Source organism: Canis lupus, chromosome 13 (genome assembly GCF_048164855.1).
Source record: "Canis lupus baileyi chromosome 13, mCanLup2.hap1, whole genome shotgun sequence".
Lineage (NCBI taxonomy): Eukaryota > Metazoa > Chordata > Mammalia > Carnivora > Canidae > Canis > Canis lupus.
The window spans coordinates 55,695,813-55,984,170 of record NC_132850.1 but is presented as its reverse complement, the minus strand read 5'-3'; the positions used below and the strand labels follow the sequence as shown (position 1 = coordinate 55,984,170).

Below are 288,358 nucleotides of genomic sequence, written 5' to 3'. Positions count from 1 at the left end.
GAAAGAAGGCAAGTATGGAAGCAGGGAAATCAGTTTAGGAGACAATTGCAATAATCCTGGCAGAGAGACGATGGTGGTTGGATTTAGGGTGGTAGCAGGAGACAGGGAAGCAGTACAGCAGAGCTGACAGGATTTCCTGACGGACTGGCTGTGGGCTCTGGGGAAAAGGAGGAGTCAAAGCCATTTAGAAGTGTTTGGTCAAAGTAACACCTGATAACATGGAGTTGGCATCAACTGAGGTAGAAAGACCTTTGAAGGCGTAGTTTACAGGGGCTAAAGAAGGAAGAGAGGGGGGAAATCAGAAGTTTAGTTTAGAATACATCAATTCTAAGATGTCAATAAGACAATTTTCATCCTTGCTACAAGGCGATTGCTGGTTTCTAGTCTGAAGACTTATAAATTCCCTGAAGACTAGACCTTTGTCATTTCTCTGACACCTAGAACAGCGCCAGCATGCAGAGTAAAAACTTGATGAATATGTACTGAATGGACAAATGGATTGAAAAATAAATGAATGAATGATCGAACCTTGCCTGAAATTAGCAATCTGTGAGTCAGATTTAAAATCTCAGTACCGGGATGCCTGGGTGACTTGGCAGTTGAGCACCTGCCTTGGGCCCAGGGCGTGATCCTGGAGACCTGGGATCGAGTCCCACATCGGGCTCCCTGCGTGGAGCCTGCTTCTCTCTCTGCCTGTGTCTCTGCTTCTCTCTTTGTGTCTCTCATAAATAAATAAATAAATAAATAAATAAATAAATAAATAAATAAATAAGTAAATAAATAATCTTAAAAAAAAAATCTCCGTACCATGACTATAGAGTTATTTTTTTGTAGAGTACAAGAATGAAAAAAAAAATAACATCAGCAATTTATATTTTGTGGTTTTTAAAAGGTGAAATATTGAAACATTTATCTTTCACTTGTAATTATTGAATAAGAATGATTTTTATTAAGAAACTATGGAAGCTTCATTAACTTTTGGAGACTGAAACTTTAAATCATTCATTTATTTAGTACTTCCACAATTTGAAATAATTTATTTTTTTTAAAGGTTTTTTTTATTTTTATTTTTTTATGACTGTCACACAGAGAGAGAGGCAGAGACACAGGCAGAGGGAGAAGCAGGCTCCATGCACCAGGAGCCCGACGTGGGATTTGATCCCGGGTCTCCAGGATCGCGCCCTGGGCCAAAGGCAGGCGCCAAACCGCTGCGCCACCCAGGGATCCCCTGAAATAATTTATATTATATCCAAAGCCGAACCATGGAGAGAGTTTTATGAATTTCATTTTTACAGGTTTTTATGCCTATAATGTAAGTTTTTATTGTGGTGATTTTAATAAAGTGTGATTTAAATTACCAGGCAATGTACCAGGTACAGTCAATGACCCAAAGACAACATAGAAAGAAATCTCATTAGGAAATATTCTTGCTTTCCTTCCTTAAACGATCATATATATATAAAAAAAAATATGCTACTTGTTTATATCAGAAAATACTATATTGTCCCTCAAGTAATTTTTCTTTCTTTCTTCTGCCTACGGATGCAGAAAAAAACATGAAAGCCCTGTCCTGTAATTCTTATCTTTTACATCTGTTGACAGTTGAAGACCCTTATCTTGGCAACTCCCACAAAATGTCCATCTCCCCCCCCAATCCATATATTTTAAATTTTACAGCGGAAACAAAACAAATGAAACAAAACAAAAAACAAAAAAACAAAAAACAAAACAAAAAAAAAAAAGAAGAAAAAGTAGTTTCCTGACTCTGTCATGCCCTTGTATCACTTTGAGTCTGTGTACAGGCTCTTTTCCCAGCACCCTCCCCATATTTCTCCCTGCTGAACCATGTGCAAAGCCCTAGTAAGACCCCCCCCCCCCCCGCTTCCAAAATGCCCTCCTTAACATCCCTTCCTCCATACCATCCTAACCATTTGCAGGGAGTGGCATGTTTTATGTGCATCATTCTCTGTTATATTTGCTAACTGACATGTGAATCTCCTCCATTTGACTGGAGATTATCACAGATGAGAGTCTTTTCTTTTCTTTCCTTTTCTTTTCTTTCCTTTTCTTTTCTTTTCTTTTCTTTTCTTTTCTTTTCTTTTCTTTTCTCTTTTCTTTTTCTTTTTTTCTTTTTAATTAAGTTCCTGGTCCTCCAGTAACTGAGCAATACCTCTGTGTTGAGATAAACTCCTACGCAAAGCCTTTTTCTCCACCCAGATTCAATTTTTATCAAGAGTCAAAGGCCATATAAAATATGTCTCCTATTGATGCCTGTGTTTCCAAAGCTGTGCTGTCTTTGTAAATTTGTTTAATCTCTAACTAGGGTCAAACACTGAATCAGAGCCTACATTTTTTTTTTTAACTTATCACCCTATATGCTCTTTGCAGCACCTTGCACCAAAGGGCCATCACGAGCTCTCTGAAACTTGGCAGAAGTAGAGGAAAGAAAAACACTATGGAGGGAAATGCTACTGCAGGAAGGGAGCAAGCTCTCAGCTCGAAATCTGGAGCTAGGTTTTGATGAAAATGTTAACAGAATGCATTGCTAAAGATCTCTCACACCCCAAATCTGTCTTGCATTTAGATATACGACCCATGCACTTCAATAATGAGATGACTTCCCGGAGAAAACAGTCATCTCATTTTGCGCTCATCCTTCTCACAGCAGACAGCAGTGGTAGGAACATGATGACTAACAGAGTATTCAAAAGGAGCAAGTCGGTTCTATTTGGGGATGAATGCCATATGCAATCTTCATCAGAGAGCTTAGAAGGCGCCGTGTTGGAATGGATAGAAGCCCGCAGTTCCACAGAAGGAGAGCACAGGTGGAGACAACCTGACACCAATGAAAGGACTAGGTGTCCATTTGTTTTCTCATGAGCCTTGCTACGTCAATGTATTTCCAAGTCCCACAGGACCGCTATAAACTGTGTACAGATTGACTATCAGTCAAGATCACCAAACAAGAAGTCACCTAGTATTGAGGAAAAAATGAACTCTGGGTTATTCTTTCACATTCTATGAGATGCTTTCTGAATTTAACTTCAAATTAACAGAATCCATTCGTATTCAATGCTTTTAATCCTACAGATTTAAAGCCAAAAATCTGTATATATTTTTTTCTCCATTAGGTGCAGAAAACAACAAGGACAAAACCTTTCCCTAATGTAAAAAGAGTAGAGCAACTGAAATAACACTGTCCCTGACTGATTCATACACGATCTGCTTAATAATACACATATAAACAAACAAAATCACTATGCATTTGAAATGCCTTGCAACTCTTGCTCTTATTTTTCATAAATGTGGTTTCATAAGAATGTGATCATTTCATTCCACTCACTCTTTGATCTACTCTTATCTCTGTTCTCAATGGGGTGACCAACAAATGGGGGAAAAATCTTCCTATCAACAGCAGAAACATTTAATATTTGAGGTAAATATATGTATGTAGGTAAATACATAATAAAATGTGCTGAATAAACAAGACAAGTCCAAACCCACGGGAGAACAAAAGATGCATTTGGGCATTGCACATATCAGAACAGTGCACTGCACTCAATAGTCAAAGATTCCTTGTTTGATTGCATGAAGCATTTTTTTTTTTTGCATGAAGCATTTAATTTTTTTAGTCACTAAAACAAATTAAGATTTTTATCTTCTTCCTAGACTGTTCCAGAGAACGTGTTGGCTACTTGACAGCAGTTAGCTATAGATAGATACAGATATAGACACAGGCACAGATGTAGATGCACATATTGGTAGATAGATATATACCTTAATTGTAGTCGTGTGTGCTCCCGGGTATTCTTTTTCTTCCAGTGTTGACCATCTTTCTATAAATTTGGATACCAGGGAATCATCATAGTCCACTATCTGAAATCCAGAGACGTTTGCACCTCCAAACTGAATTTTTAATAGGTCTCCATCAGTAAATCCCTAGACATAGGATACGTGTGTCAGGCTTTCTATTAGGAATAAAAGAACTTGACACTCACAAATAACTCTAGACATTGTGGTTTTACAAATATCAAAGACTACATGGGAGATAAAAAAGCCTAGAGTAAATGTTTCATGTATTTATCAGCCAATACTCTGTACCCAGTTCATACTCTCATTTTGGCACCACAGCGTATACTTCATTAATGATTGTTTATTGGTTGTACTCACATAAAAGTGCTCTATTTTATTGAGAAATCTTCCATGGAAAAGTATTGGTTTTATTTATTGAATCGACAATAGAGCATTACTACATAGTTATATATATTTAATAACATGAAGCTAGTTCCCCAAGAGCTACATTTTAAGCAAGTTATTCCCGTTTAAATTGTTCATTCTCTCAGGGGATAAAACAACTTTAAAATGAGAATGGAAGGTACTAAATGCCTAGTCATTATTTGAAAACAATCAAAGAATTTCATATTAAGTATTGAGCTTAATATTGAACTTAATTTTTATAAAATATATTAAATTTTTAAATCAATCTTTTGTATTATTAGAATGAATTCAGTCATTAGTAAAACCATGATGTGGTGTTTCCATTGATTTCAAATATTGTGCTGTCATGAATTCTATGTCATTTTGAGAGTACATTCTCTCAAAGATGAAATCACAATTTTAATAAATCACAAGTATAAATATTTTCACCTTATAGATTTACTCCTTGCTATTCTGCATAAGGGTTGAAAATCTCTGAATCCAAGATACAGGAAAATCTTTTCTTTGTTATTGATATTAAAAAAAACATATTTTAATACTATTTGTGTAAAGAAGGATACTTTGTTATTGGCTCATAATTTTGGTTTTTCTTTTTATTAAAATAGTACAAATAGTGCAAGAATATATGGAACAAAAGTCACAGATTTTCTGCTCTGGCCCACCCATGCTCCAGTTAAGCTGCTTGAAAACAATTGACTGCAGTAATTTTCTTTTCTCATATTTATCTCCATATTTCTGCATGACACATTTTTGCTACTGTTTCTTTTTATTCATTTTTGATAATTTTTATTGAGTTTTTGCTTATGTCAGATGAGTATGTAATTCATTCACATTTACCTGCTCACCCATTTTCATGACCACAGTTTTCATGTTTATAATTCTGTCATTCAGAGCAAAGCCAAATAATGTGCTGGGGCTGCATTTTCTTTCTTTCTTTTTTTTTTTTTTTTTTTTTTTTTTTGAGAGAGAGAGCAAGAGAATGAGCACAAGTAGGTGGGAGGAAAGGCAGGGAGAAAGGAAGAGAGAGTCTCTTAAACAGGCTCCACACTTCATGTTCAGCACAAAGGCAGGGCTAGATCTCACAACCCTGAGATTATGACCTGAGTGGAAATCAAGATTTGGAAGCTTAACAGACTGAGCCACCCAGCAGCCCATATTTTCCTTCTTGAATAGTTATTTCAATCTTTACATTAATAATTGCTTCATTTCTTTCATTACTATCATTTTGTATATACCTATCTTATTTTCCTCTAGTTGCTCCATGAGAACTTTTCATGTTTATATGAGTAAATATATTTTTAATAACATCAAGCATATCAAGTAATCTGTTTCTCTTTTTTTCTGAATATTTAACTTACAGAAGACTTTCTGAATGCTGAGATCTGAATTGGAGGCTCCTTCTATATCCTCTGCAACTGTTACTCTGGATTGTCCCTTCAGCATGTTTCTAAACATGCTTCCCCTGCTTTCTGGACCACTATTCTCTCATGTTTTATTCCCTTCTTCTTCTAGAGCCCTCAACATTTTCCTAAGACACATCAGAGGTAAATTTTTTGAGACATTAAATGTTTCAAGATAGGTTTATTTTGCTCTGACATTTGATTTTTATTTTGGCTGGGTACATAATTTTAAGTTGAGACTCTCATTGTTCCACTGACATTTGTTCTTATTGAAAACTACAATGTCATTATTTCTAATCATTTTTTGAATTATTATTATTATTTTTAAAATTTTTATTTATTTATGATAGTCACAGAGAGAGAGAGAGAGAGAGAGGCAGAGACACAGGCAGAGGGAGAAGCAGGCTCCATGCACCGGGAGCCCGACGTGGGATTCGATCCAGGGTCTCCAGGATCACGCCCTGGGCCAAAGGCAGGCTTCAAACTGCTGCGCCACCCAGGGATCCCTCTAATCATTTTTTGTATATGACCTGCTTCATACTCCTCTCTGCCTCTACTTCTCACCTGTCTGAAACCTTTAAGATCTTTTATTGATCTCTGAAATTTCATGGTGACATTTTCTTTGAACTATGAAAGAAGCCTCTTTTCTTTCATTGTTTTATGTACTCAATGGACATATTTGTGTCATCAAGTACTGAGAATTTTTCTGAATGCTTTTTGATGATTTCCTTCCTCTGCCTTCACTATTCCATCTTTCTAGAATGCTTATTAAGAGACCGTAACTCTTAGATTAAAAATCAAGTCCCTTGCAATTTCCCCTGTACAGACCACTTCATATTGTATTGTCATTATGTTACATAATCCGGAAATTTTTTCTTAACCTTATCATCAGTCTTACAATTTTACATTTTATTATTAAAAAAAAAAACAAATAACTTCCCATAGTTCTTTCTTATTCTCTGAGTTTTTTTTTCCTTTTCATAACATAACTTTTTCTTTTCTTTATGGATAATTAACTTTCTCTTATTTCTCTGTGGATACTCATTACAATTTTAAGTATTTTTCTTGTATTTTCTGACAGTCCTATTTCTTTTTATTTTATTTTCTGTTTGTTTATATGTTTGTTTTATATTATATCTTAATGGCCCACACTTTTCTCAAATGTCTGATTCTGCTTCACTATTTAACAGTAAGCCACTAAAAAATTTCTTGGAATTTGCATGTGCATGGAGGAGGCTCCTTGACAAATGTGCTTCATTGTAAGGTAGATAGTCAGGTGGGGTGGACTGCAGTACTTTTTGTCCATATTTATGGGCTGAAGAAATGAGAACTGGATCACTTTATGACCATTTCTTCATCATTTTATGTACAAATTCTCCTTTTAAATGCTGTATCAAGAACTTAATCACAATATGTGTTTTGGGAGCCTAGTCAAGCATTACCATCATGAGGAAATTAATCAATAATGATATCTGAGGACTTTTTTATCTTTTATAGCCACCTCCTTCAATACTCATTAGACACTAGACAGAAAAAAGGGGACATTTCCAACCAAGAATTTGGAAGATGAAAGCTCATCAACTCTGAATGACATTCTTCAATTTTAAATGTCAGTGAAATTTCAAGTGCCCTTAAATTCTCAGAAACTGTAGCACTCCTCAGAATCTTTGAACCTACTGATTCACAAGAAGTTCCATATGGTGAAGATATCAAGTATTCAGAGATGGAAAATCAAATTTGAATTCAGATAAAATACTAGGTATTTTTCTCTCTAGAAGCATGACAACAGCATGCACTTGTTTTCTGTTTTTTTAATCTTTTTTACTTGGGTCATTCGTATATTTCTTTCCTTTTCAAAGCATCAGATATCAACTCTCAAATTGATGAGCCACCTTCTGTCATTATTTCTCAATGTTCCAATACAATCTTCTCCATCTGGACGTTTTTAAAGATCACGGCTTTCAATGTGGCTCTGTGTTGTTCATCAAATGGCACAATTCACACAGGGGACTGACTGTCCAGGCTGTTCCCTGCACAGAATGTGGTTCTGAAGTGAGTGAATACAGAGCTTCATCTATTTTAACCCTTGCTTCTCTGCTAGGGAGTCATTTAGGATCTATAATATCATATTAATGGATAAATTCTAATTAATTTTATACTATTTAGCCATTTCATTGGTAAACTGAAGTTTTATCTGAACAACCAACTTCTACTAATAACATGCAGGTTTGAGATTTAATATTCTAAATCACTGGTGCCACCTTCTAGTGAAAACAGTATCAGTTGTAAAGTTTTTTTTTTCATCATTACTAGAAATAATGTCTTCTGATATAATAATCTGACATTCTACAAACCACCTATGGAAACAAATCTACAGGGGTGCCTGGGTGGCTCAGTCGGTTAAGTACCTGACAGTTCAGGCCATGATCTCAGGATCATGAGATCAAGTCCTGAGTAGGGCTCTATGCTGCTGAGCATAGAATCTGCCTGAGATTTTCTCTCTCCCTGTCCCAGTACCATCCCTCTCTCTAATATATATAATATATATATATATATATTATATATTTGGACAAATATGAAACCTTTTCAGAGTCCTATTATGCTATTTAGAATAAGCTCTCATTTTTTTTTCTGCCTTTTCTCACTATCTTCTTGAGGTTAGGGACAGCAATGTTCTCAATCAAGTAAGATCAGACTTCTTCAAAGAACATTAACCTCTTCAATGATAGAGGCTTAGGGTCATTTACTGCTGATCTAAAAACTATTTTGAAAAAATGTCTAATGATAATTCTAAACTGGCTCCGATTATGCTTAAGAGAGATACAGTTAACCACTTGATTGCTCAGTATAATTGCAATTTGACAGAAATCTCAATGAAAAAGTGATCAGCTACAGGAATTTAATTTCATTGTGTTGCTTACATGATAAATAGAAAATCAGAAGTAAATAAAAATAACAAATTAATATTCTTAACATCTCCAGCTGTAATTTTTCACTATAATGTAGTCTCATGAATGTGCACTTATTTCAAATATTATATCTACTAAAAACTTTAAAGGAATGCATAAAGGGAAAAATTTATAAAACACTGTGACAGTGAGTAACAAGAGGAAATTTGAACAATTAAACTTTATATATTTTCGAAAACCTTTCCATAATTAAATATGCCTAAGACAATCTATAAAGTTTGTCAAATATTTCTTACATCATTTATAATAGAAATTGATTAGAAAATGTAAAGTAAGTCTAAAATATAACAAACTCAGAAAAATATGGTTACTTCTAATTGATCAATATACTCCAGATGTGGTTTTAAAAATACCACTGATAAATGTTGGTCATTCAAAACTATTTTATAATTAATAAGCATCTCTACTAAAATTATAAATATCAATTAATTCACCTACCAGATTTGCAATGATATAATGGTAACCTTTAACATGTTTTCCAATGGTAATAACCTAACAAAGATAAAGAAACAATTATTTAATACATGCAAATAATATAAATTAAAAAATTATTGATGTTATGAACCAATTGTGGAAAAAAGTGGAATTTTATCTACTATGTTTTCTGATATTCTGTGATGACTTGTATTTGACAAATATAATTATCAAATCCAGAGAATATTTATCTCAGAAAAGAGTAATAATATATTTTAGCATTTTATAAGTGCTATCTTTCAAGAAGTCAATAACTAAACAAATAATTACTTCAGTTTTGTCAATAGTGAAAATAAGGTCACAAGATTTTAAGAATTGTAAAACGAAAAGAATCTTGAATCCATACTAAGTCATAATTTTATTCCTACAAAAGCTATTTTTCCAAAACATTAGACAGCTGAAACCATCATCTGAGATCTTATATTCAGACATCTACACTCAAATTTATAGTAGTACATAAATTTTAAAGATACTAATAAGTACATAAAAGATTCTTATATGAATCTATAAAATAATATTCCCATCTTAAGAATCTTGAAGTGCTTGCAATCTGGTTCAAACGAACATTATTATTTCCAGCTTGAGGCAGCAAAATATCAGAGAAACTAATCCTTCTCCACAAATCTAAGTCAAAAATCAATGGCGAGATAAACACATCACGGAGCAAGTGGTCATTTTGGTAATGCTCACGACAGTTTGGGGCATTACTGAATCAATGGGACTTTTCACTGATCTATTTCAATTAAAGAGAGTAGAAATTGGTGAAATGGCCAAGCTGTAGTCCTAGTACTTAGATACTCAAATGTAATTTTTATTTTTAAGAAAATTGTCACACCAATGGAAAGCATGAAATGCCAGGGCTATAGACAAACATTCAAACCAATAGTTCATTTCTCTGATGAAACGGTTTTGGTGGCTTCCAATTGCTTCTAGCATAATAAGCAAAATCCTTAATTTATGCTACAAAGTCCGATGATCTTGCCAAGTTTCTCCAGGCCCTCTTTCTCCACTCTCTGTACTGGACCCTCATCGGCCCTCTTTTTAAGTATTTTTGTCCATAAAAAGGCTTCTTTCCATCACCTCAGGACTTCACATACTCAGCTTCCTCTGCTTGGAAAGCTCTCTCCAATACCATATCATTTGTCTTATTAATGCTTCAGGCTCAAGGAATTTCGGACCAATGTTACCTCCTGGGAAAAGACGTTGCTAACCTTCCTTTATCCCAAAGCCAGGTACTCCAAAGCAATGCATTTAGTTAAAGAGCAAGGACAAAATCCTAGGAAAGATTTCACCCAATGGCCTTTTGATGTTAAGTGATAGCTATTTTGAAGGGAGTTAGGGCTTGTATGATTTTCTAACCTGCTTTTTATGTAATACAACTCAATCGCTTTTTCCTTGAAAATGAACCCTCTGTATTGAAAGGAAAATTGTGAAGAAAATATGTCCTTCTGCATGAAAAAATATATTAATTAGCATCTCTTGAATGGAGTTGATTATATCCCTCATATTTCCTACTGACATCTGTTGATTCTGCTTAGTATTGATTCTACTTTCTGAATCATGCAATTCTTCCTTTTGGGAATTAAAAACCAAAACCAAACAAAACCGAAAAAAATGGTGCTACCAGTAGCTGAGTTTAGCATTCACTGAAAGAAAGGGCGGGGGGAGGGGAGAGGAAAATTCACTAGCCCCATATCTACATAGGAATTCCTGTTGACGATACTATCATGTTTTTGCTTTACAGTAACCATTAGCATTACACTAACGATAGCAAATTTATATTGATTTCTAAGTGTTTTTGATGGCAGAGTCCTTTTCCCACCCAATCACAACTAGAAATGAGTAATTTCAAGATTAGATTGAATGATAAAATACCAATAATCAGCAAAGATTGATTCTCTTTCTTTCAGCTATTATGACAATAAAGTTTCATCACCTCTGTTCTCTTGTAAGTATTGATGAGTAAATAAGTCAATAGTATTTACTGTTCCTAAAATAATAGTATTTCCTTTTCTTTTTTTTCTTTTTCTTTTTTTAGTATTTCCTTTCTTGAAATGTACTTCAATTCCACTTTTTGCTTGGTACATTCTATTCCTTGAAGGCCTTCCATTATTTCCCCATCTAAATATTTTCTGTAATTCTTTTCCTATTTATATTCTCTTCATGTATTATATATATATATATATATATATATATATATATATATATATATATACTTACCATCATTGTAATTACATGTTAATTCTTGTAAATATATCATAAACATTCACCTTATGGGGTTTGGCCTGTTTTGCTTAACATTATTTTCTTGGACTCACCACAGTGCCTCTGGCAAACATTAGACACTCAAGGAAATTTACTGAGTAAATGAATGAATCCAAGCAAGATAAATGCTGCCAGTATGTGAACCCTTCGTAGATCCTCCTGCCCCCATAAGATAGGTTCCTCCTCCTCCATTCTCTTTGACCACATTGTTTCCTAACTTGTAGTACTGTAGTGTAATACCTGCAAAATTTGTCTTCCCCTCTTAAACCACGGGTTATGGGGTACAGATACCACTCTTTCTTCCCTATCTTTGCATATTTCATTCTAGGCACAGAGAATGTCTGCAGTAAATGTTTGCTGAATGATGCAACCAACCATCGTACATACTTATTTGGTACATTCAAGAGAGTCTTGTGAAAATACAATATACATGTGCAAAATCTCTGTGCCTTTTGAATGGATGTCCATATAGACATTTAACAATCATATTTGTTTCAAAACATTACATTACTTATATTCCTAATTTCTCCTATACTTTCTATCTTCTAGTTTTGGAAATAATCATTTTCATATAGACTTCCACCAACAGTTATTATGATGAGTCATGAATACATAAATTCTTTAAACAAAAGACTAATGACTATTATTGAAATTCAGTTTCAATGAGACTCTCCTATGAAATTCAAATGAGTTATTGAGGTTCACATTAGAACAAGAGGCCTTCAGGTTAAAAACAACCCTAACTTCATCTCCTGAGCCAGGAATCAAGATTTTTCTACTATAATGTTCACCTCTCTGGCATACAACATTTGGCTCTTTCTTATAACAAGTTAGTTTTATCCAATTATTTAATATTTTATGAGAGATCCATTTTGTATGTCTTAGGGCCTGTATTCTTACATATCAATTAAGGCTGTGTCAACATTTATGTTTGCAAAATGTTTTGTGTTATACAAATTAGTGAATTAATTGTCTCCTCAAAGCATAGAAGGGCCAAGAAATGCATACTTAACTGCATATTTTTCTTCCAATCCTCTATTATCCCAAGGAACTAGTAGCCACTACACACACACACACACACACACACACGTTTATCAGTTGAGAAAAGAAGCAGATACCCAGTGAAGCAGATCTTAACTCACTAAATCATGATATTATTTCACCAACAGCCCTGGTCACTTACCCTATCTATATAACACAGTGGATTTTATTTTTGTCATTAAGATATTACTGAATGGTTGTCCTATCCTAAAAAACCTTAAATGGAACCAAGTTGGTATAGTAAGCACAGATACAACATCCTTATGTCCAGTAAACTTCTCAAATAGCAAAGACAGACTGAATATGTCTCTCCTATATATTTTAATTTCATAGGTTAACAGGTTTTATAGTGACATAAGGCTTCCCTAGCAGGAGGAAACAATTCTTGAAAAAATAAATACAGGCTTTTTCTGAAGACATAGACACATTCAGACAACAATGTTGATGTTGTCTGTTCCATACTGCACTCTAATGTTTGACGTACTCTGTTTTGCCATAGTCTACTCACTTTTCCCTTAGATCCTCAGCCTTATTTTCACTTAATTGGTGGCTATTTCTTTATCTCTCAAAAGCTCAACAAGTTAAATTTTAATTTTCCAGCTAAATATATCAAAGTTTAGGGCAATGCTCATCATATAAAACATAAGAGTCAGTGGTAATGTATTGAATATAGTTAATGATTAGTATGATGTGTCAGCATGATTGAAGACCATCTGCTATTGCTAACCAAAGCCAGAGAAAATTTAATTGATGATCTTTGCAGCATCCTACATAAACCATAAAGGAAAAACTGCTGTTCAAGCACCTCACACAAATACTCATTGCAAATGCTGACACTGCACGCATATTCTATATTTGGTGCCATTAGAAAACAGAGAGTAGCCAACCTGGTCTACGATGTCGTTTACTTTATCCCGTTCACAGTCCAGAATTACACGTCGTTCCTTTTTTAACTCTAGATCTTGAAAAAGTGATCGGTACGTCTCATCTTTCTTGTCATTGTTAATGTTTCCCACATTGATGGCAGTCACTTGCCATTTCTTTTCAGCAGCAGAATCCAGCACAGCTTGCAGTGTTGATAAGCCTAGGAAGGCAAAGAAAAATGATGACTGATAAAGATACTTGAATAACTCAGAATTACGTTGTGAAATTGACAGTGAATATATTTTTAAGGCTGATATTTTCGTGTAACTGAGGGGATGTTGACTCCTCTAAAAAGCTACAGCGATGATCTTTATCGACATCGACTTATTTCCGCTTCACATCAAAAACTCTTGTATCTATTTGCTATTGTTCTGAAGGAAAGAACCATGGTTTGAGAGGAGAATAGTCTCCCCTTCTTTCAGCTGTCTTCTTTTGGATATAGCTAAAGAGTAATATCTGTGATACCTTTGGTTAAAGTAAAATCCAAAGACATTACACACATTTCTTTCTCTTACAGAATGGGAAAGACTGTTCCTTTACATGTGACAGTCTATCTTTTCACATTAACATCCTGAAGAGGTTGCAAACATTTTCAGGGAGACAAATCTGCATGTCTCTGTGCCTTAGAGCCAATAATGTAGATGAGGCTGTTATTTCCTCCTGTTGTTTTCCGGTAGGCCCTGGTTTTTCCTCAGCCTTCTGTCTGTCACACCATGTTTTTGTTATTGGGACTGATCCCATAGAGATTAAAATGTTCACCTATTAACCAGATGGTAGCAGTTAGTTTTCTAGCTCAGATTTATTACATTTACTTAACTTTCCAAATGTAAGACCCTTTTACTATTTATCAGTAACTTTGCTAATAGCATCATAGGACTTAGAAAATTTTCTTTTTATTTTTTAACAAAAATATATTACCTCATATGTAGGACTGAGAGGGAAAACAATCAGGGAAATTATTGCCTGAAGTTAAATCTGCAGTTCAGCTCTTGGAAAAAGCAGCATATAAACTTGTCTTCCACATCACTTCAAATCTTCACAACCAACCTAAATTCATCATTTCTATTAATAATTTAATGAAAAACACAAAATCTGGGTTCAAAAAAGAATCGAGGACTCATCACATCATCTTCCTGATTCCAGAAAGACCTACATCTTTCTGAGAATGCTGATTCCTTTTTTCCCATAAAATGTGGGATTTACTTAATGTGATCACACTGCTCTATAGATTTTATTCTTATGCTAAACTTTATTTCAGTCCATTTACTATGACAAAATACATGCATTAAAAAAAAACGTACTGAACCTGGAAAACATCATAAAATTTTTCATTGATTCAATATTGGCCAAGAGTATATAAGATTAGCCTAGAACACCTTGTGATACAAAACGCAAGGAAGCTCTCCAAAACTGTCAGCCTTGTGTCAAAAGACTCAGAGCCAACATGATGAAGATCACTTTAAGATGAGGCAATTTGGATATCAATAAAACTAATAACTGCAAAAGACTTAATTACAGAACATATTTTTAATCCATGAATTCTTAATAATATCTAACCATAAACACTATCAAAACTGAAACAGCAAAAAATAGAAAATTTGAACAGACTGATAAGCAGGAAAGAAATTGAATCAGTAATATTTAAATATATATAAATACTTGGTTGCCTTTGAAGGATACTAGGAGCTGAGTTATTATTTTGAAATGGGTAAATAAAGGAAAAGAAACAAGCATTTTTGTGCCCTTCCTATATGAACTATACTCAGGATAATAATTAGTTAAGACAGATTTTCTTTTTTGGAAAGACTCCAACTAACAATTAATGAAGGAATGCGGATTTAGAATTGTAACTATCTTGTAATACCTAGTGAATTAATGAATCAAAGTAACAATCATTAACTGCTGCTAAGACCACAAAAAGAGAGATGATCAGAAGTTAAGTGTCTCTAAATAGGAATATTTAACATCACCTATGGAGTATTCCCACCAAAAAAGTGAAGGTGAATCTTACCAAGCTTCTAGTCCTAGCTGCCAATTTATAAGGCATATACAGCAGAGTAATATGCTATAAATATCATAGTGTAGCAATCATCAACTTGAAAATCTACATAAGTTATTAAAGACAAGAGCTATATTAATCATTCGGAGATAGGAACCTCATTTTTATCTTGATTCAAGTAAACTGTGGAAAAAAATAGATGATGATATTAATGAATTACTGTTAATCTACCTGCATATGATAATGATATTGTGGTTATGTTCAAAATAAGAATATTCTTTCAAAATACAAACTGAAATATGTACAGATGAAATGACATGACATCTGGTATTTGTTTCAAAGTAATTGTGAAGATCAAAGGGATATAGATAAAACAGGATTCCTGGGATATTGGTTATTAACAAAGCTGAGTTAAGAGTCCTTGGGGGTCTTCATACTATTCTACTTTTTATTTAAAATATTTCATTATGGAAATTGAAAATTATTTATTTTTATTCAAATTGGGAAGTTGAATCATAAATTGAACTTAAAGTGAATTTTTTATTTATTCATTTATTTATTTATTTATTTTTGCAAAACACAATAATTATTTCCTCTCTCCAGTCTTGTACCAAAAACATAAGATACACAAGAATTCCTCAAGGGATAATTTAAACAAGAGACCACATTCCATTGTAAAAAAAAAAATCTATTAATGATAAAATTTCTTCTAAAAACTTCATGGATCACCTATGATTTCCATTCACTATAAATAAACCTTTCTGATATAATTCAAACCCTTTCCTGTTTTTCATCATCAGTGAAGTTTGAACATACAGCTGGTCATCATGATCAATTCAACAGCTATCAAAGTGCCTGAAAACAGTTATTAAATCTATCCAGTCTTCTTTCCGAGTAGGAAAAAAGCTAATTTCCTAAACCTCTTTCACTATCTAGGTCTTACTTTTCTACATTTTAATCTTTATGCAACTAACTCTTCCTTGTTACTTCCTTAAAAACGTTATGTCCATGAATGATGTCCCATATGCTATCCACATATTGTCATATAGCACTGAGATTCCTTTCTTCTAGGCAACAAATCATTTTTTGTTCTTATTTAATCATGAAGTTTACCATATACTAAAATTTCAAGTGGTGATGTATTTGATATTCTATCCCATCTTTCAACATATATTACAAGAAATTTTCAATATAAATAAGGATTTGTAAGTGGGTTTCATCAAGTGATATTCCTATACCTAATATTTACTGGCAGTTTATCTTGTTAAAGAATATGAAGATGATATTAATAAGAATGCATTTAAATAAACGGTTGAGTTTTCATCTCATTTATTCTCTGTGTCAAAAATAAAGTCACAGTTGGTGTGGATATTCTGTTATTAAAACTCTCAGAATTAATATTTTGTAACCTATGAAGCCTAAAAACATTACATCCATTAAGAAGCTAAGTAGCTCAAGTGGTGCAATATCAAACTTGATTAATTTAGTGCCATCAGAAGACAATGAATAATATTAAATCATCTCCTAGGGACAGCCAGAAGTAACTCACAATCCATAACATGGTCTGACTCATGATTTAAAGAGATTGCTGTCCCATGTTTAGTGATCCATATTTTTAGATGTGTTTTTTCAGTATTAGTAACTGACCTCTTAGTCTCTCAACTTGATTTGTGTCTTCCCCACAACTAAGAGTTTTGTATTGATTCTGATTACTTTACAATTAACAGATGATTTAAAATTTGAAAATTAGTGAAAACACATGTTATGACCTTGGAGGTGAAATTAACCACTTCAAACCTAACACAAATGCATGCTCTTGGTCTCTTGATACCACATTCTAATTAGGGGAAAAGTATTACTTGAGATAATTACTCTTTCTCTTCCACACAAACTGGCGTAAAAGTATCTTCATAAATAACTCCAACCCTAATCAGACTATAAACTTGTATGGACAGTGGGAATTCCATATAAACATTAGTTTACTTAAAGTTATTAGTAACTAGGGATGCCTGCGTGGCTAAGTGGTTGAGCATCTGCCTTAAACTCAGGGCATGATCTCAGGATCCGGGATCGATCCCACATTGGGCTCCTTGCAGGGAGCCTGTTTCTCCCTCTGCCTATGTCTCTGACTCTCTCTCTCTGTGTCTCTCATGAATAAATAAAATCTTAAAAAAATAAAGATATTAGTAACCAATAATTATTCTACTCTAGTATCTATACTATATAAGGTATCTGAATTATAGCAGAGACTGATTTCTTCTTACTGAACTACTCAGAACAAAGAAAACTTGAGATACACAGTCATTCATCTACAAATGGGAAAAAAAATCCAGAAAATTAACAATTCTCCTAATCCACATATTTAAGTTACTTTCTAAAGCACCTCAAGAATATTACAAGAGAAAAAAAGGATATTACAAGAGTCTGCATTTAGTTCTAAACTCTATAAATTCTCAGGCTTTTGACTAAAATGAAGAATAGCTGGACTATGTTTTGTTGGATTACATTACCTCTTCAAGTGCCTGATTGTTGCAAGACTAGTTATAGTTGTATAACCTATTTGTGAGTTGACAATCACCCTAAAACTCTTCCAAAGTATTATGTACTTCACAATTTCATCTTGAGCTAGTTAATAATACTATGAAAGAGTTATAGAAAAGCCATCAGCCTAAAGATAGGCAAAGTCTAAGTGTTTTAGTTTGTGTATTAGTGGGTAGAATTAAAAATGGTTACTGCAAACAGGTATATTTCATTCAAAACATTTCTTTGTTCTTAAAAATATTTTCTTCATTTCATTTAAAATTCACTGCCCTTATTTATCTTTCAGGCACAGAAATTAATATTTATGATCACTAAATCATGGCAGCATGTCTAGGCCAGATTAGATTAACATATATAGTTTCCTCTTTGACTTTCTCAGGAACATCTGAAAAGAAATTTATAATTTGGAAGCATTCTTATTTACACATGAATTATTCTTGGAACTAGAATCAAAGTATCTTCCCTTCAGGGAACAAACAGTATGGTTCAAAACTAAAATCAAGACATAAAGATATTAAGCATTAGTTCTGGTTTAACTTACTGTCTATAGAAATGTGTTGTCTTGTCTTATTAACATTGAACCAATAAATAAGAAACATTTTGATTAAAGTCTTGGCTCAAATTTAATAGATAAAACTATATTTAATGTGTTAACATAGGTAAGCTCTTTACTCTCTATTTCCAAATGTACTACAGATCTAACTACCTACTGTCTATGAAGTAATAATATACACTTTTTAGGAAGAGCACTGGGTCATCGAGGAGTGGCAGGCTGCTGCAACATGGCTTGGATATAGAGAAGACACCAGCAGCCCTAAAACATCAAAGACACCAAATGAACATTTTCAGAACTCCTCTTATGGGTAAACTTGAAATAGGCAAAGATGATCTTTACAAAGACCAAGATGTATCTATGTCCTCCCGTGTTTATAACTGGAATGTGGACTCCTGGACTTGTTGCTCAGCATTTTGATAGGTGGTGGGGAAGCAGGAAAGGTTTAAATGGCAGTCCTACTTAGGAGCAGTGAAATAAAAAAAAAATAAAGCATGTTAATTTTTTTTCATCAAGCTCATATTTGGGGCAGAATGTTAATGAGCCATTTTTAAGCTTTGGACCCATGCTGCTCAAAAGAACATCAATTAATATATTTAGAAATTAAAATTTAACAATACGTTTACTTAATTCTAAAATCTCAGTAAATTTTATTAATTTTTTTAAAAACCCTGTATACCAACAAATTGGACAACCTAGAAGAAATAGATAAATTCCTAGAAACATATAAACTACCAAAACTGAAACAGGAAGAAATCGAAAATTTGAACACACTGATAACCAGCAAAGAAATTGAGTCAGTAATCAAGAAACTCCCAAGAAATGAAAGTCCAGGACCACACGGCTTCAAAGATGAAATCTACCAAAAATTTAAAGAAAAGTTAATAACAGTCTTCTACAGCTATTTCAAAATATAGAAAAGGAAGGAAAGCTTCCAACTTCATTCTACGAGTCCAGAATTACCCTGATACCAAAACCGGATAAAGACACCACTAAAAATAGAGAACTACAGGATGATATTCCTGATAAGCATAGATGCAAAAATTCTCAATAAAATGCTACCAAACTGAATTCAATAATACATTTAAAAAAATGACTCACCACCATCAAGTGGGATTTATTCCTGAGTTGCAAGAGTGGTTCAATATTCACAAATCAATCAATATAATACATCATATCGTTAAGAGAAAGGATAAAAATCATTTGATCATTTCAATATATGCAGAAAAACCTTTTGACAAAGTACAACATCCATTCATGATAAAAACTCTAACAAAGTAGGTTTAGAGGGAACACATCTCAGCATAATAAAGGCCATCTACCAAAAACCCACAGCTAACATTCTCCTTAATGGGGAAAAACTGAGACAAGTATGTCCACTCTCACTTTTATCCAATATTGTACTGGAGTCTTGGGACTATCTCAAAATTAAAAGCTTCTGCAAACAATCAATAAAACTAAAAGGCAACCTACAGAATGAGAGAAGATATTTGCAAATGATATGTCTGATAAAAGATTAGTATCTAAAATATGTAAAAACTCAACATCCAAAAAACAATATGATTAAAAATGGGCAGAAGATATGAATAGGTATTCCTCCAAAGAACACATATAGATGAACAACAGACACATGACAAGATCTTCATCATCACTGATCATCAGGGAAATGCAAATCAAAACTACAATGAGCTATCACCTTATACCTGTCAGAATGGCTAAAATCAACAACACAAGAAACAACAGATGTTGGGAAAGGTGTGGCAAAAAAGGAACCCTTATGAACTGTGGAAATACAGTGGTGTAGCCACTGTGGAAAACTTGATAAAGATTCCTAAAAAAGTTAAAAATAGAGCTACCTATGATCTAGCAATAGCACTGTTGGATATTTACCCAAATAATACAATAACACAAGTTCTTTTTTAAAAATTTCACTTATTTATTTGACAGAGAGAATGAGCACAAGTAATCAGAGCAACAGGCAGAGGGAGAGAGAGAAGCTGACCCACCCCCTCTCGATGCAAAGCTCCATTCCAGAACCCTGGGATCATGACTGAGCCAAAGGCAGATGCTTAAGCCACTGAGCCACTGAGGTGCCCCCAAAGCACTAATTCAAAGAGATACTTGCACCCTTACGTTTATGGCAGTATTATTTACAATAGTCAAGACATGGAAGCAGCCCCAGTGTCCATTGGTAGATGAATGTATAAAGAAGATGTGGTGTATAAATACACAAAGAATGAAATACTGCCATTTGCAACAACATGGATGGAGCTGGAGAATATAATACTAAGCCAAATTAGTCAGTCCGAGAAAGACAAATACCATATGATTTCACTCACATGTGGCACTTATGAAAACAAAACAAAGAAGCAAGGGAAAAATGTAAGAGAGAGAGAGAAAGAATCAGACCTTAACTAGAGTTAACTAGACTCTCAACAGAGAACAAACAGATGGCTACCAGAGGGGAGGTTGGCGGGGCGCAGAATGGGTGAAATAGGTCATGGGGATGAAGACATGCACTTGTCATGATGAGCACAGGGTGATGTATGGGGGTGCTGAATCACTGTATTGTACACCTGAAACTAATATAACTGTATGTCAACTAACTGGAATTAGAATAATTTTTTAAAAGATTGACAAAAAACCCTATTAAATCCAGGAAGGAGAGAGAGTGCCATATCAAGGGCAGGACCAAATTGTTTGAAATCGAAGCATTTGGGATAAACTGAGAGATGAAATCATGGAATCTATTTTTAAAGCATGCACAAAGGGACAAAGCATAGACAAAGGGAACAAAGATGCATGCTCTTCATCACATAACACGAAATAAGGAGGAACTTTCTTGAAATGAACCAGAGATGAGTTAATGACCTAAGGAAAGAAACCCAGTCACACGATGAATACACCAATAAATTTTTTAAATTAAATAAGATGAAAAAGCTATAAAAATTAAGACACTAATAAGAAAAAAAATTGGATAGCAAAAATCCCACTTCCTTGATCCCAAGCAAACACTATATAAGGATCAAGTCCTTTGCTAATATTTTGAGTCTTACATATCTTTGAAAATAGTTTCAGATCCAGTATAACACTGTGCATATTAAAATAGGAGTAGCTATTTAATAATACCTTGAAAATGTATCCGTAAGGCCATTTTTGGCTCTATTATATAATACTGAATATCATAACTCGAATAGCCTTCTCTCAAAAGATGAACTTAAATCAATTTGTACAATTTCACGAGAGGAAATTATCTCATCACTTCAATTTCATTTCATATTTCCAAAGTATAAAATCAATCCAACAAATTACTTCAATCAAATCAAATCAATCGATAAAATGAATCCAATAAAGTCACTTCAAAATATTTCATGTTCTTTTCACAAAGACATACACTCATCCATCTTCACCTGATCATATCTCAGAGCTTTTCTTTCTTCAGTATCTCCCTCAAATACTAGAGTTTCTCTTCTTCTATTTATGGCAGCTGTTGCCTATATGAATTTTCTCAAAAGTTGGTGTTCACCTAGAGGGAGTCACAGTGAGGGTGAAGCATGCCCCTAAGTAAAAATGCCATCTTCAACCTTGTCAAACAGGAAAGAGAATTCATCTTCTGACCCTTTAGTTTAGCCAGCAAGATTCAGGTTCTCATATTATCTCAAACTTAAAATATACAGAGGCTTAACTCATTCACCTAGTAATACAATTTATTGAATATGAGCTCTGTTCCAGCATTACCTTAAGCACTGTGTGTATAGTTAGGAACTGGACACTCAGTGTAAGGGGTACACCGGGACATTCCCTTTTTGGGGCTTACATCCAGAGCACAAATAAAAGACATAATGCTTGGCCTGTGTGACTAAAATAGTCCCTGGAACACAGCAGGAGCTCAATAGCAGTTCTTGAGTAGACGAATGGATACTACTGTTAATTATAAATTGTGATAAGTACTGTAGAGGAAAAGAGAGGACTTATCTAAGAGAGAATATCAGTATGAAAGGCAGCTCTGTGGAAATGCTCTCTGAGCTAAAGCAAGAAGGAAGAGAAAGAACTAGAGACATGTGCAGAGATGTGAGGTGAAAGGGTTTGGTTTGGTGCATCTGGAGACAGTGAAAGAAGATTAGTTAGATGGATTTAGCTTAGTGACTGAGCAAGATTGTAGTATAAATTGGCAGGAACCAGACCTTAGAGCCATGGTAAGAATTCCCAATTTCATCTTCATTTTAATGAGAAGTGTTTTAAGCAAAAGAATGATAAGGTCAGAAAAGCATCGAAGAGCATTTACATATGGCAGCTACTTGGTGGAAAATGGATTAAAAAGAAACACGTGTGGAAATGGAAAGACAAGAGAAGGAAAACGTGGTGGTGGCTGGGCCTAGAGCAACAACAAAGAATGTCAGTGATAAAATACATTCTGATGGCAGAAATCACAGCAGCAGGATGGAGGGGGTAAAAGAGGCGTCAGGAATACTCACAGATTGCAGGCTAGTTTTATTAACGTAACAGAGTGCTAAAAGAGTTGGGAGACAGCAAAGAGGAAAGTCAATGAATAAGCTCCGTTTTGTAAGCCCTTTTATCACATTAGTAAGTGTGCTTTGGAATCATTCAGCACATTGCAATTTCTATTTTCCTGAAATGATAGTTTCTGTTGTAGTTTTTCATTTCTCATAGGTATAGCAATGCTCTCCCTTCTCAAAACAGCCAGGACAAGTTGTTGACATAGCAGCTTTCTTCAGCTTGTAGAGTGCTGACCGGCTTTTCCACAGAGTGTCCTCCTCCCCGGGACTAGGGGGACAGAGCAGAGAATCAGACACCTCGCTTGAGCACTCCAGATGCGACTGCTGCAGCAAATGATTACAAACTAATCAATGAAGAATTGATTGACGGCTCGCTCTCTTCTTGTCTGCCCTTCTGGGTTAACAAGGTGCCCTATCTTGGTCGAAACAGGCTTTGGCTTTCATTTGAACCTTTCAATATTCCAGGAAGTAAGCTGCTGAAGGAAGCCCAGTTTGGCACTTAGGTACCCTTACAATAGTGGTTTTTAACCCTTTCGAGTTTGGTTATGGAGACTGTCTTTAGAAAAATACATGTGCAAATATGTGCACAAAATCTTCGTATAAATTTAGTAAATACACAGACCCCCTGAAGCCAAATCACAGAGCCAGGAATAGTTAAGAACAGCCAAGATTCCAAAGAAAATGAAAACACCAATTTGAAAAGATACATGCACCCCTATGTTTATTGCAGCATTATTTACAATAGCCAAGATATAGAAATAGCCCAAGTCTTGACTAATAGATGAATGGGTAAGTAAGATGTGATATATACACAACGGAATATCACTCACCCATAAAAAAGGATGAGATCCTACCATTTGTTACAGCATGGATGGATCTAGGCAGTATTATGCTAAGTGAGATAGACAGAGAAAGAAAAATACCACATGATTTCACACATATAAGGAATCTAAAAAACAAAACAAATGAATAAACAAAGAAACAGAATCAGAATCTATAAAAAAAAAAAGCAGAACCAGACCTATAAATACAGAGAACAAACTGTAAAATACAGAAAACAGAATATAGAGAATAAAACTGATAGCTGCCAGAGGAAGAGGGGGGTGGAGGTCAGGCAAAATGGGTAAAGGGGAATGGGAGATATGGGATTCCAGGTATGGAATGAAGAAGTCATGGGAATAAAAGGCACAGCATAAAGAATGTAGTCAGTGGTACTGTAATAATGTAAGGTGACAGGTGGAGCTAGAATTGTGGTGAGCAAAGCATAATGTAGAGTTGTTGAAACACTATGTTGTACACCCGGAACAAATGTAACATTGTGTGTCAACTATACATAAATAAATAAATAGATAGATAGATAAATAAATAAATAAATAAATAAATAAATAAATAAACAAAATTAAAAAAGAACAGCTGGGATTCTATGACATACTTCAAGCAGGTTTGTTAACACCAAACTTCGCAAAAGAGATACTGGAAACATGAAGGAAGCAACTCCCCCTGAAAATATAATTTTAGTATAATGAGCCAAGATTTTATCCAATTAGTATGCTAATCAATAACATCTCATCATAAACCTAGAATTACAAAAAAGCGTGAGTCTGGTGTCAGAAGAACTGGGTCGAACTGTACCAGCTGTTCAAGGGGAACATGATCAATCCTTTAACTTCTTTGAGATTCAGGGATGTCATTTTCAAGCAAGGTTAATAATGATCATACTTGCCTTCATAAAATGTTTGCATATGAAAATATTTAATCGCTACACATTTCTCTAGAAGTTCTTATTTGTATATTTATTCACATTTTACTTAAATCAATTTTCAAGGCAGCCACTTCACGGACCTTCAACTGGTAATGTAGTCACCGTAGGGTCTTAGCTGCTGATGTCAGCACATGCTATTTACATTACAACTGAACACTTGGGCACTGGGTTGACAGAGTCTATATCTTTGAACATTCACAACTTAAAAAAAAAAAAAAAACTCTATTTCCTAAGTTTAAAATTGCATTATTCATTTACACAGCAAAAAAAAAAAAAAAAAAGAGAGAGAGAGAAGAAAAAAAAGTCAAGTGACCCTTGGACTTCAACATACTGTGTAACTCCATCACATCACACATAAGTATTAAGTGTAGGCATTGAATTTGAACCGTTACAAAGGCAGAGGGATATTGTCACTTACCTCTGTCACTGTCATAGAGATATGCAAACTTGTCCCATTGATAGTATTCAATCAGGCTAAGAAGTGCTCCTTTGAGGTCAGGTCTCATCTGAATGACGAATGGATGTGTGCCATCTGTTGGGAAGCTGGGAGTGATGAAGGAGACATGGAGCGTTCCACAAAATGATGTTATGGTATTTACAGACTTCTTGTCATAAAATCCAAAAATAGCATAGACTCCTCTTGAAAACTGGGAGCAGACTGAATAGGAAAAATAGAAAGGATAAATCATTGAAATTGACATACAATTACTCAGATTTGCTTAAAACTTAATGCCCTTTTATATGAAATATAAAATAAATTGAAAAAATATAAAGTTCATATCAATGATCCATCCGTTGTACGGGCACTTATTTATGTAGGACTCTCTTTGAGGAATTCAAAGAACTACAAAGCATTAAATAGCAATTTTGACTACAAGAAAACAGATGCATTATTTTTTAACAAACGATGTAAGTGTAAATCTATTTTAGAACAACCATATTGAAAATAAGTGTAGAGGTGCCTGGGTGGCTCAATTTCATTGAGCATTGAGCGTCTGACTCTTGGTTCCGGCTGAGGTCATGAGATGAAGCTCCAATGTGGGCTCCTTGCTCAATGGAGAGTCAGCTTAAAGAGCTGCCCCTCCCCTCTTCCCTCTGCCCCTTCCCCCCACTTGCATGCAAACACTGTTTTCTTTTTCTTTCTCTCTCAAATAATTTATCTTTTTTAAAAAAAGTGTAAGTAACAATCATTAGTTTTAAGAAGAACAAATTGCAGTTACCTGGCATTTACACATATTCATAATATCTCATTCTCTCTAATATATGAGTCTTTAAAAGGATTTATTGTGTCCATGAGGCTTCATACTAGAAGGTCAGAGTGCTTATGAAGAATTCTAATGCTGACCGCAAGTTTTTTAAGAAAAACTTAGATGCAAGACTCACATCATACCCAAAGAGACATAGCACCAGAAAGAGATCCCTAACTTGGGCCTCTCAGTCAAGTAGCAATTAAATGGAGTTCAGAACTCCTAATTTTCATCTTTCTTATGGACTTCCCTTACTCATATGTTCTACCCCATACAAAACAAAGAATATTACCAAAATATTCTGACTTAGGACCATAATTCTTTAAAAAATATAATATTTTATTTAAAAGTCCCCTTCACTCCACATAGTTCTTTTTCAGTAAATGGCCCATGATAATACCTTCTCTTACCCCCTCCTCATAGTCAGACTATCATTAATTATTGTTTATTCTAATACCTAAATATACTCAAATGCGGTCCATTTATTTGTATCTCCATCCCAATTATCCGAGTTCATTAACAGTCCATAGTTATATTGTACTCGCCTTGTGCCTGGCATGATCGATGGTATGTAAACTCATTTATTTCTCATGAAAATTCTGGAGGCAGGAACTCTTATTATTCCCAAATATGAATTTTGATAGGAAAATTGAAACACCAGATTAAGTGATTTGCCCATTTGCACAAGTAAAAGATCCTGTCTTCAAACCTAGGCATCCGGATTTGAAGACCAGGTTTTTTACTAATGGATAATACTCCTATTCTCACTTGGATTATTGTGATACCTGCCCAACTTTCTTCCTTCATCCAATATTCTCTTTCCATTCGATTCTCTACAATATAGCCAAAAATAAATTTTTGAAACACAAATCTGAAAATATCTGAGAAGTAAGGGTTACCTTGTCCAAGACTGATTCTTCTGAAATGTCTGAAACCATGTCTGAAACCACCCATACCACAATGCTGAAGATTACCAATTCAGGTCAACCACATAGCTTTAAATGATTAAATAGCTTATGTTTTTAAATCTCCAGAGTCATTTCAATCCGAGGAAATGAAATGAGCAATCCAGTAACATAATCTAACAACCCAGAGCATAATACCAAGCATCCTTTCAAATTAATTAATCCCATTTAAAGGATAAAACCAATGCAAACTTATTTTATTTTATTTCCTTTACAAAAATAGAATATCTGTAGAAAAATAGATTTCCTTCATGAATATGAGCATTGCTACAATACATACAGATTCTAATAACCAATTCCAGACAATCAATAAATAATAGGCAATAGTTTTCAGCAAGTATTAAATGATATGAAAGGAAAGGAAAGCAAGATGGGCTATTTCTTTGAGTGCCTTCTATTTATCAAATGTTCCCATTTTCCTTTAAATACTTACTAATCTTCAACTCACTTCTGTCTTTCTAACATAAGTTTTCTAGGATCTCTAGGTTTTATCTGTGTAATATATCAATTGGCATCTCCTCTTGTATTACCCATCTTCTGTGGAGTAGTCTCATATATCTCAGGAAACAACTAAATGTATTCCTTTACATTTATTTCAAACTTTAACATAAAATAGAGATGAGATTTCCGCCCTTTATTCATGTTCATATTTTGTCCTTGTCTGAGTACAGAAGTTGAAAATATTAATGTGTTTGACTGGGCTCATTCTTCATAGAAGTAAAAAAAAAATTAAAACACACACACACAAAAACGCTTTCATTGTTAAAACTCTTCTAGGCAAATTCTGGGGTAATTTTTTATTTTATACATGGATATATGTGTACTGACATGTACATCTTAAATCTTAAGTTTGTTCATATTACGATGATTCCATATTACATATGTAAAGGGGAAATTGCTATAGAATTCTCTCCGGGTCTATTTTATTTCATTTCCCATGAAGCGTTGGCATAGCACCTAAACAGTATAGGAATATCAGGTGATATGATTTATTAATGAGATCTGTTCTCCTCATCTTAAGTGAAATGGCTTCTGTGATGGGAACAGCAGCCACAATATCAGCAAAATGCTTAATGAAGGACGGTCCTGTTTGAATGCATAGACAGTCTTAATAAGGAGCCATACCTCTCATTTTCCATTTGTTTTAGACTCTGAAGTGAGTTGTCAAGGGGCCTCCTGGCTATTGTGGCCATCTGGAAACACTTGGCTTCAGCCCAACAACAGGCACAAGCTGCACAAAACTTCACAAGAAATTACAATTCACCTGATTCAAAAGGCACTTTTTTTTCCAGGCAATTCTGCTAATTCTCCAATGGGCATAATTTTGTAACCATGGTCTTTCTTTCCTGACTATCCCTGGTCTTTCCAAACCTTCTACCTTCTTCCTTTTTCCTCTTCATGGCACATATTCAATTGTCTATTTGTCTATATCTCCTTTTTTTCCTAGGCATTTCTCTCTTAATGTCCCTTTCTGCACATACAATTAACAGTCATTTGGTCAACATTTGCTCATCTCCTTCTCTTTATCTTGGGTCAATCACTGTCCCTGTCCCCAAGCACGGTAAGAATATCATTGAGATTTACAACCAGGAATCAGTCAGAATGCTGACCTGAACTGAGGTATTTTGTTTATCCAGTTTGCAGTGAGCATCTCAAGATAAAAAACAAAACAAAAAGCAAAAAAACACAAAAAACAAAAATAAAAAACCTTAGTGCTACACTTCTAACATTCCATCCCCAAAATACACGGGTATTTTTACATGCCAACACTAATGCTTTCCCCAATATTCCATAGATACATGACCCAATTGACACAATACATAAGAATCTTAGATGGATTGTTTCAGAATTACTCCTCACTCCATTAGAAATTAAATTGCTCACTGTGAGCTCAACTTCTTTTCCAGCTATCCCTCCAAACCTTAAAGCCATTTCCCTAACTTATATCATCTTCAAAGAGAAGATTTACTATCACTGAGAATAACCAAATAATGTGTCATGAGGGGTGGAAATAATTCCAATGATAGCTTTCCGAAATTATTTAGGCAATAACACACCCTCTACATATATTCATTCTTTTCCTACGTCATCTCTGGAAGCAAAGGAAGGAAGAAAAAAGATCAAATTTCAATTTTAAGTCTATGGCCCATACAATTGCCTTATGAAACACTATTATAACTTTCTGAATGATGATGCTCATGAATATTAGAATTGCATTCATGTCTTAAGACTCAAAACTGATTGCAAAGGTAAAGATGCTCTTACTGAATCCTATTTTAATAAAATATTTAATATTAACTTCAAGAAACTCAGCAAAGGGAAGTCCTTTTAAAAGACACTTTAGGTCAAACAGCAGAAATGATCATCTCCTGGGTGTAAGTAACTTGCTGATTATTCCACTTTTTATTACAAGCCCAGATGATATAAGCCAATAACAATGCTGATAGTGCATCCGCCTCTCATCTTTTTCTCTGGGGTCATTCTGCTCATTGGTGCTGCTAATGTAGCATACTCGATACAGTCTGGAGAACCTTGCATGGTTATTTAGTAGAAAGGCAAAAAAAAAGAACAGGACATGATTTATTTTTGTTTTACGTTTATTTAATACTAAATTGCCATTCACTTCAACGAAACAGCATAGGCTGCTTCATAAGCAGGAATGGTGAGAGCCCCTTTGCAGCTTGTGCAAAGCCTGATAAAAGCTGCATCACCAAGCAATCCTGACTTCAAAATCTGGAGCCCACTGAAAATATCTCTTCCCTCTTCACTAAACTTCTGACATTAACCCCTTGCAAACTTTGACCCCGGTTTTCTATTGAAATTTCCCTATCATTTGTCAGTGAGATCTCTTCATCACTAAATCCAATCATCCTTTTCTCAGATCAAGCTTTCTTAGCCTCTCTGAATTTATTAATCAAAAGCCTGCTGCTTGATCTCCTCTCTCTCTCTCTCTCTCTCCTGCTATTAGGCTTGTTCTTTTCCAATCCCTTCTCCACAATGCTGCCAATGTAAAATCATACCATCTTGGTACTCTTCCTCTAATTATCTTTCACTCTCATCTTTTTTTTTTTTTTTTAACATCCCAAATTAAAAAGGCATTCTCCAAGGATCTGTCTTCCGATCGTCTTTTCTTCTCTTTTTACATCTTATCTCTTAGTGGTCACATTCCTTTTAACAAGGTCAAATTCAACTTTTTATGCATGCTTCCCAAAACTTCATTAGCATCTCACTTGTCTCCCTTTGTCTATTTACTTACTGAACAAACTCTTGCTGTGAACATTTGATGTGATAAGCATATGTTAGGCTTAGAAACTGCCAAAACAAACAGGAAAGATACTGTCCACGTTAGCTGGAATTGCTACCTTAGCTCCAATTTCTCATCCTCCAATATCACCCACTGGAAAAATGTTTAATTCCCTATCATTCAGCTATATCCATAAAAACAGGAGGAAGAAATCCTGAAAATTTTATCCTACAAAACATGAGTTTGTGTTGATCGTTTTTTCCCTTTCTGCTCATGGCACCATAACTCTTGTAACCGTTGGTCTTCCATATTTCAGAATAATTAATGTATTACTCCTCTTTGTCCTCTTTATAACATTTATAACCGTCTCCGTTTTATTCTACTTCATTCATTCCACATTAACCAAGTATTTTTGAGAACTGATTATGTACTATCCTAGGTGTTAGGGAAACAACATTAAGTATGATAGGCCAGGTCCCTACTTCTGTGAAGCTCATATACTCTACTTCTTATGCGTCTCTTGTATCTGCACCTTCATTTTCATTCTCCTTCGTTTTGCCAACCTGAACTGTCCCAACCTCCTCGCTCCTTCAATTCATACTTTTGTTATATTAGTCATCCTAAAGCATACTACATAAAAGGAATTCTCCAAGGATCTGTCTTCCAATTGTTTGTCTTCTTTCTTTACATATCTTAGTGATCTCATCCCTTTTAATAAGGTCAAATTCAACTCTTGGTACAATGGTTCCCAAACTGAACAACAACCAAAGGAGAGTTGTCTCCTTTTACCTGCTTAATTCCTGAGAAAATATGTACTGTAAGTCCACTGCATTTTATTATGCAGCAAATATACTGAATACATGTATTGCATACGATTAATGCTGAAGACATATTTTAAAGATCATTTCATATTTATTTCCTTGCTGGTATAATTTTCAATTAAAATGTTTAATTCTTTCAAGAAAGACCGCGTGTGAGTTTTCTGAAATTAAGACAAAAAAGAAAAAAAATACATAAAATATTTAACACTGTTTTACACTGTCTAAAAGCCAATAACTTCAATATCAAATATTAAATACCACAGAGAAGTTATTATTCTCTAGTCAAGGACCTTGGAGTTCTGACCTTAGATCTAGCAATTGTACAGGCTAACCCTGAGAACCAGGGATTGAATCCAGGTGTTGCTATTATTTAGTTGGACTTGGATGGGCAAGTTACTTTATTTCACCCTGTTTAAGTTTGGTCATTTGTAACAGAGGATAATAATGTTAATGTTACGTACCCATCCACCTATGAGATGGATTAGTATTAAAGAAAATATGAGGGGTACCTGGGTGGCTCAGTCAGTTGAGCATCTGCCTTTGGCTCTTGTCATGATTTCAGGGTCCTGGGATAGAACCCCATGTTGGGCTCTGCTCAGCGAGGAGTCTGCTTCTCCCTCTCCCTTTGCAACTCTACCCCCACATTTGTGCTCTCTTTCTCTCAAATAAATAAATAAAATCTTATAAAAAAGAAAAGAAAAAATCAGCTGCAACAGTACTGACAACTAGGAAGCTCCATATAAATCTCTTGTGACCTCCCTACATATTGCATGTTCTAATCAATGTTAATATTGACTATTTATTAATCATGCACCAGGATTTTACTTGTCCTTTTTCTTTAGTGTAAAATTCACCAATTCCATAAAGCAAGTGTTCATGTATTAATATAAAACCCATCTTTTCCAAATGTGAGGCTCACTCCGGACTTCTTCCTTTCCTTAATCCCCAGCGTACAAATTGTCATCAATACTGCCCCTTTGACTTCTCAAATCTGCCCTCTCCAGCCCCCCATCTTTGCCTTCATATGTATGGTCCCCAAACACTTATTGATTGGATACCTGCAATAACTACCCAAATAGCCCCCTTTAAAATAAATCTCTTCCTTATCATGGCAGAAAAAAATTCTCTTGCTTAAAATCCATCGATGTCCCCCTATTACTTAGAGAATAACATACATAATAGTAGTCAGATGTTAGCTGCGCTGTGTGGCCTGAGTTACATGCCTCTCTTACATGGGGTTCTAAAGCAATCTGCACTTCTGCATGTTAACCTGAGTTATAATTGTCTGGCTTTGCCCTTGAACTCTGAGCTAACTGAAAGCAGAGAATGAAGTGCTGTTTATCTCACATACTTGGCACACAGCAGGTATTGGTTAAATATCATGTAATAAAACACCAATTCTTCCATGAAGGCTGTCCTGTTTACCATCAACTGAATTATGATTTTCCCGATTATGAGCACCTTCCTCATGGGAGGTACAGTATGAAGTACAATATGTTTGAGTGAGCTTGTTGGGGCGGGGGGTCGGTGGGGAAGGGTGATTTTTATCTCCTTGAGAGCAAGGTTCAGTGTGAAAGCAAAATAAGAATACCTGAACTGGAAGTCCAGTTTCATCCTGGGGTCTTCTGGTAGGAGGAATCATTGAATCTGAGCTTATTTCCTAGTCTACTGAGTGAGGAGAATTAATTCCTCTCTTGCCTAAATTGAAGGAATGGTTTAAAGTTTAAATTAGATAATATAGAGAGAAATGCTGGGGAAAATATAAATCATGAAATAACTGGGTTAATCACAAAAATTCAACCATAGGGATTTTGTAGTCTCTGCAATACACAATTCAGGAATTTTCACAAGTCCACCATTAATACTTGTTGGACAAATACGTGATCTGAACCAATTGGATAACGAAGATATAAAAGAGCTTCCTATGATTTCATTTCCATTGGTACTGGGGTAATCATGTCAGGACAGTATTTTTCATCCTTCTACTATAATATTGCAAAATAACTGGTGTTCATGTAAAATTACCCATGAGACTTCGTCTCTTAATTCTCACAATAGGTAAACAAACAAACAAACAAACACCATGATCATTAGTATAAGAAGATAATTCTTGGAACATCTGTGAAATTTTATTATTTTAAGCGTTCAAAATATATTTGATACTGGAGAATTTGCACAGAGAGGTGAAGTTACTAACCTTAAAAAATAAATGGTGCAGGATGCACTTGGACAGCTAAATGAACGAGGTGAACTTCTTTGTCTTGGACATATGTCCAATAATACATTTTGCACGTGAAAATACCCTCAGGTGTTCTCACAGTCTCAAATGTCTTCTTTATATAATTCGATGGAGTTGTTCATGCTTGGAAACTTATCATAAACAACAAGTATTCCTTCAAAAAAGGTAATTGTAACAGAAGGCACTTGAACATTAGCTTTCCATGCTAAAAAACAAAACTACAGTTTCCTTTCTTCGTGGAAAATCTAAGTAAATACAATAGTCTATTCTCACAATGAGGTGGAGTAAAACTATCTACTTTTCATTAATGAGATTATTTTAAAGTTCACAAATTTATGTGGGCACCTTCTTTTACTGTCAATGGACAGGAAGGATCTCCCACTCTGGTGCTGGCAGTTAGCACCTCTGACAAAACTCTCATCTCTTCAAAAGCCTACCCTTCTGCATTTACTCCTGCTCCTGCTCCTCAGACACCAGCACAATTCCCAGTGAAGACATTCACTATATAGCTATCGAATACAACACTAAATGATTTAAAGAAAATGTGAAGAATAATACACAGACACCACAATGACATTTTCTATAAATTGCCTCACTGATGATTTTTCCTATAGCCCTGCCACAAACCTTTACTATGATAAATTCCTTCTCTTTTGCATATATTTTGATCCCATTTTTCATATAAATATTAAATGTGATGCAGCATCATCACTCAATAGTAGAAGACTATGAAGCTGTAATAATAGATTTTTTTTCTTTCCCTCTAACAAACATTTATCCTTCCTGACCTTCCTGTTATGTTTGCTGAGTGAGGTGAAATGTCATAAGTTTATTGCTGTTGCCCATATTATATGCAGCTTTAGAAAATCAATAACATTTATTCTGGCTTCATTCATCATTGGGGATAGCAAGCAATGGTAGTACTGGCAGTAATAGGCAATAACTCTCATGTGAATTTTAATGATGGGTTTTGGACACATAAACGAAAGAGAATTACCTCTGTTTATAGAAGATGCTATTTCACAAAAGATAGACCCATTCTTCATTCCTTGGACATGTATTTCCTCCTCATAAATTCGCAGAGTTCTACTCTCTGCAAATTCTTGCTCAGCTTATGCTCTATGTAAATTCTGGGCACTGCATGACCTGATGTGATTTGAATGTTGTGGATAAAGAATGCCAGGCTGAATGTCTCGAGGCCTGGCATCTAATCCCACTTGTGACACAGCCAGCTGTATGCTTCTGGCAAATTGCAGCTTCAAATGTCTCAGTGCCCTCAGAGGTCCCATTGAGCTCAAACTTGGGCCTCTATGGCCAAACATCAAAGAGAGAAATTATACAAAATGTCAGGTAGTGCATATTTATTATTCATCGCAAACTTAACTCCTATAAAACTGAATGTGAGATATGATAATTTTTTGCAGATTAAATTCTACTATTCTCTGCAAGTTTTATTAGCTTTCTTTTTATTCTTCCTTCTTTTTATTTTTCTTCTCCTTTCCATTTATCCTGTTTCTTCCTTCAATTTTTTGCTTTTCTATTTCACATCTATCTCTACCTTTTGCCTACCAGAGATACCCGAGGCTCCGTAGCTACTCTTGGTCTTGATGCCACAGAAATGTCACATCTCTTATTTTTTGTAATTATAATGTATAAAATTGAAGGACTATGCTTTTGCCAAATATAGATTTAATGATATTTCAGTACAAAAAAATTTTTTTTCAGCTTTTGTGATGTCTTTTTTTTTAATTTTTAAAAATTTTCAAATAACTAGAAGGCTTTACTACTTAAAAGAATTTTCTTTTAGGTGAGATCCAAAAAAAGGAAAAGATCGAACTTTATTGTTTTCCTTGTCTGTATGCTCTCAAATTAGATCTGATAACTCTCTTTCTTTTGGATGGCTCAAAGTGTTTCTGAAGCTCTCACAGGACTTTCTTGCTCATCCATTTGTTGGCAAGTGAGAGGGTTTCTACTTATATGCCTCAGCATTTATATGTTAACTCATAAAGGTTTATTAAACGAAGAAAAATTTTTTGAATATCATATAGCAAGCAATTATGTAAATGTACTAAGAAATGCTCTGGGCCATTAGCCTACATTCCTAAATTGCTAAGTAACTGGAGGAATTAACTTTAGCACAATAGACTCATTCACACTTGATGCATTGGTTCTGATGCCCTAATGTTTGTTCATGGAACATGGCTCTTTGCTCTAACATTGTCCAGAGGTTTTGCTTCATTGTTATACTCACTTCAGTAAGAGGAGCAAGTACAGAACTAACGGTGTGAAAAGAGTTTCCCCAAGAAAATATCAGTGATTTATTTATGTTTTGGCCCTTAATTTATCTTAATAACATAAATAAAACACTTATAACTCAGAAATAATAGGAATAAACTCTTACACAAATTTAAACAAGTATACTCATTAAAAGGCTGTAATTCCCCTTTACTCCCTACTTTTCCCAGAAGCAACTCCTATTAACAACCATTTGGCATGTATACTTCCACAGCTGCGGTTCTAGTTAGAGTTGATTTTGTTCGTTTGTTTCTGATTGTTATGTTTTTAATTAATGACAGCACAGAATAGTCCCATAACTCACTCTGACATTTAATAAAGAAATTACCATGCTGATACAGACTTAGTTCATTCTTTTAAACTATCCCCTAGTTTTCCCTGGTTTGGGTACATCACAATTTCATCACCCTAACTAGGATATTTAGATTGTCAGGAATTTTTTGCTACCATAAGCAAGGCTGCAGCAACCACGTCTGCATGTTCATCTTTGTGCACCTGTGCTAACATGTTTGCAGGACAGATGATTAAAAATGGCATTGCCTACAGCATTTTTTCAGTGAACTAGAACAAATAATACTAAAATGTGTATTGGCTATTCGACTCTGAATAGCCAAAGTAATCTTGAGAAAGTATAACAAAGCTAAAGGTATCACAATCCCAGATTTCAAGATATACTACAAAGCTGTAATAATCAAAAAGTATGGTACTGGCACAAAATAGACTCATAGATCAATGGAACAGAATAGAGAGCCTGTGAATAAACCAACACTTGCATGGTCAATTAATCTATAACAAAGGATGCAAGAATATACAAAGGAAAAGACAGTCTCTTCAATAATGGTGCTGGGAAAATTGGTCAGCTACATGCAAAAGAATGAAAATGGATCTCTTTCTTACACCATTCACAAAAATCGCTCAAAATGGATTAAAGACCTAAATGTGAGACAAGAAATCATAAATATCCTACAAGAAAACATAGGCATTAATTTCTCTGACATTGGACTTAGCAACATTTTTCTAAATATGCCTCTTCAGGCAAGTAAAACAAAGACAAAAATAAACTATCAGAACCACACCAAAATAAAGAGCTTCTGCACAGCGAAGAAAACAATCAACAAAATGAAATGGCAACCTACTGAGTAGGAGAAGGTATTTGCAAATGATATATCTGATGATATAATACAAAATACAGCATACAAAAAGAACTTATATGGCTCCATACACAAACACACACACACACACACAAAAAAAAAATGAAACAAAACAAAAAACCCAAAAAACAAACCCAATAATCCAATTAAAAATGTGCAGAGGACCTGAGGGGACTTTTCCAAAGAAGACTTACAGATGGCCAGCAGATACATGGAAAGATCCTCAACATCGCTAATCATCTGGGAAATGCAAATCAAAGCCACAATAAGATAACCCTTATACCTGTCAGAATGGCTAGCATCAAAAAGATAAGAAAAATGTGCTATCGAAAATGTGGAAAAAAAAAAAAAAAAAGAAAATGTGGAGAAAAAGGAGCCCTCGTGAGAATGTTAATTGGTGGTGCAGCCACATGGAAAATAGTACAAAGGTTCCTCAAAAAATTAAAAATAGATATACCAAATGATACAGTTATTCTACTACTGGGTATTTACCCCCCAAAATGGAAATACTAATTCAAAAAGATATACACACCCCTATGTTTATTACATTATTTATATCACTTATATACTTTATAACCATTATTTATGGCCAAAATATTAAAATAATCCAAGTGTCTATTAATAGATGAATGGATAAAGATGTGGTGCACAAACACAGCCACTTATACACATACACAATGGAATATTACTCATCATAAAAAATTATGAGATCTTGCTATTTGTGACAACATGCATGGACCTAGAGGGCATTAAACTAACCGAAATAAGTCAGAGAAAGACAAATACCCTATGATTTCACGTATATGTGGAAAGTCAAAAAAGTAAAACATGAATCAATAAACAAAAAGTAGAATCAGCCATATGAATACAGAGAACAAACTGATGGTTGCCAGAGTGAAGGGAGTAAGAGGTGGGCAAAATGGGTAAAGGAGAGAAAGAGACACAGGCTTCCAGCTATGAAAGAAAAAGTCATGTCAATGTAAGGCATATCATAAGGAATATAGCCAAAGGTGTCATATTAGTGTTGCATGGTGACCGATGGTAGCTACGCTGGTGGTAAGCATAGCCTAACACGTAAACTCATCAAGTCACTAAGTTGGACACCTGAAACTAATGGGATACCATGTGTCAACTATTATTCAATAAAAAAAGAATAAGACAATGGAACTGCTTGGTTGAACATTATACTGAATAAAATGTTATCAATGCCATCAAATCATCACCTAAATACAGTGTACCAATTCACATCCCATAAACAAAAAAAAAGAAATTCTTATTTTTTGGTGTTCTTCAACAGCCAATAGTTCTTACCCATTTAATTTTTTCCAATCTACCATGTGACAATAGCAATTATCTGCTGTTTTAAAAATGACAATTTAGGGATGCCTGGGTCGCTCAGTGGTTGAGCATTTGCCTTCGGTTCAGGGAATGATCCCGGAGTCCAGGGATCAAGTCCCACATCGGGCTCCCTGCATGGAGCCTGCTTCTCCCTCTGCCTATGTCTATGCCTCTCTCTCTGTGTGTCTCTCATGAATGAATAAATAAAATCTTATAAAAAAATTAAAATGACAATTTAGGTTTTGTACCCTTGTGATTGTAGAGTTTTTCAAGTATGACTCTTTTAAAACTCATATATACATGGGACCTGATATTATACATTTTACAGATTTAAAAAACTTGAAAAAAAGATGATTTTCTGAGGTAATATCTCTAGAAAATGATATAGTCGGGGTCAAATCCAAGCAGTTGGGACTCCAGATCTTGCCTTTAAACCATTAAAGAAAAAGCTAGACATTGACAGCATTGTAATTGCAAGGTAGCTGTGATGTCATGAGAAAAGCAGTGGAAGGACAGATCTTGAAACGGGTCCCAGTCCAGATTTTGCCACTGACCAGCTAGCTATGTGTGCTTGTATGAATCTCTTCACCACCCCTCTGGTAAACAGAAAAATGTGGATTTCCATCATTAATGAGAAAGTGCACCTATTTTTATATATTTAACTTTTAATGGTCTATTCCTGTATTTTCCATATTTTTTTTACTATCAAGTTACTGCATAAATTTTGATACATTTAATTGCCTTTATATGTAAAGATCGTATTTTTTCTCTTTCACTTTGGTCTTGTATTTTGTTTATAATGATACTTGTTGGGGTGCCTGGGTGGCTCAATCAATTAAGCTGCTGACTCGGTTTCAGCTCAGGTCATGAGATCAGGGTCATGAGATCATGAGACTCCATGCTGAGTGTGGAGTCTGCTTGGGATCATTTCCCTTCCCCTTTGTCACTTTCCCAACTCATGAGTGCACTCTTTCTCTTTCTCTATCAAATAAATAAATAAAATATTTTTAAAATAATGATATTTATAACCAAATATTCAGTCTTTTCCTTGACAATGCCTAGATTTTGTGTCTTGTGTAATAAGGATATCCATCCTAAGTTTTTTTTTTAATTATGTTTGATTTAATGATTATTGTTGTCATAACTAATTCTCTTAATACTAACATTTGGATGTTATGCAAAGTAGACTGACTTTGTTTCTACATGGATATTCAGTATTCCAATTCCTTTAATTTAATTTTATTGATTTCCCCCTCAATTTTATTTTATTTTATTTATTTTTTAATTTTTTAAAATATTTAATTTATTTATTTGTGATACGCAGACAGAGAGGCAGAGACATAGGCAGAGACATAGGCAGAGGGAGAAGCAAGTTCTCTGCAGGAAGTCTGATGCCGGACTCAATCCTAGGACCCTGGGATTACAACCTGAGCCAAAGTCTCAGGCTCAACCACAGAGCCACCCAGATGCCCTGATTTCCTCTCAATTTTAAAATGGTACCTTTATCATATCCAAGTTCTCTTTTGCGCTCAGGTCTATATCTCAAGAAGGAAACAAGTATTTTAATTATTCCTCCTTTTAAAAATAATCATTTCCAATAGCTTTCAGTGTAATTTTGCAAAGCTTTCCTACCTACTGATTTACATTTCTCTCTTCCAGATTTTGGTTAGGGTGGATCGAAACACATTAATTGACAGAGATTAACATTTACAACATCATTAGCTAGATAGCCAATATGTATTGACAGAACTGGTTTATGGTTTATTAATTTTTATCCACACCTTGCATTCTTCTTACTAAGTTTATCCCTAGATACTTTGTAGCTTTATTACCATTGTTGTCAGAAATTTTTTCTTTATATTTCTATATTAGATATTGCCAGTAGGTAAGAAAGCTATCTGCTTTAAAATACTTTTATTTCCCTGATGATGACTGATGTTGAGCATCTTTTCATCTGTACGTCTTCTTTGGAAAAAAATGTTTATTTATTTCTTCTACCCATGGTGAAAGAGGGATAGGTGAAATAGATGATGGGTATTAAGGGGGGCACTTGTGATGAGCACTGAGTATTGTATGTAAGTGAAGAATCACTATACCTGAAACTAATATTATACTGTAGGTTAACTAACTGGAATTTAAATTTCAAAAAAATACAGTTGTATAACTAATGATATTATTGAATTCTTTTATCAGTTCTATGAAATTTGGGGTTGATTCTCTAGGATTTTTCTATGTAGAAAGTCATTATTTTTGTAAGAATATTGGCCAACTCACCTTTGGACCGTTCTACCATGAGATATCATTTCTCCTTATTTTTATATTTCTGTTACATGTCTAAAATTAATAACAAATTGAACAGTATACACCATGCCATGAAAATCGAGTGGCAATTTGAATAATCATCTGATACACTTGATCAATGCATAAAATTCAATTCTTTTATACAATTCATAATTCTTTCTTTCCCGTACTACACTGGCTTTTTAAAAGCCCACATATTGTATGAATAATTCTTCCAACTTTCCACTCAGTTTACTATGCAGTCCACACAGAATGAAAAAATATGGGAGAAAACATAACACAAGTTATATAAATCAATATTTAGTCATTATCAATATGATTCTAAAATTATTCATAGCCTACTCCCAGCATACCATAGGTGCAACAAGGCAAAGGAAAAGTTAACCAAGCAATAATTCCCCATTAGCAAGAGCCAGAAGATAGAGAAAAACCATTCAGAGTGATGAAAGCAAGTGGACAATAAATGAGCAGCTGAAAAAGAGGCATTCAGGAAAGACAGCACAAAAGTTCAGTGTAAATTACTATTGTAATAACTAATTTCTCTGAAAACAAAGCCGGAAAAATAGAAATGGGTAGAAGACAGCTAATTGCAAGGAAATATATAAATATTGTATATATCTTACACTTAACGTGATTTCAGCTGCATATGATTACTGAAAACAGGCACATATGAATTTAGTTAAAGCCATCATTTCAAAGATATCTCAATGAATGGATGCCTTGTTCTAGAGAACACATGTGATTTTGTACATAAATCAGAGTAAATGGGATATTTGACAATTTTAAGGTGGCTAAATGAAATGCAAATGGCAAAACATAAACCAGAAACAAAAATCTATACTGGAGTCCGAACCACTCGGTTTGGTTTGCCTGCCTTTCTCAGAGCCCCTAGATAGTTGCCAGGTCCCTAACAAATTCTGCTGTGAAAACAAACAATGTGGGGAGGACCCTAACTTCTAAAATAATGTTTTAAAGAATCAAAAAGTCTGTTCTGATTTTTTTAAATGTTAAGAATAATGTTCTGGTCATATCCAGCAAGGATAACAATGAATCTTTTATCAATGGGAACAATATAAAGTAAGTCTTAGCATGGAAGTGTGGAAGACTAAGGCATAATTTCTGGATTAATATATGCACTAAATGGCTGGTCTGCTCCTTCCAGGGTAACATAGTAGATAGAGTAGTGTAACCAGCCAAGGATGTACTTTTAGGAACACTAATCTTGCAAAGTGCCCAAAAATATTAATGAGGAAGGGAGAGACCTATATATGTGAGTGGGTGAGTATAACTTTCTTTTCTCTTTTTTTGAGTATAATTTTCTTTTATGCAGCATATTTTATGCTTTCAAAGAATTTTCAGCAACACTAGAACAAATGCAATTTGACAGGACTTTACCAAATTATTTGTGAAGTTATATAGCAGGTTTTTTTATAAGATAAAATTTCCCTTTGAGTAAATTGTTATATTATGTTGTATATTACTGTTGTATCATTGTAGAACCAGAACCCATGCTTTAATGGACTGCAATAAAAAAAAAAAAAGCCTTGGAAATGGGTACAGTGAAACTGATCTCTACATGACCATTATTCTTTGAAGTAATAACCAACACTTAGATAAAATATTATGTGCCAGAAACTCTTCTTAGGCCTTACATATAGCAAGTCATTTAATCCTCCCAACAAATTGGCATACAGAGAGACTGTTTCCCAAGTTCACGCAGTTAGTTATAGTAGAGCTAGAATTTGAACCCAGATAGTCTGGAACTAACTAGAAATGTAGCACAAGAAGAACAGGGAAACATACTACAATAGATGAGAAAATGAATTCCAAAGTAATGATGTGGTGATAGATATCTTAAGTCAAACAGGTATTAAGGAAAAATATCTCTCCAGCCTTTTTTTTTAATAATAAATATATTTTTTTATTGTTGTTCAATTTGCCAATATACAGAATAACACCCAGTGCTCATCCCGTCAAGTGCCCCCCTCAGTGCCCGTCACCCATTCACCCCCACCCCCCGCCCTCCTCCCCATCCACCACCCCTAGTTCGTTTCCCAGAGTTAGGAGTCTTTATGTTCTGTCTCCCTTTCTGATATTTCCTACCCATTTCTTCTCCCTTCCTTTCTATTTCCTTTCACTATTATTTATATTCCCCAAATGAATGAGAACATATAATGTTTGTCCTTCTCCGATTGACTTATTTCACTAATATATATTCTCAATGTATGGACCTCTAGAGTGTGTGTGTACTTGCATGTTACCCTATGAAAGACATCCAAATAGGTTAAATAACGTAGCTAGACATTTAATTATAGATATTTATAATTTGTATATTCTATCTTTACTATAATTTTTCTGCTAACAAGTCACAAGAAAATGACCTTGAGGTAACAAACTAAGTGAAGATAAATATATAGGAACTTAGTCACGTAACCAGGGCTTCTTAAAAATCTTTAATTTCAATAACTGATATATTGTTTTCTTGTCTGTGTATCTACATCCATCACAAAATGAAATGGAGCATGGCAGGAATCTGCCTAATATAATCACTATAACTATATCAATTAATTAAGCAAAGTTTTATGAATTTGATATCTCTAAACAATTGTAACAAGTGGATTAATTTTCATAAATAGAACATAGCACCCTGGGGGCAATGACTTTACTTTCAGCAATGCTCAGGTACTAAAACTTAAGGCATTTTTTTATTATATATGCACTTACTTATGTCCATGTTGTCTGGAAAGGTTTTTTTTTAAATTAATTAATTTTCTTTTTTTACATTTTAAAATTTAAATTCAATCTGCCAACATGTTCTGGAAAGTTTTTAAGGAACATATTTAAATTATATCTTTTAATATGGAAGCAACCCAAGTGTTCATCAATTAATGAATGGATAAAGAAGATGTAGCATACATATATACAATGGAATATTATTCAGCCTTAAAAGAGAATGAAATCTTGCCATTTGCAATAACATGGATGGATCTAGAGTATAGTGCTAAGCGAAATAAGTCAGTCAGAGAAAGACAAATACCATATGATTTCACTCATATGTGGAATTTAAGAAACAAAACAAATGAGGAAAGGAAAAAACAGAGAAAGAGAGAGGTAAATCAAGAAACAGACTCACCTATAAGAACAAACTGATGGGGGCACCTGAGTGGTTCAGTACGTTAAGCCTCTGACTTAGGCTCAGATCATGATCTTACAGTCCTGGGATCCATCCTCGAATCAGGCTTCCCACTCAGAGGGGAGTAAGCTTTTTTCTCTCCCTCTCTCTTTACCCCTCCCCCAGCTCGTGCATGCTCTCTCTCTCTCTCTTTCAAATAAATAAAATCTTTAAAAAGAAAAACCAAAAAGCTAATCATTACCAGAGGGAAAGTGGGCGGAGGCATCAGTTTAACAGGTGATGGGGATTAAGGAGTGCCTTGGATGTTATATGGGAGTGTTGAATCACTATATTGGGCACTTGAAACTAACATTACACTGTATGTTAACTAACTGGAATTAAAATTAAAACTAAAATTAATTAATTAATTATATCTTTAAAAAAAGCCCACATTCAGGGAGACCATTTTTCTTCAAGCAGAAGATTCATGACCAGACTAATATAATTCTAAATCAAATCTTCACTGCCTTCTCAGCTTTGATCAAAGCAGAGTTCCAATTTACTTTTTGCCACTTCACACCTGGGTTAGCAATGAAGCAGTAGAAAAAGGTCAAGGTCAAAAATAAATAAATATTTTATTAGGGGTAGATGACTTTTCATTATTTCACCCTAAAATTTTACTTGTGTTTCTGCTCAACATTCTAGTTGTCATTGTAACATACCCCCCAATATCTAATCAAAATTAAAAGACACGTATTTACTTAAAACATCCCAAAAGTTATATGGGATAAAGAAATGTAAGGCAACATGAAAAAATACTAAATGTAGAGCCTTCTCATTCAACAAAATGTTTCTAATCTCAATACCATTATTGGTATTTGTCTTGTTTTAAAAATAAGATAAATTATCTATTTAATGAGAAAAAAATGAACCCAATTTCCCCAAATTTTTGAAGAGATCTTATAAAATATGTAAGATATAAGCAAGATAATCTTTTTCCATTAAGGAAACATGTATCATAGAAAAAATAGTATTTAACTGGAGCCAGACCACACAATATCCATTACAGCTTTCGATGATTCACTTAACTTTTTTAAGGACTTGGTGGCCATAACTGTAAAATGCTGGGGCACACTGACACAGAGATGTACAGTGGAAGTCAGACAACAACTATAGGGCCACATGTTTATAAATTGAATGTAGGAAAAAAATTTCTTAAGCAAGACACAAGCAAAAATGATAAAGGGAAATACTATAAACTCAACTGTTTTAAAAGTTTTTATAAAAATGTATATGAAAAACACCACAAAGAAAATAAAGGCAGGAGCGCCTGGATAATACAGTTGGTTGAGTGTCCGACTCTTGGTTTAGGTTCAGGTCATGATCTCAGGGTTGTGAGATCAAGCCCCACACTGGGCTCTGCGCTCATAAGGAGTTTGCTTGAGATTCTTTCCCTCTGCCTCTCTCCTCACTACATACACTCTCTCTCTCTTTCTCCAAAATAAATCTTTAAAAAAAGAAAACGAAAAAGAAGAAGGCAAGCCGTAATATTGGCCAAGGTATTCGCCACCAAGAAAAGTGAAAGTGGATAAAAATCCTGGATATGTAACTAAGAAACAAATAACTAAGAAAAAGAAAAGTAACCCAATATAACCCAATATAAAATTAAGAATGACATGAATAAATATTGCATTAAGAAAGGGACACAGGGAATGCCTGGGTGGCTCAGTGGTTGCGCATCTGCCTTTGGCTCAGGCCGTAATCCCGAGTCCTAGGATCCAGTCCTGCATTGGGCTCCCTGCAGGCAGCCTGCTTCTCTCTCCCTCTGCCTATGTCTCTGCCTCTCTCTCTCTGTGTCTCTCATGAATAAATAAAATCTTAAAAAAAAAAAAAGGACACAGGAGACATACACAAAAATTTAAAAATGCTCAACCACACTGAAAATCAAGCAATCTTCACTAAGACAAAGTGAGTTAACTTGATGTATCCATAAATTGGCAAAAGTGACAGTCGCATGACACCAAGAAATGATAAAATATAAAAAACAGAACCGACACAGTAGGCATACATACATGCATTGATATAATAATCACTTTAAACAATAATCGGGCAAGGTTCTGTACATTGAAGAAATACACACCAGCAATAATCTCTTTTTTAGGCATTTGCCCTGGAACATGCACACCAGGGGACATATAAAATATTTGTCTACTTTGTTTGTATCACCAGAACAATGAACACATCCTTCAAAACATGACCACATACTGTGGTGAACCCAACAGATTACCACACAGCAGTGAGAATGAATAGTTTCATTTTTTAATTTCATTATTTCCATCTAGAACTACAAATATAAAAAACCAAGTGTGAGAGAATGAAAAAAATCCAAGTTACAAGGATGGCTCATTTGCTTACATAAAGCTAAAAGAAACTATGCTCTTTTTAAAAAGCAAATGTATGAGTGGTAAAAATATAATGAAATTTATAGAAATGAGAAATATCAAATTTGAGACAGTGACAGTGAGGGCATATAGCAGTGGAGGAGGCTCAAGGATTTCAACCTTATTAGTGATGTTTTATTTCCTTTGTGGGGTGTTGTGTATAGGGATGTCTGCTGTAATAGGCTGTATAATTTTTAATACATCTGATATACTTAGTAACATGACTTAAATGAATAATGATGCTTTGGAGATAGGGACTTATAAAAAACCTGGTTAAGGTCACCAAGTATCAGATGTGAAACAGAAAACACATCTTATCAAATGTAAATCCACCAAGTCGATGCAGAGAGAGCTTAACGTCATTTGCAGTGTCCTAATTAGTGGTGTCTTTTTTTTCTTTTTTTTTTTTCTGTTCTCAATAAAGTAACAACCAAGCTATGTTAAGAAATAAATACTGACTGGTTAATTAAGTGCGCTAGCTGGCCCAGTTCTCCTTCTCACACAATATCAAATTCTCTCAAACCTGAGCTTCAGAAGATTCATAATTATGTCTTGTCAAGTGACTTCTGGGTCACTCCACTTACAAACACTTAAGCTGATAAATGTTGAGGTGTTTTTGTGTTACAGAAATCCGAGACCCACTTTTACGCAGAAATCTCTATGCTTTTCATTAAATATAAATGTGTTATACTGATGCTACAATATTAAAAACTCTCCAGTATCATCCAAGAATGAGTATTTATTATAAATAAACTAGGTTAGGGGCACGTGGGTGGCTCAGTGGTTGAGCATCTGCCTTTGGCTCGGGTTCTGATCCTGGGGTCCTGGGATCGAGTCCCACATCAGGCTCCCCAAAGGGAGCCTGCTTCTCCTTCTGCCTATGTCTCTGCCTCTCTCTCTGTCTCTCATGAATAAATAAGAAACTCTTAAAAAAAAAGAAACTAGGTTATTAATTATTAATTAATGACAACTCTAAACCTTCACCTTTGGAAAGGATTTCATATCTCTTTGATTTCATGTCTCCTTTCAGTATCTCTTTGACCTTACACTATAATCGCCGGGTAATAATATAAATCTAATTATCTCTATTTTACAGGTAAAGATTTGACTGGTTTTCCATAAAAATACTGATGTGAATGTCTTAATTTACTTCAAAAAGCATATTCATTTCTAATAACTTTTAAAATCAAAGGTCAAAGGGACTAATATGAGGATAAATTAGCTAAATGTAAATTAGCAAAATCTGTGAAATGAAAGTCACAAAATAAGGAAATATTAGAAAACAGTAAATAGCATTAAAGACGTAATAGACACACTTCCTGCACATATAATGCCAGTGATTCACATGGAATTTTGCACCAAAGAAATTGCTTTTGCTCATTAAGAATTATTTTAACTTAGCTTAATTGGCATTTATAGTTCCCATATTATAAATAACTTAATACTTAGACAATAGCAGATTCATCATAATTTTCTTTATGGGTATTTTTCATATTCACTCTGAGCCTAACATTTCAGGCCTCAGATTATTTAGGGAGATTTGCCTCTGCTCATAGAAAGAACCATTTTCCCTCAACCATGACTTTACACAGGTCTGCAAAGTCTGACGGGGCCAAACTTAATTTGCTATCATCACTACCTTATGCATAAACAAAATTAAGTCAAAACAGCATTCCATCTGAGTGGCTCCTCACAACAACTTGGAGGCGATTCTGGGATTTTCGGAGAGTTTTTTTTATATGGAAAGTAGGTGGTCTAGATTGTAGATACTTTAATGGCTTAAACTTCTACTCTTCACAATGAAAAATCTAAATATTTTTTAAAACCTTGACTTTTCTTAGGTATTTCCCTGACATATATTTAAAGTTATAAAAGAGAAGATTTATAAATGTATAAAGCAAACTAGAAATGAATAAAGTATTTGACCCAGTTTGTTTCTTGACCTTTTTTGTGAAATTGGTCCATTCTCTTTTCAGTTTCAATTCATATGTATTTTCTGGACCCCAGACCAGGTAGTGCTTAAACCTGAGTGTTGTTCTACACAGGCCTATGAGGGAATGTTAATTGTGATACCTTGTTTGGGATTTTTGTAAAGTTTTAGTAACATATTTTGTGGAAGAAGCACCACCTACTCCAAAAGCAAAAGTAGTGCTAGTAAAATGGTACAGAATAAAGAAAGGCATATCCTCCTCATCCCCACCTCCTGGCCCAAAAGACAAACTCCTGCTACCTAATTTCATATTTTCAATTTGTCTTTTTGTAATTAGCTTGGACTGAAATGTACAGAAGCAGTTCAAAATGAATTTTCTATGAAAATAAGCAGGCTGAGAAGGCTACTCAACCACAAATACGTAGCATGTCTCATCAAAAAGGAAAGACAGACCCAAGTATCCAAAAGGCAGAGCCAATCACAACAGAGAACAATGAATTAAGGAAGCTTCCACGAAGCAGGATGACCCAGGAAAGAACATTCCATACCCCTGGAGCATATGCCAGCTAAATTTCAGCAAATGCTTTGGAACAATTACTTTTTTGTACCTTTTGTTCATCCAATTATTGAGTTATGGAGATTTTCCTGTTCCTCTCAAAATGTATGTAAGGTGTGTATATAGAGGAGGAAAAGGAAGAAAATACAAGTTATCTTTTTAGTTGCCAGTTCCCTGGTTAAAGAAGATCTCCACCCAAAGAGCTTCTCTACATATTAATCTGATGTAGATGATAAGATGATGGCCTTGGAGCTTGATGCCATGATTGGATGAGACTGAGGGTTTTAGAAGGGAGGTGAATGTATTTTGCACACGAAGCACTGGAGCCAGAGGGCAGACTGGAATAGATCGTTATGCCAATGGATCTAAATACATCATGCCTCCTGTTACTTACGCTCATGTGTCACTCGGACATGGCATATGACTTGCTTTGATCAGTAGGCTACGAGCAAAGGTGATGCAAGCACCTGTACACTGAGGTTTGCCCTCTTAGAACACTGGTCCAAGACTGTGTGTGAAGTGTAGCCTCATTGAAATAGGACTTCTACAGAACGTTTACAAAATTACATGTTACTTTTGAAAATAATACTAAAAAAAAAAAAAAAAAAAAAAAACTGTTGTGGGGTCGGTGCAGAAGAGGTAAGGTCAGAAGAGATGGCGCAAACACCGAAGCCCAAGGAATGGCTTCGCTTGTGCACACAGGACCAAGGTGGCCAAGTCCCAAGATGGCCAGGTTCCCAGGTCATCTTGTTGATTTTCAGGGTTGCTGTGGTTGGGTCGGTTTCCCTTTTATAATTACCAGGAAGAAATACCAATGGCCTCAGCCAATTACAGTGGTGCTGGATCTGCTCTGTGGCCTCAACAATGTAGGGGACTCCTCCCACCCCCAGGACCTGGTCTCAGCCCCACCATCTGCTTTCTAAAGCTGATCATATCTCACCTCAAGTAGGGGTGTCCTCAGCAGTGGCAGAGAAGGGGCTGGAGTGGGGGGTACAGAGGCTGTTGGGCCAGAAAACTCTGTCAGTACTCTTGTTTGGTTCATGGCATAAATTCTTGTCCTCTTTTTAAAGAATCTAAGTATTTCAAACACACACACATACATACAGAGAGCAGAGATCCAGTCATCCCAATCATTCCTACTGAGCTCACTAACAGAATGCATACTCCTAGGTGAACCTGGGCAAGATGAGGTGAAGAAACTCCTTGCCCACCTATACAATCGTGAAAACAAAACAGTTGCTGTTTTAAGCCATTGATTTTTTTTTTTAGAGGCATGGTATATGCAGCAATATATAATTGACACAAACATCTCTTCCTTATAACTGCTATTTATTGTTGAATATTGTCCAAGATATACAAAAATTTTCCTGAGGTTTCTTTGGGCACCTTTCTAATTACTTTTTTTTTTTTTCTGTTTTCATTCTAAGGGATTTCAGAAAGCTCTCTTTTTCTTCGATTCCTCAATTCACAAGCTTTATAGTTTTTTGATATCTTAATAATAAGAGCACTTATCTTCCAAATACTTCATTACTTATAAGCACGGCCATATCTTCAGCCAAGCAACAATCCAAATATTCTATTTATTTATGTGCTCAACAGTTTTTAAGAATAAAGGAGATCATTTCAATAACAAACAATGTATAAATGTTATAAGCCACCAGAAGACCTCTCGAGATGTCTAATCTAAATACATTGGTAATTTGATGTAACATAAGAGAACATTTTAGGGTAAAACAAACTTGAATTAAAAAGGATTAAACCTCCGGGTGGCTCAGAGGTTTAGCTCCTGCCTTCAGCTCAGGGCATGATCCTGGGGTCTCGGGATCCAGTCCCACATCGGACTTCCTGTGCGGAGCCTGCTTCTCCCTCTGCCTGTATCTCCGCCTCTCTATCTCTCTATCTCTCAAGAATAAATAAATAAAATATTTTTTGTTTAAAAAAAGGCAAGTTTGAAAAGAAAAAAAAATGGTAACCATGTATGGTAATGGATATTAACTAGACTTATTGTGGCGATCATTTTGCAATGAATACAAATATCTAAATATTATGTAGTACATCTGAAATTAAAATGCTGTTATATGTCAACTATTCCTTAATTTAAAAAAAAGATATTATTAAAAATTTACATACAATAAAACATATGTGCTTTTCTCAAACTGAATATAAGATGTAGAATTTTCAGATGAAAGCTTTGAGTCTCAGAATTTCTAAATAAACTTAAATTTAACTAAGCCAAAAAAAAAAAAAAAAGCCAGCTTTGGCATTTACTAACACAGTAAATTTTAATTATCTCACGTATAAATAGTGAAAACTCTAAGGACTCAATAGCAAGATGTTACTACTATTATTCTCATTATGAGTTCATTTAATTTCTTTAAGTCATCCAATCTTATTTTAGAAATGTAATTGAACAAAAAAAATGTCTTGATAAGCAAAGTAATAAATGGGTTTTCAGCCCCATCTTTCTCCTTGCAACTAAGTTTGTATTTAAACATAAGGATGGCCATGTAAAAGTATAGGTTGAGTTCAAATGTAAAACTCCAATTTGATGAAAGGAGCATCTAATTTGATGCCTAAAAACCTCTAAAAAATGATGTTTAAAAATCTCTATTTTATTCCTGACTTTATTAATTATCACTATTTGATAGTGGTCATTTGCCCTCCCTGTACCTCCCTGATTCTTTATTTGTAAATAACATTAGCTACATTACAGTGTTGTTATGAATCTAAGTACGAAGAGTAATAAAAAGCTTTTAAAATAAAAACGCACTGATTAGCCTATCATGTTTTGAAAATTTTAATTTTCCTTAATCTACATGTGCTTAATTTGCAAATAACAAAATTAAGACCTCCAAAAAGCATTCCTTCTAGTACCAAAAAGCAGTTTTTGAAGTACGAGAACATAGGAACCTACTAGTGTTAACCAGTTATAAAATGCCTATGTTCCTATATTCTAGTATGTTTAGGTCTCATTAAAATTAATCAAATACCTCCTTTTCTGAAGTGATAGAGTTTGTTAGTGCTTGAAAATAAAAATATCACATGGAAACGAATGGCTTGGTTTTAAAGTGTATACTCTAAAAGAAAAAATAAATTGCAATTCCTATGACATACAATGTTCTTTCAACCCACCTAAAGAATTACCAGTCTTTCCATATCCCCATGCATCCAACTCTCTGTCTTCACTACACACTAACTCCTATTCATGATCCAAGATGAACCTTAATAGTTTCACTTCCCATCTGAACTCTCTCCTGACATCTGATCTGAGTCCCAAGGTCCCTGGCACTGCCCCAGCACTTTGTGTTACCCTTGACTGTAAGGGTGTCACAGTCTAATAATCAGTTTACTTGAATGTTTTCCTGGCCAGATTACGAGTTGGAGTCAAGGAGTATATATTTCATTTTTTTCATCTCCAATTCTTAACATAAGAAATAGCCTAGAACAGTGGTCTGAAGAGGTTTAAAAATCTTGAATAGAATAATGAGCAAATAAATGCCACTTAGGTTATCTTAATAACAAGGAAAAATATGACCCAATCTCTGACACATTTTAAATCTTCAAAAAATTTTAACACAAACTGAGCCCCTTGAATTGCATGCCAAAGAGAAACCTGAAAGCATAGCTGTGGAGGCTGCCGGGTGGTGTGTTCTCAGTATGAGCCAGTACCTTGAAGCTAATGGCATATTGCCTTTTGGAGCACCAAAACTTCCAGGTGTCTCTAAGAGACTCATTACATGGAACGCGTGCCAAGTTCCTGAAAATGCACAAGGCAAAAGAAGCATAGAAGCACTTGAAATAGTTTACACCTAAGTAAGTAAAAATATTTCTTTACAGGGGAAAAAAAGAACTTGTGTGAAACCATTATCGTCATTATCATCATCATCATCACCATCATCATCAACAGGAGTTAAATCTAAGTCTGACAGATAATAGGCTCACTTAGTCTCCTGAACCAGATAAAGCTCTGATTCTCATTCAGGAAACCCAATATTATACATTAATTTAAGTTATACATATTAAAGGAGCATTATTTGAACTAATTTGAAAGGCTTTGTACTTATAAGAGGAATTTTATCAAAATCACTTTAAATAAAGCTTCTTCAGAAGCTATCTTTAATGGGAGAAGTCAGATCTTAATATAAAGAAGTTCTGAATTATATAAGATAGAAAAATATGGATTAAATTAAAAAGAATTGGGATGGGCCCAGTTTTCAAGATCTTTTTGTATGAGCGTAAAAAAAAGCTCCAAAGTATATCATGCATTATCCATCTTAATAGAAGAGGTACCTATATTACATAAAAGTTGTAGATGCCAAAAATAAATTTCTACATAACTGAAATTATAAACATTTAAATTTATATTTCAAAATACTTATATCTATAAATATATTTCAGAAAATGGAAGGTGAATTCATGATTTGCTATCTGAAGGATAATATACTTATTAAATACTGAAACACCTGGACTCATATAAATCTGTTAAGAAATTAAAAAATTGAAATTTCATGGCATGCCTCTGAAGATGCTCCAGTAATGATGATAATGAGTAGTTCAGGCTAGACACCAGTCCAGGGTTATATATCACTTCAGCTCTTTCATTGACTATGAGATCTTGGCCAGGTTACTTAAACTTTTAGGTCATAAGTTTTCTAATTTATAAAAAGAGTGGTTGTTACAGATAATTTCTTACTTCCTTCAAATTCTAATAGTCAAATTAAATTACTGTGTTTTAGAACTGTCTTTAGACACTAGCAAAGGTGAAACTTTAATGAACAGTTACTGTAACTTCTGTCTATCTTAGATCATAGTTACAACATACAGATACCTTTGTGCTTCATCTTTTCCTTTCTTCCAAGTGGGGAACCTAATTTAGGGCTGTCTTCCTTGATTCTAACAATGCTTCTATTTACATACTTTTAATTTCATTCACTTTCCCTTGTGGCATCAGATGAGATAAGAGTATTGATTCAATTAGAACTGATGAGAGAATAGAATCACACTAATTGAACATCCATACCCCCCAGTATCATCACTACACCAAAGCCTACATTACATATGTGTATATGTGTGTATATACACATACATACCTGCATAGGTACATATTATGATGGGTAGGGGTTCACATGGAATATTTCTACTCCTCTAATGCTCTCCAACCCGTTTGCATACCTACATACCTACATTTTCTTAATTGAGAAAGAGAAAAGACCTACTTTAAATGGCTATTAACATGGATTGATTGATTGATGATTGATTGATTTTTAAAGATTTTCTTTACTAATTTATTTGAGAGAGAGCAAGTGAGAGAGAGAGAGAGAGAGAGAGAAGAGAGTACACAAGCAGAGGGAGGGGCAGAGGGAAAAGCAAACTCCCTGATCCCAGAACTCTGGAATCATGACCTGAGCTAAAGGTAGACGCTTAACCAACTGAGCCATCCAGGTGCCCCTTTGCCTTGGTTTTAAATTCTTTTCTTCTTTTCTAATTCTTTCACAACTAATTATTAAGAAATGAAAACTATACTCAAGAAAATATCAGACCCTGGATTCAAAACTGAGTAATAATGCAAGTGGAATAAAATTTAATTAACGACTAAATGACTAAATACTAAATATGATCTAGTGGAGTAAAAACTTGATTACTCATAAAACAAATTGTACTTTTTTTTTTTTTAGAAAGAAACTTTCCTGGAGTATTAGCACTGTCCCCTAGTAGTTTAAATAGAAAAATTGTGGGGCACCCAGGTGGCTCAGGGTTGATCCTCAGCTCATGATCCTGGGGTCCTGGGATCAAGTCCCACACTGGGCTCCCCACAGGGAGCCTGCTTCTCCCTCTGCCTATGTCTGCCTCTCTCTCTCTGTCTCTCATGAATAAATAAATAAAATCTTTAAAAAAATAGAAATATTGAGTTCAGTTTAAAATTGCTTTGGGTTCCATTTAAAATTCCATTTCAACAAAACCAGTACTACAGTAACTTGGCATAATAGTAAGACAGACACATCAAGTTCTTTACTTATGTTAATATATCTATTTTAATATTTCATAAAACTACTATGTTAGATCTTTTATTTTCACTATGAAGGAATTAAGACATAGCTAGATGAAGTAATCTGCCCAAAGACACACATCTACTAACCCACAAAACTAAGATTCTACTATAGGCAGTTGGCCTCCTTATTTCAGTAATATTTTATACTATTAACTTCTAAGACATGAAAATATATGAGATTGCAATCCCATACCAGAAAGACCACAGTTCTCCTCAGGCCATATGTAATTTGTTATCTGAGAGTCACATGGAAGAACAATTTTGTGAAATCATGTGAGGCCAAAACGCCAAATAGTCACTGTAACCTTGAACAATTCAAAGACTACAAAAGACCTATCTCTTTCATGAATCCCCTTTAATCTATTTGTATTTTCACATTGTCTCACCTCTTTGGTTAATAGTTCATTAATTTAAAACAGATTGTTTAAAGTGGTATTTCTTTTGATTTTCCCTAAACTCTTTCTTTGTGTTTCAAGGATGTGCTCTAATTGTAATATTATGAAATTTGGTGAAAAAGTTCATGTTTATTCTCTCCCAAGTTTTAGAAACTTTGATCATTTCTCCTTTCAACACTTTGACTTTCCATACAAAGAATTCCTTTAAACGCATTAGATAAAATATTCAAGAGTTGAGACAGTTTCAATTTCAAAGTCCTAAAATTTCAAAGGAATCCAGAAACTTGTTATTCAGCCATGTCAAGAAGAATTTTAAAGAAAGAGTTTCTAAAGTTAAAAAAGTTCTGATTTGGAGATAGTCCTAACTCTCATAAATGCCCCTGGAAAAAAATCCCAAGGACAAATGCACTATGTCCATTTCTTAAAAACTCTAGAAAGAAAAAGCATCCTCACCACTCACATATTGCCCAAGTCAGGGGCATCTTCATATCTTAAAATTGTAGCATACAAGACTTAAAATGTCAGTAATATTAATTAGAATGGTATGAATAACATAGGAAATGATAGGTCTTTGATGACAAAATGCTTGTAATAATCTCTTCCAGGATTAGTGATGCTGTTTTTCCAGAATTCTCACACTTTAAGATTTTAAAAATTAAAAAAATATTTTTAGCACAAACTAGTATCCTCTTTCTCCTAGATTTTTCAAATGTTTCTTTATTTTTTAACAGATTCCTTCTCTTCAAGTCTCTCAATTTAAAAAACAAAACAAAACAAAGCCACAAAGGTAAAAACAAGAACTTTACTCAACATCTCAGACTCCTCCACTCTCACTTCTCTCCTACAATCCAATATCTTCAAACAAGTTCATGGCCCACGTACCACCTCCAGCTGCTCATTTCCAATCCTTCATTAGCATGCCCCAAAGGGTCTATGAAACTTCACCAAACTCATGTCCCCAAGTGTCCTGTTGCTCCTTCCCACAAACCTGCTGACCACCCTTTCCTCCTGATCTCTCAGTATTCCAGAGAGATCCTTATAACCTGTTTGAAACTGCTCTTGACATAAGCATTTTTTCCCACCTCCTTAAATGCTTCTTCTCTAACCTCTGACCTTTCTTCTAACCATTAAATGTTGATATTCCTTAGATTGTGTCCTAAGCATACTTTTCTTTTCAAACCACATTCTCCCTTTAGATACCTGCATTCACAATCATACCTTCAATTATGCCTGTGGAGATAACTGCAAAATTTCTATCTACAATCTAGCTCTTATTCCTATATCCTGACCATATCCCCAATTGCCTTCTAGACAACTTTAATTGGATGTTTCATAGGACTTTAAGTTCAATAAAGGATTCTAAAGCTGAGCTCATCATTCTTCCTTCAGAACCTTTTCTTCCATTGTGAGCTAATTCAAAAAATAACAATCTTAATTTGTTCAAGACAGAAAGCATATCCTTATTTTCTTCTACTTCATTCTCCACATCAAATCTACCTTGGATTGAATCTACCTATTCACAAGATAATAACCATGTCTTGTCAAATAGGCCTTCTAAATATCATCCAGTTCTGACTTTCCTTCATGCCTACCTACCTTCCTAGTCCAACTCGCCATTATTATTATCTTAGAGCTTCACCCCATTCTCCATGTTATAGCCACAGTGATCTTATTCATAATTTAATTATGAATTGTGTATAAATTTCCTTGATTAAAGTAGTTTAAGGTCTTCCTACCACAGGTATTACAGATTCCCAAATCCTTATGAGTCCTTGTGTGATTTAGCCATTGATTTCTACATATCTCTTTCTTATTTTCTATATTCTAGTCTGTGATGGGCCACAGCTGACCACAACATTTTCCTTGGTCACTCTTCTCATAAAAGATTTAAGTATACTCCTCCTCTTGAATATGAACATGCTCTATGGCTGTTTAGCCAAGAATACAGAAGTACTGCTGTACAAGTTCCTGACCTAGTCCTAAAAAAGACTGGCAGCATTTGTTTCCTCCCCCTTGAAATATTCATTCTTGGGACACCCTTTGGAATGCAGTCATTATGCAGTTAGAAGCTGTCACAAGGGGCACCAGTCAACACACAGCATCAATTGCCAGTCATAAAAATAAGCCATCTTAGGTTTTCTAGATGCATGAAGCCCAGCTGAATTTATATGGGGAAGAAGAACTGCCCAGCTGATACCAGTCAACCAACAAAATCATATGAGATAATGAAATAATTGTTTGAAGCCACCACATTTTGGCCTGGTTTGCAAAACAACAGAGAATTATAGGAACAACATCTATATTTTACCTTACCTAGATCCCAATTCACAGAGACAGAACCTATGTTTTGCTTATTTACCACCATATTTCCAATGTCTACCAGAGTTTCTGGTCTGCCAGTGGGTGCCCAATTAACATTCATTGACCGATTTAACTCATAAATAAATGAAAAGATAAAATATCACTATCTTATTCCAATCAGAGCAACATGCCTAATGTTTAAAAATTCTGAGTTAGGTCAGACTTTATGAACGAAAACATACCTCTCCACTTACTGCTGAGTGATCAAGAAAATGTTGCATAAACTCCATGTGCCTCAAGTTTGGTTATCTACACAGGGGGTAGTGTTGTTTTGAGAATTAAATGAGATAATACATACAAGAAAGAATGAGTAGTGTATCAGAGGCTCCCAGAGGACAGTATTTATTATTAAATTACTGAAATGGTAAACTGTGAAACTAAGAAACTGAACAGCTTTTCTGAGTTTCTTTACTAACTAGTTGGCTGTAGAGTGGAGACTAGCAAGCTGCTTTCCTGATCGACTCTCTTTTTTGTTTTTCTTCACATCTTCCTATTTTTTTGTTTTTGTTTTTGTTTTTGTTTTAAATGTCTCCATCACCTGTGGCAGGCCAAATAATGGTCCCTTAAAGATTTCCACTTCCTAATTTCTGGAATTTATGAATATGTTAGGTTACACAGCAGTGAGGAATTAAGATTGCAGATGGATTTATGGTTGCATGCTAATCATCTGATTTTGAGATGGGGAGATTTTCCTGGATTAATCAGGTGTTCAAGTGCAATTACAAGGGCCTTTTGAAGTGGAAGAGGAATGCAGAAGAAGAGCACCAGAGTGATGCAATCTGAAAGATGCAGGAGCCGTACAAGAAAAACTTGACCTGCCATTGTCAGAACTGAGATGGAAGACCACTGGTGGAGGACCACAGGTGGCCTCCACCAGAAGCATTTTCCCACAACAGCTCCAAAAAGGAATGCAACCCTGCTGCTGTTCACCCTTCACTGAGACTAATTTCAGATTCTGACCTCCAGAACTATAGATAATAAATCTAGGATGTCTTAAACCATGAAGTTTGTGGCAATTTGTTACAGCAGCAATAAAAAATGAATATATCCCTCCTTTTTTTTTTTTTTTTTTTTTTTTACTCATAAACTTGCATGCAGTTCTAAAAACCAATACATGATACATTTTCTGAAGTCATCCTTGCACATGTGGTATTGAACTTAGATATTTCCATTTGGGGCCATTAAAATTCTATATTCCTTTGTTAATATATTTCACCACTAAAAGAGATGACAATATTTCTTTACTTTGTGATGAACAGTAAGGTTCAAAATGGGAAAGGTAAAGAGAAGAAAATATTAGGGAAAAAAAAGTTAGACTTAATTATTCCAGGATTTTTGAGTGATAATTCCCACCTGAAAGATCAGCACCTATGACCTTGAGTCTCCTGGAGAAGGTAATATCACCTCCCTAATCTCTAGTGAGATACTAGAGCCATTGAATTTATTGCAATTATAATAAATGCTCATACAATCCAAACTGTGTAGATACATTTTTTTTTAAGAATAGCTAAAGATTTCTGCCAAGGCAGCTAACCCAACACACTGACTATTAAATTGATTTAGGGCAACAAGATACAGAAGCTGCCACACCTGTAAATGAACCTTTAACCATATGTTGTGATGTGTTTATATGCTAATCTCTTCAGAAGTAGCAAAACCCTTGGATGCCACCTGCTTGTCCATATTTTCTGAATTAACTCCGATAAAATGGAATAAAATTATAATACATGAGGTCTGCATTCTTTAAATAGGAACAAGAGTGTGAATGGATTATTTGGTGTATTAAGCTCTTAAACCACTTATAAAATACTTGAACCACTACAGAGACAACACTCCAAATGGAGATATCCAAAAAGTAGAAATTAGTTCATTTGAAAAAGTCTAAATATTTATAATTTCTGTAAAGCAAATATGAAACAGTCATCCTCACATAAAATATTAGTGTCTGCTTATTGTTTTGAGTATTATTCAGGGAATGAAGTATGATATTAGTAGAAAAGAGAATGCCTTGAAAGAATCAGGGAGTAATATCAGCTACTTTGAATTGTGCTTAATGCAGTGCATGTTCCGCTTCTCCATTCAGAGGAAATAACTGTGTAAGATTGTGACCTACTTGTGGGAATCTTGCTATTCTTAGTTCACCTTGACAAATTTAAATGACAACCAGAAAAGTCACATTTTAAATAAATATGTGTTAACTACTGTGGGCTAAATAAATAAGAGTTTACATTGCCTGTCTCATATATAGTAGCATAACTTGACTGCTGTTGGGAATTTAGTTTTGTGTATCTTTTTCTCATCTAACTTAAATATCTTTGATCAGTGATGAATCATTTTGGAAGTATAACATAATTGAAAAATTAAAATGGAAAGATTTTCCTAAGAATATTTGTGGTAGTTTCTGTATCTTTGCACCAGGACTTTTTTGAGAGGTTAAGAGAGGCTCAGAAGCCACATGTGCACTCAGGATTCATTCTTGACCCCGTTGAAGTAACAGAAATGATTAGCAAGATAACTTCGTTGGAAGCCCACTAACCGACATAGCAAAAAGTATTGATCTTCTTGCTGCTAACTCTCTTATTATTGGCCCAGAAACTGGTAAATGCCTGGATTTAAAGTTAAAGCCCACCAAGCAGCAAAAGTTACTGTTATTTGAGAAGGACAGGACACAAAAAGAAATCAAAGGATGAGAAATAATAAGCTTTACTGCTTAAAAGGCAGGACTGCTGTTTTCTCCAAACTGCCATATGAAGATTCAGATAGCATGCTTATGAAGATCACAAATAATCTGTACAATGAAAACTTTTGACTCATAGAAGTTTGATACTTATACTAGTCTCCATTTAGAACCAAAATATTGGCATTATTTTGGGTCACAAAAAATTAACAAGTTATTAAAAGACCATAAGGTAACATGGATAAAGTATACTGTATTTCCTAGCAAGAGATTTCAAATTACTTCAACAAGACTTTTGAGCATATAATCAATGAGGCATCATGGTACAATGGAAAGAAAAAAATATTTTTGGGGGGTCCTATCAAAACTCGGGTCTTCCAGAGATTTATGCAGAAACTGATTCAAAGGCAAAATCAGGAACATGAGTGAGACTGGTATATAAGATAATACACTGCTTTTACAGCAAGGACACATATCTTCAGAAAAATATTAAACACAAGATAAATGTAAATACACAGATTATATTCAATCAATCTGGACTGGAAAATTACAAAGCCAAAGAAATGCCAGGAAGCTCTAGGAAATAAAAACTTTTAAAAAAGAAAAACTTCAATAATTCAACCAATCTAATTTCCACAAATTCTCTTTCAGCAAACTATCTATGGCAAGCTTACCATTAGGTGAGTTAGATATTTCCCTAAAATTTATTAGCTGAATAGTTATAGCCAAGTTACTTAACTTCTCAATCCTGTTGTTTTGTTTTTGTTTTTGTTCTGATTGGTGTATTTGTTGATGGGGTGAAATAAAATAAATAAAGTCATACCTAGAGCATAATAGATGCCGAAATGGTTATGCCTACTTTCGGCTCAGGACATAATCCTGGGGTCCTGGGATGGAGCCCCACATCAGGCGCCTTGCTCAGTGGGGAGCCTGCTTCACCCCTCCCTCTGCCGCTCACTTGGCTTGTGCTCTCTTTCTTTAATAAATAAATAAAATCTTTAAAAATCAAATAATAAAATAAATAAAATAAAATAACAGAATCTTGAACAATATGGTTTTGGCCTGGATTCACACAATGGATAGGAAATTTAGTAAGGGAGGTAGAAGTAAAGGAATGGCCATCTCAACGAAGATGATAGCAAAAGCCATGGAGCTAAGGAGAGAAGGAACAGAAGGGGAGCGAGGAGAAAGAAAAGAGAAGAGGAGAAAGAGAAGGAAGAGCAGAAGACCACCACTAACAGTAGCTTAGGGAGTGTGACAAAAATGCCTGGCTATCTCTTACCTGATTTCTCCATAGTATTAACAATTTTAACTATGCAAATATTGAATTAATATCAAGATCACATTTTCTAGTCTTCTATGCAACAAGTATGGCCCCACTACTAAGTGCTACTAAGTTCTGGCCAATGACATGTAAGAGGAAACGGTGGTGCATGCAAATCTCAGAATATGTTCCAAACGCAGAGGGTGTATTCTTCTTCGACACCTCCTCTTGCATGCTACTAAGAGTGGAGACATGGGACCAAGTAACCAATGATCAAGCTAAAGGACCAAAATGCTTCAGGTGGTAGAGTATCTGGGCTCCTAAATGACCACATAGGCATCTGGGTTATTATGTGACAGAGAGTTAAACTTTTATACCAGTTAAGTCACAATTATATGGGGTCTCTTTTGCACAAAGCCAAATCTGTATTTCAATTAACAGTATGAATTTAAAAATGGTAGGTAGTCTGATACGACTGAACAACAGGATGTCTAGGGGACAGTTGGAATGGAAGGATGAGGCCAAAGAGTGAAGACCTGAAAAGTCTAGACTGAGAAGACTGTATTGTTGTCTAAATAATGAAAAGCCACAGACAGCTTCCAAAAGGAGCGACATGACCAGACGTGTACATCAGGAAAATAAAGTGTACAGAATGGATTACAAGGAAGACCAAACACATAGACAATGAGCTCTGTTGTAACAAAAGTATGACCTAGGTTTGCAGCCACAAGAGTAAGAATAGGAATGAGGAGAAATCTCCGAATTTGGAGACGGAAAGGAAAGAACTGTGCCAGTATTTAAGCTAGCAAGAAAGGAGTGTTTGTGAGCAAGAAAGAGACATAAAAAATTTTAATTATGAACAAAGACAGTCTTAATCAGGTTAAGTGACATGAAGGAAAATACAGGTATAACCCACTGTCTGGCAGTGGGTTAAAAGGAATCTTCCTTAAATGTGTTAAGTTCTAATCAAATTCAAGTGACAACTGGATATACAAGTGTCGGAGTAACACAAGAGTTAGAGCCTGGTATCTGTACTGGGCTCAGATAGAGATAGCAGTGGAAGACTTGATAGGAAACAAAATGGACAAAGAAAATCATGTAGAATTAAAATAAAGAGAACAGAAAACAGAATTATATGATGATATAATTCTCTTAAATCATTTTAAAGCTTTGTTCCTCCTCCAGGACTTAAGATGAACGGAACATAAGGTTCATATCATCTTGAAACAGCAAATGGCCTGGGAAATAATCCATCTACAGAATTACAGAGCCATTGGTCATCAGACCAACCCAACTTGTCATAGTTAAGGAAAGTGACATGTAAAGGGATGAAGTGACTTATCCAGGAAAGCTTCACTAAAATGACAGAGTTCTCCATTCCCAGTGTGCCAGGCTATAATCCGATGCCCAATAATTTTGTAAACCCTAGTGAAAGTAATCTAAAGATGTTTTTCCTCCCCCTTCACTTCTTTATCTTCTAAAATTTCTTTGTTTCTTTCCTCTTCAGAACCTCTGGGAACTTGAGAACTTTTCAAGAATCAGTAATATTGAGATTCCAGTGAGCAAGATGCCGTAGCAATTGGCTTTTCATACTCTTCAACTGTATTGGATAAAACTATTTGTAGTAGAAAATTTAGTTTGTTTCCATAGTTTCTCTCTTAATCAAATACATAATCTTCATAGTTTTTCAGATTAAAAGACCAATGCCAAAAGAAAATTATATTCTGCTCTTGCAAATAAAGCTGAGGCATAGTAACACTTTTGAAATTAATCCTGTAGATTTTTACAAATTCATTGCTTTTCACATTGTTATTCCTTGCATTTCAGTCAAGGAGCCAATTCAAATATCTACTATAAGTAATATTTAGAGAAAGTAGTCAAAGGGCTCATTGATCTTTGTAAGCAGTTAGACCTACATTTCCAAGACACATTCACTCTTTCAGGCTCCAAAGCACTAAAGATAAAATCTTCAATGATGTGAGAGAGCAAAATAAATTCCATGAACAAATAACAACCTCAGAGAGAGATTAAACACTGGAAAGCAGAAAACACAAGATATATTTGAAAACAGTGTGGCACAGTAAAAAGACCATAGGGCCTGGCGTCGGGGAATGATGGATCCAATCTTGGTTTTGCTACAGCATGTGACATTAACCTCTCTGTGCTTGTCTCCTCATTCATAAAACGAAGGGCACTAGATCTATGGCAATGCTTCCATAAGGAAAAGAAGAAGCTAGCAGCTAATAATAGATGCAAAAAAAAAAAATAGCGCACTCATATAAGCTTTTAAAGAAGACCTGCTAATAGTAAAGAATATATATGAAAAAAAAAATGTGTCTTTAAACGCTAATTACCTGTTTGGATAATCCTTTAGCTCTTTTTCAGTCATTTATTCATAAGGCAAAAATGTTTAAAAACTCAGAAGGTAATAAGCATGATCAGGGATGATCAGCAAAGCCTTTTCTTTAATTCATCAAAAATAACGGAAAATGTTTCATAAGTGAATGAGAGAGTTGCTGATAATTTCTCTGTTATTTCTAATATCTATTCCAGGACCTCCAAGATCTGTCTTTGAACTAAATCCTAACTATTGTCCCAGACGCAGTTTAATTTCCTCCTCCTCAATATCCATATTCCAGATTATCCCATTTTTCCTTCTCTGAAGTTACATATAGACATGTATTATATACATACAGCATTTTTATAACAATAATCACAATATTTTATACTGCGAGAGTTAGAGCCAGATATCTGTACCGGGCACTCTCACAGATAGAGATAGCAGGGGAAGACTTGATAGGAAACAAAATGGACAAAGAAAATCATGTAGAATTAAAATAAAGAGAACGGAAAACAATTATAAATATTATAATGTATTTGATGACATTTCTTCTCATTATATATAAAACTATATATATTTCCATGACTGTACAAAAATCTGTCAGACTGACTTTCTATCATTTGTTTAACTAATTCATGCATCTTTGAAGTTGTAGCTCCTGCTGGTTTATAATTATTTGGTAATTCATATACTGCCTTGTACTATGCTTGTACTCTTTTTTCTTTCCTTTTCATTTTTAAAAATTTTACAATGAGAGTGGGTTAGTGGTAAATGTAATTAGATTAAACACATTTCCTGAATATAGTACTCCCATTAAATATTAATTGAATTGAATTTTTCTAGTGAAATTCAAAGAACATAATCAGCTCACAAGATGGATACAACTTAAATAACTGATTTGAGATATAAATTAATTCTTAAATTATGGGCACACCCGGCCTTTTGAGTTTTAGGGAGTAAAGCTTCTATGAACTCCTCCATCCTTTCAGGTAATTAATATCTTATAATTGAGGAGCTGGCCACTGCAATCTAGTTGACACTTCTCCACGCTTCTGTAATACTAAAATGAGTGAATTTATATCTGAAACTCAGGGAAATTACATTATTACATTAACTAAACTATCAATTTAGTTAATATTGACCTTGAAGAGAGAAATCAAACAGTAAAAGAAAGTGAAAATCTCTTAAAACCACATCACTAATATAAAGCAATTTTCAGTAGTTTGTTCATCTTCCAAAAACATCTTATCAATGCATATAGACAAGTATTACATGTACACATACACACATTATTTTATACTTAACATATGATGAAATTTCTTCTCATAAAACTACATATATTTTCATGACTACAACATTTGTCAAATTGACTTGTTACCATTTATTTAACTAATTCATGACTAGTAATCATTTAACTTGCTTCTAAATTTTCACCATTGGACAATGAACATCCTATACATATATCTTTGAGTATGGATGTGAATACCCCAAGAATAAATTACTAGATGCAGACTTTCTAGGTTAGACACACATGGGGCCAAGTTAAAATTCTTCCAAATGGGCATGAGAGTTTTTGAAATACCCTCAACTCTGAATAGCTCCAATCTTTATAATATTGTCATTTTGACAAATTTGATACATATATTGGCTTAATATATATATATCTTATTATTGTATTTCCTGATCTTTAACATTTCTTATATTGCCTTTTCCTTACTGACTTGTAGGAGCTCTTTACAGACTTTATGCACTATGGATATGAGCCATTTGTCAATTGCATGTTTTAGAAATAATGTCCCAATCTGTTTTTTTTTTAAGATTTTTTTAAGGTATTTATTTATTTATTTATGATAGTCACAGAGAGAGAGAGAGGCAGAGACACAGGCAGAGGGAGAAGCAGGCTCCATGCACCGGGAGCCCGACGTGGGATTCGATCCCGGGTCTCCAGAATCGCGCCCTGGGCCAAAGGCAGGCGCCAAACCGCTGCACCATCCAGGGATCCCAAGATTTTTTTATTTATGCATGAGAGACACAAAGAGAGAGAGAGAGAGAGAGGCAGAGACATAGACAGAGGGAGAAGCAGGCTCCGCACAAGGAGCCCCATGTGGTATTCGATCCAGGACCCCAGGATCACGCCCTGAGCCAGGCAGAAGCTCAACAGCTGAGCCACCCAGGCATCCCTTTTTTAATTTTTCAAATGAGTAATACAGATGGGTTTGTTTTAAGTTTTCTGTCATCAAATCTACTAATCTTTCCTTTTATGCCTCATGTTCTTTGTATGTATGTGAAGACCATCTCCATCTCTAGACTCTAAGAAAAACTTCTGTGTTCTTTGACTACATATAAGAAGTGGGGAGCTAATGTGATCTTTGCCAAATAATTGTCTAATTGTCCACAAACACTAATAGACTATTGTAACTTTTCCCTTCAATAACTAAAAAACTTTCTGATCCTTAGAGTATAATCACACTTACCTATTTTTTGTTTGTTTGTTTCTGGACAGAGAAAAAGGTACGTATTTTTCCCTCCCTTTTAATCTAATCCCAAGACTGCTGGAAAAACAAAAGTGTATGTGCACACTTCACCTTAAAATATTTCTGAAAAGACTACCCTTCAGATAAATAGATTTATTTTTACCTGTATTTGACAAATCTTTTACAAAAAGACACAAAAGGAATTTTTCTCTAGTGTTTATTTTGCTTTTTCCATGATTAGCATAAGATAAACTATTCCCTGGTGAAAGCAGCATGATAAGCATCATTGAGCTTGACTCAGCACTGGGCTAAAACTTCGAATGAAATTCTTATTTGGGTCAATTTTGTGGGGTCTGAAAGAGGATCAGCCACAGAGCCTCTCTGAAAGTTCAGATCCTAATATAGTAGCAAATTTTTCTAATATAGTAATTCCCATAACTTTGGTGTAGGAGGTCAAACAAAATTTTCAAGTTCCAAATTTGTAAGTTGTTTTTTTTTTTTTTTTTTTTTATCATGTTGTCAATTCAACTTCTGAAGTCCTATCGGTAGAAAATCTCCACAGACTCAGACAGCAGTTCTCAAATATTTGGGCTCATCATTCTCTCACACTCAAAAATTTACCAAGGATTGTATTGAGCTTTTGTTTATAAGAGTTACACTTATTCCAATTTACATTATTTTAAATTAAAACTGAAAGATTTGTAAAATATTCACTTAATTCATTTACAAACAAGAATATTAAGCCCATCCTAAGATATTATTATGAAAAACCCTATTGTCCAGAAGAATGCTTTCCATTTTTGCAAATATCTGTAATGTTAAAAAAGGAGAGAACTGGATTCTTGTATTTTACTTTAATGGAAATACATTAGGAAAATCTGTCTTTATATACCTATTAGTTTAAAAAGTGGCAAGTGTTTTTTTTTTTTTAATTTTTTTTTTATTTATTTATGATAGTCACAGAGAGAGAGAGAGAGGCAGAGACATAGGCAGAGGGAGAAGCAGGCTCCATGCACCGGGAGCCCGACGTGGGATTCGATCCCGGGTCTCCAGGATCGCGCCCTGGGCCAAAGGCAGGCGCCAAACCGCTGCGCCACCCAGGGATCCCGTGGCAAGTGTTTTGATAGCCTTTTCAGATAATTGTGGATGTTATTCTTTGGAATCGCACTAAAAGTTGGTAACTGGTAGTTTCTTAAAGGTTAGTTATAATGTGGAATCTAAACCCATATAAGTGAAGTTTTTGTACTCCATTTCATTAAAATCCACTGGTCTATTCCATCCTTTGGATCTTTTACCCATGCATAGTTCTGTAATATTATGCATCGGTCATTTGGAAAATACATTAAGCATATCTTCCAAATGTTGATACTTTCATTATATTAATATCAAAATTTTGTATTCCTTCATGTTACCACTAATCTTATCTGAGAAGTCTTTTATTACTGGGAAGGTGACAAACTCACAGTGACAGATATATAAGTTCTCCAAAATTCTATTTTTTACATAAAAGCTTGAATATTGTAATTGGCACCAAAAACTGTGAATTGTTTTCCCTTAAAGTGACACACTTTGCTCTTTTGCAAAAACTGTTGGTGAAATAACCATATCTAAGTAACCAGTTACTCTTTCAACTGAAGAGGTGGTCTATGAAATTGGTAAACAACCAGGTGCTTCACATATAATTTTCATTTTGTTTCACAGAATACAAAAAAGATGTCTACTTATGAATTGAGATTCAGTAGAATCAACAATTTTTACTGCTTTACAATAGACATTCTTGAGCAAACCCTTTATTGTTTTTTGGATGTGTGAGAGTGACAAATATTATGGCTCCTCAGTACAGTCTAGTACCACTGCTTTTAGTTCATGCTAATGGATCACAAAGTATATAAAGTGGAGAGACAATGTCTTGATATTATTATAAAAATAACTTAGAGTTTATGAACCGACCCTCTTATAGAATATCAACAAACCCCAAGATCCTCAGACAACACTGGACTAATGATCTTGACTTCTGGCCTAATGGTATAACTGTGTTAGTCTTGAACGAATGAATAAATAAATATCAATTTTCCAATGAATTTCCATTCTTATAGTTATATCAAACAAAGCATAATCTTAGAAAATGGGAATTTTATTGTAGCAGTCTCTGCTATTAGCAGTATTCTTGGAAGAGCATTCATTTCTACTTGTTCTTCTTTATTAGAAAGATACGCATCTTCATTGGCTTCACAATCCATTCATGAAGTCAACGTTAATAGTGGACAATCAGCAGGTTGTCACTACCAAGACAAATGAAATAAAATTAAAAAGAAAAAAAAAGTGCTACAGAAATAAAATAACTCATAGGGTGGAGTTTTTAAGTGAACAGAATCCAATGAGATAGATGAATGAATGAATGGACAGAAATTTTCTTAAAAAATACTAGCTAGAAATCCATATTGTTTTTGTTCTGCCCCACTAAGAATATGAAAGTGACCTTATATTTCTCTTATAATAAGCCACCCTGTCAGAATTTTTTTAAAAAGCTTTAAATATTTTAAGATAGTTTCCGTGGCATGTCTCTTTTCTTTTTTTTTTTTTTATTTTTTTTTTCTTTTCTACAATTATCCATCTCTCTCAGCGCAAAGACACAAGTTTAATTCTCTCTCCTAGTTGCTACTGCCTTCCTTCATCTGCAATGACATTTCTGAATATAAAACTGGAAGATATATAAGGTGTTTTGATAAGTGCCATAATGCATCAAGTCCAGGAAATTTAGGAAATTAGGTTTCTGTTTCTCTTTCTAAAGCTATACTTCTTCACACTACTCATCCCCTAAGAAAATGAGTTTTTGAAATACCCTCATATATAATTATACCTGATATAATAAATCAATATCCCTGTGTTCTAATTAGATAGGAAGACTAAAGCTTGGCATTCTCTTTCCTAAGAGAATTCTCTTTCCTTAGTATAAGTTACAGTAATTTGCTTTAAATTCAGATGTATATCAACTAACGAAGATTTTTCAGCAAGCTTCTAATGCTACTTTCCATTGGAACAATATTTCCGTATTTGTGAAGCAGTTCAACTTGTGTCTTGGAGTTTTCAATATCTATTAAGAACAAGGGAGCCATGTTCCTTTGATTTGTGGGATGCAATGATTTTTGGCAGTCCATACTTACTAATTCCAATTTGAGGAGCGGCTGTTTAACGGTAGCTTTAAAAATATTTGCGAATCACAACAGTCACTTCTTTGCAATATAAACAATCAATAATCATTTTTACTAGAGCAACAGCCGCAGTACATGTCCATTGCTTAACTGCAAGGCTCGGGAACCCAAATATTCTTTACAATAAAGACACAATGATAATAGATCTTAACATTAACGTGGTGGTTCTTTTTCAGTTTCTACTTCCTCCATATGAAGACCATAGGAAAGAGGTTTGTATTAACAATTAATCAGTAAATATATGCTTAGCGGCTACAACTGGCTCAGTTCTATGCTGGTAATCCAGGATACACAATCCAAGTGTAGAGCACACACAATTCTTTTTTTGTTTGTTTCTTTTGTTTTGTTTTTGTTTTTAATTTGTTTTGTCTTTTTAGTATTGAGTTATAAACATTCTTTATATAATCTGGATACAAGTCCCTTATCAGATTTATGAGTTGCAATTATTATCTCCCATTCTGTACGCTGTTTGTTCACTTTCTTTTTGTTGTTGTTGTTCTTAAATTTATTTTTTTTATTGGAGTTCAGTTTGCCAACATATAGCATAACACCCAGTGCTCATCCCGCCAAAGCACACACAATTCTTAAAGAAACTATACTTTAGTGAGGAACAAGACTGATACCTAGTGAATAACAGCCATCATTCATTGAGTATCTTCAATATCCCAGCACTTTGTCAGACACCTGACTGATTCAAGGATCAGAAGTTTTAGGTACAAATCTTAGCTCTTTCTATAAATAGCTGTGCTAACCTTAACTAAACCATCTTATCTTTTTGGGCTTCATTTCTCAACCTTTTTATTTTCATTTTTTGAAGATTATTTATTCATGAGACATACACAGAGAGAGAGAGAGAGGCAGAGACACAGGCAGAGGGAGAAGCAGGGTCTCTGCAGGAGCCTGATGTGGACTCAATCCCGGATCCCAGGATCACGACCTGGGCTGAAGGCAGCAGCCCAACCGCTGAGCCACCAGGCGTCCCTGTTTCTCAACATTTTAAAATAAATAAATGATTTTAAATCTCTTCCACCTCTATAATTTCTCAAAATAGTTGAAATAGATTGGAAGTTCTGAAGACACTAGGACAGTAAAGATTAAAATGCTCCAGAAAAGCTTCACAGTGTATGAGAATTTCATACACACATATATATATGTGTATATATGTATATATATATATATATATATACAGCTTAGATAAATCCTTTCAACACGAACTTGAAATATATACGTATTTTATATATATATAAAATACGAAATAATATAAACAGTAATAAATAATAAAACTATAATATAACAAATAATATAAAATGTATTATGAATATGTTTATATATAATATAAACATTAATCAAATACAAATAATATAAAAATTAATGAAAACATTAATAAATAATACATTTTTGAGATATGACTGAGAGATAAAAAAATTTTATATCTAGGTTGTTCTAAGCTCTTGAATAGTTGGAGGAAAATCTGAAGGCACTCTATTAGGAAGTGTTCAGGAACTTTAAAACGTCCTTGGAGGTTCATAAAGTGACTCCTTAGGTTATGGACCCCTTGAGGATAGATTCTTTCCCCTGGGCACAGTGTCTGGCACATAGGACATACTAAAAACATCTATGAAAGAAAGGGGATATTGGCTAGGGCAGAGAGTTTATTGTCCAAAGAATACGATGTTAGAGGAGGATTTTACAAACCAGGCAAAGTTTAAACTTGATAAATCAGTGATTTCCCAGTGAGGATGATAAAAGCAAAGATCAGGCTTCTCTGTAGTGGAATCCAGAGTCGAGCCCTTTCAGCTTCCTCCAGATAAGGTATGTGCCATCTGCATGATGACTCCGCTTCTGCCCTGCTGGCTTCGCTAACTCTGCTCTTTGAAATCCACCTCCTGCACATACCTTCCTGTGCTCCTATTCTGGGTCGAAACCTGAAATTCCTTTTTAATCAGAACTGCCCTTGTGTCTCCATTTTGGTTAGATAGCTCTGATCTCAGCTTTCTCCCCAGGACTCTCAAGAACTGCAAATGCCCCACCTCTTTCAAATAATTGCACAGCCAGGTGTCAAGCTTACAACTCTGCTCCAGATGCCCTGCTCTCCTGCCTGGCCCAAGTCCCATTTCTAGACTAATGTGACAAGACCTGCTGTGAGATTATGTATGTGCCTGCACAGTCAAAACCAGCCATTCTTTGGACCTCATGTCACATTCTTCTTTGATTTCTTTCTTTGTTCTAAGTACATTTCTGGGGACCTTACTAATGTAAAGGTCACAGGTTATGCTCATGAACTCTTTCTTTTCTTCTATTTCCACAAAATACAAAAGCATTTCCCAGGTTCATCAATCACAATGATCTCTGCATTTTCTAGATCCACATCCTACATATATTTAGGGACATAAGCATTCCATCTTCAAATCTTTTGTGTTTAACTTTTTTCTTCTAGACTATTTGTAACCTGCTAGGAGAAGATGACTCTGTGTTTGCTTCCTCAAAGGGCCTGGCACAGAGTCCCAGGAAATATATCTAGAAAGTACTTGCTGATTACGGAAGGGCATAATTTTCAGTCATGTAATAAAAACTTGCTGATGAGTCCCAAGTATTACAGACTTTCATCTTTATCTGATTGACACAAAACAAAATAGGCAAGAAACATCTTCCTATCAATTGAAAGGAAATGAATGAAAGCATAGTTAATGTGATTATAAATTACAATTGTAAAACGAAGTAGCTTTCAAATTCTATCACTAGTTGTGATATATAATGTTCTAATATGAATATAGAAATCCAAAGTGAAAATAAACAGAAATGAAAAATTAAAATTTAAACAATATATTTTTATATGAGAGTATGAGAACATATTTCAAAGCACTTAAGTGAAGATTAAAAATAATGATTACTCAATATTTCTGAGAAGAAAAATAAGCTCTAATCCAGCAGTGAAAATCTCTACAAAACTACAAAGAGGTAGCATATCAACTATAGATAACATCATCCTAATTGCAATATTTGATATTACAGAGGACATAATAAGATATGTAGCTCAAAGCCCTTTACAAGAGTAAATCTTGAATAGATTCCAAAGTGAATTTGTAAAAAGCAAACCAAACTCCATAAATCTTATTTCCACTCTATAATTTATGTTTGAATGAAGTAATATCACTACTGAAGTATGAAACTTACATAGAGGGAGCAGGGTCACATCATAAAAAGTGTTTATTAAAAATAAAGTTCATGCTCAGCTGGTTAAGCATCCTACTCCTAATCTCAGCTCAGGCCTTGATCTCAGGATTGTGAGTTCAAACCCACATTCAAACCCAAGCATGAAATCTACTTAAAAAAATAATAATAAAGTTGAACAAACATCCTTTAAAAAAAAAAAAAGGCAGCAAGGGCAGCCGGGGTGGCTCAGCGGTTTAGCGCCACCTTCAGCCCAGGGCGTGGTCCTGGAGACCCGGGATCGAGTCCCACGTCGGGTTCCCTGCATGGAGCCTGCTTTCTCCCTCTGCCTGTGTCTCTGCCTCTCTTTCTCTCTGTGTCTCTCATGAATAAATAAATAAATTTTTTTAAAAAAATTAATTAATTAAAAAAATTAAAAAGGTCAGCAAGATACTGACCTACATATTGGATAAGTATCATCAATATAATGTAGCTATTTCAAAACTAAATGTAATACTGTTGCATATTTAATATTAAATGATATGTTATCTTGAATATATGCTGCAACCAACATCAGAATTAGCTAGAAATTATTACTATTGCACCTAGTAGGTCTCAATTCTTTTTTTAAAATAAAACATAAAATAGGTATTAAGTTCTATATGAATAGAAGAATAAACCAGAGAATGAATCCAGGTGCTTGAAGAAGTCTGAGTTGAATCCCTGTCTTAGAAAATAGATGAGAGGCACCTATTTTCAGGTGGCTGAGCATCTGTCTTTGGCTCAGGGCATGATCCCGGGGTCCCGGGATCGAGTCCCACATCAGGCTCCCTGCATGGAGCCTGCTTCTCCCTCTGCCTGTGTCTCTGTCTCTGTCTCTCTGTGTCTCTTATGAATAAATAAATAAAATCTTAAAAAAAAGAAAGGAAATTGTTTATTTATCATCTTCAAGTATGTGGAATCCTATCATGCTGAGGAAGCAGTGAATTTTTTGCTTCTTTCTCAAGGGTTGAATACAAGAAAGGACACTTAAATTACAGTAAGACAAATTAAGTTAGACATAAGATAGAACTTCTTGACAAGAAGAGTTATTTTGTGATTAAATAGACTATCAGGAGAGGTCTTGAAATCTTTCTCCCTAGAAATCATCCCCCAAAGACTGACAATTTATTGCCTTTACTATTTAGTATGGCATCCATCCCAGGGTCTTGTATTTTATAGTTGGATTTCATTTCACTTATCATGTTTCTAGCAATACAACAAAGACTCTTCATCTTTCAATTTTACCAGGTTATTGAGTTTCAACAGTTTCCCCCCAAGGAAACCTTGTTCTCAAACCATTCAGAAAGCATAAATCCCCTAATGAGGCACATAGGAGAAGATTCAAGGGGACTGTTCTTAGGTTGGATTCTGTTCCTTTGAATGACATGTAACCCCAAGTCTATTATCACCCAGATAAGGAGAAAGGGAAAGCAGTGTTGTTTTGTTTCGTTTTTCACAAGAAAACCAAAGTTCAGGGCAGCCCGGGTGGCTCAGTGGCTTAGCTCCACCTTCAGTCCCAGGTGTGGTCCTGGAGACCCGGGATCGAATCCCATGTGAGGCTCCCTGCATGGAATGGAGCCTGCTTCTCCCTCTGCCTGTGTCTGTGCCTCTCTCTCTCTCTCTCTGTGTGTGTGTGTGTGTCATGAATAAATAAATACAATTTAAAAAAAAAAAAGGAAAACCAGAGTTCATTCCATGGATGTATATTGGACCTGGCAGCATAAACAAACACTAAAGTATATGACACCACCTTAATTACCTGGAAATAAAAACAGTAGTGAACCATGGGGATCACAGGGAGAATCACTGCTTCCACAGAGCGCCTGCTGCACTCAACGTAAGAACTTCGCTCTGTGTGCTACCAGTTTAAAGTGTATGAAAATACATCCTGCGCTACGTAGCTCAATTAGACAAGTGAATTGGGAAAATGTACATTTTTAGAAAATGGCAATACTTCTGGACTTATTGTTGTTCAAGTAGCTCTTTTTTTTCAACCAAAGAAGATCATGGTTTGGCCAAGGCAAAGAGGACAGACCAGCAGATGAGCAAATTAAATTCCACATTTCTCCTCACACTCACTTTCAGAGGGCAGAGTATTCAGGGAGCCGCCAACATGGCTTCAGGGAGGAACTCATTCATCCTCCCAACTAACTCTGTCTCATCTGAGGAAAGAACTGGGGACCCCTCCCTCGGGCCCCCCACCCTCCACCCCCACCCCCCAGACCAGGCCTTCCCTATTCGTGATCACCAATTTCTCACAGGAAAAAGTTTGGAAGTCAAAGATGACACATGTTTTGCTCAGAAAATAGTTGTGACACCAAGTAAGGGACAAGTGTTGAGGATCCTGAATTATAACGGAACTGTAGTTATCAGTAGCCTCGTTTATATAGGGCGCTTCATAGCACAATAGACCAAAGCACAGAAATTCTTTGATGCCTAAGACATTTCTGGGGAGCTTCTCATAATGAACAGATGCTCTTCTCCAAGACAAAGGGAAATCCAAATCCAATCAAAAGAAAATAGCTTTGTCTTTCTACAATGATTTTGTGAGTACAGAAACAGTATTTGCTTCTTCCCATTGACTATTTTTGCTGACATTCACTCGGATAAACCTAAGTCATTAGGGGTAAGATCTTTTTTTACTGTTTACCTTCCAGTCTGAGATATATATGAACCTTGAATGTGCACCAATCAACACGTAGGCTACTTACTATGGCCCAAAAAGAACTGTGTGCTTTGCTTCCCGCACTGATTTTTTGAGCTTCTTTGGCCTACTCTCTGGCTCTTACCATGATGCAACTCCTCTGGGTTTCTTCAGAAGAGTAATCACACCAAGACTTTTCTCTTTCGGGCCCTTTGTACTTGCTGTTCCTCCTACCGAGGATGCTCTTCCCCCTGTCCTTTATCCCTCAGGCTGATTCCAGTCTCTCTGGCTTCTGCTCCCATCTCATTTACCCCCAGAATGAACCTAACACAGTATCTTCATCTAGTTCTTCCATCATGTGTCCCTATTGAGTTCTTTTAAAGTATGTAACCCCACCTACAATTGCCTCTTTTCTGTTTGTTGATCAGTTTATTATCACTCACCCCATTCTAATGTCAGCTCCATGAGGATGTACACCTTTCCAGTCTTCCTCATCACAACCTCCTCAGTGCCTAGAAAAATCCTTCACAAGAGATGGAATGCTGGGGTGTCAGGGTGGCTCAGATAGCCAAGTGTCTGCCCTCATTCAGCTCAGGTCATGATCTTAAGACCCTGGAATGGAGCCTTATGTTGGCTCCCTGCTCAGTGGGGAGTCTGCATCTCCTCTCCCTCTGCCTCCCCTCTCTTGCTCATGTTCTCTCTTTCTTTCTTTCAAATGAATAAATTAAAAAAAATTTACAAGAAGGAATTGTACCTAGATTCTGTTAAACCCCTATGAAGCCTATATCCATCCTAACATACAGCCAAATGGTGTGTACACTATGCACAGATACACACAATGGCCATCTGCACTTCTCATTTCTCTGTCTCCTTTGGCATTTGGACCTTCCCAGTGAGAAGATGGGCAAAACACAAGTGGAAAAAATCTAGAACACAACAAAGAAATCATTGCTTAAACACCCCAAAGGAGTTTAATGCCCTTTGGTGTTTTAGACTTTTCTCATTTAGGGGACAGTCTTTAAAGAAAAAATGAAAGAAAGGGCTTTGTCCTTCATCTGTACCATCATGAACTTGAATCTGTGGAAATAAGCATTTTCTTTTCCCTTCAATTTATTCCACAGAGTTTAAAGTAATGTCCGTTTCTCATCCTTTCAAATTCAAGGTGATTTATCAGCATAGGTAATTATAAACATTTCAAAGCAAGGTGAAATTCAATTTTATCAGACTACTCAAAGAGAGAGAGAGAGAGAGAAAGAGAGATAGAAAGAAAAAAAGAAAAAAGAAAAAGGAAAGCGATTTGAATTGCCAAAACTGACTCAAATCAAACACTCAATTTTTATTGTTAGTGGATTTAGCATGTGCAAATCAACTACTAACTAAAATTTATTTGTAATCCCCAAACCAATACTTGATGCCCTTTTACCATCATTCATTCACGGACAGAGCCGTGGCCCAATACACACAGTAATGACCAGCTGAGGCTGAACAGGGCAACACTCTGCCTTCTTGTTTTAGCTCTCAGACTATAAAATGTCCTTTTTGCAGTTTATTTAGTGCCAAATTTTCTGTGTTTTTATGTGTTTTGTTGGTGATTTTGCTGTTTAATATGTCCAAGCATATGGGCCGCCTGGGTGACTCAGTCGGTGAAAGGTCTGCCTTTGGCTCAGGTCATATCTCAGACTCCAGAGATGGAGCTGCACGTAGGGCTCCCTGCTCAGCCAGGAACCTGCTTCTCCCTATGCCTCTCTCCCTGCTTGCGTGATTTCTCTTTCTGTGTCAAATACATAAATAAATTCATAACATTATAAAAATAAAATAATAAAATAAAATAAAATAAAATAAAATAAAATAAAATAAAATAAAATTCCCAAGCATAATGCTGAACATGGTCCCAAGACCAGTGCCAACTGTCAAGTGTTCCTAAGGGTAAGAAGGTTGATGTACCTTATTGAGAAAATGTATGTGTTAGATAAACTGCTTAGATATGTGTTCAATGTGAATGGATCACTGATACGTATTAAATAAGGTGTCTGAAACAGAAACACATAGAAGAAGTTATGTATCCGGACACCTAGGTGGATCAGTGGTTGAGTGTCTGCCTTCAGGTCAGGGCATGATCCTGGAGACCTGGGATCAAGTCCCACATCGGGCTCCCTGTGTGGAGCCTGCTTCTCCGTCTGCCTGTGTCTCTGCCTCTCTGTGTATGTCTCTCATGAAAAAAAAATATATATATATTTTTAAAAAGAAGTTATGTGTCAATCAGTTGATGGAAACATTGTGACTATAGAATCTAACTCTATTTCCTTAGGAGCAATGGTTCAGTGTTCCCTAATTTGGCATTCACAGGGATTTTATAGAACATAACCAATGTGAATAAGAGAATCAACTATAGGCACAATTTAGGGAAGAAATGTTAAACTCTTCAGAGAGTTATAGAGACTAGCAATCTTCCCAGTACCTCTATCACCAGAAAGCATATAAATCAATCTTCCTGATTTTCATTAAAAAAACAAAAAATTATTTAGTAAACTGCACTTTCTCCCAGCCATTAATGAACCATTTGTGTGGCCCTTTCAGTGTACTTTCATTTTCTGAAGCTAGTGACTATCTCCATTATCAATAAGGAAAAGAGCAAGGAAAGGTTGATAATAAAAAGTAAAATCCCTAAATCTCCAGACTTTTTTTCTTCTACCAAATATATTTAATATTTTTCTACTGAGCAATCATTTTTGAATCATTAGTGATATACCTGTTAAAACATAGGCAAAGTTTTAACCCAATTGATTCTTAGGATCAAGAACCTAGAAATGAAGCTTCTCATGATCATCACATTCAAAATTCAAAGGCCATACACCTAAAACGGAATATCAGAGAAAAAAAAAATGTGATTATGTTGCCAACATAAAGAAGTCTTGCAAAAGAATGAGATGGCAAAGATAAAACCTGTGGATATATAGGTTTTATAGAACTGTTGCAAAGAGGAGAGAAAAACAACTTATAATTAAATACAAGAAAGGGGACAACCAAGATGAAACTAAGAATCAGTAATGTGAAATAGGTTGAACCAATAATCTCTTGTTATTTATGTCATTGCTCACATTTTCCTGCTCATCTGTTTCCCTCATTTTCATGTTTAGTCTTTGCTTTTGGTATTGTTTCAGTCATCACGCACAAATATGTTTCTCTCACCTAGTGATTCTTCAAAGTTTAAAATACCACAAGAACCATATTTTTAAATAACCATGCAATGAGTAGGAAGGGAAAAAGTGAAGATCTGGTTAAGCATAATTTAGGAATAATCATTCAGGACAACCTCAGAACTAGTTAGATGTTCTCTATAGCAAAATGAAGCTATGTGATGTATTTTAATTGCATTATACTAGTGAAAATATTGTTTAAAGATGTAATATAAAGACATCTGATGGGGGATGCCTGGGTGGCTCAGCGGTTGAGCATCTGTCTTTGTCTCAAGGCGTGATCCCAGGATCCAGGATGGAGTCCCACCTCGGGCTCCTTGCAGGGAGCCTGCTTCTCCCTCTGCCTGTGTCTCTGCCTCGCTCTCTCTGTGTGTCTCTCATGAATAAATAAATAAAATATTTTTTTTAAAAAGAGAAAGAAATCTGATGGATATCCTACTTTTAAATGTTTATGATATTCTATATTAAATTCTAAATGAGAAGGAACCAAAATCAACCTAAATAGCTGTCTAGAAAGAAACAATTAAATGGAAGAGGAAAAATACTCTGAGTAATAATAACTAAGAACTTCCCAAATCTTAAGGAAGAATCTGTTTTCAAAGAGTGCTGAGTAGGATGGAAAAAAAAAGTTCCATACAGGTGTAGCACTGTGAATTTTTAGGAGATTAAAGATAAAGAACTTGAAAGCTTCAAGAAAGGAAATAATAAATGCACAAAACTCTAAGAATTAGACTTTTCAACAACATCTGATGATAGAAGTGTGTAATTCTTTCCAAGTTCTAAGGAAATAACAATTTTCATCATAGAAATCAACACCCACCAAACCCATATGTATGATAAAGTTTTATTATTGTATTATCTATTATTATGTTCATAAAATTATCTTAAAAGAAAGTATAAGTGATAAATAAAAATAGATTTAAAGCCTATGAAGGAATAAGCCAAGAAACAGAAAGATACATGATCAACCACAAAAGGACTGTGCTATCTCAGGATGTCCATTGTACAGGAGGATCAGGAGCAACCAACAGAAGGAGGACGGGAAGAAGTCTTTGGAAAGAGTAGATCTATGATCTAAGTATCTGACAGCAAGAGCCTACAAATATATTAAAACCATGTAATGCATAAGAAAATTTGGGAATTTCAAATACTCAGAAAAGAAAAAAAAAAGCCGTAAAAGCGAAAGCACAAACAAGGCATGGTACTTGGCTCTGCAATAAAGAATGGTCACACAGCTACTTATAATTATGAAATAATGCTTATTGATTTTTAGCTTTTAGGATAAACCTACATATAAAGCATATGCATATAGAGCCAACTAATTATAAATACAGAGTAGAGTCTTTATTTTCTGTCTTGAATCAAAAACATTATCAACTCATAAGGTAGACAATGGAAGCATAGCACCTATAACTGTTGAAATAACAACTGTGGATTCAAAGATAATATTATAAATTAGAATAAAAAAATACAAAATTAACAATATAATTATGCTACTAGTAGAGTTAACCACTAGAAGAATGACTAAATGCTGAACGCGCGCATGCCTAGGGAGTGAGATCAGAGATTGGTAAGGAAGGGCACAAGCATTGCTTTCCATTCTGTCCTTTTATGTTTTTATAAGCTTAAAACACATGCAATATACTGGGGTGGGGGGGCGGATTTGAAAACTATCTCTGGAACAATATTTTATAAAAAATTAACTGTGTTTAAAATTGAAAGGGAAGATAATAAACCAGGGCAAATAATTACATAAGTTTCTGTAGTAGACTTTAGTCATATTCACCAATATACAGTTTTCAGATTTTGAGACACAAGGATGATCAGTCTGCACTCCCTTAAGATGTGCATGGCCTTGTGAATAGTTGTGACCTACAACATGGAAGCTGAAGTAACATGGACCTTGTCTGGGCCAAAGTATTTAATTATTGCATTTTCAACTCCCTAGCCCAATCTTCTCCAGCCACTGTTATCTTGTATAAATAATTCATGCAAGTCAAGAAAAAAATACCAAGATGGTGATGAAGACTGAGCAAGAGATCTTAATAAACTATTTGTGAAAAAAGAAACATAAATGTGTAATAAGCATGAAAAACTTTTATTGACAAAGATGATTTTTCTAGCTATCTACTACCTAAGGATTTTTTAAAATGATAAAAATGATATTGAGGGTCTGTGAAATTAGACCTTTCATAGATTGTTGATAGGATTATAAATTGGTATGAACTTCCTTAGAGTATATCAGAAATACTTAATTGAATGCTTCAAGACCTCTGATCCTGTAATTACACCTCAGTCACCAGAAATGAGAAAAAACGCATATGCAGAAGGGTTTTCAGTTGCAGCAATATTTTATAATGGATAAAAGAAGGATTCAAATAAAATCTGTAAAATTAGAAAATGACCTAAATTATGGGTATGAATACTATGAAGCTAAGAAAATTAAGTATACAAACGTCTTTAGTGCCATCCAAGAATGTTTCACGTACAAAAGCACTGGAAAAGAACACACATAACTATTAAGTGATTATTTCTTGGTTAAATTAGTGATGATATTTATTTTCTTTTAGATTTCTTAATATGTAACTTCTATAATTAGGAAAAGTATTCTAATCAAAGCTTCAGAAATCTTTATATTAATTTCAGAGGATTTTTTTTATAAATATAGTTGACATGCAATGTTACATTAGTTTCAAGTGTTCAACATAGTCATTCAACTTCTCTATATATTACGCTATGCTCTCAAGTGTAGCTCCCATCTGTCACCCACCACACAATGCTATTACAATACCACTGACTGCATTCTCTATGCTGTGCTTTTTATTCCTGTGACTTATTGATTCCATTAATGGGAGGCCTTTATCTCCCACTCCCCTTCACCCATTTTGCCCATCCCCTACCCACTTCTCCTCTGGCAACCACCAGTTTGTTTTCTGTACTTACAGGTCCGTCTGATTCTGTTTCTCATTTATTCATTTGTTTACTTTTTTTAATTTAGAGAAATATTTAAGTAAACATGTCCTCAATAATTAGATTCACCTCAGGAAAATTATGACATACAAGAGTCTTGAAAAAATTTAGAACTACATAAAAATGAATAGAAACAGAGACAAATATGATTGAGTGCTTTGAAATATAAGTTTGCAAAAAAAAAAAAAACCTCAGGAAAATTATGACATACAAGAGTCTTGAAAAAATTTAGAACTACATAAAAATGAATAGAAACAGAGACAAATATGATTGAGTGCTTTGAAATATAAGTTTGCAAAAAAAAAAAAAAACCCTAAAAGTAAATGGAAAATAATACAAACTGTGAGGCCTTAAGTCAAAACAGAAAATTACTATGACATATATTAATAGCCATCTGGACACAAGTGAAAGTGTGGCAAAAGAAAAGCAAAAGTAATCCTTTGAAATAGAATAGGAACTGTGTTCCATGGAGTCTTCTTGAAAAATATGCCTCCTTAATCTACCTTCATTCTGCTCCATTATGACATCAGAACTGCAGTATGTATTCCTTTTAGTGGTACATCACCCATTTTCAGTAAAGTGGCATCAAATGGATTTTTCTTCCTCACCTTGCTCTGCCTTTATGAGTAAGGGAAGAAATGAGATTAAGCCAATGTTTACAAAACATTTTAATTTTTAACAAGTGTTACCATAGAGGCGCCCGGGTGGCTCAGTCAGTTAAGTGTCTGCCTTTGGCTCAGGTTGTGATCCTAGGATCCTGGAATTAAGCCCAAATTGGGCTCCCTACTCAGTGGGGAGTCTCCTTCTTCCTCTCTCTTTCCCCTCTCCCTGTTTGTGAGCTCTCTCTCTTACTCTTTCTGTTTCAAATAATTTTTTTAATCCTATAAAAAGGATTGCAATTGCACTACTGGGTATTTACCACAAAGATACAGATGTAGTGAAATGACAGGACACCTGTACCCCAATGTTCATCACAGCAATGTCCACAATAGTCAATTGTGGAAGGAGCCAAGATGTCCTTCGACAGATGAATGGATAAAGAAGATGAGGTCTATATATACAATGGAATATTAGCCATCAGAAAGGATAATTATTTACCATTTAGTTTGACGTGGATGGACCTGGAGGGTATTGTGCTGGGTGAAATTAAGTCAATCAGAGAAAGACAATTATCATATGGTTTCACTCAAATGTGGGATATAAGAAATAGGAAAAGGAACCATAAGGGAAAGGAGGGAAACCAAGTGGGGAAAAATTAGAGAGGAAGACAAACCATGAGAGATTCCTAACTCTGGGAAACAAAGGGTTGTGGAAGGGGAGAAGGGTGGGGGGTAATGTGACTGGGAGACGGGCACTACAGAGGGAAATTGATGGGATGAGCACTGGGTGTTATATGATTTGTTGGCAAATTAAATTTAAATAAAATATTTTTTAAAATATTTTTTGTTTTTTTAAAAGAGTGTTACCGTAAATATTAACACTGCAGTTCTACTGATGTAATTTTTTTTTTATTTTCACCCAGGTAAATTTTTTTCTATTCATCTAAAGATATATTAAAACATAAACAGATGACTAGAGTCTTTCAGAAATTTAAAGAAATATATTTTATAAAATCATTATCTTGAAAGTCAAAATCTTCCCATTTTAGGGATCCCTGGGTGGCGCAGCAGTTCGGCGCCTGCCTTTGACCCAGGGCGCGATCCTGGAGATCCGGGATTGAATCCCACGTCGGGCTCCCGGTGCATGGAGCCTGCTTCTCCCTCTGCCTGTGTCTCTGCCTCTCTCTCTCTCTGTGTGTGTGTGTGACTATCATAAATAAACAAAAATTAAAAAAAAAAATCTTCCCATTTTAATGATCATGGGAAGAACATGTATTAGAAAATGTACGTTAGGCCACATTAAGTTCAAACTTCCACAGAATGCAGTGACTAAAGATTTACAAATTTCCCTGATGTTTGGCCAAAAATACACAATGCGTATCATATACGATAAGACAAACTGAAAGTATTTTTTGATGCAAGTGACAGATTAGTGTTTTATTTAGCATTCCAGCTTAAATAAGATTTATGCCATAAATAGGTTGATATTTGGCTTTAGAGAGACCATATAATAAGCTCTTACAACAAATTGAGGCTGAAGCTATATATTAGTTAATAAAACCATGCATATCTGAGTTCTTTTACCTTTCTTCATTGCATATGGATTGTGGTCTTTAGTTTTAATATTCCATTTGTGAACACATATGGATTGTTACACTGAATTAACTTCAAAGTGATCCTCAAAAGCCAACTCATAGTCATAACCCATTACTTAAACCTTGATATAGGTAGAGACATATGCAAAACTAGCCGTCCATTTAAGTAATATTAGTGTTGTGACACAAGCCAAAAAACATAACAAAATCCTTTATTTATCTCTCTGGGCTCAGTTAATGTTCAAAATCTGACATCCTCTTTTATTGATCTGAGACCCAGTGACACAAAAGCACACTTTACAAGAATAGCACCACTATCTTGCATTACTTTACATTCCTTTGTCTGTAATAGAGTTTCAATCTTGTTTATTTCATTTTCTGGGTAAATTCCCTGTTTACTCAAGAAGAGTATCTGATGGCATTTCAAGTCAATACGGAAAAAATGTATTTTTTAGCATTATATGTAGTGACAGTTGGCTTACCTTATGAAGGAAAAAGTAAAGCTAGATCCTTACTTTAGTATTTATATCAAATAAATCCAGATGAATCAAAGATTTATTCTGAATCATGAAACCAAAATAAGATGGATACTAATTTTAAAAATGAGCAGTTGTTTTTCTTTAAATAACTTTAAGTGGGAAAAGTCTTGCTGAGCAAGGCACAAAAATCCTGAAGCAATAAAATAAACAATTTCTAAATTTGACTAAAATATAAGAATATGTGTATTCTTAAAAATCATTAACTAAAATTTTGACTCTGAAAAATCGTAAACAGGTTAAAAGAAAAAAAATAGTCACATGACACAATAAAGTATGTTACTTTAACACGTATATCCATAAGTAATACAGATCCAGAGCCCAACAGAAAACTGGGTAAAGTTACAAACAAGTGCATGAGTGCACACACACACACACACACAGAAATGCAAATAATAATGTTTAGAAACTTCAAGCATTAGTAAAAGTTATTATAAACTTAAGCAGTTGAATATCAGTGACAAAGCTTTAAAAATTTGATACTGTACACTACTATACTAGTAAGATCAGGAGAAAACAGTCACACTCGTACACTCTAGATAGGATTGTAAATTGATCAATCTTTTTTGGACATTTAGCACAATTCTAAATGCAAACACGTCTTGATTCAGTTATTCCACTCACTGGAATCTATTCTGCAAACTCATTTGCACACGATATTAAAATAGATAGCAAAAGGTAGAAAAAGTCGCCAACAAAAAACAGAGCTAAATAACGAGAGAATGCTATACAAGGACTACAAAAAAAAAAAAAAAAAAAAAAGGAAACCCTACAGATAAAAGCAGTATTCCAATTTTTGCCAAGTCGGAAGCAATCAAAATACAAACAGTATAGTGCATATTTATACTAGAATTTCTAGAAATCTGAAAGAAGAATTGAGGCAGAGAAAAAGATTCAATATTTATTATATTCCCTTTTGTAAAAAATTACCATATGTAAAAGTTACTTTCTTCAGAATTTTTAAACTTTAAAATGTTAGGACCTTGAGAATCTAAATTCTAATTTTTTCCATGTTTTAAGCTTTAAATCATTCAAAACACCAAAATTTTATTATTCACAAATATTTTAATTCTTTTATATTTTTTCTATACATTAAAACTACATCTTTTTTTTCAGATTTATTTATTTGAGAGAGAGGGAGCACAAGCATGGGGAGCAGGGGCAGCAAGGTAGTGGGGGAGAGAGAATCCCAAGCAGACACTCTACTGAGCACAAAGCCTGGCAAAGCTTAACAGCCCTGAGATCGAGACCTGAGCTGAAATCAAGAGTCAGGCACTAAACCAACTAAGCCACCCAGGTGCCCTTACATCAACTTTTTAGATAATTAGAATCTTCTACCTGAAATACTCAAACTGCTATAATAATCAAAGTTTAGATTATACAAAATCTCACAAGAGAACTAGTAGTATGTTAGTTCAAATTATTCAAAGTAACCATACACAGCAACATTTTTAACTATTTCATAAAACTTACTATGTTAAAATTGTAACTTAATTCTTCAATAACAAGTTAAAATAGTATTTATGACAATTATATTATATAACCCTTATCTAATTAATTTATATAAAGACCACCCAGCAATTTCCATAGTGTACACCAGTTCAAAGAACTTAAAACATTTTGGCAGAAAAGGAAAAAAAGAAAATCATGCAAAACAAAATATAAATTATCAAATATGATTCAAAAATTACAATGCTTTTTGACAAATCTTCAATTCATATTATAGTTAGTATCACTACTTCCTCATTTGGCCATCCATTTTTCAACAATATATTCTAAATCAGCATATAAGATCATTATTTGTCAGCTTCCATCAAGACCATTTTATGTTTTTTTTCACGATTTTTGGAATTACCATTTCTACTTTTAAGATACTTTGATTCAAATGTAGTTCCAAGGTACTTACGAATATTTATAAATAATCTAGAAGCCATGACTACACACAAACATAATAATAAGATCACCTAGCCGACCTAGATTAACTACTACCTTTGTTATAAAAAAGATTTTGGACCTATGAATAATTTCCAACACAGAAGCCTTATCTTTCTTTGTCACCTCAGATATCATCAAGGGATTGGCATAAAACAGAAATCTGCTAAAAGTTTGAGAAAAGAGGTAAAGAAGAAAATCCTGTTAAAAGTTTTGATCCATACTAACAAGGTTGACATAAGTATTTTGAAGATAAGAATTTGACTTTTATCTGATGCCTTCTACCTCAGTCCAAATCAAGTCACTAATATAACTTTATCTTGTTAATATATGGATTTGTTTTAAAAGAATACCTTTGACCCAGGTTCTTAATACCCTAGAGATTTCACATGCTGATTACTGCAATAAGAGGCAGCGTCAGATTAATGAAAGTTAACCTAAAATGAGGTAATGAATAGTTTATAAACAAACATTTTAGCTCATTCATGGGCTTTCCTTATTTTTACTTATTGTCAGTGGTTACATGCCCTCGAAAAGGGTCTCTCTATTCTCCAAAAGAAGTGGTTTCTAGACAAATAGTTATTTGAGAGTTTTTCAAAACCTTTGAGACCTTTCCAACACAACAGAGCAGGAAAAGAGAGCCTCCCTTATTCCTGCTGAGGAAGGAACTTGTAGGGAAGCTGACAATGGGCCAACCAACCAGCAGCAAATTGCAGATAATTGATCCACAGGGAAGAAGTCACAAAGAACCTGTCCTGTGTTAAGGTCACTGTATTCATGGGAAACATCTACCATCATTTTTACTTGCTCAAATATATTGATGATAAAAGTAGTAACTGAATAAAATTAGATATTCACAATTAAAGCTAACCAGAATCTACCTTTTTGTTAACTTATTCATGATTTTCAGTTCTATCTGTTGAATTTGGGGGAGAAGGTTTGTGGATCAAGAACACAATAAAATTATTATAAGGTGTGCATATCCTTCAGTTTCCTAACAATGACAATAGAATAAAACCCTAATCTTTAATATTAGTTGGAATGGCCATATTAAAGAAGTTTATTAATTTGAAAATGACATAGAGGGCTAAATTAGATCTCCTTAGCTACTTTCTCTTCCATGCATCCATAAGAATGGAGCCAAGGAGCACGTGGGTGGCTCAGTCAGTTAAGTGTGTGACTCTTGATTTTGGTTCACGCCATGAAATCAGGATTCTGGAATCAGTGGCAAGGCTGTGTCTGATGTGTGCTTAGCGGGGAGTCAGTTTGTCCCTCTTCCTCTGCTCCTCCCATCTCTCTCTCTCTCTGTCTCTCCCTGTCTCTTTCTCTCAAATAAGTAAATAAATCTTTAAAAACAAAAGGATGAAGCCAAGTATATGTAACTAACATACACAAAGGGGGATTGAAACCACTAAAATTAGCAATTAATCGCTGTATTATATTGGACAACTATTGTCATTTAAATTTGACAGTTATATTATGAGGCAGGTATCATAATGACTCTCATTTTACAGAAGAAGAAACATGATTCGAAAGTTTAGCTGATATATATAGAGTCACATAACTGGTAAATGTTGGAGCCATAATTTCAAACCCATATCTGCTCATTTTAAGACACTAGCTTCACTGCCACCTAGAATGGGGAAAGGCTCTGGCCTAGGAAGCAGCGGGCTTGTTTTGCAGGCAGGAGCTCCTCCACAAACCAGCAGTAGCTTGGAACAATTCACTTAATTTGATTTCTTATCTGGAAATCAATATAATAATTCCATTTGTCCTATAAACTTTACATAGCTACTACAGTAGAGACCAAACAGAGCTGCAAGTGTTTTGAAAAGATGAAAGTGAGACATAAATACAAAACAATCAAATACATAAGCTCTCTGAAGGCAAGAATTTTATTCTCCTTCATTGCTGTGAGCCTGCTGTTTGGTTTCCAGTAAAGCATTAGGATACGCAGAGGAAGGGATATTTGGATTATTTACGACAAACTAATTAAGGCCATTCATTTTCTCATTTAAGCCCCCCAATAATATCAGGCGTGAGAAGGAAACAGCTTCATTCTACAAAGAGCAAAACATGCTTCGTATCATAAAGCTATTGATCATATTCAAACCCGTTTGCCTGACTTCAAAGCCTCTGTTCTCTTGACCGCTTTTAATTTAAATAAATATAGTGTAATTAATTAAGTGAAATAAAACATTAGGAATCTATAGTGTGCACAGTTCAAAAAAGATATCAAACAATATCTTAATTACGTGCTAGAAAGATCTACCAGGGACAAAAGAGTGCCAAGTTGCTGATATCCTAAATGTAAGTGAAAAGCTACAAAGGGAAAGATGTAGTACCACCCGGGTTTCAGCACCTCAGTCTTTAAAAATCATTTTCATAATTTAGTGCACGAAGCATAACTTTAAGTGGCTCATGTGGTTTATTTTGCTAGTCTCGTCTTTGCCACCAAACAACATATGCCCTGCCCTGGTATACACACAGTAGGAACAGGTTCCAACAAGAACCCAGAAATGCAATTTTCTTGATCACCCACCTCTTATATCAATACACGTCAAAACTGCCTAAAGATCCTAACACAGAAAGTAACGGTTAAGAGTTGCCTCATTTTCACGCCACCAGATGCGCCAAACACAGTACACAGTGTGTATGCCTACTGTGTACCTTCCACACAACCTTGTATTGCATGATTCCCTTTTACAAAGGTGGAAACTGAGACTCACCTAGATTACATTTGTCTAATGCCACTCGTCGAACAATAGGACTAGAATTTGGTTCCAGGTTCAGACTCCTAGTCAATGCTATTCTATCATCCATGACATCAAGCTGCAAACTGTGTGCGTTAATGATTAAGATGACAATCCTTGACTTGTCTGTGTTCTAAGTATAAAGATGAAGATTTCTAGTTCTTCCCATCAAAGAACTAAAGCTACATAGTGTCTTGACATTTCCTGTGAATTGTTGCCTGGCTTCCTAAAATTTCAGTAATAACACCAAAATTTTGCAGAAACAAAAAAGCTGGTAAAACAAATAAAGCTATAAATTGTGAAAGTGCTTGGGAATTTTAAAGCTCAATATCTCTATTTCAGATGGAAACTAAAAACAAGATTGGACTTTTTCAATTCCTCACAACACATGAATAAAGAAAAAAACCATGACGTGAGCTGAAATGTATCCTTCCAGAAAAACTAGCAAGGCACACGCCTCTCCTATCACCCCTGGAGATCATCATTTCCAGAATTTTCTTTGCCAAAGGCTTGAGATAAAGGCTTTTTTTTTTTTTTTTTTTTTTTTTAAAGGAAGCCCTTCCTCCTGTGGTTGCTCTACAACTCTAGAGTTGTAGGAGCAATTTCTGTGGTAGCTGGATCATGGAAAACAGTCTCTCTAACATGGAAAACAGTCTCTCTAACAGTAATCCACAATAAATAGCTTACATGAAGCCCTTAAGGAATAAGTTAAAAATGTTCCAAATTAGTATCACTAAAATATATATGACAATATTTTCAAATATATTGACCAAACTGATCTTCCTTATAATCCTTATTCTTTGGATTGAAACTACTCATTGTGCTCTGTATTTCAGTGCCAAAATGTCCTTTAAAATTTTTTTAATGATTTACTTTAATGACAAAAATTATACATTGTTTGTGAACTATCATTCATTTTGTTGAATGTTCTTCTAAGATGCTAACATATTTTTAAATATAACTAGGATTGTTAAAATATTATTTAGGTGTTGAAGAAATCCCAGGATAACACACTAAAAGATAAATTTTTCTGTGTTCTACTGATGAGCCCTATTAGCATTTGTCATGCAGTTGCTCAGTTGCTACAAATGTCTCAGGAACCCAAATAGGAGGTAAAGTTTGTTATGATTCAGCGCACGCCCCTCCTAAATTCAAAGTCTAGTAGGATGTTCCACATTACATATTTTTATCTACAATGTTTTCCAAAACTTTTCAGTCAGTATTTTACCTCATAATTACCAAGCACAAATTTTTTTACAAGCTCAGAAGAATACAGTGTCTAAAACTGGTGTTTTGCATAGAAGCATGAAAGATGCCTCTTTTCCTTCTTGTCTTCCTCTGGAAGTAGCTAATAGTTTCTATTTGTCAAAAGTGATATTAATGTTAGACTTCACTGTTTTGTAGTAGTTCAATGCCAGTGTAGATGAAGACTGACCATACACTTGCAAATTGGGGTACTCCAAGTCAAAGAGAACCTTAACGGAAGAACATTCAGTTCTCAATTCCTACTGCCCTAACTAGTACACCACATTACACTGCCTCTTAGAATTTATCTTGCTTTTCCATGGCCCTCTTCCCACACTTTAAGAAATCTGGCAGTTTTGATTTATAATAAAGAAAAGAAATACTTTCCCCCTGGGCCTGAAGATATTTATTTCAAAATATTTATTCCATTCTATCCTTTTAGTCGTGCATAAGAAATAAAAAACATATGATTAAACTGCTGACATCCTTAACTGCAATGAAATGAACACCAGAGCTAGGGGTATTGCAGAATGAAAACTAAATCTGAAAGAGAATAGGACGGGACTGTAATGTAAAGCCTTAATATCAGCTGCAAAGGCTACAATCTGAGAAAATCTTTTCTTACATCAAATTATGTAACTTGAGTTTCAATTAAAATTATGCTGAAGTTAAAAATAACCGACTAAGGCCAAATTCTCTTAAAAGGATGAAAAATCAGGTAAAACACAGGTAAAATCACTGTATTTTAATATAATTTTGTTCAGTTTATATAACCATATTTCTATCATTCCTTTCAGTATAATTGGGTAATTTGTAAAGTTAAGACCAAAAATATTCGCATTGCAGGAGTATCTCATGAGGGTCACTGAAATTCAAGCAGAGTGAAAGTGTGAGGGGACCATAAAACAAGTGAGTATCATGGGTGCCTGGGTGGTTCAGTGGGTGACGCATCTGACTTTGGCTCAGGTCATGATCTCAGGGTCCTGGGATGAAGCCCTTGCATGGTGTTCTCCACTTAGTGGGGATTCTGCTTGTCCCTCAGCCCCTCTTCTTGTTCATGCCCTTTCTTAAATAAATAAGATCTTTTTTAAAAAGTGAATATCATAGTATTTATCAATGAATTGTACACGAAGGGTTAATAAATTCTGCACAAGTATGATGACTTATTCAAAACCTTTTGAACAAACTAAAATTCAGGCACTCAGTTCAAACCAGTTTGTGCTCATATTTTAAATACTGAAATAGTAAGGAAAAAACATAGGTATCAACAAACCCATACATAAACTACATGACACTATGAAGTAAAATTCTTTATAAGAACAATCTAAATAGTAAAACCATGATGGGTGTGTGTGTCATTTATTTGAGAAATGTGAAAAGATATGAACATGAAAGCAATCTAAGAAAATTCTCTCCTTTTAAATTCCCTTCCTACAACGAACCCTGTATTCTCCCAAATTTATTTGTTCTATCCAGTTGAAGACACTTACAAATGTCAAGGCTCTCAGTTTTAAAACTGGCTTTGACCTTAAGCTACAAATCACTAGGAAACATTTTAAATGATTTTTTCAATATGTTAATTAATTTACAAAAACTAAAAGTCTATAACAAGTTGAGGTATTTCTGCTAAAGCAAATTATCAATAGAATGAAAACAGGACAAAGCTAAATTACTGGAAAATAAATCCTAAAGGTAAACTGCTACAGAAAAAAAAAAAAAAAAAAAGCACGCATATAAAAAAATCACACACATTAGTGCAAATGTTAGAGCAACTAGTCCACAACCATAAACTGTCCATAAACTCCTCATTCTGAGATATCCTTTAAAAGAAAGAAAAGAAAAAAAAAAAAAACCCAAACCCTGTATTTTGGTACTTCAAAAAAAATTGCACTGAAAAATTAACACAGAAAATTGTGATATATTATATTGTGGGCGTAGGGGGAAGACTGACAATTTTGAAGCCATTCAAGGAATACGTACAGTCACATTTTCAGGAAAATCTGAAACTAAAATGGAAGCTGAGCACACCCACTCTCAGGGCCCTTATAATGGAGCCTTGCGTTCTAACCACTAGCACCAACCATGGCTTTGGCATCACTGGAACAGCATTTGTAAATCCTCTTTAAAGGGAATATTCTACTTATCTTCAGCAAATCATTTTAACATATATCAATGTACCATAAGGAATAAAGATGATAACTTTGAACATATCCAGCTTGTAGATGAAAATGAAAAATATCTTACACCTCTATCTAAATAGGATATGAGGCAGACGCCAAGTAAGTTGTTTCTTTTGAACCCAAAATGGATTGGAAAAGCAAAATTCTGACTTTAAAAGATATAATTCTATAATAAGAAAATCTGCTATAATATTAAAGGTGTCTAAATAGACAAATAATCACTAAGTCCCTCAGTGCATTAGGAACTAAGCTAGGATTTGTAAAGGATACAAAGACAACAATGGTATGGTCCTGCCTCCTTGAAGAAGGCCACATTTTCATTACCTAGGTTAATTTTTAGATGATTTCATTCTATCAATTAAAATTATTGAAAATGACAAAATAAATTGAATAGTACTGAAAAATAATAGGTGCCAGATTCGTAATCAACTGCACTGTGAGAACCATTCATCTTTCTTTTCCAAATCAGTAAAATCAGCTTTGAAAAACATTGTGATGTTTGAATTTTTTTTAATTGGGAAGATTTTGAGACTTTAACTTTGAATTCGACAACTAATTACCCTATTGTAGGTAAGAGACCTAGTCATATAAGAGGTTTGGCAATTGTTATTCAAATCACTGGAGAAAAATCTCAGAAATTTTAGCTGAAAATTGCCATAATAAAACAGCTAATATTTTAATCATATCTAGGGAAGCTTCAGTAAAATCCATTTGGGGAAAAAAATACAAGAAAAGGAAATATAATTTATCCAGTAGCTACTACCATCCCAATCAAACGTTTAAATCGAATACAAGAGTTTAGCTGTGTAACGTTTGTTCACTTAAAAAAATCCCTATTTAAATTTAAATTTTATTTCCTGTCATAGCATTTGTTCTGCAAATTATTTCCGTTGACTTTTTTTTCAAAGGGGAGGAGAAAGAGAAGGAAGAGAGGAAGAGGAAGGAAGAAACCATACTCTGAAGACTCAATTATACAGCAATGTATGCTGGAATAATTAGGAAAGAATTGCAGCTTTCCTTGCGATTTCGGGGGTGGGGGGGCATCTAGGAGGTTCAAAAGTTTGTAGTGTTATTGGAAGAGATTATGAGAGGATCTGAGGTCTGAGCATGAATCAGCATTCTACTGTCATAATGTCACAGTGCAATGATCTTATCACTTTAAAGGCTTGATGTGAAACGGAACTGTTCCATATCTCTTGAGTCAGAGGGTTAAGCCTGCAAGACCTCAAAAAGGAATAGCACAGAGATAAATTCTCATTAATATTAAGTTTCTATCATTTCATATAGCATTTTTGTATTTAAATACTTAATTTCTCTTATTGTAAAATAGAATGTCTGATGCGATTCCTGATTTCTGTTTAGAATAATGTATCATTTTCTCAAAATTCTCTTGTAATAAGTGAAGTATGAAAGTTTAACTACAAAAAAAACCCTAGTGACAAATTAGTTATCCTTACATATAAAAAGCTATTTCTTTCTTTTTAACCCCAAATTCAATGTAACAATACACCACCAGATTGTAAGGTACTGTGTTCTGGTACACGTGTCCATGGACCACGTTATTTTTATTTTTGCTTAATAGTATCCAAGTTGATCCAGGTTTTGCGAAATTTTTGCATCTGCTGGTAACTCGAGGTTTTAGAAATTGCCTCAGTAAAAATGGCAAGACATGGTAGCCTAGGCCATCTATAACCACTTACAATCTATACACACAAACATATGCATGCTCACACATATACATACAAATTCGCAGTCACATTCATGCAAAATGCAATATAGGTTTAGCAAACATGCAGTAATTCAGTGAACACAGATATACAATTCCAACAATCCTCAACTAAAATTCAATGATAAGAAATACACCTTAAGAATGATATCTGGAGAAGCAAAGTTAAAAAGCCGAAAAAACACAATTTTAAAATTCTCTCATTTCTAAGAGCATTTATAATCAATGTTGTCTCTGGATGCCTTTATTAATTATTTATTATTATTATTATTAATCAATTTTACAAGGATATTCAAGATAATCTATATAAATTCAAAGGCACTCTGTTTAGAAGGCCTTGGAGTTCTTTTTCAAACAGCAGGTTAAGTGAAGTTTTTCAAAGTAAATGCCCTTTATATATTTTTTCAATTTCTCTAAATAAATGTGTTTACAATGTCTCAAAAGGTATTTAGTGTGCGCAACAGTTTTATGAAAGAACAATACTTTCTCCAACATCCCCATCTGCTGGCTTAGAGAAAAAGTAGATTTTTATCTGCTATTTCTTTAAATATTTTTATAGTTTTATAGAATTGAAATATAAAATTATTATTTTAAAATTGACAGCGATTTGTCAAAGTCATTCATAGAAAAATAGACAAGATTCTGAAGAGGAATTTTAATCTTTAAAAGTTTTCATTCTAAAGCCTTATGGGATCCAATACTCATATTTGTAGCTGCTTTAGACAGTTTTATTTTAAAGAAATTTTGGTAATGATCACAGAATCAGTCTATTACATTTTTGGAAAATGTAAAGATGTTTAGTATTTTCCTAAAATTTGCGGGTTTTTCAACTATATATATACAATATGCAGTGCGTACACATATGACAAAATCAAATTTATTATTTTCAAAAAAAATTGAAATACTGTAATACATTGCTTTTGTAGGAGAACTATTAGAATACATTCACATCCTCATACTAAGGTTCTTAGACCTAAGGCCGTTATGGCCAGTGCATACTGGAGGCCTCAAGGTCTATAAGACGTTGAAAGCTACTCAGAAGAGCGCAGAAGGAAAAGGTTAAAAACAAAGTAACTCCTATGAGAAGAGTATTCATTTATTCTCTGACAACCAGAAGGCACTCAATAAATATTGAAAGAAGAAAGGAAGGGAGGAGGCAGACAGGAATGGAAGGAAGGAGGGAGGGGGGAAGGAAGGAAGGAGGGAAGGAGGGAAGGAAGGAAGGAAGGAAGGAAGGAAGGAAGGGAAGAAGGGAGGAGGAGGGAAAGAAGGGAGGGAGGAAGAGGGAAAGAAGGGAAGGAGGAGGGAGAGACGAATGGAAGGAAGGAGGGAGGGGGAGGGAAAGAAGGGAGGAGGAGGAAAGGAAGGGAAGAAGGCGGAGGGAGAGAGGAATGGAAGGAAGGAGGGAGGGGGAAGGAAGGGCGGGCAGGAAAGAAGGAAGGGTGGAGAAGGAAAGGAAGGGAAGAAGGGAGGAGGGAGAGAGGAATGGAAGGAAGGGGGAAAGAAGGGAAGAGGAGGGAAGGAAGGAAGGGAGGAGGAGGGAAGGAAGGGAAGAAGGGAGAAGATAGAGAGGAATGGAAGGAAGGAGGGAGGGGGAAGGAAGGGAGGGAGAAGGGAGGGAAGGAGGAAGGAAGGGAGGAGGGAAGGAAGAGAAGAAGGGAGGGAGAGAGTAATGGAAGGAGGGAGGGGGAAGGAAGGAAGGGAGGAGGAGGGAAGGAAAGGAAGAAGGGAGGAGGGAGAGGAGAAAGAAGGGAGGAGGAGGGAAAGAAGGGAGGGAAGGAAGGGAAGAAGGGAGGAGGGAAAGAAGAATAGAAGGAAGGAGGGAGGGGGAAGGAAGGAAGGGAGGGGAGGAAGAGGAGGAGGAAAGGAAGGGAAGAAGGGGCAGGGAGAGAGGAATGGAAGGAAGGAGGGAGGGGGAAGAAGGAAGGGCGGAGAAGGAAAGGAAGGGAAGAAAGGAGGAGGGAGAGAGGAATGGAAGGAAGGAGGGGGCAAAGAAGGGAAGAGGAGGGAAAGAAGGAAGGGATGGAGGAGGGAAGGAAGGGAAGAATGGAGAAGATAGAGAGGAATGGAAGGAAGGAGGGAGGGGGGAAGGAAGGGATGAGGGAAGGAAGGGAGGAGGGACGGAGAATTTTTTGAAGCCCATCTCTAGTCTGAACTGTTAAATACATCAGATGCTAGTCTTTTTTTTTTTTTTTCTGGTTTTATGGTTTGAATTTTCTCATATTAAAGGCTTATGTTTTAACAGCTTTCAGGGAAAAAAAAATTGTACTACCTCTAGCTAAGAAGAAAGAGGAAAGGAAGGGGGGGGAGGATGGAGGGGAGTGAGAGAGAAAGAAAGAAAGAATTGGAAATTTGTCTTCATTTCCTCAGGTACCCATGGAAACAAATGGGAACAAACAGGTACTTTCCTTATCCCACTGTGACTGTGAAAGGGAAAGACGTGGGAGCTTGGTGCCCTGCACATTTTACCCAGTTAACAATATAATGACTTCATTCCATTTGCATAACCTTAACCATTTGGTGGACAGTGCTGGATCCTTAAATCAGCGTCAACCTAAACATTTCCAAATAAGTTCCTTTATCTCAGGAACAAAATTAAATTAGTGAACTTTTCTATCTTGAAATTGTATTATTAAGTTATAAAACTCCACTTTCTTGATGCACACATTTAACCCTATGGGATTTTTACCGTTTAACTAGGTGAAACAACAAGCTACTTTATGAAAATTGATGGATGATACATACTTTAAGAATGGAGTTAAAGAAAAAAAATACCTTAGATTTCTGGAGGAAATTAGAGAAAGTCATTTTGGTTTTAACTATCAACATATTTGCTGCTGCTGCTTCCACTTCCTATAGTAAAGAATAGTGGACTCTCCTGACGGAAAAGGCAAGCACTGGAGAAAAACCCTGAGCAGGATTAAAATGATCAAGCCTCATCTTGACAAATTTGATTATAGAGGTTTCCATTCATTTCTTGACTACTGACTTCACGATTGTAGCTTACGTGAACATAAAGAGTTAAACTAATTTCACAGTTTTCTCTTGCCCTTGGCAAAACAAAAAGAGATGAAGAAGGATACAACACTCCAATTCATTTTACAAGCTCTAGATTGTGAAATTCCTAAGGGAATGAAGAAACTGAGTCACAAATGTTATTTGTTCAGTCACTGAGTCAACGTCAACTCCAGAAAATTCTATCCTATGTGTCTCTTTTGTATAACAATGTCTCATTAGTTCTCTTTAGCAATCAGTAAGATTACTTATACCATGGCAGTGGCACATGCCAAACTTAAAAAGGCATTCAGTTGCTCACCACAATTTGATTTAGTCTTGGAATAATGACCCATGGAAGAGTAATTTTAGGATCTGGAGACATGCACTCAGCTTCATTTTCTGAGGGGGAAAAAAAAAATCTGTACCAAATCAAGATTTGGCTTTCCCCGTTTCTCAGAAGTGCGATCAAATGAAATTGTGCATTTATGTTTTCGATGAACTTCATGTGCTATGGGTGGAAATTCATGGAATTATATAGTGTCCTAATATATATATATTTTTTTCTGTCCGCAAATCTTATTTCAATAAAATCTATAATAAAAATAAATCTATTCAAAAATATTGACACTGAGGACCTAAGCCAGTCACCTAACCTAAACCAAAAACAATCTTTAATCTTAACAAAGCCCCAACACAGTCCAAACTCTCCTGGAATAAAGAAATATTCATTTCATGCAGTGGACATCGCTGTCATTTTCTCAATCAAGCCCTCCCGTTATTTTCACCAATGACTGAACTTCTCAAACACTGACCATTTTTTCTTTTCTTTTTTTTTTTTTTTTAAACACTGACCATTTTCAAAAGCGTACCCTGTCCATTAACTCTCACACGGTTTTAAAAATCTACATTCTCCGAATAATCACAGTCTGGCCTTGGTCTCAGTACTTTTCAAGCATTTGCACAGTGAACAGACAGTAGATACTTAGCACAGGTGTATGTTAAATTCATAATTCAGGGAAAAAATAGAAATAGGATGTCAAATCAAGTAACATAAATCTGTAGGGTAATGGGTCAAGTAGAAAAACTTGCAATCATTAAACTACCGCGGCTTCTCTATATGTATCCCTGTACTGAAAATTTTCAAGATATTGTTCATGTTCTTCTACGGAGATTTTGGGTTTTTAAAGCTGCAAATCCGCTTTAAGTCTCCCTCCGGGTCTCTCTCTGCCTCTCAATCTCTCCCTGCACCCCCGCCCCTTTCGGCGTCTTTTCTCATTTGATCTCAACATTTGAAGAAAATCCACAGCACTGAAACCTTCCCAAATGGGTTCTTTATAAACAATCGGACGGTAGGCACCTCGCGTGACCCTGATCATGTCCCTGTTCTGTCCGTAAACGGGAATTGCTCCATTTCTTCCTCCGAGCGGTGGTCGTTTCTTTTTCTTTTTCTCTTTTTTTTCTTTTTTAAAGATTTTATTCATTTATTCATGAGAGAAACAGGGAGAGAGAGAGAGAGAGAGCGCGAGGCAGAGACCCAGGCAGAGGAAGAGGCAGGCTCCAGGCAGGGAGCCCGACGCGGGACTCGATCCCGGGACCCCGGGGTCACGCGCTGGGCCGGAGGCAGGCGCTCAACCGCTGAGCCCCCAGGGGTCCCCGGGGTGGCAGTTTCAAAGGGAGCCCCGAAGCTCCCGATACGGTGGCCGAGCTACCCGCACCCGATGTGGGCGAGCAGGCTGCCCGAGGGGAACACCGCCCGAGCTCGGGACAGCGGAGCCCACGTGCTGGGCCGTGTGAGCCCCCACCCCGTGCCCCCCAGCTGTGGACTGAGCACCGGGCACGTCAGGGCAGCGAAGCCTGGCGGGTCCCGGGGTCCCGGGGTCCGGCGGGGCGGGGGGGGGGGCGGCAGGTGCAGGGAAGGGGGCGGGGGCGGGCCCCTCGGTGAACCTTCTAGACCCCGATCGCCCGGATCCCGGGGCCGCGCCTGCAGCCGGGCCCAGCGCCGTCGCGCGCCCCGGGGCCCCGAGCGCAGGAGGCGTCGCCGGCGGGGCCACCGCAGGCACGAAAATGGGAGGTCGGCGACTTGCCGGGTCTCCGGGGGGGCTCCCCGGCGCTCGGGCCTCCCCCGCCCGCCGCCCCGCCGGGAGCCCCGGGCCTGCGTCAGCCCCGCTCCCCGCGCGCGCCCCTCGGTGGGCCTTACGTAACCGCCCGCACCCCGCTCCGCGCCCCCGCGACACCTCGTCCGGTCCAAGCGGGCGACCGGGGCCCGCGGGTTCGAACCCCGGGGCGGGCTGGGGCGCGGGCGCGGGCGCGGGCGGTCCACCGTGGGTCCCTCCGGCAGCCCCGCCGCGCGCCCCGGGGCCCCAACGTGCTCCCTGCGGTCAGGGTGCTGGGGGGGGGGCTTCTCCAGAAGCCTGGAGACGAGCTGGGGGCCCCGCCAGCTCCAGCTCCAGCCCAGCTCCAGCCCCCACCCCACCACCCTAGTGCGCACACTCTTCGACGCCTTTTGCTCCCTCTTCCTTCCCCCCCCCCCGCGCCAGCGGGGGTCCCCGAGATTGCAGCCACTTTCTCCCTGCGCCGTCACACGCACGCGCGTGTGCAGCCGCTCACACCCACACACACGCACCGCCCGGCCCTCGCGGGCGCTCCGCGGGCAGCATCCGAAAGACATGAATATTCATTACTTACAAGCGTTGGTGACTGCGAAGCTGTTGGCCACCTCCAAATTGTCGATGTGGGGAGTCAGCCTGAACTCCGAAGTGGAAAACTGAACCATCCCTACCCGAAATGCACTGTATTCCTGGTCGGCGCCCCTGGGAAACAGCCCCCCTGCGGAGAACAAGCACCAAGCAGAGGGGTGTCAGCGCCGGGAAGGAGCCGGGGAGCCCGGCGGCCCGGAGGCGCTCGCCCCCGCGCACAGGCCGGACGAGCCCATCGACCGACCCGGGCAGCCGCCAGCTCGGCTCCAAACGGTAGCCAAGGGGTCAGGGCAGAGGCGCGAGCCCGGGGCCGGGCAGGGGGCCAGAAACCTCAGCCTCTGCCGGTGACCACCGGCTTGGCGTTCAGACCCCCCACCACCCCCCCAAACCCCGAGGATCCCAACCGACAGGAGCAGGTCAAGGCAAAATTAATAAAATGTGGGGACCCGACACGAGAACACCGTTCCCTCTACCGTATCAAAGCCCCAGCCGGTTCCCCCTTCGCTGCATGCTAAGAAAAACATGTATATTCTAGGCGGTTTAAATCTGGAATGCAGTCAAGGTATGACATAAGTCTACATGACATGAATTAATTTGTCCACCGTGAACAAAGATTACCACCCAATTAGGCACAATTCAAAAAGCAGAGCACAAAAGGGTACCTACCTATCTGTATGCTGTTAGAAGAGACACCAAAAATCAGTCCCCATAAAACAGGAGAAAGGAGGACAGATATATGCATAATCTTTTGCATTTCCAAGAAAAGTAGAGCATCCACAAAATACCCCCTCTTTTTTTCTTTTTCTCTTTCCTTTTCCTTTTCCTTTTCCTCCTCTTCCTTCCTTGGCGGTTTTCCTCGGCAAATTAGATCCTCTGCATTTTGAGACAGCAATTTAGCACCAAGCTGCTAAAAACCTGAAGTGGAGGCAGAAGAATTGCTATTTCCCAGGTCCTGCTGGGGGCTGCTGCTGCCGCCCTGCGCCCCGCGCCTGCTCCCGAAGTCCGGAGGACTGGCTGGATGCAGTTTTCAGCGGAGCTGCCGCTGTGGTCCCGGTGTCTTGGAATATTCAGCAGCCTCCCGTGCGCTCACACACACTCACCCTCTCGCGCGCTCCTCTCCCTCTCCCCTCCGTCTCACACACGCGCGCGCGCGCACACACACATACACACACACACACACACACACACGCACGCACGCAAGTCACAGAGGACCAGGCAGTCCCGGGCGCGCGTGCGCGAGTCGAGGCAGGCCGCCGGCGCGCGCGCCCAACCCCTCCCCTGCCCCCTCCCCTCCCCCTCCCCCTCCCCCTCCCCCTCCCGCACCCCCTCCCGCACCCCGCGCCCCGCGCCCGGCTCGGCCCCGGCGGCCTCGCGTGCGCCTCGCTCCCAGCCGGGCACCCGCCGCCCCCGGGCCGGACCTCGGCTCTCGCGAGCGGGGGCGCCTCCCCCGAGCGCCGCTGCCTTTCAGCACCGAGGACAGCGCCCGGCCCCGGCCCCGGCTGCGCTACCTTTGTGCCGCCGCCGCCGCCGCCGCCGCCGAGATGCTCCAGCCTGGACCACACGCCTGCAAAGCTGATTTCCGGCTGCTGTGCAGAAGCCGAACCGCTCCCTGTCGCCGGCGGGGCGCTCTCTCGCCAGGCCCCGCTGTGTTACATTTGATTTTTGTGTGTGTGGTTGTGGTTTTCATTTCCTAGAGCCTGCGAAAAACTCACTCGCCTAGCGATGTAGACGAACGCTTGGACCGTGCGCCTCGCCCGACCCGGCCAGAAAGCGAACAAGGAAAACAAAATACCCATCGAGGAACTGTTCCAGAATCGGGAAGTTTTGCTAAATGTGATGTAGCCAGCATCCAGGGAAAAACAAACAAACACAAAAAAACACAAAAAAAAAACAAAAAAAAAAAACCAAAAACAAAACAAATTATGTCTTTAAAAACTAAAGCCGCACAGGAGGAGATAAAGACTGAATCTTTGAAATACTTTGCAAGGATATCCCATCTTGAGAGTGTCATGGGGCCCTAATGCCAACTCGCAGAGCCAGCTGAGGGCAGGTCCCGCAGACCTCACTGCAGATTCTCTCCTACAGTAAAAACATGTAGACTTGGCTCTGTAGAAGCCCCTTCTTTACTGAAAGCAGAAGACTGCGTTTCAAGGAAAGGCTCATAGGAGAACAAGGAGATGAAGTGAGTCTAGAAAGGTCGTTGAGCTGCACGGTCTTTCGCAGGGACGTAGTGAGAAACCAGGTATTCCACCGCGTTTTGGCCCTGAGTTTTGAGAAATCATTGCTCGGAGAAAGTAAGCTAAGTTTTCGTGACTTTAAACCCGAGGGCTTGAGATCACTGCGGAAGAAAGATGAGGTTAGGGATTAAAAGTTTGTGGGAAGGGAGTGGATGGGGAGGATCTAAGACCAGACTTCCCCCTGCGGAATTTATGCACTTCGCGGTGCTTGCCAAGCAGTTGCCTGGGAACGCGCTCTGGCAATTCCTTCTGCTGCTCCCAAAAGTCTTAAGTTTTATGGCTTTTTTGGTTTAAACAAAGAAATAAAAGAAGGTCGAGTACAAGAGACTGTTTCCAGAAGGCAGTAGATTGAAGCCCACGATACTAATAATATTTCAGAATGCCAAGAGAGTTGGCCTGTCATGCTGCCTTCCTGTGCAATTATCACAGGCTCCTCGTTGGCTGTTATTTCATGTTTGCTTCTTAGTCATTCCAGGCCTTGATTTCTCCATTTTAGAAATGAGAAAGATGGGCAAAGTGGCCTCTTGGGCTTTCAGATCCTGTAATTCTGCGATATCCAGTTAGTCTTCCCCTGATTTTGGTTTTAGATATCTATTTATAAACCGGAAATTGAGAATCCATAATCTATTGCTAATCGTAGTTACTACAGGTAAAAATGCTTCCCAATTTTATCACCAAGAATTTATTTTAGTCTGTTGATAAGCAATTCACTATATGTAAGACAGGCCCTGTGAATTAAAATACATTTGGCTTTTTAAAAACTAAATAAGAATAAAAATAGTAAAAGAAATGTAAATAAAAATATATCCAAATTTACCGTGTGAAGAATAATTAAATTAATCTTATCTATTCAATCACTAGTTGTGATGTAAGGCACAAAAAATGATCTGAAATTACTCCCTATTTGAAATATATGATGTATATATAAAAGATATATATATAAGTGAATAAATAATGTCTCACAGCACAGGAAAAAATACATTTCCATCCATTTTCTTTTTTTCGGCATTCATTGTTTTCCGCAAGAACTTCAATTTCATATACAGTAAGTTGGAATGAAAGAAGAGAGAGAGAAGGAGCTTAAATGTGGAGAAGCAATGATACTTAAAGTGTAGATGAATGTAAATTGAATTTTTCCTTAAAAAACTTGTTTCAAAAACTATTTTCATCATAATCTATTTCAAATTCAAAGGCAAAGATGAACTCAAAATGACTGAATTATATTCTATAAAAGCAAACGATATGAAGCAAGAACTTGCTGAATCATAGATCATTTTTCCTAGTAAAAAATGGAAGAACTCAGGGTAAATATTACTGTTTAATGACAAATTATTATTCATATATAGGATAGAAATAAAAACTTCAGTAGGCATTTCCCGTACTTTGAACTGCTATTCTATTACTGTGTCTTACACAATGTAGTTAAGCATGTACATTTTACAACATCCCTGGATACATTTCCTGCAATGTTAGAATCATTATGTTAATATTATCATTTGTGGAATCTTTCTAATTCGCTATAATATTTGTACAGTTTATATTTTTTCAAGGATAGAATACTGTCAATATAAATGTAATGAATTTAAATGGAAGTAAATAGTTATGAAAACGAATGAAGAGTACTAGAATTTATTTTGAATACTTAGAAACTTCTCACCTCATAATATGTCTCAAATTGATCGATAATAAAATCAATTTTGAAAATTTCAAAACTATGAGGTCTACAGTGGAATAGAGTAACGCGCTCAAAGAAATAGAATTTGCTATTTTCTGCCCTCTGCTGTTCAGTTTTGGTAATTATCCATAAGTATTGTTTTCTAAAGCAAGGATAAGTTACATTGAAACATGGAAGGAATAAAAATACTACCGACCCCATCATTTGTTTGCTTGGTTGGTTGTTACTGTTGTTCCTTTATGCATGTGTTTAAACAATTTTTATCATTTAGGCTAGAAATAAGTATTATACGTAAGATTTCAATTTCTGCTTCACTTGATCTTTGCTTCAACATGAGAAACAATAATTTTCCTTTTAAATCTACTTTAAAATGCTTAAGGATACCAAATATATGGTACCCAGTATGCACAGCTTTAATTCTTATTCCATTATAAAAACCTTTGCATAAAGGAAAGGAAAGTCATTGTGAGAAGGAGTGTGATAATTTTTAAATGACTAGTAGAGCAAATTTTAACTGATTTCATTATCAAAAGTGGATTATGAATATCAGTGCCATACCTCCCAGTAACGAAGTCTCATCAAAATAGAGATCATTGTCTTTCTTTCTATTGATCTTCTGGAACTGTGAAAATGTAGGCCACCTGAAATGCTTGGATGCAACTCAATAGTAGGAAAAAGGGTCCATGCTCTTTCAGCAGAAGATGGCAAAGGTTGCAGTACCTGCAGAAGGAACTCTTGTTCCAGACATGAGACCCTATTGCTTGAGACAAACCAAACAAAGAAACAGACAAGAAAACATGAAGATTTTAGTCCATCGGGACTACAAATAGAAATTTCAGTTCCTTAAAAAAAAAAAAAAAAAAAAAAAAAGAAATTTCAGTTCTTAAATTAAGATAAAGAATAATATTAATATTAATAATTATTCCAGAGACAACATTCTTTTCCTTTTTGCAGCAAAATTTTAAATCACCATTTCAATAAGATCAACTACATGACCCAAAACATATACCTAAGTTAAGTAGGCTTTTGTACCTTTCTTTTTCAATGAATTTAGAATGTCCAAAAATGAAAAGAAGTAGTTATTTTCCGGTTAGTTTGTGAGCCTTGATTTTATGGATTTTAATGAATTTTACCCTAATAGCTAACAATCCTGTACCAGGAATGTTTATTGGAAAACAATATTTCAATTCATTCATTCATTCAATAAACTCTAAGGAATTCCAATAATGTTCCAAACACTGTGGTTGACACAGTGGGTAAAAAGATAACCCAACAGAAACTTTTCTCAAGAAATGCCCAGACTTCATTCAAGTAAGCAAATGATTAAGTCCACATGAGAAGGTCAATAAGAAATGAAACAAATAGGCAGATAGTTAAGATAATGTGATAAGGTAAAGAAAAATCTATTAAGCACATTTTATCTTGGAGCTCAGGGAAGGAAAGTTACCAAAGGCTAAAATCTGAACTGAGTCAAGTAGAAATGAGGTAGGTGAACCGGGATGTAGCGAGGAGAACACTTTTTTATTTTAATTAAAAAAAAAAAAAAAAGACCTCTTTAAAAAAAATTTTAAAAAAAGGGGGAGGGGGGGAATCCCTGGGTGGCTCAGCGGTTTGGTGCCTGCCTTTGGCCCAGGGCCTGATCCTGGAGACCCGGGATCGAGTCCCACGTTGGGCTCCGGGCATGGAGCCTGCTTGTGTCTCTGCCTTTCTCTCTCTCTTATGTCTATCATGAATAAGTAAAAAAAAAAAAAAAAAATCTTTATTTTAATTTTCAATTTTATTGAGTAACAGTTATTAACAGTAAATTAAGATCTTTACAGTGTACAATGCAATTACTTGGTATATGTTTACATTGTTAAAGGATTACCCCATCAAGTTAATTAACATATCGATAACTTTGCAGATTTATCCTTTTTTTGTTGTGAGAACATTTAAGTTCCACTCTTAGCACATTTCAATTATACAGTACAGTGTTATTAACTATAATCATCATCTTATACATTAATCTTCAGACCTTGTTTATCTTAAAATTGAATATTTGTATCCCTTTACCAACCTCTCCCTGTTCCCCCCCCGCCCCCCCCGCCCCCCCCCCCCCCCCCCCGTGCTCCAGCCCCAGGCAATCACTTTTCTACTTTATTTCTATGAGTTTGACTTCTTTGGGTTTTTTTTGTTTTGTTTTGTTTTTTGTTTTTTGTTTTAGATTCCACATATCAGTGATACCATACAGTATTTGTCTTTGTCTGGCTTATTCCAATTAGCATAATGCCCTCCAGATTCATCCATATCAAGGTTAAAGAATATTACATTATTACATATATAGCACATTTTTTAATCCATTCACGCAATGACAGATTGCTTCCACACCTTGGCTAGTGTGAATAATGCTGCAATGAACATGGAAGTACTGGTAACTCGTCGAGATGATGGCTTCATTTTTTTTGCATATACACCCAAAGGTGGGATTTCCAGATCATATGGTAGCTCTATTTTTAATTTCTTGAGGAAACTTCATACTGTTTTCTGTAATAGCAGTATCAGTTTACATCCTCACCAACAGTATACAGTTGGTTTTTCCTTTCTCCGAATCCTTACCAGAATTTATCTCTTATCTTTTTAATACTAACCATAACAAAAGGTGAGAGGCAGTATCTAATCATGGTTTTGATCTGCATTTCCTTGATGATTAGTGATATTTAGAACCTCTTCATGTATCAGTTTGTCCCGTTGTACGTCTTCTTTGGAAAAATGTTTATTCAGGTCCTGTGCTCATTTTTTAACCAGATTTTTGGTTTTTGATATTGTGATGAATAAGTTCTGTATGTTTTGGATATTAACCCTTTATCAAATATATGACTTACAAATACCTTCTCCCATTCCATAGGATGCCTTTTCATTTTGTTGATGGTTTCCTTTTGCTGTGCAGAAGCTTTTTCATTAGATGTAGGCCTCCTTATTTATTCTTGCACTTGGTGTCAAAAAAAAAAAAAAAAAAGGGATCCCTGGGTGGCGCAGCGGTTTAGCGCCTGCCTTTGGCCCAGGGCGCGATCCTGGAGACCCGGAATCGAATCCCACATCGGGCTCCCTGCATGGAGCCTGCTTCTCCCTCTGCCTGTGTCTCTGCCTCTCTCTCTCTCTCTGTAATGACTATCATAAATAAAAATTAAAAAAAAAAATCATTGCCAAGACGAATGTCAAGGACCTTACCTTCTGTTTTCTTCTTGGAGATTAATTTTTCAGGTCTTATGTTCACATCTTTAATCCATTTTGAGTGATTTTTGTGTATGGTGTAATATCGGGAACCACTTTCTTTCTCTTGAATGTGGCAATCTGTTTTTTCCGCACCATTTATTGAAGAAACTATGCTTTCCCATAGTATATGCTTATCAAAAATTAATTTATCATACACACATGGGTTTATTTCTGGTTTTTCTACTCTGTTCTATGTGTCTGCTTTTTTTTAAAGATTTTATTTATTCATGAGAGAGGCAGAGACATGGGCAGAGAGATGCGGGGAGCCTGGTGCAGCACAGAATCCTAGGACTGCGGAATCAGGTTGTGAATCAGGGTGCTGCCCCCCTTCCAGGGGCAAACTGGGAGGTGGATGCTTTTGTCCACTCTTTCTGTCTAGACACTGGTGTGTAGCCATAGGGGGTAGGGAAGGTGCTTCTGCACCCATTAAGAACTGCTTCTTTCTTTGCTACCGTTCTGTGGGACTCAAAAATGCAAGCCCTGTTGGTGCTCAAAGCCAGGTGATTCAGGGTTCTGCACCTCAGGCAACAATCACAAAATCTTGGGACACCAACCAGACAAGTGTACAAGCTCCTTCTAGGAAAATACTGATGACTCAGAATAGCCTAGAGCAAGAAAGCGAGGGAAGGGTCCACTACCTTCCCCAGTCTCCAGGAAGGATTTAGCCAGACTCTTCATGTGTGCTAAATTAGATGCCTGAACCTCAGACAACATCTTTTAAGTACCCAGATGGACCTCTTTCATTTTTGCCTGCTTCATCCATGCTGAACCCTGAGAGGGATAGCCACAGTGAGTGCTCACAGGCCCATTATCAACTACTTCTTTTTTTTTTTTTTTTTTTTTTCTTACTATGGTTTTGAGTTTCCTGGATGCAAGCCTCATTTGCTTTTACAACTAGGTATTTTGGAGGCCCATCCCTTAAGTGGGAATCTTCAAAGTTAGGACACTAAATCTGGGTTCTGAAACCTTCACTCTTCAGAGAGAAGTGGGAGTCGGTGTTCCTTCACAATAGTATGGTACTGTGATGGGGATGGGGTTTATGGCAAGAGTGTATCTCAGGCTTTCCTAAAGCTTCTGATGTGGGTATTTTTCTCATTCATTCAATGCATAGGAGTTACTCAGTTTCTGGATTTCTTTTAAAGGTCATTGCTCCATGTGTAAGCTATACGTTCAGTATGTTCATGGGAGGAGGGGAGTTCAGGGGCTTCTTATTTTGCCATCTTTGCTGACTTTAAGAATGCTTCATTTAAAAGCAGAGACATCAGTAAAGGCATGTGTGTGGTCCAGGAATTACAAGCAATGCCCATGTTTCTAGAATGGGAAGTATAGAACAGGCTAGATTATGGTAAATTTATCCTACAGGAAAAGGAAACCATTTGGAACAAAGATCAGTTCTTAAGCTTTTCACTTTTAGATACAACATTCTGGAAGCTGTATAGAATGTATTTATGGGGAAGCATTGAATGTAGGGAGACCAGATAAGAGGCTGTATTCCTGGTGAGGGTGATAAGAATCCGGATTAAGAGAATAATAGTAGGAAGAAAAGGTTGGTTTAGTGAAATATTTAGGATGGAAACTTAGTAGAACTTGTTAGTGAACCTGCATGTCTCTTAGGTAAAGGATATGGAGAAACGAAGCCAACTCCTGTATGAGGCAGAGTGTCCAGGACAATGTTGTCTCACCTCAGGATGAAACATAAAGAATACTAGAAAGCAAGTATGTAGGCAAGTGATGTGTTCACTTTGGGGCATGTTGGATTTAAAAAATCTGTGGGATACAACCCCTCAAGCCATCGTGTCAGTGCTTAACACCAACTCTGATACTCATGAATGAGGCTTCATCTGAAGTTTGACTTTGAAAAGTTAACATCACAGCCTGTGGTATTTTATATGTAGTTACTGTTTCTTAGAAAAGTCATTTAAAACAAAAAACTGAAGAAAGACTCATGCATACCTTCAAGATCCTGCTTTCACTTAGTACTGATAGATGTACAATCATTTTCCATCATTTGAAGCGAGACCAGGCCATTACCTTAACCGTGGTTCTCCTAAATAGTTCCCCATTTCAGTCTCTTTAAAATGGAATAAGATTTAAGAATATTTGTGAAGAAATATGAACACTAAATTTCTTTTTATTTTTTAATGATTTTTCTCATATTTTATGATAGCCTTGCTCACTCTTAGCTAGAATGAAATTTTTTGCCTACTTGCGTTAGTGTCCCTTTCCAGGACATCCAACATAGTTTTCAACAATTCTCTTTTCACGCGTTGTGAATTTACAAAACATTTTAACCAAATCGCATAATCACAGTATCAAATTCAACTGTCAAAAAATGTTTTCTTTTTCTAAAATACGCTTGACTCTCAGTGGGTGATAGCAGAAATTAGAAGAGCAAGCCGCTGGCCTAAATATTCAACAGGACTCCACTGGTGCTTTTCACATAACGTACGGGGGTGTGTGGGGGGGTGGGGGACAAAAGAGAGAAAACAAAAAGAAGCAAATAGCATAAAACGTAGCTACAACCATTTCCAAATCTATGGATGGTTATGAGACACAAATAGCCACTTTTTTCAAGCGCTTCTTCCATATTCATGCTACTTTAGTCAGCACTTCAACGAGCCAGAGTTCTTTACTCGTGGTATGTGACCCAAATCTTCATTCCTGCAGGGTCTGAGTCCTTGATGTTCTAGCCTTTGTTAGGGCTTCTATAGTTTTCTTTTGTCTGATTACTAGGCAAGAGAATACTAAGAGGAAATATAGTGAGTAGTGAGCCTCCTCATCTACTCCATTGGCATAGCACATTTCCCTTCCAGTCTAGTAGGTACCGTTTCTATTCTATAATAGTCGGCTGCTCTGCAGGTACAATTTTATGGTACAACAGATCAGATGATGTCATTTCTTCTGGATGGGGAAGTCAGGTTGTAAAATCATGTGGTATCCTCTGGACAGAAGCCTACTATATGGGAGGCCCTACTGGCATGATAGAAGCTACTTTTAAAATGGAAAGGAATTGCCAGCAGAGGGGAGCGAGGTCTTACTTCAAACCTTAGGCACCTGTCCTGAGATTCCCTCACTGGAACTTGCCATGCTCTCTATATTAACATCTTTGTCTGCATCAGACATGTCAAATACCATTGTGTCTACTGGGTCTAAGGCTTAAATGTCGGCTTGCACTGCAACCTAAAACTGCCAATGTAGTTTATTTCTTTCAGTCCAGCTGGCAACCTTATAACTTAATACTAATAAATGTGTCAGAGCAGCATGCCCAGATGTGGTACACATTGCCTGCAAAATTCAGACAAGCCTACTAAGCTTTGCTTCTTTCTTTGTGGTGGATGGTAAAAGCACAATTAGCCTCTGGTCCCTGGATGCTTGAGAAGCTTCACCCATGAGGTCGACCCTCTAATTTCTGAGGGGTTTTATCCCCCCCACTCTGTTATACGTATTTTTACTAAGGCATCTAAGTGGCTTACTACTTCTTGTTTATCGGGTCCAATTAGCATGGTGTCATCAATATAATATATCAATGTCAAGCTCTGCAGTGGGGGTTACACCCAGAGCAGTCCCTGTATCTCTCTTGAAGGTATAGTGGGCTAATATTACTTGGGATATATATACTTATACATTATTATTATTGGCCTGGAGACAATGAGAGATGTTGGAGTGAGAAAGAATTGGCTTCATATTGGGAATCAACTGTTCCATGCACAGATATTAATTTTTTTTCCCCCGCATAGGAGATGGCTGCCTTACAGAGTTGAAAGGTTTGCTTCTGCTTCTGCTTACACAGCAATACTGAGGAATTCAGAATTTATAAGCTCCCAAACTCATCTGAGTCTGTACAAATGTGTTTATTCACTGCACCAGAATTCCATTCCTTGCCTATAGTCTCAATATATAACAATATATAGTGGTATATAGTCTCAATATAGAAACTATATTGTCTGTAATATAATATAATATAGTTTCTATATTGAGACTATAATATATACTTACATATTATGCCACTTAATGTAGTATCTATATCTAATTGGTAGAGCAACTAGTTGTTTACTTAGGTTTCCTCAAGCCATAAATTCCCTAGACTACAGGAAAGGAGGGGCTCATTCAAAACTACAAAGAGGCTTTTTGATTTTGATACATATTCCTAATTGCATGCTCATAGATTTTAATTTCTTAGAACTCCTGTGTTTGTTCTCTGGGGCCAGAGAAAGAGACTAGATGCTTCCAATATTTTAAATAATTACTGTTGTCATAACAATAAAATACCACAGCTACCTGATTTCCCTCCAGTTCCCCTTCATTCTATGGTGCCATCAGTGAAAATGTTTATAATCATGTTGCCACGATCTGCCATAAATCACTCAAGTCCCATTCTTCCTCCTTTGTAAGACCATATTCTCTGTTCCTCATAACATGTGAGCAATTTTGTGCTTGATTCCTATTGTGAGGTTCTGTTTCCTAGGGCCATTTGCAACACAAATTACTTTATATCTGCATCCCTGCATAAGATGATATATGCAAAAAGAATGATCCAAAGATATTCTACTTACAAAATATGAGTAAAAGAAACCACAAAATTCAGTACAATAATCCAGGGTAGAGGCAGTAGGGCTACTGACATTCTTAGGCAGAAAGGAATGTACAGAGGAATCCAGGACCTGAATCTAGAGGAGGAGAGTCATGAGAAGAAGGACATCTTGAAAGAAGCCATGATCTTTCATTGGAGGACATAGATCACTTGAGGTGACCTATCATAAGGAAAACAGAGGAAGAAATAATCTAACCTCACTCTGCTTTCTTCCTCCAGTCACCTGACCAGGCTCCCTTTGGCTAAAGTCAACTGAAAAGTCAGAGTGAGGGAAGACATTGATGCAGCTCCTATAAGTCAGCCACCTGGGACAGAAAGCAGAACAAAGAAAAAGAGAGAATAAAATTTGAAGAGGAAATGGAAATATGTACAGTACACATTGGCCATTCTTTCTTAAACTTAAGATTCATGTAAATGTTAGGATATGAGAGGCCCAGGTGGCTCAGCAGTTTAGCGCTGCCTTCAGCCCAGGGCCTGATCCTGGAGACCCAAGATAGAGTCCCATGTTGGGCTCCCTGCCTGGAGCCTGCTTCTCCCTCTGCTGTGTCTCTGCCTCTGTGTGTGTGTGTGTGTGTGTGTGTGTGTGTGTGTGTGTCGCTCATGAATAAATAAATAAAATCTTTAAAAAAGAGAAAAGAATATGAGAGGGACCACTAGGCAGAGACAGTAGCTATTGATGGGGAAGACACTGTTTTTCATTATCAATAGTTGGCAAGTTGATTGCTTGAGTGACTTCACAAGAGTACCTGGAGGAAAGGCAAAGAAAGGAAAGACAGTATAACGTCTGTCCAACTTGAATTCAGATACACTGATTATACCTTTACACAGAGAAGATAATGGAAGAGATGGCTTTGCAAGAGTCTCTGTGAGAGCGTATGGCACAATTAGTGTCATTTTAGATTACTATCCTCCTCCCCCCCAACCCCCCAAATCTGTTTGGATCATGATATGACTATGTCAGAATGAAGATCCAAGGAGTTCCATGTGACTTTGACAGCTTGAGGTTTTGCCATTATGGGAACATCTTACAGAGTACATAGATTTTCTCACAAAAGCATCAGCATCAGACTTGGGGTGAGGGGGGAAGTTATATCATAAAATGGCCTAATGAATAGATATTGATATTGATGAAGGACTAGACCTGAAGAACCTGGGAAGACTTTGTGAACACACATGAGAGTACTCTGGAGATTCCCAGAAAACGGAAAAGGAATTTGTTGGGGACCAAGTCACTGCATTCTACAGGAGGAGTCAAGAGCAAGAGTCAGTGAAATTTTCAACATTACTGTTACAAATTACCGATTTTCAATACACAGCCTGAAGAGACCTGAAAAAAGGCAATTGTTTTGTGCTGGTCTCAGCCTATCAGTAACCAGTGTTGTGGTTAGACTGGCCTTTGTGATTCTCACTATGATTGCAAGACTCTTCAGCAATAACCACCAGGAAGTTATGAAAAACTAAAGGTTTATTACTTACAAGACAAAGAAATTATATAACACAGCTGAGGCCATACAATGAGGTCACAGGTAGAGGGAGAGAGACAGAGCACACAGGCTTGGGGTTCTGCTTTTGTTGTCCTAGGGTTTCACAGGCTCATTTTGTATTGGTGAATTTAAAATATAAAAGCTGGGCACTGGAAGAGAAGAAACAAGTTGCCCAAATGGTCAGTTACCAAAATGAACTAAGATCTCCAAAACAAAGGAGCCTCAGTGAAGGGGAAGTGGCTGGCTCTTTATCTAGTTGTGGGGCTGGCGCTGTGTTTGTCAAAAATAGGCTTCTTTGAAATAAAATGCCTCTTCAATTAAAGCTTAAGTCAGGCACTTGCATTAACAAACAAACGAACAAACAAAACCTGTGGGGCTTCTACACCCAGCAGTTTACACTTAGAGATCAGTTTTTATGGGATTGGTTTGCTTTCCTGCATGATCAAACTTGAAATTAGTCTGATTTTCTGAAACTGTTTTCTATTATTTAACTTTATTGATAGGAATACAATCCTAGCTTAATACCTAGGAAGACTATTAGTTTGCTATTTTCAACATAAACTAATGAGAATTGTAAAAAAAAAAAAAAATTACCCTCTGGTAGTTTGTCTTTCTGGAATATAGCAAACGTAATCCCATAAAACTCTTTCTTTGAGGGCAGTTATCTTTAATGAGTTTTAAAAAGCTAACTCAGATCAGGTAATATTAAACAATGAGTAGTCTAGATTTAGGAAGAAATATTACATGGAGAATAAGGGGATGGAATATTTGGATAGTATCGTGCAAATACCTATAATATTTGTTCAACTTACGTTCCTTATAGACTTATATTTTTACTTCTCAGTTATGTTTTCATCTATCAACAAATATTTACGATCACCAATGTGCTTAGTTCTAGAGAAATCAAAGTTTCTATGACAAATTGTGTTCAAAGAGCTTACATTCTAGTGAGAGGGACAGGAGGTTGCATTGAAGGGGTAAAAGTAAAGTGTTGTATAAAGTTACATCTTTTCTAAAGAGAAAGGCGTGACTCAAATGATGTAGAAAATAAGTTTATCTTTTCACAGAATGTCGCGGAAATACAAAATAAGAAAGACCAGCCGCAAAGCCTCTGCCAGCTTTCAAGTGCAAAAGAGTGAGTCTCAGCTTAGTTAATATTTTAATTAACAGAGTTCTTGGTTGTGCGAAGAGGGATCTATAGCTAAGAAGAGGCAGAGAAAGATGAATTCTTCTTCTTTTTTTTTAATGTAGAGAGTTGAATTTCCAGGAGACATCCAATAGAAGTGGCCCAGAAAACAGACAAGTGAAGAAACACAGCATGGCAGGACCTAGAATTGATAGAGAAGTTGGCCAGAAATTCCTGGGAAAGAAGACAGGGGTCTAATATCCCACGTTAAGTTGAACTGCTGGGATATGAGCCCCTCCTTCACCCTAACATCCAGTGAAACCTTGCTACGGAGATTGAGCTCACTTCTACATCAGCAGAGTAAGGTTACTGCAACGATTTGGGATCTTTGAAGGAATATCTACAATGTTGTCACACATTCTAGAAAACCTGCTTTTCAAAGGGGAAAACCCATATAACTATTAGAGACTGAGGACTAGAGAAAAAAATCAACTTTAATTTGGCAATGCTTACGTTCTGGTATCTGAATGAGTCAGGAAGAAACATAAATTCCCACTTATTTTTTCTCCTTTCCCCTTTATTCCCTTTCACTATTTTTTTATATTCCCCAAATGAATGAGACCATATAATGTTTGTCCTTCTCCGATTGACTTATTTCACTCAGCACAATACCCTCCAGTTCCATCCACGTCGAAGCAAATGGTATTTGTCGTTTCTAATGGCTGAGGAATAATCCATTGACCACATCTTCTTTATCCATCATCTTTCAATGGACACTGAGGCTCCTTCCACAGTTTGGCTATTGTGGACATTGCTGCTAGAAACATCAGGGTGCAGGTGTCCTGGCGTTTCACTGCAACTGTATCTTTGGGGTAAATCCCCAGCAGTGCAGTTGCTGGGTCGTAGGGCAGGTCTATTTTTGACTCTTTGAGGAACCTCCACACAGTTTTCCAGAGTGGCTGCACCAGTTCACATTCCCACCAACAGTGTAAGAGGGTTCCCCTTTCTCCGCATCCTCTCTAACATTTGTGGTTTCCTGCCTTGCTAATTTTCCCCCATTCTCACTGGTGTGAGGTGGTATCTGAAAGGGAGACAGAACATAAGAGACTCCTAACTCTGGGAAACGAACTAGGGGTGGTGGAAAGGGAGGTGGGTGGGGGGTGGGGGTGACTGGGTGGCGGGTACTGAGGTGGGCACTTGACGGGATGAGCACTGGGTGTTATTCTGTATGTTGACAAATTGAACACCAATAAAAAATAAATTTATTTAAAAAAAGAAACATAAGTTCCCTTTTCTAAAAAAGAGTAAATTGTTTGCTAGATCTGTAATACAAATAATAACAAAAATTCCAGCACCAACTACCTTAAAAATAAGATAAATGGGGATCCCTGGGTGGCGCAGCGGTTTGGCGCCTGCCTTTGGCCCAGGGCGCGATCCTGGAGACCCGGGATCGAATCCCACATCGGGCTCCCGGTGCATGGAGCCTGCTTCTCCCTCTGCCTGTGTCTCTGCCTCTCTCTCTCTCTCTCTCTGTGACTATCATAAATAAAATAAAAAAAAAATTAAAAAAAAAAAAGATAAATGTATTAATTCATAGAACTTAAACCCCAGAGTTATAGTCGGATTTGGTTGGTCCAATCACTCTGACCATCTTTTGACCAGAAAAGATGGAGATTATTTCTTCTTATGGTTGTAGCAACTGGTATTTTCTCCAGCTGGAAGAAAGCACTTTGGTTGCAGTCTTCCAACAAGATGTCCTAAAGGTTGTCCAAACTGGCTTGCGAAGGGCACATGTCCAGTTTTAACCCAGCACCTTTGTCCAGGAGAGAAGATATGCAGCAGTTGGAGTTGGGACCACTCAGCAGGAAGGCCAGGAGTTAATGGAATGTGTGGGTACTCTTAACAATGGGGAGGAGGGAGACAAATGCTTAGCAGCAAGACAAGCACGTCTACTTGAGTAGATAGACATGGAAAAAATAATGCTAATTCTAATAAAGGATAAATTCTATGACTTTATAGACAGAAATGCTTTCTCTAATCTTAGAGACCTTTAAATTGATTTGATCACTTACATATAATTTGCTAGGAGTGTAGCATTCTACTTATTTCAAAGACCATTGCTTAAACGTTGTATAAACTCTGGTAAAACTGGCTTGGAATAACAGCGTTTGCTACTATATATACTGCTTGAGAGAATTTCAAGGTTATGAAAGTAGTTTGAGGCCCAAATAAACTTTAAACTGCACTGAATGCCCCCTCTGTTTTCAGCAGTTTTATAACATCATAAATATTTTTGTGTCTGATACTGCTAATGAGTTCCATAAAAGAATTTTTAGCCCACAAACATCCTTATTCAGCACTCTCTTTTTGGCAACAATAATTAGGTTTCTTACCTGACTGTGCTAAAATACATCATGGTCGGATAGCTATTTTAAAAAATTAAAATAAACAAACTTGTATCGTGTCATAACAAAAAAGACAACACTTTTGTTTTAGTTGTTCAGTTGTTTTCTGTTTGTTTGCTTGCTTCCTCCAGCTCCAGCTTTAAAATGCACACTGGTGCACCACAAATGACCAATCTTTGGCATTCTAGATCGTGTATGGATAAATGCAAAAATCTGTCACTGGTAGTATCCCAGTTAGACGTTGGTATTTTAACACTGGGGAGAGGACAAGCAACTAAAACAGAAATTTTGTCCTTTTTATGACACAATATAATTTTGTGAGTTTACTTGCTTTTCCGTTATGATAAAGTCAAGGTGCTGGAAGAAGGCTAAGGTGAACTAGAATAAAATTTACAGAACCCAAGTTTCTCCATAGGTTAGTAAGAGAATTTGGGTCTAATGGAGGCACGTATGGATATGGCATTCTTGAAGTGGTGTTTTTGTATTTCCTATTTGATATATTTGGTGTATAAATCTCACAGAAGCTATTAAAAATTTAGCAATGTCTCAAAACGGTTTTATAAGTTGCCCCAAGAATATGAACAACTAATCTTAATTATTGTCAAATGGAATGATGGGCAGGATGACCTCCAGGCTCTTACATCTCATTGTAGAACCATGAGTTTATTATTCAGAATAACACTTTTGTTTTCACATTAGTGTGTATAACTCTATTACATAAAGGATTAATATCAATTTACTTCATCTATCTTCCTAATATATAAAAGATATTGCATGCCGTAAGTTCTAAAATAGTTACCTTTATTAAGTACTTGCTATGTGCCAGATACTAGATGTTAAACATTTTGCCTCATTTTATCTCCTTTGTAAACCTTATTGGGCACGTTGTTATTTTAAAGAAGAACAAACTGGGCCTTGGAAATTCAAGGAACCCTGAACTACTAAGCAATAGACCCAGGATGTAAACACAGGTCATATCTAACTCCAAGAACCATGCGTGATCCACTGTTCGATGAGGCAAAAACATAATAAAATCATAGTAATGAGGAATAAGAGGTGATTTCCAATTTCTGCATTGTGTATGCAAGCTCCCACACAGACCAGCCTTCACATATACTTCTTTCTACTATTTCATTCATCATTAACTTGTTCACCTCATATTAGTGGAATTCCTCCTCGGTGCCGTCAAATGCACTGCAGGAAATAAAATGGTAAACAAGTCAGATAAGGTCCCTGTTCTTGTGAGAACTTTATTTCAGTTTTTCTTATCATTAGAGATACCAACAATAACAAGTTAATATAGAAGTTTACAAAAGAGGAGCACCTGGGTGGCTCAGGAGTTGAGCGTCCGCCTTCAGCTCAGGTTGTGATACTGGCGTCCTGGGATCTGTTTCCACATCAGGCTCCCTGCATGGAGCCTGCTTCTCCCTCTGTCTGTGTCTCTGCCTCTCTCTGTCTCTCATGAATAAATTTTTAAAAGATTTTTAAAGTTTACAAAATAGCTATAGGTTGTGATAAGTAACAACAACAAAAAACTCAATAGACACAGTATGATCAAAGAAAGAACTGTCTTTCAAAGATTGGTTACCAGAGACGCCAAGCTGAAGCTGTTCTATGAAGAAGCAGAAGGAAGAACTGCATCTTTCAATATACTCACTTCCAAATTCAATTCAGTGTTCATGCAATTCAAAAGAGTGAAAGGCACACTCCAAGTAAACTGATGATCATTTCAGGATATCCCATTGATCATGCATATAACAAGATAATGTGCTCTTTCTTTCTGACCATATAGCTGTAGGATCCCTGTAAAACTCCCTAATGAAAATAGAAAACGTAGGTGTACCCTCACTTGTGCAGAGAACATAGCGCAGCTTTCATCTGATTTACATGTAAGATTCTCTGGGCAGTGAAAGTGGGAGTTTGAGTGTTTGAAAGGACCAGTTAGGTATTATTTATTGTTGTTTTATATTGAGGTTAAGAACTTAAACATTTCAGGGTTATTTGTGCTTTTTCTAAAGCGTGTTGTAGAGAATTTGGATCCTGCATCTGCATTCAGCAGGAAAGATGCCATGACATGCACAATGACAGCAGTGAGTGACCGCAGTGGAAGTCAGAAGAGAACCTGGCGACAAAACATAACCCATTTGCCATCCCGTCCCTAAGACATAAACGTCTCTGCCCCCAGAGGAATGATAAAAATTGGGTATAGTTAGGTACCTTAAGTCAGATTTCCTAGAAGTAGAACCTGGGCCAAGGATTCAAATATAAGTGATTTATGAAGTACTCCCAGGAGAAACTAGGAGGGGAATAAAAGCCAGAGAGGGATAAGGAACAAGCCACGGAGCATATATGATACTTCAGGTGAAGTTTCAGATTCAGTCGGAACCCTTGGGGAGCTCAAGAACAGAAGTTCCACTTGAGAGTGACATATCTGGATTTCTGTCCCTGGCATTAGGAGGCTGCCCTGACTCAGGAAGAGATGCGAATTCCAGGCACTTGGGGCTCACCAGGGCACCTCGATATTCTAGAGCCATCCTCTAGAGACCCATCATCATCAGTCACGATTTGTGCTTAGAAAATACATCAAAACTGTAGGATGGATGCAAGGAACTGGTAAAAACAAAAACAAAAACAAAAACAAAAAACAAACAAACAAACAAATCTAGAGGGATCTGGCAAATGCAAAAGTAGGATCTGCAATGCTGCTTACCCAATTCTTCAGTAAATAGCAGTGACCTGGAGATCAATATAGGGGCCAGTGTGGAAAAGGGTTTAACAATGAGGTAAAGCTCCTGGACTAAGATGGCAGCGCACATGCCAAAGCCCAAAGAGCCCAGAGCTCAAGACAGAGTCACCCCCAGGGGGATAGGAATGGCTCTATGGGGGGAAAGGGTGTATTCTCAAGGGCTCAAGGTTGAAATGTGGTGGGTAAAGAAAATTAAGGTAGAGAGGAAATTATGGCTGGGTAGATTATTCTGTGGCCTCCTTGCCTGTAACTATGCACCTACCTATGGGGTAAGTGTTATGTGTGAACGAGACACAGGGACGACCCTCACAAAGGATGTAAATTCAGTTTGTCTTTGGCCAATTTAAACCAGCCAAGATAAGCAGGGACTTGGGAATTACCTGAGCTCTCCTCAGTAGTTAGCATTAAGCAAGATTAAAAACAAAACAAAACAAAAAAACAAAAAACAAAAAAATACCACCCTGAAGGGCAGTAAATTCTCATTGCTTTGATTAAGGAATGGTTGAAGTGAGAATTTTGATTCCCACTAATCGCCATGGGAATGACCCTGTCTAGCCAGTATATTAGGCAGGAACTTGAGGTGAAGAGCAGATTGTTAAGGACTCCATGTGATGAGCCCTTCGATTTATTCGATTTACTTGCTATGTAAAGGCAAAAAATCAACTTTCTCCTCTAGGAATCCTATTGCTTCCTAATCACAAAGTCGCCAGAAGGAAATCTGAATTGGCCTGGGCTCTGAGCAGAAACAAGCATTAAGAGTTACAGACAGTGGTGTCATAAGCAATCCCATCGAACTTTTAGCACTTGGCTGCTCAGACGATATTAGAGGTATACCTGCAGCCACAATATACTGAGACTAGACCTTTGGCATAATTTGAATTAAGGCTACCCCGCTGAGGCCTCAGGGGTGTTGGATCTGAGGACTCCCTGAGACTGCTGCTAACTCTAGCTTACCTGAAAGTGTTGGCCTCTTATGGGATGCTATTAAAATTCTACCCACCAGAGAAGGGCCAAATAAATCTAAGGCCAGAAATTTCTGTGATGAATTATGTGATGTCATAGAAGCATTCTAATAGAATTAACTCTTCTAACAATATTCCAATTGGGAGAGAATAGCACAGCGACGTTCACTCAAAAAGTAGACTTTAAGGAGTGCGTGGGTGGCTCAGTCAGTTGAGTGGCTGACTCTTGGTTTTGACTCAGGACATGATCTCGAGGTCCTGGGATAGAGCCCGGAGTCAGGCTCTGTGCTCCGAATGAAGTCTGCCTCTCCCTCTCCCTCTGCTCCTCTCCATTCACTCTCTTTCTCCCTCTCTCTCAAATAAATAAATAAAATCTTGTAAAAATTGAAGTTTAAAGACAGTACAAGGTGGGGGGATTTCCGTGGGCTATTCCACACGTATGAGTAGATTTCCTTACTTTCCATAGACCTTACGATCTCTGAGGAACTCCTTGTCCCCATTACTGTCTTCCTGGTCACTAGCAGGAGTTCTCATATTTAGGACATTTTCAATCCTAGGGAGTTCGCAATCTTAGAGCCATAATGCTGTTTGGAAATCAGCCATGATATGCCCAGCAGACAGTAAAACTTTGATGGAAGCAAGCAAGGGCAAGTTCATATACATAATGAATAGAACTGAGAAATGTTTAATTAAAAGCAGAAGAGGAATCAGGCTCAGGTCCTCTAAAGAGTGTTTGAGTATTTATAGACCTGGGTTGTAGCCAGACTTTTGCTATATGGTCAAGCATATAGACTGAATAATAAAATGAACAATCTAGATGACTGAACAATAAAAAAGAGCCCTGCATATGGAGAATTCAGTTACAAAATCATCTGTGGGGATTTAGAGGGAGAACTAAATTGGTCAATATAGATGCTCACCAATAAAATACTGTTGCCAGCTAAGAGGGGGATTAGAAAATTAGGATAGATCCCTAGCTAGCTCATAACTTTCTGAACAAGAAGACATGTGGGTGTTCAGGCCACGTACTCATGAACTGAGAGATGTCATGTCCTCTGGCACATAGTGAGATGGCTAATGTAATAAGAAACTGTGCCTAATGGCAATTGGAAATGAATCGATGCTTGAAAATCTGATAACACTGGATTTCAACCAGCAGCCCTAGGGGTCTAGAAATGGTTTTGACTGGGATTGACACAGATTCGACTCTAGGCTTTTCTTTTCTCTTTTTTTTTCTCTTTATTTAGAGAATATCCTTTTTTTAAAAAAATTTTTTTTAATTGTGGTAAAATACACCCAACAACATTTGCTATCCTAACCATTTTTAAATGTTCAGTGGTATTAAATACATTCACAATGCTGTGCTACCGTCAGCACCATATATCCTTATTCTTTCTTACAAAACTAATCATTTACTGAGTAAACAGTAACTCCCCATTCCCTCTCCTCCAGCCCCTGGCAACCACCATTCTACTTTTTGTCTCTGATTTTGACTACTCTAAGTATCTCCTATAACCAAAATCATACAGTATTTGTCTATGAAAATAGACAAATTTTCATAGACAAATCATATTGGTGACTGGCTTATTTCACTTAGTATAATTTATCAAGATTCATTCATTCTTTAGAAAGCATCAGAATTTCCTTCTTTTTAAAGGTTGAATAATATTCCATAGTAAATATATAACACATTTTGCTTCTCTATTCATCTGTCAATGGATACTTGGGCTGCTTCCACATTGTAGCTATTGTGAATAATGCTGCTATGAACATGGGTTTACAAATATATCTTTGTGACCCTGCTTTCAATTATTTTGGGTATGTGCCCAGAAATGAAATTACTGCATTATATACTAATTCTATTTTAAGTTTTTGGAGAACTGCCATGCTGTTTTCCATGGCTATACCATTTAAGTTCCCACCAACAATGCTGCACAAGGGTTTCAATTTTTCCACATCCTCATGCACTTGTTATTTTACTTTTTTTAATAGTAGCCATACTAATGGACATGAGATATGTCACCATGTGTTTTGATTTGCATTTCCTTAGTAATTAGTGAGACTGAGCATATTTTCATGTGTTTATTGCCCTTTGTGTAAAAAAGGTTTGGAACAATAAATTTTCTACCATTTTGGCCCTTCTGGATAAGTAAGCATTTAACTGCTATCAATAAGCAAAAATGGAAAAAGAAAACTAATGTTTTTTTTTATCTTTATTTTATTTTTATTTATTTATGATAGTCACAGAGAGAGAGAGAGGCAGAGACACAGCAGAGGGAGAAGCAGGCTCCATGCACCGGGAGCCCGACATGGGATTCGACCCCGGGTCTCCAGGATCACGCCCTGGGCCAAAGGCAGGCGCCAAACCACTGCGCCACCCAGGGATCCCGAGAAAACTAATGTTATAAGCATATTTTAAATTTCTAATTGGTATAGACAATGAAAATAGTTATTATTCAATATAGTTAAAAGGAAGCACTTTGAAAGTTTGGGTTCAATGTTTAAACAACTCAATCCTCAGCCCAGTGTGTGACTAGGACATTTGAGCTAAAAACAACTGATCATGAAGGGAGATAAATGGAAACAAGGGGAAACAATAACAAATGGAATAGGAATTCATAAGTGATTCACAATCCCAGGAAGGAATGCTATTTCCACAAGAGTGTCTATTCTTCCCAAATGCTCTCATACCTGGCACTGACTAATGGCTAATGTGGGGGGAAAATCTTGAACTTATTTTTTTTTTTTTAGAGAAGTGGAATTGGACTCTTGCTAATATATGAGCTCTGCCAATGAACTCCACCTGAAAAATTAAGGGAAAACAGGTGACACAGAGCACCCTGATAACTCAAATTACCTGTGGTTAACTCCAGATATCATTCAGTTTACAGTTTTTAGCATATAAGGCCTTGAGTAATTGAATAATAACTCTAATAGAACTCCACACTTGTCACCAATGATGACAGAGGGCTGGCATTCTTACCCAGGAATGACTTTTAGATATTCTAATCATATGGAATCTGATGTATTTAGCGTTTAGTTCCAGGAATGCTAGAGGGTTAGAGTAGTGGGCTGTATTTATGAGGACACTGTGGTAAGCCTCAGTTACGGCCAGATGTTACTAAACAACTTGTGGCCTTTATTGTTTTCTTTAATTGTTAAGCTCCATGAGTAAAAAGGATATTGTCATCTCTGTGATGCAACTAATTAGAATTAAAAAGATAAAGGAGCAATATGCTATCCATAGAGGAAAAGATGGGCAGTGTTACACCTGACCCCTTTATGTCAGGCTCTGTGAAAAGCTGCACCGTAAATGAAATATGGTTATGCCCCACCAGTTGAGATCCACAATTTACTGAATGAAGGCCTCCACTCTCCATCATAGTTGCTGAAACGTGGCTTCTGTTAGGAAGAAATGAGAATTATATTGCAAATTTGCTGACTTAAATATAACAGATACTTACAAATGATGTGCGAAATACACCCTTTCTTTATCTGCTATAGTTTTATAAGCAACAAAGGATCTGTAGGCTAATAGGGAGAATTAAATAAAACCAAACTTATTGTAGATGATGACTTCCAGAATGAGAAAATATTTTGAGAAGCAGATTTGAAAAGCCAAGTGAGAGAATAACTTTTGTAAAAATTACCAGAAAAAAATAAATGAGTTTTTCCTTAAAAATTAAAAATGTATCTGCATTTTTTAAAATTTGAAATGAATATAGCTCCTGTAGTTAAAATTGTCGGTAAAAAAATATCAAAGGACTGTGAAATGATACGGTCTCACTTAGCGTGCTTCTTATGGAAAATTCCTCCTACACACTAAATGGTTTAAAACGCTGATCAAAGGGTCTTAGAAATTTTATTACCTAATATAAAATAGTCCATAAAATGAAACATGAATTTTTTTGAGAAGTTTCTGAGAAGTATGTGTCAAGGAGATCTTGACCAAGGTTAGAGAGTAGACTGAGAAGGAAAGCAGAAGACCTACAATAGATACTTTCCAATATGGTGAATGTGCCAAAAAAAAAAAAAAAAAAAAGACAAATCAAATCTCCCTATAAACATAAGAGTGGCAAATCACCTTGAAAACACATTAGTAGCAAGAGTTCTAACCTATGAAATGTTTTTAGGAAGATGTACCTGGTGAGTCTAGAAATCATCTTGATTAACAAATCCAAAATGTATGAATTGCATCACTCTCTGGAATGTGTAATGTAAGCTATTCAACTATTATAAAAGGGAAATGATTCATGACTAAATAAGCTTCCTTCTGTGTATATTATGTGGCCATGTACTTTACTGAGAGATCTTTTACGTTAAAAGCTGGTCCAGTGTACATCCTAATGCATCAAGCAAGAAAATACCGGGGATCCCTGGGTGGCTCAGCGGTTTAGTGCCTGCCTTCGGCCCAGGGCGTGATCCTGGAGATCCAGGATCGAGTCCCACGTCGGGCTCCCTGCATGGAGCCTGCTTCTTCCTCTGCCTGTGTCTCTACCTCTCTCTCTCTCTCTTTCTCTCTCTCTCTCTCTCTGTGTCTCTCATGAATAAATAAAATCTTAAAAAAAAAAGAAAGAAAATACCATTTTTGAAGGTAACCTTGAACTGCTTCTTAGTGATTTTGTGATTACTTCTATCATTGAAAATATTAGTAAACTTGATGCTGGGTAATTTTGAAAGCAAAGAAATTAAGAAGACTATAGGAATTTCAGAAAAAGGGAGTAAGAAAAGATGGTGAAGTTGTCATTTAAAAAAAAAAATTTCCCCAAGCTAAGAGACACATCTCTTAAGGAATCCACTAGCTGTTGAGAAGAACTAAGAAAAAAAGGATATGTAGTCAAAATATAGACTGTGAAAGGAAAAGAATATTCTAAAGTCTATAAGTAAGAAAAGCTAGATTACCTACCAAAACAAAACAAAGTAACAACAACAACAACAACAACAACAACAAAGACCCAGATTCTTATCATCCTCTAAGGTGGAAGGGAAAGCATTTGGGGAACAAAAGCCACAAAGAGCAATCAGCAGCCTTACACTGAGTTGGGCCTCCTGGCAAGGGTTAGGGGGCAACTCCATCCTGGCAAAGACACCTGAGAACGCAACAGACCCCTCTTCCAGAAGACCAGCAGGAATATCCGGCTAATACCAAGTTTACTGATCACACAGAACTGAAAAATTCCAGTGTTAGGGGAAAATAGTATATAGAATTCAATTATTTTCTCACGATTCTTTAGTCTTTCAGTTTTTTTCTTTTTCTTTTTCCCTTTTCAACTAGTTTCTTATTTTATAAATTCTTTTTTAATGTTTTTTTTTAATTTTCATTTTTATGTTTACTATATATATTCTTCATTTTTCACTTCCTTTCATTGTATTCAATTTTATTTTTGTATATATGTAAGTTTTATCTTTTTTCTTTGCAATTTTGAGATCTAGTTTTTTCTAACAAACAGACCAAAACACACATAAGGCCTAGTATTTTATTCTATTCTGTCCACCTGTTTGATTATATTCAGTTTTTTCCCCCTTTTTTTTTTTTCTTTTTGGTTTCTGATCTCTTCTGATTTGTTTAGCTCATATTTTTCAGGGCTTGTGGTTGATATTTTTGTATTTGTTCTCTCATTCACCTCCTTTTCTCTGGACAAAATGACAAGACAGAAAAGCTCACCCCAGAAAAAAAGAACAAGAGGCAGTACTTCCTTAAGTCCAGAGACTTAAGCTGGATACAAGTAAGACGTCAGAGTTAGAATTCAGAATAACAATTATAATGAGACTAGCTGGGCTTGGGAAAAGCAGAAAAGACACTGGAGAATCCCTTTCTGGAGAAATAAAAGAACTAAAATCTAATTGGGTCAAAATAAAAAAGGATATTACTGAGATGGAATAAAAAATGAAGGCTCTAACTAGTAGGATAAATGAGGCAGAAGAAAGAATCAGTGATATTGAAGATAAAATTATGGAGAATAAAGAAAATGAGAAAAAAAAGATATGAACAACTATTGGATCATGACGGGAGGATTTGAGTGATCAGTGATACCATAAAGCAAAATAATATTAGAATAACTGGAGTCCCAGAGGAAGAGGAAAGGGAGGTAGAAGGTATATTGGAGCAAATCAAAGCAGAGAACTGCCCTAATCTTGGGAAGGATACAGGCATTCAAGTCCAGGAGGCACAGAAAACATCCTAAAAGTAAATAGCAATAATCGCGCCTCGGATAAACCTCATTGGCTACGATACTGCCACTGCGCAAAGCTCCTAAAAGTAAATAAAAATAGGTCAACACCTTGACATATAATAGTGAAGCTTGTAAATTTCAGAAACAAAGAGAAAGTCCCAAAAGCAACTCAGACAAGAGATTTTTAACCTACAGAGGTAGAAACATAAGGCTGGTAACAGACTTATCCACAAAGACCTGGCAGGCCAGAAAGGACTGGCATGATATATTCAGAGTGCTAAATGAGAAAAATATGCAGCTAAAGTACTTTATCCAGCAAGGCTGTCATTCAGAATAGAAGGAGAGATAAAGAGCTTCTGGGACAAACAGAAATCAAAAGAATTTGTGGTCACTAAATGAGCCCTGCAAGAAATAGTAAAGAGGATTCTTTAAGCAAAGAGAGAGCACCAAAGTAACATAGATCAGAAAGGAACAGAGACAATAAATAGAAACAGTGACTTTATAGGTAATACAATGGCATTAAATTCATATCTTTCAATAGTTACTCTGGATGTAAATGGAGTAATTGAGTGGATGTAAATGATCCACTCAAAAGACATAGTGTATTAGATTGGATAAAGAAGCAAGACCCATTCATAGGCTGTCTATAAGAAACTTATTTTAGAACCAAAGCCATGTCCAGATTGAAAGTGACGGGGTGGAGAACCATTTATCATGCTAATGGACATCAAAAGAAAGCTAGGGTAGCAATCCTTATATCTAAGACAAAATAGATTTTAAACCAAAGAATGTAATTAGAGATGAAGACCACCACTATAAGGGTCTATCCAACAAGAAGATCTAACAATTGTAAATATTTATGCCCCTAACACAGGAGCACCCAACTATATAAATCAATTAATAACAAAATTAAAGAAATATATTGATAATAATAAAACAATAGCAGAGGACTTTAACACCCCACTTACAGCAATGGACATATCATATATGCAGAAGATCAATAAGGAAACAAGGGCTTTGAATGACACACTGGACTAGGTGGACTTCACAGATATATTCAAAGTATTACATCCTAAAGCAATGGAAAATACATTCCTCTTGAGTGTTTATGGAACATTCTCCAAAATAGATCACAAACTGGGTCATAAATCTGGTTTCAACTGGTACCAAAATATTGGAATTATTCCCTGCATATTTTCAGGCTCCCATGCTTTAAAACTTGAACTCATCACAAGAGGAAATTTGGAAGTAAAGCAAATACCCAGAGGTTAAAGAGCATCTTATTAAAGAATGAATAGGTCCACCAGAAAATTAAAGAAGAATTAAACTTTCATGGAAATAAATGAAAATGAAAGCACATTTGTTCAAAATCTTTGGGATGTACCAAAAGCAGTCCTAATAGGGAAGTACATAGCAATGTAAGTCTTTATCAAGAAATAAGAAAGGCCTCAAATAAAAAACCTAATCTTACACCTAAAGGAGCTAGAGAAAGAGCAGCAAATAAAGCCTAAACCCAGCAGAAGAAGAGAATTAATAAAGATTAAAGCAGAAATCAGTGAAATAGAAACCAAAAGAACAGTAGAACAGATCAACAAAACTAGAAGATGCTTCTTTGAAAGAATTAATAAGATCAATAGACCCCCAGCCAGACTTATCAAGAAGTGAATGGAAAGGACCCAAATTAACAAAATCATGAATGAAAGAAGAGAGATCATGACTAACACCAAAGAAATGCAAACAACTATAAGAATATACTATGAGCAACTATATGCCAACAAATTAGGCAATTTGGAAGAAATGGATGCATTCCTGGAAACGTATAAACTACCGAAACTTAAATAGGAAGGAATAGAAAACCTGAACAGACCCATAACCAGCAAGGAAATTGAAGCAGTAATAAAAAATCTCCTGATAAATAGGAATCCAAGGCTGGATGGCTCCTCAAGGCAATTTTACCAAACAGTGAAAGAAGAACTAATACCATTCTTCTCAAGCTGTTTCAAAAACTAGAGAAAGAAAACTTCCAAACTCTTTCTATGAGATCAGCATTACCTTGATCTCAAACCATAAAAAGATCCCACCAAGGATCTTTGGACCAAGGAGGAGAATTATGGACCAATATCCCTGATGGACATGGATGTAAAAATTCTCACCAAGATAGCCAATAGGATACAACAGTACATTAAAAGAATTATTCGCCATGACCAAGTAGGGTTTATTTCTGGGCAGCAAGAGTGGTTCAACATTTACAAATCAATCAATGTCATACACTACATTAATAAAAGAAGGGACAAGAACCATATGATCCTCTCAAAAGATACAGAAAAAGCATTTGACAAAGTACAGCATTCTTTCATAATTAAAACTCTTTCATAATTAAAATGTAGGGATGGAGGGAACATACCTCAGTATCATAAATGCTGTACACAAAAAGTCCACAGCAAATATCATTGTTAATGGGGAAACATTTTTGAGAGCTTTCCCCTTAAGGTCAGATACACAACAGGGATGTCCATTCTCAGCACTGTTGTTCAACATAGTACTGCAAGTCCTAGGCTCAGCAATCAGACAACAAAAAGAAATAAAAGGAATCCAAATAGTCAAAGAAGAAGTCAATTTTCACTCTTTGCAGATGACATGACACTGTACGTGAAAAACCCAAAAAACTCTATCCCAAAAGTGCTAGAACTACAGGTATTCTGCAAGGTGGCAGGATATAAAAAGACCCTGAATAGCCAGGGGAATATTAAAAAAGAAAACCAGAGCCGGGGCTTCACAATGCCGGATGTCAAGTTGTACTACAAAGCTGTGGTCATCAAGACAGTGTGGTACTGGCACAAAAACAGACACATAGATCAATGGGACAGAATAGAGAATCCAGAAGTGGACCCTCAACTCTATGGTCAACTAATATTCGACAAAGCAGGAAAGACTATACACTGGAAAAAAGTCTCTTCAATAAATGGTGCTGGGAAAATTGGACAGCCACGTGCAGAAGAATGAAACTAGACCATTCTCCTACACCAGACAAAAAGATAAACTCAAAATGGATGAAAGATCTAAATGTGAGACAAGAATCCATTAGAATTCTAGAGGAGAACACAGGCAACACCTTTTGAACTTGGCCGCAGCAACTTCTTGCAAGATACATCTATGAAGGCAAAGGAAACAAAAGCAAAAATGAACTATTTTTACTTAAGATAAAAAGCTTCTGCATAGCAAAAGAAACAGTCAACAAAACTAAAAGACAACCTACAGAATGGGAGAGGATATTTGCAAATGACGTATCAGATAAAGGGCTAGTTTCCAAGATCTATAAAGAACTTATTAAACTCAACACCAAAGAAACAAACAATCCAATCATGAAATGGGCAAAAGACATGAACAGAAATCTCACAGAGGAAGACATAGACATGGCCAACATGCACATGAGAAAATGCTCCGCATCACTTGCCATCAGGGAAATACAAATCAAAACCACCATGAGATACCACCTCACACCAGTGAGAATGGGGAACATTAACAAGATAGGAAACCACAAATGTTGGAGAGGATGTGGAGAAAGGGGAACCCTCCTGCACTGTTGGTGGGAATGGGAACTGGTGCAGCCACTCTGGAAAACTGTGTGGAGGTTCCTCAAAGAGTTAAAAATAGATCTGCCCTACGACCCAGCAATTGCACTGCTGGGGATTTACCCCAAAGACTCAGATGCAGTGAAACGCCGGACACCTGCACCCCAATGTTTATAGCCACAAGGTCCACAATAGCCAAACTGTGGAAGGAGCCTCGGTGTCCATCGACAGATGATGGATAAAGAAGATGTGGTTTATGTATAAAATGGAATATTCCTCAGCCATTAGAAATGACAAATACCCACCATTTGCTTCGATGTGGATGGAACTGGAGGGTATTATGCTGAGTGAAATAAGTCAATCGGAGAAGGACAAACATTATATGGTCTCATTCATTTGGGGAATATAAAAAATAGTGAAAGGGAATAAAGGCGAAAGGAGAGAAAATGAGTGAAATATCAGTGAGGGCGACAAAACATGAGAGACACCTAATTCTGGGAAACGAGCAAGGGGTAGTGGAAAGGGAGGTGGGCGGGTGGTGGGGGTGACTGGGTGATGGGCACTGAGGGGGGCACTTGATGGGATGAGCATTGGGTGTTATGCTATATGTTGGCAAATTGAACTCCAATAAAAAAAGTGGCAGGATATAAAATTAATGCACAGAAATTAATAAAGCCTTAAAGTATAGAAAGCCAAATCAAAAGAAATACATGGAAAATGACAATTTTTAATAATTTTCTCACAGATTATACTAATCAGCCACATATAGTAAGATAAGAAATCAACAGTGAAATGATGGTCAAAAAATAGATATTCCTAACAAAGTGATAGCCAAATATCCTGTGAATCCAGATAGTAGAAGCCACACTCCTAAATAATTTAAGATCACAGAAAAAATTAGATAGGAACTTAAAAGCCTTTATATATACACCTCAACAAAAAACGCACATAAAAGTGTGTGCCATGCAGCAGTGGTTGCTGATGAATTTGTAGCTTTAGATACATTTATTTGAAAATAAGAATAGTTGAGAAAACAAGGACTGAGCATTTGAGTCAAGAAGTTTAGGAAAGAGCATCAAAATAGATCCAAACAAAATCGAAGAAAGGAAATACTGAAGCTAAAAATAGAAATTAATGAAGCAGTACACACACATATAAAATAAATCACACAGTATTGATCAATAAAGAAGTAAACTAATTCTCTGATAAGGCTAACAGAATTGAAAACCTGTATAAATGCAATTAAGAAAAGAGACAACATGAGTAAATAAAATTAAGATAAAAAGCAATACAGATTACAACAGATATTTTAGACACCACAACACACTATTTCATGCAAAATCATCGGTAACTTAACAACCTAAATGCAATAGATAATATCCTGGAGAAAATATAAATTATCAAAATTTATCTAACAAGGAAAAAGCCTGAATAGAGCAATACTTTTTTTTTTCAAATGCACTCAGATTCATAAATGTCTCCCAATGTACCCTCAATAGCATAAGACTGGATCTGTTTTATGAGATTTCTAGAAAAACTCAAAGAATCATTCATTCTGGGACCTATTTAATTTCTTCCAGAGTCTAGAAAGAAAAAGGAAGATACTCAACTCACTTTATGATACTACAGTAAACTTGATGCATAAACAGAATATGGATGACTTAAGAATATGATTTTTATCTTGACCAATATCATATATAAATACAGATATAGCAATTTTATATAACTCTTAAAAGGCCATATTAAATATAAAAGCTATATGCTAAAAATACTGCACCACAAACAAAAACAGCTTATCTCAGGAACACAGGTATTATTGTAAGTTAGAAAATCTTTTAACCCAGTAACAACATAATAGTTTATATAATAAAAATAAAAATATAATCATGTCAATAGTTGTAAATTGAGACAATGAGTATATTCAGCACGTTAGCTGGGTAAATTGCTAACTGTTAAATCCTGACTGTATCACTTGCTGAATGGGGGATGGAAATAAGATTTTTTGTACAGTCATGGCAGATGTGTAAATTGATATAGCTACCCTAAGGAAAGATTTTGCATTTTAAATTAATTTTTTAACTGTACAGATATTCTCCCTATAGCTGTCTACTACACAAAGTCATTCTCACATAAATACTAGGGTATGTACACAAGGATGCTTATTTCAGCTATTTGAAGTGATGAAAAATTTGAATCAACATAAATATTCTTAATTAAATGTGATACATACATATGAATGAATAACCTGGTTATGTATGTGAATAGCATTAAAACAACCTAATGTAAAAATAAATAAAAATAAATAAATAAAAACCTAATGTCATGAGTAATACATTTAGTTACGTATCATTTATGTAGATTTAAAAACACTGATGTGTATATTTTTCCTTTGAAATATTATAAAATAATTTTTGGAAAAATACAAACTAACTGATAATCATACCTGCCTCCCGGTATAACTGCAGAGGATCAAGATAAATAATTGGAAGTGGTGACTATTTCAGGTTTATCCTTTAGGGTCTGTTAATCTTAAAAATGAAACTGCCAGTTATTTCACCAGCAAAAATGGGTTCATCTGGCAGTAGCAGAACATTGCAATTCAGGACAAACAAGCCATGGACAAATCTGGAGAACAAAGGAAAAGTATGCTCTTTATAGAGGAAGGTGATTATTATAGAAGGTCTATTATAAACAAAAAATAAACGTGTGGTTTGTATTATAAACATCACAGGAGGGCTGTTATAAACCAAAAAGTCCGCTGGAGAAATTGGAAGTTTGAAATATAGTGACTTTTCATTGGCTGAGTTGTGACCATCTCTCATTGGTTAGGTCATTTCTGGGGGAGAAGCAAGACCTTTCTTCCTCCTATTGAGTAAGGAGTAGCTCAAGCACTGTCAACTGCAAGGTATGTCTCTTCATGTTGGGTCTGCAAGTGAAAACAAGTGGGCCCCAGAGTCTCCCTTTCAGGCCTCCCAACTCCTTTTCGTGAGGTTTCTTTTTATTAATTTTCATAATTCTAAATAAAAGAACAAATAAGACAAAGTATTCATGTGACTTATTAATAAAATGAATTTAAAAATTTAAATCAAATATGCCAGAAAGTAAAGTGAGTTAACTCTTAGTGTTAGAATATAGGTAATTTTATATATATATATTTTTTTTACCTTTTTCTGATTTTTTTTTTCTGTTCCCACTGATACCCCTTTCTCTCAATCTCTCTTTCATAGATACACACACATACATTTAAAATCATAATAAAAAAAAGATAGTTCACACTTCAAAAAAAAGGGGTTAAAATAAAAAACAAAAGAAAGGGGTTTTGTATAGTGCAGTGGTGTGCAATAGTGTGAATGTTTGTGCCCTCCCAGTCCATATGTTGAAATGTTGAAATCCTAATTGCAGAGTGATGGTGTTTGGAGTTTAGGCTTTGGGGAAGTAATCAGGCCATGGGGGTGGAACCTTTATGAATGGGATTGTTGATCTTATAACAAGAGGCTGGAGTGTTAACTCGCTCTCTTTCTGCCATCGAAGACACCACAGGGAGATGGCCCTCTCTTTGTAAACCAAGAAGAGGACACTCCCCAAGAACTGACAATGCTGACGCTCTAATCTCAAACTATCAGACTTCAGAATTGTGAGAAATAAATGTTTGTTGTTATAGTCACCCAGTCTATGGTGATTTCTTATTCTCGCTCCAGCAGACTAAGACACATAGGTAAAGTAATAATCTGGGAAATTATTAGAGAACAAAAAAGATGCTTGTTCAAGTCCCTTACCCTATATATGGTGAGAGAAAATAAACAGGGCCCCCTTGAAACAGATACAGTTTGACAACTATTTCACAGTTTGATATTGAACTTAACTCTCTGAAGAGTTCTGATGAAGTACAGGCAAGGCGGGGGAAGGAATAAGACACATAAAGCTTAAGGATGCTAAGGTTTCATTTATAATGGCATGGATATCCCAGGGGCACAAAGGAAACATGTGGAAACATGTGCAAAGGAGGGAGCTGGAGGAGGTTGAGCCACAGGAGTTGAAGAATGAAAGAAGTGCTGGGATTTGTGTTGGGATGAAGGATGATGCCTCATGAGTAGATAGCAAGGTGGGGTGTTTTACTAAGACAGGATATTCAAGTGCCAAAGCCCCCTGGGAGACGGGACTACCTCGCCTGTGTGCAAGGAGTTAGAGTCAGCCTGAATTGTGTGTAAACCCTGAAGAATTGGACTAAGCGAATAGGGAGGCAGCTGGGCGTGTTTCCTTCCTGGACCATTGGGCACATAGAAAACAGGAGTTGCTCTTGATGTAGACAAGGATGGGGGCAGGGGGAGCATGTAGAGTTCATTTTATGAGGTGGGGCAGCATGAGCCTGGGGTACATACAAGAATGGGAGTGGTTTTTCAATGAATAGCATACAAATAAATAAATGGAACAATCTGTTGAGACTAAGTTTTCTCTGTGGGCCATCTGGTTCATATCAATTAGCACACACTTATTTTATTTGATCCTTAAATAGGCATTCTCTCAAAGAGCTCCTAATGTAACCTTAATGTGAAACTGTTCCATGTATATATAAAATAGGTGCCCTTTAGTACTTCCAAAAGGGCAAAATATAGTATGTTTTAATTGCAAATAAAATACCAATTGCTATTACACTATATACATATATGTGTATACATATGTTCACCTACACATATTCACACACACACACACACACACACACACTCATTTTTTTTTACTTTAGTGTCTTCCCAGTATCTTATACTTCTGAAGTACCAAGTGTTTAACAAATGCCTCTTCATAAATGCATAACTAGCAGGGCTATAATATACAGTATGCTGTCTTAAGAAGAGTTAAATATAATTTTGTTACTTGGAGTTTGGCCTCATACATTTTTATATGAATTCAGAATGGAACAATTATTATTTGTATAGAATTGGGTTAATTGGATATTTTGATTGAGAATAACCAGTATGCTCAGTACGTAGTTGGATTACCAATCTTCAAAGAATGAAAGGACAATAAAGTATATTAACACGACAATTCTACTGAACACAATTTAGTATTCCCTCTTTGTTTCAGAAAGAACTTCAAAATCATCCAGTTCTCCAGGAAAATCATTATGAGCATTAATTATCTTTTATTAGTACCATACATGCATGAGTTATAAGAGATTGAGTTCAATTTGAACAAAATGGGTAACATATCCAGGAAATTCTTCCCTGTGTTCTTTTTAAAAAATTCTGAAATATTCTCATTTATCTATTTTGATAAGATAAATGGAGAATGCGACTCTTAAATATGTGGATTCTGAATTTTCGGTATTCTTGAATTCTGCTACTCACAACCTAATGTTTAAATTATGGACTTCCAAGTAAATATTCCAGAGGGGTTTTTTTGTTGTTGTTGTTGTTGTTTTGGGTTTTTTTACACTTTCCAATAATATCTTAATATGCATGTTACAGTTCCTGCTCTTGTTTCTATCCTTAAATTATTTTATATTCCAAATCAATCTCATGATTATGGATGCTAACATACCTAAAGGGCAGAAGTCATATGCACTGATTGTCAAAATGTCAGTGCATATTTTGGCCAAACACTCATTATTTTAATAAGGAAATTTTGAAAAATGGTGACTTCTTTAGCAATAGGCTTCATGCTAGAAATAGTGTAGTCATAGTAGTAAGAGGCAAAATGCGATAAAAATAACCATAATTTACTGCACTTACTCTGTGTGGGGAGCTCTGCTGAGCATTCTGCATATAATAATATATTAAATTGTCACAATAGCGTTATGAGTTTATCATTGCTACCCATGTTTCAGAAATAGGGAACCTGAGGCCCGCAGATGTAAAATAATTAGCCAAGATTAACACTAGTAAGCAGAATTCTAGCCTCGATTGTGTGTTTCCAAATCCTTGCCTCTAACAGGCTATAAAAGGCAGACTCGTAGGTTGTAACTGGTCATTCTTACATTATTTTTATTCCTTTAAAAATCGGGTCTTCAAGAAAAAATTTCTTTGAGCAGGTTTGCAGGGTTGCACCGTGGCAGACCCAGAACTATAAGCCAGGTATTATTACTTCCAGTCCAGAGGGTCTTTCTACTACCCACTCCTGCCTGCTGGTGTGTTTACACACAGTATTGGTTTTTGTCATGGTTTAGACCTAGGATTATCTTTATATGATGCATGTCCCACATATATTTCTTAGGAAATTTCACATTTTTATTTAGACATTTAAATGAATTCACCTAGAAATTTGAAAGCTCTTCTAAGATGCCAGTGGGCTGATTGGAAACTCCAGTGAGTTTTGAATGAAAGGGCTTTTGACTGTACAAATGAATGAAGCAGACAAGTGCAGCTGTGTTTAGAATGAGGCTTTATAATAGTCCGAGGCAGAATTTATTAGGTATTCCCTCTTAATGAGTTCCATATAATTCTTTCAGTTAATAAGTTAAAGATCATCTTTGCAGCAGGCGAGCTCAAGATTCTGACTTGGATTTATAAAAAATGTTGAAGTTTTGTCAGTAAAGCAAGCAGATATGATCCTGCCATTGTGTGCTCTAACTTCGTGTCCGAAGGAGGAGATCCCTAACAGCTAGATGGCAGGAGGTGTAGTCCTCAAAGAGAAGAGGACGGGGTGTTTACTATTGTAAAATGCCATTTCCTCCTGCTACACTTCCAACCCTAATAAACACTTGAAAGAACATCCCATGGGAACATACAATAAACCGAGCTGAGCTTTTTCAAAAACTAAAGTCATTGGCCTCTTCATCTTGTTTACCATTTCACAAAATGGGGTTTCTGTTATATGTCATCAATGGCATAGGGTGAGGCAATGCTAATTGACTAATAAAACCCCTACTTGATGAGGTAATTGGGAAAGGACCTGTAGTTTGACTGCATTCTTGCTAAACGGGGGCGGAGGGCTCCGATTCTTTTTGACCGCCTCACTGGGAATGATATTAATTGAACTGCAGTTGCCTCGGGCTGCAAATTGGGATTTACTGAAAAATGTTTCAAGTTATAGGATTAAGATCAGATGGGAGTTTTAGTTAAGAGGCAAACATTAGGTAAGGCGCATTACATCACCAGCTAAGGAACCTTTCCTTTTACTGTTCATTATTTCCTCGGCAACCTCAACTAGGATATAAATTCAAATAGCATTTTAACATTTTTCAATGCAATGTTTCTGCAATTTACATGTCATCTTTTCTTTTTTAGTTAACATCTAGCTTCAAAATTCTATGATCTACGGTAAAATGACCCTTAATCAGCTTATATTAAAATATTTCGCACTCACTCTTCTTGAAGACAGGTCTTTTTCTTTTCTTTTTATTTTCTTTTTTTTTTTTTTTAGGTCTTTTTCTTTTAGACAAAATCAGTTTGTTCCTTCTTCTTGTGCTTTGGTAATATTCATTATGCATTCTGATTTGTATTATAGTGATCTGTGTATTTAGCATATCTAGTCCCCTCTCACACTAGTGACTCTCATTTAAGAATGGAGTCCCGGTATTTACAATTTTTGGCTCACACAATATCTTTAGCATATGAAGTACCCAATAAGTATTTAACGATCTACAAATTTTTTTTTTTTCAGTATTCTATTGTAAGAGGGTTTGGTAAGAATTGTTTTGGGCATGATGTGTAACATTTGAGGAGTTTTAAAGTATTTGTGGAAATGTAAATGCATTTAATTGTTTAGAATATAGAAGTTCCAATTTTCTCATTGTTCTTGCTGGGTAAGAACAAAATAAAATAATATATAAGCATATATAATAATATAGGTATAAAGAAAATGTAAAATGTATTAAAATATTAAGTCTATGCATATATGTATATACACACGCTAAGGGTATAAGCAATCTTGCATGTGGCATCCATATTTTCCATTAATATTAATCACAAGAAAGTCTGTTGTTTAGTAAAAAAAAAGGGGGGGAGGGAATTAGCGAATGCTAAATTATTGATACACTGTGTGTGTAAACATATGTATTTAATTTGAAAATATAATTGGAATAAATCTGCTATTCTAAAGCAAGGCAATAATATTCTAACAAGAAAGTCTTGATTAAAGGTTATAAAAATATTTCAAACCAATTCTCATCTCAGGCTTGGTATTTTAAAATTTTACATTCAACTATTTATGTAAACTGAAATTTTCAGTAATATAGATGATAAATTGAGTTATTTTAAGAGCACCTTAATTTGAACACGGCATATGTAATGGGAAATATTTTGACTTCATTTTTCATTAGAGATGCAACCATATGACCAAAAAACAATGTTGAATGAAAATATATTAGTTTAAATGAGTAAAGAGACATGACATTCAAGAGTGGCACACTTAAAAGAAATAGCGAAACATAAAAGGTAAGGAACCTGGCTGAAATTAGCATTCCAATCATTGCTAAACATGGCACATGAAGGTCAAAATCAGTTTGGTTGGAGTTTAAGATGTGAGCAGAGGGGTAGTATGAGAGATAGCTACAGAGATAAGCTAACCTTTTGATAGGAGAAAATTTAATGTCAGAGAGAGAATTTTACTTAGTTCATTGGGCAACATAAGACATCAAAGATGTTTGAGCGGGATGCCATGATCAAGCTTTATTTTAAAGAACTTAATGTCATGATAATTAAGTGAAATATGTGATACTGGATTGAATCTTAAAAAAAATAAAGTGGGGCAATTGGTAAATTTTAATAAGAACTCTAGATTATAGCATTGTATTAATGTTAATTTCTTGATACCTGATACTACTGTGATACCATGTCCTTGTTTAGTAAACAGACACTAAAGTGTGTAGAGGTAAAGGGACATCATATCTGCAGCTTTATTTTAAATGTTTCAGAAGAAAAAATGTCTCAAGTGCACACACACACATACACACATACACAGTGGGGGGGGAATAAAGTTAAGTATGATAAAATTAACATTTAGGGAATCTGGATAAATGGTAAACAGAAATTCTTTGGAGTATTTTCACAAGTTATCTAAAAGTCTGAAGCAACTTCAAGAACGCTTTTAAAAAATAAAAGTGGTATATCAATGACATAAAGTAGGTTAAGAGATGACTAGGTTGTGAGAGTTTGGGTGTATCATGATGAAAACTAACATTAGTAGCTTTTTGGAGGGAAATCTAGGAGAACACCCTCAAATTTAAAATGTATACATCTTTTAACTCGGTAACTCCACCTCTGCAATCTGTCTCATGGAAGTATACTCATATATGCACAAAGATATTTAATTGCAATACTATTTTGTATTCGAAAAGTAAAACAATCAAAATTTCTGCTTAAGAAGAAGCTATATTCAGGCACATTCATGATACGGAATAATAGGAGACAGAGGATAGATTTATGAATGTCCAATTTGTCCTCACACAGAAAGATCTCCAAGACACATTAAATGAAAAATAAAGAAATTGGAAAACTATACATATGGTAAAATCCCCCTTATATTAAATCCCATTGTACTACATTATCTTTTATATTTAAAAACTGGATAGAGTTGTAAATGCCTGGAGTTAGGTGATGACCTCTGGGGAAGAGAGAAGAGCTTGAAGGAAGAAGGCCATGGCAACAACTTTCAGTGTTCATGCTAAATACATCTTGCTTTCTAATACATCAAGGTATTCATATCTTACTTGAATAATTACAAAATGAATATCCCACAATTGGTTCAGAAATAAACTGAGTTGGGGCACCTGGTTGGCTCAGTCTGTGCAGCATGCAACCCTTAATTTCAAGGTTGAAGTTCAAGCCCCATGTTGGGTATGGAATTTGCCTAACAAAAATCATCATTATCATCATCAGCTGAGTTATAGTAGAGTGATATTAAAAACTGCTGCAGAAATCTGTTAAACAATGGGAAAGTGTTGGGGCCTGGGTGGCTCAGTTGGTTGTCTGTCTTCAGCTTAGGTCATGATCCCAGATTCCTGGGATCGAGCCCCATGTTGGTCTCACTGCTCAGTGAGGATTCTGCTTCTCCATATCCCTCTGCTCATTCTCTCTCAAATAAGTAAATAAAATCTTTAAAAAAGAAAAGAATGGGCAAAGGCACTGAATTAGGGGTGTGTCAGCAGAAATAGGACAGGTGGTAGGGGTGAGAGGGAGACTCTCTACACTTATATTCTTGAAAGGGTATAGAGTGAGAGAAGGAAGGAAGGTTTAATATGGTGGACTACAGTAGTCACGGCTTTAACAAGAAAAGGGAATAAAAAAAACCTACTGATTTGTGAGGAGAAGATAATTTTTATTTTGGAGACACTGAATCTGAGATAGGATATCCAGGTAGATACACTGCAAGTCTCCCGGAAAGACATAATATTTAGAAACACAGACCAGAACACTCTGGGTTTAAGTGACTAAATCTTTGAGATAACAATTATAAAACAACCATAAGTGGACATGAATTATACTTCTTTGTTATGATCACGATCTAATGTTCCATTTGAAGTTCTAGAACTCACTTAATCCTGGAATAGCTATATATTTATAGTTGGGTATTAAAATTGATCTTAAGAGGCTACAATATTATATTACAGAAAGGAACTCATTCACATTTTTTTTAAATAAATGAATTCTTGCTTAATGAAACCTGTCTTCCATTTGGTACATTTCCCACTTAAAACTCTGTATCTGAATCAAACTCCTGAATATGAATGAAATTTGCAAGAATATAGAAAACATACAATAAGCAAATATAATTTTTAGAAGTAAAAAGTGTAAATAGTTTAAGTCCTGCTCAAGGCATTTTTTTCCTAGCACAGTACCATTAAAATGTTACTGCCTTGGGTCCTTGTAGGATATTCAAGTCCATCATAGGGTTAGTTGTGGCATTTTAAAACCATTCAGATGGCTGAGCTTTTACAACTAGGGGGTGCTGAAGGACTACAGAGGTTAGATTACATCTTATTTTTTAAAAATTTGGTAATCAGTGAAAATCTTTTAAAAATTAAAGTCTTTAATAAAATAGCATTGAATTACACATAGCAACTTGCATAAACAATATTTAAACACATTTTATTATTGAATTGACCATATAAACTCTCAGCTGCAACAAAACTCTCCAAATAATGTAAATATACTCACTTGATCTTATGTTTGTGTTATATGAGTTATGGATAATTCCAATTCCAGCTATGGAGAAATAAAAAGGTACACTGGATTCATATCACTAGAAAATGGGAGACTTATAGACCAGAAAGTGCCTATTTTCAGGTTGAAACAAGGTCAAAGTAAATAAATCTAAGTAGTCTAGACTTTTAGTAAGAGAGAAAATACCACTAGCAGTGAGACCTAACATAAACAGATGTTACATACTTAAACTTTAAATGTTTTATAAAAAATCCAAAAAGTATTCAAATAAAAAAAGAAATGAATTCGGAAAAAGAAATTTAATTTTACCTAAAAAATATGTAAGCATTTTAATAAAGAAGTTAAAATCCTCCAATGATTTTTTCCCCCAAATTCGAGTTACTTCCAGTAACAGGGTATTTTCCTCTTGGTTTCTTAAGAATTACGTGAAATTACATATCCATTATTATATTCCGATTTAAAATATTTATGACTCTTTAAGGCACGATTTTATATATTCTGTATCAACAAAATGAAATCCATGAAAATATATTAACGCTTTAAGGTGGGTTTAATAGAATTTCTTTTGTCAGAAATACTTAATCAATGTATCTATCTTTTTATTTCCATCAGAAATTCAGTATGAATTTATGTAAATCTAGATTTCCCTCTGTTTCAAAAACGATTACCGTGTTTCATAAGCTGGCATTTTGACAACACAGGCACACTTTAAAATGAGCTGATTTTACAAATTAGTAATTTTTTGAACTTTATTTCTCCACAGAGCCCACATAATTATAGCTGATATATTTCTACTTACAAAGTTTAAACAATATGTAATATAATTTTGCTTAATCTGTGATAATACCATCTAAAATTATACAAGATGGCTTTCTCTGAAAGTTACAAGGAAGTAAATTTGAAATACTACATACATTAGAAGGGTGATCATAACAGGATCCAGCGTGCACATCATTTTGTTATCAGAATTTTCTGAAGTATTTGCAATTTACACTAACTGAAGAGAACTGTTTGGATTTTATTTTATGTAGTATGGTTATCCTTCATTTATTCCTAAAGCAGTATGTTTGCTATACATATATACATCATTAGTAGAGCACAGAAGTAACAAGATCATGCTGCCATTCAAAAGTAAGGTGCCACATTTTTATACAATCAAATGGCATCCAAAATGCAATATATTGCTATGAAAATGCAAAATTCTTCAGATTGGCATTTATGAATGAGGTTGGTCACAATGAAATGGCATTTTATTTTACACAAATGAAAAAGATTTATCATAAATATATAGACCAATATATAACATTGAAAAACAAGAAGCAGAAAGGAAACAATGCTCTTGCATAAAGATCAATTCGCTTTGCTGCTGTTGGAATAACAGGTTTGGCAGGTGGCGGCTTCTTGTTGTTCTTTGCCTGAGATTTCCCAAGCCCATTGTTGACTTCAATAGGTTTTCCATAGCAGTCATAATTAGATAATTCAAAATCTCTTGGTAAGCTTCCAACGATGCTGAAGTCATTAGACCTCAGGTCAGACTTAGAAGTGCAAACCTTTTTGCATCTCGTCTCTCCAACCTGAGAATGAAAGTTAAGGACAGAGTACATTTAGAATTTTTCTATTCATAAAATATCTCTTCAAAAGGATATTTTTAAAATCTGATGGTTTAATCAGTTGACTATTATTTCTGTTTGACAAAAAGATTTAATAGTAACTGATTAGGCCATCAGATTACCTGAACATTTAAGGGCTCTAAAATGTTGCCCATATAACAAGGCTTATGTCATGGGATAAACTTTTGATAGGTTACTTTATGTCAAGATATCAAAGCACAAATCAACATTTATCTTAGGTGCTCCCAGGCTTGTGAGAGTTCTCAGCTGAAATACCAATAAGCAATATTTAACCATGACACAGACCATATTACCACAATACAGGGATTGCAGAAACCTTCTGCTACTTCTAACCTTTGACTTCCCCATGGATTCTATTTCCAAAGAGGGTGGTTTACAAAGGACTGCAACATTTATCTCTTCAATGAGACAAACTCCAAAATGGACCCACAAGTAAGAACCAAAACATGGCCACAATGATCATGAACCAAAGATATACTGGTGAAAGGCATTCATTCATTCCTAATTTGTTGACTAAAGTGGCGTAGCCAACCATACAGAGAATCCAAGAAATCGTGTATATTTCAGCCAGATCATATGTCACAGAGATTATTCAGTTGATAATACCTGAATTATTAAATTTGAGTCCAGTCCCTATAATATACAAAATAATTATTTTCCATTGACCTCTCTCTAGAGATCAGGAATGCTCTCAGAAACAAGAGATGCTAACCCCAATTTTTTTTTTTAATAAAGATTTTATTTATTCATAGAGACACACAGAGAGAGGCAGAGACACAGGCAGAGGGAGAAGCAGGCTCCATGCAGGGAGCCCGACATGGGACTCGATCCCTGGTCTCCAGGATTAGGCCCTGGACTGAAAGTAGCGCTAAACGGCTGAGCCACCCGGGCTGCCCTTAACCCCAATGTTTTAAGATAGCACTGATATTACAAAAGTCCTCTGAAGGGTAAACTCTTGATTCTACTGCTTAATTTCCTATGGTTTTTACTCCTGAGTTCTGTGATTCACCTTTGGAATCTCCATTATTTTTACTGCTTTTACTGAAAAAGGAAATCTATCATTATATACTATTATACTATAGCTACTCTAGTTTTTGGCTTATTACTATAATACGATGACTAGTTATATAGATTCTGTTTACCTTTACCAGATTATGGGGGTGGGGGCTAATAAAAAGTTAAATACATTATTTCCCAGCAGTACGGGTAGCAGGACTCTACCCTCTATCTGGACAAACACTGAGTCACATTCTTTGGGCAAGAGCCAGATGGCAGTGTTTAGAGGTGGACAGTACATATAATTAAGATATACTAAGTGAAAAAAACAAACTAAAATGTGTTATGCATCTCCTGTCATAATACCTGTAGGTAATTTCCAGTTTTTTCCAATTATGAACACGTACTGGGAATGTTATTTCTGTACAACTGTTGACTTTATTTGCATATACTTTATACTACGTAAATCCCCCAGCAATCTGTCATTTAAACTGTACCATCATGCACACACACACACACACACACACACACACAGAGAGACTCACATTTACATTCTCACACCTTCCTTGTAAGTGCACCAGAAAGAAGAGCACGTTTAAAGCTCTAATTTTCCAGTGCTATTTGAGAACTTAGTATATAGTGAACTTTTGTAAAGAGTAAAATTGCTACCTTGATTGGAATAGAAGTTGAGAACAGACTCTACATATCAAATGTTTGCATTATCCTCAGGGTCTCAGAGCAATCTTTACAATCTGGGACTCTGTGGATATTCCAGTTTCACTTTCTCCCTTTAGAATTCTCTACTTTAAAAGGTTTAGATTTACTAACTGTACTTTAAAATCCACTTATCAGGGACTCCTGTGGATCAGGGGTTGACCATCTGCCTTCAGCTCAGGGCGTGATCCCGGGGTCCGGGGTTGAGTCCTGCATTGGGCTTCTGGCAGGGAACCTGCTTCTCCCTCTGCCTATGTCTCTGCCTCTCTCTGTGAGTCTCTCATGAATAAATAAATAAAAGCTATAAATAAATAAACAAGTTAATAAAATTTATATGGTATTATAATCTAAGTCACACATAAATACTTCAAATTTTCTAATCTGTTTTATTTACAAAAACATATCATATTTCTAGATTCTGCTAGCAATTTTAATGATTTTAGAATTTATCTACACAGTTAATTCAAAATGTAGATTTAGGATGTCATATTTATTCAGAGAGATTATTTAAATATAGTACACATGTCTGTTAAAGAGGAATAATTTCTTCAATGTTAAAGGAATAACAGAGAAGTACTGCAAAGAGCTTCAACTTGGTCGTACTAAATATTCAAACATGTAACTTATTAAATAAAACCTCACCTAGAAAATGTATTTGAAAATTCTTTTATTTGAAAAAAGTAGACCTGTGTGTGTATATACTGAAGGAGAGGACCTCTACTATAGAAATATCTTTTGATTATGTGGTACAACTAAATAAGAAATAAGAAGTCCTCAGGTTCCTGAAATAGGTCATGATTCATTAACTAGTTGGCTGGTCTCACCTTTATCCGTTCATTGGAGATCATACACAAACATAATTTTTTTTAGTTAATACTCTCTACACATAATTATATCAAATATGTACATAAAAGTAGAAAAGTGTTTACAGTGTAATACTATTTTGAGTAATTATAATATCACATCAAGAGGGATTCAATAAACTCCTTATAAATAAGAGAGTAACCCTATGTAACATATTCTTAAAAGTGATCTTGGTTTTATTAACCTCCAATTTATAATTTCTCAATTTTTCCTCACGTAAATATGTGTCTCATTTGCTTTCATCATATAAACTTGTCACTCCTGAAAATTACTGGCAGCAAAAATGAGGTAGTATGATAATGAAACTGTCAAGAATAAAAAATGATGTGGCTAAGAACTTCCTAATGCTTCAAGTTAGAACTTTAAGAACTTTCCGTGGTCCTTTTCAGTTTGCGTCACACATTGAAAAGCAAATCACCTTATACAAGATTTCTTAACCAGCAGACTTACGTATAATTTCATGGGAATAATGTTGTCTCCTGCAGATGATAAAAATAGATTCAGAAGGGAATAATCTCTACATAGTTTACCAAATTTAAGTCATTTCTTGTTTTTAAAAACCGGTCGTTACCATAGGAAACAACTATCTCATTCAAGCATGAACAGCAGGTTGTATTTTTTTAACTTGTAAAAATCCAAAGGCAATGACACTATTTTATCTTTTATTCGCAAGACCTTCCTTGTGAATAGCGCATGGCACATACTAGGCATTGGGAACAGAATGATATTAACAACAGTAGGTCTTCACATTTTTGTTGAATTAAAAAAAAAAGGAATTGTACAAGTAAACAAACAAATTAGTAAACAAAATACTGTAATGGTTGAGGAAGGACTGGGGATAAATAACTTAGATAATTATATATGTATGATGACAGATTTATGAATGCAGGCAAAATTATAAAAACATGCTAAAAGCTAGGTTACATTATCATTGATGTTTCTTATTTCTTATACTTTTTTAAAGATTTTATTTATTTATTCATGATAGACATAGAGAGGAGGGGGGGCAGAGACACAGGCAGAGGGAGAAGCAGGCTCCATGCAGGGAGCCCGATGTAGGACTCGATCACACCCTGGGTCAAAGGCAGGTGCTAAACTGCTGAGCCACTCAGGGATCCCCATTTCTTACACTTTTTAAAATAATTCCTTTCCTTTGCAAACACAGCATTATTTTAAAAATCAGCAATGAGAATTTCCAATAATCCAAATTTCATTGTGCTTCCATTAATTACTATTGCTATTCTGTCTAAAAATAAATGACGTATCATTTTGAAACCATCCCCCACAGGGTTAATGCAGTTGAAACTAGCGGAAAGTGTAAAGCTTGTTTTTCAGAGAATTGTTTCTCCCTAATCAACTATTGTGTCTTTTCAGACCCACTAACAAACCCACTTTAGCTGTTTCTGCAGAAGCCTGAACTCAAGGTCAACTGATATGGTGCCAGCCTATGAACAAGCAAGGCTCTGCATTCCTTAACAGAGATAATAAGCCTGAGACCCCATTCCAGTTTACACCAGCTCTCGGATCATGTCCATAGGCCCTTCTTGTCCTGAGATAACCTCCTGATGTCAGAGGCTGAATTTTGCTTCCTTCTGGTGTTAAGTCACCACCCCAAAGTGAACAGGAGATGTATGCTACATATACACTTGCTCAATGTGTGTGTTCCACCTTTCCTCATGAATAGTCATAAGTTTCTTTGCCCTTTTCATCAATATGTATATAATCTCCTACCCTAAATTTCCCCTTTAAAAGCCCCACTCCTGGGCAGCCCAGATGGCTCGGTGGTTCAGTGCCGCCTGCAGCCCAGGAAGTGATCCTGGAGTCCTGGGATCGAGTCCCACGTCAGGTCCCACGTCGGGCTCCCTGCGTGGAGCCTGCTTCTCTCTGCCTGTGTCTCTGCCTCTCTCTCTCTCTCTCTCTCTCTGTGTGTCTCTCATAAATAAATAAAATCTTAAAATAAATAAATAAAAGCCCCACTCCTTACCCTGGAAACTTGGAGATGGTCCTTGGTTGGACACCAATCATCTGTCTCTCCAGATTGCCGGCCTCCTAAATAAAGCAATCTTTCTTTTCCAACCAACACTTGTCTCTTGAGTATTGCCTTTCAAGTGACAAGCAGCTGAACTTGGGTTTCAAAAAAAAATTTCATTGAAATGACTTAGCAAGAGTTTGTGTTTTGAAAGCAAAATATACTGGGGCAAATGCATTTTGAAACCAAACATATATTTTTCACAGCAAAACCACTAAATTAAAAAGGCAACAAGTTTTTAAATTTCTTTTTTAATATTCTTTTATGTCAATGTGTAACAGACTTATGAATTGATCAGATTACACATTGGCTGTAAGTTTGATGGATACATTAAGATAAGTTATTTTTTTACTCATTCTTGCTTTGAAGTATATCTCAGGATATATTCTGTACTATTACGTAGGTACAATGCTCATTGTAGAGATTGCATTTGGCCTGTAAGCATTAAGAGTAAATTACATTTGTTTCTGGAGATTTATTTCTGGTGGACTTTTAAACTCCCTAAGCATCACTTTATGACTTTTGTTGCAAAATGTAACAGTTTCAGACTCCAGACACATGTGCTTCTACTAGCAACCCCAAACACAGAGAATTAAAATATAGGAGTTCTTAAATATGTTGAACTTTTCTTCACTGGGTTATTTTAACACCTGAAAGCTAAATTTAAAATAACATAATTCTGGGGAGAGCTCAAGATGGCATAGGAAGATCCTGATCTCATCCCTCCCATGGACAGAACAAATCTACAACAACTCCATATGTAAGAGTATTATGTTAAATTTAAAAAGTCAGACAGAGAAAAATAAATACTGTATGATTTCCCTTACATGTGGAATCAAACAAAATGAAACAGAAACAGACTCATAGATACAGAGAACAAACTAGTAGTTGTTGGAGGGATGGGGAAGGGGGATGGATAAAATCAGTGAAAGGAATTAAAAGGTACAATCTTACATTTATAAAATAAGTAAGACATAGGATGTAAATTATAGCACAGGGAATATAGTCAATAATTTTACAACAGTTTTATATGATGACAGATGGTGACTACTCTTATTGTGCCGACCATATCCTAGTGTACATAAATAACAAATCACATTGCGTACACCTGAAACTAATACAATATTGTGCAATAAAAAATAACATAATTCAGTCCAATGTTCTAGATCCTATTTATCTTTTGTATCTATTTTCATAAATAATCTTGATATATTCTATAGTACTCTGAAAATCTCTTCCATATTTAAAGTAACTAAGCACCTATTCTATAGAACTTCTTTTCTTTGTCTCCAGAACACTTAGCTAGGGTATAAGTTAGTGGGTAGATTAGTAGGCTGGAAAAATAAACTGATAAAAGACTGGGAGATGTAAATGGGGATTAGCTGGGGACCTAAAGACCCATGGAACAACATGGTGATGAGTTCCTGTGTGTGTTTTTTGTTTCATATATCCCAGATTTGGAGCTGAAGGAGTTGAAATTAAAATGCCAAGGGGTGCAGATAAAAATAGCCCCCAAAAAGTTTGCTTCTTCTATCCAAAGGACAAAAGAAAAAGCAGCTTAGCAAGACAAATGGCTTTTAGGCAATAATCTCTCTACTTGAGTCTAACACCACACACAGAAAATGTCACCCCATCCTCACCATGCCAGCAAAGTGGGAAACTAGACTTCTCCCTTTAAGAAGCTGTAACAAAATACCCAATACTCTCACTGCAGTGGTATCAGAGAAGGCCAAATAGGGAACTAGGACTTCCATCTCCATAGAGCATTAACAAGGCCCTGCTCTGCCCACCCAACAGAAACAAACTGCTTCCCCTCTTCCACACTGGGAATGATGTCATAGGAGGCAGGACATTTATTACCACAAAGTGATAATGAGGACACCCCCGCTGCAGTATCAGTGGAGACCAATGGGGAATTAAAAACCCTCAATCCCACCCTGCAGTACTGAAGAGCCCCTAACCTCACTGTGTGAGGATCCGGACTTCTTCCACTGGAAATACTGATGATGCAGCACCCTTCCTTCTCCTGAAAGGGCACAGTCAGAGAAAGCCAGCTAAAACAAAGTTTAAACAAGATCCAGAGTCTTATAAAATAACATGATGTTATTAACATAATGTTCAGGTCTCAAAAGAAAATCACTCATCATACAAAGAACCAGAGGGGATCCCTGGGTGGCTTGGGGCCTGAGTAGCTGGGGATCCCTGGGTGGCTCAACAGTTTAGTGCCTGCCTTCAGCCCAGGGCATGATCCTGGGGTCCCGGGATCAAGTCCCACATTGGGCTCTCTGCATGGAGCCTGCTTCTCCTCCCTCTGCCTGTGTCTCTGCCCCCCTCCCCTCTGTCTCTGTGTGTGTCTCTCATGAATAAATAAATAAAATCTTAAAAAAAAAAACAGAGAAGATCTCAAATTGAATTTTTAAAAAATATGGTCAGTAGATACCAACACCAGATGAAAAATACATTAGAATTATCTGAGAAAGGCCTTAAAACATGGATGACAAAAAATGTTTCAGTCAGGTGTTTTGAACATTTGTTTGAAACCTTTGAAAAATAGAAAACCTGAGCAAAGAAATACCAAAAAAAAAAAAAAAATCTCAGGAAAAAAGAAAAACCACAGAGAAGTTTTATAACTGAAAAATACATTTCAAGCAAAATATAAATCTCAGTGGGTGAGCGCAACAGAAAAATGGGAGGGGCAAAGGAAAGAATCAGTGAATTAAAAGATATAACGGGGGATCCCTGGGTGGCTCAGTAGTTGAGTGTCTGCCTTTGTCTCAGGGCTTGATCCCGGGATCAAGTCACATATCAGGCTCCCTGGAGGGAGCCTGCTTCTCCCTCTGCCTGTGTCTCTGCCTCTCTCTGTGTGTCTCATGAATAAATAAATAAATTCTCTGTGTGTCTCATGAATAAATAAATAAATTCTTTTTTTTTAAGATACAATCAAAGAAATTATCCAATCTTAACAAAACAGAGAAAATGAACTAGAAAAAATGAAAAGCCTCAGGGATCCAGGGATCCATAGGAGCGTAATAAAGGATCTAAGAGTTGTATCACCAGAGTCTCAGAAAGACAGGAGAAAGAAGACAGATCTGAAAATGCATTCAAGAAAATAATGGCTGAAAACTTTCCAAATTTGCCAATAAACATAAGTCTGTATTTAATTTTTTTTAAGAATTTGCTTATTCATTTGAGAAAGAGGGTACACACAAGCAGGAGTGGGGGCAGAGATAGAAGCTGACTTCCTGGTGAGTAGGGAGCCTGAGTCAGGGCTCAATGCCAGGAGGCTGGGATCATGACCTGAGCTAAAGGCAGACACTTAACTGACTGAGCCACCCAAGTGTCCCTTTAAGCCTACATTTTTAAAAAAACATTTTATTTATTTATTCATGAGAGACACAGAGAGAGAGAGAGGCAGAGACACAGGCAGAGGGAGAAGCAGGCTCCATGCAGGGAGCCCGATGTGGGACTCGATCCCGAGTCTCCAGGATCAGGCCCTGGGCTGGAGGTGGCGCTATAAACTTCTGAGCCACCCGGGCTGCCCTAAGCCTACATTTTTAACAAGCTGAACAAATCCCAAACAAGATAAATCCAAAGAAATTTACACCAGAACATATAATTTAACTTCTGAATAATAAAGAACAAAAGAAGTCTTGAAGGTGGCCAGAGAAAAATGACAGTCAACCCTCAGGGGAAAAGCAACACACATGAAGGGTTCCTCTCAGAAGCCATAGGGAGCCAGAAGAGTGCGGCACAGTATTTCTAATGTGCTAAAAGAACTGTCAATCCAGAATCCTATACGTAGTGAAAATATCCTTCAGAAACAAGGGAGAAATCAATACTTCCTCAGATGAAGGAAAACCAGAATAATTTATTATCATTATTATCCATTATCCATTTTTATAATGGATAAATTCTCTAAAAGTAAAGAAAACAATGAAAGACATATCAAAATAAAAGCAAGAACATGGTAAGCAAAAATGGGCATAAATAAATTCCCTCTCAGTTTTCTAAACTATGTTTGATAGTAAAACAAGAAGTATAATACTTTCTGCTTAGGTTCTAAGAAATATTTACAACTCTATCATAAACAGAAAGTTAAAGGGATGCTAAAGAATGTAATGTTTCTACACATCACACAAACTGGTAAAAATAAAGACACCAGTAGACTGTAAGAAGTTATGTACATGTAATTAATACTTAGAACAACCACTAAATAAGACAGACACAGAAAAACACTTGGAAAAGAAGACAAAACATAAAACTGATTTTAGGCTGAAGCCCTAACATAGGAATACTTACATTAAATTTAAATGATCTAAACATACCAATTAAAACACAAGAGTGGTGGAGCAGTTTAAAAGTCATAATCAAATATATATTGTCTACAAGAAATTCACTTCAAATATAATGATATAGACATGCTGGATGGAAAGGATGGAAAAAGACATGCCAAATATATGACTTCTCTAAGGTCATGATAGCTCTGCATTAATGAAAATTTTATACTTATTCCTCATAAAGGGAGTTAGGGTATGCAAGAGTTGTAAGGCCTGAAGAACCCTCCCACAAGGTAGCAACTAACATTGCAGAGTCCTGGCTACAGATGAAAAAATGAGTTTAATGACTTAACAAGACAAAAATAGTAAGTTTTTCTAAAAATATGTAGCTTCAGGCAGTACCATACAAAAACGGGTTTCCTGCTTTTGTATTTAAAAATACATAAGCGGCATACTTGTGTAATTCTAGGTAAGGCACATGGTGGTAGTTAACAAACTAATAGACTAATGGCCCTATATTAATGGGGCAATAGTAAAGGCAGAGGAGGCAAGATTTTCAAGGTTGTAGGGTGGTATGAACCTATTAGTCTCTTATGGAATTTGCCATGCTAAGCTCAAAGGAAATAGTCCTGTGGTTTACTGGTCTTCCCAAATAGAAGGCATCAATCAGTGGTATATCAGGGTAAGTGGACACCTATCCTTAATCCATGAAACAGCCCATTGCTCCAGAATTTATCAGAATCTAAAGGCACTGCCCTTTATTCTTAGACCTACAATCAAGTGATAAGGCCAGGTGCAATCCTTCCGTAGGTACTCACCACTGGGCACACTATGGGTGTCGTTTCCTTATGGGCCAGGAATGTAACAAATATGTAGTGTGTCTGACATATTCTGTGTGAAGCTTTCTAACTTGATAGGGAGCAGGTAGGGGGTTTTATCAAGAGCACAGGCTTCCTGAGGTCTTCCATGTTGGCAGAAGGTCTGTGCTTCCAGCAATCCTCTGGCATTTCAGTAACAACTTATTAAGTAAGAAACAGGAGGAAGGTCTATAGCTTTGGCAAGGTCTCCACATTCAGTGGTAGCCAGCAAAGCAGAAGTGTATCATTAAACTCCTTGAAAAGTCTTCTAGAAATTTAATAAGGTGTTGGTTCCTTTTCTTAATTAGTATTTGACCTAGTATTTTTTATTTCCTTTCCAGAAAGTATGCTGCGTGTACTTCCTTTCCATCTGGAGTGAACACCAATTCTACCAAACCTGCACACCACGGAAAAGTACTTCTCCTGTTACTGCAGAGAGGATGAGGGAAATAATTTCTCCAGCTGGTTTCATTCTTACCTGTAAAGTGCTAATGTGAACCGGAGTCCCTGTACCATTCACAGTATTCTTTTTAGCAGCATTTCCACCTTTCCCGTCTGCTTGCTCAGCCTTAGCAATTCGGGCTTTTTCTGCTTCAACTCTTTTGGGGTTATTCAACATCACCTGGACGACAGCATATTCCACCAGTGAAGCAAACCCGAAGAGAAGACACGCAATGAGCCACACATCAAGAGCCTTCACGTAGGATACTTTGGGAAGTTCAGCAGCAAGGGTTGTACACTCAGAGGCCAAGCTGAGTACTGAGAAGATACCTACAGAAACAGAAACGGAAGTTAGGGCTGCTTTTTGCCCCCATGAAATGTTCTGCAAACACTACTTTTTGACAATATCCCTCTCTACTAAGTCCCAATGCTCGTCAAGGCTCTTCCAAGCTCAAAGAGTAGAAAAAATGATACCAACATACTTTTTAGGTAAGGATTAGTGAGTGAATGCAGTGGGAGGCATTTGTAAATATTTGATACTTAGAAGTAAATAGAAATCTAAACCAAGGTGTAAAAACACCATTTAGACCTGGTTTAAATATTATAGATGTCTAAAACTATTTTGTGCTATCTCAGAGAAAGCCACAAAGCTCTCTACTGAGAGTTATTTCATTTTTCAGCTTTATTTTAGATAGTTATGGAACTGAATTTTACCCTATGAAGAACTGAGCAAGAATAGAACATATAAAGCAATTTTCTGATAAGGCTCACAATTTAAAAAAAAATCTAATAGAAAAGACAAAGATAGAGGATCCCTGATTATTTCAGGGGAAACAAGTGATTTCAGCTTTTCAAGGAAAGAAGAATATTCTGCTATATGTAATATTAACCATTTGTGGAAAGTTAACTAGTTATATACCAATTTAAGTCAAATAATTATAAAATCCCAAAGGAAAACTGCATTAGTGTATATCCCTCCTCTTCTTTCCACCTGCCACACTCCCAACCTTTCCCTTTGTCTCTTTCTCCCTTCCTTCATATTTTCAGAAGAGGGGATAGGCAAACATGACCCTCTGGCACTGACTGCCAGTAGCACACAAGTTCAGAAAAAAATCTTATATGATGTCAAGGGAGATGTACTTTAAGCCATGTAGGAAGCAGGTGTGCCTTGCCTCTGTGAGTCCATTTCATTTATGGGGACAAGTGCACTCTTATTCTTAGATTTGACCATTAATTCTTGAGAATTAATGAATATGTTATCCTAATAAAGATGTATGTGGCTCTCTTTTGTCTTGGGAATATGGTAAGTACTACATTAGTATTAATAAAAAGTGAAAATACTGAAAAATATGTTCCATCAGTTGCATTCAGAGGCTCCTGAAATAGAGTTGTTGGTTTGTTTTTTTGGCAACTATTCAAGAGTTACAAGATTCTCCACTAGAAAGAAAGGTTTCTAGCAGATGGAAACAGAATATAAAGACTCAACAAGCATCTGATTTACTATTAAACTAATTACCCTTAGTCTTGAGGAAAACTAAGAACTAATTAATAGGATTATATTTTAAAAGTTAATATAGGTCTTAATGTTTCTAACCTGGAAGTGGAAAATAACATTAAAATCCAAGGTCTTATCACTTTCATTGCCTGAAATTATAGTTAATTATACCTATGGGCATATTTGGCAAATCATATTTCCAAGTCAATTTTTCTATTCTTGGTCAATTATTATCTGTCAAACTATCAATCGAAAACCAGCCTTACTTAATTCCTTGAGACAGACTCTGTTGACACACTATTCTCAATGTTTCCATAGCATTTCACATTCATCAATAGCACAGAACATATCGAACTCAGTAGTATATCTGAATTTTTCCTTATATATTAGAAACTTCATAAGACAATGAAGAATAATGTCATATTACAGACGATCCTAAAGGCCCTACAATGAATCTACGATACTTGGCAGAAAATATTAAGAAACTGTAAGTTGAGGGAAGATAAGTGTCATTATCAACAGAATGTTGAATAACATTACTCTGGTGAGGATGTACAAAACACACTAAGAAAGGGAAAAATAGCAGTTGCAGAAACAAAGCATGAAGAAAAGAAGAATGGAGTTGATATGAAAGGATTTTGAAGAGAATATTTTAAAAGACTTGGTTATTGATTGAAGGAAGGAGGAAAAGATTGAGATAATTTTCTGAAAGAATAACTAGAAAAGTACCCATAAAAGATAGGAAGAAGAGACTTAGAAAAGATAATGACTTTGGCATGAAAATACTGAGTTAGGTTAGATAAGATAAAGGCTAAGAAACACAACTAACGACTATGACACAGCACAATGCATTGGAGAATTCTGTAAAAGGAAAGATTAGCCAATATCGTGCAGATGGAGGTCATGCTGAAAATGCAGAAAACTTTGTGAGGAAAAGATGCTGGAGTGTCAGAGAAAGGAGACCAAAGAAACAGAGAAGGGGACTGCCTTTTGTAGGGAGGGATATGACATTAATAGATTTGGGGGGAGAGAAAGGAGGTATTTATAATTCCAGGTATTAAATTAGAAACCAATCTCAATTCTATTAAGATTTTTATCATCTCAAAGATGAAAGAATAGAAATGGAGATGAGTTATGGAGGAGGATAATGTGAACATCACTGTATACCTTCTCTTCAGGAAATCATATTAAAATAGGAAATAATCCATTTTTTTATCCCAAAATAAGAAATCATGGGGCACCTAGGTGGCTTAGTCGGTTAAGCGGCTGACTCTTGATTTCAGCCCTGGTCACCATCTTGGGGCATGATATTGAGCCCCTTATTGGGCTCTACACTCAGCATGGAGTCTGCTTCAGTTTTCTTTGTCTCCCTCTCTCTCTGCTCCAACCCCTATTCTCTAAACAAGTAAATAAAATCTTTCTTTTAAAAAAAAGGAATCTAAATAAATAAATAAATAAATAAATAATTAAAAAAATAAAAAAAGGAATCTGAGCAAATGGTATTTCTTTACACAAATGTCAAAGCTAGCATTATCTTAATATAGTCTTCAAATAAAATTACTTCACTGTTCAATAATGCATAGTGAAATTTTGTCTGACCTTTAATAAATTATAAACCAATTGAAGGAAATTCCACTAGTGGGTATCTACCCAAAGACAATGAAAATTCTAATTTGAAAAGATGTATGCACCCCTAAGCTTACGGCAGCATTATTTGCAATAGCCAAGATATGAAAGCAAACCAAGTCACCAACGATAGATGAATGGATAAAGAAGATGTGGTATATACATATAGTGTATGTTAGCCATAAAAAAAAAATTGAGATCTTGCCATTTGCAGCAGTAAGGATGTTGCTAAGGAGTATAATGCTAATGCAGTAATAAATGCCATAATTCAACAGAGGTCAAGAAGCCATTACAAGTGTTCACATACCTGTCTAAACTCCAAATAATTTTTATCACATTAAGTGATACACTATTTATCAAATGCATATATGTAGAATTATAATTAATGAAATAAAAATTCATTTAGAAGTACTACTAAATTATATTAGGATATTATCACTTCATAATGCCTTAATCAAAGGATACTAAAAGGAAAAATATTATTAATATCATGTGGGAATCCAGAAACACTTTTTGAGATTCCTGAAAAACTCCTGTTCCAGATGATAAGAATGCAAGAAAGAAATGTATGTGTATGTATGTATGTATGGTTTGCTGGAGGTCTGAGTTGTAACCTAAATTATTAATCTTTTTACACTTATGACTGAAAGTTGTTAAAAAATTACTTTAAAAAATTCCTTTTTAGCAGCAGTTAGTGTTTTATGTACCAGAGAAAGAGAATTTTATGTATAATTTATATGTTATGAAATATATGATTTATAGAAGTTCCACAATTACTTGCATACTTACTTCCATACTTAAAGAAGTAGCTAAAGACAAAAGTCTTTACCTAAAGGTTTGTTATGTTTGCTAACAATGGAAAAGATAAATCAAAATGAGATTGGGAGAATGTTGACCATCTTTTCATGTATTAATTGGCCCTCTGTCTGTCTTCTTGGAAAGATGTCTATTCAAGTCTTTTCCACATTTTTTAATTGGATTTTTTTTCTGTTTTGTTTTGATTTGGTTTCCTGTTTTTTGTTTTGGGGGATTTTTGTTTGTTTGCTATTTATTGAGTTTTTGTATATGTTGGGTATTAGCCTGTTATCAGATATATGATTTGCAATTACTTTCTCTAATTCAGTAGGTTATCTTTTCATTTTACTGATGGTTTCCTTTGCTGTGCAGCTTTTTAGTTTGATAGAGTTCTACTTTTTTTTTTTTTTTGCTTTTGCTACTTTTGCTTTTGATGTCAGATTCAAAGAATCATCATGAAGACCTATGTCAAGGAGCTTACCACCTGTTTTCTTCTAGGAGATTTCTGGTTTCAGGTCTTACACTCAAGTCTTGAATCCATTTTGGGTTAATTTTTGTGTATGGTATAAAATAGTGATTCAATTTCATTTTTTTGCAGGTGACTGTCCAATTTTCCCAACACCACTGAAGAGACTGTCCTTTCCCAACTGCATATTCCTGGCTCATCTGTCATAAATTAGTCAACCATATATACATGGGTTTATTTCTGGGCCCTTTATTCTGTTTCATTAATCTGCATGTCTATTCTTCATGTCAATACCATTCTGTTTTAATTGCTAGAGTTTTGTCATATAGTTTGAAATCAGGGAGTGTGGATACTTCCAGCTTTGTTTTTCTTTCTCAAGACTTCTCTGGCTACTTGGGATCTTTTGTAGCTACGTACAAATTTTAGGATTATTCTATTTCTGTGAAAAATACTATTGGGATTTTGATAGAGATCCCACTGAATTTGTGTATTGCTTGAGTATTAAAGGTATTTTAACAATATTAATCTTCCAATCCATAGGTATGGAATATCTTTCCATTCATTCGCATTGTCTTCAGTTTATTTCATTAATGACTTATTTTCAATGTACAGCTCTTTCACATCCTTGGTTAATTTATTCCTAAATATTTTATGCTTCTTAATACAACTGTAAATAGGATTTTCTTAATTTTTTGATACTTCATAATTAGTATAAAGAAACACAATAGATGTTTATGTGTTGATTTTACATCTTGCAACTCTCCTGAATTCATTTATTAATTCTAGCAGGTTTTTTTTTTTTGATAGAGTCTTCAGGGTTTTCTGTACATAACATGTCATCTGTGAATAACCGACAGTTTTAATTCTTCCTTTCCAATTTAGATGCTTTTTATTTCTTTTTCTTGCCTAATGGCTCTAGCTAGGATTTCCGATACTATGTTAAATAAAAATAGAAAGAGTGGACATCCCTGTCTTATTCCTGATCTTAGAAGAAAAGCTTTCAATTTTTCACTGTTGAGTATAATGTTGACTGTGCGCTTATCACATATGGCTTTTATTACTTTGAGGTACATTCTTTCTATATATACTTTGTTGACAGATTTTTTAAAAAATCATAAATGGATGTTAAATATGTCAAATGCCTTTTCTGCATCTATTGAGATAACCATAGGAGTTTTGTCTTTCATTTTGTTAATGTGGTGTATCATGCTGACAGAAGTATATATGTTGAACCATTTGGGCATCCCTGGAATAAATTCCACTTGACCACGATGTATTATCTTTTAATGTACTCCTGAATTAGGTTTGCTAATATTTTGTTGGTGATTTTTGCACATATATTCATCAGGGATATTGGTCTCTAGTTTTCTTTTTTGAGTGTGGCATTTTTGTGCATTTCTGGTATCAGAGCAATGCTGACCTTGTAAAATGTTTGGAAGAGTTTCCCCCTGTCTTCTATGTCTTGGAAGAGTTTGAGAAAAATTGGTATTAATCCTTCTTTAAATATTTGGTAGAATATACCAGTGATGCTGTCTGGTCCAGAGCTTTTGCCTTTTTAGGAGGTTTCTGATTACTGATTCAATCTCCTTTCTGGTCATCAGTCTGTTTGAATTTGCTATTTCATCATGATTTGTGCTTGGTAGGCTGTATATCCATTTCTTCTAGGATGTCCATTTGTTGGTGTGTGATTGTTCCTAGTAGTTTCTTATGACCCTTTCTTTATGTTTCCTGATATCAGTTGTAACATTTTTCTTTCCTAATTTTATTGAGTCTTCTCTCTTTCTTTCTCAGTGACTCTAGCTAAGGGTTTGTCAATTTTGTTTCTTTTCAAAGAGTCAGCTTTTAGTTTCATTGATCTTTTCTATTGTCTTTTTAGTCTCCACTTATTTCTACTACAATCTTCTTTTCCTTCTATCTACTTAACTTTGGACTTCATTTTTCTTTTTCTAGTTCCTGCAGGTATAAAGTTAGGTTGTTTATATGTGATTTTTCTTGTTTCTTGTGGCAAGTATTTATCACTATGAAATTCCCTCTTAAAACTGCATTTGTTAAAAAAAAAAAAAAACTGCATTTGTTGCATCCGTAAGTTTTGATATGTTACATTTTCATTTTTCTCAAGGTATTTTTTAGTTTCTCTTTTGATTCTTTTTTGACCCATTGGTTGTTCAGCTGCATGTTGTTTAAATTCTAGAGATGTGTGAATTTTGTAGTTTTCTTTGTATAATTAATTCCTAGTTTCAGGGGCACCTGAGTGGCTCTGTTAAGTGTCCAACTCTTAGTTTCAGCTCAGGTCATGATCAGGATCATGGAATTCAGCCCCACGTTAGGCTTTGACCTCAGTGGGGAGCCTGCTTGAGATTCTTTCTCTCTTTTGCCCCTCCCCCCATTTATGTGTGCACAGGCACTCTCTCAAATAAATAAAGAAATCTTTATAATTTCTGGTTTTATACCATTGTGGTTTGAAGAACTGATTGATGTGATTTCAATCCTCTTAAATTTATTAAAACTTGTTTTTCAGCCTATCAATGATCTATCTTAGAAAATGTTCTTCGTACACTTGAAAAGAATATGTATTCTATTGCTCTTAGATAGAATATTCTGTAAATATCTGTTAAGTCCATATGTTTTAACATGCTCTTTAGGGCTGATATTTATTGATTTTCTGTCTGGGTAATCTATCCATTGGTATAAATGGGGGTATTAGAGTCTCCTGCTATTATGCATTGCTGTCTATCTCCCTTTAGGTCTGTGAATATTTGCTATATATATATGTAGGTGCTCCTATGCTGGGTGCATAAATATTTACAAATGTTATATTCTCTTACTGGATTGGCCCTTTTATCATTACGTGATACCCTTCTTTGTCTCATTATAGTCTCTATTTTAAAGTCTATTTTGTTAATATAAGTATAGCTACTCCAGTTTTGTTTCTATTTGCATGGAATATATTTTTATTAAAGTAGTGTGATACAATAAATCATACATTAAATATGATTTCTTTTTAGATAAAATTATAAATATGTATAGGTTTAATAACTGAGCTTCCAAATACCTGAGGCATAATTCTACATAGTTGGAGATATCTAATATCTCTCTCACCAATAGCTATAAAAATAACTAGCAAAAGACATAAAAGATTTCAATGGTACTATCAACCAACTGACTCCCCTGATATTTACAGAATAATACACCCAACAATGACAAAAATATACTCTGCAAGTGAACATGGTATGGTTACCAGGAGACATGCTGATCTAGGCCATAAGAAAAACAAAGTGTCAACAAACAAAAAGTTTGAAATCATATTCTCTAACAAAATTTAAAAAAATCATTAAAATAAAAGTAAAGTCATGTTCAGGTATTTATTAAAACTCTAAATATTTGGAAATCAACAGAATCCATGGGCCAAAGAAGAAATCACAAGGGAAATCAGAAAATATTTTTAACTGAAAGAAGATGAAAATACAATATATTAAAATTTCTGAATTGTGGCTGAAGTAGTGCTTATACAGAAATTTATAACTTTAAATGCTCATATTAGAAGAGGAAAAAAGGATCTAAAATCAGTTAACTGAGTTCCTCCCTCAAGCATCAAAAAGATATCCAATTAAATCCAAACTAATTAAAAGAAAAATTAATAAAGAGCTAAAAATCAACAAAAAGGAAATAAATAGAAAAGATAAATGAAAACAGATTTTGAAAATGTTAATAAAATGGATAAGCTTTTAGCTAGAATGATCAAGAATAGAATTCACAATTTAACAATATCAGGAACAAAATCTGGGATACCACTACAGCTAGACATTAAAGGGATAAGGAAATATTATGAACATATTTTTTCACTAATAATTTTTACAACTCATGTAACATCTAGAAATCAACCAATATAATTCACCAAAATAAAGAAGAAACCCCATCTAAATATTTAAATACATGCAGAAGAAGTATTTGGCATAATTCAACCAAATTTAAATTCAATCAAAATTCAGTCAAATTAAATAAATTCAATCAAATTTTATCATACATGATAAAAAAAAAACTCTTAGCCAACTAGAAAGAAAATGGAATCTATTCAACCCAACTAAGACATCTACAAATAATCTACAGCTACTACCACATCCAATAATGAATGGTCAGTTATTTCTACCTAGAATCAGGAATAAGCCATCTCTCAACAATTCTATTCAACATTATACTAGAGATCTACACTAAGGTAAGAAAATTAAATATTATGGAGTACGTGAAGCAACTGGTAAGAATGTAAAATGGTACCCTCTTTTTGATAATCACTATAATAGTATTTTATAAAAATAAAACATATTTTGATATCATCTCACACTTGTCAGAATGGCTAAAATCAAAAGCACAATAAACAAGTGTTGGTAAGGATGTAGAGAAAAAAGAACGCTGTACACTCTTAGTGGGAATGCAAACTGGTGCCACCACTGAGGAAAACAATATGGAGGTTCCTCAAAAAATCAAAATAAAACTACCCTATGATCCAGTAATTGCAGTACCAGGTATTTACCCTAAAATTAAAAAAAAAAAAAAAAAAAAAAAAACTCTAATGCCCCTCCTACGTTTATTACAGCATTGTTTGCAATATCCAAATTATGGAGATAGCCCAAGTGTCTATCCATAGATGAACAGATGAAGAAGATGTGGTATATACATAAATATACACATATACATACCATGGAATATTATTCAAATATAAAAAGTATGAAATTGCCATTTACAACAACATGGGTGGAGCTAGAGAGTATAATGTTAAGTGAAATAAATCAGTCAGAGAAAGACAAATACTGTACAATTTCACTCATATGTGTAATTTAAAAACAAAACAAATGAGCAAAAGAAAAAAAAACGAGTGAGAGAGACAAATAAAAAAGCAAACTCTTAACTACAGAGAACAAACTGATGATTACCGGAGATGACTAGGAGGGGGGAATGGGTGAAATAGGTGAAGGGAATTAAAGGACTCTTATCATGATGAACTAGCTGATATGTAGAACTGCTGAATCACTACATTTTACACCTGAAACTAATATAACACTGTATGTTAACACTACTGGAATTTAAAAATTTTAATTTATAATAAAAAACTTAATAAAAATAAAAATTAATTTTTTAAAGTAAAACATACTTTTACTTTAAAATCCAGAAATCTCATTCCTGGAAATTTACTTGAGAGTGAAAAAGGTATAGCCATACAGAGACTTGTACACAATTATTCATAGCAACATTATTTACAATAACCAAAACCTGGAAACAATCTAAATGTCCATCAATTACGGAATAGAAAAACAAACTGTGCTATACCCATACTATGAAATACTGCTCAGCAATAAGATACAGTCAAATGTAAATACAAGTAACAACATGGATACATCTCAAAACCATAAATACATCCCTACCCCTTGTCCATTCACTACCTTCTCTCTTGAAACTCACAATAATCCATTCTATCTCACTAGCAACTCATGAATCTTGTTCCTATTTTATTGAGAAAATGACTCATTCACAAGCCCCCACTACCATATCTCTTTACCTATCTCTGTCTATACCTATATACTCTGCCTTTGCTCCTGATACCGTAGATGAGGGGTTAGTAAACTGATGCATAGGGCATTGGAACACATCCACACCCATTCAATTATGTATTATCAACTCTTACTGTTTAGGAATTGCAACAAAAACCATATGGCTCACAAATAGAATATTTACTATCAGGCTTTCTACAGGAGTTTGCTGATCCCTGGAACAAATCCACTTTGTCCTCGCAAAGGCCAATCTGTCTCCCAGAACTCATCCCCTCTCACTTCTTAAGGACTCTGCTCCTGTACTTCTTCCATTTCTTATTTTTTCCTTTGTTATTAGTTGTTTTCCATTGAAAATGAACATACTAAGACTCTGTCCACCTTAAAAACAAAAACAAGAAACCCTCTCAACTTGTATCTCCACCCCAGCTATTTCCCTATTCTCTTTTTCTTTTTTACAGTTAACAATCTCCAATGGGTTGTTTATACTGGATACCAATAGTTCCTCCCCTCCTGTTCCCTCTTGAAGTCACTCCAACCAAGCTTTCCTCTTGTCCTTACTCTACGGAAATGGTCCTTATCATGAACACCAGTGACTTCCCCAGGTTGCTGAGTCCAATGACAATATTTAGCCCCAAACTTACTTGATTTACAAGCAGCTTGACTGATCACTTCCTTCACTTAGAACAGCTTCTTCTTTTTGGCTCCCCAAAAATATGCCATACTGGTTGTTACTCATCTTTTCAGTCTCAAGGGTTGAACTCTTAGATGTCTTCTCTACCTGCACTCCAGGCTCATCACTTTAAAGATCATCGATATCCTGACAATTCTGAAATTTTTCCCTCCAGCCTTGATCTCTCCGAGAAACCCCAGACTTGCGTATCCAACTATCTGATAACCCGACCTAAAAGACATCTCAGATTTAACATGTCTAAAAGGAAACTTCTGGTCTGCCCACCTTCTCAAACCTACTTTACACTCAGATTTTCCCATATAATTTATAGGCAGCTTCATCTTCCCAGCTTCTCAGCCAAAAAAGGTTCTTGAAGTCAGCTTTGAGTCTACTTTCTTAAATCCTATATACAACACATCTACAAATCTCTTGATCTCTACCATATCCATCATCTACTTATGAGCATCTCTACGCCCTGCCACATACCATGATTGCTTCACCTGGATTATTAAAATAGCTCCCAAGCTGCTTTCCTTGCTTCCACTCAAGTCCCCTGTTAGTGGGTTCTAAACAAAGCAGGCAAGGAGAATCTGTTAAAATTTAAAGCAAATCATGTCCAAAAGCTCTCAAGGGCTTCCCATTTCACTTAGCATAAAAGCCGAAATCATCAGAATGACCCAGGAGATGTTACATGGTCTCCTCACCATTGTTGTCTTTCTGACCTCATCCACTTATCACCCTTTTACTCATTTTGCTCCAGGTACATTGGCCTTGGTATCCCCAAAATACTCCATGCATGCTCCTGCCTCAGGAATGCTGGCCTTGATTATTATTCTGGCTCATTCTTTCCTAGATATCCGCAGTGATTCATTTCTTCACGTACATTACATTTTTATCCAATATCACATCTAGCTGACATTGTTCAGTGCTCACCATGATTAAGTGTAGCATCATCTGTCATCATATGCTATTATTACAATATTAATGACTATATTCTCTATGTCATACTTCTCACCTCCATGGCTTATTTGTTCTATGCCTGGAAGTTATATGTCACTATCTTACATATTACATATATATTTATTTGGTGTCTCTTCCTAAGAGAAAATACCCTCATTGAGGTTCAGTAGTTTTATTTATTTTATTAACTATCTATTAGCTATTTACTTTGTTAACTGTATGCCCATCTTCTTGAATATTGCTTAGTATGTAGCTGGCACACAATTAATACTTGCCAAATGAATCAAATGTGTAAAAATGCTTTATAAATTATAAAGTACTGTATAAATGAGGTGTATTATTAACTCCTGAATTTGTAATAAGCACTTTCCACTCATTTTCAATCTTCCAAGTAACCCTTGAGTATTTTTTCATCTCTATTGACATTTCAACAAAGTGTGTTTAAAGAAGTTAGATCTGCTTGTTGTTTAAATTGCTTACAACTAGTAAGCAGAGAACAGGAATTAAATCCAGATTTAACTGAAGGGGCTGGCTTTCAACCATTAAACACTTTGCTTGATACAACAGTACTACTGGATGCTAAGTGGACAGTTCAGAGATTTCATATCAGAAGTCCTATAATAGATGGGGATTTACAGAGAAAAATCCTTCAAAAACATGTCGGGGATTGAAATGTCTCCAGAGTACTCTTGTAAGCCTGACGTTTCAATTTATATCACTGCATAAGAGTACAATATTTCTAATAAGCAAAAAAATAACTATTTGGGGGAAATGCATGATATTTTTTGACAAGTCTAAGAATACAGATCTAGTTTTTAGGTGTTTTATTCTCAGCACAATATACTACATAGTTAATTTTCACCTTCTAAAGGAGTTAATGGGTTGTCATTGTCTTCATTCCAGATACATAAACATTAGGATGAAATTTCCCACGTTTCTGATAATTAAGATATAGATTTAGTCTCTGTGGCTCTTATTAAATATAAACCATCAAATTTCTTATCCAGGTAAAACTGTCATTTTCATTGCCCTTTCCTGGTTTCCTACTCTTTAAAATCTGCATTTCATTTAATTCTCCCAACATGTCAGGAGGGAGATTTGTACAGGGACTTTTCAATGGAAATAAAAAATAAATGCTGCAACCAATCAGTCACTAAAAGGTCAGATATTCCACAGCCTTACCTATATAAGTTCCAGGTGATATTCAGAAAACACACTCACATACAGACACATACAACATGGTAATTAAACATTTTAAAACACTCTAAACAATCAAAATTTGTTTTAACCATGTCCTTATTTTTAAGTTTATTCATTTGACTCATTAGAAGAGCTCTTGAGATTATTTCATGAAGCAAAGACTTTTTCACTCCTGTGAAGACACAATTTTCAAGACTGGCTGATGTTGTTTCTGTGTGACAGTATTAAAAGTAACAAATGGGACAGCATGGATAACCAGCTCTTCTCCCTCGCTCCTCCTTGATGATAAAGGTCACAATAATTAATGTTTGAGAAAATGACATGAAGTCATGTTTAAAAAGATATATTGTACCATATATTCCTTGGTGAAGAGTATGAGATAGTATACAATATTTTTTAGAAAGATTCCCATCAAAATAGTTTTGTGTTTAAGTTTGGGACTATTGGGGATTTCGGACTTCAGTTATCTGTGAAAATTACTTAGTAATAATTATTTCATGAAAATCAAAATAGGACAGATTAAATGTTTACAACAGCCAAAGATATGAAAATAAAAAAAAACTTAGTTATTGAGTGCATAAACGTTAAGAAAATCTAGTTCAATGTCAGGTTTTAAAGGAAGTATTAAAAAAAAAAAAGACAAGGAAAAGGTTCCCATCAATTCTAAAAGTCTGTTTTAAAAATAGTTGATTATATGGTTAGTTATGTAAGGACATAACATGTTCCTGACATGAGAGAGAAACACAGAATACTTTACCCAGGGGCACTCTGGCAGCACTTGCATCCGGGTTGATCCAGAAGGACAGCCAGGAGAGAACCACTATCAGTAGGGTTGGGGCATAAACACCCATCATGTAAAACCCAACCTGTCTTCTCAGGGTGAAGATGACTTCCACACACGTGTAGTACCCTTTCAGAAACAAACATGTTAGAAATATGAGGGACTCACCTACGCCCAACTATAAAAATCAACAGTGTACCTGTACATTGTAAGTCACTTCTATTTGATGTAGTTTCACAAAGTAAAGTCCACAAAAAGACTTTTTTTCTATAAATATATAATTTATTTCGTGTAAAAGGTTGACATTATGGGACCCGTCTCACCTGACCTTTCACAACTTTATTATGACATTGAGAAATAGATACCACATGCTGCTCCACTATGTCAGTGTCTCAGCTTTTAAGTCTTTGTTCAGAGAATTTGCAATGAACTTAAACTTTTCATTACCCATGGGTACCCTCAGAGCAATTGATCTAAAGGCGTCATATAGGGAGCAGTAAATCAAAGTGGAATAAGTCTAAAAAGAGACATTCCACGACTATGTATTGTCAGTATAATTTTTCAGCTACATTTCCCACTTCTTATCTAGAAAGCATAGCAGTCTACAAAGACTCCCATGCATATTTAAACCTTAAAAAATTAAGCATATTGGAAGTAAATCTTAGCAAGCTTAAGAAATAAGTGTTTTCAATCTATATCTATAAAAGAGTATAAAGGGCAAATATCTGACATTCCTCTCAATTCTCTCCGTTCCTCCATTCCGGCACCTCAAACTTGCTTTAGGAGGGAAAGGACTTCATTTTCAGAAGCTGAGACAAATGCAGAAATCGCCTTCCAAAATAATTCTAGAGATGCCATGACACCAACTAGCCTCCCTAATTAATCACAAATTATGGGCAGCCTCACAATGGCTTTTGCTGACTTGGGAAACAAAAGAAGTGACAAAATAATCTTCTAGCATTGGTATAGAAGAGACGCTGCTAGATGTTTGAGACATTTAAAAAAAATGTGTCAGGCCTTTCAGTTAGCAACTTCAATATAATATATAATGCCTAAAGTGCTTAATTTTGATAGAAATGTCATTTACCATTCAAAAAAGCAAAGTTACATGAAAATAACAGAAAGTTAAAATATCTCCATTTGTGTTCAGCTTAAATGTCATTATTTTAAAATGCTGAAATAAATGAATGAATAAGTGAAATAATTATGGGGAAAGGACAATATTACTTTTTGCTATTTTATATTTTAAAGGTAATATCTAATTTTCCTAGTTAGGAAGAATATACACCCTTCCAGCACCAGAATGATCTTTGAATTCACTCAACAATGGTACCTCTGGTGGTATTGGCACACAAGAGGGTTTTAAAAAATATTAAATAAAATAATAGCTATTCACATCCTCATATAAAATAACTTAGATCAGAAACCTAATCTTTTCCCAGTGTGAATTATAATCACTGCCACTTCTGAAAGATCGTAAGATATGAGGGCTAATATGTAACACAAATAAAGAGCTGACTGGAAATGAAGTGACTTCTAATTATGTCAAATGTTTCCAAATTATATCAGAAAAAAAACAAACAAAAAATGACAATGCAGCATGCTTGTCTTTTTTAAAAATTTAATTTCATTAAAACTAGGCAATTTAATTAAGTTGTGGATAGGTTTTAAAAAGATACAAGAGGTCAAACAGTGAAAATCCCCTCCCTTTTCTCTTCCTACCACTCATCTCAACTTCCTGCCTGGACAAACAAAAACGTATGTTTCTAACTAGCAATCATGTGCAAAAATTCCAAAATATAATCTTTTCTGAGTCCAATGTTCTGCAATTAAGAGGCTCATACTATTTCCTAAAAGTGGTTCTGAAGTACCTGGCTTTGCAACAATATCGCTGACTCAAGTTCATGTCATGTTTACTGGTGCCTGTGACAGAGAGAACAGCATGTATGTGCTCACTGCATATTTTTAGGTGACTTAAATTATCATAAATATTACAACAACGTACGATAGAGTTGCTTGCTCTGAAATGAATTTTTGCATTCCATCCCACCATGTATAATGACAGCCTACGTACCAGGAGCCCTGTACTCTGAGGCCAGTTGCCACCCCCTCCTTTTATGAAGGCACCCACTAGGGGAGCTTCCCAGGACTGGGATGAATTTGGCAATAAAATACATGGTATTATAGTGATTTGCTCCATAAACTTTTATGAGAAACATTTCTTGATCTTTTTTGATCTTTTCCTAGTACTGTTACATTTATGAGAGGCAGGTGGGCAGCTAATTGATATAAATGTTCATTGGCAAATTCAATTTACTTTCTATTTCCTGTGAGGTTTTATTTCATTATTATTCACTTAGGCTTGCAATTTAAGTATTTTTGTATACTTGTTTTCCTATATATCTCTCCCCACCTTTGTAAAATCTATAATTATTTAAAAACTGCAATTTTTAATAAAGTTAAAGCCAAATCATTATTTCTGATAATTTCTGTACAAGTTAAAGAAAATATTGTCCATCATTTTATAAATGTTGCTGTCTATATCTTTTTCAGTTACTAAGCATTCATATATTTAAAAGGTTCTATATTTCTAAATACATTTCTAAATATTATCCAAGGATTAAAATATGTTTTACGTATTCATATGATGGCTCATGGAAACACAGATAAAGCATGCTTACTAAAACACAGTAAATGACCATTATTATTATTATGTAAGACATAGTTCTTTTATTATTTTTTATAGCTAATGAGAGATGAGTGACTTATTTATAACTCAAAAAATACACAGAAACTTTACTTCTTATAATCTTGAGTAATCTCTCAGATACTCTAACATAGCACATCTTGTCTTCTCAGAAATAAAATGAATTGTGTATTTCGTTTGCGTGTGTATCACATTACAATATAGATCTATAAAAGGGCAGGGATGTCTCCTTTATTCCTTGCTCTATGGCAAATGGAGACATCCAGATACAAGGTTTAACGATGAAAAAATAAACATCCCCAGAATTTTCAATGCTATCTTGTAATTTTATGCTATTTCATAAAATCAGAAATAAAATGGCTAGTTTTGCTTTCATCTTTACACGAAGTTTAAAACTTCAATGGGGTCATTTCAAATTTCTCGAAACAATTTAGAGACTATTCATTTTGGAATGTTAAGCATATAATCTAGATGTGGATAACTATTTGCAAAGTTTAACAGACTCACTACAGACAGTATAGCAACGTCAGGCTCACTATTCCAGTGCATCACTTAGGTCCCTTGGGTAAGTGTCTTTGCTTTATCATCCCAACATGTAAAGTAGGGAAAATATAAGTACTGAATTCATAGGACTGTTGTGAGGATTAAAATATAGAATTCCTGCAGAGCTCTTAAAATAATGCCTGACATACAGCAAGAATTCCAAAAGCCATCTACTAAATATGTGCTTCTATGCAAGAATTCCAAAAAGATTTTTCTTGGCTTTCCAGCTTAATTTTTTCATTACTAGGTGACCTGTAAAAGTTTATAAACACTGTTCCATTTCTTCAATTTGAGTGAGTACATAGAAAAAGAGTACTTTGTGCTTAGTGCAGAGGCTGACACTGATTCGCCTCTAACATTCAGTAAGTCCCTTGGTCACCTGGCTCCTCAGCGTTTTGTGTCTTACAAAAAGGAAATGGCTCAGAAATGTCCGTAAGATCACTTCCATATCGAAAAGTGTATGTATCTATGACTTCTTGAGTTCTTTGATGGCCAAATTTTTAAGATCTCTCAGGTTTTCCTTTTAAAAACCCTTATAAATTATTTTAGCACTGTATGTGCTTATTATCTCTCTTGTTCTAATGTAAGATCTATGAGAGAAGGAATTTTTTCTATGTAAATGCTATATAATCCATTAAGTTATACGTGAAGGTCAGCGACAACAGGTGTTTAAACTAACTTTATCCCCAAGGTACCTAAGTGCTGTATTTTATTGTAGCACTGTAAATATGCAAACGTTCACTCTGCCTTTTTTATTTATTTATTTTCATTTTTTAAAGATTTTATTTATTTATTCGTGAAACACACACACACACACAGAGAGAGAGAGAAAGGGCGGGGGGCAGGCTCCATGCAGGGAGCCCGACATGGGACTCGATCCTGGGTCTCCAGGATCACACCCTGGGCTAAAGGCAGTGCTAAATCGCTGAGCCACCCGGTCTACCCAACTCTGCCTTTTTAAATACTATATTTTACCTTTGATGATGTTATGATGGCATTATAAGCTCAAATATCTGATCTTCCTGAATTCTATACAATTACAATATACTTTTATTTTTGTAAGCCAACATAAATGTTGCAATAATTTTAAAGCTAAATCATATCTATTTTTCTTTTATTAAAGATTTCTTTATGTATTCCAGAGAGAGGGTGGGCCCAGAAGAGCACCCTAGGGGTAGGGCAGAGAGTCTCAAGCAGACTCCCTGCTGAGGGCAGAGCCCTACACTGGCTTGATCTCACAACCCTAGCCAAAATCAAGTATCAGGCGCTTAACCACCTGAGCCACACAGGCACTCCTAATTGTATCTATTTCTTAGCATCTTTATCATATCTTTGTTTACTTTCTCACAGAAAATTAGAATCGTGTAATTTACAAGTTGAAATGACTATTAGTTTGAATGTAATGAGCAAAATGCAATCAGCCTTTTATGTATATTACTAAGGGAAAAACATTACATTTAATATATAAAACCCTCAATAACTATAACTATCAGTTGTGACTCAAATGTTGCATATGAATCATATTGAAGTATTGATTAGTATTATATTTTCATTTCTGCAAAGCTTGAGATAATGTAATGAGTGAGGTTAATTTGTTGTGCTTTCACAGTTAGTCGTTCCATAACCTAGGCCAACAATACTATACAGGGAATATTTACTGATGCCCAGTTATTCCCCTCGCTTCCTGCTTCCTGCTCAGCATAAAGATCAATGCTTTGTAAAACTAAGAATATGCGTCAACCAACATCTAAAACCTGCCTAAAAGACAAGAGACAAGTGTATACGGATACACTGATCAAATCCATAATACTTGGCCCCAAACTGAATCTTGTCAGAAGCAGAGTTTCTTGGCAACACCTAAGGAAACCATAGCCTGGGAGAGTTCATATTACTAAAATAAAAATTGAAAATCTCTTGTCTAGAATTACATAAAGAAAGACAAAACTATGTAGTAATAAACATTTTTAAGAACTTTAGTAAATGTAATTTTACATTAAGATTTAAATATCTGAACGCAAAGATAAACTATTTATAAATATTGAACTAATTTTTAACTACTTTTCTCCTAACTTGTTCCTAGAATATATTAAAATTAAAAATGAATCTTTGAAATAGGACTAGTTTTGTTAAATTTGAAGAATATTACTTACCAGTGCCTTTATAGTATTTTGTACAGTTACCATATTCGATATCTTCCTTTTTAATATCAAACTGAGGCAAGGCAATTTTTTCTAACTGAACAGGATCCCCTGACTGCCAGATAAATCGTAAATCATCAGTTGTGTAGCCAACTATAAACAAAAAAAAATAAAAATAAAAATATTAGTTTGAAATATAATTATTAGTATTTAATATGTTAATAATCAAATTACTAAACATAGAAATGGTAAGATAACAGGCCATTCTTCTATGAAATCTTTGTAAAAAATGTAAAGAGATAAAATTATGGCTATCAAGGAAGACATCAGCATAAATTTACAGATAATTGGCTTAAAGAAAGAACAAGCTAAAACAATTAGCATATTGCAAATAGTTACAATTTCACCATGTCACATATAGTAGCACATTTTGCTGTCATATTTCTGAACTGTTGTCAATAAAAAATAATAAATAAATCATACTAGCTTTCAGAATATATTCAGAGTATATTCACTCACAAGTATACAATATGCTACCTGGAAATTAAGAAAAAAATAAAAAAAAAACAACTTAAGCATGAAATCACTTTTATTTTTGAAGAAATAACTACAAACTTCTCTAAAGGAGGTGCACTGCCACAGGAGAGCAGTAAAACAGTCCCTCAAGTGGACATTAATACTAAATGCTGAAGCACACGTTTTGGGTTTAGGTAATATGGCTACAATGCAGGGATCCTATAGGGTTTTATAGCATGTAGTGGCCTACTATTCAACTCTAAAGTACATGGATTTTTCAAAGCAGTACTCCAGTGCATCTGGCAATAGATTTGAATATAAATACTCAGTTGGAATTTTTTACACAAATACATATTGACACATGGCAATAAATACATACAACACATGCACAAAAATATACATATATACATATAAACATCTGCAAAATCTCATTTTATACTTAGCAGTAGAGATTGCTCAAATTTAGCCTCTAGCTTCAGTACATTTTTCTCTTTAAAAAAACAACAGATAACCACAAAGTCACTTTAAAGCCTGTTACCTAGCAAGTATATATAAGATATTTGACAAGGCTACTATTTTTTACTTTTTTGCTGAAACAGGTCATAGTCTATAGGTATTCAGGCTAAGGATTCCTTATATTAGTGTTAGTTTTACAAGTTTTATGTCCTACCTTTTTTTTCAAAAGAGAAGCATCACAACAAAGTCATTGATATATTTATCAATTAAAGATAAACCATTTTAATGATCATTTCAATTAATATACCTCATACCTTAATAAGGTGTATCTTTCATAAACTGAAAAATATATGAAACACAAAGATTCTAACTCTGCAAAAAAATATTTTTTTAGACATCCACAGCAAATGGCTACTTGCTAGGATTTAGGGACTGTTTTTCAATGTTTTCATATTTTCTGTTCTGAACATGTGGCTTTAACAGCAGAAGAGGTATTAAGATATTGTTCTCTCCCTTACCTGACTTCTATTACCAACTCAAATGAAGATGGCAATTTGGGTAAGTTAGAAGAGTATACCTACACAAGCTGAAAGTAAATGTTTACCTTAGTAACTATTACAGCAAAAGAATAACTATATCATGTTCCTAAATAAATTGCTCTAATGGCTATTTGTAACCAAAAGCATTAGTTTTACCATTGTTATCTAAGATATTAGTAGAATGTACTGCCTAGAGATTTTAAGCATTTTTATTGCTAGTCAACTTAGGGTCTTATTTACATACAGCTTTCCAGCTGCATCTTGCAACGTTGTGTATCCATGGGAAACAAGGTCAAGTCCAAAGGGCACGAAAGAGTAATAGATAACCTGAAAGAAGAAACAGAGGTCTTAGAAGCCTCTTAATCTGTTTCACTGTGATATACTGACTTAAAATATATACATATATGTGTACAAAAATATTAAAAAGTACCTCATGCTGACAAGAACATCTCCATCACGAAAAATAAAGAGAAGGATATTTTCCTGGGTCACATCATGAAAATTGGCACTTTTTTCATTTGCAAAAAATAAGTCCGGTTTCCACAGACATTTGTACATTGTGGGATCCACCGTCAATGCATCTGAGCCCCGAAAATCACTAGGGAGCTTCAGCCTGGGATCATTCCATTTCTGTCTCAAGAAGATGTTAACTCTATAGTCCTGAAAAAAAAAAAAATTGTGTGCCTGTGTGTGTTTACTGCTACTTGAAAGAATATATTCAGCACCAGAATAAAAAAGAGTTTCAGTGATAAGCAGCACAAATATTTTTAGTCTTTGGATATCAACCAGTATCAAAACGTCTTGGTCACTAAATATAAAGAGCTCCATGGGCAGTATAAAAAGACCCTTGTGTCTATTTAATCACTCTCCACAGAAATTTCCATAGCACTTGCTAGCACCAACAATTGCTTCACCAAATATTGCTTTACTAATAATTGCTTCACCTTTATACAAATGCCAATTATGCCAGTTGGTTAAGTGATGTTATTGTAAAAACGTGAGACTGTTAAATATTGTCATTATCATTCCTCAAAAAAGTAGAATAAACTTTCATTAAAAATATTTAAGAAACCAATGGAAAATATATATTTCTACTTGCCTTTTTACCAAATAGCAAACTATAAAAAATGATATGTACATATGTATCAAACATATACAATGTATATATATAACACATATGTATATATGTAAGAGGGAAAAAGCAAAACTATCCTTGACTTCGCATACATGTACATGATTGTAGTGAGAATCTGAGTTGGTCAAATGAGACATCAAAATTTGTGTTAGGTTTATTTAACTATAGTAGAAAAATATTTTGAAATCTAAATAGATGGCTATTTTACTTCTGTTTTTCATCTATCCCCCAAAATTTTCATTTTAAAACTTTGTAAAAATTGAATTATGTCAAGACATAGATTTTTAAGAATATGTGAACCTAGAAACATGTTTAATAGCTTAACACATTTTATATCTGCAAGTGAAATGGGGTTCTGGCACAAATCAGGATGTTAGGATATACAAATTTAGCATGAGCATCATGCTCTGGTCTTTATATTTTAATTTTATATTCTATACTCAGAACATGCATAAAAGTGTTCAAGGCAAACATTGTTTTGGGCTTCAGCTTCCTTGTTTTTAATCATTCAAAAAGTACCGACTATTGATAACCTTTCCACAGGATCAAAATGAATTAAATCATAAACTTCAAATCAAAATCCAAATAAGTAAGTAGGAACAGGTTATAGATCATCTTTTAGAAAGAAATAAGAACAAACAGATCTATTAAACATAAATGCACATGCTTTATATATGTATAACATAAAATAAAGCATAATAAAGGATCAGTAATTGTCTAAAAGAGCTTCGACAATTTACTTTCTCATATGATTTTCAGACTCTGTATAATAATTGTAGAGAGGTAAGGTATACTGAAGTACAGAGAGAGAAATAAGATTTAAACTACCTATATCTCATAGCTACTCTAAACTTAGAGTTTATGAAAACTTCAACATATATAATACACATTGATTGAATTTTAAAAATCATGGGTGGCTCAGCAGTTGACTGTCTGCCTTCAGCTCAGGATGTGATCCTGGAGTCCCAGGATTGAGTCCCACTTCGGCTCCTGCATGGAGCCTGCTTCTCTTCCCTTTGCTTATGTCTCTGCTTCTCTCTGTGTCTATCATGAATAAATAAATAAAATCTTTAAAAAAATCATGGGCAGATGGTACTGGAGCACCAAAATCAAATATATTAAGGATTATATAAACTGACATTGAACATATCTACACCACTGATTTAAAAAAAAAAAAAAAAGATAACATTTTTCTAATCTAATCCCCTTAAGGAGGGAATAAAGGAGGCCCAGAACTCTGAAAAATAAAGAGCTGCATTGTACAACTATATGAACTGTTTGTCAAAACAAAGATCTAACTGAAAATTCATAATGGGACTTAATTGCTTCACATCTGACAGTTATTGTGATAAGAACTAACTCAAGCACATTCAAGACAAAGGCTCATCCACATCACATAGTGAGGCTTCCAGAAGACCTCATGTTGCTTCCAGATGCAAGTTTTTATCCATTCCAGGTAAACATGCAGGCCCTCCCTTTAAAAGCAATACATAATAGGTTCAATTATTATTTTTTTAAAGGAGTTATTTACTTGAGAGAGAGAGAGCATGCCTAAGCAGAGGAGTGCAGGGAGAGGAAGAGAGAATCTTCAGCTGACTCCCCGCTGAGAGCAAAGCCCAATGTGGGGCTCCATCCTGAGATCCCATGACCCTGAGATCATGCCCTGAACTTGAATCAAGCCTTGGCCACTTAACCCACTGAGCCACCCAGGTGCCACTAGGTTTAATTATTTTCTGATAAAATACCAATTATGCCACCTTAGCTAAAGCACATGGTTGACATACACTTGACATTACTTTGAGCACTTAACAGTATCCAACTTCAAATCCTTTGCTAAAAAGCATCCTTGAAATGATCTGCTAAAATTATCGGTATTCTAAAATTACATACACTGAAAAGATTTTATTAGCTTCTCTATGTACTGTGTCTTATGAAAAGGTAAATCACCAAAAGGTGCATCTTTAAACTACCATATTTAAAACCTGCACTCATGATGTCATGATAAAATACAGGTCCTTAACCTAACCAGACGAAATTGCCTATGTATCTTTTATAAACATGTTATTAAAGCCGTGACTCCTTATTTTGGCCAATGACCACTATATGAAAATAATGCAAGATAAATTCTTCTTTTATTTAATTTTTCATTTGTTTATAGATATATTACTATAATATCATTATATAGGCATTTAGTATATGCTAGGCATATGTAGCCTAAAAGCTTTGCAAAACTAAATCTATTCCTTAGAGTTCATACTAAAAATACTCTCCTGATTCTCTTATATGCTCCCTATGGCAGGAAAGCAAGACTAAAGAATCTCATCGTGTTTTTCTTTTTGCCTGGCAGCTGGGAGACTGAAGGCTAAATTCTATAGCCAATTGAGTTAATAATCTGTCTCTTATATCATCGTATGACTATCATTCATTGCAGGGCTCTTGAATATTTAGTCCTATTTCAATTATTTCTTTGCATTTTTTGGTTATTATGACACACTTCAAATCCTTGCCAGAAATAGAGACAGATGAAAAAGTAAAGTAACAGTTGAGGGATTGTCATATACTTGAGAGTCTGTCAGCATGGTTTGGAGGCCACTTCCAGGAAGCTGTGTCAATGTGGCTTTTAGAATCAAGACATTTCATTTGCATGTAACACTAGGTTTTCTTATTTTAATAGAATGTTAGATGTATGTTTAGAGATACAGATAATAAGACCTATTGGTATTCCTTATGTAGATTGAAACAATTACATTTTGGAATGTATGCCAGTTGGCATCTTAGTAATTAATTTCCAATGACATTATACTGATAGTTTATAATAACACTCAAAATACCTGACAGGAAGTAAAGCAAAGCTAAGACTTAACCTCAGCATACTTTTCATAATTAAAAAGAAGCCACCTTATAAAGTTTGGGGTAGAACTTCGGAAATTACCCTGCATTAATATTGAATTCTACCTAAAATCTCCACACATACATACATTCTTTTGGGAGCTCTATTCTATGTTCCACCATTCAATCTCCAGAATGGTGTGGGTAACTCCTCTAAAGTTATATAGCAAAATTATTTTTCTTTAAAAATTATTTGTAAGATTATTTATTTATTTATTTATTTATGAGAGAGAGAGAGAGAGATAGAGAGAAAGGCAGAGACACAGGCAGAGGGAGAAGCAGGCTCCATGCAGGGAGCCCGATGCGGGACTTGATCCCAGGACCCTGAGATCATGACCTGAGCCAAAGGCAGATGCTCAAATGCTGAGCCACCCAGGCGCCCCTCTTTTAAAATTTATATAGCAATTTGGATAGTGTTTCTCCATGTGAAGTTCATTCTTCTAAATCCTTCTTGAGGTCTAATCAATGTTTCCATCAATCTAAGAATATCTTTATATCATTGATATCCTTATATCAGTTATTAAGTTCAAAGCACTTGAGCAGCCAAAAGTTGATTAATGCCCAAAAAAGCTCTCTACATAGTATCAAAGGCTTTGACCAAGCAAAACCTATCTGTGGGAAAAATTACAAAATTACAAATGATATAAGAATGCTTTAATGCCACCCCTTTCTTATTCTGTATATCACCATAAATAATTTTTACAGTTGTATTAATCAAATTATAGTCTACTATAATGGAATCAACATGGGTTTGGAACTATAAAGTTCCTGACTCAAGTTTTAGCTCTGAATCTTACAGCTCTTACCCTGAGCAAGTTTCTTAACTCTCTGAGCTCAGTTTCTTAATATAAAAAAAACAGAAATATTAATTCCTAATGTGATAATTCAATAAAATACTTAGCATAAAATTAATATAGTACCTGCTATATAAATTAGTTTCCTTTCCATTAAACATCCTTGAGAAATCTAGCTACAGAATATATCATATACCACATACTCCCTTCCATGCTCTGGGTACTAAGTATACAACTGTGAGTGCTCCCAGACTTTAAGGAAATAATTGTGGTTATATTGACAATCAGTCAAATATAAAACAATTTGAAAAAGACTATGAAAAATGAAAATAGATTGCAATGGGGCATCCAGTCTCAGGATAAGTTAAAAGTAACCAAGAGAATTGACACCTACACTGATACCTGAAGATGGGGCAATTAGACAAATTGGGTCTGAATTATGTCCTATTATGTTCTCTAAGGTAAGTCAATTAACCCCCCTGACCTTCAAATTCATCAATAAGATGAATCTTCAATCATTCACAAGAATCAAATGAAAGACTGTACCTAAGGCATGAAACCTGGAATAAAGAGAATACTCAAATGTGAACTAATTTGTTATATGTATCATTAACATTATTATCATTATATTATTAGCACCAGTTGAAAGGGCTAACAATTACTATTGACAGCATTCCTTTTCTACTGTTATCAAGATGCCACCTATAAGTTTCAATTGGTTACTGAACATCAGAACTAACTTTAATTCTATTAATTCTTTTTTTTTTTAAATTCTATTTATCTTGAAAAGCATTTAAAAAGTATTTTTTGTGTACCAGATGCAAAGACTATGGCTATATACACTGGCTATATACAGATGAATACAATGCAGTACTAGAAGGCAAAGTGATTTCTGATTATTAATATTAATTATTAATATCTGATTGATCTAATATTATTCAGATTTCACTTAAGATACGTCAACTAACACTGGTGAGTTTGTTTTATGGACTAACAAAATAAAATATTCCCTAGTTATTATGTTACGGACTAAATTCAATGATTACAAAATAATCTCAGTTAACCATCTGTTTTACTGTGCTAGGCTAATCATTCATTTCTTCCTTCATTTGTTTATTTAGTAAACAGTAATTCACTAAGGATTTTCTATGTTCAAAGGTCTGAGCTACCAGTCTGAGAGGGATAAAAATTTTATCAGGAAGTGATAATTAAACAAGTAAGGGAATAACTGGTAAGGATTCTAGGGGTGATAGCACTTGCTGAGAGAATAAATGATCACTTCAGACAGTGGCCAGGGAAGGCTGCAGACAGTGAGTCAGTGGAGGTTCTCTGAGGGCGGGCAAAATTCTGACAGATGGTGATGTCTGGGAAGGGCAGAACTAGAGTAGGAGGCAAAAGTCACTGTTTCTTAAGTGTTTTATTAGCAATACAAAAGAACCACTGAATATCAAGAGACTTAAAATGGGAGAAATAATCAAGATCATCAGTAGGAGGAGGCCAGAGCAAGAGCCAGAGGTTTTGGAGTGGTCAGGGGAAAGATTATCAGTTAAAGTCAAGACCAAGAAGTAATATACAAAGAACTCTTAAAATGTAACAATAAGAAAACAACCCCATTAAAAAATGGGCCAAAGATCTTAACAGATACCTTACCAATGAACATATACTGATAGCAAATAAGCCTATGTGAAGATGTTCCACTTTACAGGTCACTAGGGAGATGTAAATTAATGGGATGTCAGTACACTACTGTGAGAAAGGGCCAAACCCAGCACACTGACAACATCAAATGCAAATGAGGATGTGGAGCAATAGGAATTCTCAACTGCCAATGGTGGGAATGAAAATATGAAAATGGCACATCTACTTTGGAAGACAGTTTGGAAGTTTCTTACAAAACTAAATACATTTTTACTATACCACATTCCTTGATATTTATACCCAAAGGGGCTGAAAACTTACACCCACACAAAAACCTGCCCATCTATGTTTAAAGCAGCTTTATTCATAATTGCCAAAACTTGGACCATCATGATGTCCTTCAGTAAGTGAACAGATAAACCAGACAACAGAATATTATTCAGCAAGAAAAAAAGAAATGAGCTATCAAGCCATAAAAAACCATGCAGGAACCTTAAATACATGCCAGTAAGTAAAAGAAGCCAATCTGAAGAGACTATATGCTGCATGATTCCAATTATATGACATTCTGGAAAAGGCAAAACCTGGATACAGAAAATAAATCAATCGATCAATTAATCAGTGGGTGCTAGGGGTTATAGGGGAGGGAGAGAGGAACACGTATGTAGAACATAGAGGATTTTTAGGGTAGTGGAATTCTTCTGTATGAAATTATAATGGCAGATACATATGTTCCAAAATTTGTCAAAACCCATGAAATCAACAACACAAAGAGCAAACCCTAGTGTAATCTACAGAATTTAGGTGATGGTGTATTATTGCAGGTTCACTGATTGCAGCAGATGTATCCTTTTGGTGCAGCCTCCAATAGCTGGGGAAGCTGTGGGCAGGGGGAGGCACAGGATATGAAAACTCTCTATTTTCTGATTTTGCTGTGAAGCTAAAACTGCTCTAAAAAAGAAAGTCTACATTTAAAAGTAAATGAATGTACTTGGTACATAAATACATTTCAAAGATGTCTATTCTATACATCTATGTAATAGTCCAAAAACAAAAGAACAAACAAAACTCCCTTAGTAATAATCTAAAATCCACTACGGAAGAACAGATTCGTAAAATAGGTTGTTTTCATATAAGGTAGAATGATATTTAACATTAAAAGTATGAATATGGTTTGTATGAAACAATCTGATAGTTCTCTCAAAAACAGTGATATTGCAAGTTTCCTTTAAGCAACAAATCTTTTTTTTTAAAGTGTTATTTTTTTTTAAATTTTTATTTATTTATGATAGTCACAGAGAGAGAGAGAGAGAGAGGCAGAGACATAGGCAGAGGGAGAAGCAGGCTCCATGCACCGGGAGCCTGATGTGGGATTCGATCCCGGGTCTCCAGGATCGCGCCCTGGGCCAAAGGCAGGCGCCAAACCGCTGCGCTACCCAGGGATCCCTTAAGCAACAAATCTCACGAAAAACTCTATAGAAAAGTTTGCTGTGAAGAACCATAAACATGAAGATACATTCTGACTCACTAGAAAAGAAAAACAAGAAAAAACAAGATTCTATTTTTCCCCCTTTGCCCATAGAATTGGAAATGATGATTAGTAATCATATTTATCACTGGTGAGGCATGGATACCTGACATATTCATACACCACCAGTAGCAAAATAAATTTATAAACTTTCCTGGAGGGTTACTTGGCAATATGCATCAAAATTTAAAGGAAAATAAACAAATTTCAACAAAGTAATAAATCCCAAGAAGGATATATATGAAGAAGAAGTTATAGGGGGAAAAAGAGTGACTGCAAAACAAAGTATAAACAAATGAAAGGGAATAAACACAAAGATAAGAATAATCAAAATTTGGAAATAAGGAAAAAAGATGATCACTTGCCCTTTCAATATCATGCTGAAACACTGTATAACAAGCCCACCTAAGGGCTTTATGATTCTTGAGGAAAGGGGAACTTTGTCTGACTTGCCATTTTCTATTAGTTAGAAATAACTAAAAGCAGATAATGTACAGAAGATTCATAAATTGCAAATGATTTTTTCATGGTACGGATGCAAATATTCTATGTCAGGTAGAAAAGAGATCTCCAAAGATTATGCCTTTATTGCCCTGTGAGGCATTAACAAGCCTGTATCTAATTTAGCAATCTAATTTCAGCATTCATTCTTTCACTTCAGGCTCCTGAATTTTTCACTGAAGCATCTTTACTATCCCGCTGGATCCCTCAGTAATGAGTTAAATAAATCACTAACATGTCCTCACTTCCTCTCTGTGTGTACTTTTTAAACTTTTAAATAATTATACTTTGTCCTCAAAAAGTTAACAGAAATACCATATGATCCCGCAATTCACTCCTAGGTATAAAAGAACTGAAAGCAGAGACTCTTGCACATCCATGTTCATTGCGGTATTATTCACCATAGTCAAAAGGTGGAAACAGCCCAAGTGTCCATCAAGAGATGAAAGGATAAAAGAAATGGGGTACAAGGGCATGCCTTGGAGATATTGTGGGTTCAGTTCTAAGACCACTGCAATAAAGTGAATATTGCAAAAAAGCAAATAACATGAATTGTTTGGTTTTCTAGTGCATGTAGAAATTATATTTACACTGTACTATAGTCTATTAAGAATGTGATAGCACTATGTCTGAAGAATGTACATATCTTAGTTTAAGCATATTTCATTATTAAAAAATACTAATCATCACCTGATCTTTCAGTGAGTCATAATATCTTTTTGCTGGTGGATGGTATCTGGCCTCAATATTGATGGCTGCTGACTGACCGGGGTGGTGGCTGCTGAAGGTCAAGGCTGTGGCAATGTCTTACAAGAAGACAACAATGAAGCTTGCCACACCTGCGGATTCTTTCCTTCAACCTCGTGAACCAACCTTTGTCAGCTTTATACTTTTCTTCTTCAGCTTCCTCACCTTCCTCAGCCTTCACAGAATTGAAGAGAGTTAGAGCCTTGCTCTGGATTAGGCTTTGGCTTAAGGGAATGTTGAGGCTGGTTTGACCCAATAAGGCTGCTTTGCTTTCCTAGCAGTCATGTATTTACTGGAGTAGCATTCTTAATTTTCTTCAAGAACTTCTCCTTTCATCCACAACATGGCTAAATGGTGCAAGAGACCTAGCTTTTGGCCTAGCTTAGCTTTTGACATGCCTTCCTCACTAAGCTTAATCATTTCTAGCTTTTCATTTGAAGTGAGAAGTATGTGATTCTTCCTTTTACTTAAACAATTAGAAGCCATTATATGGTTATTAATTGGCCTAACTTCAGTATTGTGTATCTCAGGGAAGGGGGCCAAGGACAGGGAGATAGAAAATGGCTGGTTAGTCAGAACACACACAACATTTATCAGCTAAGTTTGCCACCTTATATGAGCATGGTTCCTGCTGCCCCAAAACTATTATGAGACTAATGTCAGAGCTCACAGATCATCATAAAAAATATAATGTTAATAATAAAATTTGAAATATTCTGTGAATTACCAAATGTGACAGAGACAGCAAGCAAGCACATGCCATTGGAAAAATGGCACCAAAAGATTTGCTCATTGCAGGTTGCCACAAATCTTCAATTTATAAAAAACAATAGTATCTACAAAGCACAATAAAACAAGGTATGTCGGGATCCCTGGGTGGCGCAGCGGTTAGGCGCCTGCCTTTGGCCCAGGGCGCGATCCTGGAGACCCAGGATCGAATCCCACATTGGGCTCCCGGTGCATGGAGCCTTCTTCTCCCTCTGCCTGTGTCTCTGCCTCTCTCTCTCTCTGTGTGACTATCATAAATAAATAAAAATTAAAAAAAAAAAAACAAGGTATGTCCCTATACATATACACACTAAGGAATATTATTTGCCCATAAAAAGGAATGAAGCTCTGATACACATATGACATAAATGAATCTTGAAAACAGAACCAAAACCAAAACAAAAATAAGATGATTATGACTAGTGGAGAGTTTGGCCAAAAGTATTAGAGTAGGAATTAAAGGCAAAAAAATAACCCTGGGAAGGATAGGCATTCAAAGGGCAGGCTAGAAGACTGAGGAAAAAAGAAAACCCTGAGAATGTGATTTCACCAAATCAAATTGGCCAAAGCTTTGAGAAGGTAAATAGCAGCTGGGTGTCATATAGGGGTCAAGTACAATCACACTGAATACTTGCAGCCAACGAGGAAGCCACTGAAAATTTTAGCAAATGAATTTTTGGTAGAGTGGCATATTAAAAGCAAGATCATGGAGGAGTAAGAAGTGAACAGAAGACAAAAATCTCCTATGTATAATATGGAGATAATATGCCAACAAATATAGGGTTTTTATAAAGATTAAATGAGAGAGTATGTCAAGTATAGAACTGCACCGGGCCATATGAAGGGCTAAACAAGCACACTGCCTTATTAGGATATATCCTTCATTCTGCTGTTAACCTTTAATAATGTTGGTAACACAGATGAAGATTTTTTTTTGGCCACACAAAAAAATTCTCCCTATAGTGTAAGTCATTCAGTTTGTTCTGCACTGTGCTGTCAACCAACTATTCTTTTTGTTCGTTTGTTTTAAAGATTTTATATATTTATTTGAGAAAGAGAGAGCATGAGCAGCAGGAAGTGGGGAGGGCTAAGGGAGAAGCAGATTCCCCACTGAGCAGGGAGCCCAACATGGTGCTAGATCCTAGGACCCTGGGGATCATGACCTGAGCCGAAGGCAGACGCTTAACCTACTGAGCCACCCAGGTGCCCCAACCAGCAATTATTCTTAATAATAATCTACTTCAAGGTTACCAAGCTTGACACTGTGCTAAAACACGCTTCTGAGCATCTGCTGAATTATTCTTCTTGCTTTCAACTGCTCCATTGTAGGCTCAACAGACCACATAAGCTTCAAGTCTCTACAGTAATCCTTTTCCTAACTTTAGTTTTTAGTAGAACTCCAAAGTTGTATTACAATGAGCATCACTGAAAAACTGGAAATTCTTATTTCATTATATCAGTCTTGGTCATTATATCTTATTATTTCATTATAAAAGTGCTTCATAGATACTTTTCTGTTAGCTGTGTAGCTACATATTATTATGATTCAATTCGAATTGTAGTTAGTTTATAATCTCTTAAGAATGTTTTAAAATTTTACAGTTTAAATTAATAGTTTGAGTTTAACATTCATTAAAAGACAAAAGCTCATTAGTTGCTTTGGTTAATGTTTTATGAGCATTCCTAAATAATTGCTAGTTATTGGTATTTCAAATGTTCTATATTAAGAGAAATATCTTTGAAACCTATTTATTTTCATTTTCAATTATTCAATCACAATAATTATAGCTTTATCATTTATTTTGCGATGAACAAATTCCCATCAGAAACAGACTTCTTTTATCAGTGGGAAATTACTTAATTGTTTTTAAAGAATTTGGTGACAAATACTACTCATTGTTCATTCCAAAGAGTACACTATTAGTCATTATCTGGAAAATGGATGTTCTCCAAAATTTTCAGTCCCAATTAACACCCAAATTCAACTATTTCTTCAAGGCAATAAAACATTTCACAAGACATGAAAAGTGGTTAAGTTGCATTATTGATAATTTAATAATTAAGAATTGTTTATACTTTGTATTATATTAGGACAGCTATTCTGGTTAGTTATAATTTTTACCTGGCTCTCACATAGCAATCTTTAACTCATGTGTAGTCTTTACATTATAATAAAAAAAATTAGCATTCAAGGAAATAAAGGATATCAGCTCTCATAGCATCTGGCAACATTATAAATAAAGTTCTGTCAACAGAGCTGTAACAAGCCTGGTTTGAAGAGGCTTTAAATTTAGTCATTAGTGAAGTTAGATATTTCATGTAAGAATTGCAAGTTAACAAAATGCCACTAAAATTTTTTAGGTTACATTTTAGCAATTTTTCCCAACATGTCATATTGTTAAAAAATTAGTTTATTGTGTAATAACACTTTATGAATATTTAAAATTTTCTAGACCTATTCCAATATTCCATGTATATTAGTAGTGCCTGCTAGGTGGTACAGTGGTGCTAACTATAAACTACTTAAGACTAGCAGTCTGCTGGGCTGCATATTTAGAAAGTACACAACATACTTCTATTTAATACATATTACTGTCAAATTTTGACAGGTTAGGATATTTGCCTAGTATTATTCATATCATTAATTTATTTTCTCCTATATCAACTGATAACAATGACAAATCACTGGAAGAAGAAAATTAAACTTGAACATTTCTCATCCTTCTTTATTGCCTAATATAATACTCTTGTGATGTTTAATCACCAATACTTCTAAATAATATAGGTAGGAGAGAAAAAGGGAAGAGGAGAGTATCCATGACAAATTACACTATTCTTCATTTTAAGGCAGACACTAAAAAAGTAACTTTGACAAAAAAGAGAAAGATATATTTTTAACAACCTCAAACACATTCTCTTTAAAATTATGTCCTTCTGATTAACAAGTGAGAGTTTTTAGTAATCACTGAATTCGAAACCATGGATTATTTTGCCATTTCCATATATGGAATAAGTTATATGCAAAATCAGATAACCCTCCAGTAGCATTCGGGATGAAATTCTATGTAATCAGATAATCCTCCAACAGAATTTGGGAGAAAAAAAAATGCATTAACAAGTGTTCATCAGCATATGTAGGAGTTTCCCATTGCTGTAGTAACAAAATTACCAAAAGATCATAAATTATTGTCTCACAGTTCTGGAGTTCAGAACATCAAAATTAGTTTCATGGGACTAAAGTCACAGTATCTGTAGGACTGACTCTTTCTGGAAGATTTGAAGATTCAATTTCCTTGCTTTTTCAGCTTCTCAAGGCCACCTACGTTCCTTGATTGATACATCACTTCCTTGTGTCACTGCACTTTCATGCTGTCTTCATCACATCTACCACTACTGACTCTGATCCTCCTGCCTCCTGCTTTATAAGGACCCTTCTAATTATAGTGGACCCATTTGGATAACCGGAATAATTTCCCCAGCTCAAGATCCTTACTTTAATCACAGACACAGTTTCTTTTATCGGATAAAAAGGCATACCCACAGGTTCCGAGATTAGGTACATGGACATTTTGGAGGAACATTATTTAGCCTCCCACAGGGTGCAAACTTGAAGATAGATCATATGAAAAAAAATAAATGTAAAAACCTTTGGAAGGTTTGTATATCTAAGATGTAAAATAGAAAAAAAATGGGACAAATGTCTAGTATTATTCTACAATGAAGTAATGCTGGAAAGCTAATAATAAAAGCAACAAGATAAAAGGAATAGTAAGCTAAGACAAGTTTTAAGGAAGAAAATGTAAGTTATATAAAGAGAAACACATAAAATTGTTTTTAAAACAACAAAGATGAATAATTACCAAAAACTAGAACTCGACTCTTTTAGCAAATCCCAAATGTGACTTCTTTTTTCCTGATAGGCACACTGGATTGCTCAAAAGAATTTGAAATCTATTAAGACAAATAGCAAGTTATGCAGCAGAAAGGCATAGAAAGTCTGACAGGATCATGAATTACAGTGCAATAATAATTCAATATAATTATGAAGCAAGCCTAAACCAAGAAAGAATATAGATTGTATATGTATTTCCATGAAAGAGCCCTTAGGTATTTCTGATGAGATGAAGTGTCTGTGTACAGATTATTATAATAAACCATACTACCCAGTTTTTCCCCACAATTGCAATAGTTCACATTTTCAATTATGAAAATCCCAGTGATTTAAGCCAAAGGTAGGAACTGAATGGAAAAGTCAACAAATATTATAAACATAACCATAGCACAGATGCCACTTCACCTCTAAAAAACCATTCTTCTCACTGTTCTGAATACTCTTGTTTCAGTTGCCACAGACAGCAGCATATGAGCTGATAAAATTAGAACTTCAAATTAGGACGACTGCATTTATTTTACAATTTTGGTGATGTTACAATTAATGTCAATAAATATCACCTACAGTATTTATAAGGATACCTTACAAAAGTGTAAGGTAGTGAATGCAAAAAACACACAGAAATGAGGAATAGGAATTATAAAGCTATAAAATGAGATCATAAAGCAAACTGAAGGGGCATATAACCATGGAAGTGTGGAAGATCTTAAGGAATATTAATATGGCTATAATTTCTCCCTCACTACACAATTATGGCTTCTGAATAAATGTGAGATTACTTTTTGTTTAGTCACCAATAGCATCTGAATTAAAAAAACAAATAAGCGTGAAGAAATGGTTTCCAAATGGAATTGGTTAAAACTTCCTAACAAAAATATGAATGCCTATAACCTTGATTGCTTCTTTGATAATCAACTTTATCTGCTGGGAAAAGGGAATGGGCTGCCCTCTGCTTTCAGAAGGTGCCCTACATCTGTCTGCCACCTGACTTGCAGCTACTGATGTCACAGTCACTCCGAGCTCTGCTTCCTGCATTATGCCTTCTGGAATAAGCAACTGCCAGTTGACATAGAAAGGTCTGAATGGGAGAGAAAAGTTTGGGGCAATATTAAAGCTTCCCAGATTTTAGGATTTCCTTTATTTCAGCAGATCTTTATAGGGGTAATTTCTAGGGGGATATTAACAAACAAACTCACAACTATAACAGTGGTGCTACTAACAAACGTATAAATGGTTTATTTTCTTTAGTATTTTCTTTAGAATGAGATTTTACCATGAAATACTAAATGAATTTGAAAATGCATGACAACCCAAGAGTCATCATTCCAGAGAGCTACTATGAGAGGCAAAATATTTTTGCTTTATTTTAGTCATTTATTCACTCTTTTCAGGGTATATAGCACATCAGGTACATAACACATTCAAGCACACGCCTAATATTGCAACTTACACCATGTCCACCATATTGTTTCCATGAATGTATATCCTGTATTTAGACAAATCTAATACTCTGTTTTCCCAATCCCTTGTTTTGGGGGACTTTTTTGTTTGCTTGTTTTTAAGAAATATGTTCTCTGGTTATTAGCAAAGAGAGAGAGAGAGAGAGAGAGAACAATTACCAACAAGGATGTGGAGTAAAGAAATCATTGTATACTGCTGATGGGAACACAAACTGGTATAACCACTATGGAAAAGAGTATGGAGTTTCCTCAAGAAATTAAGAATAGAACAACCATATGATTCAGTAATCGCACTTCTGGGTATACATCCAAAAGAAACAAAACCACAATCGTGCAGATATCTGTGTTTCCATGTTCCTTGCAACATTATTCCAATAGCCAAAGAATAGAACCAACCTATGTCCATCAATGGATAAATGGATCAAGAAAATGTGGTGTGTTCTGTGTGTGTATCTATCTATATCTATATCTATATATCTATATCTACATCTATATCATCTATATCTATATAATGGAATATCACTCACTCTTAAAAGAGGGAAATCCTGTCATTTGCAACAGCATGAATGAGCCTGGAGGGCAGAAAAGCAGTAGAAAACTGGTTGTCAGGGGTTTGGGGGTGTGGGAAACAGGGAGAAGTTGGTAGAAAAGTAGAAACTTTCAGTTTAAGACGAATAAGGTCCGAATATCCGAATAAAGTCAGGATCTAATGTATAACATGGTGACTACAGTTGATAACACTGTATACCTGAAATTTGCTAAGAGAGTAGAACTTAAATTGTTCTCACCAAATTTTTTTAAAACTAAGATTAACATGTGAGGTGATGATGTGTTTATTAACTTGATGAGGGGATTCCTTTCACAATGTAGACATATACCAAATCATCATGTACATTTTAAATTTCTTACAATTTTGTCAATTATACCTCAATAAAGCTAAAAAAATAATAATAAAGTAACCCCACTGTGGGTGATTGGAAGAAAAATAAAAAGAAATATTCTTTCATCTTCTCCGTACGTGTATACCCGTTAAATTACTCTACTGAGTCCATCATCATTATTCTTGACCAGTGTTCGTATCAGGGAATAAAGAACAAATTTTTTTCTTAGGTCTTTTTTTTTTTTTTCCTTAGATGACATCTTAATGTTATCTTATATACTGATAACAGCTTGTGACTTTCTTAATTAGGAAAGAACAAGTATGAGGGACTGTTTTTTGAAAATACTGAGCAAATCTATAAAATATAATAGACTCAAAAGACATGTCTAGGAAACTGTTTTATGGCAATGTACAAAATAAACATTGTTGAAAGCAAAAAATGATAATTACAATAAAGTAAAATATTTAAATCTATTCGATGCATGAAACTTTAGGCTATTCACACAACATAAAGTGAAAGGCAGATTGATTTTCATCCAGGTTATTTCAGAAAAAGAAATAGCAAACATAAATAATTTGGCTCCTCTGGATAAAGGTCTCTAAAATTTCCAAAATTAACACTCTACAATAATAACATTATTTATTCTGTTATTTAACCAAATAAATGATCAACATGAGTCCATATTTAAATTTCCCCTGTCAATTGTATTATGGCTACTTTGACTCAGTTTGTGCTAGGCAAATGGGAGAATTTGTTTTTCATTTATTCAATCAATATTAGCTAACACAGAAATTATTTATTTATATGTTTATCATTTATGGAGCACCTTTCATCTGCTGTACTTTATGGAAAATGAAGAAGTGGGATACACTATTCCTGATTTTAAAAGATTTACAGTCCATTAGGGAATAAGAGAAAAACACACAAAGATAGTTTAATTACGGTAAAGAAGCTATCAGATTTAAGTAACAAGTGATAGAGATGAAAGACCTGGATTGAAAAGAAGGCACAAAGTGAGTCAGAGAAGCCATAAAAGGCTCTGATTAGAAGATAAGAGATGGAAATCAAGGATAAATAGCAGGGACAAAGACTCTCTGATGAGAATCAGTTGAATCTGGTCCCAGCAGTAAGTGCTCTGGGCTAGCTGCAATGATGAATCCCTGCGGGAGGACAATATGAGACTATGTTATAAATATGCAATATTTCATTATAACCCTCAAATAATCTGTAAGAAAGTTCCTCTGCCTTTTCCAGCATCTTCCCGGTGTTTTTAACCTGATAGAATCAAATAACTACTGATGCGACCTGGGGAAGCTTAGGTGTCTGACATTTGGAAGGCACTCAATGATTACTAAAGAAGAGATATATTAATGATACCTACTGAGCTGGGACACATGGGTAGCCTTTATGCAAATGAGAAAAAATATCCTTGCATTAGCTGTCCCCAAATGCAGGATAGAGTAGGAACGTTTCCAACAGGCCAGAACATCTTTCAGGGATGATATAGGAGTAGTGTAATGATGACATAAAAGACGAAAGAGGTCACACAGAAGAGTACAGAGATGAAACAGACTCCCTTAAAGTTTCACCTTCAGAAAATGACATCTCTAACTGCAAAGTGAAGTGCTTAGATAGACTAACCACATTTTCAGTTCACAAGTGCTACACTTGTCTCCTGAGTGCTATATGGTAGTCTGTTTCTTAACTCCAGAGCTCTCTTCTGGTGATCTATATGTTCCTGTCATTTAGGTGAACTAAAAAGTCACTGGAAGTAAATGAATTTGACTCTAAAATCTTCTTTTGAATTAATTCCCTAAAAAAATTACACACTAAGAAAATCAATTATTCAAGGGCTACTATATGCTTCTACAAAAAATAACATTCTCATGGCAATTAGATACAAAAACAGGTGTCATAAATTAAATGCAATATTTGGGTGCTTTTATAACACATTATGCTTCCATGAGAAATAAAGGAATAAATATTTTAAGTTATTCTTTCTCTAGCCTGAGATATTCCCTGAAACATTATACTGTGCCCTATCCATTACTAGGCTTTCAATCCAAAGGTTTATTATTTTTTTAAAGATTTTAATTATTCATGAGAGACACACAGAGAGAAGCAGAGACACAGGCAGAGGGAGAAGCAGACTCCCTCCAAGGAGCCTAATGTGGGACTTGATCCCAGGACCCCAGAACTACAACCTAAGCCAAAGGCAGAAGCTCAACCACTGAGCCACCCAGGTGCCCCCCAAAATGTATATTATTAATAAAATATAAGTATCTAAAAAAAAAACACAAAAAACTTGGGTTTTCTTTCTCCCACTTGAAGTATCATTTCATCATGTAGTCTTTCAAAAAGGGCACAAAATCTAATATTCTAAAACATCAAACAGCAAGTAGATTTCATTGAATGTCTTTTAAGAAGCTGAGGGGTAATTACATCACACATCATTCAAAAAATCTGCTAGTGTACTAATTAGTAACCTACTAATAAAATTACTACTTTATAGAAGCCTTTGTCCCTGCAGTCCAACTCATCACAGATAGCAGCCACTCCTTCCAACCCCTTTTCTGTTCAAGACAGGAGCCTGCCTGTCATATCTTCTCACACTTCTCTTTTTGCCTTTCCTTGACCTTCCCCCTTGTTACATAATTTTTTTTTAGGGAGCTCTGTTGCCATATCTTATAAAACTTAATTTTCCTCTTTGCTTTTTATGGTTCTCAATCCAAACATCACAATATTAACATAAAAGAGGAAATACAGGGATCCCTGGGTGGCGCAGCGGTTTGGCGCCTGCCTTTGGCCCAGGGCGCGATACTGGAGACCCGGGATCGAATCCCACGTCGGGCTCCCGGTGCATGGAGCCTGCTTCTCCCTCTGCCTGTGTCTCTGCCTCTCTCTCTCTCTGTCTGTGTGTGTGACTATCATAAATAAAGAAAAAAAAATTAAAAAAAAAAAAAAAAGAGGAAATACAGAATTTCTCCATAGGAAACTAGGGGAAAAATAAACCATGAACATGTAAATATGTTTTAATGTTCATACATATAAGTATACTAGGAAATAAACATTGCTCCAGAATATTCATTGCATATATACTTTTCCCAAATGTTATCCAATTAGTTGTTCAGAGTGAGTATATTAATTCTTTCAAGTCTATAAGTTTCAGTTGGCATTGAGGCTACATTTGAATTGCAAAATTATATAGACACTGAAATCACTAATGTAACACACCTTGGAAGTTGGATATTTCATATTAGAAGAAAGTATGCATTTTTCCTTAGAGTTACTCCTTTTTTTCTTTTAAAGATTTTATTTATTTATTCATGAGAGACAGAGAGAGAGAGGCAAAGACATAAGCAGAGGGAAAAGCAAGCTCCCTGTGAGGAGCTTGATATGGGCTTATTCCCAGGACCCTGGGATCACACCCTAAGCTGAAGGCAGATACTCAGCCTCTGAGCCACCCAGGCATCCACCTTAGAGTTATTCCTTATTTTTCAGTTTCACTATTACTTTCACTATTCTCTAGTTAAAATTTTGATAAATAAAACTATAAAACTGCCTGTAATCTTACCATTGTTGTCTCCTGAATGGATCCAAAACTGTTGATAAAAATGTTGACTACTACATCAACAGGAATGCCTACAAATTAAAAAAAAAAAATTAAGAATAGATTTAATAGCTATGAAAAACTTGGTCAGAATTTTCATATTTTTATGGTTTATAAACTTGATTTTATACTTTTTCCAATCCACATAGGATGTAAAACTTTAAAACTATTGTCTCAGCATTCCCTGCTCACAGTTGCTATTAACTTATTTTTCTAAATAAGGGATCATAATAAAAATAAAAAATGAGTTAAGTTGTATTTCCTCATGTTACTTATTCAGAAATATTTATCTCTTAAATTGTTGAGACTCTGAGTAAATATGCTTACCTTTAAAGAAATCTTAAATTGAACTATGGCATTTACCTTAAGAAAATGTACAATATTCTTTAAAAGTTTATGTGTTTTAAGTTTTGCATTTTTATAATCATTTCTAATCTTTAAGTAGTAAAGCAGTATTCAATATATTTTAGTTACAATGACTATATTTTGATTTTTAATTTATGAATATGCAAAGTTAACCAGACATAACAGAACCATTATAAAGATTTTTGCCTGACCTGTTGGAAAATAATTTGAAAGTTCATGGAGTGAGAATTAAGGTATAATGTTGCAAATTTCTTTCTTGCTTGCTTTTTTTTTTTTTTTTTTTTCATTTTTTATTCGTTGTGGGGCTGCTGGTTAGACTAACAAAGGGAAAATGTGAATTTAGCCTTTTAGCCACATAACCACTGACTGATGAAAAACAGGTGGTGAATCAATATATGGTAGACATGTGACAACCCAGACCATGGCTGTTGTTGAAAGTAACTGAATAGGTTCTGGTAATGAACAAAAAACCCTGTTTTTACAACATAGTTGTATAACTTCAGTTGACTAGAAACAGCTGCAGACATTTTTTTTCTGTAAAGAAGAAAAAAATATCAAACTTTATAATGTTTCTGATCTACATTAATACCTATCTTCAACCAGCAATAAGGATTACAGTTTTCTAGAGATTTTTTTCATATAGCTTTTCCTAACTCATTAACAGGACAAAAAAGAAAAAAAGAAAAGAAAGAAAGAAAATTTGCACAACTATATAATCTTCTTGTGACTTTTATTGCAAGTATGGTTTTGGTTCTTGAAAGGTGTGATAAATAGTAATATTCTGTTGGAGGAGAAACGATCTATGTTGTAGAAAACACAGTTGCTTTTATTCACAAAGTTAACATGATTTAAAAAACCATATGGCCACCTTTTTCAGCAAAAAAGTAGAGGAAAATTTTTATCAATGTGATATGCTAACAAAAATTTTAAAAGAATGAATACATATCAGAACTATTATTGTCTGTACCTAATGAGTACATGGCTATTCTACAAATATACCTTTGTCGTCTGTGAATGAAAGCCAGATCTGTGTCCAGAGCTTGAAATTTAAATCACTAAGGTTAGAAATACTAAGTGCTTAGCAAACCTGTGACAGAGGTTAATCTAATTCATAATATACCTATTTTTGTACTTTTAACTGGGAACCGTATGAAACTATTAAAACTAATATTTGGCTTGTCTTTGAATATCTTTGTCACTAAATTGCTCTAAATCTAAGCACATCACAGGACAGTAACACGCCAACTTGACACCTTGTTTTGAATATCACAACTAAACAATTTTATACACATAATTTTTTAAACTGCAAAGATTGAAGATGGGGGGAGTAAGAAACAAACCTTTAAAATTTGGTCTTATCCTGGGATCATAACTGACCAATAGCCTATTCAAGATATTGCTAGTGGAGTTGGCAGGTACTCGGGCAAGGTCCTCTGCTGACTGCTGGCTGTAAGAGAAGAAAACAAAACAAAGGTCTCGTAAGCATTTAGAAATAGCCACCATTAGAAATGGGTAATTTTCCATGGAGAAAAGATGCTTTTTCTGACAAATTCACAACTATAGCATGGCTTTTCCAAACAGAAGTAAATCAAAATAGTAGACATTGTCAGATGCCCAAAAGATAGTTGTCATAAAAAATGAAAAAAATATTTTAGCACTTAATTTTCCAAATTCATGAAACAATGTCCTAAATACTGTTACTTTCTTTTAAATAAAATTGAGCAGACATCTTACTTGTTCAGAAGCAATCTGCAATCAAAATGTAAAAAAGCACAAGGAGAGTGCAGACAATGAGATAAGAGGGGAAAAAAACCTGCAAAAAAATAGTTTTTTAATAATGTATATTAACCTCTGCCTAAATGAAGGAGTATGTGAATACTATAAGAGGATATGGCCAGAGAGACAGTCTAACGATTGATTAAACTATCATGCTGACATTTATAGAGTGGTTTTGCCCAAGAAATAACCAATGAATGTCCTTATTGAGTTCAATATGTTGGGGAGAAGGGGGCGTGGTAAAAGAAGTTTCTCTATTACCAGATCGTTTAAACAAGGAAAATACAGAGCTACAAGATACAATTATCTCTTTCTTTTCTCCATATGCCATATTTTTCTATTTTAATTAACCTCAAAGAATGAATTTTGACCAAATTGGTACCGTTTGAAAGAACTTAAAAGCACAAGCAAAAAACACACCTCCTTGGAATCCAGTGAAAAATGTTTTATTGTTTACTGTTTGTTTCAGTTTACCACTCATAAAGTCTTATATAATTATTGTCCTAACACACACACACACACACACACACACACACACACACACAATCCATGACAATCACAAGGAAGTTTAAAATTACTTGGAGTATCCAGCACTATTTTATTCTGTATTGATATGCTGGAAGTGTCAATTTCAAAAGTGGTATTAATTTATATAAAGCAGACTTAGAAGTAATTGCTTTGTTTTGAAAGCTCAGCCCTATCAGGCAAGTCTGTTCTGAGTTAATTATCATACAATCTGCTGATAAGATATGACCACTGGAGGTGAGATGTGACTAATATAAAGAAATTTATAAAAATAAAAAAATACTGTAAACTGATACAATCTTTTCAAGTAGATATCAGAGTCCAAAATATTAAAGGAAAACACGATAATCAGTTAAACCTCCTAAAGATGCAGGAGATTATATGGATTTTTAAAAATTGCTTCTCATGGCCTTATCACAGCTACAGGGACTTGGGGACTGGTAATAAGATTTTCCATTTCATTTCAGGTGAAATTGTAACTTCCCTAGAGCCAACTGTCATCTCTTTTCAAAAGATTGAAAACTCTAAAGAGAATGAGAGTATGTGGGAAAATTGGATGTTAGGATGCAAATTAGTGTTCAAACCCATCTACAAGATTTCTCATTCAGCGGAGGAAAATAGAATTGATTGATTACAAAATACACTTGTACTGGATCAATTAAGGACTGCATTATTGTGTCTCTTGATGTAAAATTCTTTACAGTACATTCCTTCTAAGCAATGAAATAATCAGACAACATAAAAACAATTAACCCTAATTTTGGTGGTAGAGAACTTTCCAGCCTGATCTTTTTCTTCCAGCTGTGGAAGATGTCTCTTTGGCACATGGATTATTTTGAGTTAAAGCCACCTGAAAAAGAGCAAATGTGGGAGAGGCTTTTTCTGAACTCCAATCTGCCTATGGACAGATCCTTCAAAAGAAATTGTCATAAATCACCCTCCTTCCTGTTAGTTTTATCAACTGAAGAAGATGGACTCTTATCACAGGAGAGGACACCCAAACAAACTTTGTCACAAACTATCATACCTCCCATCTATTCTTCTAAAGGCCCACTCATCTTTCCTAAAAATCCCATACTCTCCCTTAAGAGGCACACATGCTCCTCCCCTTTCTTTATTAAGTCACAATATAGGGATCCCTGGGTGGCGCAGCGGTTTGGCGCCTGCCTTTGGCCCAGGGCGCGATCCTGGAGACCCGGGATCGAATCCCACATCAGGTTCCCTGCATGGAGCCTGCTTCTCCCTCTGCCTGTGTCTCTGTCTCTCTCTGTATGACTATCATGAATAAATAAATAAAATCTTAAAAAAAAAAAAGTCACAGTATAAGCTCTTAAATCTCACTACTCTTTGGATATTCACTTTTTTTTGCTCTGATGGCCCTGTGAATGTGATATTAAAAATTAATAATTTGTATATTTTTCTCCTGTTAATATGCCTGTTGTCATTTGTTTCATAGACCTAGCTATCGAGGATAGAAGGGAAAAAAATCTTTCCTCTCCTATGGCTGTAAGTTGTGTCAGTCAAACTGACTTTCTAGTCCTCGCACCTCACTACCAAATTGTGTCCTTCTTCCATTTACTGGTTCAGAATAAATCCCCCTTCCTGGAATATTGTAACTTCCACTTATTGTATTAATCTAAACCCAGGCTGTCCTTTAAGATTGCCTTCCTAAAATCCTGCCTCATTCTGTTCTCATTGTGTTCTAGTGAAGACAAACATAAATATACTGTTTGACAATTGTATTATAGCTTTTTTCATATCTGTGTATATATTACCAACTAGACTGAATGCAGACAGCATGATTTTTTTAAGATTTATTTATTTATTTATTTATTTATTCATTCATTCATTCATTCTTGAGAGAGAGAGAAAAAGAGGCAGAGACACAGGCAGAGGGAGAAGCAGGCTCCATGCAAGGTGCCTGACGTGGGACTCAATCCCAGGACTCCAGGATCAGGCCCTGGGCTGAAGGTGGCGCTAAACCGCTGAGCCACCCAGGCTGCCTGACAGCATGATTTTTGTGGGAATCATGGCTTCTATATTTTTGTGATTTCATATACTAGTTGTATAGCATGAAAAACACACTATCTCAAATACATTCCATATCCAGTTCTACTTTTTTTTTAAGATTTATTTATTTATTTTAGAGAGAGAAAGAGAGAGAGCAGGGGGCAGGGGGGGTACACAGGGAGAGCAAGACAGAATCCCAAGCAGGCTCCACGCCGAGTACTGAGCCCAACTTGGGGCTCTCACAACCTTGAGATTAAGGCCTGAGGTGAAATCAAGAGTCAAATGTTCAACCTACTGAGCCACTCAGGCACCCTCTATCTGCTCAGCTCTTCTAAGTTGACTTCAACCTCAGGATGTCTGTGGGCACTAAAGCAGGAGTGGTTCCACACATCACATCCAGGTGAAGAGCATTTATTTCTTCCTGAGGTGTCCTCTTAGAATAACAATTATTTTTGTTGTTCTTTTGTTTTCTTCAGAAGCTTCCCAGCGTTGGCCATTACTCACCCGAGGAGAAAAAAAAATGGCCATCACTGGCAAAGAGAAAAAAGAAAAAAAATCATGATGGCTCAGATCAGTAGTCCAGAGTGAATAATTTAATTATAGTTGAGGAATCAACTATCATGTCCATTACATTCTTTCATTTGATTATCACAAACACTCCCTTGATAAAATAGGAGAGACTATTAACCACCCAGAGAGCTGTTCTTCAGTGGAGAGAAAGAGAAAAATCCTGATTGGTAGAAGAGCATGCAGTAGGTGAGTTAACGGAGCAACAGAGTACATGGTACACACAGAAACTAAGACAGCAAGATGAAGAGAGTATCCTAAGGTGGTAGAGTTAATAATGAAATCTGGTAATCTGGATTCCTAGTTACCATTTCACCACAAACTTGCCATGATGGAAGTGAATATTACCTATTTTATCACCATCCATCCATATAGTGCTTTAGGATATATATATTATATAAATGTGTGTATATATAGATGTGTGTGTGTGTGTAATATATACATTCTGAGTTTCTATTAATTAGTCTTACTAGTTTCAAAAATTATTAGTCCTGGAAAATCTAAATTTGCTCTTTCTATAACTCATCAGAGTACCTCTTCCGTCCAGACATCCCCAAATGTTTTTCATTCTTTCCACAGCTAAAATAATAATAATAAATGAAAATAAAAATAAAACATAACAAAAAATCTTGTTTATTAACAACCATAAAAAAATAATGTTGGTCAACAAAGACTTATTCAAGTTTAAAAAAAAAGGAATATATCAAATACATTATAGCCTCTTTCTTTTATTCTTATTTGTATCAATATATATTTTCATGTCTGCTATAGTTAACCTGATAGGAGTATCAATTAGTAGTTCACCTTTCTTTATATTAGAAATTCAAAGACATTTTAAAATTTAAGTGAAATCCCATTTAATTCATATTCACATGCATGAAATCAGGGGTTTTTCCTTCCTGAAAACAGTAGGAATAATTTTTTTCGCTCAGTCAATACTAAAAAAAAATTAAATTCATCTCTACATGTTAAAATGTATTTTAACAGTCTAAAAGCTACAGCACTTTCTGCCAGAGAGCTGCAAGAATTTGCATTTTCCTTTGCACTGTGCTATATAGACTTTGTAATTTGGGAAAATGCCTAGTACTATTTACACAAAATAAGCAAGGATAAGAAGAGTTAAATGCATTTGATTAGGTCACACACTGCATATTTCATTGTTAGTCTTTATATTCTGAATCTCAATCCAATATTTTATGCATTTGACTATGTCATTTTGTTTTATTTCAAGAAATCAACAGTTCTATTATTTTTTCAACAGTTCTATTATTATTATAAAACAGAATTTATTCCATAGAAATGTGATATTAATTTAAGAAAATAACTTACTTTAGTCAGGCAAAGTGATCAAATGACTAGAGAAAATAATGTTTTATATCAAAAGCCTTTTTACAACCAGGCTTCTTTTGTTCACTTGCCTAAACTTGAACCGATGTCATTACTAATATGTGAAGTTATGCAAGGAATGTACCAGGCTGTATAGCTGGATGATGTAATGTTTTCCAGCACTAAAGGAAAAATCCAGAAATTTCTTTCCAAGGGGAAACTCAGTTTTCCATTAACTGTAGAGCAGTCTTATTTCTACAGGACCCTTTACTGCACAGTTCCATTTCAAAACGGGTGTGTATGAGCACATGAACTCAACATCTTCTCCCCAATCAGGAATCTGAGTCCAATGGAATGGTTTTGTTTTTATAGAGTGATAAATGCAACAACAACGGTCAAAGTTCTTTGCAGACCTGAAAGCAGTTGTAGTATATGCCAGCATGAGTAATCTGGGTGTGGGAGCTGCAAAGCTTCCAGCCGGACACAAACTAAGGCAAGCACAGAGCAGAATGGAAAGAAAAAGGTACATAAAATGTGTAGGTTGTATTATTTCTCCTCTTTACTCAAAGACAGTGATTCTTTACCTCTTTATAGGTTATAAACAACACTAAGAATCTGGTAAAATCTATCTTCTTCCCTGAAAAATGCACACAAAGTTTACAATGCTGAGGGATCCTGGATCTGAATACCTCAGGTTGTAGGTAGCAACAAATGCTTGTATCCTCATCTAAAATGAGAGGAAAAGAAGAATAAAACAAAGATCAGATATCCTGTCGTGACTGAGAGTAAGCTCAAAAAGACACACTGAGAGTGGGTCAAAGGGACACAGAAGCCAAGGAAAAGATTTCCCAGATGCTCAAATCTGAGAGATTTAAGCAATTAAATAAACTCATACTGGGTTATACTCTAAACTATACCATAAAAACCATGAGTCCATATGGATGCAAATAAATGATTAAATAAATAAACAAGTGGAGGAGAAGAGACAATTCTTCCTTGCAGAAATCCAAATAATTTGAATTTCAAATAGATCCCCTATTCTTAATTGGTGGAGCATAACTCTGCACTCCTTAGTCCATGCGCTGTGCACAGTGACTTCCTTCCAAAGAGTAGGCTATGGGAAGGGGGAAGAGAGTGACTTTCAGCAGAGAAACCTGACAATACTACCCTAGCCAGATGATCAAGGTTAACCTCAATAGTGTTGTCATGTTGATTTTATGTACCCTTAATAAAATGTGATGAGAATGGCATTGAATCCTGTGACCTTCCTCCCCAAAACACATAACTCTAGTCTAATCCTGAGAGAAACATCAGACAAATCCCAGTCGAGTGACATTTTACAAAATACCTGGCTAGTACTCCTTAAAACTGTCACGGTCATGTAAAAAAAGGAAGGTCTGAGAAACTGCCGCAGCCAACAGGAGCCTAAGGAGACATGAAGCCTAGATGTAATATAATATGCTGAATGGGATCCTGGAACAGACAAAGGACATTGGGTAAAAACTAAGGAAACCTGAGTAAAGCATGGACTTTAGTTAATAACAGTGTATCAACACTTGTAAACACATGTATCCTACTAATGTAAAATGTTAATAATAGAAGAAACTAGTGGCAGAGTATTTATGAACTATATTTTGGTAGATTTGCTGTATATCTAAAGCTGTTCTAAAATAAAAAGTTTATTTGAGGGGGAAAAAAAAGAGCAGAAGGCCAAAGACCTTAACAGATACCTCACCAAAGAAGACATAAAGATGGCAAATAAGCATACGGAAAGATGCTCCACATCATATGTCTCAGGAAATGCAAATTAAAGCAACAATGAAATACCATTAAATACCTATCACAATGGCCAAAATCTACAACACTGATACCACCAAATGCAAATGAAGATATGGAACAATAGGAACTCTGAATCATTTCTAGTGGGAATGAGAAATGGTGTAGCCACTTTGAAAGGCAGGGTGGCAATTTCCTACAAAACTAAACACACTGAGGACAGCTGGGTGGCTCAGTGGTTGAGCGTCTGCCTTCGGCTCAGATCATGATCCTGGGGTCCTGAGATCGAGTCCCACATTGGGCTCCCCGCAGGGAGTCTGCTTCTCCCTCTTACTGTGTCTCTGCCTCTCTCTCTCAAGAATAAATAAATAAAATCTTTAAAAAAAAACAAAACAACTAAACATACTCTTTCCATATGATCCAGCAATCTGGCTCCTCAGTATTTACCCAAAGGATATAAAAACTTAATGTCTACACAAACAAACCTGCACACAAATATTTATAACAGCTTTATTCATAATTGCCAAACTTGGAAGCAACCAAGAGGTCTTGTAGTGGATGAATGGATAAATAAATTGTGGTACATCTAGACAACGGAATATTATTTGGCACTAAAAATAAATGACCCACCAAGCCATGAAAAGATATAGAGGAACCAGAAATACATATTATTAAATGAAATAAGACAATATGAAAAGGCTACTATGTGATGACTACAGCTATAGGACACTGTGGAAAAGGGCAAAACTATGGAGAGAGTAAAAATGTCAGGATGTGAGAGGATGAATCAGCAAGCACAGAGGATTTTTAAAGCAGTGGAAATACTCTTCTAGATAATCAGATAGACATACACAGACAAACACTTTATATATTCAGGTAACAAATTAAGTCAGTAGTTATATATGAATCCAGATAACTGCAAGGTTATTATAGAGGGTTTTTATTTGTTTTTTATTTTCCTAATTACAGTATAACTTGTTATTACCTCTCTTGACAGCTTCTATATTTATTTTCCATTCTGTTTTCAGAGATTAAACTGTGAACAGAAGGTTTATGAATACAGTGAGTGATACCTTTTACATGATTAGTTGAGTTTAATTAGTTTATATTTATTTGAAAAGAATGTGTTTATGGGTATAGGTGCATCTGTGTGGCAGGGTCTACTGTGTTATTAACAGGCCAAAAATTGGAATTAAGAACAGTGTTTCACAGCAACCGTTTTATTTATCCCTCAGTTGGGCTTAAGGAACTGTCGGATCCTGTGGAAACATTTTCAAATCTCGTCTACCTTCAATTATGCAATTACATCATCCGTTGCTCAAAGAAAAACATTTTTAACAAAGTAGAAACATCTATCTGCAGAGATGTTGGATTCTGGATACCAGCAACTTCCCAATCTCATCAAAGGCTGTGTGTTTTTTTGTTTTTTTTTTTTTTTTTTTTTTCTTTTAACTTGCTATCACATGTGAGATTACTCATCCTATGAATCCTACAAGGATCTTCAACTGTCATGGTATGTTTCTCAAATAGTATAAAACATGACACATTCTCACTACTTCTTATTGGTTTACTAATTTGACACAAACCTCATAATATAAGGAAGCAAACTCAAACCTCAAAACGTTCACCACGCAATTACTTTCCATACTATGCAGAAAGAGTACTACACCCTGGCCTCACAAATACAAATCCATAATAATACCTCTTCCTCTGCTACTACTGCAACTACAACTGCACTTATCCTCTCGCCATATCCCATACAGAGCATAAATGTAAAATGTTTCCCTTCTGGCCTAAGAGAAATGGTGATAAGATGGATCCCACACTCACACACACACACACAGACAGTGAAGTTAAGTGTGGGTATAAGTGAAGAAACACTTGTCTACTAGTAAAGAAACTGGCATTCCAGGCCCAGACAGACTATAAGATTACTACATCATACTGGGCACTTTCCTCTCTGAGCCTCAGCATTCTCACCTTTAAATCAAAGGTCGATATAAAGTGACCTCTAAGATCCCATTCGGTTGCTAATCTGGTTCTACTTGTTGCGGATGCTAAGGTGCCACATCCTCCCCATCCTCCCTTTGGAACTGAGGCTCCCTCCAGGAACGCTGTCTGCTTAAGGCTCTGAGCTGGGTCACTCTAGAATAACCTTCAGCTGAAGGAAGGTGTCTTGCCCCAGAGGCAACACATTCCCAAACACTTTGATATGGGGACACAAAAGCATTCAAGTCTCTTCCTATTGACTGAGACAACTTTGAAAGACCATCCCAGCTTCAGAGCTCCCTGCAGCATCAGACCGATGCCTCAGCATTGCACCTGTAATACAACTGCATTGCTCCTGTGTTTGAACCTGCTTCTTCCTTCCCAAGAAGTGTTGTTCCAAAGCAATCTTTTTCTGCATGGAAATCTTTATCTCATAGTCTGTCTTAGAGAGAACTCAACCTACAACATCAAGTAAATAATACAATTTTTTAAAGAACAACAAAAACATAATCATCACTCAATTATCTATAATGTTAAATATCTCCCTGGCTTCAGTCATTCGTTGAATTCATTTAACAAAGCTTTTGAGCATTTTCTGTATGCCATGCATGGTACCATGTGCTGGTTATGCACTTAAGAATCAAACCCGGGATCCCTGGGTGGCTCAGGGGTTTAGCACCGCCTTCGGCCCAGGGCATGATCCTGGAGTCCTGGCATCAAGTCCCACATCAGTCTCCTTGCAGGGATCATGTTTCTCCCTCTGCCTGTGTCTCTGCCTCTCTCTCTCTCTCTCTCTGTGTGTGTGTGTGTGTATGTGTGTCTCATGAATAAATAAATAAAATCTTTAAAAAAAGGAATCAAACCCAAATGTTGGTTATTCTGATGTAAAAGTATTTTAAAGTGTGGGTTCAGATGGATTTGTCTAGAGATTCTCAGCTTTGCTGTGCACTAAATTTGCCTGAGAAACTGCAAACTACCGATGCCTCATCCCACGCCAGATTTAATTAGTTTGGGATGAAGTCCAAGCATCAGGATTTTAAAAGATCCTCAAATGGTTCTAATAGTCAAATGAATCACTTGTTTAAAAAGAGAGGTTGCAGTGAAAGAATATGGAATTAAAAACTGAGGAAGTCCAACATTTAATGAGCAGATGGAGGAAGATAAACCAACAATTAAGACAAACTGTCTTAAGAATAAATTGCCTAAGAGGAAGAAGGAAATCCAGAAGTATGTGGTGGCCCCAGAACTTGAGAGAGACTATTTCATGGAAGGGCTGGTTAATGGGACCAAATGCCACTGAGAGGTTAAGGTGAAGAATGAATCCCTCCATGGGAGTTAGCAAAAAGGAGAGCTGTTTTTCAGCTGAGAGACACAGGAGCCAGACTGGAGTGGGCGGAGTATTGAGAGGTAGGGTAGGAAATGGAGGAAGGGCGAGCATCCTTTGAAGGCTTTAACTAGGAAAGACTTCAGCAAAATGGAACAGGAAGGTCTGGACCCACTTTCCCCTCATGACATACCAACTTGGCAGCAATGCACAGATCAATTCCCTTTGTCAGAGATCCAAAAGCTAGTCAAGGCCTCTACACCCAAGCAGGTGCAATGAAATTAGTAGGAAAAGTGGAGGCACCTTCTTGCCACCCTAGCACAGCAAAGCATAATGTAATACTATCCAGAGGTGTCCTCAGCTCTCAGCTTCTCCCCGAGGAGGAGGAGAGTCAGACCTCACATCTCATATGATGCTATCCGGATGCTATCCAAGGGACCAGCTCCTATCTTGCCCATCTGGGGCAATGATGGGACCCAACGCACACGCTAGTCCCTGGGGACTACCCAGAACAAAGCAGCTGTTCGAGCACATGGCACTTACCACAGCTCTACCCCACCACCTTGCTGCACAGCGAGTAGGCTAGAAACCCAGCTCTTCCCTGTATCTGCACTCCCAGAGTCACTGCATTCACAGCAGCTACAATACAGAAACAACCTAAATGCCCACTGACAGATGAATAGACTAAAAAACTGTGGTATATACATACAATCAAGTATTATCCAGCCTTTAACGAGAAGGAAACCCTGCAACACGCAACAAGGGTGAGCCTGGAGGACATTAGGCTAAGTGCAATAAGCTGCTCACAGAAGCATAAACACTGCATGATTCCACCTATGTGGCGTATCTGGAGGAGTCACACTCAGAGAAGCAAAGAAGAAAATGCTGGTTGGCTGCAGTGAGAAGAAATGGGGAGTTGCTAATCAAACGGTAAAATTTCAGTTATGCAAGATGAGTAAGTTCTAGAGATCTGCTCTTCAACGCTGTGTCTATACTTAATAATACTGTATTACACCCAAATATCTGTTAAGAGGGCTACATGTCCTTACCACAATAAAATGAAAAAAGAAAAATTTAAACACAATTTAAATTTCCAGAGACAACCCTACAAATAGAAAATCTATACCGGATGTATACATACAATAAGTTTTGAATGAGTTATTGCTCAACTTAACATAAGAAAAAAGTAAAAAATCAGTTTCCTTTGTTTTAAGTGAATCGAATGGCTGATTAGTGACTTATTTGTGCAGCTATTGTTTGGAAGTCAGAGAAAGGATAGCCTGTTCAATAAACGTGCTGCATTAAGTGGATATGTCTTTTTTTTTTTTTTACAGATTTTATTTATTTATTCATGATAGACACAGAGAGAAAGAGAGAGGCAGAGACACAGGCAGAGGGAGAAGCAGGCTCCATGCAGGGAACCCCATGTGGGACTCTGTATTCCCAGAGTCACTGCATTCACAGCAGCTGCAATACAGAAACAACCTAAATGCCCACTGACAGATGAATAGACTAAAAAACTGTATACTTGATTGTATGTATATACCAAAGGGCAGGCCAAAGGCAGCCGCTAAACCGCTGAGCCACCCAGGGATCCCCTGGATATGCCTTTTTTAAAAATGAGTCTTAGGACACCTGGGTGGCTCAATGGTTAAGCGTCTGCCTTTGGGTCAGGGTGTGATCCTGGAGTCCTGGGATCGAGTCCCACATCGGGCTCCCTGAATGGAGCCTGCTTCTCCCTCTGTGTCTCTGCCTGCCTCTCTCTTTCTCTCTCATGAACAAATTAATAAAATCTTTTAAAAAAATGACTCTTGACCCTACCCCACATGATACACAGAAATAAACTGAAGGAGATTAGGCAACTAAATGTAAAATATAGAACAACAAAGCTCTCAGAAAACAACAACAACAACAAAATAGACTATTTTCAAGACCTTGGAACAAAGAAAAATTTTTTAAAAACTCAAATGCATTAACAATAATAAATCAGAGCTCATTCAAAATAAGTACTTCGATTCATCAAAAGACACCATTAAGAAAATGAAAATGCATGAGAAAGGTTAGAGATTTGTAGTACATGCATTTGACAAAGAATCCTATCTAGAATGTATGAAGAACTTCCACCTACCAATAAGAAAAAGAAAAACAAATTTTTTAAGTGGGCAAATACTTGAAATGGCACTTTGCAAAGGAGGATAGCCAAAAATTCCACACATGTATGAAAAGATGCTCAATGATGTTAATCATCAGGGAAATGGAAGTTATAATCACACTGCAGTATCATTATACCTACATGAGACGGCTAAAATTCAAGTTGATGCTAATAGTATCAACTTTGGGCATGAATGTGGAGCAGCTGGAACTCTCATCCATTCATGATGGAGCATAAGCAGAAAACCATCCATATCTTCCCAAGTTCAATATACACGTACCCTCTGATACAGAAATTTTACTCTTCGGTATATGCTTATGTCCACCAAATGCACGTCTAAAAATGTGCATAACACACCTTTAATAAACCCAAATAGCAATGACCCCAAACTGGAAGCACTATGAATGTTCATCAACAGTAATAACAGGAATGTTCAAACTTTACCTGAACTTCTGGAACACTGGGACATTAGGAAATATCTCCACCCATTAGCATCCGGGAAGTGCCTTACTGCAAAGATCCTGTCCCCAGATGCCCTGGTAAGACTCATGGTTAACCCCTTGTTTACTTAGGACAGGACCAGAAACCCTCCAAACTCCCCCTTTTCCTTGCAGAAATGAGTACCTGAACTGTCTGTCCCAACTGACCACTCTGAACTAGGTGCCTGGCAACTTCACTTGAACCAATCTGGGTTAGGCTTCCCTCCTCCCCACAGGCCCCTTGATTTTCCCATTTCCCTGAGATTAAGCAGTCACGTGGAAAGCAGAACAAACCCTCCTTAATGCACCCCTCCAAGAACTGGCTCGCGGCAAAGAACGATTGTCCACTGTTGCCACTTGCTCACTGCGCTCCCAATGCCTGCTTCCTTCCAGCCTCCTTTACTGCTGCAATACAAGAGAAGCCCTTTCGGCATCACCTTTGAGATGCTTACACATCTTAAAGTCAGAGCATTCTCTCTATTGCAACAATCCTTTCAAATAAAACCTTAATTTTGGATTTGTCTTTCATTTGACAGAAAACTGGACAAATATACAAAGACAGCATATTAAATACAGCACAGCAATGAGGAGGAGAGAACTACTGCTATACCAGCAACATGGGTGAAATCTCACAGGAGTGATGTTGAATGAAGTGATTTTCCAGGATTATCAGCCCTGTTCATCGGTAAGCTAATTGAGGCACAGGGGCTAACAATCCTGGAAAATTATTTCCTCCTGAAAGACCTGTTTTCAGAATTCAACTAGACAATTTAAGTAAAGAGCTTAGAATAGCACCTCATACTTTTGTTATATATCAATTCACAGTAACCTATTTTGTGACGTAGGCGAAGGAAGAGAAGTCTCTTACAAAATAAGACAACCCAGTCAGAAAAAAACAAAAACAAAAAACTGGAGTCCAAACCGGTTGAAATTTATTAATAGGTGGTCTGGTTAAGCAAATATGTAGAATGTTTTGATTTCTTACATATACACATACTGTAAATCATGTATCTTATTTTCCAAATCAAGACTCTAGTTCTACTGGTCTCTAGAAGATCATGGTACTGAGCTAGTAAAAGTGGTTTTCTTGCTACTACAAACCAAGACTTAAAAACAAGATATTAAGAGAGGCCAGAGAGAAATCGGGAACTGAAACAAATCATTCAAGCTTCAGAGCCCTTTAGAGGAAAGAGCACCAAGAAATACTGCAGAGCCTTTGTATAAAGGGGCTTTGGCACCCAGGGGTGAGCTGAGTGAATTGCTGAAAAGTCATTGCTATTGATCTGTTTCTGCTGTAACTGCTCTTTGCGGCATTTCTAAGGTGCAGGATTATTTGTGAGATAGCAGAAATGATCTCTTTTGAATTATATCTTCATTAACACATCCGCAGGCATGCACGTCAGACAATGATGAGTGTCCCAGACAAAAATCCTACTACAAGGTACGAAGGCAACAAGTGCGGATGTCATTCGGTGGGATGAGCTGCTTCCTTAAAATATGTGGTGGCATCTGGATAATGAAAGATAAGCCTGTTTTGTTATCAACCAGTGTTTGGAAACCAATGTAACTTCTTAATGAATGGGAGCTCGATTCTAGAAGACTCCATTATAAATGATAAAAAAAAAAAAATCTGTTTTTCCCCCTACACCCATCCAAACCCTCTCTGTGAGCTAGTACTTCCACTACATTTGGATGAAATCTCTAGCAGATCTCCTAACATTTGCAGTCACTCTCTGATAATAAAAAGTCTCCACTGGCACCTCTGGTGGCGCTAGAACTGTCACTCCTATAATTCAGATGCCCAGTCCCTGGTGATAATAAAAATCCTAAACTTAATTCAAAAATGTCACTCCCTCCCCTAGCCAAGTCTTCTTGAGCAAGGGGCTGGAGACAGGACTAGCTTTTGCTCTGTTTTCCTGCCTTGTTAGTTTACAGTGTCTTTGTGGGTTTCTCAAAATCTCATCTTCGAGAACTTCTCATCTCGATGACCATGAAATGGCCTTTCTTCAGCTGGCAACTCCTGATTCCCACCTTCAGTCCAGGGATTCAGAAGTCCACAAATCACAGGCACACTACTGGGGTTCCAGCACCCTCCCAGGCCCTTTGGGGCAAAGTTCCTTGGTTTTAAACATCAAGCTGGTACTTGCTTGCTTGCTTTGCTGTCACTGTCACTGTCTACTTCTCTCATTCTCTCTCACATGACCAACATCTGAGTCATGGTAAATACTCAAGTATTCTTCTTCCCGACGAACAAAAAGTGAATCTCCATGTCCTGGTAGCTCCCCCTCTGCTGCCTCTAGCCGATGGTCACAGCCATGCCTCCTACTTCTCCAGTGAGAATCAGATACCAGTCTCCTAGGAGCCTCCCCAAATACAGGGGGCAGACATGGTTCTGCCTCTCTCTACGTTTGAGACTAACAAAAAACATTTTCCACCCATCTCTGTGCCTGTAACATTCTCCAAAGAATTTCTCCCAATTGGTCTCTACAATCTTAACCCTTTGAGAGGTTAAGATCGAGGCAGGTGTTTAGCTAAAGGTCACAAGCCAGTTTTCAGCCACCTTTTTTGGTGTGACTTGTGTAAGATATCTGTTCCCTAATTTTGGTACATGGGGCTTCTTGGCACCTATTATTTAGTTGTTGGCCTTTGGAAAGAATCCTACTTCAACTTCCTGATATGTTAACTTTTAACTCCTCTTAGTGGTCCTTTCTAATACAAAATTCAAATAATTATAGGTTATTTATGTAATTAATAAAGTAAATGTCTGTATTGATTTAAAATTCAATATAAGTATTTAAAATGTTCCTTGATATCAAATAATCAGTTTTGATTTCTATATTTTGGATTCTGGTAGGACGTAACATAAGGATAAAAGACTTTCAAATACAGAAGGTGATTATGAATTGATATACATAGGCAGACTTTTTGAAGTAGAAATTTAAGAATTTTCACATGAGCTAAGATTTAAGAATTATGAATACTATCAATTGGAGTTTTAATAACTTGGTTTTCTAATCAAATAAAAGTTCTTTGGCCTAATTAATAGTTGAGTCAGCAATCGGTCGTTTCTATAGGAAGAACTCAAAAAACCCTTCTATTTCAAAAATAAAACTTCTATTTTCATTTAAGATGAAGAGCTTGAATTAATATATAAAAGATAGTAGCAGTTCATGTCTTGTAAAATTTATCCCTTCCTGTACAAGGTCACTGCCATCCATAAGGAAGTCTTAATATTCTTGCTCAAGTGGGTTTTTTCCTAAAATTTTACATACTATTGAAAGGTAGTAGGTGCAATACGGCTTAGAAATGGGATTCCAAAGACAAGCAAACAAGTATATGGAAGGAAAACAATCTCAGCTCTGTAAACTAATCTTCCAGAACCCGCAGAGACAGGTCAATGAACCATAACCAGTTATCTACTGCATGGCACGGGGTATCAGTCAATTAAAACCTGCACAGGTTGTACAGATCCTGCATGATTATATAATGGAGACTTAAGAGAAATAAAGTTGATAACTCTGTTATCTATCAGAAGATTTTCTTTTGGTATCTGTGTCTTGCATAGAATAAATAAATGCCAAGGACAGTAGGTGGAATATGCTGATACCAGATGAAGTCCCTTTTCATGTTTCCCGATGTAACAGGACTTTTAAGCAAAACAATTGCTTATCTGATTTTCTTCTATCTATCATTCTGAACCTTGTAGACAAGCTGGAAAAAGAGATAAAATGCTATTTAAGGTTGCATTTTCCACTTCTCTGTGAGTTTCTGCCCTTATGGAATCACTCCAGCAACTGTCCCTGCTCTCCTGCATCATGAGCTTTCTCTACCAGAACCTTTTCGCTACCTTACAAATACACTTTATTACCCCCATCTGTAAAACTCTTCCTCTTGACTCTACATTCCCTCTGACTATTCATTACTACTCTGCTTCCCTTTACATAAAAATTCTTCAGAAGAATTTTAATGCTTTCAGCCCCCATTTCTTTGCTAATGTCTTTTAAATCCAATGCAGCATAATTTTGTAACCGTCTATGGAAACAAGTGCTATCAAGGTCAATGATGTCAAATGCAATCACCAATTCTCAATGCTCACCTCTCTCAATCTAATGGCGCTATTTGATATTGTTTATGCCTGTCCAACCTTCTTAAAAGATTTTTTTTTTAAAGATTGTATTTATTCATGAGAGACACAGGCAGAGGGAGGAGAAACAGGCTCCATGCAGGGAACCTGATGTGGGACTTGATCCCAGGACCTCGGATCACGCCCTGAGCCAAAGGAAGGCACTCAACCACTGAGCCATCCAGGTGCCCCTTAAAAGGTTTTCTTGACTTGAGGTCTAAGAGACATGATCTTTAATTACAGTCTTACTTTCACTAGGTGCTTCTTCCCATTCTTCTTTGCCTGTTCTCATTTCTTCAACTACATCCCCACTCATCTCTCAGATGTTTTTTCTTTCCTAAGTCACTTTCTAAGTGACCTCATCCATTTCATTAATTTACAACTCACAGATTCATAGCCCCATACCACACCATTCCCCAGAATTTTTGACCCTATATTCAATGGCTTGCTAGACATTTCCTCTTTAAAGTGTAATAGAGACCCCAAAATCAGTATGACCAAGACCAAACTCCTGACTTTCCTCACCTTCTATCTACTATTAATGTAGTCTTTAATAGACTTCTCAGTAAATTAAAAAAAACTTCATGCTTTCTGTTGCCTGGACCCAAAACATGGGAATCACCTTTACAATGATCTATGAACTTTCTGACTTTTCCCATCACCCACTCTGCTCTTGGTCTTTGGACTGCTGTCTGAACACATAAAGCCTAATTAAGGACTTTGGTGTTTGGTGTTCCCCTCCCTGAATCATTGTTTCTCTGAGAGATCTCCAAGGCTTTACTGTTTATTTCTTTCAGCTCCTGATTCAAATCTTACTTTATCAGAAAGATATTTTTGACTAATATGCATAAAATAGCAACCCCCCCTACACCCTCGATTCTCCTTATCCTGATCTATTTTTCCCCGTAACCCTGATCACTACCTACCATGTTAAAAACTCATGTTTACATGTTCATGTTCTGTCTCCCACTAGTATCAAACTTCCTGAGAGCAAGAACTTTGTCTTGGTCAAAGCTATATCCCAAGCACCTAGGTCAGGGCCTGGCACATACGAAATGCTCAATAAAGAGTAACTGAATAAACTATAGATGATTCATTTTTAAAACATGAAATGAGAAGCAGATAGTATATCAGTGAAGGGCCAGAAAGACTGTTTGCTCTACGTTGGAAATTTGCATTAAAAATTGTGAAATCACAGAATAATATAAGTACACTCAAAATAATAATGATTATGCCTTTTATTTAAGCTGCCTATAGGATGACTCCCTTCCATTCCACTGATAAGTCAGAATTGACTATATCTATAATTTTGGTCAGCAAGAATATGCACATTTCCAGAGTCAATCTTGATCGTGTATATTTTAACTGTAGCTCCAAATGTCTATTTCACCTTTTTCATATAATTCTTCTTCTAGACAACTCAATCTATTGCCAAAGTTCCAATTCCTCATGCAATACTATTATTTTAGTCTAAAAATTTGAAATTTTGAATTAAAAGAACATATCCAGGCTTTAAAAAATGAATTATGTTTTTGGTAATTACATACAGTGTCTCTATGAACATTCTTGTATCTTTTGGTAAATACATACACATTTCCACTGAGTATGTACCTAGGAACAGAATGGCTGGGTGAGAGGGAATATGAATTCAGGGATTTTTTTAGATGCTGTCAAAATGATTTAGTAGGGGCTTATGCCAATTTGAACTTTCACCAGCAGGATATGAGAGTTGTAATTCAGATTCTCGCTAACACTTGGCATTTTCCTCTTTTAAAAAAAAATTTAGCCATTCTGGTGGATGTGCAATGGTATCTCACTGTGATTTTAATTTGCATTTCCTTAATGACTAGTGAATCTGCTTATTGGCCTTTTGGCTATACAGACTTTAAGTCATTTCAATTAGGTTGCCTGCCTTTTCCTTAATAATTTCCAGCAGTTCTTTATATGTCCTCAATAAGAGTCTTTATCAGAATGTGTGTCTGTGTGTTTAAAAACAACTCCAATTTCTCCATAGTAGACTAGAAAAATAAAGTGCAGTGAATGATATAACAGAACACAAGCAGCGATGACAATGACTGAACACTGAAGATGAATCTCACAAATAAAAGGAACAGACTAAGGTGCTCCTTAAAGAGATTTACTGGATTTATATGTAGTTGAAAAACAGGCAAGTTTAATACAGTGTATGGTAATCTTCAAGAAGGCAGCGAGTAATTGGAAGAAGACATAAAGTGGCTTCTAAGATTTGAGTAATGTTCTATTTCTAGATCTGGGTGCTGGTTACATGGCTAAATGTGAACTTATTTTACTTATGATTAGTGCATTTCTCTGCATATTAGACTTCAGAATGTTTAAAACAAAACACACAAAATAACATTTGTATTTAATTATATGTGTATGCATGTGTATGCACCCATCCAGGCAGACACAAACACCTGCATATATACATACATAAAAATAGAGACAGATTGGGATCCCTGGGTGGCGCAGCGGTTTAGCGCCTGCCTTTGGCCCAGGGCGCGATCCTGGAGACCCGGGATCAAATCCCACGTCAGGCTCCCGGTGCATGGAGCCTGCTTCTCCCTCTGCCTGTGTCTCTGCCTCTCTCTCTCTCTCTCTCTCTGTGTGACTATCATAAATAAATGAAAAAAAAAATGAAAAAAAAAATAGAGACAGATTGATTGTACAAAGCAACTAAAAGATGATACTAGAATTATTTGGTTAGTTAAAACTAAAATTCTCTAATATTCTATATGAAAGGGGTAAATGCATGTGTCCAAATTTGTTGTGGTCACTGAAAAATAATTCCCTATTTTATCACCAAAGAACTGGACTATTGCTTTTTTTCTCTTGAAAGCAGAGCCAAGGGATCCCTGGGTGGCGCAGTGGTTTAGTGCCTGCCTTTGGCCCAGGGCGCGATCCTGGAGACCCGGGATAGAATCGCACGTCGGGCTCCCGGTGCATGGAGCCTGCTTCTCCCTCTGCCTATGTCTCTGCCTCTCTGTGTGTGTGTGTGTGTGTGTGTGTGTGTGACTATCATAAATAAATAAAAATTAAAAAAAATTCATTAATGGTGTGAGACAATTATAAAAAAAAAAAAGAAAGCAGAGCCAAAGTGTTTTACACTTCATCTCCTTTGTAGTGATGCCTTTGTAGATCTCATTGAGTGAGTATATGCAATATGAAGAAAGAATGCATCCTATACTGTTTCCTGACAACTGTAGCTCAGAATGACTTCTGATTTACAAAACTCCACTGGTAACTAAAGTCCAAGTTGAATACCACGAATCAAACTAATGACTGGTTTTTATGTGCTGGGACACACATCGATGAACAGGAAGACTGTAAGACTGTGTGCTCAGAAACTGACATTTCATTATTGAGACAGAACTTCCATGAGTTTTAAATCTTAGCAAGCCTAATATGTTATTTGAAAATGATAAAAATATAAAAAGGATAGGTGAAGTCAAGATAAAGAAAAATGAGTTCTTATTGGTGAAAGCAACAACTAAATAAAGAAAGCAAATAAAAAATAAAAGCTAAAAGAAAGCAAGCTAAAAACAAAAAACAAAACAAAACAAAACAAAACAAAAAAAAAAACAAAAAAAAACCTTGGACTAAGAATCAGAAGACCTAAGTTTTACTCCCAGCTCCTAGCCAGGGATATGCCCTTTAGAAAGCTATTTGAGGGATCCCTGGGTGGCGCAGTGGTTTAGCGCCTGCCTTTGGCCCAGGGCGCGATCCTGGAGACCCTGGATCAAATCCCACGTCAGGCTCCAGGTGCATGGAGCCTGCTTCTCCCTCTGCCTATGTCTCTGCCTCTCTCTCTCTCTGTGTGTGTGACTATCATAAATAAATAAAAATTTAAAAAAAAAAAAGAAAGCTATTTGATCTTGGTTTTCTTGCCTTCCATCTCACGGACTATGATATGCTGTATGAGGAAAAATTGGCCGAAAATACCCACCTGGATTAGATAACTAGAATACTACTAAACTTATGAACTTAAGAAACCTACATGAACATGCTCCACAACAGAAACTTTTCATATATAAAGGGTGAATGATGTTTCCTGCTATATAGATGCACTGAATTAAATAGGGTCATATGCCAAGCACATGGCACTCACCCTTGCATTGAGAGAGTGTGCCACAAATGTTGCACTGACCCAAGTCCTAGCATCATGAATCGATGAGAAACTTGTATCTAAACAACCTTCTCAGATATTTTCTCCATGATTACTTTTTCTGCCTATAAAAATTAGCCTAAGTAATGACAGAAGAATGGGACCAAGAATAAAATATGCAAAATTCTTGTGAACCCCTTAAAAGGGTTCAATAATACACAAACATAGGTAATGCACTTTGTAGAAATTTTACAGTTCAGAAAACACTTTCATATACAATTTCTAATTATCAGAGAAGCTCTGTGAAGCAGGTAGAGATTATTTCCAATTTATAAATGAGAAAACTGAAGACTAGAGAGGCATAACAATTGTTCATTCAAGGTCACAAATGTTTTAATGTCTTCTAGAACAGAACTAAGGTCTTCTGACTCAAGATATTGTTTCCACATGTTAAAATTCCAAATAATCTTTTCTCCCAATTACTGTGAGAAATTCATAAATCATATTGCTAATTCCTTCATTTTACAAATCATGATTATTAAGATCGAAGGTTACTTATCTGAGGACACACCATGAGTTAGTAACAGAGCGAACCCAATTCTTCTCCAGAACATCAATCCAATTCTTCTTCCTCTCGATTAATTCAACTAGTTTCCCTTAAAATTTATCATTATTAATTTTATTTCTTAATCATTTAGTTATGCATGGAAAAAATAATTACGCATGGAGTAAGAGTTTCTTAGACTGGATGACTTCTGAGCTGGAGCTAGAGTGGCAAGGAGGCATGAAACTGGTAAAACGGAGAAGGCAAGGGTAAATCTGAGGAGGTGATTACAGTAGGAACAACAGTACAGGCTCACAAAGGGATCTGGACCACTGAGAAGTTAAATGCCAGGAACATGTTAGAGGTAGACATAGAAGTGAAAAGGGACAGGGATGTCTGCGTAGCTCAGTCGGTCAAGTATCTGACTCTTGATTTCGGCTCAGGTCATAATTGTGGAGTCCTGGAGTTGAGCCCCAAGCTGGGCTCCTCACTCAGAGGGGAATCTGCTGGAGATTCTCTCTCCCTCTCTCTTTGCCCCTCCCCCTCCTCAAATAAATAAATCTTTTTAAAAAGAAAGAGAAATAAATGATTGGATATACACTGAGCACCACAAATCTGTTGACACTATAAAACAGTAGTTCTCAAAGTGTAGTCCACAAACACCTGAAGGTACCCAAGACCTTTTCTGGTGGTCCACAGAGTCAAAACTATATTCATGATAATAATAATAATAATTTAAAAATATTACATTGTTTCACTATACTGACATTTGCACTAATGGTGCAAAAGCGAAAGTGAATAAAAGCTGCTGGTGCACAAATAAAAAAATAATACCAGGGCAGCCAAGGTGGCTCAGCAGTTTAGCGCTGCCTTCAGCCCGGGGCCTGATCCTGGAGACCTAGAATTGAGTCCCACATCGGGCTCCTTGCAAGGAGCCTGCTTCTCCCTCTGCCCGTGTCTCTGCCTCTCTCTCTCTCTCTCTCTCTCTCTGTCTCTCTCATGAATAAATAAATAAAATCTTAAAAAAAAGAAAATAATACCAATATATACCAATAGTCATTGTATTCTTTACTACTACAAGCTATCAGTAATTAAAGAAATAAATAATTTGAAAAATAGTGTTCCTAAGTAATGTTCTTAAAGGAGCAGTTTAAAAATGCTAATTTTATTGAATTTTGAAATTTAAATCCACATCATCTTAATATTCTGTGTGAAAAAACAGGTAAGATCTATAGAGCACTTCTACTGCATGCCAAACTATGTTAACTGTTCCTAAGAAAAGCATTCCGGGGACTGATGTTCTAGTTAAACTAGCTACTTATTATGGAACATCGTTTTCATGGAACCCCATAAAAAAATTATGGTAATTTAGTCTTAGGTACTTAGCAAAAAATTTTCAACAGTGAATCAAGAGAGCATATAACTTCAAGAAAACTATAGAGGGCATGGGATTTGTTGTCAATAAAAAATGTAAATTTTCACACAAACTAGAATTTTTAGAAATGTTAATATTCATCTCATGAGCTTGACAGCTTTCCAATACTTAACAGACTTTCCAATGAGATCGGAAGTGACATTTAATGGATGTGATTTTTTGATATTGTATAATGAAACGTGTCAACATTTGTAAAACCTAGCAAACCGGTATTTTCCTACTGACCAAGGCAGGATGTAATAAAATCATGTTAGGGAAAAAGAGCCATTCACTGTAACTACAGTTAACAAGATAACACTGTATGTTTGAAAGTTGCTGAGAGAGTTAATCTTAAAAGTTCTCATCACAAGAAAAACAAAAATGTGTAACTTTGCAGATTTGATGGATGTTAACCAAACCTATTGTGATCAATTCACCATATTTACATATATCAAATCATTATGTTGTACAGCTTGGACCAATACAATACTATAGGTCAACTATATCTTAGTAAAACTAGAAAAAAAGCAGAAATTAAATTGTTCCAAAAAATAATTAAGACACTGAAAAAATGTAATAAAGAGTAATAAAACTAAGAAAATCTTTTTAAAAAAGTGTAAAACCAGTGGATTTTAGTGCAACAGAAAACAGAATATTCACTGATCTGATTTGAGAATTTACATTGCAACTAGATTTTTTTTTTTTTTTGCAACTAGCTTTTAAAATAATTATCAGTTGGTAAATTTTGGCATGGCATTAAAGAAGAATATTCAGTTATGAAAAGGCTATTAAACTACTCTTCCCTTTTCTAATCACATGTCTGTGTGAGGTCATCCTTTCTTTACCTACTTCAAACAAAACAATATATCACAAGGCCAACATGAGAATCTGGCTCTCTTCCCGTTATGCCAGCCATCAAAGAGATAGGCAACAATGTAAAACAATGGTCACTCTCCCCACTATTTTTATTTTTGAAAATATAGTTAGTTTCACTTTCATATGAATTAAGTTGTTTACGTTAACATGTAATGAGTACATTATTAGAAGTGCTTTAAAAACATTCAAAATATTTGTCTCAATTTATAATAAGGCAGTATTAGAAGACAAAACACACATAAACTAAAACTCTTTGTGTCCTTAACAACGTTTCAGATCGTATAGAGGTGCTGAGATCAATAGTTTGAGAGCTACTGTCATGCAATATGAACTAAAGTGGAGAAGACAGGATGGAAACCAGGCACCTAGGTAAGTAATAGCAATAAGAGATTCGAGGTGAAATGATGAGAGCCTGACAAAGACCTCCAAAGATGGAGAGAAACAGCAAGATGCAAGAGTCATTTCTCAATAAGAATCAACAGACTAAGTAATCGATGAGATGATCAGGGAGCGAGTTCATGAAGAAAAGAAAGGTGCTGTTGCCATTCCTCATGAAAGGCTGAATACAAGGCTGGGAAATGCAGACTGAAGGGCTGGCTTCATACGTTAACTCTGAGGTCCAGTAGGATATTGAAAATAATTATGGGGAACTCATGGGAGCAGTTACACCTAGAGATAAAGATTTGTGAATAACCACAGATACCAGTAGAAATTACTCATGGGAAAACTGATGAGTAAGAAGCTAAAAGGACCAAGAACAAATATCTAGTAAAAACCAGGATTTCAGTACAGACAGAAAAAAGGAATAGCAGGTGAAGACGGCTAATCAGTTGAAGTCAGGAAGGTAGAAAATAGTTCCAGGAATGAGTTGAGTGCAGTAGCCAGAAGGTATGTGGGTGGGATAGGAGACTGTGTCAGGATGCAAAAGACAATCATTAGTTTTTATCCAGTACAAAAAGACTCAAAAGTCAGTAGATTTGCTTAAAAGGAATAAAAGTATCTTTACCAAAAAGTACAATGGTCACAGGAGTTAATATTAACAGAAGAGCAAGTATTCAGAATATTAAGTGGTACATATTGTTTCATTTGTTACCATAATAATGTACGGGTTTCATAATTTAAAGAAATTCAAGGAAAGAAAAGGAATAATGAACATCCCTGAGAAACTATAGACTATTGTAGCCTATTAGTTTAAGATACATGACAGTGAACATAGGGAGAAAAAAAGTTAATGAAATAGGAAAATAAAAACTGGTTTGTTTGTTTTTTTCAGTTGAGAGACCCTTCATTATTTTTGTAAACCCTTAGAAAAAAAACAGCCAAAGGAAAAAGCATATCGAAAATTTGGGAGAGGGACGTCTGGGTGGTTCAGTGGTTGAGCGTCTGCCTTTGGCTCAAGGGATGATCCTGGGGTTGGGGATGGAGTCCCACATCATGCTCCTTGAGGGGAACGTGCTTCTCCCTCTTCCTGTGTCTCTGCCTCTCCGTGTTTCTCATGAATAAATAAATAAAATCTTAAAAAAAAAAAAAAAAAAAAAGAAAACTTGGGAGAGCAAAGGTAAGGTAATAGAGAGAGGTCTCAGAAGAAGGTGGAAGAAATGGGTCCAGGGATGAACAAAAGGAAGTCCCTTTTCCTGTTAAGTCAGATGCAAAGGAGAAAAGAAAGGATAATGTTACACATAGCTTTAGAGTGAAGACAGAGAGACACTGGGGGAGTTTCTGCCCAATGACTTCTATTTTTTTTCTTTGAAGTGAAAACTAAGCCTTTATTCTAAGACTCAAAGGGGCAGGGTAAAGGATGAAACAATTATTAGAGAGACAGAAAAATAGAGCCACTAAGGGACAAGTAAAGGATTATTGGAAACATAGTGAAGACCCAGCCAAGACTAGATCACTACACAAAATAAATCAATACAGATTCTTAATAACTGAAAACATCTACATATGTAGAATTAAGCCAAAAATATTATAATCAAATGAATATGAAACTTCTGGATGATATTAAATAGTGCTGCAGTTAGACCTTTGGATCATTTTTTCAGTTATGCCTATGGTGTAACAGAGACCTAACTATTGATGCAAAAGAATACTCACTGCACATCCACGCAGTAATAGGTTGGCCTTTTTATTAGGTTATTCTCAGGAATCAGAGCAGTAAGCATTCCTGAACAGTCATGAATTCATACTATTGTTCTCTTACGAGAGAACTAATAAAGGTCAGATGTTTCAAGTTACCAAACATATTCTATTAGTGATTTAATCAGTGTTTTGCTGTTATTCCAATCAGAGCTCTAGAAATATTATTTCATATTTACATCATCTCTCAGAGGAGCTATTTGTATGTACATAAATTTGAATAATTTGCTTCATGAATTCTAAGTGTAAATTTTCATAAAATGTGTATGGTAAAGGAACCCATTTATAACTCATTTATGAAAGGTTCTCTGCTTTCTGGAACACAGCGGTGCTGTGCGTCTTCCAGGTAGTAGCACAAAAAGAACAGAGAGACTTCTGCAAATATACTCCATTCTTCACTGTTTTATTGTATTATCCACCAAAAGGGGAAAAAAAGATACATTTTTTGTTAGTCAAGTTCCTTAATTTGTGAAAAATTGGTAAGCTAGGAATGCAAACGATTCACTTGCCACATACATTAATTTACTTTGGGATACAATTAAATACCTACATTTTGATAAATCAAGTCTGAAATTTAGATTTCTTTGTAATTAACTTGGTCAAGAAACAGAATTTTGTGTATTCTTTTTCTGTTGGTTTGGCTTGACTGGTTTTAAATCTTAAAGCATAATCCTAAAAACAACAACAACAAAATCCTGAATATAAAGGTACAAAAAGAATCATAAATAAAACTTGGTTGGGATTCCTGGGTGGCTCAGCGGTTTAGCACCTGCTTTCAGTCCAGGGCGTGATCCTGGAGTCCCGGGATCAAGTCCCACATCAGGCTCCCTGCATGGAGCCTGCTTCTCTCCCTGCCTGTGTCTCTGCCTCTCTCTCTCTCTGTCTCTCATGAATAAATAAATAAAATCTTAAAAAAAAAACCCTTAAGTCTTAAAAGACATGGCTGTCATAAATGAATGAATTAGTGAAATTAAGAGACTACGAAGATCAAACTTTTCCCTATACATGACCCACGTCTCCCTAAAATTAGTGACTTATCGAAAGGTCATAAAGCCAATCAGCAAAGTACTAATTGAGGTATAGCAGTGTTCTTTCTCCTGTATTATCAAGCCATCAAGATTTAGCAGACATACAAAGGGAACTTTAAATAATATATGCTCAGAGGTGTTACCTTTAATCACAATTCCAGTGAGCCACTGACTCACCAAAAGATTGGTTTCCTCTATATAGCCAGTCATCTATTTTATTCCATTTGATTTAGCAAGCATAGTGAGGTTCTTATGCAAAGAATTCTGAAGTAGTAGGATATATAAAATTGTATATGTATGTGTATAATATGTGTATATATATACGCTTTCACATATTTATTAAATATATGTGAATATATATATGTATATATGTGCTTTTATACTCTACCAACTTCAAGATTCTTTGCATAAGAGCCTCACTTATGCAGGCTAAATAGGTGTGTGTATAGACATTTGTTATATATGGTTAGAGTTAATTATTAACCATCTCAATTGTAAATATTTGAGATGAGATGGATGTGTGTATACATATATGATGAGGTGTGTATATTTCCATGTATTAGAGTCAATATATACATAATATGGTTCGACTAGAAAATAAAAGATATCATATGAAGAGTATTAGTATTAAATATAATCAAATGCCAAAACATACACCATGGACAAAAAGGATTTGAAGAGTTCAAGAAGAGGGAGTTAACAGTAGTTCTTATCATAGACTCATGAAATCTTGGGGATGAAAAGAACTTAGATTCTGTAACTTTCCAGTGATGCTTGATTTGGTTGGTAGCCCTACCCAAGCTATGTTTAGTCACTCTAGCAACAAAGAGCCACCCAAAGAAATCCATTTTACCTTTGGACAGTTCTATATCCTTTAAAATTGAACTTGTCTTCCTCTATGCTTCTCTTTGGTCTTGGTTAAAGAAGTTATCTTATATAATAAAGCAGGTAATTTCTATTCTTCAAGGAAAACAATCCACAGTGTAATAGATCAAACAACAAATTTTCATGTTTCTGCAACCCTGATCGTGATTCCTTGAACAAACGCTCATGTAATTCTAACCATCACAAATGATAGTAACCAGAATTTATATCCACCATATTAACACTTTTTTCTTCTTAAACACAGTATTTCTATCAGTGACCAAGAAAGTATTAAGCAGCTATTGCAAGCTATCAATTTATATTAATCTAATTCTCAACTGAAACTTCTAATTATTTTAAGACTTTCATAAGGCATGGTAATATTTAAGATGAGTCCTAAAGGACTGGTTAAAAACTATACAGATTAAGCTGGAAGTTGTCACTCTAAACATAAACATGTCTAAGCATAAGCAATAGCAAGAGAAGTTAAGAAGCAATGATAGATCAGCCTTTCTAAAATTAGAGGGTAGTTTCACATAAAGTTTGGGATGCAAACTAGAGAAACCCATGAAAATCAAAGTAAAGAGTTTGCACTGGGATCCATCAGGCAGTAAGAAGCCATTGTGGATCTTGAACATAATATTAACAAGATGAAAATGGAAACAATATGTAAGATGAATGATAATGAGTAGAGAAAAAATAGGAAAAATAATTAGAAAAATATTGATGAAAACTGTTCAAAATGATGGTAAGTGGAAATGCAATGAACATGACAGATATAGGAAATCATTCTCAGAGAAAGAAGGACAGGTTCTATTTAAGTTTCATGCCTGAGTAGCTAGAGTAATGAAGATGCCAATTTCAAAACCTGGGAAATTATTTGGAAAGGGAAGATCATTAATTCAGTTGATGGCAAAAGAATGGCATGCCATTAAGCTGGCACTGTTCAGTAGGTAGTAAGACAATACGCAACTAAACATTAGTGGAATATTCAATCTAGATATGTTATAGTAATAATAACATAGGCAAATTTCAGTTGTATTCATTACAAAGACTACTCCTACCCTTTTGCAATCAGCCTTTCATCTTTTGGCCATTTATCGTGAACTTCTCTTGAACATTTCCACTAGGCAGAAACTAGAACTAAACTAAAATCAACCCCCTCTAGTAATCAATGGTAGGTATAAAATAGCTAATATTATACTTGGCCAACACAGAATAGCTTTGATTATTCAGTATACCCACCCTTCTACCACATAAAACTGACGTGTACAAATGCTATCATTAAGCAGTACAATATCTCTCTATAAAGGAGACAAAAAATTATCATAAAAAATACCAAATACTTTTACACAATCTTTTTTTGGTTTGTGAACAAACTAAAATAAAGAAATTACAATGCTTCCTGTTATGCACACAAAACCACAGTAAAAACTTCTTTTTCATGATTTTAAAGGTAGAGTGCCAACAGTCTGGAGGAAAGATCATGAAGAAGACGAGATAAATTCAAGTTAACATGACTAATATAAATAATAACAGCCCTCATCTAGTATCAAGCAAGGGCTTATTATTAAGCTTCCCCATACCTAAGATACAAGTATGGGCAAAGATTTTAAATTTAACTTGTAAACATTTGTGCACTTATTGTAAGCTATCAGATACTTGAAATTCAAACCATCCTCAACAAGTGGTAAAACGTTCCCTAGGCTTACTGATGGTAAAATATGGCAGCATGTGCCAAGACGTTACAGCCCAGCCAAATTCAGTATGTATTCTAAAGATTTATTTATTTCAGAGAGAGACGGAGAGAGCGCATATTCGAGTGAGTGAGGGGCAGAGGGGGAGAGAATGTCAAGCAGACTTCCCATGGAGTGCAGAGCCTGAAGTGGGGCTGGATCTCGTAACTTTGAGACAACGACATGAGCTGAAATCAAAAGTTGGACATTTAATAGACTGAGCTACCCAGGCACCCTTAAATTCAGTATTTAAAAGTGTAATTATGTCTGCTGGGAGCACATATCGAAATGACAAGTAACGTTTTGTTGTTGTTGAGATCATTGTGTTTTGGTTTATTCAATCAAAAGTTCTGAACATATATTTTAAAATGTTCTGCTTTCATATGTAAAACACCTATAAATACAAGCCCATAAACCTATGCATTCTTACAAGTTATGGCAGCCATTCATTAGATCACTAATATCTGCCATCCACCAGTCACTATTTGAGACATATTTCTTCCTATCGGTTTAGGTCAGAAAAGAGGAAGACTTTCTGGGTTTGAAAGAGATACTTTTAGAATATGATCGTTCAAAAAAATAAAATAAAACAATAAAATATGATCGTGCAGGAAATTCCAAGAAGAAACTCTATCACTGAAGTTTTTTAAATCCTTCTTATTAACGACAGACCAAGCTATGTTTATTTAATGTGGTAGAGCTTTCCAAGACAATGCACCAAAAATCAAGGCAGATCGGCTTAAATCTGTATTGGGATAAAATTTTCAAATTATTCTTTCTCTTCTATGGATCAATAGTAAGACTGTAATAAAATAGAATACATTAGAATCAAAGATTCTTAAAAATCTGGCAAACTGAAATGACCTTAGATATCACCATCTAGTCTAACCACCTATCCAATGTTCAAACTTTCTATAAAATGTATCTGTCAAATAATACCCCTCATGCCAAGTGCCTCCAGTTACATGGGACTCCACTAACTCCCTTCCCAGGCAATTATATTTAGGCAGAACTCTTACCAGAAAGTTCTTCCTGAGAGCTAAAAATATACCACCCATAGCTTCTACTCATTAATCCTGGTTTTCACTATTGGTGCCAAGCAGCAAAGTCTACTTTCTCATCTATGTCATAGTTTTTCAATCATTTCAAAACAACTTCTCAGTATCTCAGTTTTTTTTAATCTCCCTAATATGACATGATTTTAATGATGTGAATCGTTTTTCTCTCCCCTGAAAATACTGACTAGCACAATGCAGAAATCTCTGTAAGTCTTGCTTTAAATATCATTCTATTAAGAAAATACACTTAACATAAAATTGGCAAAATAAAAATACTAGTTTCTTGGGGCGCCTGGGTGGCTCAGTGGTTGAGTGTCTGCCTTCAGCTCAGGGCGTGATCTTGAGGTCCTGGGATCGAGTCCCAATCGGAGTCTGCTTCTCCCTCTGCCTGTGTCTCTGCCTCTCTCTCTCTCTATGCCTCTCATGAATAAATAAATAAATCTTTCAAAAAAACCAATCCTGGTTTCTTTAAGTAGCTATACTCATTTGTATCATTTGTATTATATACATATAATACATATATACATACTATACATATACATATTTTATAAATCATTAATTACTTAAATTTTTTCCCAAATGTTCTCTACCATACCAAGTTTTCCCATCCTATACTTGCACAGATGATTTCTGGACAAAAGCCCAATTTATACTTCCATTTATCTTTTTTATATTTAGCCCATTACTCCAACCCTTCAAGATCATAGTAGATCCTAGTTCTAGCTCAGATACTCATTCTATGTCCCCAAATCACATGATCCCCAGTTTGGGTGTTTCCTCTGTACACTCTTATTTTAGTCATTGGTAAAATGTTAAACATGATAAGGCCAAAATTTTGCCAGGAAACCAACTAAGCTAGAGATGTTCCACTAATTACCCAGGTGTTAACTCATCTCGTTGCCCCTATTTTGAGACCATATTTCTGAATATGGCCCACAGGGACTATATAAGTTATTTTCAAGTACCTAACAAAAATCAAGTACCTTAGCAAAAGCCAAATATCTTTAGGTTTTTATTCACTCATTAAACAAATTTTTATTGTATGGATACTTCCTTTCAGGCACTCAATTGATCTCTGGTGATTGAGTCAGTAAGACACTGCTCCCAAGGAGCTTACAATCTAGTGGGGGGGGAAAGCAGACAGTTACAATTGATGATTACTATACAGTATTATGAACATGATAGGCAATCAGGGAACTATGAAGGCACAGAGTGCAATTATCTAAGTCAAATGATCAGATTAGGAAAGTTTTCTCAAAGGAGACAGCAAGGTTTGAGTGTGAGGTCATTATGGGACAGTCAGATTAAAATTTGGTTATATGGGTGTGGCGCTCCTCAGAGGTCTGGGCCAGACATACAGACTTAGGGGTGTTAAAAAGAAAATCACTGCCCAAAATGGTGTCACTTAAGCCAAGTCACCAAAACGGACCTAATGCCTAACCCAACTGCATTTCCACCTACCCTAAAGACATAGTCTTAACTGGTTAGTCAGGAATTTTCTGATCAGCATCAATGAGGAATCTGTCACATGTGCCCTCTCCATCCTCCAAAAGATGAGGTAATCTACCTAATAAAATCTCCTGCCCTTCTCCTTAAGGGAAGGTAGACTTGCCTGAAGCAATCCTTTCTTTTGCTGATAGCTTGTTGCCACACTCTCCTTCCTATAAAAACCTTCCACTTGTAGAACAGTGAAAGATGCTATTTATAGCCAGGGATTTGGGCAAAACCACTGAGGCAGGAGTTAACTAAAGAAAAAAGGAAAGCAAAAAAAAAAAAAAAAAAAAAAAGAAAGAAAAGATAAAAGGAAAGCATTGGCATTTCAGAGAAAGGCAATGTGAAAGGTCAAGTGTGTACAAAACCTGACTCACACGTGTTGGGTTGGGAGGGGGGCTGGGATAGAAAGATACTGCTGGAGGGGTCAGAGGGCCAGCTCAGCAAGAGCTTTGTGTGTGGAGCCAAGAAATGAGCCAGAGGCCAGTTCAGCAAGAGTCTTGTCTGTGGAGCCACAGAAAGCTAGGGAGGCCCTTCAAGAGCTCTAAGCATGGGAACTACCTGCCTAGACTGAAGATTTAGAAAACATACTCTAGGGGCAATGTCCAACATGATTGATGCAGGAAGACAAGAAAGAAGCAGGATGACTCATAAAGTGTTCACCAAAATGTGTGGAGAGGAGTAATTAAAGCAGTGCCCACAGGGGAGTGAAAATGAAGGACATATTCCAGAGATGAGAAAGACTCTGAACCGCCAAGTCTTGGACCCTAATGAATTTTAGATGCTACTGTAGAAAGAGAAGGTCTAAAGAGGTAGCGGTACCATTTGCTGGAGAAGGGAACACTGTATCAGGAGAGGTGGAGAGGATTTCTGAATTCAGGTTTTATCATTTTACATTGAGTTTGAGATCAAAATAGGGTAGCCAGCCCGAAACACTGGATGAATGGATATGCCATTCTTCAAAGAACCTTGGGATGGACATAGAGACTTAATAGTGAATAGATGGTAATTACAGCATAGGTTTGGACAGAATCTCTCAGGCAGACTATATAGTCAGAGGAGAGACCAACAGATGAAGGCTGAAGTGAAATTCAAGCTATATGATAAAACATTGTATCCAAGGACCTAATCAAAAACATTTTCTCATTTACAGTTTATTTCTTATATTTTAATAATTATTAAATTTCTGAAGTTTTTGAAAGGAAATTTATCAGATTGCTTGTCAATGTGGTACCAGTGTTTCACTTATACATCAGAAAACAATAGCATAAATTTATGTGATAGCATCTCAAAACAATGTGAGTTAAAGAAAAAGTAGGAAAAGAGCCAGGAAAAGTTTATGATACAATTCAAGCTCAGCCTCAAGATTAAACCCCACAATGTTAAGGACCCCAAGCCTTTTATTTCCTCTACACTTTAAAACCTTTTTCTTCTTATTTATAGTCTTGGTTGGGGGAGAGGATATTGTTACAACAGTAGAAGGGGAAACGTTTGCTATACTCACACATTAACTGCATACGTGTATACAACCCCACTGTTTCAGCAACTCTTTTAAAAAAAAAAAGTCTAAATAAATTTTAAAAATCACTGAGCAAGAGATCGCTATATTAAAGGGCATTATGGTGGTATCTGCCTAACTTTCATAATCTCAAATATTCCTCTTAGTCAAAATGTTTTATACTTTATCGATTTATATGAGATAAGCTAACTGGATCATGCTTTAATATACAAATGATTTGCATGTTCTTTTACAGCACATTATTATAGCTAAGATTCTTAATCTGGATGTTCAACAAAATTTAATATAATGTATCCAAACAGAAAATTCTAGTCTTCTGAAGTTCATCATCAGTGATAATAAATCAAAATTCTTAATAAAATGCTCAAACAAAAAAATGTATAGATCTTATTCTCTGGGGATCCCTGGGTGGCTCAGCAGTTTAGCACCTGCCTTTGGCTCAGGACATGATCCTGGAATCCCAGGATTGAGTCCCACATCGGGCTCTCTGCGGGGAGCCTGCTTCTCTCTCTCTCTGCCTCTCTCTCTCTCTCTCTGGGTCTCTCATGAATAATAAATAAAATCTTAAAAAAAAAAAAGATCTTATTCTCCAAGGCACATCTACTTTTTAATACCTCAGATTTTTGGCAGCATCACCATGGCAACTGTTAATAAAGTTTTATCTTTTAGTCTCATAATTATAATAAAATAAAATAAAATTATACTTTTAAATTTCATGGTAAAATTTTTCAAAAATAAAGTTTCAATTAATTATACAGCATGCCTAAAATACTGTGATATGGGCTTACCAAGTGTATATTGGGTCTTCTATTTGATGATTTCCATATTCACCAAAAGAGAACCTAAATGTTTCACTCTTAACCTACTAGAAACAACTTTAAAAATTTGTCTTTAATAACTATAGATACTGTAAGGATATAACCAGTTTATATGTAAGACAATAGTGTAATTCTGAAAAGGGACAAAATGTCTTCTAAAGAACTCTTGTAAGATAGTCTGTAGTTAAGGGCGCCCGGATGGCTCAGTCAATCAAGCATCCGACTCTTTGTTTTGGTTCAGGTGGTGCTCTTACAGGTTGTGAGATCGAGCCCATGTTGGGCTCCATGTTCAGCGGGGTGGTCTGCTTGAAGACTCTCTTCCTCTGCCCCTACCCTTCTCTAAAATAAATAAAATAAATCTTAAGGGACACCTGGGTAGCTCAGTGGTTGAGCATCTGCCTTTGGCTCAAGTCGCGATCCCAGGGTCCTGAGATTGAGTCCGGTCAGGCTCTCCACAGGGAGTCTGCTTCTCCCTCTACCTATGTCTCTGCCTCTCTTTCTGTGTCTCTCATCAAGCAATAAATAAAATCTGTAAAAATATAAATAAATAAAATGAATCTTTAAAAAAGATAATGTGGTAATCCTAAGGCTTGCTGTCACCATTGTCAGAACTCTGATTGATGACATTTGATAGGGGAGGGGAGGTGGGCAGGAGGCAGAGGAAAAAGGCCCTATCAACTTTCACATATAGAGAAACCTGACTGGCTGAAGTTGGCCTGACTCTACACATAGGATCACCATGACTGTAAGACACATGCAACAGTTTATATCAATATGCCAACATTCATCAAGTAAAAAGTTAATATAAAAATATCTAAAACATGAGTATACGTCCTTTCGCTTGGGAGGAGTAAGGCCTGACAATGTCCAGTTCCCTAAAACGCTTATCTCCTGGTTGTGATGCAAAAACTCTGAACACTCAAGAGTAGTGAAAGCTGCAGATGGTGATTATTCCTGAACCTGCCCCATCAGATACTTCATACCCAATTGGCAGGTGGCCGAGGAGGGACACATCAGTATTATCAGGGCCATCCTGTTACAAACCCAGAAATCTGGCCCTGATATCAGACTCTGCAGCACTCAAACAAGCAGGACTAATAAACTTGAAAACCAGGAGATACTTCTAAATTGGGAGCTTTATTTAATGCAAGACTATAAACCAGGAGATACTTCTAAATTGGGAGCTTTATTTAATGCTAGACTATATATGCATCATGACTCTGTCTCCAGACTTCTAATCTCATATATTTATAAAAGTATCCATTCCAAAATACCAATTCTTATATCCTTTCTTAACAAAATAAACTTCCCAGAATGTGCCTTACTATCTCTTACAGAATCCTCTAGTCTACCTTTTGGTAATATTGATGCTGAAGCGTTACCCGTGACCAATACGGCATTTAAAAAATCTTAATTAAAAGATGACCCGTAACAGCAAATGAATTCTTATTCCAGATTACTGCATAGGTTATCTCATTACCTAAAAACACATATTTGTGAAAGTTATTTACTGACATACTCTTCAATTGCTCTAACCGTTAGGTACCATTAAAGATATGCTGTTATTTGCCAGTAATATTAACCCTTCCTATTGGAAAAAAAAAAAAAAAAAGAAAGAAAGTCCAAACCACAAAAGGAGTGGGCAATTTGGATTTAAATTTTGTTTTTACAGGTAACTTCAAGTTTAGTGACACAGCTCTTGAAAAATATCCTAATTTTCCAATCTAGGTCCTTTGCAGAAAAATATTGAAATAAAAAACTGACCTATCATGTGAATTTTCTTCTTCCATGCATCAACATAAACTAAATACATCCTAAAATCATACCTTGGCTAACTAATTTTAAAACTGATATTCATTCTTAGGAATTTTTTTTAAAAAGCCATCTTTTTGAACTGGTATTTGCTCAAAACATGGAATTTTAGTATCTGATTATAGTTGCACAGGTAGGGTAAAAAATAAATAGTTATTTTTTTTATGATTTTATAGAAAATGTATAAAAATCATGTAATCCCAGAGGACGAGCAAAACTTTATAAAACTTTACCTTAAACACTAGGAATTAGCTATCACATTCTAAAACCTCTCTCGTGGGTACATATTCTGATAAGAAAAGTTCTGCTGATATGTGTCTCAATAAACCACCTTACTTTGATAACGCAGTAACATTTCTCCATATAATAATATAAGACATGAAGAACGTACGATGGGCATAGATACTGCTTCTTTTTCCCCTTTCCTTTCTTGGAAGACTTCTCTTTAGAATACGCTTCTTCAACCCACAAGGAAATTAAAATAAAAAAGGCTATCGCCAATAAAAACTTCATCTTGAAAGTTAAATCTCAGGAGATCAATCTACAAGAAAGAACAAGAAAATGTTTACAAAAAGCAGTAATAATACGACTCTAAGGCGTATGACCATTACTATCCAATGGACGAGTGCATTTGTACATGAGATTTTCATTGCTCAAACCTATGTGGTTAGCCTTCAATATATATTTGTGATGTTTAGTGGTAAGGATTAAATAACGGACTAACGGCCCATAGAAAATACAATCCCAAGGAGGTATATGCAACATTTCTGATTTTATAGTCACAGAAAATCGTAAATTGACATTGAATTGCACAGTATATCAATGCATGTTTAGAAAGCTACCTGGAAGGATGTCTAACACGGTGCTTAAAATGGTCATCGTCCTCTTGTACGTTTAGTTTCTCATTTCTTTTAAAAATCTCTTTATTTTTAAATTTTGCATGTATATTTTTTTCAAAAGCAATAAAGCTGTTCTAATGGGAAAGACAATTCTAACTATTAAAGAACTGACAGAGATAAAAGAAAAAATTAGTTTCAAAAGTTTCACACTTTAAATTCATTCTTCTTAATTGTACACATTAAATTTGCAAGTTACCTTTTACCCCAAAAGGGTGCACATTGATTTAAGGTTGCCTTTCCCACTTTCATGTTACTAATATTTACTGAAAATGATTTTCGACATCACAAATTCTAGGTAATATAACATGAAAAAAAAAAAAAAAACCAAACAACCCAGCAAGTATGGTCAGACTCTTCCAAATCATCTTCTTAGTCCTATTTTAATAACATTTTCTATGCTCAAAGGAGAATTATATTCTTGCCGGTCAGACGCATCCAAAAAAAAAAAAAAGAGGGAGAACTTGAAGCGTGTCGTGAAGCCGGAATGTCTAAGCCTCCTGCAGTCCTTCCTTTCCAGGCCACAAACCGTTTCTCCAGCACCGTTTTCTGCAGACGGAGGGGCCTCTCGGTGCCTCCCGTTCACTTAACGCCCATCTCGCCCTTGACTCTTGCTTCTCCTCCGTCTCCGGCGTATTCCGCATCCCCCTTTCTCCCCGGAATTCTCATTTTCTACCATTTCTCCTGCACCCGAAGGGCTCGGTGCCGGCCCCCGCGCACGACAGCGGCGGCTCCGCGGCCAACTTCCCGGGGGCCCCGCGCCCCGGGCTCCCGCCTCGCCGCCCCCCCCCCCCCCGGGACCACCGCCCGCCCCGGCCCCGGCCCCGTTCCCGGCCCCGCCGCCCGCGCTCCGCGGCGCCTCCCACCTCCGCCGGCCGCCGGCCCAAGCCGCTTCGCAGACCGCTCGGCGCCGGGGGCCGCCCCGCAAAGCCTGCGCCCCCCCCGCGCCCCGCATCCCCTGAGCGGCCCCCGCGCCCCGCATCCCCCGAGCGCCCCGCATCCCTGCGCCCCCAGCACCCTCCATCCCCGCATCCCCTGCGCGCCCCGCATCCCCGCATCCCGCGCCTCCAGCGCCCCGCATCCCTGCACCCCCGTCCGCATCCCCGCGGCCCGCACCCCCGTCCCCGTCCCCGCACCCCCATCCCCGCGCCCCCCGTCCGCACCCCCGCGCCCCTCTCCCCGCGCCGGCTCCGCGCGCCTCCACCGGCGGGCGCCGGACCGGGACTTGCCTTAGAGCCCGGCTCGGCCGCCCCCGCCCCCGCCCCGCCGAGCGGAGCCCCCGCCGCTTACCCGAGGCTCCCCGCCCGCGGCGCCCGGCGAGGACGCGGCGGCGGCTCCCGGGGGTGCGGCGGGCGCAGCGCGGGGGCAGCCGCGTCCCCGCCGCCCGCGCCCCCGCCGAGCCCGCCTGACGCGCCTGCTCGGGCCGCGGAGCCTGCGCCGTGACGCGCCGCCGCCGCCGTGCTCGGGAGCTGGGGGCCGGGGAGCGGGGGGCGGGGGGCGGGGGCGGGGGGCGGGGGCCGGGGAGCGGGAGGGGGAGGGGCGGGGGCGGCCCGGGGGGGACCCTGCGGCCCAGCGCTGCAGCCGCGCCGGGAGCCGCGAGAACAGCGGATGCCCTCGAGCCCAGCGGGCGCGTCCCGGGACCCCTGCACCCGACGCGGCCCCCGAGTCCCCCCAGCAGTTCCCAAAGCCCGACCTTTCTAAGCGACCTTAGACCGGCCCGGGGGAGCGAAGCCCTCGAGCCCTGCGGGAACGCCCCGACCTCTGCGCCTCCTTTAAATCTTACGCAGGTCGTGGCCGAAGGTGAAGCTCGAACGTACTAAGGGATTCACATCCCATTTACCAGACTCAACGTCTGATGGTTACACTTTTTGAGTCAGGTAAGACCTTGGCCTTCTGGTGGTAAAGCGCTGGTTGGTTCCTCTGGTTTTCTAGGAGCCTCGCCTTTGACGATGCACCTTTGGGTGATAGACAAACCTTTCCCTTTACCCCTTGACGGTATAGCTAATTAACTTTTTTTTTTTATTGAGAAAGTGTCGTCTAAGGGGCACTGGGTGGCTCAGGCACTAAGCTTCCAACTCCTGATTTTGGCTCAGGCCCTGACCTCACGGTGGTGGGGCTTCAGGCTCAGAGAGGAATCTGCTGGAGATTCTCCCTCCTCCTCCTCCGCCCCCCCCTACTCCTGTGGGCCCTCTCTCAAATAAATAAATCTTTACAAAAAGAGAAAGCAAAAAAAAAAAAAAAAAAAAAAAGAGAGAGAAAGCACTGTACATTTGGACCGACGGTGTATCCCCTAATAAATACTTCATCCCATATCATATGATAGGAAAGGAACATTCCCTGTATATGACCATGTTCTATAAGCTTCACAAGGTGTTCTGCTAAGGTTAGCATTTGATCATTATTTTATTTAAAAAGCTACCCTATTTGGAGCCTCCAAATTGGATCAGGATAGGACTTTGGGTTTTACGAGTATATAAAGGAGATCTGCGTTGATCATATAAGTTTAAGAAGATAGAGGTTTTGGAGAATGAGCCGTGTAAGGAAGTGGGGAGGAACAGAATCTGCTACCCCAAAATATATCTCTTTGGAATAAGGATAACTTTGAGTGGATTATTTTTAAGGAACAGCAGACATAAGTGAAAACTGAGTAGAAGTCACCCTTTTGTGTAAAAAAAAAAAAAAAAAAAAGTTCATATTTATAAGGGAAGCCTCCATTTGTAAGAGTCTTTCTCTCTCTCTCTCTCTCTCTTGCTCTCTCTCTCCCTCTCCCTCTCCCTCTCCCCCTCTCTTTTTCTCTCTACCAGAGAGAGGAGGATGCCTAAATCTAAATCTATAGGAAACCTTATTGACTTAAATCTGTATAACAGCCATACCCTTAGTTACTGTGTTTTTTCCTGGTAACCTCCCATAACTAGCCTTCCTCCCTGACAACCCCCTGCCCCCCCAACGTCTTCTTTGGTCTTTAATAATAGACGGTTTTTAAGATCGTGGCTTGGGCCATTTCAGAGAGTTACTCAGTTTTCCTGGTTGTCTCCCAAGCATACAAGAGGTACACACGTTATTAAACTTCTGTTTGTCTTTCTCCTGTTAATCTGTCTTTTATTGGGGTGTGGGAGGAAAGGTTAGCCAAGAACCTAGAAAGGTAGAGGGAAAATCATTTTTCATCCTCTAGAGAAGGATAATAGGTTTCATGCAACCAAGGGAGTTCAGAAATCAAAGAAAACCTTAAACTTGGTTTTCTCATAATCAAGGTATCACTAAGAGTTTGGAATAATAGGATATTCAGATTCTTATATCGAAATAGACTTACCTTTTACTTACAAAATCTTAGAAACCCATTTAGAAGAGCTTATGTGTTGCAAATACCTAAAATTGACTGACTTACCTTCCCTAGTATTGTCTTTTGATTGTGCCACTTACAGATATAATATTGGAGAATTAGTTAATTCATAAGAAAACCATGCCCAACTGTTTAGATAGGTTTAGATTCGTTTTTGGTTTCTGCCCCAAGTTTAGGAAATACGGTTGGTGACCCAAAATGACCTCTACCAGATTTATAAATCTGTGAAGTTCAGAATTTTGAGTCTATGAAAATGATCAAATCACCTCTATTTATATAGCTTGCTTTGTATTGCCAAAGGGAAAGCTTCCTGATAATTTCATGAAATAATCTATTTCCCTCATCCTATCAAGAGTTAGTCTACTTTCTCTATTTTTTAAGTCTCCATTCACTGTCTTAGTAATTTCATCCAGTTACATGGCTTTCAGTGCCACTGTTGTTGACCCCCAAATTTATTTCTCCAAACTAGACTTCTTTCCAGAACACTAGACTCATAGATCCAATTGCCTTCTCAGTGTCTCAACTTGAACATTTAATAAACATTTTGTACCTAACACATCCAAAATGAAACTAATGTTCTTCTCCCCCAAATTGGTTCCACACTCAGCCTTCTCATTTGATGACAACCACTTTCTTCCAGTTGCTCAGGCCAAAAAGTCTCAAAAATTGTTTTTGATTCCTCTCTTGGTCTCCCTCCCAACATCCAAACTATGAGGAAACTGTCTCTCACTATTTTTGCTGTAACAAATATGGACTGAGTCACCATTATCTCTAAGTTGGATTATTGTAATAGCTTCCTGGCTGCTCTCCTTGCCTCTACCATTGGCCTCCCTTATCAACTGGTATTCTCAACACAGCAGCCAAAAATCTTCAAAACATGTCACATGTCAGATGATGTCACTCCTCAGCCCAGAACCCAGCAATGACTCATCACTTCACTTGGTTTCTAAACCCAAGTGTTCACAGTACCCTACAAGGTTCCGATTGGTATGCACCCTCTCCAAATACTGCCTTCTTGAACCACCCTTCCTCTTAATTCCTAGGCTTCATCCACACTGATCTTGCTGCTGCTTCAACATGCTGGTGCCACACTGGGGCCCACCTAAGGCTGTTGGCTCCAGCTCTTCCTTAAACCTTAAACATTTCATATTTTTCACACCAGTAAACTCCAATGCTCTTCCTCCAACCAGTCATGTCCAACTCCCTGACTTCTCCAGTTGGTTCTGAAACATAACCCTCTCAAGGAGATTTATCTAATATTATTTAAAAATGCAAACTCCCCCCCCACTAAGGATTTATGATTCCCTTTGACCTGTTTTCCCTTTTCTTTTTCATAGTATTTATTGCCTTTTAATATATCATACAACTTATTGATATGTGTTGCATGTCTTTCCTCACTAAAATATAAGCTCAATGAGGGCAGAGATTTGTGTCTGATTTTGTCCATTGTTACTGCCTAAGCACCTAGAACAGTGTTGAATGAATGAGTAAATTTTGGACTACTTGCTTAACCTCTTTAAATGCTGTGTTTTCTCATCAGTAAAATGAAAAGAACAGCACATAACTTGTGGAATTGTTCTAAGAACTAAACAGTTTAATTTATGTTAAATAAGTGGTCCAGGGAAGAGAGATAAATTTACCTCCCCTCTTTTTATTTTTGTTTTTAATGGAATGATTGATTTTTTTTTTTATTAATGGGATCCTGTTGCACAATTCTTTCTGCTTTTTTGTTCCTTTATTTACATCTACCTGGAATCATATGATGAGGCCTAGCTCAACATATTCAATAGGAACCCTATTTCCTATGTACCCAGATTCATGTGGCCTATAATACTTATCTTATTTGATCATCAAATGTAAATGCTGTCCTAAATATCTTGTGTTAGATTGAGAAGCCAACACCAGAAAAAGAGAGGTGTTTCCTGCCACCTTAGTTTTTCATATGGCATAAGCCCTTAGCCCTCTTGCTATTGCCTTTAGGAGTTTTAAAACATTACTCTGGAATATATAAATTAATTCCCTTTTAATTTTTCTTCTCTATGCATCATGTTGATTTGTTTATAGTCCAGATTATAAATCATAATAAGATTTTTCATCATAACTTCACTCCAAATGCTATTATAACCACCATATATTTTCCAAGAAAAGCATGCCCAGTTGTTTTATTTTTCCCCATTTTATTGAGATATAATTGACATACAAACATAATATAAATTTTAGGTGTACAACATATTGGCTTGATATATGTATATACTGCAAAATAATTACTACATCCATCACCACATATAATTAACAATTTTTTCCTTGTGATGATAACTTTTAAGATCTACTTTCTTAGCAACTTCCAAACATATAATATAGTACGTTAACTATAGACATCATGTTGTGCTTTAAATCCTCAGAACTCATTTACCTTATAATTGGAAGTTTGTACCTTTTGACCACCTTTCCCAATTCTTCCACCATGTTCAAGTGTTTTATTTATTTTTTAATTAATTTATTTTAAGTCGGCTCCACACCCAATGTAGGGCCTGAATTCATGACCCTGAGATCAAGAGTCACAGGCTCTACCCAAGGAGTTAGCCAGGCACCCTATGTCCAGCTATTTTAGATGTGTTTTTCCCCAATTCATTTTCTTTAAAGATTGTTCACAAATAGATAATGGGACTATAAATATAAATAAAGAGAAGATTACAACAGAGGATAATTAGATTAATATGTCAGAAGACATATTCATGAGTTCAGAAGACAGCAAAATTTATATTAGGAATTGTCAATGAGCAGCCGGTTTTAACGTATTGGAATAATGAAAACGATATTTGATAGCCCAAGATCATCACTTCCATGTTTCTCCAAGTAGCATATTATCCTTAAAAAGTTCTCCAATCTCCTAATTATTTTTAAACTAACTTTAAATAATAATAGCCACTTTTTATTAATTGCAAGAAATGTCATTGAATTATACTTTAAAAACTTCAAGATACCTTTGCAAGTTATTTTCATGCCTGTATCTTTTCATGAGAAATCAGAATCTTCAAAAGAGAAATCAACTCATCTAGGATAATAGAGTTGGAAGAGGAGGAAATGAGGTTGTTCCATCTTTAATGTCCTATAGAATATTAAGACTCTGATTCTGGTTGCATATAGGTGAGTAAAGCAGCTTGATTTTTAGACATAGACAGAATTCTGATCGCACATTAGGAAATTGAAGCCAAAGAGGCTGTTCTAGTATAGATTCAGGCTCTTACTTCCAAATCCAGGTTAGGCCTAAATATGAACTAACATGTGAACAGCTTGATTTTTAGACATAGACAGAATTCTGATCGCACATTAGGAAATTGAAGCCAAAGAGGCTGTTCTAGTATAGATTCAGGCTCTTACTTCCAAATCCAGGTTAGGCCTAAATATGAACTAACATGTGAATCATTTTTCACTTACTTTCTTTGATTCAGTGTAATGGCAGTAAAAATAATTATCATTATTGATTAAGGTATACTATTTCCCAGATATACACAAAACATGCTAAATTCATGATCTCCTCAACAACTTCATGGGGTCAATGCTATTTTATTACAACTTATAGATGGAGATTCAGAGGCATCATAGAACTCTTACAAATTTTGCTAATAACTTTGCTAATCAATGATTGAGAGAGTTATACAATTAAGTATGTCTGATTCTGGAAACGGCCCTTAAAATATTTTTGTGTCCTGTGACTACGAATAATATATTCAATCATATCCCATGACACCTATAATAACATTCATATACAACCAAAACGCCACATTAATTGTAATGTAATTTTGAGAAGATAAAATAAGAAACATCAATAAGATCTTCCTATTTATGAATTTGAGCATTGTACCGTTTCATCTAATTAAGAAACAATTCTGAACAGTTAAAAGCCCTCTGTATCATCTATCAATACTTCATCAGCCCTTACTCACACAGAGAGAAACAATCTGTAATTGGATGTGCAAGAATTTAAAGTAGATCAAGATTTTAATGTTTTGTTAGAGTATTCACTGAAAAAAAACACCTACATGATAGGATATCACTTTTAGGTAAATCAGATATAGGTCCCAAGTCCTGAGCAAAGAAAGAGAAAAAATAAAAAAAAGAAAAAAAAGAAAGAGAAAAAATTACTGACCTCTATGGAAATCACATGGAAATAACTGCTACTGAACTTCAAGAATGTGCCTTAGGAAAAAAGAAATCAACTTATTTAGTGTCATCAAAGCTAGTCCAAAATCAGTTCTATCAAAATCATTGATTTTAGCCAAAGCTCTTCGCATCCAGGTAGATATTACAAGGCAACCATCATCCAAAAATTGTTTTATGTACCTTATGTATTATTTTATTTCATAGTTAGCATGTGATAGGTTGGCTTATTCAGGACTACTCAAAGCCAAACCTTCCTCTGGGGCAATAGTAGCAATTATTGCAGCAGAAGCAGATGACTAGTAACTCAGCCCATAAATCTTCCAGTCAAATGGAATCTTTCAAAAGTATTTGCAGTTTTTACCAAGTCTGAGCAAAGTTAGAGTTGCCTCTCTTGACAAGCTTTGAATCTTGACCATCATCATTGCTGCAGATCTGAGAAGAGGTCATGTTTTCCTCCAGCAACCAGGATTTCAAGGCTTAAATGTTGATGACAACATCCCCTCTTCCTCCAGTCTCCAAAGCAAATATGTCATATCAGTTTAAAAAGTAATCCAAAAATCTGTTTTTTAGAAACTTGTAAACAATATCAGCAGTGTTTTTTTGTTGTTATCTCTCTTTTTTAAAGACCTAGGTAAGCAATTAATATTAGAGAAATACTATGTATGGTCAATATTAAAAATTTGTTCTTCTAGGTTTTCTAATATCAAGCTAGATCAACTGAAAGTTCGAAATGTGCAAATCATGAATTCTAAATCTATGCCTTTGTGGGAAATGTTTCATATTTTTCACACCAGTAAACTCCATTTATAATTTAGGTATATGGCATAAGAGATGGACAAGAACCAACATTCTATTTTCTATTTTAGCAGGTTTTTGTTTTTTTTTAAGAATAAGCAAGTAAATAGGTAATGGTCCTACAAATATTAAAAGTAAGTTATAGAAAGGAAGCCATGGTATTTATCAAATTATTATGGTTTAAAGTAAGACTTTAAAATCAGGTTCACCAAGGAAATTAAGCTCATGTAATCTTGAACTACTTAAGCTTGCTGTGGATTGTAAAGTTTATATCTCTCTAACCTAATTTTTAAAACTTACTTTATCAATGGAATTTATATATAGTACTGGTACAGGAGAAGAACATTTATTCGAGGACAGCAGCATCAGCAGAAGGGGTGAGAGATGACAGATAAAAGTCTAATTCTGAGGTTGGCTTGGTTGGGAAAGAGAAGCCAACAGGAAAATCAATAAAGCATTGGGTTGGGTTAGGAAAAATGGGATCAGAATAAAATGTTTGGATAAAATCTCTCAGTTACCATTTCCTAAAGTGTGTGCTATGCAAAGGCAGATCTCAGTATGCTTCATGAGAAAAAAAAAAGAAATAGTTAATGACAAATAAACTTGGAATTTGTGTCTATTGTATCTTCTCAGATATTTAAAGTCTTTTAGCATTTTCAATGTTTTGCTATGTCATAAAGAAACTTTTCAAAAAAAAAAGAAAAGGAACATTTCAATGTTATTTAACCCAATATCTCTGTTAACGTGTTTATCCATGTTGTTTTGTTTTTGTTATTGTTTTTTATTTTGGGTTTTTTTTTTTCTGCCACAAGTTTAAGTTTCTATAGACCTAGAGTTCCAAGAAATAGTACTCATAAAATGCTGCTCAGTAAAAAACAGTAAACAATATATAAAATGAACCAACAAAAAAACAGTATAAGAATAGGCTCCTGGGAGATTAGAGGGATGGTGAAAACAATGCTTTTTGCATTTATTTAAGAGGAGAATGTTAGTTAAGAGACCAGTGGCACAGAGCCTGTTTAAAAGGATCTTAAAGTAATCATGACATAAGGCACAGGACTGGATGAGATGAAGGCCGTGAAGATAAACAGAAATGATTAAATCTTACAGACATTCTGGAGAGGCAAGAGACAACTCTTAATTCAGAAAGTTTATACAATAGTTTATACAAACAGTTCTAGAAAGTATAAAACATGGTAACTTTCCTTAATGAGCTCTCTTTCTGTGAGAAGCATAGCAAACAATAGATTTAAACAAACTGCAAGCATCATGAGAGAGTTCAGCATTTAGCATTAAATCTTGAGAGTTCTAATAGTAAACGAAGTGGATAATCAAGAATTAGCAAAACAAGCTTCAGTCAGGGGGTAGGTCTTGTGCCTAAAATAATATGCCAAGAACAAGAGTAGAGGACAGCATTGCTAGCAATGGGAAGAATGAAAACTTGGCAACAGATGGAAGGGAAGAAAAATTCCACAATGATTCCAAGACTTGAGCCTTAGAAAAAAAAATTAGAGTTTTCACTAAAAATGAGCAAGAAGGAGTGCTGGTCCACAGGTGCCACACCAATGAATATCATATCCATCAATCTTAAAATAAGCCAAGCACAATACTATCCCCTCTTTTAAATGTACCACTCTCTAATAGCGTAACATTAGAGTATTATCATTACAACAAAAAACTCATGTAAAAGGCATCTATGGCCTCCTAGGAGTGAGTTCTTACTGGCTTGGGGCTCTAGGGGCAAGGATTCCCATTGCTTATCAAAAGGATGTCTGAGTTGGGTTTTCTAAAATTGATATTCCAGATTGACCAAAGGGAAAAAGGAATTCGTAACAAGTAGAAAAACATGTGTGAGACATAGATATAGATTACATGATATATCCATATTTTTGTAGTTTTATTTTACTGGAATATAAAGAGTTGATGATATGAGGAAAAATGGACAGAAAACAAAGCTGGAGAAGTTGAGATGGGCCAGATTATGGAGGGTCTCGTATATAATGTTGTTCATTTTATGGGCTGTAATATAGCAGCAAAGCACTTAAGAAAAAGGAATTATATAATCAGGTCTGTTCTGTAGAATGATTACTTGAACAGCCATTTGGAGACAATGATAGGAGACAAAACAAGGAACAAGAGGAGTACTGAGGAAGTTGTAAAAGTCTACACAAAATTATATGGGCCCAAACATAGGCAGCATCTTGGAAAATAGAAGAAGCCAGAGATTATTAGGGATGTATATGAAGCAAAATTCCCAGGACTGGTGATGATCAGTTGTTGGGGAATGCATATGGAACATGATAGAATGAGAATGGCAGAAGCAAGCATGTGGATGAGCAAAAACAGAGGAACAATAGGGTAGTTATTTTGTGTCTTTTGTTTGTCCTACTTCAGTTCAGTGGCTGAAACAGGAATAAAAATTACAGTTAGGCAGTTTCAAGGAATGGCTTTTTTATTAATATCCTGAACTACACTGCTTCATTTCTCTTTTGCTGTATTCCCCTGATAAAACTCCAACCCTGGGTGAAGCCAATTACCTGCTTTCTCCAAAACTGAGTGAACAGATTAATTACTTACCAGTAGCTTAAATGACATTTATAATAGTTTGGCCCTTTAAAAACACAACAATATTATTATGTTTGCTGTTGTTTTCCATGGTTATTTCATACATTCTCCACTCTTCTCAAACCTCCGAACATCCCACTTCCTACTCAGGCAACCAGTGAGAAACTGGAAGCCATCAGAATGGGTATTCCTCAAGATTAATTCAACAAATCTACTTATGATAAGAATTTTTCTTTTCTCCTTCCATTCAGTTAAATAAAACATCTCCTCTTCTATGTTTCTTGTCCTCTCCAAGGTCAATTCCCTCACCTGTGCTTTGAATCTTATCACCTGTGTTTTATGCAGGAACTATAGTACATCAATTCTCCTCTCTCTTTCCTTTACCTTCATCTTAACCTTCTCTACTAACTCCATCATTAAACATACCAAGGCCTTCCAACATTTAAAAACAAAAATGCTGAAAGGCTTCTTCTGAAAGGCTAGGTAATCTACAATAAACTTCAATATGAAATAAAAATAAAACTGCTCATAAAACATTCTGACTCTGAAGCTCTGTGTCTACAGTTTTGCTTGCTCTTTTGGCTAGAGCTGTCTTTCTCTCCCCTTACATATTCAACTGTACTATGTCCTATTGATTGGAAAGTATCTGACCCAAGTCAAAATCATTTTAATTTACTAGGGCTACCATAATGAAATACCATAGACTGGAGTTTAAACAGCAGAAATTATTGTCACAGTTCTGGAGGCTAGAAGTCAAAGATCAAAATGCCAGCAGGAAAAAAAAAATGCCAGCAGGGTTGGTTTCCTCTAAGGTCTCTCTTTTTGCCTCACTTGCTACCTCTTCATATGGTCATCCCATCTCCTCCTCTTCCTCACCTCCTCCTCTTCTTCTTCTTCCTCCTCCTCCTCTTTCCTCCTCCTCCTCCTCTTTCCTCTTCCTCCTCCTCCTCCTCCTCCTCCTCCTCCTTCTTCTTCTTCTTCTTCTTCTTCTTCTTCTTCTTCTTCTTCCTTCTTCAAGATTTACTTTTTAACTAATCTCTACTCTCAATGTGGGGCTCAAACTCACAACCCCAAGATCAAGAGTTGCATGTTCTACCAACTGAGGCGGCCAGGCACTCCCTCCCTTCTTTTTCTTCTCTTTCCCTTCTTATAAGGACACTTGTCTTATTGGATTAAGGCTCTTTCCTAACAAGATCATTTTAATCACCTCTTTAAAGATCTTATCTCCAAATATGGTTGCATTCTAAGATACTGGAGTTGGGACTTCAATGTAGACATTTGAGGGGGGGGCAAATATAATTTAGCCCTTGACAAGTACTATAAGCAGATACAAAAAGAAAAGCACGGTGAAGACTCTCATTTTATTGACTACTTAGGTATCAGTTTATTAATTTATTTTCTTATTCTGAAGGTAGAAGGAAAGGTTGCAGACATACTATTTTGGACTTTGGACACAGCAACTAGAATGGATAGCCGAGATAGATGTGTGACAGGACTTTGAAAAAGCCGCTGAAATAGAAAAAATAATATATGTGAGAGAGATTTCAAAAGAAGGATCCACGTTATTTATAATGCGATTCAATGTGGAGGGTAGTGAAAAACACTCAAGTACCACTCATGGTTTTTGAATTTGAATAAGTAGGTGGCTGATGGGATATTTATAGAAGTATGGGACAGAAGAAGGGCAATTGTAAGAAAGATGAAATGTTCTATTTCGGATGCATTGTTTTGAGGCACCAAATAGTGATATTTGGCAGGAGAAAGTCAAGGATGACAATGTAATATAAGGCACAATACCAACTGATACACTAAGGGAAAATACAGGGAAAGAAATCCAGCTATCTCTTTGGAGATGCTTCCACTTAGAGGAAAGATGGAAGAATTGTTAAAATAGATAAGGAAGTAAAATTCTGGAAGTAAAGAGGAAAGAGATTTTGAAAATTAAGAAAGGATAATTAACATAATAAAAGACTGCAGTCTGGCATTTTCAATAACTGAGATGAGGTTCACAAGAAAAAGAGGTAAGAATGAGATAAAGGATACAAAACAAGCATAAATTATTTACCTTATACCAGAAGCTTTATGTACAGTATTTCCAACTCTGAGGTAGATATCTTTTCTCATTTTTTTCTATGTATTTCTATGTACATTTCATACTATGTATGAAATACATAGTATGTATTCTATGTATTAGAGCCAGAATTAAAATCTCGGAAAGATAGAAGAGTTGTTAAAATTTTCATTTCATGAAAATACTCTGTTTTGTGTAAATGATTTATCGTATAGAACTTTAAAGACAATATATGGAAAGTCAAAACACAATACTGAAGGGAAAATCGAATTGGTAAAAATAGATGAATAGATAAATGATAGATAGATGATAGATAGATAGATAGATAGATAGATAGATAGATAGATAGAGATAGAAGTCTCCAAAAATATTAACAGAGAGCAGTCTGACATTTTCAACACCATATGTATGTCATCAAAGTGCCAACAGGAAAAAAATAAAAAATAAAAAGTGCCAACAGGAAGAGAATTCCCTAAGCATTTATGGACTCCATCATTAGTCAAAATTGATACTTCAAAGTAATAACTTTTTATTCCAAGACAAAATAGTTAATGGACTTTTGATTTTTATTTCTTATTTTGTGTTAAATTTCTTTTGTTTATTATTCCATTTTATTCAATTCAGTTTCCTATACCTTCTTTATAAATTAATCAGACCTAGGAGTGATCTGCTTATTGAAAGCTTATGAAGATAGAAATGATAGAGTGCTAGAACAATAGTAGACAGTATTTTTTTAAGTAAGAAAAGTACTCATTATGACTGAAGTAATACTATATAGCTCATTTTTCTCTATTTTTATTTGAATAAAAACATGTTTTAGATATTTACTGTGGGCCAAACATTACATAGGCAACTTAAATATAAAAACCAGTAAGAAATGATACCTACCTGAAAGTGATCCAAAGTAGGGGAAACAGGGGGATGTGGATGGGTCAGTTGGTTAAGCATCTGCCTTTGGCTCAAGTCATGATCCCCAGGTCCTAGGATCCAGCCCCATATCCGGCTCCCTGTTCAGGGGGGAGGCTGCATCTTCTTCTCTCATTCCTCCCACTTATGCTGTCTGGCTCTCTCTCTCTTTGTCATTAAATAAACAAAATCTTTAAAAACACAAAACAAAGCAAAGTAGTGGAAACAGACATTTGAAAAATACTGTGGTTAAGAGTTGTCACACAGGTAAGTACAGAGCACTCTGGGGCACATAGCTCAGACTGGAGGACTCATGCAGGTTTCCCAAAAGAGATTATTAAAATGAACCTTGTAGAATAACTAGAAGTTTGATAGATAAAAGTCCTTTTTGGTGCAAAGATTTTTTTTCTAAACATGCAGACCAGGATGTATATGGACATTTGACCTGAGTGTGAACCCAACAGGTATTCAGAACTACAGTATGGCTGGAACCTTGTAGGAAAGGGGAAGATAACACTGGAGAGGCAAGTCAGATCAGGTAATGAAGAACACTGAACACCATGCTGAAGAGTTAAAATTTCAAGTGGAGGATAAAACACAAGAGGATTTACATTGAAGAAGTATGATTCACAAAAGGGTATGTTGATTCTGAACTCTTTCCAAATATTAAAGAGTTTCCTTAAGATAGATTAAGCAGACAATGTAATGAATTTGCACTGAGAGTAAACCTCTTCCAATGTAACATATTGTGATTCCAACATAGCACGTTATCATTATTTCATTTTTCTGGCATATCAATTCCTTTTTGGTATTTTTATTAAATAGCTGTAAAATTGATTTAAAGGATTATTTGTGGGATTTTTAAAAGAATTTAAATGTCTCCAGTTAATTGCACACAAAACTTCAGCATCAATCAACCTATATCCTTCATTGATAACTGGCTGTTTCCCAATGGTATTTACAAAATAATTTTGTATCTAAAAACAAAAATAAAAATATTACTGGCAAGAATGGACACTCTAACACAAATCAATGCTATTCAAGGAACTTCCACCTTGACTACTGTGCCAGTAAGTGGGGATCTCTGAGCCACTAAAAGCTTGAGGCCAGAACAGAAGGCAGTTGTATAAAAGGAACTTTACATATTTGCATGCAATAGGCAGGCTTGTATTGAGAATATTTAAAAGAAAAGAAGAGAGTTATTTGTATCTCAGACTTGGGCTTTGGAGGATCCCTAAGAAATCCTTTCCACTAGATTTATGAGTTCAGGATTTCATCTGCCTAATTTCTGAAGAAATCTATAACAAAATAAGGTCAGAATTCTTAGCTATTTAAGATAAATTTCTGTCCATGTGTTCTGGAAAATTCCCAGATGAATCACTTAGTTGGCTTTCTTAAGGATAAACGACTCAACACCTTTTTTTCTAATATGGAATAAAATGAGACATATTGAAGAAAACAAACATAAAAGAAGTAAATATCATATCTGACACCTGAGTCTATGCCTCAGAAAATTATGGGTTTTTTATTGTTGTTGTTCTTGTTCTTATTTTAGTGTGTCGTCAGAAGAAATATAGAAATATCTAGAAATAATTCTTCATCTTTTGACATTCTGTTTTAGTTAGCATAGTTCCTGGGAAAACTATGTACAATTGACTGAGTTAATTGCTTCCATTTGAAAACCAAGACAGAAGTTGTCTCAACCAGATGCCAAATCAGGTTCAGTGATACTGATGGAATAGCTAAAGGCAATAGAGATTTTATTAGGTTAGTGAAACAATATATCTCAAAATTTACAATAGATGGCATTTAATGCAATTTCACTGGTTTCGTCATGAACACTTAAATGTTGCTTTTAACAAATTTGTAGCTCCAAATGGAATTGATCTAGAAGATCAGAAAAGCAGAGAAGGAGGATGTATGCCAAAATTTAAGAAGGTCAAAAGAAACTGGAATGTTAACATGTGAATAAAGCTTAGTGAATTTAATATTATTTCCATTGTTTTGGAGGCAATGTACTTTGTCATCTCCATGCTGACAAGTAGACAAAAATGCATTTCAAGAAATAGGCCTCTTCATTTTCACCAAATACTATCCTGATAAATCGTGAAAATGAAGAGGCCTGTTTCTTGAAATGTGAGGGCTTAAGCGTGGCCAGATACGAAATAATAATTGAAGCATTTTTCTGATTACGTAGATATAGATATATTTCTTTACTTTAGCAAATTCAAATGTAAAGCTTTCTTTGGCTTACAAAGAACAAAATATAAAAATTCTTCAGTCTTCTTCAGACATATATTGCTGTATTTGAACAGACTCCAATATGAAAGTTACCTTATCTAATAGTTATTCAAGAAGATGGAAAGAGTTAATAATAACTAATGAGATGCTTTAAATATGGCTTCCCCTGTTACTAATAAATTATTTCTTTTAAAAACTACCTCTTTGGTAATTAGTTTGTGAGCATATGTGTGTTGAGAAATTGTGTTGGAGGATTGGGCCAAGGGACACAAGCTTAGGGAGAAGCATGGGCATCAATCTTTTTTTTTTTTAAAGACTTTATTTATTTATTCATGAGAGACACAGAGAAGGAGAGAGAGAAAGGCAGAGACAGGCAGAGGGAGAAGCCAGCTCCATACAGGGAGCCTGACATGGGACTCGATCCCAGGACTTCAGGATCATGCCCTGGGCAGAAGGCAGGTACTAAACCGCTGAGTCCCCAGGGACCCCTAGTTTTTTTTCTTAATTTAAATTCAATTTATTTAACATATAGTGTATTATTAGTTTCAGAGGTAGAATTTAGTGATTCATCAGTTGCATATAACACCCAGGGCTCGTTATATCACGTGCCCTCCTTAATGCCCATCCCCCCCATCCACCTCACATAGGAATCAATCTTTTTTTTTTTTTTTTTTTTTTCAAAGAGTGAGCATGAGAGAGGGGAAAGGGCGAAGGGAAAAGCAGACTCCCTACTGAGCAGGGACCTCGATGTGGGGCTCTATCGCAGGACTCTGGGATCATGACCTGAGCCAAAGGCTTAATCAAAGGCTTACCTGACTGAGCCACCTGGGCACCCCAATGTGGGGAATCAATCTTAAAAGGGTTTTCTTTTACAAAGAGGCTCTGCAAGAAGCAATTTTTATCATGCAAGACCATGCAGTCTGAAAGAACTTGCATAAGGAAATTGGGGTGATGCCTTCCCTTGCCATGGCCGTCACAGAGGAACTGTTCTTATCTGCATTGTGATCAGAGCACAGGAAAAGCATAATGGACTTACCTATTGTATCCTACTGAGGCAAGGACTGTGCCAGGGGAATGGAAAGCCAGGAGAAAAATGCATCTTCTTGCTCGCTCCATAAGAGCTTAGTAACCTAGAGGCTTCCAAACAGGGCTCTCAGCCTGGGTGTCACAGCTTGCCAGTCCATTGGCTCCTAGCCAACTGGTGATTGAATTCATTTTTATATTCTTAGCACCTGGGGAAGACATCCTCAGTAGGAGTAAGGAAATAAAAATGAATCCTTAATATAAGAAAACATTTCAAAAAAATTAGAAGAGGATGAAAAAGTTTTATAATTTTAAAAACAACAATAACATGATTTTTTTATATAAAAAAGGTTAATAAGGGGAATCTTAAAACAGATTGCTAACAATTGATGATTGCAAATCATCAATTCGGAAAATCAAATGTCAGAATCCTCACAACACAAAGCAATGACAGTTTGAGAGTAATGGGTTGAATTATCCTATTACAGGATAAATGCCAGGTTAGATTAAGAAAAGATCCAGCTATGTGCTTTTTATAAGGCACAAAACGAAATAAAATTACATAGAAAAGCTAATAATAATGACATGACTAAGAAGGTTCTAAACAAATGATAATTTTAAAAATCAGATAAAGTAAGATATAACACTAAAAGCATTAAATGAGGCCCCAAACAAGTATATTTATAATGATAAAGACTAGATTAGGGCCTTCCAGTTTCAGATATAAAGAGCTTGGGAGTTGCAATTCCTATCCTCACAAGAGAAAGCTGGACAAACTGGAAATCAATGATTTTTCTGAGACCTATCAGAGAATTAAATTTGCAGAGATAGGAAAATCCGGAGTCTTGCAGCTGAAATCTGTTCATTTGGAGCAGAGGCCACTAGAACCATACACTGGAGCCATCGGAAGCTTTAATGGTCATTTTGAGAAATTACTGGAGGCTGAGTGTGAATTGGTATGAGAGTGAGACACTCCTGGGGGCTGAAGTCCTAGGGAGCTCCATGCCTCATGGGCTTTACTTTGAGAAACTCCCACAGGTTGTCACAGTGAAGACTGGAGAGAACGGGAAAGGAAGAGTAAACCGCAGTGATGTATGCCCAGAGCCTTCTCTGTAACAAAGACCTACCCTCCAGGGGCAAAGCTGTTCGCTCCTTCCAGCCCCCTCCAGCCTTCCTGTTCACCTATGTGGGAAGCTATACAAGAAGAAACACTTGTGAAGGTCACAGGCCAGATACACAGGCCCCAGTGAAAAGACTGAGATTTAATCAGGAGATTATAGAACACCCTCCCTCATCCATACCTAACGGTCACACCCAAAAGTCTGGATAATAACCATATGCTAAAGCTGAGAGAAACAGACTCTCCCTGAAAAGTACTTTTAAAAGTCCAAGGTCAAGAAAGGAGACAACAATAAGAACCCAAGAAGAATTTTTGAAGTTTTTGGCACCGATGACTAATCAAGCAGTAAGTAAAGTCCAACTGTTAACTAGATTAACAATTAACATAAAACTTCACACTAAAGGCCATTTACCTCAGTTCCTGTATGTACAGCCTTCATGAAAAAGACCACAAAGCATGATAAAAAGCAAGAACGAAACCATCTAAAGAGACACACAGTAAGCATCAGAAGCCAAACTCAGATAGGATACAGGTGTTGGGATTATCCAACAGGGAATTTAAAATACTTATGATGGGTATAGTAAGGGCTGTAATGGGAAAAGTATGGAAAAAGTAGCAACATGAAAGAATGCATGGGTAATGGAGACACACAGATGCAAGTTCTCTCTGGCGGGATGGGCAATATGGGCAAAGGGGAGTGGGAGGTACAGGCTTCCAGTTACAGAGTAAGTCACAGGGATGAAAGGTCCAGGGTAGGGAATATAGTCAGTGGTAGTGCAATAGCATTGCATGATGACAGATGGTAGCCCCACTTGTGGCGAGCATAACGTAACATACAGACTTCTCACATTATTATGTCGTACTCCTAAAACTAATGTAACATTGTGGACCAACAACACTTCAATAAACAAGAAAAAAAAAAGAAAAAAAGATAAGAATATCACAAATGAATGCCTTCGACCTCATTAGAGAAGACTGGACACAGCAGAAGTATAAGTAGCTTTACTTAAAGAATTTAGAACAATCACAAACTTTCATTCATCACATTCTATAGCCAAGACATTGAAAACAAAAAATTCTGCTAATAAAGAAAAAAAGTGGGACGCCTGGGTGGCTCAGTGGTTGAGTGTCTGCCTTCAGCTCAGGGCATGATCCCAGAATCTAGGATCAAGTCCCATGTCGGGCTCCTTGCAGGAAACCTGCTTCTGCCTCTGCTTCTCTCTCTGTGTCACTCATGAATAAATAAATAAAATCTTTAAAAAAAAAAAAAGAGAGAGAGAAAGAGAAGACTAATTGACCATATAATTGTGGGTTTAGTTCTTGGGTTTCTATTCTGTTCCCTTGACCTATGTGTCTATTTTTGTGCCAGTACCATACTGTTTTGATTACTACAGCTTTGTAGCATATCTTGAAATCTGGGATTGTGATATCTCCAGTTTTGTTCTTCTTTTTCAAGATTACTTTAGCAATTTGAGGTCTTTTGTGCTTCCATACAAATTTTAGGATTGTTTGTTCTAGTTTTGTGAAAAACACTACGGGTATTTTAATAGAGATGGCATTAAATCTGTAGATTGCTTTGCGTAGTATACACATTTCAATAATATTTGTTCTTCCAACTCATGAACATGCAATGTCTTTTCATTTATTTGCATCATTTTGAATTTATTTCATCAGTGTTTTATCGGTTTCAGAGTATAGGTCTTTCACCTCATAGGTTAAATTTATTCCTGGGTATTTTTTGGAATTGTAAATGGGACCATTCTCTTAAATTCCCTTTCTGCTACTTCATTATTAGTGTGGAGAAATTTTTGTACAATGGATATTTGTATATTGATTTTGTATCCCGCTACTTTACTAAATTCACTTATCAGTTCTAGCAGTTTTTTTGTGGAGTCTTTAGGTGAACCATAGCTTCTGAACAGGGCCAAACCACAAATATTCCAGGGTCTCCACAGGAACACCTGCAACTTGTTTCAGTAATGGACTTTTACTCAGTGACAGCCTTACCAACCAATTCTGTGTAGCTGAGATTAGATTTTTGCCACCAACATCAATCACAATTATTTGTAAACAACATATGCAGCATTCCCTTTTGTCTTTAAAAGCCCCTAACTTTTGTTCCCTACTGGAACACAATTTGAGTTGTTTCCTGAATCTGTACTCTCAAGTTGCAATTCTAAATCCCAAATAAATTCTTTAGTTTAAGTAATAATAAAAATAAACAAATTTTAAATAAAAAGAGAAGTATGCAATTCTACAATCATAGTGGAAGATTTTAAACACACTTCTTTCAAAAATTATCAGATCATATGGACAAGAAAACCCAAAAGACATAAAATTTGTACAGTTTTTTTGCTTCTTTTGTTTCTTTTATTAATAAGATATATGATCTTGTTTCACCTAAATTGGTCTGTGGGTCTTTTTCCCATCTCTGTCTGGTTTGGGACCACATGATGCTGAAGCTAAAATCTGAATGGCACAATTAACATAAGTGGTTTAATACAGAGAGAACTTCATAACCAATAAACAAAAAAAATTACAAGGAAAATTTTAATTTTTAAATAATCTTATGCAAAACCCAAATTCTTTGCCCCTGCAATAGTAGAAAATGACTACTTATAAAGCCATAGTAAATAACCCAACTAATTTCAGGGGGAAAAAATCTACACAGGCTTCATTTTTAAGCTACAATGCAATAAACTAGAAATTAACTATAAATGACTAGAAACATACATACACATAAAGCCCTCATTTACAAAATTAAAAACACGTTTCAAAATACCACTTGAGTAACAGAGAAAATCAAAACTTAAAATACAATCTTTCAAAATTAATCATGAATCTCTGTATTTCAGAAGTAATGGATTTAGACCAAAGCATTACCAAGAAGAAAATTTATAAGTGTATTTATTAGAACACAAGAATATTTTAAATAAATGATTTAGACATTCAATCCAAGAAGTTGTATAAAAAGAACAAGGTTATTTCCTTTTAAATATAAAAGAAAGCATAAAAGCAAAAGCAAAAATTAATTAAAATAAAGAACAAATTATACCAACTAAGTGAAATAACCTCTGGCAAAGTCTTATTTTGTACCAAACAAAATATATTAGGAACATATTACATATTACTAGTAATAAGAAAAGAGACATAAAAGAAGAAGGATACGGGATAAACTTAGATGCTGTAGATGATATTCAAGGAGATACATAACCAAAATTGACTTGAGAAGCCATAGTCATAATTGACTCAAAAGGCCAATACTCATAGTATATATTGAAAGGCATATTGGATTTTTATTGCAAGGATTGACAAACCTTTTCTTCTACAGGGCCAGATCATTAATGTTTGAGACTTTTCCAGCAATACTATCATTTTTGCAAATATTCACCTCTGCCATTGCAGCATGAAAGCCATCATAGGAAATTCCTGGGAGTGGCTGTGTTTGAAAAAAGCATGTGGAATGGTGGAAGTGCCCCTAGGGCCCCTGTCAATGACAGCTCAAATCATTGCTACTCTTTTCTTAGGTCTCCTCTATATTTAAGAGAAGAAGCCTGGGGTTATATTTTCCAAAATCTGTTTACGGCATGGTTCCGAGTTAGAGTCCACAAACAACAGAAACCCACGTGCGATGTAAGCAGTGGAAGAGTAGGAGAAAACCATCATTGTTGGAATTAATTGAAGACAGCTTAGCAGGGCTTATAAGTAGGTGGGTTACATTTGCCAAATTCTGGGACATAGCAAGCCTGTTTGGCTCTCCCATCAAGTTACATTCTACAGTTTAGACATTTCCATTTGGGCCTCCATTTTCCATTTCTTTAGTTTCTTTATTTATGTTGAACCTGGGGAAAGAAGGAATGGTGGTGACATCTGGGGAGAGGCCTTCAAGATTTCAACAAGTGTTTTTTTAAATCTATAGTTACAAATAATACATACTGTAAATACAACATACAAAAATATTTTAAATGACAAAGTTTTCAGTGCATATAAAACAAAAAAAAGTAATTTAAAAAGGATTTAATTTATAAGAGCAATAAGAAAAACAAACACTTAGGAATAAAACCTAAAAAAAAGTAAGTAATATGTACATCAAGAAAACTTTAAAACTCTACCGAAGAATGTGAAGAAAGAACAAAATAAATGAGGAACCAGACCACACCCCTAAGTGGGGATTATTCAATACTGTAAAGATGATGACATTTTCCAAATTAATCTTTAAAGTCAATGAAATTCTCAAGAAAACCCAAACAAGTTTGGAGGCCCAAATGTTATTATCTTAACAATTAGGACCCAATCCAAATGGCGTTAGTTGACTTTGGTGCTGGTATGAAAAAAAATGGTCTTATTTTTTTTTTACCCCAATATTTATTCGATTATTCCAAGATCACATATTGATTAGTCCATCTTTTCCATGCTGATTTGGATCTGTGAAACTATTTCTGGACCCTCTATCCAGTTTCATTAATCTTTTTATCTATAATTCAGTGGTTTCAACCAGGAGGCTGTTTTTTAAAAGGCATGTAATTATCCACTGAAGAGGACATGACCATGCTAGAAACCCTAAGGGTCTATTATAAATCTTTCACTGAGACTTTTCATGAACTTCTCATAGCATCTTTGACTACTGATACGTTAAACACCATAGGGTATGTCAGTTTTAATAACCTAGAGTTTTTCTAGAGAGCAGATTCTAGAGCCTTTTTCTGCTCAGTGCCCTACTTAAAGGTGGCTAACTCTTGTGTTACTGGATTCAGAAGTCAGAGCCATATTCTTAGATATGCCACGTGGTACCTCTGTAACCCAAATGAACCTACATGGCACAGTTCCTTCTATTTAGTGGTACAAAACACAATAATCTACCCTTTACTTTATAAAGATCACTAGACCCCTAAAAGTTATACTGACGCAATGTGTCCCTGAATATATGCGGGTTTTATTTATTTATTTATTTATTTATTTATTTATTTATTTATTTTGCGGGTTTTATTTCCAACCTTTGGAACACATGTATCTTCTTAAGGCCTCTGATCCACAAACCACTTCTCGTCCATTCAGTCCAATTAGTATAATGGCATTAATATAGTAGACCAGTGACATTCTGTGGGATATTGAGAGGTACAGGTTGCCTTAGACTATATCATGGCAAGGTGCAAGAGAGCTATCGTAGCTCTGGGACAGAACTCTAAAAGTCTATAAATGTCTCCTGTATTTATACTATTACAATAGTATAAATAAATTCTATTTATGATCCTCTTTTCTGATAAGATTGGAAAAGAACACTTTCATTAAATCAATGGCTATATTCCATGCACCTATTATTCTACTCGGGAGAGAAAACCACATCTGGCCCAGCAGCTACAATTTGGGCTACTACTTGGCGCACTTCGTGGCAGTCCAGTTATCCTCCTGTTGCAGTCAGGCAACAGATGATCCAGCTCTGAAATCACATATCAGCATCTGCTTTTTTAAACATTTCCTGGCACTAACTGCTGCAATTTGGCTTCTCTATTAAACAGACTTTGAGATAAAGATTAGTTTGCCAGACATTTGTTAAGGAGTGCTCTTGGGAACCCAGAAATGTAAAAGAGATAGAAAGGAAAGAAGACTGGACAGAGAGAGAAGTGGATCTGTAATGCCTCCCAACAAGAATGAGCCTCTGGACTTCATGGAGAGGTCTGGAGCTAGAATGGCTTTTCAGAGTTGTGTTGAGTTAGGGAGAGGTTACGGGCCTTTGCGTCTCTCATGCTGATCAGTCATTGGATGCTGGTAACTCCAGAAATAAGTGCAGCTTTGAATGAGACAGATTTTTTTAGCCAAGGCAGTCCCCATGAAGGGCTGACAGTTGAGAACAGTCTTTTAGGAGCCTTACCAGCAGCTAAAAACAAGTCTTTCATTTATTAAGGAAAATATGAGCTGCTCATCAGAGCATCCACCACAATCAGATGACAGTATATGGGGGCTATTTCTGTGCTTTCTATTCTATTCGTTTATTCAACTTCTCTATCCTTGCACAAATTTCATGTTTTAATAATTACAGTAGTTTTAAAATAGATCTTGGTAGTGACTAGCATTTTTTTTCTTTGATATTACTATTGTTAGTTCTTTCCATATGCATTTTAGAATAACCTTATCACTTTTGATTTTTAAAAAACCTCCTGGGATTTTGGTTGTGATTGCATAGAATCTATACATGCTTAGGGGAAATTGGCTTCTTTACAATACTGTGCCTTCCAATGAGCATAAATTACTTCCTTCTTCAATCTTGGTACAAATTTTAGTTTCTAGTGTAGATGCTTTGAATATCTTTTGATACATTTATTCCTAGACATTGGATGTTTCTTGCTGCTATTATGATGGTACTTTTTCTTTGTAGTTTCGTTGCTAGAATGCACACAATTTTTGTAGATTGAACCCATATCCAATATCCTTACTAAATTCAGTTATTAATTCTAACTTTTTATACATTTTTTATATTTCCTAGGTACACAGTTACTATGTCTATGAATAGTGATCATTTTATTTCTTCTTTACCAGTTATTATATACCTTTCCTAAGAGGAAAGGGCAAGGCCCTATTTACTGGCTGAACTTTCAGCACAACATCAAGTGAAATAGTGGTAATGAACCTCCTTATCTCATTCCTAATTTCAATATTTCACCATTGTGTAAGATGTTTGCTCTTATATTCTTATAGAACTTATAGATTAAGATATTTCCCTACTATTTCTAGTAGTCTCAGAATTTCTATTGTGAATAAGTTAAATTTTGTCAAATGATTTTTATAAATTTATCAAAATAATCATGTGATTTCCCTCCTTGTCTTTTTTTTTAGTGTGGTAAACTACATAGATTATATTTTTAATATTAAACCAAATTTACATGAGAAAAAACTCATTTGGTATTGGTGTATGTGTGTATGTATATGTATACAAGTTGATTAACATATTTTATATATGTATTATATATGTACTCTTACAATAAAGTAAGCTGTACTGTATTTATTGGAAAAAAATCCACGTGTAAGTGGACTCAGAGCTGAAACCCTGTGTTGTTCAAGGGTCAACTGTACTAAATTCTAACTGCTAATATTTTGCTAAAAATTTTTTTAAAGATTTTATTTATTTATTCATGAGATACACAGAGAGAGGGAGAGAGAGGCAGAGACATAGGCAGAGGGAGAAGCATGCTCCATGCAGGGAGCCTGATGTGGGACTTGATCCTGGGACTCCAGGATCATGCCCTGGGCTGAAGGCAGGCGCTAAACCGCTGAGCCACCCAGGGATCCCCCTTGTTAAAAATTTTTGCATTCACGTTTACATTTGGTCTGTAAAGTTCCTTTCTTGTAATTTCTCTCTTTTTTTTTAGGCATTTATTTATTTATTTATTTATTTATTTATTTATTTTTGAGAGAGAGAGAGAGAGGGAGAGAGTGAGAGCACGAGTGGAGAGGGGCAGAGGGAGAAGCAGACTTCCTGCTAGCAGGGAGCGAAACATGGAACTCAACTCCAGAACTCCCAGGATCATGACCTGAGCCAAAGGCAGATGCTTAATGGACTGAGCCACCCAGGTGCCCCTCCTTTCTTGTAATTTCTTTGCCAGGGTTTTGAATCAAAGGGCGGATGCTATTTGTATAAGGAACTAGTCCCCACTCTCCCTGTCCTTTTTCTTTTCACTTCTTGGGAGAATCTGTGTCTGACTGGTATTATTTCTTATTTTCATTTCTTCTTTAAATGTTTGGAAAGATACATCAGTGAAATTTTCTGGGCCTGGGATTTTTACTTTGAGAAGGTTGTTTTTGGTTGTTGTTGTTGTTGTTTTTTAAATAACATATTCAATTTTAATTTTTAAACTATTAAAGAATGATATTCAGTGCCTTTTTATTCAATGTATGTTATCTATCAAGTTATGGATGGAATGTATGTCATGCACCATTGTGATAGAGGTTGAGGATACAATGGTGATCCTGTGATCCCATAGTGAGCCTATGCTGAAGATATTAAGGTGAGATGTGTTCTTGTGGAATCAATATTCTAAAGGGGGAGACAGACTTTTGTCAGTAAGATAGCAATAAATACAGAATTTCAATTTTAATGACTTCTAAGTAGAGGTTCAGGGTGCCATCAGAGTTGATAATGGGAAATCTCATCTAGGCATATTAAAAACAGATTTTCGTGAGGAAACAATCTTTGAAAATAGATGTTTTCAACCTATTTTCATACCTTTTAATTATTTCCTTTATCTTTAAAAATATTCTCTTAATTTAGCTGCTTCTTTACATAGCTACTTCTCCATGGTGGGCTGTAAATGCAGTTGTATCTCTATTACAGTCCGAAACATCCATCTTAGAAGGAAAATCCAATTCTCTTCGTGAGCTTCAACCTCTCCCTACTTAAGTGGGAAAGTCATTCCTTAGTATTCTCTTACTGCCATTGCTTCTCCCTGCCACATGGTGTCTCTGTTGACAACTGGTCCTCCACAATCAGCTAGGTGATGGAGTCCATAAATCTTCAAAGGATTCTCATCTATTCTCTAAGAATTTATGAAACAAATATCTACACTGTTTTGATTGATATAGTCGACTTGCTTTGTGCTTATTTCTCTGAGCCATATTCAGCCATTGCCCAGACTCTTGGAGTGCTGTTTCAAATTTTTTTCAAGAGATGTCTCTGCAGTTCTGAACGTGTCTTGTTCCAGAACCTTGTCTTTATACTTCTCAAAACTCAAAGGACTCCAGATGCCCTTTCTTCTCAGTTTATCTATCTGCCTTCGTAAGGATTCTGAGACTAAATGTCCTGGCCCAACACCATTCAAAACACAAAAGATGCCTATATAGCCCATTTAATAGACAAAAGCGTGTACTCTGTTTGCTCAGAAAGACAGAGGGATCTACTTCCAGATCTCAGAGGAAATTTGTCTTCTTAAGTATTACTGAGGAAACTTTCTAGTACTTCTTTCACTAGAACAAAGAAATGGAAAAACAAACAAACATCAGTTTAATTTGGGGGATATATATATATATATATATATATACAGTAAAATGCTCTTTAATTACATACCTTTCTTTTGTTCTAGCTAACATTCACATGAAGAAAGAATAATAATAATAATAATTAGTTATAATCTTGTGAAAATACCTCACATATATAATTACAATATTCAGACTGCCCTGTGGGCTTTTCTTCTCTATTATAAGCAACACAATTCTTTCAATCTTTCCTCAGGTTACTATTTTCTATCCTTTTATTCATTTTCCTTCCTCATTCTTCACTGATCTGTTCCAGTTTGTCCACATCTTTTAAAAAGTGCGGTGACCAAAAAGTAGCAACAATATCCTAATAAAGAGCTCATGAATGCATAATACAGCAGAAAGATTACTTCCAAATGTCCCATGAATTATTCCTTTTAATAAATTCCAGAATCATAATAGCTTGGGTTCAGCGTCAAGACTCCAGGTTTTTCTTTTATATTTTTGTCTGGTCGGTCCTTTCCATTTAAACAAAAAAAAGTACTGAATTTTATTGTGCTTTGGAAACCAATATTTTTGCTAATGTCACTTTGATTCTTATTTTGACATTTCAGAAAAATGGCAACATTTCTAAATGCTAAGTTATTCCACATCTCAATCCCTTTATATATGCTAGATTGATCATTTAGGAATTTCTATTTATTGACTTTTAAAATAACTACTTTGTACTCCTCCCAATACCATAACATTTATGGAGAAAAGCAAAATTTAGACAATAACTAACAATGGCTTTCTGATTCTGGGCATATCTGATTGTATTTTCTCCAACTTCAGCAATGATGCAACAATTTTATACAAAACAAAGACCCATTTCTATTACACTTCTTTCAACTTCTTTCAACAAAGTGCTATAACTAAAGAGGATCTTTTCTGTTAGTTTTGTATGCCAAGGCATCTATGTACCTGAAAGCAAATCAGTGGATTAAATAATTTCTTTATAATTTCATAGCCCCATTAATTTATGTAAGGTCACTTCTATAGCATATCATCTCACTGTTCTGAAAACAGCAAAATTTATTGTATTTTTCTTCAATAATTAATTCAATCAAATACTCCCTAATCCATGAATTTTGAAATAACATTCAGAATCATTAAATAAACCCCACAATGAGGAACATGAAGTTCAGGCAACTTAAAAAATTTGTCCAAAATCAATTAATGATACAAATTGGATTAAAAACTGGTGTTTGTGATGCAAATTATGAGGTTTTCTTCTTCTCCATAACACCATATTCTGAATTTGCCATTTCAATAACTCTTAATGAAATGTAGAGTTAAATCTAATATGTAGAAGATGTAAGTCTATGACAAACTTAAGTATCAAAGAGTTGTAGCTTTATAGCAGAAAAAAAGATTTTATTAGCATTGGTTAGTTCGATGTAAACACTTTCTAATTAGAGCTAAATATACTTTGATAGGTATATTCAAAGAATGTAATGGGGCCCTTGGGTGGCTAAGTCAGTTAAGGCTCTGCCTTAAGCTCGGGTCATGATCTCCAGGTCCTGGGATAGAGCCCTGAGTGCTGAGCAAGGAGCCTGCTTCTCCCTCTCCCTCTGCTGCTCCCCCTGCTTGTGCTCCCTCTCTGTGTCAAATAAATAAATAAATAAATAAATAAATAAATAAATAAATAAATAAATAAAATCTTAAAAAAAAATAATGTAATAACTAAATATTGCCAATAATTGCTTTATCATAGTTGTGGGTTTTGATACATTGCATCTTAGTTCCAAATTCATCCTTCTATAGGGGGTCTAAAGCTACAGGTGGATCTCTACAGATTACACTTCATAGACTCCTTCAATAGCAATTTTCCTTTTTTTTTTTTAAGATTTTTATTTCTCTATTTGACAGAGAGAGAGAGAGAGAGCACAAGCAGGGAGAGTGGCAGGCAGATAGTTTCAGCAGTCAGCCTCTTCTGCTTCACTCTTCCTGCTCGGAGGGCTCAGCCACAGTCAGGAAGGGAGTGCTACTCAGAGGTCTGCCTGCAGCTTCTGGTTACCCTGCTCTCTTCCTTTTACTCCCCAACCCTGGGGTGGTAGCTACTTTCTGCTCCATTTTTTTGCAGATTCCCTTTGCTCCTAAATAGCCTGCTACATGTGAGTAGCAAAATCCCTGTATTAAATCCTCCTGTTTGAAAACTTCTGACATCTGACACAGGAGGTTATCCATATCAAGAAGACTTGACATCTGTTTTTCAGTATTATTCAGAATTTTGTAAATTTGGAATTCTCTACCATTAGAAAATTCTCTACCATTTTATCAGAGTGAGAAAGAGATAGAGAAAATTGGGACACTTAATGTCTAAGTGTCTACCTACCTTAGAATAAATAAACATCACTCAAATAACTAATCATGAAAAATAACAGATTTCATCCCAGAATTGGATTCTAAAGCCAATGCACAAAACAGAAATAAGATTCAATCAAATTATCCTTGAAAATCTCTTAATGGTTTGTGAGTGTATCACATGTAGTTCTGTGTAACGTACTATATTGAATGTATTTATATAAAATGTGTATAAAATGCACAGTGTACTTTTAATAGTACTCAATGCAAAATATAATTTAAATGATTGCTTTTGTTTTTAAGCATTTATGGCTGAAATTTTATAGTTTATATTTAAATAGTGCAACTAAGTCAGATATTTGGAGAATTGTGGGGGATATAAAAATTTAAATGTTATTATGTTTCCTAGGATATAGTTTTGGAATCCAAGAAGTAAATGTTAGCTAGCCAAGTTTTAGTTGTCTATAAATATGACACTTTTAAAATGCTTATATAAGCATAGAAGTACTTCCGCTAATTAGAAATGATTTAATATACTTTCTACAGCACATGTATTTTGTAAGGATTCTTCCTAGGAAGATTTAATAACTAGAGTGAACAAAATAAGTCCTTATAATTTCTGTTAATTTATAAACAGGATATAATGTTGCTCTGAAATACTCATGAAAATCTATTTTCAAAACTGTTGTTTTTAATGTTTTGCTGAAGGTAGTTCTCATCATGTTGATACATTATATCATAAAGATACACAAAGAGTGTTGGATTTTTTAAATGCAAGTTTTTACAGGTAGGAATCTTTTTTTTTTTTTAAAGATTTTATTTATTTATTCCTGAGAGACACAGAGAGAGAGGGGAAGACACAGGCAGAGGAAGAAGCAGGCTCCTTGCAGGGACCTGGATGTGGGCTTGATCCCAGGATCTCAGGATCACGCCCCATGCTGAAGAGAGATGCTGAACCACTGAGCCACCCAGATGCCCTGGAATCTTTTTATATAATCACAAGTATAATGATTAGTGTTTTTTAATATAGTTAATTTCATTCAGGTGAATTTTTGTGATTCTTGGAAATGTAATTTTATTGATAATTTTTATAGGCAATTTTACACTCTCTTAGAATTTATATCACTATCAGTCCTGTTCTCCATACGTTTATTCAATTATGTTATTCTCTATGCAATTATTTAAGCATGTTATTTTATACAATTTTAGAAAAACTACTTTCTCAAACTAACAGTAAAAACAATTATGGCAAATAGCTAACTTATTTAATTAGTTGGAAAATTATAAACATATTGCAACAGTATAAATTTATAATTTTCAATTACTAAAATGTATTCTTCTCTTTTACTTATTATTTTTTATTTAAGTACTTTACTACGATACTTTCTCTGGTAAGACAAAAGGGACTATTATATTCCAGAAGTATGTGAATTATAATATAGCTATCTTGGACCATGAGCTATGTAACAGTGAAGTGGATATTTGAGAGAAGTATCAGCAGAGTATTCAGATAAAAAGTTATTTTCTAACAAATACCCAAAAACTTTTTTAGAAGAATGTTTTTTGGAGTCATCTTTATTGGTATTTGAAATGTCTTTGCTGCTTTGTATACTTTGCTTGGCATAACCTTTGAATTAAAACCAGCTGCTTAATTAATAAAGCTTAGTCTTTAAAATTCACCAAACTTCAGACTTCGTTTTTATTAAGATCTTTCTTTCTTTCTTTCTTTCTTTCTTTCTTTCTTTCTTTCTTTCTTTCTTTCTTTCTTCTTTCTTTCTTTCTTTCTTTCAAAGAGAGAGCATGAGTTGGGGGCGAGGGCAGAGGGAGAGGCAGAGACTCTCAAGCAGATTCTGTGCTGAGTGGGGATCCCAACATGGGCTTAATCTCACAACCCTGAGATCGTGACCTGAGCCAAAGCCAAGAGTTGGATGCTCAACTGACTGAGCCACCCAGGAGCCCCAAGCTTCAGACTTTAAATACAGGGTTCCTGATTGAATTAGGAAGCTCTAGTTCAGCTAATAGTCTTCTCATTTAGTCCTGAACAAAATGAGACATAGATAAAATATGAGCCTGTTCTCTCATCTTCCCTCTCTAATACCTTGCTCTCCATCCATGTCATCCCAGAGTATAGGGCAGCTCCAACTGTCCTCTCAGTATCCTGGCCAAGCCTATCGTCCACAGATAGTGCTCTAGGCTCTAGTATGATGTTCTGTCCCATATATTCCCAGTCACATTTCCTAAAATTCAAGTAACCTGTCACAGCTGGAGATAAGCCATCTGATAATTCAGACAGTAGAAGGTAAATGAAAACTACCCCAGGACTTTGCAACATAAAACCGATTTTAGTTAGTGCAGCATGCTGACTGGGAACCATTGTAGGTGGGGGCTGTTGAGTCCTTATCACATGTACATATATTTTTAATATCCTGTCTCTCAGCTTTGGAAAGTAGTATCAAATACAGCAAGAGGGAAAAGATCTCTGTGAGGGTGAGTGAAAGGAAAGGTCTCCTCGAAGGTCTACAAGTTTAGAAGTTTGAAATTTTTTATTGCACTTTAAAGGATTGCTTTAATAATTCAGGTATACAAATTGTACTCTTGAAACTGAGGAAGCTGAGCCAGAAGAAAATAAATTTAATCTCACTTCAAAGAAAGACATGGACCGTAGTCTTCATCACAAAATAATGTGATTATTTTTTATTTGGCCATCACAAAGTATATTGTATTTTTAACCAGTTAAAGATGGAATCTTGGCATGATTTTATAAAACTTGAGCCAGATTAGCTTATTTTATTTGGATCCCTGGTTTATCTCAAGAGTTGGAATTCAGGACCAGCCCATTTGCAAAACTTTCTAATTATCTTCAGAGCCTGAACTAAGCCCTATACATCTTTACAAGAACTGTTTATCTTAGAATCTTGGCTTTTTGTGAAGAAATGAATACTCATCTTCAAGAACAAGTATGTAGAACATAATTATATTCAAATGATTTACCTAAGACTCACAGTAATAATTCTTATATTTGACATGTTAATAATATCATTGTCATAAAACAATTTACTATTGATGCAAAGTGAAGAGATATTATACAATATGTGTGAAGCGAGATTTTTCTCAGTTTCAAAGGAGGCCACAGTGAGTGGTTCTGCAACTTTGAGAACTCAATTGATTTTTTAAAATTTTACAGTGATATTAAGTATCTTTGGGTTGGTATAGATAATGATGAATAGATTAATTTTTATCTTTATTTTAAAAATTAGTTTAACTTCACTAAAATTTGCAGTTACAAGGGTGAATATCTACTGCCACTCCCGGAGAGCTGCCTTTATTAGAAGTTGGTCCTCTTATCTTGACCAAAGCATTTTCATGATTCAAAAAAGAGGCACATTATGATAAACAGCACTTTGCCTGTGATTTTCTTTTGCTGCATTCCTCTTTTTTCTGAGGGCCCCAATAATAAGGAGAGGTTCTAAATTTAAAAGATGTATGGGTTCAAACAATTATAGCAAATGATTAACTTGTTTAGTTAAACAAGACAACTTGGAAAGTCATAAACATATCATTATCATCCTTATCTATAAAATAAGTTTACAATGACTTAATTGTTGTTTGGGCATTGGGTTTAAAAAAAAAATAGTGCAGATAGAGTATTGACCTCTACATCTCAAGAACTAAGCACATCCTAATGTGGTGTATTTGCAAGGAAGTTAATATTTAAAGGCAGACAAAGAATGACTTTTTGGTGGCACTGACATGTTCTCATATGAAACCCTGGGTATCTTATGAAAAGTGCAAATTGTGATTCAGTAGGTCTGGGATGGAGCTCAGGAATCTGTTTTTTTAATTAACTAGACAGCAGTACCTGGTCCATGGAACACACTTTGAGTAGGAGGCTCTTGAGCAGTGTTACCAATACAACTTTCTGTAATGAAGAAAATATTCTATTATCTGTACTATTTCTTTTATAAAAGAAATAAGACATAATTGGCAAGTAAGTATGCAAATTATGACAAGTGAAATGAATTTTTTTATTTTGCTAATTTAACTATAAATTGCTACATATATCCAGTGATCATTTTAGTGAATGCCACTTCTCTAGACTGCCTATGAGTTAATACAGTATCCCTGGATGTCTAACCTGGTGTCTGAAAACTGAAAGAAGCCAATCTGATAAATATATATGCGATGTCTCCATATAATCAGCTTCTCTAATAAAAGGCAAATCTTCTAAACTTGGACATTTTGAAGTACACTCTCAGAATGAAGGACATATGCATTCTCAACAGGGATGACATTACCCCCAACATGATGAAAATTGGCTCTGGGTTAGGGGGTGGGGGTGCAAAGATAACATGTATGGTACTGTTTGATGACCCCCAAAGCTCAAATTTATCTGACAAAACCATATTCCTTAGTATTTAGTTTCTCTTGTTAGGAAGAATTTATATTTACTTTTATTTTTTCTCTTTAGAGAGGCAATATGTAAAAATGATTGAGAAACACATCTAAAATATGTATCATTATAAACCATATCTGAATTTGTTTTTTTTTTCCATACCTGAATTTGAATCAATTAGTTTAACAGGTCCCCAGACCACTCACCGAATGATAATTTCACTCTCTGTTAGAAAGTGTCATAAATGTGACACTTTTAGGGGACTATTTTGTCTCAGTGGGACTTAATTTCTTTAATAAAACGTTGCAAAGAATTTCTTGCTTTGCCTTTTAGGAAACAAAAATATGAGAGGGACAGGAGAAATATGCAATTAGTGGGGACTTATAAAAAACACGACAAGATACATTAATGATAAAATTGAAAGTCAGTTTTAATTTTTCAACACTTAGATATACCTGAGAAGCTTTAAGATCAGTAATAGTCAAGAGACTTGCCTGAGACTTGGACTTGGTATCTTTGTGTTAGGAAGTCCGCATGCTTTGCCAGTGCAAGGCCAAGCACACTTAGTGGTAAAATTCTCATGTGGCAAGAACCTTAATGTCAAATACGAATGAACTAGAATTTGAAGTCAGTGCGGTGCTGTGGCTAGGAGCAAAAGCTCTCATGCATCATGTACAGAGGATATCGAAATTTCCATTCTTTCGTTGTAAATGGATAGGCTATTGGATGATAATATTTTCCTAACTGTAGCCTTGGGGAATAATTTCTAGGATGGTGAGGATGCAATTTATTCTACACAGATGACTTTCATCATATTCTTATACACACCTGAACAGAAATGGTGACCTAGAAATAGTGATGTGCTAGGAAATGTTTAACAACCAGCTCTGCAAGGGGGGAAACAATCCCTGATTTATAACATTTACCAAGTCCCATAAAATATTCCCACTCTTTGTGTGACATGAGATCCTTAATTATGGATTTGGGAAGAGATGTACAATATCACCAAATTCTATAGTACTTCCATCATCAGACATAAATCATCTCAAAAGAATACTGAAAGAATAATTGTGACAAGTGGTAATATCATTAAAAAGTGATGACTTTTAATTATTGTCTTTAATTTTAATGTAATTTATTTATTTGTAAGTTTATGTAAATTAATATTTATTAATGGCTGTCTTTAACAATTGGCTCACAGAATATCTAACAATATTTAGCAGTTGGCGGGTAGCAGTAGGCTCCAGCCACCACAGCCTAGGACAACAAGGAGGCAATGAGTTGAGGACAGATTTACACTGCAGTATCTGTGGGGTCTATGTGACTTTGTTTTTCCCAAGGAAAAGGCTGTATGTAAGATTCAGATTAGAGGCTTTACTGAGCAAAACATTTATTATGGTTGGCTTTTATGAGCAGTTCCCTTAATGTTTTACTTATTCCAGCAGAAAAAAAAAATATGTGGTTACATTATATTTGTATATCATAGATCTTAGCTTATTTACATTCTGTATTTCTTTGGTTCTCAAAAGATTTTGTTAGAGAAGTGGCTCCAACTCTTCCCTCTATCATCAAATCTATTGTTAGTAATAGTTATATTCAAAGTACAAGATTTGGTTTGCATAGCACATAGAAAAAAAGATATAAAATCATAATAACACATGAGTTTTATATCACATTTTATAATTTAGAAAGTGTATAACTCACTGGTATACCATAGATTCTTCACTCAGATAAATTTTAAACTACAAATTTTATGCCCAGCCTTACTATTTTTGTCTCATAGTGTAAAATTCATTTCAGCGCATACTTATTTAATGTTTACCATTAAACATTACCATTACATTAGGTGTAAACAAATATGTCGTATTAAATTAAAAAAGGAGGAACACTAACTATTTTGTCATTTCAGGCAGGTGGGAAAACAAGAGACGTATTTCAATTTGGTCTATTTTTTAAGAGCCTTGAGAACTAGAGATGTTAGGCCGGGGCGTTTTTTTTTACTTATATATTGAGACAAAAAAGAAAGTATATGTCTTTCTACTCCCCCCACACCAACCGTCATTACTATTATCCAATAATGAGAATTTTTCATTGTACCTCTGATTGCCAGGAATAGTGGCGGTGATCCAAAAGAAAGAGCCTGAGAAGGATTATCTTCATTATCATGACACTGATTCAAATTATATAGAGATGACTAAGGAGTGAAGAGAAAAAAACAGTATATAGCAAAAAAAAAAAAGATTTTGAAGATTGGAAGAACTGTTGAAGGGGCGGCCATCACTCTTGAGGGTCTCTGGAGAGATAAAAAGATAAAGATTTGAATAAACTCAGAAAATTTCCCTAGGTTTTAGATAATTTTTAGTAAACTCCTTATTACTCTGAACTTTTGGTTTTGGCAATTATAGTTTTCTTTGGATATGTTACCTTCTATTCATGCTTTGATGGAAAAGCCAGGAAAGAAAGAAATCTATAACATAAGCATCTTACTTCTATCCTCCCTAATTATCATTATATCCATCAAACTCTAGGTTTGACTCTATTTGCAATCTGAAAATTTTGATTTAGGCAATTAATTATCATTATAAAGTATATGAACTATATTATACTGAGTTATGAAATACCTTAAGATCATTATATTCTTATGAAACTTACATTGTTAATAGTTTTTAAATCTTCAAATAGCCTAATCTTTTGACCTCCCTCCTTTAATTCTCCATACAGCCATGGACTCAAAATCAGCTGGACCCAAAAATAGTAGCTAAGCTGCTGACTGAATCACACCGTACTTTAAAGAACGCTTCAGCAATTTTGCTTTGTCTTTTGCCCTAGACATCTCTTTATAACTTTTCTGTTCTGATAATCTATTCCAAATTTCCTGCTTACCTGTGAAATATTTCTGCAAGGTATTTTGCAGCCTTTTCCATTCATTTGTTGAGCTCACAAAATCTCTGCTTAAAATATGACATTGGTGAAAGCCATGAAGAAAACAGCTATTGTTCAGACTGGAAATGTCTGTGGCCAAGAATAGCAATGATTTCTCTGGTGCCATTTCTATCATCAGTATCTTTATTCCTGGCAATTCAACATCAGCATTTGGAGATTTTATTGAACAAAGGAAAATTGAATTAATGAGCCAACAAAAATGATCAACATCAAAGACTGGATGTCATTGGAAAAAGTAAGCAAAAGAACGAATGTGTTCAATGATGTTAGTGCATTGCATGACTATTCTAAAGGATGTCACCTATCCACCTTTTGAACACAAAAAAACATAGGTTAAAAGCTGGTACTACAATTGCCTCTTCCAAGGATAGATTTGGACATGATCCCAGTGAATATATCACCGAGGCAGAGTGAAGATTTTCCCTAATCTCTAAGACTTTAAACCCAGAGCCATTCCATTGAATCTTCACCGTATTCTAACACCCACTTAACTAATTCATTTCTACTAGCTGTTGTAATTCTGCACGCAAAGGATACAACAGTTCTAACTAGCACTAGCCAAAAGGAAAATGTTGAAAAATTGTTTATTATAATTCTATATTAGTCTACCTGCTTGGACTATAATACCGATTATGCTCTGTAGTGAGGTAAGGGGTTGAAGACACAGGTATTTCTCAAGATTCTAGTGATATTAGGACTCAACACCAGAAAACTAGGATCCCCAGCCAGGGCAAATAGTGCAACAAAAACAGACCTGTTAGAAAGTTCTGCATGGTCAATCAAATACAGGCATAAAGAAATACACCTCTGAGTCTTTAGTCCAGCCTACACCTGAGTCATACTCTAAAATATGGTTCTGGGTGACTTTTCAAACCTGTTGAAATATTATAGCTGGGTTAGTTGTCATAGCCAAATTAAACAGATTGCTGAGACACTTGGGGGTTATGGCCTAAATTGGTCTATTAATACTTGCCTTAATACTGTGCCTTACTGCGGAAGCTTGACATAGTGGTGTTGCGGCAGAAAAGAAGCTTAAGAAATCAAAATAGCAAGGAATTAAATGGTGTACACAACTGGAATTTTAAGACTATTGTATTCTAATCCTAATCTTAGGACTTTTCCTAATTGGAAGAATTTGAAACCATGCATTTTTGCTGCAGTTTTCTGTCGGATGAGGAAAACATTGTCATCTTAAACTTAGCAGTTTAAAAAGGTAACAATTACAACCCGACGTTTTGAATGTGCTAAATATGCTGCAAAATATTAAAGGTATTATTAATTCCTCTATTTTCATCTTAAGAGTTAAGTCTTTCTGGAGAAGAAATTTACACTTTACCCTCAAATTTTCCATAGTGTGTCTTACAACCATCCAGAGAATGCATATGAAAAATGAATATCCCTTGCTCTACTCCCTGAAGAATCTGACTTGGTCTGTCTGAGAGATGTGCACCTTGGATAGCTCGACTGTAAATGGGGCACAGACTACTCTACAAATACTGCACCTTGACTAGCCTGCATGCAACTCATTCTCAGCACACCTGCTGGTCTCTCTGATATCAGGAATTACCCTGTAATATGTGTATGTGTTAAAGAAAATCACACTGGGTATGCAATTAATCTGGTTTAATATTTGATAAGTATATAGATCACTATGAGAGAAAAGTTTGCATACTAGCCTCACCATTGAAATTATTCCTTTTTAAAAAAATATTTTATTTATTTATTTGAGAAAAAGAGAGCGAGCATGCACAAGCAAGGGACAGAGAGAGGGAGAAACAGACTCCCTACTGAGCAGGGAGCCTGACATGGAGCTCAATCCCAGGACCCCGGCCTCATGACCTGAGCTGAAGGCAGATGCTTAACCAACTGAGCCACTCAGGCGCCCTGATAATATTCTTTCTATCTTCATCATCAAATTCCAATGTCCAGCACATGAAAAAAGGGAAGTTTGATGAATGTGAAATATTTTTCATTTATAATACTTTTCTCCTCAAGACATTTTTCTTATGTATTTTGGAAAATGCTAGTAAATATATATAAATATTATGTATTTTAATAAATCAACATCTGATAATAAGGCATTTTCTCCTCTTTGTCAGGAAGTGTGTGTTTGTTTGTGTGCGTGTCTGTGTGTGTGTTAGAGAGAGATGAAAAACATGAGTTATCTTGGTTGAAACAACCAAATACACAGAAAATCATGCCTGAAGGCAATGCAGCTAGGAACACTCCTCACATTCTACCATGGAACTGCATTCTCAAGTAAAGGAAGACCATCAGCAAATGCTGGGTACCACCAAGTGTGGCAAATATTTACTACACAACAGATCTCTATAGATCAGTAATAATAGTCACCACTTAAATTCCTCTCGTGAGTATGGTTTTTAAAAGGCCAGATATTGGGGCAGCCCTGGTGGCTCAGCAGTTTAGCGCTGCCTTTGGCCCAGGTCATGATCCTGGAGACCTGGGATCGCGTCCAATGTCCCACGTCGGACTCCCTGCATGGAGCCTTCTTCTCCCTCTGCCTGTGTCTCTGCCTCTCTCTGTGTCTCAAATAAATAAATAAATAAATAAATAAATAAATAAATAAATAAATAAATAATAGATAGATAGATAAATAAAATCTTTTTTTAAAAAAAGAGCAGATATTATAATATAATATTATAAGACTCAGTTTCTAAAGATGATACCATGGATATGGAAGGAGGTATTAACAAGGTAATGTAGAAGGAAAATAATGCTGTAGTTAATAAAAATGCCCGGCTTTTGTATGTGGTTAACCTCTTGGCTAGATGGAATTATTTATTTTCTATTTATTATTCAACTTCAGCTATTTCCTGACTTCAGATTTTTTTTTTTTTCAGGGAAAAAAAAGATAGAAACTGATAATTAAGAGTGCCTGAGTGGCTCAGTCGGTTAAGCATCTACCTTCAGCTCAGGTCATGATCCCAGGGTCTTGGGATCGAGCCCTGCGTTGGGCTCTCTGCTCATCGGGGAGCCTGCATCTCCCTGTCCCCCTGCCTGCTGCTCTCCCTGCTTGTGCTCTCTCTTTCTGTCAAATAAATAAAATAAAAATTTCTGTCAAATAAATTTAAAAAAAATAAAAATAAAATTTTTAAAAAAGAAAGAAACGGCTAATTAGACAATTTCCTTATCATTGCGCAATCCCTAGGTCTTGCTCTTAAGACCCAATTGTACAATATAAATTTCCTAAAATTTCAAAGGAAATAAACCTAAAGAAGATACAACATTTTCATCTATTTACTATTTTGGATATCATGTAACTGTCTGAATTAGTGGGTATTGAATTCATGCTGCTTTCCTTTTAGAATTTTAGAAACAGAGTCATGATAGTAATCTTCCCTAAATTCTTGCAATTGACCACTCTAACAAAGTTTATTTCAGACATACACAAGAAGGTCATCTGCAATAAGCCCTTAAAAAATACAAATATATTAGACACCAGAAGACTGCCTGTAAGCCTTCAGAAAAATATCAGAGAATTATTTCTGTCGACCTCCCTCCCAGCCACCACCAGATTCTTCCGCTTACATATGCCCATGCACCACAGGGCACATAAGGTGCCTTCGGTAGTCTTACATAATACTCCTTCCTTGGGTCTCCTTTCCAATGCCCTTTCTAGGCATGGTGATAAAAATTTGTCTTATTATTTTCATTACAGATTTATTAGTTAATCAATACAAATTGCTCTTTTTCAAATTAACAACATTTGAAGACAATTACCAGCTTTATAATCAGGTCTTTTATGCCGCATTAAGGCAGGATTTATATTGACCAGTTTTAGAAATCAATCAATACTTTATAAAGTTAGATGTGGCTTTATAATTTGGTAGTTTCCAGAGGAAAATATCTTTAATTCATCAGTTATTCAAACTACTGCAGAAAAGTCTTACTTTGTACTAGAAATTCACTTACCATTAAGATAGGAATTTCAATTAATATTGTTCTTGAATTTTGAAAATTCATTTTCACTGAGTAGTTCAAAAAGAATATCAAGCTCCCTTGAATTCCAAAATATGTAAATATCTAAGTAAATAGCTAATTTACTAGTATATTGAGTAGATTTTCATTTATATATTTACGATTTAAATTTAAATGGAATTATTTAAGTAAATGCACAAGAGGGGAGAAAACTCTATAATAGTAAAGAACAATCAGCAAAATAATAGAGAAATACTTAATTTTTCACGCAGGTTTAGGAAAAAAACTGGTAACCCTAGAGCAATTTGAAGCCGAGGAATTTTATAATAAAATTCATGAATAACAATGGAAAGGATGTTTGAAGTATGTGTTGAAAAGAAACACTGTAAGCCTTTGGTCTTACAAACAGAATTAAAGTTTTTTTTTCCCATTTTAAATTTAAAACAATTTTTTTTCCATATTGTGCTATATATACTCATTTCTAACAGATTTTTCTTGTCTGAATAGAATTCTAAGGACTATTTTGGAGAGTCTTTGGGCTCATGTAGGAGACTACATTAGAACATAGCATCAAACTAAAGTATGTAATTAATTCAAAGGGAAAGAGTTTTGAAATGACTCGAGATTTTAGTTTAGAAGGCATATATTCTTTCTGCCATTCTCAGGCTGCTTCTGTCGTGGTGACAGGGGCGGCAGGGGGAGAAGCAAGTTCAATCCTCCTTTAGTCCTGTTACAAATTATATGATTCAAGCTTCATTTGGTTTCCATGAATATGTAGACATAATATTGGCAATTCTATTTTAATCCTCTGAGTTTTAAACTGATGCAAACTCAGAATAAGCCAATATACTCACAAACCAAGTAAACTTGGGGGGAAAATGTCTTAAACTCTCAATAACACTAATTGTAATACTTTTCTTTTTTTTTTTTTTTTTTAATACTTTTCTTAAGAATTCTTAGGAGATCTGTTCTTTCTCTTTTCTTCTGACTGCACTACAAATACATACATATATATTTGATATATATATATAAGAGATATATATCTCTATATATTTCATATATATCTCATATTTCATATATATTTCTCATATTTCATATATATAAATATCTCATATTTCATATATATACTATATATATAGTGTATATATATATATATATATATACACACACTATCTTTACTTTAGGACATTTTTCCTAAGCGTTGAAATGTTTGGTTCTTCCTAGCATTTTTAAGAAACACTATTTACTCAAGTCAATATCCATTTGGCCAAAAGAGTATATTTATCACTCTTTATATGAAAACTGAAAATAACTCCTGAAGCTTCTAACTGTTTGTTTTACTGTCTTACTAAAAAGTCTTCACCCACACAGAAAGAAAAAAAATTCTTGATGTGTTTACGTTTTACATGTTGATTTGATAAGCTTTTAACTTTGACCCTCTATACAGAATATATATGTCTCATTTCATTTATTCAAAATTGATTTATTAGATATCTAAAATCTAGGCACTGTGGAAGACCTCGGGAAAAATTTGAAGATGTTTCTGTGCTATTGGTGAGTTTATTCAGCAGTTAAATTACTATGAACATAAATAATGGACAAAATCTCGGAAATAGGCACTAGTACAGATATTCAATTATGATAAAGCATGAATGCTCTGTTTGCAAGAATTTTAACGTGTGAGTGGATTTTAATGTGGTGTTAATTAATATGGATGACTAATGTGGATGTTAGTTAATGTGTTTTAGAGGGGGTATGATAGATTAAAGATGGCTGTAAATGCAAATTATTTTTCACTCTTCCCTTTGAGAAGTAAACTCTAACTGAATGGGGACTACCCTCAGTGACTTATTTATCTGATTAATAGGATGCACTGGAAGGAACATTCTGGGATTTCCAAGTCTTAGACCATACAATGACTGTGGCTGCATCCTTGACTCTCTTAAGATGCTCATTCGTGTGGGCTTATTCCCTCTGAGGAGCCAACTGACATAAAGTGAAAGGTTGAAGCTACACAGAGATGCCAAGTATTGCTGCCCTAGTCAAAAGCCCCAAATCAGCTCTCAACTGAAAGTCAAGCATCAACTAACAGCCTTGTGAATGAGCCAGCTTGGACGCCCAAATCAGTAGGACTTACAAATGAACAGAGCCCCAGCTGACAACTGTCAGTGATATTCTAGAGACTCCAAGTTAGAAGATGTATACACTATACTTCCAGGTTTTTCAGCAAGTATTTATTAAATATAAATTATTCCTTTGATGTTAGCTCACTATTATGAAGTAGGTGCCTACGGGTCATTTACACCCACTGTATGAGTTTAGATATGATGTAGAACAGCTAACCTGGGAAATCTCAGTGGCTTAACACATAAAATGTTTATTTCTTAATGATAGTACATATATAATATAAGTTGTCTGCTGACTCTACTCCACTAAGTTATGAAGGATCCAGCTTAGTGGAGGCACCACTATCTCATAGTTACATCTTCTAAGACACAAGTTCTTTCTGTTTGTTGAGGTAGGGAAAAGACTGGGGAATCACTTAAAAAATCCCTTTTCACTTTCATTCACATATAATTGACCAAAACTGGCCACATGGCTCTTCTAACTGAGAGGACCATGCAAATATAGATGAGCAAATGAAGTATGTTTGGTATTCCTGACTTTCCACACTCACAGACTTGGATTATAGTCAGGACTTTCATGAGACATCCAACTTACATTTGAATGTTAGGTGTGAACATAGAAAAATTTGATGAAAATGTAGAAGCTTGAAAAATGAAAGAAACATGGCAAACATGACCAAAAATAGCAATAACACAATTCAGAAGAACAAGACAAAAATAAGAAGAAATATTTATTTAGGGTTTAGAATATGCTAGATATCTTCTAAGAAATTAACATGTATTATTTTGTTTAATACTCACAACTACTTTCTAAAGTAATTATTATTTTCCTCATTTTATAGATGAGAAAGCTGAAATACAGAAAGATTAAGTAATTTGCCCAAGGTCACACAGCTAGATGGTGGGTGACAGAGATGAGATTTGAATCCAGGCAGACTTCCTCCAGATTTAAGAGGAAAAAAAAAGAATCCAAGGATAGTACCTGAAGTAAGACAGACTGTTGTATTCCAAAAAGCCTAACAGCATTGCATCATTACCATATCGAAATTCTAAGGACCAGAGTCTGATTCTCAGCCTTCCAAGCTCAAAAATATCTATCATCCAACCAGTCATGGACTTTCAGGAGTAACTAGAGACTGACACATAATCAGAATGCTATGGTATAAATTTATAGTGAGAATTTGTATGGCTCTTGTATCCCCCCAAGAACTTCATTCTCTTTGTTTAGGAAAGCTGTGAGGGAAATAGAAAAGGTACTTGTTTATTAATTTATAATTAATGGTGCAGTTGCTAAGTAGCCCAAGTGCCAGAGTTCTCAGATCTGAGCAATATTCCTCCAAAGGAAATGGATATTGAACCTTGGTGATAAGGAACTGGAACTAGAAGTTAGGCATGTGAATCCACTGTGTGTTGACATTAAAGAGAATAGAATGGAGGTGCCTGGTGGGCTCAGTCGGTAGAGCATGTTACTCTTGATCTCAGGATCATGAGTTCAAGCCCCAAATTGGGCATTGAACTTACTTAAACATGAGGGAGAGAAAGAAGGAAGGAAGGAAGGAAGGAAGGAAGGAAGGAAGGAAGGAAGGAAGGCAGGCTTCCAGAGGCTTCCAAATTTTCTCAGTTCATGATACCCTGAGTACCTCACAATTGTTTTCACAGTGCCCATGGGATGAAGGAAATATCAAACAGTTCTTTTTGGAGAGTAACTAGAGTTCATTAATTTCCTATTTGTTAATAACATAGAGCCATTTGAAAAAAAAAAGTATAAATTGAAAGGACTATATATATTTATATTTCATTATTAAGAACTAATAGGCATGCCCCTGTTGGACACTACACAGCTTTTCAAACCTTGAAAGCAGATTGGGTGACAACACCCCCATTTCTATTCCATGTTGATTTTCACGTGGTACTTGCAACTAATCAAAGAAATTGCTGAACACCCAGCACTCCAAGGATATGACTTCACTGAAAGGAATGTAGTACTGTCTGATATTCGAACCATGAGGTGCCTAGTAGTCTGTTCAGCGTCTAACAGATGGATATTAGTATCGTTGTGCTTCCATTGAACATTTGTAGTATAGCACGGTGCTCTAGTGTAATCTTGGGGGGCCCTAGACAATAGAGAGGCACAGTCAACACTTGCTTCTGACAATTATAAGATTTATAATTGTCAGAATTATAAGTCTACCTTATAGGACTAATCCTCCTTTGGTTGGACCCGTCTATTTCTCAGTTACATTAATATTTTTACCTGATACTTTTGCCCCAGGGCTAAATTCTTGGGCCTCTACCACTGAATACATATCTCTTTAAACCTTCTTTACTATTGAACTCTCAGACGGCAACCCAATTTACCTCAATCCCAAGCTCCTTGGGAGAGCTTCAATGCAGCTTTTATAGACATATAACAGAAACTACTCAAAACTACCCAGGAAGTTGTTATGAAAGCTGCAAGTATCAAGCTGGGAAGATCATTGATCTGGAGTTTTTGGGTCTGTCACTCTGCTAGTCTTGGTATCAAGCCCAAATGAAATGTGAGTGCCAGACTGAGACATCCCAGATCTTTACCTCTGCCACTTGGACCTGTTTCATGAACTCAAAAATAGCAAATATGAATAATCCCCCAGACCAGACTGAGGTCCCACAGGTGTCAAAGCATCCTCAGCTCCCCCACACATAATGTTCCTTTCCTTCTTCTTCAGTCTAACAGTATGTGTTTCATTTTTCTATGACAAAAAAAAAGAGGGAATAATATTTAAATAAGTAGTAGTTAAATAACATATTTTGGCTACCTCTGAATACATTAATCATGTACTCAGTCATCACAGCTTCAGAGAAGAGAGCTTCGAGGCAGATCTCATTAGAAGGTCAAAGAGACAGAATTTTTACAAAAATACTCTAAAGACTGTCCCTAAGTAATCTATATGTTACAGGTTTCAGTAATAATTGAAAAAGACTTTTTCCTCCCTTTTCCAATGTAGTATATGTTGCCATCACTCAGAAATAAAAACAAGTATATAAAGTCAGAGAAAAATATTAGTTCAATTACTTTTCTTTGTGAAAATGATTCCACTGATCATCAAAACCCTCTGGTCTAAAAAATGGAAGCTGATCATCATTACCAAATATATCTTTTTTTCAGTTTGTCTATTCTTAGCCAATTGTTGGAGGGAGGAGTGAATATGGGTGAATAATACAATCTGTCCTTTAATATGTGTGAGGAAACACCAGGAGGTTTTACTTATTGAGATTTTTTTTTCTAACCCCTCTAGTCGATAGTTTCTAATACTTGGCTTTGTAAATATATTTTATTTATCTGTTAGGACTATTTAAAACATTCTGTTTGCCCAAAGTACTGTTCCAAACATTCAGCAATCAGGTTCTCTTCTGGCTCTGGCACTAGGAAATTATGATTTTGGAAATGACAGTATTAGATTTCACAGGATTACCTGAGTAATAAACCTCAAAATCCTGGTAGTTTTTGACAACAAATATTGACCTCTCCTCCACATTACATGCAGATAGATCTGTGGATCAGGTCCAGGTATGCTCCTTGCATCTCTTATTATCCCAGGATGCACCTATAGAGCACCCCCACCTGGGATGCGATGCTCATGTGATGAAGGGCAAGGGCACAGGAGAGCTGGTGAGAATTCAAATATTCCATAAAGTTTCATCTCAGCTCTATTGCAATGTGACTTCCACATTTTTTTGGCTAAAGGAAGTCACATGGCTAAGCCCAACCTCAGTGGGATGGGGAAATACACTCATTTCAAATGAATATTTGATGAACAGTAATACAATCTACCTCAGTCTGCCATCTTGGGCACATTCATCTATATCTTTCCCCACAAAATGTACTCACCTCCACTGCAGGAAAAGAAGACATCCAAAAGTGTCCTCTAATCATGGCACCAGGGTCCAACTCCATGTCTTGATCGTGTCTATATAATGTCTAAATATGGATCCTTTTGATTTTGAGGCCTATGAAATAAAAACACAATTTATCTGTACACACACACACACACACACACACAGCACATCATTTCAGGGCAAAGCAGGTTAACCACAGTAAACATTACCATCTGAAAAGGCAAAGTAGGAGACACAAAACAATCATTGATCCACAGCAATTTGGAAATCCTGCTGGCCAATTGTTGCAACATCCTCCCTATTCTTGGCGGTAGGAGATATTTCTTGATAGGCCCCATTTGGCTCCCTGGGAATAGATCCCCGATCCACTTCCTCCATGGGTATTGGAACCACCATCTGGGAAGACCTTTTCCCTCATTATTTCTTTGCTCCTAATTTAGGAGGCCATTGAGATTTATGAGATTTGGGGGGCTGAACTGCTTTCTTAGCCAGCTCCCAGCCCACAGAACTGAGGCCCAAATGTCCGTTTCTGTTTATTACAGTCATATGCCTTTTACATCCAGGCTGGCCGTACCATTAGTAATATAATTCTTTCAGAAACTTTGTTGACTTAGGTTTTTATTCCAGGGCTATAGCCATGTCAAAATTCCTTTTGAGCCATGTCTCCCTCACTAGACTTAGTTCTAAGTGTTTTATGTTTATCAGCTCTCCCTGGGATTTGTCATTTTTTCCTCAGCCATTTTATCCAGTTGAAGAGAATTAGCGGAGGCCACACAAATCCAATCAGAAGTCTTAAAGAAATCTGTGATTGTCACAGCCTTGCCTTGTTTTTGCCCCCCAGGCTATGTCATGAGTATCAATTAGCATTTTGGCTCAAGAGATTTCTCATTTTCATCTTGACTACCTGCAGATGAGAAACCATTTCATTCTCTAGTCCTCTAGATTTCCTTTGACTCTCTATGTTCCCTTGCAAACCACAGAGATCCTTTCTCAGCTTATTCTTTCTTATAGCAGTTTTATAAGCGTATCAAATGACAACCCGCTCCAAACACTAAATATCTTAAGTACATTCTCAGCCTCCTAGCTATTTTCATTCAACAGTTTAGCTAAATATTTCCTTATTGCATAACATGGGTGGCCATTTTTCTGGATTCCTATAAATTTCCTTGCCGCACACCAATGAGACCCAAGCCAATGCTAGAACTATTTATGTATTTGTTGTTATTGTGGAAAATGGTTCACTTCTAAGTGCTGATACCTCCATTTTTAGCTTCAAGAATATTATGTTCCGTTGTAAAAAAAAGAAAAAGAAAAATTTCAAAATCTTAGTGACTTACACTACAAATACTCAGACTTTATTCATATTACTTGTTGTTGGCTGCAGGCTGTGTGCTAAAGCTGTGTTTCAGCTTGTGAATTGGATTTAGGTGTGCTTCACTAGTTGGTGGAAACTTGTCTTTTAAAGTTCAGAATTGTCAAAATGGCGCTCCTACCATATTCCATTAGCTAAAGCGAGCTACACAATCAGACCCAGAACTCACAGGGTATAGAAGTACATTTCTCTCAGTGGCAAGAGAAAAGACTGAATATTTGTGGAAAAAGAATATATAATTCACCACAGTTAGTAAACATTTATTGGCCTTACTATGATGTGAATCAAGGAAAGGAAAGGATGATGTCTAAGCAATCATACTATATAACTAATGATTAGATGGAACAAATACCCTCAATGTGTCTGGTATTTACAAAATAGCTTTAACACACTAGCTTTAATTTTGAAATCAAGCTGAAACATCTTCTTCTTGCTCTCTTCTTCTGTACATATCTGCAGTAAGTGAGCATGCTCTAAGGATATTTAGATCTAGTACTAAACAAGCTATGTGTGACTTATAATTAAATTATGAAAAGTGTCAGTAATTTCTTTATCTATAATGTCAAAACATATAAAAGTGAATTTATGACCCCTTTGGATAAACTTCAATATCATTAAATCACCAGGGAGCTGCACTGAAGTATATTTAGCAAATAAGTTGGCTTCTAGTACTATCATAACATTGTCAGTTGGCCTGTCAGCCAGGTTTACCCCAGCTTTCCATTTGACAAATAAGAAAAAAATAAGTTTTTCTATAACATGACCAAGCAGGCATAAAGGAAAACATCTACCGCCCATTCTCCAACTTCTCCTCTCAGCATCAGTAGTGGAGAAGCGGTTGGAAATTTTCAGAATTGCGTGAATTTTTGACCTTTATCTTTCAAATAATATTTACATATGAAGGTCAAGCTTAGAGCAGTCATCCTGAAGCTTATGCCAAAAGGGAAGTGTGAACCACGGTAGAATGTGCTTTTGTGGTGAGGAATTTAGCTTATCCATTCTCAGCACGTTTAAAAATCTCACTCAGCACCTGATAGTCATTGCAGAATGTTAACAGATCTCGGGTGCTCTGCAATAAGCAACTGTATCACTGTCCCTAGCTTTGTGCCTGTGTCCTAATATTTAGCCATTCTATGACCATTATGCATCCGTGTGTCAGAACTCCCAGCTGCAAGGATGAGAGTAAAAGATTCAGTGCATCTAAAGGAGTTTTAGGCCAGCTGCTAATGCCCATTTCCCACCTGCTTATTTTATAACAAGCTCAAATTTATAAGCAGGGTTATTATGTACAACTACTTTCAGGGCCAAGAGTGGGGCCATTTGTTCCAGAGTCGAGACTGTCTCCTCAGTGTCATTTCATTCAGTCATCACAGAAGTTCGACCTGCACTTGAATGTAGGCCAGAAGATACTGGAGTGAGTGAAAGATAAAATAAATGGCATAGAATTTTAATTCTCAGAGGCATGTTTTCCACCTGAAGTCTCCTCTTGTTCATAAATTAAAGTTGAGTCTAACACTTAAATAAGGGATCTAAGACCCACATAAATTAAGCCTGGACTCTCAGGTGTAGACCTCAATTCCCTACTATTTTCCTATTTTCCTATTTTTACATTAAAAATAAATGAAAGAGGGATCCCTGGATGGCTCAGCGGTTTAGTGCCTGCCTTTGGCCCAGCGCGTGATCCTGGAGTCCCACGTCGGGCTCCCTGTGTGGAGCCTGCTTCTCCCTCTGCCTGTGTCTCTGCCTCTCTTTGCGTATCTATCATGAATAAATTAAAAATCATAAATAAATAAATGAATGAATAAATAAATAAATGAAATAATTAAGTACCATGAAGTAAAAATTTAAGAACCATGACATGCCTATTAGTATGGCTAAAGTCCAAAGCACAGACATCCCCAAATGTTGATAAGAATGTGGACCAAAAGGAACTCTCATTTGTTGCTGATGGGAATGCAAAATGGTACAGCCACTCCGGAGAACAGTTTGGCAGTTTTCTTAACATATGATCCAGTAATCTCACTCCTTTGTGTACCTGAATGAGTTAATTTATGTCCATGCAAAATCTGCACATGAATATTTAAAGCAGATTTATTCATAATTGTCAAAATATGGAGTAAATCAAGGTGTCCTTTAATGGGTAAATGGATAAATAAATGGTGATACATCCATACATTGAAATATCATTTGGTGATAAAAAGAAGTGAGTTATCAAGCAATGAAAAGACATGAAGAAAACTTAAATGCATATTGCTAAGTAGAAGAAACCATCTGAAAAGACTATATTCTGCATGATTCCACCTATATGAGATTCTGGAAAAGGCAAAACTATGGAGACAGTAAAAAGATCAGTGGTTGCCAGAGCTTCAGAAGGAAGGAGGAAAGAGGAGATGGAATTTTTAGAGCAATAAAAATATTCTATCTAATCTTGTAATGGTGGCTGCATGTCATCATACATTTACAACACGTCACAATAAAGAACCCCAAAGTAAACCCTAATATAAAGTATGGAGTTTAGTTAGTAATAATGTGCCAAGATTGGCTAATCAATTACAACAAAAAATTAAACACATCTTGCACAATGTAAAGTCTTGTACACTAACACAAAATGTTAATAATAGGAAAAACTGAGGAAGAAAGAGTTATAAGCAAGCTCCCTGAATTTTCTACTCAATTTTCCAGTAGACATAAAACTGCTTTAAAAATTAAATCACATAATAAATTAAAGAGTTAATTAGGTTACAACATGTGGCATCACGAATTAAAATTAATCAAACTGACTCCAAAACTTGTACATGAAACTAATTTCAGTTTGCATTGCCTCTCATTGATAACAATCCCAGATACACTCAGAAAAGTTTTTAAAAAGGTGTGAATACTGACACAGTATTTGCTGTGTGTTTAAAAGCCATATACTTTTAAAATACAGCTTGTTTTCTGAAGAACTGCATATTTAAGAAAGTAAGCATTCTCTTTTAAGAAAATTTTGCAACCGAAGACATCTTTTTTTTTTTAATTGAAGTATAGTTGACACACAATGTTACATTAATTCCAGATGTATACAACAGTGGTCTGATAAGTCTATATAGTATGCTATACTCACCACAAGTGTGGCTACCACCTGTCACCTGATGGTATTACGATACCATCAACTATTCAACTACATTCCCGATGCTGTGCCTGTCATCCCTGCGACTTATTCATTCTATACCTGGAAGCCTGTACTTCCCACTCCCCTTCATCCATGAAGATCTCTGTAAATAGATACGCCTGTACTACTTCCTGTCAATGCCGCAGTTAAAGGTACCTCTTAATCTCTTGTCTAGAATACTCATTTATTTATTTGTTCACCATATATTGAATACTTAATAGATGTTAGGCATTGTCCCAGATATTACGGTAAATATCTAGAGATAGAGATAAGTAAAATAAGACCTCTGAGTTCAGGGAGCGTGCACAATCTAATGAGACAAAGTGGGTTTGATTCTATAATAAACAGTATCAAAAGCACAGCAGCTTAACATAATGAAGGTTAATTTCCAGCCTCTATCACAGCCTCATATGGATCAATATGTGTGTGGTAGGGGAGGGGAATTGTTGACCGTGAGAGTCTTCTGGGCAGTGACTCAGAAATTCAGGCTCTTTCTATTTAGTGGCTCCATTAACTTCAGTGTGTGATCTTTAAAATCGCCATAAAAGAGGAAAAGGAAGGTAGAATGTGGAAAACTGTGTAGGGGGTTTTATAAGCAAGCCTACTAGTTATATACATCATTTGGTCCCAACCTGATGATAAAGAAGGATGGAAAATAGAATCTACTTGGCCAGAAAGAAATGAAATGGGCAGAAAAAGCACATAGTGTTCTCTCTGTCACACAGACATACTTGAAAATATTTATAATACAATGTTGGTAAGTGATACAACAGAGATATGTGTAGATGGTTATATTTTATTTAAAAGGAAGTTTCCAAAGACTATAAATTAAAACTCACATAATTCAGCTGATTTTCCCGTAAAGAAATGTAAGTTAGAGAAAGTGTCTTCTTAAATATTGCAACTCTCCAACTATTTTGTCACCTTGTAGCTTGAAATTTCCTTTTCATATTCTCAAACAATGTCCAATATTTTAAAGTTTCCTCTCTTAAATGAGTTAGCAAGATAGGCTGTGCAGTTTGGTCTTCTCCAAATTTCCCCCATCCAAATTTCATTCCAAAGTTTGGGGACACATTACTCAGCGAATGCAGTAATGCATGACTATAGATGACCTCTATTTGACACTGATAAAGAATACAAAAACATCCTACATAATCATTTTATATGATAAAATACCACCTTGTGTTCCCATATCAGCCATAGACAGTCTGAGGCCCATAAACAAACTCATATAATAGTGGCTAAATATGTGTGAAAAACATCTTTTTACCCAGCCAAATTGGTGCCACTGTGTGGCAATGATGTTAACAAATTTATAATTACCTCCATCTGATAGCTTTCAAAGTAAGTGATCTTGATGAATATTTAATTTTTTAAAGATTCTCAGTAACTCAAAGTTTATTATGTTTATTAGCTCAAACTTTATCAATATTTTAACTATTTAAAAATCACATGATAAACCTTGCAAACAATGTGACCAAATTTATGAACTTGGTTTTTTTTTCAATAGCCTTATAAGTTACAGACCCATCTGTTATAGCATTTCTATCCTTAGCCCTTTCCAACTCAAGTTATCCTTGGAGAATTATAAAGGAGAAACACAAATCTCATCGTGTTATTCCCTTAAGAAGCCTTTAATTGTTCTTTGCTAGCTCCACTGGCTCCACCTCTACAAGAAGACAAAGACCAAACACCACAGATTTTAAATACTATTTCATATGACAAACATTTAACGAAAATCTACTAGATGCCAAGTATTTGGGAGAAGCAGAACTTTAAAACTCTGTACAATCTTTACAAAACACACTCTTTCATCTGTATTTTCTGCCACTAAAAGCATCTTTGGCTCAACATACCTAGCAGCTAGTCACTCCCAGACCGCAAGATTTTTGCTCATATCTCCTCGTCTTTGAACACGCTGTATCAGCCAGGGTTTAGTGTGGTAGACAGATATTTCAAGCAGAAAGGGATTTCATGCAGGAAATTAAATGCTTACAAAGTGATTAGAAGGGCTGGCAGAGGAGAGTCACAGGTCTGCTACCGGAGTGATGAGTTCAAAGGCACACGATGCTGGTAACTAGAACCAGGTATGCTGATTCTCTAACTGCCTTTAGATCCACCAGACGCTTGGATAGTAAGTCTAGCTGCTACAGACTTTTTTTTTTTTCAAGATTTATTTATTTATTTTAGAGAGAAGGAGAGAGAGAAAGAGGGGCGGGAGGAGGAGGGAGAGGCCGAGGGAGAAGGAGAGAACCTCAGCAGACTCTGAGTATAGAGCCCTATGTGGGGCTGGACCTCAGGACCCTGAGATCATGACCTGAACTGAAATCAAGACTCCGACGCTCAACTGATTGAGCCACCCAGGTGCCCCTTCTACTCTCTTTATAAACTCTAACGTCTCTATGACACTATTTGCTAGTTAAAATAACAGCAAGAAAATGGCTTTTACTAGAAGAGCCACATTCCAAATTTCGAATGAATGCATCTAATTAGCATAACCTAATTGCATTCAGACGAGGCTACCAGGAGGTCTAGGAAACGGGTTTTAGCTCTCTCTCCCTGTAATTCAGGCATGCACATAGAAGGAAGGAGGAAGGGATGCTGAGTCAAATCCAGAATGAACGATATCTACTGTCTGGATTGCATTCCACCCCTCTTCTTTGCTGACCACAGGTCCCACTCCCACATCCAGCTCTAGTATTTCCTTCCGTGTGATGAGATACGAGGCTGTAAGTCAGGACCAGAGCGCTGCTCAAGTCCTCAGGGTACCATTTTCATACAAGGTGCTGAATACAAAGAACATACAGAAAGAATGCGCAGGGTCTGAGTCAATGGTGCCTCCTGAAATTGTTCACCACAGTAGCTCTGCTATGAACCTGACTCTTGTCTGTACAAACATGATTTTGTTTTGACGTTTTGCTCTCTATTGACCCCTCTAGACTGTATTTTCAGAAAATAACACCTGTATCTTGCTTTTATTTTAATATTCCCCCTTTTTTCGTACCCAGAGTATAAAAGGCACCTTAAGAAATGTTGTTTGAAGGAGCAAGTGAATAAATAAACAAAAAAAAACATTTTAGTCATAGATTTTTTTTTTTATGTGATTTCTGATGCCATCAGGACAAAAAGAAACTTCTGGCAACCTTTGTGGAGGAAATGTTTTGTGACATCTTAAAACAAGTAAAAGGTCCCTTTTGATCACTTATTTTCAATGAGTTCAAGATGATTATCCAATAACAATACATATACACGTAATGATTTGAATTTTAAGAGTAATGGACTGCAAGTTGTGTTTGTGATTTTTTTTACAAGTGATTTATTAACTACTCAGGGTTTTTTTTTCCTATTGAGGGCTCAGAATTAACCCTTAACAGGAAACAAAGGAGGTACCTTAACGTCATTGGTATATGTTCTCTGTAGAGTTTTGTCATTGTTGCAAGGAACATAAACTCATGCAAACAATTTAATGAGAACTGAGTCTCACTGTGGGAACGGGCATGGACAGGAAAGGAAACTGAAGGGGGCAACAGTCAGGAGACCATGCAGCTCCGAGGATGAGCTACGCTCCGGCTCTCCGTCCCTTTCTCTCAGGCCAAGCGGCTTCATTGCTTCTCTCTTACCCTCTGTGCATTTACACTTTTCCTCTTCCAACTTTTCATAGAGTAGCTCTCCTTCTATCTCTCTACTCGCATTTTTCTTCCTCAGAAGTTTGACTTGCCTGAGATTTCCCAGCTCTGACTAGATCCTAGTAGCACTTCTCATTGTCGGGTCCAGGCAGTAGCAACTGCGGTCGGGTTCTCTTTCCCAATCAGCATCCTTGGACAAAGACTTCGATTGGTCCCACTTACCTCTTGTTGCCAGGCCGCAACATAGGAAGTTTCTACATCTGAGTTTTGAGTTGGCTTCTTTTAGAGCTGCTGCTAAAAACATTCTAAGTGTTCCAGGAGTGTTGGCCTATCCCAAACCAATTGGAAGATGATTTCTTGTAACTCCTTAGGCTGTCATGAGTTACTTCCCGCATAAGGAGGTTACTCCATTTATTTGTTCCTGGTGATTTGGGGTGTATACAAGTGTTTTACTTCTATATGGCAGACTGTATTGAGGTCTCCAAATTGTAGTAGCTACCAAGAATTGGGAAGGGTTTGAGATTGTACCTTGCTTGCAAGCGAAGTTAGATTGCCACAGTTTCGTAGATGCACAGAAGACACTACTAACTACCCTGAATCAGAGTGAGGGCAACTTGATTACTCACACCAATAGCAATAACCCGAGCATCAGCATTCCTTTGCACCAGTTCCACAGACCCCAGTTACCGCAGGGCTTCTTGATGCCTATACACACAGGGGGTTGTGTTACAGGAAAGGGTTCTCTGGCTTAGCACACTCTAATCTTGTGTAAGATTACAAGCAAATCTACACACAACCTTTGCTCAGGAGAGAGACATTATCTTCATTGTTATAGTAGACAATAAACAAACCAGCCCTCTGTCCCAGAGGGAGACAGTATCTCTATATTCCAAGGCTGTTTGCTATACAAATATCTGTGGAAAGATAACCTATAACAAAAGCAGTCAGTGCCTCTGCTTATGAGGTACTCAAAACCTTGAGAGATGAAAGAGAGAATTTTCTCATGTCAGTAGCTTACTCCTTCAACCCCAAAAAGGAATGATTTCTCATCATAATTCACGCAATCAAATCACAAGCTCAAGTACATTTTATTTTTTAATCGTTATCAACAGGCGTTGCTCACTTTTTTCTGGAGTTGGTAATAATATAATTATAAGCAGATTGCTGTGAGATCAAATTATTATTGTATTCATCAATATTCCGTTCAATAGAAAATATAAATTTGCATTGAAATCTTTCTCTTTTTTGGACAATTTTTACAATGTCTTTGGATGAATGTTTATTAATCAATGTGTTATATGAGTTTAAGTTTACATTTTGTTTTTTATTCCAGGATTTTGCCAGACTTCTTGGAATCCCTGGGTGGCGCAGCGGTTTAGCGCCTGCCTTTGGCCCGGGGCGTGATCCTGGAGACCCGGGATCGAATCCCGCGTCGGGCTCCTGGTGCATGGAGCCTGCTTCTCCCTCTGCCTGTGTCTCTGCTTCTCTCTCTCTCTCTCTGTGACTATCATAAATAAATAAAAATTTAAAAAAAGAACATTTAAAAAAAAGGAAATATATTAAATTAAATGAGACTAATATATAGTACTGACTTACGTGGTCCATAAAAATGAAATTTCATTCTTAAGTTGTTTTTTTTCAATGCAGAATGTCTGATTTTGCCTGATGCAATAAGTATTGCCACTGATTCATATTAGCATTTTGCTATAGTTCATTGACAAAATGTAGTCACTTGGCCCTAACTAGCTGCGAGGAAGGAAGAATGTCCTTACTTTTTTCCTAAATCACAATGTATCCAATGAACATTAAGATTGTTATTACTAAGACAGTAAGGGTGCAATAGATATCAGAATACTACTAGGGATCTCCACATTAGTGCCTTCACTTTATTTTCTAAGCTATTGCAATTATTTTCCTTAGTTTCC

General features: G+C 35.9%; 2 protein-coding genes, 3 long non-coding RNA genes and 1 pseudogene across 17 annotated transcripts in view; 1 reads left to right on the top strand and 5 right to left on the bottom strand.

Moving 5' to 3' along the window:
- Positions 1-100,988, bottom strand: part of GRIA2 (glutamate ionotropic receptor AMPA type subunit 2) — a 149,376-nt gene extending 48,388 nt beyond the window's left edge. The window contains exons 1-7 of one of the 3 annotated variants that reach the window (XM_072773767.1): positions 100,847-100,988; positions 100,005-100,253; positions 99,328-99,468; positions 25,082-25,321; positions 13,255-13,451; positions 9,026-9,079; positions 3,778-3,939 (exon numbers count right to left, since the gene is read on the bottom strand). In XM_072773767.1, the coding sequence (XP_072629868.1) occupies positions 3,778-3,939; positions 9,026-9,079; positions 13,255-13,451; positions 25,082-25,321; positions 99,328-99,468; positions 100,005-100,092 (882 nt within the window). In that variant the 5' untranslated portion in view covers positions 100,093-100,253; positions 100,847-100,988. Of the gene's footprint in view, positions 1-3,777; positions 3,940-9,025; positions 9,080-13,254; positions 13,452-25,081; positions 25,322-99,327; positions 99,469-100,004; positions 100,553-100,846 lie in introns of those variants that run through there. The other 2 variants (XM_072773768.1, XM_072773766.1) reach the window with 2 other exon arrangements.
- LOC140603139 (uncharacterized) lies at positions 67,144-81,243 on the bottom strand. 2 transcript variants are annotated; one of them, XR_012006185.1, is made up of 4 exons: positions 81,053-81,243; positions 80,566-80,605; positions 77,662-77,766; positions 67,144-68,146 (listed from the first exon to the last, which is right to left on the bottom strand). It is a non-coding gene; the product is annotated as an uncharacterized lncRNA (long non-coding RNA). The 2 variants fall into 2 exon arrangements; XR_012006186.1 differs by lacking the exon at positions 80,566-80,605.
- A 14,284-nt stretch (positions 100,989-115,272) lies between the features above and the next one.
- On the bottom strand, positions 115,273-119,914 carry LOC140603138 (uncharacterized). 4 transcript variants are annotated; one of them, XR_012006183.1, is made up of 5 exons: positions 119,809-119,894; positions 118,326-118,404; positions 117,433-117,564; positions 117,263-117,302; positions 115,273-115,601 (listed from the first exon to the last, which is right to left on the bottom strand). It is a non-coding gene; the product is annotated as an uncharacterized lncRNA (long non-coding RNA). The 4 variants fall into 4 exon arrangements; XR_012006184.1 differs by having other exon boundaries at positions 117,433-117,560; XR_012006181.1 differs by lacking the exon at positions 118,326-118,404 and having other exon boundaries at positions 117,433-117,560; positions 119,809-119,914.
- A 6,090-nt stretch (positions 119,915-126,004) lies between these two features.
- Positions 126,005-126,068, bottom strand: LOC140603287 (U4 spliceosomal RNA; annotated as a pseudogene).
- Positions 126,069-139,791: 13,723 nt separating this feature from the next.
- GLRB (glycine receptor beta) lies at positions 139,792-232,866 on the bottom strand. Of its 3 annotated transcripts, none has more exons than XM_072773763.1 (10): positions 232,763-232,866; positions 230,968-231,117; positions 194,451-194,557; positions 192,709-192,776; positions 173,332-173,561; positions 173,146-173,228; positions 171,403-171,543; positions 165,979-166,131; positions 152,504-152,796; positions 139,792-142,231 (listed from the first exon to the last, which is right to left on the bottom strand). In XM_072773763.1, exons 2-10 carry the CDS (start codon positions 231,087-231,089, stop codon positions 141,935-141,937), a joined length of 1,494 nt encoding a protein of 497 aa, XP_072629864.1. In that variant the 5' UTR covers positions 231,090-231,117; positions 232,763-232,866; the 3' UTR covers positions 139,792-141,934. The 3 variants fall into 3 exon arrangements, with proteins under 3 accessions (XP_072629864.1, XP_072629866.1, XP_072629865.1); XM_072773765.1 differs by lacking the exon at positions 232,763-232,866 and adding an exon at positions 227,932-227,975 and having other exon boundaries at positions 230,968-231,088; XM_072773764.1 differs by lacking the exon at positions 232,763-232,866 and having other exon boundaries at positions 230,913-231,047.
- Positions 232,867-233,024: 158 nt separating this feature from the next.
- Positions 233,025-287,957, top strand: LOC140603136 (uncharacterized). 5 transcript variants are annotated; one of them, XR_012006176.1, is made up of 5 exons: positions 233,025-233,349; positions 245,778-245,950; positions 269,457-269,556; positions 269,697-269,948; positions 271,205-271,415. It is a non-coding gene; the product is annotated as an uncharacterized lncRNA (long non-coding RNA). The 5 variants fall into 5 exon arrangements; XR_012006178.1 differs by lacking the exon at positions 269,697-269,948 and having other exon boundaries at positions 271,205-271,471; XR_012006177.1 differs by lacking the exon at positions 271,205-271,415 and having other exon boundaries at positions 269,697-269,949.
- Positions 287,958-288,358: the final 401 nt, after the last annotated feature.

Bases quoted from the DNA above. Each gene is read 5' to 3' on its own strand.
- GLRB (XM_072773763.1), bottom strand. From the start codon at position 231,089: ATGAAGTTTTTATTGGCGATAGCCTTTTTTATTTTAATTTCCTTGTGG. The intron at 166,132-171,402 runs GTAAGTAATATT...TGTTTCTGAAAG, and splicing joins AAAATACTATAAAGGCACTG to GGTACTACACGTGTGTGGAA. The intron at 142,232-152,503 runs GTAAGAATGAAA...TTTCATTCTCAG, and splicing joins TTCACATTAGCACTTTACAG to GTTGGAGAGACGAGATGCAA.